The sequence below is a fragment of the Rissa tridactyla genome, chromosome Z (genome assembly GCF_028500815.1).
Source record: "Rissa tridactyla isolate bRisTri1 chromosome Z, bRisTri1.patW.cur.20221130, whole genome shotgun sequence".
NCBI lineage: Eukaryota > Metazoa > Chordata > Aves > Charadriiformes > Laridae > Rissa > Rissa tridactyla.
The window spans coordinates 4,491,585-4,779,942 of record NC_071497.1 but is presented as its reverse complement, the minus strand read 5'-3'; the positions used below and the strand labels follow the sequence as shown (position 1 = coordinate 4,779,942).

Here is a 288,358-nt window from a genome sequence, read left to right as displayed (position 1 = left end):
TACTTCCCCCACAAGATCTTCCCTACATATAGTAATGACTTCTAGGTAATAATAGGAATATGTTAATAATTTCTGGGAAATGTAATTAAGGTGTATATTCCGCTTGCTTCTAACCTTTGTAGTTGAGCAACCCGGCTTGCACATTAGGCGAAGGGGTTCCTGGTCCGCCCAGCGCTGCAATAAAGAATGCCTGCTTTCTAACACTCCAAAATTGAGTCTTAGAGAGTCCTTAATCGTGGGCTTACGGTATCGCCACCGCTGGTGCAGCCACTCTCCACCCCTCCCAGCACCCCGAGCGTGCCTGGGGGAGGTACTGCCGCTCTGCTCAGCACGTGGTAGAGAAGCAACCGGCTCCGACACAGCCAATTTTGTAGATGGACAGCCCCGATGCGGCCCATTCAGCTGTCGGGGGGTGGCGGGGCTCTGCACAGTGTGAGGGCGGCCTGGCAGAGTAGGTCCCCATGTGTGTCTGAGGGGGAGCAGGGCAGTGCAGGACGGGCAAGAAGAGCTCAAACACCACGTGAAGTTCCACTGTCTTTTTATTACTGGCTGAGAGACACAGGCAGGCTGGCTGCGCTCCTCCTCATCCTCCTCCTCCTCCTCCTCCTCCTCCATCGCCCCCAAGGCTGGGACCACAGCGCTTGCAGGCGGAATCTGGAGCGAGGCTTTTCCACCACATCCTTCACCTTCACCAGGGTTTGAGCCGCCAGGGAAGAGACCCAGAGGCTGCTGTCATTTGCCGCGCCTTCAAGAGCTGGGGCAGAAAGGAAGAGAGGCGAGGTGAGAGCCCAGATCTGCAGAAAGCTCCGGAGCCCCTGCGGCCAGGGCCCCCCGTGCCCTGCCCCAGCTCTTCCCAAGGCCAGGAGGGAGCCAGAGGCGTTGGCATGAGCCACAAGATGCTGGCCACCAATGCCCCACAAGCCCTCCCTGGCCAGGGCAGGGACCGGAGCTCCCTACCAGGGGCTCTTCTTCTCCCTGCCAGCCCCGGCACACACCCCGCTGCCCTCGCTCACCGTCGTAGATGACCTGGAGCTCCTCCTGGCGCACATCCCTCAGCTGCCGCCCGGCGAGCCCTAGGCACACACAGCCCATCACAGACCCCGCTGGCCTGCCCGCCCCAGCGATCGGGCAGTCGGGGCTCTGCAGGCTCCCGGTGCATTTGGCAGCAGCCGTGGCTGGGGCTCAGCTGCCGCGGGGCAGGGAGGGACCCCCGGCCGGGTTGTGGCTCACCGATGAACCTGACGGCTGCCTCGCGCAAGGGCTGCTGTGGGCTCCGCAGGTAGAGCAGGCTCTGCCACAGGTACTCCTCCGCTCTGCCTCTGCCCTCCGCCAGCTGGAGAGAGCAGGAGGGGACAGGGTTGGCCCAGAGCCTCCCCCTGTGCCCGGGGCTGGCCTTTCCTGCCTTCCCCTGCCCGCGCCCCCAGGACGCCGCAGTAGGCAGGGGCCCAGCTGCCAGCCCCACGCACTGGGTGCTGGGGGAGAGGGGCTTCTCCAGGCTGGCTGTGGGGCTTCGAGGCTGCCCTTACCAGGCACTTGCCGATCCGCCATGGCTGCTTTGTCTCCAGCAGCTTCCTGATCTGCCTCCGCTTCAGGAACTTGGCAGCTCCCAGGAGGGCTTCCCAGGAGGCCTGCAGAGCAGCAGAGAGTGGGAGATGGCACCGCCGCTCAGGGGACAGGACCTGGGAGTCCCTGTGCAGGGCAGGGGGGCAGCAAGGGTTGTGGGTCCAAGCCCTGGCCTCAGGCATCTGCAGGTGACCCTGGGAAGCCCAGGGGAGCTCCAGGCCTTAGGTGTTAGGGTGGCCGCGCACTGCTGCTCTGCTCTGCTGCATGGAGCAGGGCAGGGGTAGGACATGTCCCTGCCCACTTCCTCATGTCCAGCTGCCAGCTGGGAGGGGCTCGGAGCCCTCCTCAGGGCCCCAGCTGCAGCACCTTCAAAGGGCTTAGAAATCCCCACCTGAGCCACGCTGTGGTCCTTGTCATGCAGGTGGAAGAACAGGGGCATCAGGATCCTCTGCACATCCTTCTGCATATGTTCTTTGTGGATGCTGCCTGCAACCTCCATCGCATCTGTGCAGAGGAGGATGGAGCACTTTCGCACGTAGCTGGACTCCTAGGAGGAGAGAAGGAAGAGGGGAGGACCTCCGTCCTGGCTCCTCCAAGCCGACGGTGAGGGGACAAATGCTTGTGGCTCTCCCTTTGCAGTGAGGAGAAGGACTCACGGGCCAGTGGGCATGCGCGCAGAGGGACGCACCACCCCAGACCGGCACGCATGCCCCCCCCGGCATGCTAACCATGCCTCCGCTCTCCCGACGCCTTACGTTTTCAAAGAGGGGCGGAAGCATCCTGACCAGCTGCAGAGCAATGGGGACAGCCAGGTGGAACACGTTGCTGAGGGCAGTCAGGGCTGCTGTCCTGACGTCGCAGTCGCTGTCCTGCAGTAGCTGCACGACCTCTGGCAGCAGGTCTTGCAGCGTTCCCACCTACGAGAAACATACCCTTTTGTTATGCGATGCAATCGAGGAGCACACCGCTAAAGCCACGCTGCGTGTCGAGGTTGCAGGGCCGGTCAGGCAGAGATCTCTCCATGTGCGGCTCAGCCCAGGGCCGGGCCTGAAGTGGTCACGGGCCACTGAACGGGGCAGCGGGGGGATCAGGCAGTGGTCCTGCCGCTCCCGATTCCTGGCAAAGCCCGAGCAAGCCGCTGCACGCTCCGCACCTGCAGCCCAGCCCCAGGCGGACACCCACACTGTGCCCAGCTGCCCCTGCCCACCTGGTCCTGTCTCCTGGACAGCGTGACCAGGCTTCCGACTACCAGCCTGCGGAGCACCACGTTCTTGCTCTTCATGTGGGACTCCAGGATGTCCAGGAACTGGCCGTGGACGTGCTCACAATCGGTGTAATCCAGGAGCTGAAACGCAATTGGCAGCAGAGTGAGAGCCCAGCACAGGCAGCAGAGCTCCCGGACGGCTCGGGGCAAGGCACCGGGGCCGGTCACAGCCCAGGCGGGAGGCAGCAGGGTCCACAGAGGGCCCTCGCCGCCTCCCCTCAGCCCTCTGTCCACGCAGGCAGCCCGGCTTGCCCCCGCCTGCCCTCAGAGAGGCAGCGCGTGCCAGCAGGCCCACCTCCACGAAGACCGTCATGGCGCCAACGTCCTGCACGGCCTGACACTGCAAGAGGCTGTTGACCGCCTGCTCAGACACAGTGATGCAGCAGGCCGGTTCTTCACGCCGCAGCACCCTGGCCGGGGGAAGAAGGCGTTGGCAGCACCGAGCTGGGCAGGCAACCTCTCTGGGACTGCGCTGCCAGCTGGGGGGCAGCTTGTGTGCCCGGCCTTGGCTGCTCGCGCTCCACCACCCACCAGGACGGGGATCGTACAGGCGGCCCTTCACCGCCAGGGGAGAAACGCCCGGGCAGGCAAGGACGGCTGAGCAGGCTCTCACCTAGCCAGCACGGCGACACCGCTGTGGTAGGTCTCGGCGCTCGTGAGCATGTCCCAGGCACCCTGCCTCCCGATGTCTTCGACCAGGGAGGCACCGCCCAGGCACTGGAAGAGAGCTTGCATGGCGCTCACTGCGCTCCTGCAGGCAGAGAAAAGCGTGGTCACACGTGGAGCCCCAGTCCCGGCTTTGGCTCTGGGCCCGGGGAGAGCCCAGGGACGGGGATGGGGCACCCGAGGAGTGCCGGAGCACCTGAGCAATGAAGGATGGTTGGGTGTCCTGCTCGCACTGCAAGAGAGGCAGCAGCCCATCTGTGGGCTGTGCAGGCTGTGTGAGATCTGGAAGAGCACTTCCATGAAGAGCCGGCTAAGAAGCAAATGCACGGACCGTCGGCTGGAGGGCTCCAGGAAGATCTCGTGCATGGCACGGGCCACCTGCAGAAACAGCCCAGCACGGCTCTCACTGGAGTCGTGTCCCTGCGGCACAGCCTGCTCTGGCCAGCAGCCACCCTGCCCCGGGCTTCCCCACTGCCGAGCCAGCTGGAGGCGGCGGGCGGGGAGCGGGGCCGCCGAGGGCAGCAGGGCCAGGGCAGGCGGCCTGCCTGCACGCCGTGGGGCCGAGCGGCACGCGCTGCCCTGCCCGGCTGTGGCCCGAGGGCCCTGGGCCAGGTGCCCCGGGGAGGGCTGGCTTTGGGGGCGGATGGAGAGGGCCAGAGGGGCTGGAGAGGGGCGTGCAGCCCCGGGCAGGATGGACCAAGCCTTGTCCAGACACTCACGGCCAGGAAACATCGGCAGCTGTAGATTTTCTTGCTGCTGCACTGGATGGTGTATTGTTGATTGACCCGCAGCAGCGCCCACAGCACCGCGTTCCCGAGGCTGCGCTCACAGGCCAGCATGTTCCACATGGCCCGGGCAGTCCTGCAGAGCCAGAGCACACTGTCAGCGGGGCCACCTCGGCCACCACCTCTTCTGCTTGCTCAGGCCCCGGAGGTCCCGAGCTGCCCCCGAGGCTGTCGCGCCACGTACCCGTCACAGTGCGGGGAAACCTTCAGCAGGCCAGTGACCACCTCCTGAGGGCTGAAGGTGGCCACTCGGAGAAGGGTCCTCCTCAGGATGTCCTGGAGTGGCTCCTGGCTGATGCAGGCCAGCTGCCTGTGCATGGCCTCCACGAGCTCCTCCACCTGTCGGAGGCAGTGGGCTGGAGCGGGCTGGAGCACAGCCATGGCCCCACTGCCACCAAGAACTGCTTCCCTCGCGCCGCCCTTCGCTGGCCTCAAAGCCTGCCCGTTGGGCGCTCCGAGCCCTGGCCTCGGGGCGGGGGGAACGGCCCCTGCAGGGCACGCGCACAGGGCAAGCCGGCTGCACGCTGCCTACCTTGGTCAGCCGCAGGTCGAAGCCTTTCAAGACGTGCTCCACAATCTTGGCAACCAGCTGGGTGTCAGAGACCCTTGGGTCTGCCATGTTTGTCAAGACGGCGAGGAGGAAGTCGCTCCTCTCGGGTGGGAGGAAGGCTCTGCCAAATGTCTGAGGGAGAGAGGGAGGGAAAAGGTGTCACACTGAGTGCCCTGGTGGCGGGCACTGCTGGCTCTGCCGGCAAGCAGAGCTCGCCGGTGGCCAGGACGGCCGGAGCTGCGGCGGTGATGCTGGGCTAAAGCTTTGGACTACTCCAAAGCGGTGGCTCCCCACAGCCCGAGGGGTGGGAGGCTGTGCCATCGCCCGCCGTGGCTGATGCACTGGTTCGTCTCAGCCTCCTGCCAGCGCCATGGCCAAGACCCCCAGGAAGGGAGGAGTTTGTTACCATCCCGCTGTCAATGGCTTCCTTGGGCCAGAAGGTGCTGATGCCTTCCCGATCCCGTTCTACGGCCGGGTCCACGAGTGCTGCGTGGTAGGCTGGGCAGGAGGGAAAAGACAGCGTGAGCGGCAGGAAGAAGGCAGAGCTGGGGCAGCAGGTGAGGGCATGAAGGAGAGCTCTGTGCCTGGCTCTCTGTTCTGTGGGGAGCTGGAGAAGTGGCAGGGTGGCAGGCAAGGAGGGGAAACCGCCTCTTAGGCTGCGTAAGGGCAGGAGCGTGGGGACTGGCTTTCTGCTCGGGGGCAGGAGGAGAGAAGGCCGGGCACGCTGCTGCCACAGGCTCTCCAGCCCAAGGGTTCTCGGGACAGGCCGCAGGCTGCCGCTCCGAGGCGGGCTGCCTGGGCCCGGGGCTTGGTGCGGCACGGCTGCTGCCCTGCTCCAGCCTGGGAGGAGTTTGCTGCCCCTTCCTCTAGCAGAGGAGGGGGGGCCGAGGTGGCGCGGCGCCATGCCCGGGCCCCTGTGGCTGGAAGGCCCCAGCCCGCCCCAGCTTCTCTTACCATGTCGCAGCAGAATGAACCTGTGGAAGAGGCACAGGGCCTGCCCAGCCCCCCAGCTGATCTCCTGGTCCTCCTCGGCATAGCACAGGGTGAGCAGCCCTAGCGCCTGCCCCAGGAATGGCAGAGGCTTCTTCAGGTAGAAGAAGGGGCTGATGCCTTTGCAGGCCAAGTTGTGTGGCTCGTCCTGTGGCAGAGAGAACGGAGCAGTAGCCGGAGCTCTGGAGGGCTCTGCCCCGCGCTGCACCCCATGGAGACCCAGCCTGCGGCAGCCGCCTCGGGGCGAGCAGCGTGCTGGGCAGAAGCCCGGGGGAGGCAGGGAGGCAGGGAGAGAGGGAGGGCTGCCAGGGCTGGGCCTGCAAAATGCTCCCGTGCCCTGGGACGGAGCTGGCTGCCGAGAACAAAGGCACGGGAGGGAGCGGCTCCAGGAGAGAGGGTCCAAGATGCTGGCGCAGGGCCGAGCCTTCCCAATCCCGATCCCCTGCCCCACACCCAGGCTTCCCTCGCAGGGAGCCCAGCGCTACCGGCTACGCTGGGGCAGCAGGACGGGGCGAGGGGTGCCAAGAGGTCGCAGGCCCCCTACCTCCAGCATGGTTTCAGGTCTCAAGTGCTGGCTCAGGCTTACAATCCTCCCCACAGCCCTCCGGCGTCTGGTCACCTCCGGGGATGTCGTGAGGGACAGCAGGACCTGGGAAGGCAAAAGCCGATGGTCGACCTTGGGAAATGACGGCAGCTCCCAGAGCGGTGGCTCTGCCAAGCACCTGCTGGGTTTACGCAGCGTGCTGCCGAGGCTTGCCCTGCACGGGAGGAAGCCTGGACTGGGGTCCAGCCACCTCGCAACCTCGGGGACCGTTGCCAACAGCTGGTGACCTGCGGCAGTCAGGGAGGTAGGCGGATGCCATCCCCCCAGCCACCTCTGCCCCTTCCCTCACGCTCCTCCAGAAACGGCCGCACGTCCCCTCTGTGGGAGGACAGGAACCTCCACGGGGACCTGCCCCAGGGAGGTGCCAGCACCTCTGCCTCCGCAGCTTCGGGGCTGGACTGCCCTTGCACCATGGCCACGTCCCAGCAGCTCTCTGCCCTGCTGCCTTCTGGGGAGGAGAGCGGGCACGGGGTGGGTGGCGAGGGCGGTGGCTCAGCAGTGCCAGCTGCCAGAGCAGGGGAGCGGGGAAAGGCACTCAGACTCCTTCCGCTGCTCCAGTTCCGGGCTGGGCTGTGCACGCTCCAGAAGTGTTCTGGAGGGCGTAGCTCCCTACGCCCCTCTTTGGGGTAGGGCAAGGAAGAGACCCCGAGAGCCCTGCTCCTGGCAGATGCCTGACTCCTGGCAGATGCCTGACCTGCAAGATCATCTCCACTCTCTGGACGCTGGAACTCAGCGAAGCTTCATGCATCACCACCTCCAGCATCCTGTCCAGTGTTTTCAAGATCTGTAAGGGGATAGAGCGGGTGGCCCACTTGCCCCGGCCCTTCTTCCTTGCAGGGAGCTGGCTTGCATTCCTTCCACCTGAGGCGGCCTGCAGCTGCCCTCTGCACCTGGGAGCGGCCTCAGGCTCTCCCTGCTCTTCCTTCTTCACCTGTCATCTTCCCGCAGCCAAAGCCAGCTAGGAAAACGCGCGCAGGGACTGAGCGGCAGGCTTTCCGTAGCTCAGCCCGCGCTTACCTGAGCATCAAAAGAAGCACGTTGGCTGTCCCTCTGTGCTGGGTCAAGACAGCAGATGTCGTGGATGCAGGGGCGGAGCTGCTCGTACAGCAGGCCTTCAGGCACGTTGCTGCAAGGAGAGGGGTGTTGCTTGGATGCCAGGGCTTCCAGGTCAGGAGGGTGGCTGCAGGCGTCGGGGCTGGCAGTCGCCAGGGTGCTACCCGTAAGAGGTGGGGAAGGGATGCCTGGAGGCATCTGCTCCCTCCCCGGTGCTGCTGAGGCAGGGACAGAGGGCAGTCCTGGCCGGTGGAGCCCGAACCCCTTTCCACCTCCTGCCTCTCCCACCTGGGGAAAAGCCAAGAGGCGGCGGGGAGCCCCTGAGCAGCCCCCGCCCTCCCCCCTGGCCCAGCCATGGGCCAAGCATGAGGGAGAGCAGAGGCCCAACGGCAGAGGTGCCAGGGTCCTGCCAGGATGGGAGACGCCTGCTGCCATCAGGCCCACGCCGTGGGGGGCTCCGGCCTGGCCAGGGTCTGGGGCAGGTACCTCATTGCTGCGATGGCAAGCATGGCTTGCTGCCACATCACGGCATCCATGCTGCGAGGGGACTCCTTTTTCCATAGGACCTGGAGAGGGAGAGCACGGGCAGGATGGGGCAGGGAAGCTGCCAGTTGCCGGCACCAGTCTGCAGGGGGGGGGGCGGGCAGGTCCCCGCCGCCCCCAGGCCGGCACTGGCCCCAGAGCAGCCCCATGCCCGGCACTGGCCCCGTGGCAGGCAGGTCTGTGCCCAGGGAGGCCCGTCTCGCCCTCCCCTGTGCCCAGGGGCCCGAGTGCTCTCCTTCCCGCTGGGCCGGCGCTCGGCCAGCGTTGCCCCCCTCCCTCGGCCCCACTGGGTGCCCTCACCTCCATTTTCTCCACCAGCTCACACGCCGATGTGAAGTCGGGCTGGTACCTGCCTCGCAGCCAGGCTGTGCAGAGCGTGCGGATGGAGGCCAGGAACCTCAGCTTGGAGGCCTCATCCTGACAGCCAGGGAGCAGAGAGACAGAGAGGGAGGGTGAGGGGCAGAGCAGGGCCAGCAGGAGCGGGGCCTCGAGGGGTGCAGCCATGGTGCAGGGGGCCGGGGGGGCAGCAGCCCTGCACAGGCAGCAGTCCCCCTAGGGCCCGCGCGCAGGCAGCAGGCACGGCAGCACGCGGCCGGCAGCCGCGGGCAGAGCCTGCCTGGCAAAGGCTGCAGTTACCCTTTGGGTGCCGTCGAGGAAGGCCAAGATGTAGTCGTGGGCTTCCTCGTCCTTGCCCTCCAGCCAGTAGCTGGAGGCAGAAGCAGCTCCACCTGTTGAAGACCAAGGGTGGGGAGAGATGTAGGCAGCAGGGCAGGGAGAGGGAAGAGAGGGGCCCTCTCTCCAGCCCTGTGCTCGCTGCCCTGCCCCCAGCAAGCCCTGGCCCAGGGTGCTGATGCCCCGTCTCCCCCGGGGTGGTGCTGGCAGCAGGGCGGGAGAGGTCCCAGCCCGGCGGTACGGCTGCCTCCTGCCAGCCCAGCGGCCTCTCCCTGCCCTGCTCTCTGCCCCGAGGCTGGAGGTGGTCCCCTGGCATCCTCTCGCTACCCACTCATGGCGGGGGTGCTGGGGCTCTTCTCCTCCTCCGCTTGGACGACGGCGACGGGGCTGGCGCGGTCCCAGTCCTCACTCTGCAGCTGGCGTTGCCTGGGGCTTTCTGACCGCTGATGGTCCTCGGTGGCCACCCCGGCCCTTTCATCCTCTGCCGCCTCTGGTGCAGGGCTGCTCTGAGGGCAACCGCTCGCCGTCCTGCGGGACAGAGGACAGAGGTGAGGGTGGGGAGGGGGCTGCCCACGGCAAGCGGTCCCAGCCTGGTGCGGCCTGGCCAGAGGAGGGAGGAGGTGGCTGGCAGGGACAGGGGGAACTCCTGCAGGATGCCGTTTTCCAGCGGGCAGTCCCCCCTCGCCCACCCGGCCCTGGCGGCGGCTCTCCTGCCCCCAGCCCCTCTGCAAGGGCCGCCGGGCCCAGACGCCCTGGGGTCCCTGTGGCCCTGGCCCGGCCCAGCCCCGCGCTCTTACCCGCTGTGGACGGTGGAGCTTTGGGGAGACACCCTGGCCCCGTGGAGCAGCTCTGTCAGGTATAGTCGCAGGAAAATACGCGTTCTGCGCACACGCTTTCCTGCAGGTGCCGGATCGCTCATGTCTGCTTCTCACGAGAGTCCGGGACACTGTGGGGCTGCCGTGCACGTGCTGCTGGACATCACCAGCTGTCACATGGGTAGGTGACTAAGGGCCCATTGTGACCCGCCACCCCAGCCGGGAGGGGCAGCCCGTCCTGTCCCCCACTGTGACCCGGGCTCTCCCGGGGGAGTCAGCCTGCCGCCGGCTCTGGCTGCAGCCTGTGGTCCCTCTGCGCGCGTCCCCTGCCACAGGCGGGACTCCCCAGCCCCTTTGGCTGGAAGCCTGAACCCTGGCTGTGCCGTCATAGAATCACAGAATCGTTTGGCTTGGAAAAGACCCTAGAGATCATCGAGTCCAAGCATTATCCCAGCACTGCCAAGTTACCACTAAACCATGTCCCTCATCACTGCATCTACTCGTCTTTTAAATACCTCCAGGGATGGCAACGCCACCACTTCCCTGGGCAGCTGGTTCCAACGCTTGACAACCTTTTCTGTGAAGAACTTGTTCCTAACAGCCTATCTAAACCTCCCCTGCACAGCTTGAGGCCATTTCCTCTTGTCTTATCACTTCCTAAGCGGGAGAAGAGACCGACCCCCCCTGGCTACCCCCTCCTTTCAGGGAGCTGTAGAGAGCGAGAAGGTCTCCCCTCAGCCTCCTTTCCTCCAGGCTGAACAACCCCTGCTCCCTCAGCCGCTCCTTGCAAGACTTATGCTCCAGAGCCCGCACCAGCTTCCTTGCCCTTCTCTGGACATGCTCCAGCACCTCAGTGTCTCTCTCGTAGTGGGTGTTGACAACGGAGCAATGCACTTCACTCCCAAGGGAAAAGCAGCAAAATGCTTATTGTTCTAAAAAAGCCATTTAATGAAGTTTGGTAGTCAACGCCACAGTAGAATAACAAGACTCGATGGCAAGGCACACTGGGTTCTTTACTGTCTCGAGGGGGGATCAGAGAGAACTGTCAAGGAGACCCTCCCATTGAGTCAAGGTGCAGAGAGGACCCCCTGGCTTTCTAAACTCCTTCTCAGAGGGGAGTCTAGGTGCGGCTGGATCCGATCCCAGTCCCGGGCTTGGTCAACAGTTTATGCCTAAGGGATTGTATACACAGTCTTTCCCTCTTTGCCACCTGAAAAGTGGGTCACCTTCTCGTAGAAGGAGATCTGGTTTGTCAAGCAGGACCTGCCTTTTGTGAACCCACGCTGACTGGGCCTGACCGCCTGGTTGTCCTGCATGTGCCGTATGATGGCACGCAAGGTGGTCTGCTCCATAACCATATGATGGACTCTTCAACTCTAACCCTAACCCTAACCCTAACCCATATGATGGACTGTTCAAAGCTACACTAAGAGCAAAGGGTGGTGGGACATCACCTTAAAACGTTGGGCTACTGTTGGGGGATACGGTGGGTCCGTAGGCCCTTTGACAGAAGAGACAGAGATTGCAGTGTACGCATAAGAAGGCCACGAGTTGCGTCATATAAGGACAATGTAACAAAAAGGAGAAAGAAGAAGATGGCTTCAGAGAACAAGGAGAGTTAGGCTGTGAGAAAGCCAGATTTTGAGCAATGTGAAGAGGAGTTCAACAACCAATCGTATTGTAGCTACGAGCGCGAGTGCTCTGTAACCTAAGCAATTGAATGCGTAGAAAGAACGCATGAATGGAGCGTGAACCAAAGATTAGATATATAAGAAAGCCAAGTTTGTAATAAAGAGAGAGCTTAACTTAACTCTTCAAGGAGAGTCTTGTCGTCTGTCCATCCCGACTGAAACGACAATTGGTGATACTGAGGAAGAAGATGACTGGAAATAGTTGTGGGGACGGAGCCCAGTGAAACTGAAGACAGCGGGCAGAGCTGTTGACGGATCCGGATCATATTTAAGAAGACACCTGTAGCTGGTGAGCCACTGGGGACATGGGAGAGAAGTTAACTAAGGAAGAGCAGACTCTACTCTCCACATGGACGCTGCTGTTGAAGCGGCAGGGTGTCATCCTCCCTGAAGAGACTTTGCGAAAAATGCTATTGTGGGGAAAGGAACAGGGAGTAGAAGTAACGTTGGTTACGGCATTTAGTGTAACGCAATGGACGAACCTAGGGCAGACATTATTTGAGGAAACTACGCGTGGCTCAAAAACGGTTATTGAACTGTTAACAACGTGGCGACTTTTGTTAGAGACATTAAAGAACTTTAAGGAGCAGAAAGATTTAGCGGAAGGAAGTGAACAGCCGTCCGCAGCCCCTGAGCCCTTGGCCTTCAAACCTCCCGTTGATGATATGAAGGGGCGGGAGATCGCCGTTAAAGAAAATAAGGGACTGCTCCCGATGAACACAAAAGATAAACAATATAAGTACGTGTTGCCTCGTGACCAAATAGCAGCTGTAAAAGAGACTCAAAGAGGGATGGGTGTTATCCACCCTGAAGGAGTGGTGCGTCCCTCCGCGCCCCCCGCTCCGGCCTTGGGGGAAACAGAGGCATGGCCTTCTCCTCCTATTCCTACTAACCCCATCTGGAGTCTGGGTTTTCCATCCTTGCCACCTGAGTCAGACGATGAGGAGGGCAGTCATATAACGGGTGAGGAAGGGATTGAAGTGGTGGACTCTGGGGAGCCACCCCCATCGTACACAAGGTGCCCCTGGACGCTTGGGGGCCGATTGGCAAAGGTTTAAGTGCCTTCCTAATAGGAAGATCTAGTACCACCTTACAAGGCCTCATGGTACATGTTGGCGTGATGGGTGCTGATTACACAGGACAAATATGTGCCATGATATCGACAGCTACACCACCTGTGACTATTGGGAAAGGAACTCGACTTGCTCAGTTAGTCCCATTTTGAAGTTGTGTTCCACAAACGGACAACGTTACACGTGGTAATGGTGGTTTTGGTCCTACGGGAAAGCCACAAGTCTATTGGGTGCAGACGGTATCTGATCAACGCCCACAAATGCATTGTGTTCTTGAACTTAGTGACGCCACTCCCAAGAAGGTCTGACTGGCTGGATTATTAGACACTGGAGCAGATGTGACGATCGTTTCTTTAAGGGAGTGGCCTGCTGCTTGGCCATTAACCTCCAACGCCTTGGGAGAGGCAGGTCTCGGAGGGGTTGCCAATAGTTCTATGTCCACTAACCCTATTGTGATTGTAAACTCAGAAGGGCAAAGGGCTACAGTGCGGCCATATGTGACCTCAACTCCTTTAAACCTATGGGGAAGGGACCGCTTAGGCCAATGGGGAGTTCGCATCACTACGGATTTTTAGTCAGGGCCACGGTATTGCAGGGCGTTTCTCGGCCCACTTTAGCTCTAAAATGGCTAACAGAAAAACCAGTGTGGGTTGATCAGCGGCCCCTTAGCCAAGAGAAATTAACGGCCCTGCAGTCTCTAGTAACAGAACAACTTGTTGCAGGACGCATGGAAGCCTCACATGCTCCTTGGAATACCCCGGTATTTGTTATCAAAAAGAAATCGGGGAAATAGAGGTTGTTGCATGATTTGAGAAAGATTAATGATGTCATGGCAACGATGAGAGCACTACAACCGAGATTACCTTCGCCTACTAGGATACCTATGGGGTGGGAAATTGTTGTAATGGATTGAAAAGATTGGGTTTCTACCATCCCTCTGGCAGAACAAGACAAAGAAAAATTTGCATTTACTGTTCCGCCTGTGAAGAACATGGAGCCTACCAAAAGGCATCAGTGGAAAGTGTTGCCACAAAGTATAAAAAACTTGCCTACAATTTGTCAATGGTTTGTAGCAAAAGCGTTGAGTCCAATAGGTGCTCTGTTCCCATCTGATTACTGTTACCATTACACGGATGATATTCTGCTAGCGGCTGCAACACCGCAACAGTTAGAAAAAATGGAAGAGAAAACACGGGAATCCTTGTGTGAATATGGCTTAACGATCGCCCCAGAAAAGGTACAAAGGCAACAACCGTGGTTATAGCTGGGAATGAAAGTATTAGCTCAGACAGTCATGCCACAACCTATCCAACTACAAATAGAAGTAAAAACATTGAATGATGTACAAAAATTAGCAGGAGTGATTAATTGGGTTTGGCCCTACGTTGGTATTCCACCTTCCAAATTACAACCTCTCTTTGAGCTATTAAAAGGTGACACTAATATTTTAGCCCCACAAATGTTAACTGAGGAAGCGAAAAAAAGTGGTGGCTGAAATAGAACAAGCTATTAGTAGTAAACACGTATGGAGACTTGACTTAACGGTCTCAGTGCAGGCCTTTGTGTTAGTAGATCAATTAGTGCCATTTGCTATGATTGCTCAATGGCGTGAACAACGGGATGATCCCTTACATGTTTCAGAATGGATTTTTTTGCCTAACAAGACGAAGAAAACAGCCCCTGGTCTCTTTGAGCTAATAGCACAAGTTATTACAAAAATTAGAACTCGCTGTTCAGCACTGATGGGAAGAGACCCTGAACAGATTGCAGTCCCTGTACAGAGTGATTATTTTGAACGGTGCTTAGCTAACAGCACTGCCCTACGAGCAGCCATGGCCAATTGTACAAGGCAGGTGAGCTACCATTTACCTTCACAGCCACTGATCAAATTGGGCACCCAAATGGCCTTTGCACAGAAAAATCTCAGTCGCAGAAACCCAGGGGAGGGCCCCACGGTGTTCACAGATGGATCAGGAAAAACTGGAAAAGCTGCCATTGTCTGGAGACAAGGAACACAATGGCAACATAAGATCGAACATCAAGAAGGTTCGCCCCAAGTCGTAGAATTACGGGCCATGACCATGGTGTTTCAGAACTTCCTCAGCCCTGTCAACATTGTGACAGATTTGGCTTACGTGCCTGGACTGGCACAACGTTTAGATAAGGCTGGTTTAGGTGATGTAACCAATGAAGTGCTGTTTGGCGTATTGAAACTGTTATGGATAACAATACAAAAGCGACAGCAAGAATATTACGTGACGCATATTAAAAGTCATACCCAGTTGCCAGGATTTATTGTAGAAGGCAATGCACAAGCTGATGCTTTAGTGCCTGCAGCGGCCCTGGGACCTGTGCCCAACGTTAAACAGCAAGCAATACCATCGCCTAGTTTTTATCATCAGGGATATCGTGCTTTAAAACATCAGTTTAATCTTAGTAAGGCTGAGGCTCGCAATATTATTGCAGCCTGCCCCAATTGTCAAGATCAACACGTACCTATATATTACGGCACCAGTCCACGAGGATTACGTGCTTTACAGCTTTGGCAAACTGGTGTCACACATATTACCGAATTCGGCCGTTTGAGGTATATACATGTATCAATGGATACCTTTTCTTCCGCCCTCGTTGCCACTGCTCACACTGCAGAATCAGCTCGGGACGCCCTACGCCATTGGCAGCGTGCATTTTCTGTTTTAGGTGTCCCACAACAGATCAAAACTGATAATGGTCCTGCTTAGGTATCGCAAAAAGTAGCTTTTTTTTACAACTCCGGGACGTGACACATGTCACAGGCATCCCCCACTCACCCACGGGTCAGAGTATTGTTGAGCGTGCACACGGTACCCTGAAACGCCTTTTACAAAAACAAAAAGGGGGAATGCTAGGGGAAACCCCTGAAGCACGATTAGCTAAAGCTGTATATGTCTTGAATTTTTTGCAGCTTGCTGATGATAGTCCTGCTGCGATGCCACCCCTCCTTCGGCACTTTGGTTCTCTTGTGACCCAGGAACGGGTGGGTCCTGGAGCAAAAGTGCTGATGCGAGACCTCAAGACAGGACAGTGGTTGGGCCCGCATGACTTAATCACATGGGGAAGGGGTTATGCTTGTGTTTCCACAGATCATGGACCACGGTGGGTGCCCGCAAGATACGTCCGCCCCTATTTGAAGATAACCGGGGCGGGGGAACAAAGCCAACGGGCATGATGAGTCCGGCTATCTTGCTCACCATCTGCCTTAACATATTTACTGCGCTCTCCTCAAGGGTTTGGATTCCACCCCAACCCAAGAATAATGTATGGGTGTCGTGGTTTAGCCTCAGACGGCAACAAAGAACCACGTGCCGCTCGCTCGTGCCTTCCTAATACAGGAAGAATCGTAAGAAAAGGCAAGACTCTTGGGTTGAGACAAAGGCAGTTTAACAGAACAGCAAAGGGAACAGGCAAACAACAACAACAACACCACGGATAGGGGAATATACAAACGCCATTACGGAACCGCCGCTCCCCCGCCGCTCGCCGCTCGCCGGCTGGACCCGGGCCGCCCCAGCCCGCTTTTAAGCAGCAACTTCCTGCCCCCTCCCCCGGCAGCTCAGGGTGGGCGTGGCTCACATGGCATGGAATACCAGGAAAAGTTAACCCTATCCCCACCGGAACCAGGACATTATCCACCCCTTATTCCATACCATCTATGCCATGCCCAGCAGGTTCCAATGAATTGCCACCACTTTCCCCTGTTATATATATATATACACACACATATAATGCCCTTAGTTTATGGGTCATCCTCCAAAGTGTCCGTTGAGTTCTTTTAATCCACAGCTTTGGGCTCCATCTGTTAGAACAGTCTCTCAGGGCAGGTGAGATGCTGGGTGGTGCTGGTCTGTTGCATGCTGTATTTTTTTTCGGAGCTTGTGACTGGTGCACCTGGTGTGGCTCATGCACGCAGTCCGTGGGCTGAAGATGTAGATCTTGAGGAAACTGCTGGGCGCCGGCTGCTGAGATCAGTTCTTATCCCATCACCCCTGTGCCTTACTTGTAGTACAACTGATAGCAATTATAGCAATGAGGACATACAGTGACAGTGTTACTTAGCAATTAACAGCACACAATCTGATTCATTGGCTATTCTCGCCCAAAATCAGATCCCCATGAGGTACACATCGGACTTCCCCATCCTTCCGCATCACCCACCAAGTGCACCCAGGTCCTTGGGCAAAAGCAATCCCACGGATGGGTTTGCCTTTGCCTGAGGCAGGACTAACCCCGACTGTCTTCCCTGACATATTCTTCATGTGCACTACGGGGACTTTATCCCCTTCTACAGTACGTGGAAATTTTGTTTGGGCAGGGCCAGCCCGTTGTTAGATCCCCTGGTGTTAACTAGCCAGGTAGCTTTTGCTAAATGCGTATCCCAGTGTTTGAAAGTCCCACCACCCATTGCTCTCAGTGTAGTTTTTAACAGTCCATTGTATCGTTCTATCTTCCCAGAGGCTGGGGCGTGATAGGGGATGTGATACACCCACTCGATACCATGCTCTTTGGCCCAGGTGTCTATGAGGCTGTTTCGGAAATGAGTCCCATTGTCCGACTCAATTCTCTGTGGGGTACCATGTCGCCACAGGACTTGCTTTTCAAGGCCCAGGATAGTGTTCCGGGCAGTGGCATGGGGCACAGGGTATGTTTCCAGCCATCCAGTGGTTGCTTCCACCATTGTGAGCACATAGCGCTTGCCTTGACGGGTTTGTGGCAGTGTGATATAATCAATCTGCCAGGCCTCCCCATGTTTGTATTTCAGCCATCGCCCTCCATACCAAAGAGGCTTCAAACGCTTGGCTTGTTTGATCGCAGCGCATGTCTCACATTCATGGATGACCCGTGCAATAGTGTCCATGGTCAAGTCCACCCCTCGGTCACGAGCCCATCTATATGTCGCATCTCTCCCTTGATGGCCTGAGGAGTCATGGGCCCACCGAGCTATGAATAGTTCACCCTTATGTTGCCAGTCCAGATCCACCTGAGCCAATTCAATCCTAGCGGCCCGATCCACCTGCTGGTTGTTCTGATGTTCCTCCGTGGCCCGATTCTTCGGTACGTGGGCATCTACATGGCGTACTTTCACAACCAGATTCTCTATCCGGGCAGCAATATCTTGCCATAGGTCAGCAGCCCAGATGGGTTTGCCTCTGCGCTGCCAGTTGCCCTGCTTCCACTGCTGTAACCACCCCCACAGAGCATTTGCCACCATCCATGAGTCAGTGTAGAGATAAAGTACTGGCCATTTTTCTCGCTCAGCAATGTCCAAAGCCAGCTGAATAGCCTTCACCTCTGCAAACTGGCTCGATTCACCCTGTCCCTCACTGGCTTCTGCAACCCGTCGTGTAGGACTCCACACAGCAGCCTTCCACTTTCGATGCTTTCCCACAATATGGCAGGACCCATCAGTGAACAAGGCATATTTCTTCTCATTTTCTGGCAGTTTATTATATGGTGGGGCCTCTTCTGCACGCGTCACCTCCTCCTCTGGTGACATTCCGAAATCCTTGCCTTCTGGCCAGTCCATGATCACTTCCAGAATTCCTGGGCGACTGGGGTTTCCCATTCGAGTTCGCTGCGTGATCAGTGCAATCCACTTACTCCATGTAGCATCGGTTGCATGATGTGTGGTGGGGACCCTTTCTTTGAACATCCAACCCAGCACCGGCAGTCGAGGTGCTAAGAGGAGCTGTGCTTCTGTACCAACTACTTCCGAAGCAGCTCGAACCCCTTCATATGCTGCCAATATCTCTTTTTCTGTTGGAGTGTAGCGGGCTTCGGATCCTCTGTATCCACGACTCCAAAACCCTAGGGGTCGACCTCGAGTCTCCCCTGGTGCTTTCTGCCAGAGGCTCCAGGTAGGGCCGTTCTCCCCGGCTGCAGTGTAGAGCACATTTTTAACATCTTGTCCTGCCCGGACTGGCCCCAGGGCCACTGCATGGGCTATTTCCTGTTTGATTTGTTCAAAAGCTTGTCGTTGCTCAGGACCCCATTTAAAATCATTCTTCTTCCGGGTTACTTGATACAGAGGGCTTACAATTTGACTGTAATCTGGGATATGCATTCTCCAAAAACCCACAATACCTAAGAAAGCCTGTGTTTCCTTTTTACTAGTTGGTGGAGACATAGCTGCTATTTTGTTGATCACATCCATTGGAATCTGACGGCGTCCATCTTGCCATTTTATTCCTAAAAACTGGATCTCCTGCGCAGGTCCCTTGACCTTACTTCGCTTTATAGCAAAACCAGCGTTCAGAAGGATTTGGACTATTTTACTCCCTTTCTCAAAAACTTCTTCTGCTGTGTTTCCCCATACAATGATGTCATCAATGCACTGCAGATGTTCTGGAGCTTCACCCTGTTCCAGTGCAGTCTGGATCAGTCCATGGCAAATGGTGGGGCTGTGTTTCCACCCCTGGGGCAGTCGATTCCAGGTGTATTGGATGCCCCTCCAAGTGAAAGCAAACTGTGGCCTGCACTCTGCTGCCAAAGGGATTGAGAAGAATGCATTCGCTATATCAATCGTGGCATACCACTTGGCTGCCTTGGACTCCAGTTCGTACTGGAGTTCTAGCATGTCCGGCACAGCAGCACTCAGCGGTGGCGTGACTTCATTCAGACCACGATAGTCTACAGTTAGCCTCCACTCTCCATTAGATTTTCGCACCGGCCATATGGGACTGTTAAAGGGTGAGCGAGTCTTGCTGATCACTCCTTGAACCTCTAGTTGACGAATCAGCTCATGGATGGGAATCAGAGAGTCTCGGTTAGTGCGATACTGCCGCCGATGCACCGTTGTGGTAGCAATCGGCACCTGTTGTTCTTTGACCCTCAACAACCCCACAACAGAAGAATCCTCCGAGAGACCAGGCAAGGCAGACAACTGTTTAACTTCCTCTGTCTCCAAAGCAGCTATGCCAAAGGCCCAGCGGTACCCTTTTGGGTCCTTAAAATACCCTCTCCTGAGGTAATCTATACCAAGGATGCATGGAGCCTCTGGGCCAGTCACAATGGGATGCTTTTGCCACTCATTCCCAGTTAGGCTCACTTCTGCCTCCAGTACAGTCAACTCTTGGGATCCCTCTGTCACCCCAGAAATACAAATGGGTTCTGCCCCTCTATAGCTTGATGGTATTAAAGTACACTGCGCACCCGTGTCCACTAGAGCCTTATACTCCTGTGGGTCTGATGTGCCAGGCCATCGAATCCACACCGTCCAATAAACCCGGTTGTCCCTTTCCTCCACCTGGCCGGAGGCAGGGCCCCCCTAATACTGGTCATAGTATCCATTACTCACTTCTTGCATAAATGACTTGGAAGTTCCTTCAAGAGGATCAGAAGCAAGATCAGGCCTTCTGCTTTGTCTGGGGAACGGTCCACTGGAAACTGGGGCGGCACTTTTCCTGGAGGGATCCCCTTTTGTGGTTGTCCTTCCTTGCAACTCCTGTACCCGTGTCCGCAGGATCGAAGTAGGTTGTCCGTCCCACTTCCTCATGTCCTCTCCGTGGTCCCGCAGGTAGAACCACAGGGTGCCTCGTGGTGTGTACCCTCTGTACTCTCTCTCTTGAGTGGGGAAATGCCTGCTTCTAATAGCTGAGATGCTGGCCCGTGCAGGTGGGGAGTAGGACATATTCTCTTCAAGTTGCTGGACCTTCCGCGACAGTTTCTCCACAGCTGAGACAAGGGGGGAAGAGAGACTTTCTTCATATCGCCGGAGCCGGCCAGCTACCTCATCCACCGTTGGTCCCTCTTCACCTTTCCATTCCATTACTGCCAGGGAGTTGGCATATGACGATGGTGCGCTCCGTACAAACTTCCGCCACATGGGCCTTGTGCATCGCACCTCATCAGGGTCTGTGGGTAAGTCTGCATTGTCCAAGTCATAATAAATCATCTCCCGCACGGCTAATTCTCTCAGGTACTGGATACCTCTTTCCATGGTAGTCCACTTGCTTGGCTGACATACAACATCCTCGCTGAAGGGGTACCTCTCCCTCACGCCTAATAGGAGTCGTTTCCAGAGGCTGAGGGCTTGGGTCTTTTTCCCGATCGCCTTGTCAATGCCGCCTTCCCTAGACAGGGATCCCAGCTGCCTGGCCTCCCTACCCTCTAATTCCAGGCTACTGGCCCCATTATCCCAGCACCGGAGCAGCCAGGTGACAATGTGCTCACCTGAAAGTCGGCTAAAATCTTTTCGCATATCCCGCAGCTCACTCAAGGATAGGGATCGAGTAATTATCTCTGGTTCTGCCTCTTCCTCCTGCTCTCGTGATGGCCCTGGTTCATCATCATCTCTTACTAAGTGAACTGATTTCTTTGTGTACTTCTTCTTCTGTATGGGGGCAACTGATACTGGCATGGGTTGGTTCCCTGGTTCAGTGGCAGTGGCTACCACGGGGGTTGCAGTAGCCGCAGTGTCTGTCGCAAGGATTGCAGTAGCCGCAGTGTCCGTCGCAAGGATTGCAGCAGCCGCAGTGTCCGTCGCAAGGATTGCAGCAGCCGCAGGGGCCGCCGCAGGGGCCGCCGCAGGGGCTGCAGCAGCCGCAGGGGCTGCAGGTCTGGTTTCCATCTCTTCCCCTTGAGGGTGCTGCATAATTCTGAGCAGTGCCTGGTAGATACTGGCCAGGGCCCAGCACAGCGCGGTGAGTTGTGCCTCTCTAGAATAGCCACAGCATTTTCCCTTCAAATATTCTACCACTTTATCAGGGTCCTGTAATTGTTCAGGGGTGAAGTCCCAGACCATTGGAGGTGAGTAGTTCTCTAGGTACCTGCCCATGCTCTCCCACATGCCATGCCACCCCTGACTATCCAGCCTCGGAGCAGATCTCCGGGTGGTAGTCTTAAATAGTCGCTTAACCCTAAACAAGACCTGGAACGTATTCAGGAGACATAGCACTACGAACACGCTAGTTTGAGTATCCCAAGGATATTCAAAATTCTCAAAAGCTGTCATACCTGACCCGAAGGAGAAAAGGGAGGCAAAAGGGCTGGGGAAATTATTAACAAATTCTGAGAGACGGTGTCCAATGTACGGACAGGACAGCAAAACCACATAAACACCCCAAAATAGCCGTCTGAACAGTGATGTTATCATATCATAAACAGATATCGCACAGGACAGCAGAATGATAATCCTCATCCCTGTTCCAGACATGGTAAACAGCATCGCAGGGAGTACATAAGCCATATAGGAATTTATGTAACACAGCCATGAGAACAAACCAAGCAACATGATGACCAGTGACTACTTACCTAATAAAATAAATGCATACAAAAAAAAAAACCAAAACCGTTTTTTCCACGTTCTAGTTGGATTCTGTCATTATCTCAACCCTTCGAGCCCCACGTTGGGCGCCAAAAAGGACTGTCGTGGTTTAGCCTCAGACGGCAACAAAGAACCACGTGCCGCTCGCTCGTGCCTTCCAAACACAGGAAGAATCGTAAGAAAAGGCAAGACTCTTGGGTTGAGACAAAGGCAGTTTAATAGAACAGCAAAGGGAACAGGCAAACAACAACAACAACAACAACAACACGGACAGGGGAATATACAAACGCGATTACGGAACCGCCGCTCCCCCGCCGCTCGCCGATCGCCGGAAGGACCCTGGCCGCCCCAGCCCGCTTTTAAGCAGCAACTTCCTGCCCCCTCCCCCGGCAGCTCAGGGTGGGCGTGGCTCACATGGCATGGAATACCAGGAAAACTTAACCCTATCCCCACTGGAACCAGGACACCGCCCTAGTGCCAATGCCACGGCCCGGTGGCAGTGCTGTACACGGCTACACCAGAGCTGGTCAGTGAGTAAGTGATCTGGTAACACCTGCTTCCATCCTGCTCTACCCAAGACCCACAGCAGCTCAGGTCCAGGTTCAACAGTGGTCCACAAGGTAGTAATGAAAATGAAAAAAGAAGCTGGAGCCTCTCTGCTGTGAGGGCAGGCTGAGAGAGCTGGGGGGGTTTAGCCTGGAGAAGAGAAGGCTCCGGGGAGACCTTCCAGCCCCTTCCAGTCCCTAAAGGGGCTCCAGGAAAGCTGGGGAGCGGCACTTCATCAGGGAATGGAGTGATAGGACTAGGGGCAATGGTTTTAAACTGGAAGAGGGGAGATTTAGATGAGATTTGAGGAGAAAATTCTTTGCTGCGAGGGTGGTGAGGCACTGGCCCAGGTTGCCCAGAGAAGCTGTGGCTGCCCCATCCCTGGGGGGGTTCAAGGCCAGGTTGGACGGGGCTTGGAGCAACCTGGTCAGCGGGAGGTGCCCCTGCCCAGGGCAAGGGGGTGCGACTGGAGGATCTTTAAGGTCCATTCCAACCCAAACCATTCTATGATTCTATGATAACAGGATTTATATCCTTGTGTCCTCCTTCCCTGAGTAGAAAGGAAAAATAATACTTAGCATAGAGATATCTTTAGGAGTGTTATTTTACAAAAGCATTGATTAAGGCAATAAAAAATCCCATTCAAAAGCAGAAACACTTCCTGCAGACAGGATCTTTCAAACGATGGGGTGTCTCCAGATACGGAATACTGTGTCTGATTCAACTGACTCCTCGCCATGCTTCGCTTCAGGCTGACTAAGGAGCAACCAGCCTCAGGTCCTGGGAGTGAACTGGTGAGCTGGAAAGCCCCTGGCTCACATACAAGGGAGTGAGGGTGTCTTGAAAAAGATTTCAAAAGGTGGTTTTGAAGTACAAGATGCAATACAACCAAGGTACAGAACAAGATATTAGCACTAAAAAACCCCCATCTATCTTGTCTATACAATTTCTACAGCAACTCTTTCACCCTAAATAGTGCCATCAGGATGGGCCCGGTTGGAGCTCTCCCTGAACTGCAGCTGGACCGCAGGCCAGGTGACTCTCCTCTTGAGCTGGGATCCCTCTCAAGGTTTGATATTCCTTACATGAGACTAAGAGATCCTTCCCTACCCAAGGCAGAGAGATTCCCTACCTGCAATAGATTCTCCATAAGAGACTGATAGCATGCTGTATCAATGCTATGAAACATCACTAACCCATAGAGTTAATATTATTCTAAACATTCTATGGATAATTCCATGAGACATAAACCATTGTTCAAGCCTGAGACTGAGATCGGAGCCAGCTGCACCAAGGCTCCAAAAAGAAAGCAGGGGGGTCCACTCTGAACTTTGGAACTCAATGGCAGGGCCCTCTTTACTGTGCGTCTCTGGTCTCTGGGTGAACCCTTCTAGCTTGAGTCTAACTCCATTTTCCTTTGTATGTTTCTGCCATGCAGTAATTCATAAGGTGAACCATGCCATCAAACTTATTGAAAGTTGTCAAACCACTGTTAAACTGAGTTACATTCCATCAAACTTAATGAACTGTCAAATTATTATTTTACCTTAATAAACCATATTGCGGCTTCTCTCTTTCGAGTGAGATGCATTACACTCACCCGTGACAAATATGTACCGAAGAGTGATTACCAACTACAACCACCAGTTCATATGTGACCACCATCAGAAACTGTATTTTCAACACTCTCTTTCAATATTCTACAAGACCTGAGCACACGCGATGTGATCACTGCTTCTCTTCAGGGAGTATCGACTGCACTCCTATGCGAGTCATCTTTATAACGCTTCTTACACTAAGAGGGGGGAGTGAAACTGGATGATCTTTAAGGTCCCTGCCAAGCCAAACCATTCTACGATTCTATGATAATATCTTTATCAATGACCTGCATGAGGGGGTCGAGTGCACCTTCAGTAAGTTTGCAGAGGACACCGAGTTGGGCGGGAGTGTTGATCTGCTGGAGGGTAGGAAGGCTCTACAGAGGGATCTGGACAGGTTGGAATGTTGGGCCGAGGCCAGCAGCGTGAGGTTCAATAAGGCCAAGCGCTGGGTACTGCACCTGGGTCACAACAACTGTCAGAAAAGGACCTGGGGGTGTCGGTCAACAGCCAGCTGAATATGAGGCAGCAGTGTGCCCAGGTGGCCAAGAAGGCCAGCAGCATCCTGGCCTGTATCAGGAACAGTGTGGTGAGTAGGACCAGGGCAGTGATCATCCCCCTGTACTCGTCACCAGTGAGGCCCCACCTCGAGTGCTGTGTCCAGTTTAGGGCCCCTCACCACAAGAAAGACATTGAGGAGCTGGAGAGGGTCCAGACAAGGGCAACGGAGTCTGGAGAAGAAGTCTTATGAGGAGCGGCCGAGGGAGCTGGGGTTCTTCAGCCTGCAGAAAAGGAGGCTGAGGGGAGACCTTCTTGCTCTCCACAACTACCTGAAAGGAGGTTTTAGGGATCACAGAATCATAGAATCGCCTAGGTTGGAAGGGACCTTTCAGATCATCTAGCCCAACCGTCAACCTAACTCTGACAAAAAACCATCTCTAAACCGTATCTCTAAGCACTATGTCTATCCACCTTTTAAATACCTCCAGGGATGGTGCCTCAACCACTTTCCCGGGCTGCCTGCTCCAATGCTGCGTAAAAATTTTTCCTAATATCCAATCTAAACCTCCCCTGGTGCAACATGAGGCCTTTTGCTCTTGTTCTGTTGCCTGTTACCTGGGAGAAGAGACTTGTGGTTTTGGCCACATTGTCCAATGGCCGGCAACAGATGTTCCCCCGCAGCCTCTCGTGCATGGGGAGGAGGGGGAGAGAAAAAGAGAGATTTACGAGTTTAGAAGAAACTAAACTACTTTAATAAAATATTAAGAATAAAATAAAAAGGAAAATACTGAAATAGATACGCTATAGACAAAACTGCATTAAGCTCCCAGGATGACGTCACCGGCAGGCACTGGGGAAGACCCAGACTGGACTTAGTGACGAGCAGGACCCCAGAAGACCACCAATGGACATGGATGCGCATGCGTCAAGGACATTTACATATAGTAATGAGTTCTAGGTAATAATAGGAATGTGTTAATAATTTCTGGGAAATGTAATTAAGATGTATATTCCGCTTGCTTCTAACCTTTGTAGTTGAGCAACCCGGCTTGCACATTAGGCAAAGGGGTTCCTGGTCCGCCCAGCGCTGCAATAAAGAATGCCTGCTTTCTAACACTCCAAAATTGAGTCTTAGAGAGTCCTTAATCGTGGGCTTACGGTATCGCCACCGCTGGTGCAGCCACTCTCCACCCCTCCCGGCACCCCGAGCGTGCCTGGGGGAGGTACTGAACGGAGCGTGAACAAAGGATTAGATATATAAGAAAGCCAAGTTTGCAATAAAGAGAGAGCTTAACTTAACTCTTCAAGGAGAGTCTTGTCGTTTGTCCGTCCCGACTGAAACGGCAGGCTACACATTTAGCAAAAGCTACCTGGCTAGACAACACCAGGGGAACTACCAGTCGAGCTGGCCCTGCCCAAACAAAACTTCCACGGCCCGTAGAAGGGGATAAAGTCCCCGAAGTGCACATGAAGAATACGTTAGGGAAGACAGTCGGGGTTAGTCCTGCCTCAGGCAAAGGCAAACCCACCCATGGGAGTGCTTTTGCCCAAGGACCTGGGTGTGCTTGGTGGGTGAAGCGGAACGATGGGGAAGTCCGATGTGCACCTCATGGGGATCTGATTTTGGGCGAGAATAGCCAAGGAATCAAATTGCATGATGTTAATTGCTAAGTAACCCTGCCACTGTGTCCTTATTACTCTAATTGCTATCGGTGGTACTACAGTAAGAATCACCCAAGTTAAGGACAGATGGACTTGCGTGAAAAAACGAGTAAAGCGCAGCGATGATGGGATCAGAACTGACCTCAGCAGCTGGTGCCCAGCGGCTTCGTCAAGATCTACACCTTCAGCCCATGGACTGTGGGCATGAGCCGCACCGTGTACACCAGCCACAGGTTCCAACAATACAGCGTGCAACAGTCCAGCCCCACACAGCACCTCACCTGCCCTGAGAGACCGTTCTGACAGATGGAGCCCAAAGCCATGCATTAAATCACAGAACCATAGAATCATTTAGGTAGGAAAAGACCCTTGGGATCACCGAGTCCAACCATCAACTCCACTCTACAAAGTTCTCCCTTACACCATATCCCTCAACACCACATCTAAACGACTCTTAAACACATTCCGGGATGGTGACTCCACCACCTCCCTGGGCAGCCTATTCCAGTGTCTGACCACTCTTTCTGTGAAGAATTTTTCCCTTATGTCCAGCCGAAGCCTACCCTGTTGCAGCTTGTAGCCATTCCCTCTTGTTCTATCGCCAATTACCTGTGAGAAGAGACCAGCACCAACCTCTCTACGATGGCCTTTCAAGTAGTTGTAGAGAGCGATGAGGTCTCCCCTCAGCCTCCTCTTCCTCAAACTAAACCCTCCCAGCTCCTTCAATCGCTCCTCATCAGATTTATTCTCCAGGCCCTTCACCAGCTTCGTTGCCCTCCTCTGCACTCGCTCCAGCACCTCGAGATCTCTCTCGTGTTGAGGTGCCCCGAAGTGGACACAATACTCAAGGGGTGGCCTCACCAGTGCTGAGTACAGGGGGACAATCACCTCCCTCCTCCTGCTGGTCACACTATTTCTAATACAAGCCAGGAGGCCATTGGCCCTCTTGGCCACCTGGGCACACTGCTGGCTCACGTTCAGCCGCTTGTCAATTAGAACCCCCAGGTCCTTTTCTGCCAGGCAGCTCTCCAGCCACACTGCCCCAAGCCTGCAGCGATGCATGGCGTTCTTGTGGCCCAAGTGCAGGACCCGGCACTTGGCCTTGGTGAAGCTCATACCGTTAGCATTGGCCCATCGGTCCAATCTATCCAAGTCTCTCTGTAGAGCCTCCCTATCCTCACGGAGATCAACACTCCCGCTTAGCTTCGCGTCATCTGCAAACTTGCTGATGATACACTCCATGTCCTTATCAAGGTCATCGACACAGATGTTGAACAGAAATGGTCCCAACACCGAGCCCTGAGGGACACCACTTGTGACCGGCCGCCGGCTGGATTTAACTCCATTGACCACCACTCTTGGGGACCGCCCAGCCAGCCAGTGCTTGATCCAGCCGATCGTATGCTCATCCAGGCCACGAGCCGCCAGTTTTTCCATGAGAATTCTATGGGGGACAGTGTCAAATGCTTTTCGAAAGTCTAGGTAGACAATGCCCACAGCCTTTCCCTCATCCAACAATCGGGTCATCTTGTCATAGAAGGAGATCAGGTTCGTCAGGCAGGACCTGCCTTTCCTAAACCCATGCTGACTGGGCCTGATCCCCTGCTTGTCCATTATATGACTTGTAATGGCACTCAAGATGGTCTGCTCCATGAGCTTCCCTGCTAGCGAGGTCAGACTGACAGGCCTACAGTTTCCCGGATCCTCCTTTCTGCCTTTTTTGTAGACGGGCGCTACGTTTGCTACCCTCCAGTCCATTGGGACCTCCCCAGTTAGCCATGACTTCAGGTAGATCATGGAAAGTGGCTTGGCGAGCACGTCTGCCAACTCTTTCAGCACTCTTGGATGTAACCCACCCGGTCCCATAGACTTGTGCGCATCCAAGCGGCGTAGCAGGTGGTAGATCACTTCCTCTTTCATTGTGATGACCTCCTTCAGCTTCCCCTCCCTGTCTCCTAGCTCACGAGGCTGCGTGCCCAGGGAACAGCTAGTTCCACTGCTAAAGACTGAGGCAAAGTAGGCATTGAGCACCTCAGCCTTTTCCTCATCCTTTGTGACTCTGTTTCCCTCTGCATCCAATAAGGGAGGGAGATTTTCCCTAATCCTCCTTTTGTTGTTAATGAATTTATAGAAACATTTTTTGTTATCCTTAACAGCTGTAGCTAGGTTGAGCTCTAGCTGCGCTTTGGCTCTCCTAATTTTCTCCCTGCATAGCTTCGCTATGTCCTTATAGTCTTCATGAGAGACCGACCTGCCCCCTCTTCCAGAGGTCATAGACTCTCCTTTTGTTCTTGAGGTCCAGCCAAAGGTCCCTACTTAGCCAGGCCGGTCTCCTTCCCCGCCTACTTGTTTTTCGGCACACAGGGACAGCCTCCTGCTGTGCCTTTAAGACTTCTCTCTTGCAGTATGTCCAGCCTTCCTGGGCTTCTATATCCTTCAGGGCAGCCTCCCAAGGGATTTTGTCCAGCAGTCTTCTCAACGGGTCAAAATTTGCCCCCCGGAAGTCTAGGGCGGCACTTGTGCTAACCCCTCTCCTTGTTTCCCCAAGAATCAGAAATTCGATCATCTCACGATCACTGTGCCCTAGACGGCCACCAGCCTTTACTTCCCCCACAAGATCTTCCCTGTTCACGAGAAGCAGGTCCAGGAGGGCACCTTCCCTCGTCGGCTCGCTTACCAGCTGTGTGAGGAAGTTCTCTTCCACACATTCCAGGATCCTCCTGGATTGCTCCCTCTCTGCTGTGTTGTATTCCCAGCAGAGACCCGGCAGGTTCAAGTCCCCCACAAGAACAACGGCAAGTGACTGCGAGATTTCCCCCAGCTGCTTACAGAAAGCTTCGTCCGCCTCACTGCTTCGGTCGGGAGGTCTGTAGCAGACTCCCACAGCGATATCGGCTTTATCGGCCCTTAACCTCATCCAAACGCTCTCCACCCCATCATCAGTATACTTGATTTCCGAGCTCTCATAGCATTCTCTAATATACAGGGCCACTCCTCCGCCTCTCCTTTCCTGTCTGTCCCTCCTGAAGAGCTTGTCGCCATCGCTTGTGGCACTCCAGTTGTGTGAGGCATCCCACCACGTTTCTGTGATAGCCACTAGGTCATAGTTTCCCTGGTGCATCATGGCTTCAAGCTCCCCCTGTTTGTTGCGCATACTGCGTGCATTGGTATAGAAGCACTTCAGATGTGCCAATGACTCCAGCACCCTTTTGTGAGTGTGGGCCCCATTTCCCACCAGACCCCTCTCAGGTGCTTCCATGATTTCTAAAGGTCTCTCCCTTCTCTCAAATGAAATGGCAGAGGGAGAGTCCTCGCTAGCCCACCATCCTTCAAGCCCTGGCATGCCTCCCTTGGGTTTATTCCTGACAGGCCCAGTTACCTCCCCTTCCCCCCTCATATCTAGTTTAAAGCCCTGTCAACGAGCCTTGCTAACTCCTGCCCCAAAATTCTTTTCCCTTCCTGAGACAGGTGCCTTCCACCTGCCACCAGCAGGTCAGGTGACTCCTATAGCAGCCTGTGATCAAAGAACCCAAAGCCCTGCCGATAACACCAGTCCCGGAGCCACGAGTTGACCTTTTGCCTCTTCCTGTTAATTTCCTCATTCATGATTGCCACTGAAGGGATGGAGGAGAATACAACTTGTGTTCCTGATCCCTCAAGCCGCCGCCCCAAGGCTCAAAAATCTCTTTTAATTGATTTTGGGCTCCTTCTACCCACTTCATCACTACCCACCTGAAATACTAAGAGGGGGTAATAGTCAGAGGAGTTTACTAGGGCCGGAAGTTTGTCCAACTCATCCCTGACCCGTGCCCCAAAGAGGCAGCAGACTTCCCTGTGAAGTGGGTCTGGACGGCACATTGGCCCCTCCGCCCCCCTCAATAGAGAGTCACCCACAACAATGGCCCGTCTGCTTTTCCTTTTGGAGCCAGTTGTGATGCTGGGTCCATGGCGACTTGGTCTTTCTGACATTTCTGGCCTGGGTGTATCATCCTCCTCTCCAACAGCCAGCTCCTCCTGCAGGGCTTCCTATCTGTTCTGCAAGGGTAACTGGGAAGGTGGGAGGGGCCGGGAGGGGATTCGCCCGCTTCCCCGAGCAGGGACCTGTTTCCATTCCCCCTCTTCTCTGCCATGCCCTCCTATTGCCTGGTGACGAGAGGGGAGGGGATCCTCTGACTTGTGTGGGGCCTCACCCTCTTCCCTTTCTCTCAGGGAGCGGGTCCACCGGTCCCTCTCCCTCTCGCGTTCTCTGATACTCCTCAACCTTTCCACTTCCTCCTTCAGCTCAGCCACCAGAATGAGCAGATCATTCACCTGTTCACATCTGACACAGGTGTTGTCTCTGCTGCCCTCCATCGCGAGTGCCAGGCTCCGGCACTCTTTGCAGCCAGAGGCCTGGAGGCCCATATGTTTGTGCGGGGCCCCTCCCTGGGTGCCCACAGTTTTTTTAACAGCAGCCTTCGACCGGGTAGCAACCACGGCTGGATCTCTACACACAAGCGAGACCTTGTGAGTCAAGGGTCAGTTGGGGTGAGCACTGGTTGCTCTGTAGCCAGGGACTAGTCCCTGCCCTCCCGGAGGCTTCCTATAACCTGGTGGCTTGATCAACCGGGGGAGGTGCTGTCTCCGCCCCCAGGCTCACTCAGCAGCCCGCCCACCAGCTGACAGCCCTCAGCACAGGCCGAGGCCTTTTGCCGGCTTCCAAAAGCCCCCAAAAGAGCTTTTTGGCGGCCCTTTGCGCTGCAGATCCCTTCCCCAGCGCAGTCTTACCTGCCCTGAAGCTGGTCTCCGCGGCAATGGGACTCAAGGAACTCAAGGGACATTTTAGAGGGATGGATGATAGACTAAGGGCATTATATCTGTATGAATATATATGTAGACATATATAAGCTTTAATTAACACACTCCTATCTAACGCTTGGCCAATCCAGCGGGTGGTAGAGAAGCAACCGGCTCCGACACGGCGGATTTCGTAGCTGGACAGCCCCGATGCGGCCCCTCCAGCTGTCGGGGGGTGGCGGGGCTCTGCACAGTGTGAGGGCGGCCTGGCAGAGTAGGTCCCCATGGGTGTTTGAGGGGGAGCAGGGCAGTGCAGGACGGGCAAGAAGAGCTCAAACACCACGTGAAGTTCCACTGTCTTTTTATTAAAGGCTGAGAGACACAGGCAGGCTAATTGTGCTCCTCCTCCTCCTCCTCCATCGCCCCCAAGGCTGGGACCACAGCGCTTGCAGGCGGAATCTGGAGGGAGGCTTTTCCACCATAGCCTTCACGTTCAGCAGGGTTTGAGCCGCCAGGGAAGAGACCCACAGGCTGCTGTCGCTTGCCGCGCCTTCAAGAGCTGGGGCAGAAAGGAAGAGAGGCGAGGTGAGAGCCCAGATCTGCAGAGAGCTCCGGAGCCCCTGCGGCCAGGGCCCCTCGTGCCCTGCCCCAGCTCTTCCCAAGGCCAGGAGGGAGCCAGAGGCGCTGGCATGAGCCACAAGATGCTGGCCACCAATGCCCCACAAGCTCCTGAAATGTCTCTCTGCTCTGCCTGCGCAGGGAGCAGAGCCCTCCCTGGCCAGGGCAGGGACCGGAGCTCCCTACCAGGGGCTCTTCTGCTCCCTGCCAGCCCCGGCACACACCCCGCTGCCCTCGCTCACCGTCGTAGATGACCTGGAGCTCCTCCTGGCGCACATCCCTCAGCTGCCGCCCGGCAAGCCCTAGGCACACACAGCCCGTCACAGACCCCGCTGGCCTGCCTGCCCCAGCAGCCCGACTCCCCCCCACCGGCCCCACGGGCCTGGCCATGCGCCCTCCTGCCCTCGGGCCCAGCTGAGCCCAGGCCGGTGCCCTGAGGGTGAAGCCCAAGGCGGCAGCCAGGGACCCCGCAAGGCTGCCAGCAGCTGCCCCTGCGTGGGCAGGGGTGGGAGAGGGCGGCAGGAAGCCCCGTGGGCGCCCGGCCCCGCATCGGGCAGTCGGGGCTCTGCAGGCTCCCGGTGCATTCGGCAGCAGCCGTGGCTGGGGCTCAGCTGCCGCGGAGCAGGGAGGGACCCCCGGCCGGGTTGTGGCTCACCGATGAGCCTGACGGCTGCCTCGCGCAAGGGCTGCTGTGGGCTCCGCAGGTAGAGCAGGCTCTGCCACAGGTACTCCTCCGTTCTGCCTCTGCCCTCCGCCAGCTGGAGAGAGCAGGAGGGGACAGGGTTGGCCCAGAGCCTCCCCCTGTGCCCGGGGCTGGCCTTTCCTGCCTTCCCCTGCCCGCGCCCCCAGGACGCCGCAGTAGGCAGGGGCCCAGCTGCCAGCCCCACGCACTGGGTGCTGGGGGAGAGGGGCTTCTCCAGGCTGGCTGTGGGGCTTCGAGGCTGCCCTTACCAGGCACTTGCCGATCCGCCATGGCTGCTTTGTCTCCAGCAGCTTCCTGATCTGCCTCCGCTTCAGGAACTTGGCAGCTCCCAGGAGGGCTTCCCAGGAGGCCTGCAGAGCAGCAGAGAGTGGGAGATGGCACCGCCGCTCAGGGGACAGGATCTGGGGGTCCCTGTGCAGGGCAGGGGGGCAGCAAGGGTTGTGGGTCCAAGCCCTGGCCTCAGGCATCTGCGGGCACCCCTGGGAAGCCCAGGGGAGCTCCAGGCCTTAGGTGTTAGGGTGGCCACGCACTGCTGCTCTGCTCTGCTGCATCGAGCAGGGCAGGGGTAGGACATGTCCCTGCCCACCTCCTCAGCTGCTGCCAGCTGGGAGGGGCTCGGAGCCCTCCTCAGGGCCCCAGCTGCAGCACCTTCAAAGGGCTTAGAAATCCCCACCTGAGCCACGCTGTGGTCCTTGTCATGCAGGTGGAAGAACAGGGGCATCAGGATCCTCTGCACATCCTTCTGCATATGTTCTTTGTGGGTGCTGCCTGCAACCTCCATCGCATCTGTGCAGAGGAGGATGGAGCACTTTCGCACGTAGCTGGACTCCTAGGAGGAGAGAAGGAAGAGGGGAGGACCTCCGTCCTGGCTCCTCCAAGCCGACGGTGAGGGGACAAATGCTTGTGGCTCTCCCTTTGCAGTGAGGAGAAGGACTCACGGGCCAGTGGGCACGCGCGCAGAGGGACGCACCACCCCAGACCGGCACGCATGCACCCCCCGGCATGCTAACCATGCCTCCGCTCTCCCGACGCCTTACGTTTTCAAAGAGGGGCGGAAGCATCCTGACCAGCTGCAGAGCAACGGGGACAGCCAGGTGGAGCACGTTGCTGAGGGCAGTCAGGGCTGCTGTCCTAACGTCGCAGTCGCTGTCCTGCAGTAGCTGCACGACCTCTGGCAGCAGGTCTTGCAGCGTTCCCACCTACGAGAAACATACCCTTTTGTCATGCGATGCAATCGAGGAGCACACCGCTAAAGCCACGCTGCGTGTCGAGGTTGCAGGGCCGGTCAGGCGGAGATCTCTCCATGTGCGGCTCAGCCCAGGGCCGGGCCTGAAGTGGTCACGGGCCACTGAACGGGGCAGCGGGGGGAGCAGGCAGTGGTCCCGCCGCTCCCGATTCCTGGCAAAGCCCGAGCAAGCCGCTGCACGCTCCGCACCTGCAGCCCAGCCCCAGGCGGACACCCACACTGTGCCCAGCTGCCCCTGCCCACCTGGTCCTGTCTCCTGGACAGCGTGACCAGGATTCTGACTACCAGCCTGCGCAGCACCACGTTCTTGCTCTTCATGTGGGACTCCAGGATGTCCAGGAACTGGCCGTGGACGTGCTCACAATCGGTGTAATCCAGGAGCTGAAACGCAATTGGCAGCAGAGTGAGAGCCCAGCACAGGCAGCAGAGCTCCCGGACGGCTCGGGGCAAGGCACCGGGGCCGGTCACAGCCCAGGCGGGAGGCAGCAGGGTCCACAGAGGGCCCTCGCCGCCTCCCCTCAGCCCTCTGTCCACGCAGGCAGCCCGGCTTGCCCCCGCCTGCCCTCAGAGAGGCAGCGCGTGCCAGCAGGCCCACCTCCACGAAGACCGTCATGGCGCCAACGTCCTGCACGGCCTGACACTGCAAGAGGCTGTTGACCGCCTGCTCAGACACAGTGATGCAGCAGGCCGGTTCTTCACGCTGCAGCACCCTGGCCGGGGGAAGAAGGCGTTGGCAGCACCGAGCTGGGCAGGCAACCTCTCTGGGACTGCGCTGCCAGCTGGGGGGCAGCTTGTGTGCCCGGCCTTGGCTGCTCGCGCTCCACCACCCACCAGGACGGGGATCGTACAGGCGGCCCTTCACCGCCAGGGGAGAAACGCCCGGGCAGGCAAGGACGGCTGAGCAGGCTCTCACCTAGCCAGCACGGCGACACCGCTGTGGTAGGTCTCGGCGCTCGTGAGCATGTCCCAGGCACCCTGCCTCCCAATGTCTTCGACCAGGGAGGCACCGCCCAGGCACTGGAAGAGAGCTTGCATGGCGCTCACTGCGTTCCTGCAGGCAGAGCAAAGCGTGGTCACACGTGGAGCCCCAGTCCCGGCTTCGGCTCCGGGCCCGGGGAGAGCCCAGGGACGGGGATGGGGCACCCGAGGAGTGCCGGAGCACCTGAGCAATGAAGGATGGTTGGGTGTCCTGCTCTCACGGCAAGAGCGGCAGCAGCCCATCTGTGGGCTGTGCAGGCTGTGTGAGATCTGGAAGAGCACTTCCATGAAGAGCCGGCTAAGAAGCAAATGCACGGACCGTCGGCTGGAGGGCTCCAGGAAGATCTCGTGCATGGCACGGGCCACCTGCAGAAACAGCCCAGCACGGCTCTCACTGGAGTCGTGTCCCTGCGGCACAGCCTGCTCTGGCCAGCAGCCACCCTGCCCCGGGCTTCCCCGCTGCCGAGCCGGCTGGAGGCGGCGGGCGGGGAGGGGGGCCGCCGAGGGCAGCAGGGCCAGGGCAGGCGGCCTGCCTGCACGCCGTGGGGCTGAGCGGCACGCGCTGCCCTGCCCGGCTGTGGCCCGAGGGCCCTGGGCCAGGTGCCCCGGGGAGGGCCGGCTTTGGGGGCGGATGGAGAGGGCCAGAGGGGCTGGAGAGGGGCGTGCAGCCCCGGGCAGGATGGAGCAAGCCTTGTCCAGACACTCACGGCCAGGAAACATCGGCAGCTGTAGATTTTCTTGCTGCTGCACTGGATGGTGTATTGTTGATTGACCTGCAGCAGCGCCCACAGCACCGCGTTCCCGAGGCTGCGCTCACAGGCCAGCATGTTCCACATGGCCCGGGCAGTCCTGCAGAGCCAGAGCACACTGTCAGCGGGGCCACCTCGGCCACCACCTCTTCTGCTTGCTCAGGCCCCGGAGGTCCCGAGCTGCCCCCGAGGCTGTCGCGCCACGTACCCGTCACAGTGCGGGGAAACCTTCAGCAGGCCAGTGACCACCTCCTGAGGGCTGAAGGTGGCCACTCGGAGAAGGGTCCTCCTCAGGATGTCCTGGAGTGGCTCCTGGCTGATGCAGGCCAGCTGCCTGTGCATGGCCTCCACGAGCTCCTCCACCTGTCGGAGGCAGTGGGCTGGAGCGGGCTGGAGCACAGCCATGGCCCCACTGCCACCAAGAACTGCTTCCCTCGCGCCGCCCTTCGCTGGCCTCAAAGCCTGCCCGTTGGGCGCTCCGAGCCCTGGCCTCGGGGCGGGGGGAACGGCCCCTGCAGGGCACGCGCACAGGGCAAGCCGGCTGCACGCTGCCTACCTTGGTCAGCCGCAGGTCGAAGCCTTTCAAGACGTGCTCCACAATCTTGGCAACCAGCTGGGTGTCAGAGACCCTTGGGTCTGCCATGTTTGTCAAGACGGCGAGGAGGAAGTCGCTCCTCTCGGGTGGGAGGAAGGCTCTGCCAAATGTCTGAGGGAGAGAGGGAGGGAAAAGGTGTCACACTGAGTGCCCTGGTGGCGGGCACTGCTGGCTCTGCCGGCAAGCAGAGCTCGCCGGTGGCCAGGCCGGCCGGAGCTGCGGCGGTGATGCTGGGCTAAAGCTTTGGACTACTCCAAAGCGGTGGCTCCCCACAGCCCGAGGGGTGGGAGGCTGTGCCATCGCCCGCCGTGGCTGATGCACTGGTTCGTCTCAGCCTCCTGCCAGCGCCATGGCCAAGACCCCCAGGAAGGGAGGAGTTTGTTACCATCCCGCTGTCAATGGCTTCCTTGGGCCAGAAGGTGCTGATGCCTTCCCGATCCCGTTCTACGGCCGGGTCCACGAGTGCTGCGTGGTAGGCTGGGCAGGAGGGAAAAGACAGCGTGAGCGGCAGGAAGAAGGCAGAGCTGGGGCAGCAGGTGAGGGCATGAAGGAGAGCTCTGTGCCTGGCTCTCTGTTCTGTGGGGAGCTGGAGAAGTGGCAGGGTGGCAGGCAAGGAGGGGAAACCGCCTCTTAGGCTGCGTAAGGGCAGGAGCGTGGGGACTGGCTTTCTGCTCGGGGGCAGGAGGAGAGAAGGCCGGGCACGCTGCTGCCACAGGCTCTCCAGCCCAAGGGTTCTCGGGACAGGCCGCAGGCTGCCGCTCCGAGGCGGGCTGCCTGGGCCCGGGGCTTGGTGCGGCACGGCTGCTGCCCTGCTCCAGCCTGGGAGGAGTTTGCTGCCCCTTCCTCTAGCAGAGGAGGGGGGGCCGAGGTGGCGTGGCGCCATGCCCGGGCCCCTGTGGCTGGAAGGCCCCAGCCCGCCCCAGCTTCTCTTACCATGTCGCAGCAGAATGAACCTGTGGAAGAGGCACAGGGCCTGCCCAGCCCCCCAGCTGATCTCCTGGTCCTCCTCGGCATAGCACAGGGTGAGCAGCCCTAGCGCCTGCCCCAGGAATGGCAGAGGCTTCTTCAGGTAGAAGAAGGGGCTGATGCCTTTGCAGGCCAAATTGTGTGGCTCGTCCTGTGGCAGAGAGAACGGAGCAGTAGCCGGAGCTCTGGAGGGCTCTGCCCCGCGCTGCACCCCATGGAGACCCAGCCTGCGGCAGCCGCCTCGGGGCGAGCAGCGTGCTGGGCAGAAGCCCGGGGGAGGCAGGGAGGCAGGGAGAGAGGGAGGGCTGCCAGGGCTGGGCCTGCAAAATGCTCCCGTGCCCTGGGACGGAGCTGGCTGCCGAGAACAAAGGCACGGGAGGGAGCGGCTCCAGGAGAGAGGGTCCAAGATGCTGGCGCAGGGCCGAGCCTTCCCAATCCCGATCCCCTGCCCCACACCCAGGCTTCCCTCGCAGGGAGCCCAGCGCTACCGGCTACGCTGGGGCAGCAGGACGGGGCGAGGGGTGCCAAGAGGTCGCAGGCCCCCTACCTCCAGCATGGTTTCAGGTCTCAAGTGCTGGCTCAGGCTTACAATCCTCCCCACAGCCCTCCGGCGTCTGGTCACCTCCGGGGATGTCGTGAGGGACAGCAGGACCTGGGAAGGCAAAAGCCGATGGTCGACCTTGGGAAATGACGGCAGCTCCCAGAGCGGTGGCTCTGCCAAGCACCTGCTGGGTTTACGCAGCGTGCTGCCGAGGCTTGCCCTGCACGGGAGGAAGCCTGGACTGGGGTCCAGCCACCTCGCAACCTCGGGGACCGTTGCCAACAGCTGGTGACCTGCGGCAGTCAGGGAGGTAGGCGGATGCCATCCCCCCAGCCACCTCTGCCCCTTCCCTCACGCTCCTCCAGAAACGGCCGCACGTCCCCTCTGTGGGAGGACAGGAACCTCCACGGGGACCTGCCCCAGGGAGGTGCCAGCACCTCTGCCTCCGCAGCTTCGGGGCTGGACTGCCCTTGCACCATGGCCACGTCCCAGCAGCTCTCTGCCCTGCTGCCTTCTGGGGAGGAGAGCGGGCACGGGGTGGGTGGCGAGGGCGGTGGCTCAGCAGTGCCAGCTGCCAGAGCAGGGGAGCGGGGAAAGGCACTCAGACTCCTTCCGCTGCTCCAGTTCCGGGCTGGGCTGTGCACGCTCCAGAAGGTCGCCCCTCTTTGGGGTAGGGCAAGGAAGAGACCCCGAGAGCCCCGCTCCTGGCAGATGCCTGACTCCTGGCAGATGCCTGACCTGCAAGATCATGTCCACTCTCTGGACGCTGGAACTCAGCGAAGCTTCATGCGTCACCACCTCCAGCATCCTATCCAGTGTTTTCAAGATCTGTAAGGGGATAGAGCGGGTGGCCCACTTGCCCCGGCCCTTCTTCCTTGCAGGGAGCTGGCTTGCATTCCTTCCACCTGAGGCGGCCTGCAGCTGCCCTCTGCGCCTGGGAGCGGCCTCAGGCTCTCCCTGCTCTTCCTTCTTCACCTGTCATCTTCCCGCAGCCAAAGCCAGCTAGGAAAACGCGCGCAGGGACTGAGCGGCAGGCTTTCCGTAGCTCAGCCCGCGCTTACCTGAGCATCAAAAGAAGCACGTTGGCTGTCCCTCTGTGCTGGGTCAAGACAGCAGATGTCGTGGATGCAGGGGCGGAGCTGCTCGTACAGCAGGCCTTCAGGCACGTTGCTGCAAGGAGAGGGGTGTTGCTTGGATGCCAGGGCTTCCAGGTCAGGAGGGTGGCTGCAGGCGTCGGGGCTGGCAGTCGCCAGGGTGCTACCCGTAAGAGGTGGGGAAGGGATGCCTGGAGGCATCTGCTCCCTCCCCGGTGCTGCTGAGGCAGGGACAGAGGGCAGTCCTGGCCGGTGGAGCCCGAACCCCTTTCCACCTCCTGCCTCTCCCACCTGGGGAAAAGCCAAGAGGCGGCGGGGAGCCCCTGAGCAGCCCCCGCCCTCCCCCCTGGCCCAGCCATGGGCCAAGCGTGAGGGAGAGCAGAGGCCCAACGGCAGAGGTGCCAGGGTCCTGCCAGGATGGGAGACGCCTGCTGCCATCAGGCCCGCGCCGTGGGGGGCTCCGGCCTGGCCAGGGTCTGGGGCAGGTACCTCATTGCTGCGATGGCAAGCATGGCTTGCTGCCACATCACGGCATCCATGCTGCGAGGGGACTCCTTTTTCCATAGGACCTGGAGAGGGAGAGCATGGGCAGGATGGGGCAGGGAAGCTGCCAGTTGCCGGCACCAGTCTGCAGGGCGGGCAGGGCCCCGCCGCCCCCAGGCCGGCACTGGCCCCAGAGCGGCCCCTTGCCCGGCACTGGCCCCGTGGCAGGCAGGGCTGTGCCCAGGGAGGCCCGTCTCGCCCTCCCCTGTGCCCAGGGGCCCGAGTGCTCTCCTTCCCGCTGGGCCGGCGCTCGGCCAGCGTTGCCCCCCTCCCTCGGCCCCACTGGGTGCCCTCACCTCCATTTTCTCCACCAGCTTACACGCCGATGTGAAGTCGGGCTGGTACCTGCCTCGCAGCCAGGCTGTGCAGAGCGTGCGGATGGAGGCCAGGAACCTCAGCTTGGAGGCCTCATCCTGACAGCCAGGGAGCAGAGAGACAGAGAGACAGAGAGGGAGGGTGAGGGGCAGAGCAGGGCCAGCAGGAGCGGGGCCTCGAGGGGTGCAGCCATGGTGCAGGGGGCCGGGGGGGCAGCAGCCCTGCACAGGCAGCAGTCCCCCTAGGGCCCGCGCGCAGGCAGCAGGCACGGCAGCACGCGGCCGGCAGCCGCGGGCAGAGCCTGCCTGGCAAAGGCTGCAGTTACCCTTTGGGTGCCGTCGAGGAAGGCCAAGATGTAGTCGTGGGCTTCCTCGTCCTTGCCCTCCAGCCAGTAGCTGGAGGCAGAAGCAGCTCCACCTGTTGAAGAACAAGGGTGGGGAGAGATGTAGGCAGCAGGGCAGGGAGAGGGAAGAGAGGGGCCCTCTCTCCAGCCCTGTGCTCGCTGCCCTGCCCCCAGCAAGCCCTGGCCCAGGGTGCTGATGCCCCGTCTCCCCCGGGGTGGTGCTGGCAGCAGGGCGGGAGAGGTCCCAGCCCGGCGGTACGGCTGCCTCCTGCCAGCCCAGCGGCCTCTCCCTGCCCTGCTCTCTGCCCCGAGGCTGGAGGTGGTCCCCTGGCATCCTCTCGCTACCCACTCATGGCGGGGGTGCTGGGGCTCTTCTCCTCCTCCGCTTGGACGACGACGACGGGGCTGGCGCGGTCCCAGTCCTCACTCTGCAGCTGGCGTTGCCTGGGGCTTTCTGACCGCTGATGGTCCTCGGTGGCCACCCCGGCCCTTTCATCCTCTGCCGCCTCTGGTGCAGGGCTGCTCTGAGGGCAACCGCTCGCCGTCCTGCGGGACAGAGGACAGAGGTGAGGGTGGGGAGGGGGCTGCCCACGGCAAGCGGCCCCAGCCTGGTGCGGCCTGGCCAGAGGAGGGAGGAGGTGGCTGGCAGGGACAGGGGGAACTCCTGCAGGATGCCGTTTTCCAGCGGGCAGTCCCCCCTCGCCCACCCGGCCCTGGCGGCGGCTCTCCTGCCCCCAGCCCCTCTGCAAGGGCCGCCGGGCCCAGACGCCCTGGGGTCCCTGTGGCCCTGGCCCGGCCCAGCCCCGCGCTCTTACCCGCTGTGGACGGTGGAGCTTTGGGGAGACACCCTGGCCCCGTGGAGCAGCTCTGTCAGGTATAGTCGCAGGAAAATACGCGTTCTGCGCACACGCTTTCCTGCAGGTGCCGGATCGCTCATGTCTGCTTCTCACGAGAGTCCGGGACACTGTGGGGCTGCCGTGCACGTGCTGCTGGACATCACCAGCTGTCACATGGGTAGGTGACTAAGGGCCCATTGTGACCCGCCACCCCAGCCGGGAGGGGCAGCCCGTCCTGTCCCCCACTGTGACCCGGGCTCTCCCGGGGGAGTCAGCCTGCCGCCGGCTCTGGCTGCAGCCTGTGGTCCCTCTGCGCGCGTCCCCTGCCACAGGCGGGACTCCCCAGCCCCTTTGGCTGGAAGCCTGAACCCTGGCTGTGCCGTCATAGAATCACAGAATCGTTTGGCTTGGAAAAGACCCTAGAGATCATCGAGTCCAAGCATTATCCCAGCACTGCCAAGTTACCACTAAACCATGTCCCTCATCACTGCATCTACTCGTCTTTTAAATACCTCCAGGGATGGCAACGCCACCACTTCCCTGGGCAGCCGGTTCCAATGCTTGACAACCTTTTCTGTGAAGAAATTGTTCCTAACAGCCTATCTAAACCTCCCCTGCACAACTTGAGGCCATTTCCTCTTGTCTTATCACTTCCTAAGCGGGAGAAGAGACCGACCCCCCCTGGCTACCCCCTCCTTTCAGGGAGCTGTAGAGAGCGAGAAGGTCTCCCCTCAGCCTCCTTTCCTCCAGGCTGAACAACCCCTGCTCCCTCAGCCGCTCCTTGCAAGACTTATGCTCCAGAGCCCGCACCAGCTTCCTTGCCCTTCTCTGGACATGCTCCAGCACCTCAGTGTCTCTCTCGTAGTGGGTGTTGACAACGGAGCAATGCACTTCACTCCCAAGGGAAAAGCAGCAAAATGCTTATTGTTCTAAAAAAGCCATTTAATGAAGTTTGGTAGTCAACGCCACAGTAGAATAACAAGACTCGATGGCAAGGCACACTGGGTTCTTTACTGTCTCGAGGACGGGATCAGAGAGAACTGTCAAGGAGACCCTCCCATTGAGTCAAGGTGCAGAGAGGACCCCCTGGCTTTCTAAACTCCTTCTCAGAGGGGAGTCTAGGTGCGGCTGGATCCAATCCCAGTCCCGGGCTTGGTCAACAGTTTATGCCTAAGGGATTGTATACACAGTCTTTCCCTCTTTGCCACCTGAAAAGTGGGTCACCTTTTCGTAGAAGGAGATCTGGTTTGTCAAGCAGGACCTGCCTTTCGTGAACCCACGCTGACTGGGCCTGACCGCCTGGTTGTCCTGCATGTGCCGTATGATGGCACGCAAGGTGGTCTGCTCCATAACCATATGATGGACTCTTCAACTCTAACCCTAACCCTAACCCTAACCCATATGATGGACTGTTCAAAGCTACACTAAGAGCAAAGGGTGGTGGGACATCACCTTAAAACGTTGGGCTACTGTTGGGGGATACGGTGGGTCCGTAGGCCCTTTGACAGAAGAGATAGACATTGCAGTGTACGCATAAGAAGGCCACGAGTTGCATCATATAAGAACAATGTAACAAAAAGGAGAAAGAAGAAGATGGCTTCAGAGAACAAGGAGAGTTAGGCTGTGAGAAAGCCAGATTTTGAGCAATGTGAAGAGGAGTTCAACAACCAATCGTATTGTAGCTACGAGCGCGTGTGCTCTGTAACCTAAGCAATTGAATGCGTAGAAAGAACGCATGAACGGAGCGTGAACCAAAGATTAGATATATAAGAAAGCCAAGTTTGTAATAAAGAGAGAGCTTAACTTAACTCTTCAAGGAGAGTCTTGTCGTCTGTCCATCCCGACTGAAACGACAATTGGTGACCCCGACGTGATACTGAGGAAGAAGACGACTGGAAATAGTCGTGGGGACGGAGCCCAGTGAAGCTGAAGACAGCGGGCAGAGCTGTTGACGGATCCGGATCATATTTAAGAAGACACCTGTAGCAGGTGAGCCACTGGGGACATGGGAGAGAAGTTAACTAAGGAAGAGCAGACTCTACTCTCCACATGGACGCTGCTGTTGAAGTGGCAGGGTGTCATCCTCCCTGAAGAGACTTTGCAAAAAATGCTATTTTGGGGAAAGGAACAGGGAGTAGAAATAACGTTGGTTACGGCATTTAGTGTAACGCAATGGACGAACCTAGGGCAGACATTATTTGAGGAAACTACGCGTGGCTCAAAAACGGTTATTGAACTGTTAACAACGTGGCGACTTTTGTTAGAGACATTAAAGAACTTTAAGGAGCAGAAAGATTTAGCGGAAGGAAGTGAACAGCCGTCCGCAGCCCCTGAGCCCTTGGCCTTCAAACCTCCCGTTGATGATATGAAGGGGCGGGAGATTGCCGTTAAAGAAAATAAGGGACTGCTCCCGATGAACACAAAAGATAAACAATATAAGTACGTGTTGCCTCGTGACCAAATAGCAGCTGTAAAAGAGACTCAAAGAGGGATGGGTGTTATCCACCCTGAAGGAGTGGTGCGTCCCTCCGCGCCCCCCGCTCCAGCCTTGGGGGAAACAGAGGCATGGCCTTCTCCTCCTATTTCTACTAACCCCATCTGGAGTCTGGGTTTTCCATCCTTGCCACCTGAGTCAGACGATGAGGAGGGCAGTCATATAACGGGTGAGGAAGGGATTGAAGTGGTGGACTCTGGGGAGCCACCCCCATCGTACACAAGGTGCCCCTGGACGCTTGCGGGCCGATTGGCAAAGGTTTAAGTGCCTTCCTAATAGGAAGATCTAGTACCACCTTACAAGGCCTCATGGTACATGTTGGCGTGATGGGTGCTGATTACACAGGACAAATATGTGCCATGATATCGACAGCTACACCACCTGTGACTATTGGGAAAGGAACTCGACTTGCTCAGTTAGTCCCATTTTGAAGTTGTGTTCCACAAACGGACAACGTTACACGTGGTAATGGTGGTTTTGGTCCTACGGGAAAGCCACAAGTCTATTGGGTGCAGACGGTATCTGATCAACGCCCACAAATGCATTGTGTTCTTGAACTTAGTGACGCCACTCCCAAGAAGGTCTGACTGGCTGGATTATTAGACACTGGAGCAGATGTGACGATCGTTTCTTTAAGGGAGTAGCCTGCTGCTTGGCCATTAACCTCCAACGCCTTGGGAGAGGCAGGTCTCGGAGGGGTTGCCAATAGTTCTATGTCCACTAACCCTATTGTGATTGTAAACTCAGAAGGGCAAAGGGCTACAGTGCGGCCATATGTGACCTCAACTCCTTTAAACCTATGGGGAAGGGACCGCTTAGGCCAATGGGGAGTTCGCATAACTATGGATTTTTAGTCGGGGCCACGGTATTGCAGGGCGTTTCTCGGCCCACTTTAGCTCTAAAATGGCTAACAGAAAAACCAGTGTGGGTTGATCAGCGGCCCCTTAGCCAAGAGAAATTAATGGCCCTGCAGTCTCTAGTAACAGAACAACTTGTTGCAGGACGCATGGAAGCCTCACATACTCCTTGGAATACCCCGGTATTTGTTATCAAAAAGAAATCGGGGAAAAAGAGGTTGTTGCATGATTTGAGAAAGATTAATGATGTCATGGCAACGATGAGAGCACTACAACCGAGATTACCTTCGCCTACTAGGATACTTATGGGGTGGGAAATTGTTGTAATGAATTGAAAAGATTGGGTTTCTACCATCCCTCTGGCAGAACGAGACAAAGAAAAATTTGCATTTACTGTTCCGTCTGTGAAGAACATGGAGCCTACCAAAAGACATCAGTGGAAAGTGTTGCCACAAAGTATAAAAAACTTGCCTACAATTTGTCAATGGTTTGTAGCAAAAGCGTTGAGTCCAATAGGTGCTCTGTTCCCATCTGATTACTGTTACCATTACACGGATGATATTCTGCTAGCGGCTGCAACACCGCAACAGTTAGAAAAAATGGAAGCGAAAACACGGGAATCCTTGTGTGAATATGGCTTAACGATCGCCCCAGAAAAGGTACAAAGGCAACAACCGTGGTTATAGCTGGGAATGAAAGTATTAGCTCAGACAGTCATGCCACAACCTATCCAACTACAAATAGAAGTAAAAACATTGAATGATGTACAAAAATTAGCAGGAGTGATTAATTGGGTTTGGCCCTACGTTGGTATTCCACCTTCCAAATTACAACCTCTCTTTGAGCTATTAAAAGGTGACACTAATATTTTAGCCCCACAAATGTTAACTGAGGAAGCGAAAAAAAGTGGTGGCTGAAATAGAACAAGCTATTAGTAGTAAACACGTATGGAGACTTGACTTAACGGTCTCGGTGCAGGCCTTTGTGTTAGTAGATCAATTAGTGCCATTTGCTATGATTGCTCAATGGCGTGAACAATGGGATGATCCCTTACATGTTTCAGAATGGATTTTTTTGCCTAACAAGACGAAGAAAACAGCCCCTGGTCTATTTGAGCTAATAGCACAAGTTATTACAAAAATTAGAACTCGCTGTTCAGCACTGATGGGAAGAGGCCCTGAACAGATTGTAGTCCCTGTACAGAGTGATTATTTTGAACGGTGCTTAGCTAACAGCACTGCCCTACGAGCAGCCATGGCCAATTGTACAAGGCAGGTGAGCTACCATTTACCTTCACAGCTACTGATCAAATTGGGCACCCAAATGGCCTTTGCACAGAAAAATCTCAGTCGCAGAAACCCAGTGGAGGGCCCCACGGTGTTCACAGATGGATCAGGAAAAACTGGAAAAGCTGCCATTGTCTGGAGACAAGGAACACAATGGCAACATAAGATCGAACATCAAGAAGGTTCGCCCCAAGTCGTAGAATTACGGGCCATGACCATGGTGTTTCAGAACTTCCTCAGCCCTGTCAACATTGTGACAGATTTGGCTTACGTGCCTGGACTGGCACAACGTTTAGATAAGGCTGGTTTAGGTGATGTAACCAATGAAGTGCTATTTGGCGTATTGAAACTGTTATGGATAACAATACAAAAGCGACAGCAAGAATATTACGTGACGCATATTAAAAGTCATACCCAGTTGCCAGGATTTATTGTAGAAGGCAATGCACAAGCTGATGCTTTAGTGCCTGCAGCGGCCCTGGGACCTGTGCCCAACGTTAAACAGCAAGCGATAGCATCGCCTAGTTTTTATCATCAGGGATATCGTGCTTTAAAACATCAGTTTAATCTTAGTAAGGCTGAGGCTCGCAATATTATTGCAGCCTGCCCCAATTGTCAAGATCAACACGTACCTATATATTACGGCACCAGTCCACGAGGATTACGTGCTTTACAGCTTTGGCAAACTGGTGTCACACATATTACCGAATTCGGCCGTTTGAGGTATATACATGTATCAATGGATACCTTTTCTTCCGCCCTCGTTGCCACTGCTCACACTGCAGAATCAGCTCGGGACGCCCTACGCCATTGGCAGCGTGCATTTTCTGTTTTAGGTGTCCCACAACAGATCAAAACTGATAATGGTCCTGCTTAGGTATCGCAAAAAGTAGCTTTTTTTTACAACTCCGGGACGTGACACATGTCACAGGCATCCCCCACTCACCCACGGGTCAGAGTATTGTTGAGCGTGCACACGGTACCCTGAAACGCCTTTTACAAAAACAAAAAGGGGGAATGCTAGGGGAAACCCCTGAAGCACGATTAGCTAAAGCTGTATATGTCTTGAATTTTTTGCAGCTTGCTGATGATAGTCCTGCTGCGATGCCACCCCTCCTTCGGCACTTTGGTTCTCTTGTGACCCAGGAACGGGTGGGTCCTGGAGCAAAAGTGCTGATGCGAGACCTCAAGACAGGACAGTGGTTGGGCCTGCATGACTTAATCACGTGGGGAAGGGGTTATGCTTGTGTTTCCACAGATCATGGACCACGGTGGGTGCCCGCAAGATACGTCCGCCCCTATTTGAAGATAACCGGGGCGGGGGAACAAAGCCAACGGGCATGATGAGTCCGGCTATCTTGCTCACCATCTGCCTTAACATATTTACTGCGCTCTCCTCAAGGGTTTGGATTCCACCCCAACCCAAGAATAATGTATGGGTGTCGTGGTTTAGCCTCAGACGGCAACAAAGAACCACGTGCCGCTCGCTCGTGCCTTCCTAATACAGGAAGAATCGTAAGAAAAGGCAAGACTCTTGGGTTGAGACAAAGGCAGTTTAACAGAACAGCAAAGGGAACAGGCAAACAACAACAACAACAACACGGATAGGGGAATATACAAACGCGATTACGGAACCGCCGCTCCCCCGCCGCTCGCCGCTCGCCGGCCGGACCCGGGCTGTCCCAGCCCGCTTTTAAGCAGCAACTTCCTGCCCCCTCCCCCGGCAGCTCAGCGTGGGCGTGGCTCACATGGCATGGAATACCAGGAAAAGTTAACCCTATCCCCACCGGAACCAGGATATTATCCACCCCTTATTCCATACCATCTATGCCATGCCCAGCAGGTTCCAATGAATTGCCACCACTTTCCCCTGTTATATATATATATACACACACATATAATGCCCTTAGTTTATGGGTCATCCTCCAAAGTGTCCGTTGAGTTCTTTTAATCCACGGCTTTGGGCTCCATCTGTTAGAACAGTCTCTCAGGGCAGGTGAGATGCTGGGTGGTGCTGGTCTGTTGCATGCTGTATTTTTTTTCGGAGCTTGTGACTGGTGCACCTGGTGTGGCTCATGCACGCAGTCCGTGGGCTGAAGATGTAGATCTTGAGGAAACTGCTGGGCGCCGGCTGCTGAGATCAGTTCTTATCCCATCATCCCTGTGCCTTACTTGTAGTACAACTGATAGCAATTATAGCAATGAGGACATACAGTGACAGTGTTACTTAGCAATTAACAGCACACAATCTGATTCATTGGCTATTCTCGCCCAAAATCAGATCTCCATGAGGTACACATCGGACTTCCCCATCCTTCCGCATCACCCACCAAGTGCACCCAGGTCCTTGGGCAAAAGCAATCCCACGGATGGGTTTGCCTTTGCCTGAGGCAGGACTAACCCAGACTGTCTTCCCTAGCATATTCTTCATGTGCACTACGGGGACTTTATCCCCTTCTACAGTACGTGGAAATTTTGATTGGGCAGGGCCAGCCCGATTGTTAGATCCCCTGGTGTTAACTAGCCAGGTAGCTTTTGCTAAATGCGTATCCCAGTGTTTGAAAGTCCCACCACCCATTGCTCTCAGTGTAGTTTTTAACAGTCCATTGTATCGTTCTATCTTCCCAGAGGCTGGGGCGTGATAGGGGATGTGATACACCCACTCGATACCATGCTCTTTGGCCCAGGTGTCTATGAGGCTGTTTCGGAAATGAGTCCCATTGTCCGACTCAATTCTCTCTGGGGTACCATGTTGCCACAGGACTTGCTTTTCAAGGCCCAGGATAGTGTTCCGGGCAGTGGCATGGGGCACAGGGTATGTTTCCAGCCATCCAGTGGTTGCTTCCACCATTGTGAGCACATAGCGCTTGCCTTGACGGGTTTGTGGCAGTGTGATATAATCAATCTGCCAGGCCTCCCCATATTTGTATTTCAACCATCGCCCTCCATACCAAAGAGGCTTCAAACGCTTGGCTTGTTTGATCGCAGCGCATGTCTCACATTCATGGATGACCTGTGCAATAGTGTCCATGGTCAAGTCCACCCCTCGGTCACGAGCCCATCTATATGTCGCATCTCTCCCTTGATGGCCTGAGGAGTCATGGGCCCACCGAGCTATGAATAGTTCACCCTTATGTTGCCAGTCCAGATCCACCTGAGCCACTTCAATCCTAGCGGCCCGATCCACCTGCTGGTTGTTCTGATGTTCCTCCGTGGCCCGATTCTTCGGTACGTGGGCATCTACATGGCGTACTTTCACAACCAGATTCTCTATCCGGGCAGCAATATCTTGCCATAGGTCAGCAGCCCAGATGGGTTTGCCTCTGCGCTGCCAGTTGCCCTGCTTCCACTGCTGTAACCACCCCCACAGAGCATTTGCCACCATCCATGAGTCAGTGTAGAGATAAAGTACTGGCCATTTTTCTCGCTCAGCAATGTCCAAAGCCAGCTGAATAGCCTTCACCTCTGCAAACTGGCTCGATTCACCCTGTCCCTCACTGGCTTCTGCAACCCGTCATGTAGGACTCCACACAGCAGCCTTCCACTTTCGATGCTTTCCCACAATACGGCAGGACCCATCAGTGAACAAGGCATATTTCTTCTCATTTTCTGGCAGTTTATTATATGGTGGGGCCTCTTCTGCACGCGTCACCTCCTCCTCTGGTGACATTCCGAAATCCTTGCCTTCTGGCCAGTCCATGATCACTTCCAGAATTCCTGGGCGACTGGGGTTTCCCATTCGAGTTCGCTGCGTGATCAGTGCAATCCACTTACTCCATGTAGCATCGGTTGCATGATGTGTGGTGGGGACCCTTTCTTTGAACATCCAACCCAGCACCGGCAGTCGAGGTGCTAAGAGGAGCTGTGCTTCTGTACCAACTACTTCCGAAGCAGCTCGAACCCCTTCATATGCTGCCAATATCTCTTTTTCTGTTGGAGTGTAGCGGGCTTCGGATCCTCTGTATCCACGACTCCAAAACCCTAGGGGTCGACCTCGAGTCTCCCCTGGTGCTTTCTGCCAGAGGCTCCAGGTAGGGCCGTTCTCCCCGGCTGCAGTGTAGAGCACATTTTTAACATCTTGTCCTGCCCGGACTGGCCCCAGGGCCACTGCATGGACTATTTCCTGTTTGATTTGTTCAAAAGCTTGTCGTTGCTCAGGACCCCATTTAAAATCATTCTTCTTCCGGGTTACTTGATACAGAGGGCTTACAATTTGACTGTAATCTGGGATATGCATTCTCCAAAAACCCACAATACCTAAGAAAGCCTGTGTTTCCTTTTTACTAGTTGGTGGAGACATAGCTGCTATTTTGTTGATCACATCCATTGGAATCTGACGGCGTCCATCTTGCCATTTTATTCCTAAAAACTGGATCTCCTGCGCAGGTCCCTTGACCTTACTTCGCTTTATAGCAAAACCAGCGTTCAGAAGGATTTGGACTATTTTACTCCCTTTCTCAAAAACTTCTTCTGCTGTGTTTCCCCATACAATGATGTCATCAATGTACTGCAGATGTTCTGGAGCTTCACCCTGTTCCAGTGCAGTCTGGATCAGTCCATGGCAAATGGTGGGGCTGTGTTTCCACCCCTGGGGCAGTCGATTCCAGGTGTATTGGATGCCCCTCCAAGTGAAAGCAAACTGTGGCCTGCACTCTGCTGCCAAAGGGATTGAGAAGAATGCATTCGCTATATCAATCGTGGCATACCACTTGGCTGCCTTGGACTCCAGTTCGTACTGGAGTTCTAGCATGTCCGGCACAGCAGCACTCAGCGGTGGCGTGACTTCATTCAGACCACGATAGTCTACAGTTAGCCTCCACTCTCCATTAGATTTTCGCACCGGCCATATGGGACTGTTAAAGGGTGAGCGAGTCTTGCTGATCACTCCTTGAACCTCTAGTTGACGAATCAGCTCATGGATGGGAATCAGAGAGTCTCGGTTAGTGCGATACTGCCGCCGATGCACCGTTGTGGTAGCAATCGGCACCTGTTGTTCTTTGACCCTCAACAACCCCACAACAGAAGAATCCTCCGAGAGACCAGGCAAGGCAGACAACTGTTTAATTTCCTCTGTCTCCAAAGCAGCTATGCCAAAGGCCCAGCGGTACCCTTTTGGGTCCTTAAAATACCCTCTCCTGAGGTAATCTATACCAAGGATGCATGGAGCCTCTGGGCCAGTCACAATGGGATGCTTTTGCCACTCATTCCCAGTTAGGCTCACTTCTGCCTCCAGTACAGTCCACTCTTGGGATCCCCCTGTCACCCCAGAAATACAAATGGGTTCTGCCCCTCTATAGCTTGATGGTATTAAAGTACACTGCGCACCCGTGTCCACTAGAGCCTTATACTCCTGTGGGTCTGATGTGCCAGGCCATCGAATCCACACCGTCCAATAAACCCGGTTGTCCCTTTCCTCCACCTGGCCGGAGGCAGGGCCCCCCTAATACTGGTCATAGTATCCATTACTCACTTCTTGCATAAATGACTTGGAAGTTCCTTCAAGAGGATCAGAAGCAAGATCAGGCCTTCTGCTTTGTCTGGGGAACGGCCCACTGGAAACTGGGGCGGCACTTTTCCTGGAGGGATCCCCTTTTGTGGTTGTCCTTCCTTGCAACTCCTGTACCCGTGTCCGCAGGATCGAAGTAGGTTGTCCATCCCACTTCCTCATGTCCTCTCCGTGGTCCCGCAGGTAGAACCACAGGGTGCCTCGTGGTGTGTACCCTCTGTACTCTCTCTCTTGAGTGGGGAAATGCCTGCTTCTAATAGCTGAGATGCTGGCCCGTGCAGGTGGGGAGTAGGACATATTCTCTTCAAGTTGCTGGACCTTCCGCGACAGTTTCTCCACAGCTGAGACAAGGGGGGAAGAGAGACTTTCTTCATATCGCCGGAGCCGGCCAGCTACCTCATCCACCGTTGGTCCCTCTTCACCTTTCCATTCCATTACTGCCAGGGAGTTGGCATATGACGATGGTGCGCTCCGTACAAACTTCCGCCACATGGGCCTTGTGCATCACACCTCATCAGGGTCTGTGGGTAAGTCTGCATTGTCCAAGTCATAATAAATCATCTCCCGCACGGCTAATTCTCTCAGGTACTGGATACCTCTTTCCATGGTAGTCCACTTGCTTGGCTGACATACAACATCCTCGCTGAAGGGGTACCTCTCCCTCACGCCTAACAGGAGTTGTTTCCAGAGGCTGAGGGCTTGGGTCTTTTTCCCGATTGCCTTGTCAATGCCGCCTTCCCTAGACAGGGATCCCAGCTGCCTGGCCTCCCTACCCTCTAATTCCAGGCTACTGGCCCCATTATCCCAGCACCGGAGCAGCCAGGTGACAATGTGCTCGCCTGAAAGTTGGCTGCAATCTTTTCGCATATCCCGCAGCTCACTCAAGGATAGGGATCGAGTAATTATCTCTGGTTCTGCCTCTTCCTCCTGCTCTCGTGATGGCCCTGGTTCATCATCATCTCTTACTAAGCGAACTGATTTCTTTGTGTACTTCTTCTTTTGTATGGGGGCAACTGATACCGGCACGGGTTGATTCCCTGGTTCAGTGGCAGTGGCTGCTATGGGGGTTGGAGTAACTGCAGTGGCTACCACGGGGGTTGCAGTAGCCGCAGTGTCTGTCGCAAGGATTGCAGTAGCCGCAGGGGCCGCCGCAGGGGCTGCAGCAGCCGCAGGGGCCGCCGCAGGGGCTGCAGCAGGGGCTGCAGGTCTGGTTTCCATCTCTTCCCCTTGAGGGTGCTGCATAATTCTGAGCAGTGCCTGGTAGATACTGGCCAGGGCCCAGCACAGCGCGGTGAGTTGTGCCTCTCTAGAATAGCCACAGCATTTTCCCTTCAAATATTCTACCACTTTATCAGGGTCCTGTAATTGTTCAGGGGTGAAGTCCCAGACCATTGGAGGTGAGTAGTTCTCTAGGTACCTGCCCATGCTCTCCCACATGCCATGCCACCCCTGACTATCCAGCCTCGGAGCAGATCTCTGGGTGGTAGTCTTAAATAGTCGCTTAACCCTAAACAAGACCTGGAACGTATTCAGGAGACATAGCACTAGGAACACGCTAGTTTGAGTATCCCAAGGATATTCAAAATTCTCAAAAGCTGTCATACCTGACCCGAAGGAGAAAAGGGAGGCAAAAGGGCTGGGGAAATTATTAACAAATTCTGAGAGACGGTGTCCAATGTACGGACAGGACAGCAAAACCACATAAACACCCCAAAATAGCCGTCTGAACAGTGATGTTATCATATCATAAACAGATATCGCACAGGACAGCAGAATGATAATCCTCATCCCTTTTCCAGACATGGTAAACAGCATCGCAGGGAGTACATAAGCCATATAGGAATTTATGTAACACAGCCATGAGAACAAACCAAGCAACATGATGACCAGTGACTACTTACCTAATAAGATAAATGCATACAAAAAAAACCAAAACCGTTTTTTCCACGTTCTAGTTGGATTCTGTCGTTATCTCAACCCTTCGAGCCCCATGTTGGGCGCCAAAAAGGACTGTCGTGGTTTAGCCTCAGATGGCAACAAAGAACCACGTGCCGCTCGCTCGTGCCTTCCTAATACAGGAAGAATCGTAAGAAAAGGCAAGACTCTTGGGTTGAGACAAAGGCAGTTTAATAGAACAGCAAAGGGAACAGGCAAACAACAACAACAACACCACGGATAGGGGAATATACAAACGCGATTACGGAACCGCCGCTCCCCCGCCGCTCGCCGCTCGCCGGCCGGACCCGGGCCGCCCCAGCCCGCTTTTAAGCAGCAACTTCCTGCCCCCTACCCCGGCAGCTCAGGGTGGGCGTGGCTCACATGGCATGGAATACCAGGAAAAGTTAACCCTATCCCCACCGGAACCAGGACAATGGGTCACCCTGGCTAACTTAACGGGCCAGGACACGCTTTGTTTGTCAACCTCATCACCGGAGAATCCCTTCTCAACCTGTCTGGTGGGACAGCCCTTAGACGCCTGGCCTGTGCCGGAGTCTCTGCAGCACTTGATAAAAGGGGGTGAGGTAGTTGATAATTGGGATGCTTGGGTACCCTATCTGCATCACAGTCACCTCGAACCACAAGAACTAGAATTACTGGGTTCCGTTGAAGTGGATTACTGCTTATATTTTAATTACAGTGGCAAAAATCAGTCAAACATGCAATGTGTTAATTCTAGCCTGATTGTTTGCAGAAATGAATCTGTTTGGTGCAACTACACATCAACCCACGTCTCTAAATCTACTAATCACCCTCTTAGCTTGCCAGCAGGAATCTTTCTCATCTGCGGAGATAGAGCATGGCCTGGTATCCCCTCTCGTATTAAAGGGGGCCCCTGTAGTTTAGGAAGATCAACCCTACTAACACCAAATACATCTACGATGGTGCAGCACTAGAGGCGCCCAAAACGAAGTGCTCACGCATTCAGAAATCGCCGCAGTGACACTGTGCAATTTTGGAACCCTGGAGAAATAATCGCGGCATCCTTTTTAGCCCCCGGGGTGGCGTCAGCTAAAGCGCTCGCTACGCTTAACAAGCTTGGATGTTGGCTGGCTAAGCAATCTAATGCTACTTCTCTAGTTTTGAGTACTTTACGGTTAGATGTAGACTCAGTTAGACATGGCACACTGCAGAATCAAGCTGCAATAGATTTTTTGTTGCTGGCTCAAGGTCATGGCTGCCAAGATTTTGCCAAAATTCCTGCGCTTCCAGTGTACAGGCAGCCCATATTTTTGTGCAACTGTGAAATCAAGATCTCCAGGAGCTGCCCCCTTCCTCTTCGCTGAATCATTCGCGTTCAAAACATGATGTCCAAGCTGTGGTGCACAGTTTGGGACTGAGCCTGCCTGATGACCGCCCTAGTGCCAATGCCACGGCCCCGTGGCAGTGCTGTACACGGCTACACCAGAGCTGGTCAGTGAGTAAGTGATCTGGTAACACCTGCTTCCATCCTGCTCTACCCAAGACCCACAGCAGCTCAGGTCCAGGTTCAACAGTGGTCCACAAGGTAGTAATGAAAATGAAAAAAGAAGCTGGAGCCTCTCTGCTGTGAGGGCAGGCTGAGAGAGCTGGGGGGGTTTAGCCTGGAGAAGAGAAGGCTCCGGGGAGAACTTCCAGCCCCTTCCAGTCCCTAAAGGGGCTCCAGGAATGCTGGGGAGCGGCACTTCATCAGGGAATGGAGTGATAGGACTAGGGGCAATGGTTTTAAACTGGAAGAGGGGAGATTTAGATGAGATTTGAGGAGAAAATTCTTTGCTGCGAGGGTGGTGAGGCACTGGCCCAGGTTGCCCAGAGAAGCTGTGGCTGCCCCATCCCTGGAGGGGTTCAAGGCCAGGTTGGACGGGGCTTGGAGCAACCTGGTCAGCGGGAGGTGCCCCTGCCCAGGGCAAGGGGGTGCGACTGGAGGATCTTTAAGGTCCATTCCAACCCAAACCATTCTATGATTCTATGATAACAGGATTTATATCCTTGTGTCCTCCTTCCCTGAGTAGAAAGGAAAAATAATACTTAGCATAGAGATATCTTTAGGAGTGTTATTTTACAAAAGCATTGATTAAGGCAATAAAAAATCCCATTCAAAAGCAGAAACACTTCCTGCAGACAGGATCTTTCAAACGATGGGGTGTCTCCAGATACGGAATACTGTGTCTGATTCAACTGACTCCTCGCCATGCTTCGCTTCAGGCTGACTAAGGAGCAACCAGCCTCAGGTCCTGGGAGTGAACTGGTGAGCTGGAAAGCCTCTGGCTCACATACAAGGGAGTGAGGGTGTCTTGAAAAAGATTTCAAAAGGTGGTTTTGAAGTACAAGATGCAATACAACCAAGGTACAGAACAAGATATTAGCACTAAAAAACCCCCATCTATCTTGTCTATACAATTTCTACAGCAACTCTTTCACTCTAAATAGTGCCATCAGGATGGGCCCGGTTGGAGCTCTCCCTGAACTGCAGCTGGACCGCAGGCCAGGTGACTCTCCTCTTGAGCTGGGATCCCTCTCAAGGTTTGATATTCCTTACATGAGACTAAGAGATCCTTCCCTACCCAAGGCAGATTGCCTACCTGCAATAGATTCTCCATAAGAGACTGATAGCATGCTGTATCAATGCTATGAAACATCACTAACCCATAGAGTTAATATTATTCTAAACATTCTATGGATAATTCCATGAGACATAAACCATTGTTCAAGCCTGAGACTGAGATCGGAGCCAGCTGCACCAAGGCTCCAAAAAGAAAGCAGGGGGGTCCACTCTGAACTTTGGAACTCAATGGCAGGGCCCTCTTTACTGTGCGTCTCTGGTCTCTGGGTGAACCCTTCTAGCTTGAGTCTAACTCCATTTTCCTTTGTATGTTTCTGCCATGCAGTAATTCATAAGGTGAACCATGCCATCAAACTTATTGAAAGTTGTCAAACCACTGTTAAACTGAGTTACATTCCATCAAACTTAATGAACTGTCAAATTATTATTTTACCTTAATAAACCATATTGCGGCTTCTCTCTTTCGAGTGAGATGCATTACACTCACCCGTGACAAATATGTACCGAAGAGTGATTACCAACTACAACCACCAGTTCATGTGTGACCACCATCAGAAACTGTATTTTCAACACTCTCTTTCAATATTCTACAAGACCTGAGCACACGCGATGTGATCACTGCTTCTCTTCAGGGAGTATCGACTGCACTCCTATGCGAGTCATCTTTATAACGCTTCTTACACTAAGAGGGGGGAGTGAAACTGGATGATCTTTAAGGTCCCTGCCAAGCCAAACCATTCTACGATTCTATGATAATATCTTTATCAATGACCTGCATGAGGGGGTCGAGTGCACCTTCAGTAAGTTTGCAGAGGACACCGAGTTGGGCGGGAGTGTTGATCTGCTGGAGGGTAGGAAGGCTCTACAGAGGGATCTGGACAGGTTGGAATGTTGGGCCGAGGCCAGCAGCGTGAGGTTCAATAAGGCCAAGCGCTGGGTACTGCACCTGGGTCACAACAACTGTCAGAAAAGGACCTGGGGGTGTCGGTCAACAGCCAGCTGAATTTGAGGCAGCAGTGTGCCCAGGTGGCCAAGAAGGCCAGCAGCATCCTGGCCTGTATCAGGAACAGTGTGGTGAGTAGGACCAGGGCAGTGATCATCCCCCTGTACTCGTCACCAGTGAGGCCCCACCTCGAGTGCTGTGTCCAGTTTAGGGCCCCTCACCACAAGAAAGACATTGAGGAGCTGGAGAGGGTCCAGACAAGGGCAACGGAGTCTGGAGAAGAAGTCTTATGAGGAGCGGCCGAGGGAGCTGGGGTTCTTCAGCCTGCAGAAAAGGAGGCTGAGGGGAGACCTTCTTGCTCTCCACAACTACCTGAAAGGAGGTTTTAGGGGTCACAGAATCACAGAATCGCCTAGGTTGGAAGGGACGTTTCAGATCATCTAGGCCAACCGTCAACCTAACTCTGACAAAAAACCATCTCTAAACCGTATCTCTAAGCACTATGTCTATCCACCTTTTAAATACCTCCAGGGATGGTGCCTCAACTACTTTCCCGGGCTGCCTGCTCCAATGCTGCGTAAAAATTTTTCCTAATATCCAATCTAAACCTCCCTTGGTGCAACATGAGGCCTTTTGCTCTTGTTCTGTTGCCTGTTACCTGGGAGAAGAGACTTGTGGTTTTGGCCACATTGTCCAATGGCCGGCAACAGATGTTCCCCCGCAGCCTCTCGTGCATGGGGAGGAGGGGGAGAGAAAAAGAGAGATTTACGAGTTTAGAAGAAACTAAACTACTTTAATAAAATATTAAGAATAAAATAAAAAGGAAAATACTGAAATAGATACGCTATATACAAAACTGCATTAAGCTCCCAGGATGACGTCACCGGCAGGCACTGGGGAAGACCCAGACTGGACTTAGTGACGAGCAGGACCCCAGAAGACCACCAATGGACATGGATGCGCATGCGTCAAGGACATTTACATATAGTAATGAGTTCTAGGTAATAATAGGAATGTGTTAATAATTTCTGGGAAATGTAATTAAGATGTATATTCCGCTTGCTTCTAACCTTTGTAGTTGAGCAACCCGGCTTGCACATTAAGCGAAGGGGTTCCTGGTCCGCCCAGCGCTGCAATAAAGAATGCCTGCTTTCTAACACTCCAAAATTGAGTCTTAGAGAGTCCTTAATCGTGGGCTTACGGTATCGCCACCGCTGGTGCAGCCACTCTCCACCCCTCCCGGCACCCCGAGCGTGCCTGGGGGAGGTACTGAATGGAGCGTGAACAAAGAATTAGATATATAAGAAAGCCAAGTTTGCAATAAAGAGAGAGCTTAACTTAACTCTTCAAGGAGAGTCTTGTCGTTTGTCCGTCCCGACTGAAACGGCAGGCTACACATTTAGCAAAAGCTACCTGGCTAGACAACACCAGGGGAACTACCAGTCGAGCTGGCCCTGCCCAAACAAAACTTCCACGGCCCGTAGAAGGGGATAAAGTCCCCGTAGTGCACATGAAGAATACGTTAGGGAAGACAGTCGGGGTTAGTCCTGCCTCAGGCAAAGGCAAACCCACCCATGGGAGTGCTTTTGCCCAAGGACCCGGGTGTGCTTGGTGGGTGATGCGGAACGATGGGGAAGTCCGATGTGCACCTCATGGGGATCTGATTTTGGGTGAGAATAGCCAAGGAATCAAATTGCATGATGTTAATTGCTAAGTAACCCTGCCACTGTGTCCTTATTACTCTAATTGCTATCGGTGGTACTACAGTAAGAATCACCCAAGTTAAGGACAGATGGACTTGCGTGAAAAAACGAGTAAAGCGCAGCGATGATGGGATCAGAACTGACCTCAGCAGCTGGTGCCCAGCGGCTTCGTCAAGATCTACACCTTCAGCCCATGGACTGTGGGCATGAGCCGCACCGTGTACACCAGCCACAGGTTCCAACAATACAGCGTGCAACAGTCCAGCCCCACACAGCACCTCACCTGCCCTGAGAGACCGTTCTGACAGATGGAGCCCAAAGCCATGCATTAAATCACAGAACCATAGAATCATTTAGGTAGGAAAAGACCCTTGGGATCACCGAGTCCAACCATCAACTCCACTCTACAAAGTTCTCCCTTACACCATATCCCTCAACGCCACATCTAAACGACTCTTAAACACATTCCGGGATGGTGACTCCACCACCTCCCTGGGCAGCCTATTCCAGTGTCTGACCACTCTTTCTGTGAAGAATTTTTCCCTTATGTCCAGCCGAAGCCTACCCTGTTGCAGCTTGTAGCCATTCCCTCTTGTTCTATCGCCAATTACCTGTGAGAAGAGACCAGCACCAACCTCTCTACAATGGCCTTTCAAGTAGTTGTAGAGAGCGATGAGGTCTCCCCTCAGCCTCCTCTTCCTCAAACTAAACCCTCCCAGCTCCTTCAATCGCTCCTCATCAGATTTATTCTCCAGGCCCTTCACCAGCTTCGTTGCCCTCCTCTGCACTCGCTCCAGCACCTCGAGATCTCTCTCGTGTTGAGGTGCCCCGAACTGGACACAATACTCAAGGGGTGGCCTCACCAGTGCTGAGTACAGGGGGACAATCACCTCCCTCCTCCTGCTGGTCACACTATTTCTAATACAAGCCAGGAGGCCATTGGCCCTCTTGGCCACCTGGGCACACTGCTGGCTCACGTTCAGCCGCTTGTCAATTAGAACCCCCAGGTCCTTTTCTGCCAGGCAGCTCTCCAGCCACACTGCCCCAAGCCTGCAGCGATGCATGGCGTTCTTGTGGCCCAAGTGCAGGACCCGGCACTTGGCCTTGGTGAAGCTCATACCGTTAGCATTGGCCCATCGGTCCAATCTATCCAAGTCTCTCTGTAGAGCCTCCCTATCCTCACGGAGATCAACACTCCCGCTTAGCTTCGCGTCATCTGCAAACTTGCTGATGATACACTCCATGTTGTTATCAAGGTCATCGACACAGATGTTGAACAGAAATGGTCCCAACACCGAGCCCTGAGGGACACCACTTGTGACCGGCCGCCGGCTGGATTTAACTCCATTGACCACCACTCTTGGGGACCGCCCAGCCAGCCAGTGCTTGATCCAGCCGATCGTATGCTCATCCAGGCCACGAGCCGCCAGTTTTTCCATGAGAATTCTATGGGGGACAGAGTCAAATGCTTTTCGAAAGTCTAGGTAGACAATGCCCACAGCCTTTCCCTCATCCAACAATCGGGTCATCTTGTCATAGAAGGAGATCAGGTTCGTCAGGCAGGACCTGCCTTTCCTAAACCCATGCTGACTGGGCCTGATCCCCTGCTTGTCCATTATATGACTTGTAATGGCACTCAAGATGGTCTGCTCCATGAGCTTCCCTGCTAGCGAGGTCAGACTGAGAGGCCTACAGTTTCCCGGATCCTCCTTTCTGCCTTTTTTGTAGACGGGCCCTACGTTTGCTACCCTCCAGTCCATTGGGACCTCCCCAGTTAGCCATGACTTCAGGTAGATCATGGAAAGTGGCTTGGCGAGCACGTCTGCCAACTCTTTCAGCACTCTTGGATGTAACCCACCCGGTCCCATAGACTTGTGCGCATCCAAGCGGCGTAGCAGGTCACTATTCACTTCCTCTTTCATTGTGATGACCTCCTTCAGCTTCCCCTCCCTGTCTCCTAGCTCACGAGGCTGCGTGCCCAGGGAACAGCTAGTTCCACTGCTAAAGACTGAGGCAAAGTAGGCATTGAGCACCTCAGCCTTTTCCTCATCCTTTGTGACTCTGTTTCCCTCTGCATCCAATAAGGGAGGGAGATTTTCCCTAATCCTCCTTTTGTTGTTAATGAATTTATAGAAACATTTTTTGTTATCCTTAACAGCTGTAGCTAGGTTGAGCTCTAGCTGCGCTTTGGCTCTCCTAATTTTCTCCCTGCATAGCTTCGCTATATCCTTATAGTCTTCATGAGAGACCGACCTGCCCCCTCTTCCAGAGGTCATAGACTCTCCTTTTGTTCTTGAGGTCCAGCCAAAGGTCCCTACTTAGCCAGGCCGGTCTCCTTCCCCGCCTACTTGTTTTTCGGCACACAGGGACAGCCTCCTGCTGTGCCTTTAAGACTTCTCTCTTGCAGTATGTCCAGCCTTCCTGGGCTTCTATATCCTTCAGGGCAGCCTCCCAAGGGATTTTGTCCAGCAGTCTTCTCAACGGGTCAAAATTTGCCCCCCGGAAGTCTAGGGCGGCACTTGTGCTAACCCCTCTCCTTGTTTCCCCAAGAATCAGAAGTTCGATCATCTCACGATCACTGTGCCCTAGATGGCCACCAGCCTTTACTTCCCCCACAAGATCTTCCCTGTTCACGAGAAGCAGGTCCAGGAGGGCACCTTCCCTCGTCGGCTCGCTTACCAGCTGTGTGAGGAAGTTCTCTTCCACACATTCCAGGATCCTCCTGGATTGCTCCCTCTCTGCTGTGTTGTATTCCCAGCAGAGACCCGGCAGGTTCAAGTCCCCCACAAGAACAACGGCAAGTGACTGCGAGATTTCCCCCAGCTGCTTACAGAAAGCTTCGTCCGCCTCACTGCTTCGGTCGGGAGGTCTGTAGCAGACTCCCACAGCGATATCGGCTTTATCGGCCCTTAACCTCATCCAAACGCTCTCCACCCCATCATCAGTATACTTGATTTCCGAGCTCTCATAGCATTCTCTAATATACAGGGCCACTCCTCCGCCTCTCCTTTCCTGTCTGTCCCTCCTGAAGAGCTTGTCGCCATCGCTTGTGGCACTCCAGTTGTGTGAGGCATCCCACCACGTTTCTGTGATAGCCACTAGGTCATAGTTTCCCTGGTGCATCATGGCTTCAAGCTCCCCCTGTTTGTTGCGCATACTGCGTGCATTGGTATAGAAGCACTTCAGATGTGCCAATGACTCCAGCACCCTTTTGTGAGTGTGGGCCCCATTTCCCACCAGACCCCTCTCAGGTGCTTCCATGATTTCTAAAGGTCTCTCCCTTCTCTCAAATGAAATGGCAGAGGGAGAGTCCTCGCTAGCCCACCATCCTTCAAGCCCTGGCATGCCTCCCTTGGGTTTATTCCTGACAGGCCCAGTTACCTCCCCTTCCCCCCTCATATCTAGTTTAAAGCCCTGTCAACGAGCCTTGCTAACTCCTGCCCCAAAATTCTTTTCCCTTCCTGAGACAGGTGCCTTCCACCTGCCACCAGCAGGTCAGGTGACTCCTATAGCAGCCTGTGATCAAAGAACCCAAAGCCCTGCCGATAACACCAGTCCCGGAGCCACGAGTTGACCTTTTGCCTCTTCCTGTTAATTTCCTCATTCACGATTGCCACTGAAGGGATGGAGGAGAATACAACTTGTGTTCCTGATCCCTCAAGCCGCCGCCCCAAGGCTCAAAAATCTCTTTTAATTGATTTTGGGCTCCTTCTACCCACTTCATCACTACCCACCTGAAATACTAAGAGGGGGTAATAGCCAGAGGAGTTTACTAGGGCCGGAAGTTTGTCCAACTCATCCCTGACCCGTGCCCCAGGGAGGCAGCAGACTTCCCTGTGAAGTGGGTCTGGACGGCACATTGGCCCCTCCGCCCCCCTCAATAGAGAGTCACCCACAACAATGGCCCGTCTGCTTTTCCTTTTGGAGCCAGTTGTGATGCTGGGTCCATGGCGACTTGGTCTTTCTGACATTTCTGGCCTGGGTGTATCATCCTCCTCTCCAACAGCCAGCTCCTCCTGCAGGGCTTCCTATCTGTTCTGCAAGGGTAACTGGGAAGGTGGGAGGGGCCGGGAGGGGATTCGCCCGCTTCCCCGAGCAGGGACCTGCTTCCATTCCCCCTCTTCTCTGCCATGCCCTCCTATTGCCTGGTGACGAGAGGGGAGGGGATCCTCTGACTTGTGTGGGGCCTCACCCTCTTCCCTTTCTCTCAGGGAGCGGGTCCACCGGTCCCTCTCCCTCTCGCGTTCTCTGATACTCCTCAACCTTTCCACTTCCTCCTTCAGCTCAGCCACCAGAACGAGCAGATCATTCACCTGTTCACATCTGACACAGGTGTTGTCTCTGCTGCCCTCCATCGCGAGTGCCAGGCTCCGGCACTCTTTGCAGCCAGAGGCCTGGAGGCCCATATGTTTGTGCGGGGCCCCTCCCTGGGTGCCCACAGTTTTTTTAACAGCAGCCTTCGACCGGGTAGCAACCACGGCTGGATCTCTACACACAAGCGAGACCTTGTGAGTCAAGGGTCAGTTGGGGCGAGCACTGGTTGCTCTGTAGCCAGGGACTAGTCCCTGCCCTCCCGGAGGCTTCCTATAACCTGGTGGCTTGATCAACCGGGGGAGGTGCTGTCTCCGCCCCCAGGCTCACTCAGCAGCCCGCCCACCAGCTGACAGCCCTCAGCACAGGCCGAGGCCTTTTGCCGGCTTCCAAAAGCCCCCAAAAGAGCTTTTTGGCGGCCCTTTGCGCTGCAGATCCCTTCCCCAGCGCAGTCTTACCTGCCCTGAAGCTGGTCTCCGCGGCAATGGGACTCAAGGAACTCAAGGGACATTTTAGAGGGATGGATGATAGACTAAGGGCATTATATCTGTATGAATATATATGTAGACATATATAAGCTTTAATTAACACACTCCTATCTAACGCTTGGCCATTCCATAGAGCATTATATGGATGTGGCCACGTGTAGTGCCTCTGGCCTTCTTGTGGGGCTGCCACCATTGCTGCGGCCACTCTCCACCCCTCCCGGCGCCGCTCTGCCCAGCGGGTGGTAGAGAAGCAACCGGCTCCGACACGGCGGATTTCGTAGCTGGACAGCCCCGATGCGGCCCCTCCAGCTGTCGGGGGGTGGCGGGGCTCTGCACAGTGTGAGGGCGGCCTGGCAGAGTAGGTCCCCATGGGTGTTTGAGGGGGAGCAGGGCAGTGCAGGACGGGCAAGAAGAGCTCAAACACCACGTGAAGTTCCACCGTCTTTTTATTAAAGGCTGAGAGACACAGGCAGGCTAATTGTGCTCCTCCTCCTCCTCCTCCATCGCCCCCAAGGCTGGGACCACAGCGCTTGCAGGCGGAATCTGGAGGGAGGCTTTTCCACCATAGCCTTCACGTTCAGCAGGGTTTGAGCCGCCAGGGAAGAGACCCAGAGGCTGCTGTCATTTGCCGCGCCTTCAAGAGCTGGGGCAGAAAGGAAGAGAGGCGAGGTGAGAGCCCAGATCTGCAGAGAGCTACGGAGCCCCTGCGGCCAGGGCCCCTCGTGCCCTGCCCCAGCTCTTCCCAAGGCCAGGAGGGAGCCAGAGGCGCTGGCATGAGCCACAAGATGCTGGCCACCAATGCCCCACAAGCCCTCCCTGGCCAGGGCAGGGACCGGAGCTCCCTACCAGGGGCTCTTCTGCTCCCTGCCAGCCCCAGCACACACCCCGCTGCCCTCGCTCACCGTCGTAGATGACCTGGAGCTCCTCCTGGCGCACATCCCTCAGCTGCCGCCCGGCGAGCCCTAGGCACACACAGCCCGTCACAGACCCCGCTGGCCTGCCCGCCCCAGCAGCCCGACTCCCCCCCACCGGCCCCATGGGCCTGGCCACGCGCCCTCCTGCCCTCGGGCCCGGCTGAGCCCAGGCTGGTGTCCTGAGGGTGAAGCCCAAGGCGGCGGCCAGGGACCCCGCAAGGCTGCCAGCAGCTGCCCCTGCGTGGGCAGGGGTGGGAGAGGGCGGCAGGAAGCCCTGTGGGCGCCCGGCCCCGCATCGGGCAGTCGGGGCTCTGCAGGCTCCCGGTGCATTCGGCAGCAGCCGTGGCTGGGGCTCAGCTGCCGCGGAGCAGGGAGGGACCCCCGGCCGGGTTGTGGCTCACCGATGAGCCTGACGGCTGCCTCGCGCAAGGGCTGCTGTGGGCTCCGCAGGTAGAGCAGGCTCTGCCACAGGTACTCCTCCGCTCTGCCTCTGCCCTCCGCCAGCTGGAGAGAGCAGGAGGGGACAGGGTTGGCCCAGAGCCTCCCCCTGTGCCCGGGGCTGGCCTTTCCTGCCTTCCCCTGCCCGCGCCCCCAGGACGCCGCAGTAGGCAGGGGCCCAGCTGCCAGCCCCACGCGCTGGGTGCTGGGGGAGAGGGGCTTCTCCAGGCTGGCTGTGGGGCTTCGAGGCTGCCCTTACCAGGCACTTGCCGATCCGCCATGGCTGCTTTGTCTCCAGCAGCTTCCTGATCTGCCTCCGCTTCAGGAACTTGGCCGCTCCCAGGAGGGCTTCCCAGAAGACCTGCAGAACTCGTCCCGGGCTTGTTCAACAGTTTATGCGTAAGGGATTATATACCAGTCTTTCCCTCTTCGCCACTTGAAAAGTGGGTCACCTATTCGTAGAAGAAGGAGATCTGGTTTGTCAAGCAGGACTTGCCTTTCGTAAACCCACGCTGACTGGACCTGACTGCCTGGTTGTCCTGCATGTGCCATATGATGGCACACAAGGTGATCTGCTCCATAACCATCTGCTGATGTTTTGACCTCTGCCGAGCAGCACCAGCACAGCCTCAAGGCCTTCTCTGTGCCTCACCCTGGCACCCCAGTGAATACTTGAGGGGTGCACAAGAGGTTGGTGGGGGGCACAGCTAGGGAGATGACCCCAGCTACCCAAAGAGATATTCCATGATGCATCATGCTGTGCTGAGCAATAAAAAGGGAGGGGAGGGGGTTTTGGGAGGCTTTTGCTTGGCAACTGGTTGGGTGGGCATAGGTCCACCCATGGGTGGTGGCCGGTGCAGTGTCGGCCTCTTGCCTTTACATTATTTGCTTTCTTTTGCTTTCTTTCTCTCTCCTTCCACTTCTCCTTTGCTTACGAAACCGTTTTCACCTTGACTCACCTGGTGGCTCGCTTTTACTCTCCTTTTCCTCTTCCCCCAACCCAAGTGAGTTCGCAGCCCACCAGGGGTGACCCCAGCACCCAGGTATCCTCCTTTTTTTCAGTCAGTACCAGCAATGAGCTGCACTCATGCCCCAGTTTCAGATGGGAAAGAGTTAATTTTCTTTCTAGTGACTTTCTGAAAGGGATGTCAACAATAGATATTCTTTTAGTTGTTGCTAGGCGGTGTTTATGCTTTTCAAGGACTGTCTTCATCTTCCCATGGAAGCTGAGAGGGGAATATAGACAGAACAACGGAATGGCCAGTGGAATATTCCATACCATAGACAGCATGCTGGTGTATAAATGGGGGTTGGTGGGGAGGGGGGATCCGCGATCACTGCTCGGGACAGTGCCAGTTCACCAGGATGTGAGAGTGACTTCTGTCATTCTTTTTATTGTTATTTTTGGTATTTTTATTGTTGTTTGGGTTTGTTTTTTTTCTTTTCTGATATTGTTCTCTGTAACTGTCTTTACCTCAACCCACAACATTTGGTTTTTTTTTTCCTTTCCCGTCCTTTTCTTTCTTCTCCCTGCCCTTCTTGAGGGGAGGTGACTGATCGGCTGTGTGGTGCTTGTTGCCAGCTGGGGTAAACCACAACAAGCCGCGGGGAATTACTGAAAGGATAGGAGTGCAATTAATCAGTGGTTTCCATAAAGTATGACTGCATTCATCAGGATGCAAGGAGCTGTTAATTGGCTGATGCACAATAGAGGATGACTCCCCACCTAGAAGAGACACCATTTGTCTTGCCCAGAAGGAATGGCCCCATTCTCTCTGCCCAAAACATGCCCCTATGTTTTTGTTATTTAGGAGAGAACTGGACCTTTCTCTCAGAAATTTACATCTTTCTCTTTCTTCAGGAAGGTCTTTTTTCCTCTCACACATCACCTTTGATCATAATCTTAATCTAAGGCAGAGATCATCTTGTGTGTATAGCATCTGCTGTCACCTGTAAAGGCCTGGAATAGAAAGCTTATGTTGGTGTGCGTTTTTCTGTAAGAAGTTTAAATGGTGTTTGTATTTTTCAAAAGATTTGGACGTATGTGGAGATTGTGGATCGAACCAAATAGTTTATTCCAGTTACTTTTACAAATCCTCTGGTTCCATGTTGTTTCCTGATTTTAAAATTGGTTTCTAGGAGCTCTTTCTATGTGTCAGTTTAACATGCCAGTGGGGTGCTGTTGAGCAGTGATGGTAAGAAGGTCTCACAGATCCAGAGGTAGTTACTTGTCCTTGGATTGTTTTACTTAAGTTAGTCCTGATTGCCTAGAAGATGCTCTGTTAGACCATCAGCTGGGTGGTACGATGCCATCTTATTCTGATTTGCTTAGAACAAAGCCCAGGCAAAGTAATAACGTGGTTTTGCTAAGGACGTCTTTTTAGCTGTTCTTCCTGAAGATATTGCATATTATTAGTTAATTATTGGTATAAATAACCAGCTAGCCTCATGCCCAGTAGCTCTTGGACCACTTCCCAACTTCCATCTCTCTTCTCTTCACAGTTACAAAGGAAAGTACTCTTATCAGAGGAGGAGCTGTGGAAAAGGATATATAGGTGAAAGAGCAGCTTGGGATCTGAACGTTTCTAGGACAATCATGGTCTTAGACAATTTTGCCTATCGAAGCCATATACTGCACAAAGCAAAAAGAAAGTAGATGTAGATGCAAGGCAGAGGAAGATGAAGCCTCTGAGGCCTCTAATATGGCATTGCTAGAAGACTTCAGCTGTGTTAAAGCCAATGCTCCTGTGTGATTGCTTTTCTGTGTTATTCTAGGGTGACCTTGACAACTGTCTGAACATGTTCTGCGGAACCCCAGCTTATGCAGCACCAGAGCTGATCCAGGAAAAGGCATACATTGGCTCAGAGATACGGAGCATGGCTTTGGGTTAGGGTTTTTTTTCCTCCCCCAGTGTATTTAAAGGTGGTGAGGTTCAGTTACACTCACTTGGTTTCTCTCAAATACTACTGGATAACATTGCCTGGGTAGTTCTCAGAAGCTGTGTGACTGGTCTCGACACTTACAGCCTGGAATAGCACATGGTGCTCTTGGCCAAAGGTCATGTCGCTGGCCAGTTTGTCTCTGACTACTCCTTTGCTGTCTCTGTTTGTTGCTCTGTATTTTAGTGCCCTAGAAAACAACAGTTTAAATGCTTTCGTTCTACTGCACATTCTTACAAGCAGCGATTTGTTCTGTTAATTATCCAGCTCTCATGGCAAAATTATGTGCAGTCTCAGTAACTTGTATGATTTACCAGGCCTGTCTGTAGCTTGAAATTCGTGCATGAAAACTTGCTCCCTTTGTACTGCGCAGCATAGTAAAATTTGAGAGAACCAAACCATGGAGAATGTGCTACTTGCCTTTGTCAGTCCATCCAAACTGCTGTCATTGCAATCCCTTCAAACTTCCTAAATTGCTGTGCTGTGGGATGAAGTCGGTCTTTTTTCCTTCTACACACCTTTGCACCACTCTCCTTGGCCTCTAACTCCTGCTTTCCTTTTTGTTTTGCTTTGCTTTCCATGAAGTCCAGTGCTTTGCAAGCCTCCTTCTTCTTTATGGTCTAAGTTGGAATTACGGCTTGAGGCGGTATGAGGCATGTGGACCTTGTCGTGCCTCTACAAGCAGAGAAGAAGCAGTAGAGCTTTCAGGTTGGTTGCAACTGTGCTGGCAGTGGCTGTAATCAGTAACACATTACCGTAGGAAACCCCTTGTGATTCCTAGTTTGATTTCATTTTTGCCAGTGAAATCCTTGTAGACTTGAAGGTAATGCAGTGATTTGGTGACCTAAGGGGAGGATATTGGTTTTACTAGTGCTATAGCTTGAGTGAATTGAAAATTGAATTTGGGTTGCGTGCTTGCACTTGGAGTGTAAAAGCTCTGTCCAGAATTAAGGAGCCTACTTTTCACAAGTTGTATGTGGGCTTTGCCAAAGGGGGACAATATTACCTGTCTCTAAGCCATTTTAGATAGCTCAGGTTTGCAAACTTCCCCTCATGTTTATTTTTTAGGCGGATATTTGGAGCATGGGAGTACTGCTGTATGCTCTACTGTGTGGCTTTCTCCCCTTTGATGATAACAGCCTCATGGCTGTCAATAGGAGGATCATGGTAGGTATTGATAGTGCTGGAATACGCTGGGAACAGACATTGCTAAGCATTACAAGAGGCCTTTGCTTTTCCGATGACAGAAGCTGTTGAGCTGTGCCTCATGCGAAAAGGCGTACCTGCTGAATTTTGTCACACTTTGCTACTTTTCCTATCAATATTTTGTGTGTTTATTTCCATCTTTGATCGACCCCTGCAGTACTCTATCTTGGTCCTATTAATAGGATAGGAAATTGAGTTTGAGGAGAGCATTTTCTTGCTGGTGGGCTGGATTTTTGTATCTGAGCCTTGATCTGGCTTCTCCCTGTATTGTAGGGAATAGAATTGCAAACATGTCATTTGATTTACCCAAAATAATGTTCTTAAATGTCAGCCATTCTCATGTCTACCAAAAGCAGGGTTCTGCATCTGCTGTTGTGCTTTCCTCCTACAAAATGAGGAGGAAATGTAAGACACGATAATCAACAGAAACTTGAATAAATAGTAATAGAATTCAGTAATTGGTTCTGTTTCCCTGTAAACTACTGCTCATGAAGCTAAACAGCTGCTGTTCCACACCATACACACACCTCTGCCAACCACTTCTAAGCCACCGTAACGTTTATGTTGATAAAGCTTCCAGTGAGTGAGCAGGATGAACAGTAGCTGTGTTGGGTTAGGGCTTTGGCTTCCTCTACCTCTGTCTCCCTCTCTCACCCAGAGTCTGATATGTCTAAAAAATGCCAAACCCCCAAATTCCTGGAGAGTGTTCAAGGACTGCCCTGGTAGGACGCAACTGACAGCTGATCTACACATGGAGTGTTTTCAGGGTGCATTACAATCAGGGCTCTACAAGGTGCAGGATCAGTTCATCAAACAGCATGGCTTTTTAATCTGGAATTGGAATGAACTTGAGTACATTGACAGAAGATCTGTAGAAAGCTCAGTATAAGTCTTTGTAAAGAACTTAAAAAAAAAAACCCAGCTCCCCAAAAAAGCGCAGTAGCTAACTGATCCAAAGAGATCTTGTAAAGGTGCCGATACTCAGATGAGTCACCGTTAAAATCATAGGACTTTCCTACTTGAATAATCTAGAATATCTTGAGTAGGAAGGGACCCATAAGGATCATGGAGTCCAAATCCCCGCTCCTCGCAGGATTACCTCCAACTAAACGGTGTCACTAACAGCCTTGTCCAGGTAATGTTAGCAAGCATTTGCAATTTCTCAGTAAAATCGCTATAAATGGGAATCAACTAGGTTGTTAGACAGACTTGAGCTGCCTTTCCCACTCTGCTTGGGGTGTGAACTGTGTTGTTGACCTATAAAGTTCCTATACATTGAAAACTTGTCCATTTCTAAGCGTACTTTTGTAGGATGACCGAAAATCCTTTATGCTGGTGATTATGCCAAGATGCAGAACCTGGTAAATGATGGAAGTGATTAAGTTATTCATTCTCTTAAACTTGTCAGTAGTTGAAAAGTGAACAGAGAGCTTAGATGTGGAACAGAGATCTTAAGATCATCCAAGATGGTGTCAAAGATAGTTATCATTGTCTAACGTGCACAACAACTAGGAGCTGAGTTGTTTGGACTGACAGAATGCTGGCCAGTGAAACGTTTTTAAGGGAACTGAGACAAAAGTTTTCAAACTCAGTCTGGCTGCAGTTGGAAACCGATAATCTCACAGGTGTTAAGATGCAGGCTTGCTGTTTCCACTCTGAAGCCCTTAATGTGTTTTAGGTCTCGGTGTTCTTTTCAAGGCTAGAGCTGCATGTCGTGGTTTCACCCCAGCCAGAGACCAGGACCACGCAGCCGCTCACTCAGAGCCCCCAACTGGGATGGAGGAGGGAAGCGGAAGAGGAAAAGTGAGAAAGAACTTATGGGTTGAGATAAAGACAATTTAATAAGCAAAGCAAAAGCCAGGCATGCAATCACCCCTTTGGAATGCCACTAAAATTCCATCTTGGAATTCAAGATGTCTCTTCAATATATGCCACCACTTTCTAAAATTGGAGATATTTGAAGAGGAGTCTTGTCATCTTCTTTTAAACTGTCTTCACACTCTTTTCTTCATCTTCATTGACTCCTTCCAGGTGACTCAGTTTCCCAACTTTTATTTATTTTTTACTGTGACTTCTGTCCTCTTTTCCTCATGTATAGGAACTTGTCAAATCTCTTCATTCTCCCTGCACATCAGAGCACAGCGGAAAAATGCCATTAGGGTGCCCGTGATTCAAATGAGTGCTGTGCTGTGACCCAGCTTTGCCCTGAGGAAATGTACACAGCCATATGCTCTCATGTTTTGCTTACAGAGATGGTAATTCAGATCGTTAGTTGATTGTTTTATTTCACGACATAAAATAATACAAACAGGTGAACACGTGCATATATTTTCCCTGCGGCCAGTTTATTTTTTTGATAGGGATTGTTTGGTATGTTTTCTTAAAAAAAATGTCCTCCCAAACACTATAGCTGTACAGGAACAGACAGACACTGATTATAAAGTTTTACCTGCCACTTATTTTAGACAAATGTAGGGACTTTGCACTAAGCTCATATAGTCTTCTGAACATGTATATTTAAGTTCCACTATTGTGTATCACAAATGACAAATTTAACTATAACAGAGCTATATACTTCAGCATAACTATATACTTAAATTGTCCTACCCAAGCCTTGTAAGTCATGGAAAATATTTGCCATATATTGCTTACCTGTGAGCAGATATATAATTACCAGTGATCTTCAAAGCCTTTTCAAATATGCCATTGGCTTCTCTGAAGAGAGAATATAATGTCAACTTACAAAAAAAAAAAAAAATAAGTGTTTCCATCTCTACATTCAGAGATTTAAGGTCAGAAAGGACCGTTTGTATCACATAGTCTGTTGTCTCTATTTCCAAGCTGTAGAATTTTGCACAGGAAGATAACGCGAGTGTTATTTTTACCAAAAACTTGCCAGCTCTGCGAGCAGCAAAGCAGCGGCACTACCAGTTTTTACAAGTGTTCTGCCCGATGGGAGCTGCTGCCATGCGTCTGAGGGCAGAGCTGGGCCAGTAGGGACTGTTAACAAGCTGGGGTTTTACCTGCAGATCTATCAAAACAGAGAGTCATTAACACAACAGAGACAGAAGAGCACAAGATTGCTTCCAGCAAATGCTAGACTTTGGGATGTAGATCACACGAGCAGCGGGCAGTGTCACAACACCTATCCTCATCTCCCCCACTTTGACGAGTGCCCGCTCACGAAGAAGCAAAGGATCTCCTGCTGTTCCCCCAGGAGCTGTTGGCGGGAGTGCTAAGGAGGGACACAGAGTTAACCACTCATCAGGGGCAATAAGTTTGAAAATCACTTTTAAACTGTTTTGACATTTTTCCTTTGTGAAATTCTTGCCCCAGGAGCAGGGATTAGCAGACGAAGGGGCAGATCATCCTTTTATGTGATGGCTTAGACTAACTGGGTCTGCGCAGCGAAACCAGCAGATGCCCAAGGGAGATGCCTGGGTGCTGCTATGCAGAGCACATTTTGTCCACCTGCAGAAATGGTCAGGCAGCTCCTGAGGTCCCTGCTGAGCCTTTGCCTTTGTCCAAGTGCCTTTGGACAGACAGGTACTCCTCCAAAGCCCACTGAAGGCAATCGGAGCCCTTCCAACACTCTCAGTGAGCTTCAGCTTGAAATGCGCTGTGGACCTGTCTGGCCCCTTCAAGCAAACTGGTGATACAGCCGTACAGGGATGTCTTGAAAAAACCCTTTGATCAAACTTGTATTTCGTATTTCTTTGTTTACAAAGCTGGATTGATAGTCACACAAGTGGTGCCGAGCCACCAAGTCTCTCTGCCCCTTTGTGGAGATCAAAGAAACCAGTTCCACCAACAGAGAGGTTTCTCCATCCCAGCACGCGGGCCAAGGGAAGCCTGACATCCTCCCTCGCTATGGATGCAGCGTGTGTGTTTACATTCGTCTTCTGCTCACTTGGGGATCTGCAGTTGAAAAGGTCCTGAATGGAGCAGGAGTCTTTCTGAGACAGGAGAAAACTGATATACAGATAGAATGGCTTGCCTGGCAGGAATTGTGGAATATTTATTCAATTAAATTTAAATGGTAATTAAGGTGAAAAAAATTGCCTAGACAATTCTCTAGGCATCTAACACACAGTTAATAATAATATAAAGTCCTAGCAGCAAAAAATAATTATTGGAAACAGTATCTTATCCATCCAGTTACAAAAGCTTTGTTGCAGTCCTACATTGCTCCAGGAAGAATATTCCCATTGCTCTCAAAAAAAACCCCTTACTGAACAGATGTGTTTTGCAGCATGCCCAGAAGAGAGAGCCCTAAATCTTACACATTACACAGCAGAGACGAGGTTAAGATTATCCGTGCAACTTTAACTTCAACATAACACCCATATGCCCTGGCTTGGCATGCCTTTGCAAACTCCCAGTGTTTTAGAACACAGACTTCAAAAAGTATTTCAGTCTTGTTGTCTGTTTATTCACTGACTCTGTTATTAAAAATAAATTATAATCTCCTAACATTCATAAAAAACTTCTTTGGAATTAAAGGAAGACAGGGTATCAGAAATAAGTGGCAAAAAAAAAGAATTTATTTCTTTAAAAGCAATGCAAAGCTCTTTTAAGCCTAAGCTTGGGGACAGAAAGTGTTTGCTTTTTTTTTTTTTAATAAAAAAGCAAAAGTCAAGAGGTTAGTAGACCATTTTTTCTCTTCTGTACCACACAGGCAGGTAGATGGTGCAAAACCGAGATCCAAAGCATTTTGTTAACTGTTGCATAGACACTAACACTTCAGACATGGCCCATCCACAGACAAACTGGTCCAGCACTGCAAGGAGACCTGGACAGCATGGCCCTGTGTAAAGTCTAAGTATCACAGCCCTTACACAGGGGATCCACACAGGACCTGGTTAATCTTTGAAAAATCTCTGCTTGACCTGTTCTTGGTCTCTTCTATACCCCCTGCTCTTCAGCAGAGGTATCTGCAGGTGCTTACCCCATCACTGGGATGATGATGCCCAATAGCTCCTATTCCTACCTATAAAGACATGCTTTAATACTAGGAGCGTAGCCATAGGATGAGAGGGAACAGTTTTAAACTGAAAGAAGGGAGATTTAGATTAGATATGAGGAATAAATTCTTTACTGTGAGGGCAGTGAGCCCCGGCCTGGGTTGCCCAGAGAAGCTGTGGCTGCCCCATCCCTGGAGGGGCTCAAGGCCAGGTTGGACAGGGCTTGGAGCAACCTGGGCTGATGGGAGGTGTCCCTGCCCAGGGCAGGGGGGTTGGAACTGGATGGTCTTTAAGGTCCCTTTCAACTCAAACCATTCTATGATTCTATGATTCTGTATACAAGCTGCCCTCCAGGAATTCTATGTGATGAACACTATGCGTGCCTCCATCACCTGAGTACCCTACAGAGCAGGGCAAGTTGCTTTCTTCTGCTTTGGGCAATGTGAGGACAGGACGAGATTTTTCCACATATTGTAGCCAGACAGAACAGTTTTACACTGTAAATTAAATCTAGTCCTCCTTAGCCTGCACTCTGGGATAAAAGGGCATTAACATCAGGGAAATAAAGTCTCCCAGAAGTGAGGCTGAGCAAAGGCTGTGTGGCCTCTGTACCCCTGTCTGGATGACTATTTGTACCTACCAGCTAAAGGGTTGCTCAACCTGGTGAGCAAACCATAGGAGTGGGACCACCTGCTAAAGGAGACCATAGTCACACTCGTTCTCCAAAAATCAGAGGAAATTCAGGGAGGCAGCAGCGAGGTTACGAGGTTTCTTTAAAGTAACTGGATCTAGTGCAATGAGCAGAATTGGCTTTTTTGATAAGGAACCGGGGTAACTGCCTGGGATCACTGTCTGCCACAGAGCAAGATCAGAGGAAATCATCCAACACCTGTGAGATGGAAAGGAAGGGTCTTCCTGAAGCCTCTCTAAGTCATACTCTGCATCTCCCCAAAATAGGACAGAAAATCTATATAGGAGAGACTGGTACATTTCTCTACTGGCAAAATTAACTTCCTCATAATTTGTAGGCTGGAGAAATCTGCTGCCATTCAGAAGATGGGAAGAGAAAAGGTCTGGCTAATGCCGTTTCTTCAGCAGCTATTCATAGATTTGTTTGAAGGAGGCTGATGTTCACATTAGCAGAAAAGCTATCCAAGCTCAGCTACGTGGCCTGACCCCAGCTGGCAGCATAACTACAGCAGCTTCTCCGAAACAGCAGTTGGTCTGTTTGGCTTTGTCAGAGAAAATCAGTGCGATTGGGCAGCTCACACTCTCACAGCTATAGAAACTTTTATGATAAGACACTATAATGAATAAAAAAGATTGAGAGGGTTATGCTGTCTACTGGAAAATTAGCCCTAGTTTAAGGAAGTTTTCCTGCCTTTTACATAGTGTTATCTTTCCATGCTTGGCAAACAGGCCAAGTAATTGTGAGGCAAACTAGTTCTCCATAGGATAAATAAATTATGGTGTTCTTTCTTCCACCTTCTGACTAGGAAAAAGAAATTTTTTGGTTCATAAGGAGCCAGAATGGAATTTTACAGCTTAACACAGAACACACTTTTTGGTACAGCACAATTGATGCTTGTTTGTGCAGCCACAGTGGCCTAGAAGCTGAATCGTGATATCCTCAAGTGTGTGATGAGAGTCTTGGCTGAGCTGAGCCTTGAGGTGACGCTGCCTGACATTTTCTTTCTGTGAGCATCCTCACTAGTGCTCTCTCTCAAGCAAGATTTATTGATTTTTACAATTAAAATGGTAATTGCTAAACACAAGAAAACTTTAAGCATGGAAATATCGGTTCTGCAGGAGGAGATAGTAAATAAGACTAGAGAAATTAACTCTCTTTTCTCCCTGTTCCTTGTAGTCTTCGTTATTGGTCTTGCGCTCCCCTTTGGCAGCCTTTGATGGCCTCTTGCATTGTACAGCCTTCAGACAATTCTCCTCAGCGTCCTAGGAAATGTTTCTTCCCTCTCTCTTTTTGGTCTTTTCGGGGGGAGGAGATTCCTCACTGTGATCTGTACCTGACTCCTGCTGGGAGCTCAGCCTGTGATTATACATCATTCCAGAAACTCCCTGCTCAGTTTCTCCCAGGGAAGGCTGCGTCTCCATGTTTTTCCAGAGGACTTTGCCTGCTTAAAATAGCGAGAGCCATCGCAAAGGAAAGCGGCTGGCTTCCCAGACACAGCCTTTCAAACAAAACTTACTGTGTGCACAAAGTAAACTTTAAAGAGATAAAACACCCTCTTCACCAGGTGTATCGCCTGTGGGATATATGATGCAGCAGCAGAAGAGAGAGCCCAGTCAAAGAAATCACCTTATTCAAGAAAATTACTTAATTATATAAAAAAAACTTGCAAAACCTCAGAATTATAAGCAGTTGATTATAGTTTCCATGTTTTTTCCTTCAAGACCCTCATTCAGCTGTTACTCAGCCTGTGATTTTCAATTAGGGTCTTCTTACACAGAGTGTAAATAAAATTGGACACATCATTAGCCCTGAGGAGGTGAACACTTCCCTCGTTATCCTGGCTTGAAGTGGGAACCTTGATCTGATCCAAGGTGGGAAGAATATACCAGCCTGATTGGGGCTCCCTGGCACGAACGAGTGGGTGGGAGAGGGACAGAGGGGATTAGTGATTCTAATTATCACTAATCACTCAGGAATGGACAAGCCAGAAGTGCTGGTCCCAAAGTAAAAACTGTGATCCAAGTGCTGCTGAGCAGATACACAGAGGAGGAACAAAACTCTCCCTTATGCAAAGATGTCCTCAAACTAGTATTTCCACAAACCATTTCTTCACAGTGAATTCTTCTTGCGTGTGTAGACACACATTTAAACAGCACTGTATAAACTGATGTCCTGGTTTGAGGTAAAGCAGAACCAATTTTCTGTTTTAGTAATTTTACTTTTCAGCTAAGCCTCTTCTAACTAACTACGCTCTGAAATTAACGGTATATTGTGCCGAAAATGTTCGCTCCCAGAGTGATAAAACCTATGTTTATTGTGAATACCAGGGAATAGTGTGCAGAGAGACTCTTGCTTGTGCTTATTCCTATAACAACCGAGGTCAGTTAACTTCATTATTTGCCCCGTTGGAGGGCCGGAAGCGGAAAAGTGTAGAGGGGTCACACCCGTGGGGAGGAGCAGACAGAACAGGTGACCCAAAACTGACCGACAGGGTATTCCATCCCATCTGCATCGTGCTCAGTATAAAAGCTGAGGGATCAAAGGGTCTGCTCTCTTTCTTCAGTAGCTGGTGTCCGAGGAGGGCTGTGTCCATTCTGCCTTTGGCTTTGTGTCTGTACGCAGTGGTTCAAACGTCCTGTTCTGCTGTTGTATTTAATTCTGATCCACACTGTGATTGAATGCATAGCTTCTTTACCCACAGACCTCGGGTGTTAGGTAATGTATTCTGTTATTAATTGCACTTCAGTTTTACCTTGGGAATGTTTACTTCACCCTTTACTGCTCACACCAAATTGTCACCAGAGGATGGATCCCAAACCATGACAACCGACCATTAATTCTCAGCTTAAATTTCCTGATTAAAATGATTTCTTTCACTAGAAACATAACATTCACTCTCTTTCTAATAGGACATTCTGTCCTAAAGTCTGCCAAGTTATATAAAAATATCAACAGAAGAATTAAAAAGGAACAAAATGGCACCTTGTGTACATCAGATATTAAAAGAAAAAAAAAGAAAAAGAAGAAATCATGACAAGTCAGGAGAATTTTGGGATATCACTTTGCATAAGGAAATCTTCTGAAAAATAAGTCCATACAGATATGCTATTACATTAAATCATCTCTCTTTTCTGTCCACCATCTCAAAACATGTCAGAAGGAGATAAGCAACCCCTGAGGTCCAGCGTAAAAATCATGTGCTTCAGAGTCTTCCTTCTAGCCAGAGCGCACCTAAGGCAGTGCAGCAGAAGGGGGCTGAGGCAAGAATACATATTTTTCTCCTTTTCCCGTTATCCATCAGCAAGGGGAGAGAGGGACGTGTGAGTGTTTGCTATGGCATTAACTGACTATGGAAGTTGTTGGAGCACCTATTTTTTCTGTGGCTTTCCTGTGACTGCCTTTCCCTAAAACAATAGCTCAGCCAGCACTGTGTTTCAAAGCTGCTGCTCATCTGACAGTTTTCTGAAGAAGAAAGAATTTTGCTTTCTCTGAACCATATTGATGCGATGATGGGGCTTTGTGTGTGTCCTCATAGTATCCTGAAAGCGTCTTAGAATAATAACTAAAGAGAGGAAATGCTAGATATTTAATACATTGAGTCAGGAATTTAATTGCAGTAAGTACCTAGTATTTAAGAGGTGAGAGGCTCAGAAAGGCCAGCACTGTGAAGAAACTTCAACAAAAAGCTCAAGAGATGATTGCCAGGGATATGTTGCGTGTTGGAAGAAGAAAATGCCCCTAAATTGCAACAAACCATAATATACCTCATGCATATCCATGTTGCATCCTGCAGAAATAGAGTGAATCAGCCCCAAACACTGTGTCAGGAAAAACTGTGTTTTTAGGAGGGAGAACGTGCGCTTCCTCTGCTAAATTCAAAAGTTAAGAAAACAGTACCCTAATGCCTCAGAAATTCTTGCCCGCATCACACTCCCGTGTGTGATGATCAGCCACCTTTGTTCTTCTGATAACCTGGACTACAAGCCATACTGTTCTTACTCTTTGCAAGGTCTTTTACCTTTAAAAGGGGATTAGAAGTCATTGCACTTGTAACTTCCATTGCTTGGTCTGCAGGTTGATTCTAGTTCTGCAAACTCCCAAACAATTGCTATTTGCACTTGTGGGCGACGCTGACCCAGCCATATGAAAAGCTAGAACAGGGGTCGCTTTTCAGCTATTCAAATGTAACTTCTATTTTTTAATCATTCAAATATAGGACAGCTGAGATTTCAAACAGATTTCAAAAAAGATGGCACTGAAATTATGTTTGCAGACTGCTTACTCTTCTTCCATGCTTTTCCATTTGTCCAACTGTCTTCTATCTTCTATCTTGGGACAAAGCTTGTTTTTCTGCAGGAATCAAACAACTTGATACACTGCACTGTTCAGCTGATATTCAAAGGGTATAAACAGAGAAGGAGTCGTTGCAGGAGGCTGTGTTTGACAAGGGCTCAGCTGCTGCCTCTACATGTTAAGGTAATACAAGATAGATTTTTTAAAAATTATTATTGTATTTACACTGCATCTGTTGTGAGCATTTCTCATGAGCTGCTAAATTACACTCGCTAAATGGTTTCATGGTTAGACTATTAATAAACTTGACTAGTTCACAGTCTCACAGATACAAAAACATTTTTGGAAAGTCCTAAAATACCTCAGCCTACACTCAAAGATATTAGAGGCAGTAGAAACAATAGTCTGGAAGCCCTTGAGTTTGAGCTGTGTAATGTATCCATGGAATTTTGCTCAGGAGTTTCCGCACTTAGCCTTGTAATTTTGATTAAATTACAGCATGTCCTTCGTTAAGTTAGTCTAGGTAGAGAAAGAAAAGGCATGGGTAATCCAGCATAGGCATTTCCACACTGGTCCAACGGGCTGCTCGCAAAAGCAATCTTAAACCCATGAGCACATGGAATACATTTCCTGATAATGCTTTTCCATGGAATTTCCTGTGTAGCTGGGTACTCCGACAGCGAACAGAATTCATTATTTATGCTGTGCATGTACATGTTTTATTAATTTCAGTTTGATGCCTAATACTGGCATATTAACATATGCAGGCAATTTTTTTTTCATGGTGGGAGCAGCCCCAATGCGTTAGCTGGCACTTTGCAGATAACTACACATCTGTCTTTTGAGCAAACTTCTGGTGCTCAGTTGAACAGCAGGTATGTGAAATTACGGGCCCAGGTCTGTTCTCATTTCCTACGCCCATACTTACACACTGATATTGTCTCATTCCTGTACATGCACATTAGTTCTATCAACCATGCATCCTTAGCTGTACTTGTGCGTCTGTAATTTATGCAGTTATTAGTTTTTCCTGGCTGTCATACAACAAATAAGCAGGTGCATGTTTACCCTTAAGTCAACTGGGTGCGCCTCACAATATTGAAAAAGCAAAGCCATACTAAATGGAAAGGTCTGACAGCTCTAGCTCTTGGCTTATTATGTATGCTGACTGCTTCATTTGTACTGTATTAATTTCTAACACCATAAAATCAATACACATAGACTGAAGAAAAAGGGTTTGCAGGGAAAAGAAGGAAGGCTATATTATCTAGACACAAGAACTGCCATATGGGATCAGATCAAAAGTCCATTTATCTCATTATCTTCTCCCTGACAGTGGTCTGTAGGGGATTTTCAGTGGAAAGAACACAAAAAAACATGGCATATTTGAATTCTCCCCTAGAATACCTCTCATTTTCAAGAAATAAGTTGTGGAAAATCTTCCTTTACTCCTTCACCTGGGAACTGTAAGTGTATCATCATGCATAACAGGACAAATGGAGCTACGTCCTGCTAATTTATCTAACCCCTTAAGAACTCACCCAGGCTTTTGGCTTCCATGATGTTTTAGGGCCACAAGTCCCACAGCTTAATTACATGTAATGTGGTCATCACAAGTCTTTTTGAACCTGCTGTCTGATAGTTTCTTTGGACATCCCTCACTTCCGCTATTTTTGAGAGAGACGTAGGTGTTTGAGATCATGTAGGTGTTTCCTGCAGATCTGCTGTCTCCATGCCATTCTCATAAGCACAAACTCTCTCATTCATTTATTTTCCAAGTTGAAGACTCACATTTTATGAAATTTCTCCTTTCAAGCAGATTTGTTCCCAGCTTATCTTATTCTATATTCTTTTTAAGGTGGAGTAACATGTATTAGATCAGTTCCCACCATACGAACACATCTGTAAAGAATGTCATAATGATATTTTCTAGTCTAGCTCCCAGTTCCTTTAAAAATAAAAATCTTTATGCAGTGTAAAAAGTTGCAAAAAAAGTGACTTGGGCCTCTGCCAAGCAGAGATAAATCTAGTTCAGACGACTAAGTGCCACATGTATTGTATTTTCACAAGCTTGTCTTTGAAGGTGCAGAGTGTTGCTGTCAGGGAACAGCCACGGTGCAATCTCCTCCAAGTTTGTGTCTTAAACTTTGCCGAGTGAAAGTTCGGTATCTGTAGTCTGAGTGCACTGCTGTAAACCAGGCTACTTTTCCTCGGCTCCTGGCTATGAACTTAGCACACTTAGGCCAGGAACCCCTTTTCAGCTTTTCCAAGCTAACTAGTATGTAATACAGAAAATTATAATTAGAGAAAGTGATGCTTTTCCTGGTAAATAAATGTCAGAGGGAAACAAAAAGGTTTCATTTCAAGCACCATTCTTTTGAGATATATTCAGATATGTAGGCACAGAAAGGCAGAAAATAATGTGTTTCAGTTTTTTCTTTACTATGAAATTCCTTCCTTTGTGATGAGTTTCTCAGTGGTTCAACACGCAACCTGGTAAATGCAACTGATTGCATTCCTGCTCGCCATTTTGGTGGTCTGCATGCTGTACCTCGGCTTATCAACTCATTGTAGTCAGATTCCAGACGCTTGTTCCTTGTTTCCTCCTTTTGAGTCCTGGTGATACAACACACTTTTGCACATACTTGTCACAGGATGCTGCATTTTCACTGTGAGACTGCGCAGCCTATCCTGAGCAACTCTCCTAAATACAGAAAGGAATTAGCAAAATTGTAGTTTGCACCAATTATACCCCCCAGAATGATGCAATATGTTTTCTAGCCTAAAATAAGTTATGGGTCGTTGTCCAAACAAGTACAGATACCTGAAACTGAAAACCCTGGGCAGCCTATGGAGGCATCACAGACAGAAGCACAAGGACAGAACACGGTATAAAGAACAATTAGAACAGCAAAATTTGCAGCTTTCAGAAGCAACGTACTCATTTCAAATCCATCATTTGCACAAGCATCCTCATGTTAGCTTTGAACTACCTCTAGCAATTACAGTGACACAGAACGGGACCAAAGCATGCTGTGAAATCTGCTGGAAGAGGAGGAAGAAATAACTTCATCAGTAGAAATACTACTGTTAGCCATAATGCCTGCTAACAACAACTAACATTGTCTGGGATGTGTCTACCTGACCTGCAGAGAATGCAGTATAGATTTGCCTAGTGCAGGTGCTCCGACATGAATGCAAAATAAACGTAGTCTGAGTTTGCAAGGGCTAAGCAGTCTGAGCGTCCCAAAATCAGGAACTCCAGAAAACCGGATTTCTATTTATATGTAGGTGGGAACATTCACAGAGCAGGTAAAGCCTTGCTGCACTGGTCTGCATTGGTAAATTTCCACTGAATTAATGAGTAGTCAGCTATGTTTGTCACTAGAGGCAGGAACAATGTCTTTCTGCTGTTGGCAGACTAAATGGCCTGATTGTTTTAAAATCATTCCTCTTTGCTGGACCCCCTCACCCCCTAGTATTTTACCTGTGGAAATGCAGGCATTACATTTGAGGAAGGGCTGGGTACGAATGGGTCACGCTGAAGAGAAGCAAAGGTATCAACAGAACCGACAGTCTGAGCTCTCTTTTGCGAGACATGCAACAACTGTCTTGGCATAGCTTTCCAGGTCTAAAAAGAAGCTATAACTATTTTTGCTAAAGAAAAAAAGGAAAAACTTTGGAAGGAAAGCAAACACTTTGGATGCAGAAGTTACGTAGCTTAGTCATCTCAGATGACACATTTCACAATTGCTCTTCAGAGTGACATACGTGAGCCCAAAGTGAGAAAGCTTATTTAAAGAACTGGTGACCTCCTCATTTCTACTGCAACACACAAGTTTAAAAATTGTTTAAAAATATAGTTCATAGAATATAAAGCAAAGTAATCAGTACGTATATGGTTATTTGTATGGTTCTTTTTCTGGAGCAATAAATATGAAAACAGAGTATATAACAGACTCTGTTTGCTAAGGAATTCCTTTTCCAGTGCAGGTATGCCATTATCAATATTAATCACACAGATGACTGATTGTGGGAGCAAGTAATCCCAGACATGAATTCTCTAAGATTCGAGAGCGTATTATTACACTTTGACTGCATTTCCAGGAATATTTTGCTTACCCTTGCCAAGGATGACAAAAAGTGATTTACTTGAGAAAAATGCATTATGACATAAAATCAATGACATTTAATCTCAGTCTTAGCATCTAATTATTATGCTGTGTCCAACACTGCGATACTAGAAATACTTCTGTTTAAAAAAAGTTGTCATTAAAAGCAACAGGTAAATAACAGTACAGCTGTTTTCTTTCAAAACATATTTAGGAACTAAGCCTTGTAATATTATTTTTGAAATTGCCACATTCACCAAGCACCTTAAGTTATTAATAGCTTGTCTGCCTCTGGCATGAAAAAACATCTTGTTGAATTGAAGTAATTCTTGTATTCTTGGACTCCAAAACTATAAATGTTAGCAGGGAAAAAAAAATAAAAAACAACAAAAGTACACAAAAGGGAGCAGATTAATTCTGACACGGTCCCTATGAAGTTAAAGAATATATATAAAGCATAGACCCAACGATGTATGATTTTGACACAGAGCATGCTTTTTTTTTTTTTCTGTGGGGTTTTTTGCACAGTTCTCCCCATGGGTAGAATTTACAGGACATGTAATTAGAGGAATCTGGATTCCCCGTCAGGGACTAAGTACCTAAAAGCCAGGCGTTACGTCACCAAGCTCTTCTGCTGGCTCAGACATGGGGGCCAGGTTCAGATGGCCTCATTCAAAACGACACTGACTTCCAGAGCAGTAACGGCGTTTCTCTGCCTTGGTGGGGCGATGTGTGGTGGGGCATTTAGGTTTGCGAGGCACCGATATGCTCAGGGCACCGTAAAAAGGCGCTTCGCTTCCTAATCAAGCACAAGCGACAGGCAGAGGGACCTCGAGGTATCTGCCGGTTGTTAAAGTGCTCATTCTTCCATGTGTTACAGTGCAAAACAGTGAAAACGGAACATGATTTAAAATTAAAAAAATGCACCACAGACACCGTATCACTAAGAAAGCCAGTAACTTTACTGATTTGTCTGCAAAATACAAATTATACCTTATTTCCAGCAGGAGAATCTTTTGAAATTTTCCCATTTTTGTTCACTACAGACAGCTGAATTAAGTCCCTTGAGATACACAGATGTGGTTTAACTTAGTTATAACATCTTGTCATCTAGTGGCGACAAAGTCCAGCTTATGCCGCTGTGAGCCTCTACTTTAATATTTGTTGCAAATGCTTGTATGCTCCCATTTACAAGCTATTTTGTTATCACCATTGTTTTATGGAAGCAAATCCCCATGAAAGAGAAGAAAAAAAAAAAGAAAAAAAAAAAGGATACAACAAACCATCTGAAGCAATCCAAGTGTAATGCCTGCGGTAACCCAGGTCTGATATTAGTTACTCCACAAAAGACTCTGGTACTGCATTTTTTTGTTTTTATTTTTTAATGAGTTACTTAACTGACCTTTTTTTGAATCAAACTGAGGTACGGATCAGTCTGAGGTATGAGCAGGGAAGGTAGAAACGCAACACCTGATTATGAAAATAATCAAACAGCTATTTTTCATGCAGAAGGTCTGTGGCTCAAAGCTTGGATTGCTCCACATCTTTGGTTAAAATATATTAACAAAAGCCTTTTATTACATCTACAGTCTGAAGCATTCTAACAGACACCAATGTTCCATCAGTCCTTCAAGAGACCTGTAGTGGCAGGAAATTAATGCCATATAACTGACGACATCACAGCAGATGGCACAAACAGGAACAGATGAAGTATGCCATGTTTAGGCAACAGCCTTTATTGAGGTTTCAAGTGGCTTTTAAAAAATTACAAAGCATTTACCTTCAAGGCGAAGGAAGAAGGAAAACAAAACAGCTCTGTTAGGACTATAGATAAAAGAGGGTATATAGGATAACACATACAATACAAAAGGGTTGACATCCTTGAAAACAGTCTATGAGTTCTTTTATTCTTATGCTAGCTTTACCTGAAAAAGATCTGAGGACAACAGATATTTTTTTTTTATATTATTCATTAAAAACTGCTAAATTCCTCTTCTGGGAAAAATATAAGCCATTTTGTTATAAAACACAACTTTCGAAAAACACTGAAATGACAAAAGCTTTACTGCGAATGGCTCAATGCATACAATATACAGGTTGTGCAGATAGGGTATATCATATAATTGTCACCAGCAATTAAACACTAACTGACAACACCTTTTAATAGAGGTTAGCTTAGCTATAACAATGCTTGCAGTTGTCTAGAATGCCACTTCAGGTGTTTGAACTTACAATTAAGAATGTTGCCTAAAACATTATATAGCATGGGTTAAGGTAAAGTAAATGTTAATACTCTTTCAGGGCTCTGCCCCAAACTCCTTAAATACAAAGGAATCACACAATAAACCCAAATTAGCTTTGCAAATACAATAAATGGTAAGGTACAGATAAAGGAACAAGAAAGGTAGACAGTTATAGTTTACAGAAAGTGACTTCACAATCAAAGTTGTGCTTCTTATCATTAGATCAGTTTGCAAATATGCATTATCCCCCACAATTTTGCCAGTATAAGTTAGTTGCCCTCTGCAGCAGGAACAAGAGGGATGACTGGCATTTATTTTCACGTGATTCTGTTCTACTTGTGTTTATACAAAAATCACTGTCAGAGTTAATATAAATTGCCCAGGCAATACGTTTCACGCTACTTTCTGCTTAGTTACTTGCAGTAATATATTACACTGCATCTTCGTTAAATACGCTATCTTTCTTTTTTCATGCGTTGCTGAGGCAAATCGCAAGGTAAACTATTAATATGGCTATTCTTCATATATCAATAGACCAAATCCCCTTCCCCACTGACAAGTTTCTACTACAATACTGATAAAGTTGTATTTTTTCTTGAAATGACAAGGTACATTTGTGATATATTTGCATATTTTTGACACACCAAAGTTTAAAATTCTCAGAAGAGAATACGCGTATAGGTTTGTCTGAAGGTGAAGAAAGTGGTTTCAAAAACAGTTTTTTTGTGTTTTAAAATTAATTATGGGCCCCATTTTGCCTTTTTTTTTGTGTTTTGTTTTGTGTTTTTTTTATTTTTTTTGGGTTTTTTGTGTTTTTTTTTCTAAACATGCGTATCTTTTTCTTTACCCTGCAGATTGCTACACAAGATAAGATGGATGCATTCGTAGCACAGTATTCTGCTTAAAGAGTTTCCAGATATGCACTAGCCCCTGCACAGCTGAGAGTGCCTGTAAGGCAGGCTTCTATAAAGTCACGATAAGTGAAAAACGTATGTCCTAATGCATGCTGTAGTCTGTTCATCATTCTCTACCACAGAGAGATACACTCTGTCACTGAGCAGTGCACAGCAACTGCATGTGTCAGTGGGAAACTGAGTGTGGATTTCCCTTAACAAAATATTCTGTGTCGATATTTAGCTGTCGCAGCTATCCTTCATCATAGTGTCAATGCACGTAGGTGAGAGTTGGAAGGACTGTTGGAAAAAGGAGGAATATTACAGATTTACTATGGCACTAACATTTTGCTTAAACACTTTTTCCCTTCAACAGAAAAGTTAAACTGAAACATTTGAAAACATCGTTTTCTTCTAATAAACAAGAGGGACAAGGAGGGACTTAAAGAAACGATACCCAGAAATTCCCTCTGGTCAAGCTATTTTATTCAAAGGAACAATATGAGGCGGGAGAAAACGTGGATGCCGTACGCTGAAGCAAATCTTGCAAATACACCGTGAGCGCTGTTCAACAACGTGCCCACTGTGAGATGACGTGACGGTGGAGGTCCATGGGAACCAGCGACCTGGTGGACAATATTGGCTGTGTAAGATCAATCGACCTCTTGAATGGTCCTTTAATTGATGAGTTTTAAATCTGCGAGAGAGGGGAGTAATCTTTATAATAGGCATGCTCGTGCCAATCCCTCCCTTTAACTCTCCCTACTGCTTCGGCAAATATTCACCTGCGCTCACGTAACTGACAGCCGTTAGAGCTGTACACCCCATTCTGACAGGCAGAATACCAGCTTCATTAATGAGAAAGGGCCAAGTTATGCCACTTCGTCATTGAACCCATGGAAAACTACAAGATACGCAGGACATTAAGTAATAGAAGGGCCCTTAACTTGTTACAATGCACAAAACAGCATGAAAGAACTAATCAGTATATACAATGGATCGCAGTTCACCCAACTGATTGTAAAATGCTGTATTAAAATGATTTAAGTTGTTACACCATGGGTAAATCCTAACTTTTTTACAGATCAGTCTTTCAACGGTTGACTTGGATCTGTAAAATGTATACCCAGTAAAAGAAAACCGAAAGAAAATAGTTAAATGTGCAACTGCACAAATATAATTCCCCACTATTAAGATAACAAAAACTTTTGCTATTACCATAATTATTATATATATTAGAAAGCTATACACAAGCATGTTAATTTCACAGATTTTTTTAAAAGATTCTTAATATTTTATATAATTAGAAATACACATTTCAAAAACAAAACTTCTGCAAAGAGAAAACAGTTATCTTGGTTAGCAAAGCATGGAGTTCTTCATGGCTTAGGGTAGTGCTTTTTATACAAAAAGTCCTTTTTGTTTGTTTCTTAAGGACTGTTTAAAAGATTAGCGAAGCTATCAAGGAAAAAAGAACACATTTTGGCTTAAGGAAACTACAAAAGCCACAAATGCTTTGCAAACTCTGTCTTACTTTTTAATATGAAAATAAGCAAAATGTAATGTACATATTTTTATATTTTTTTTTATTTAATAAGTGATGCAGACCCAGAATTTTTAAAATTAAATATGTTAGCCCTCGAACTCAACATTTTCACAAGTATGGTCCTCTTTAAATGTTTTGATCCTTTTAAACTGAGTGCCATACTCTAATGATACGCCTGCATGTTTGTGAGCATTTTCGGTATGTCAGGTGACCCGTTCTCTTTCTAGCATCAATTTATGGCCACCCAACCGCTGGGTCTGTCAAAACATCTGTACATTTTCTATATGTTGCATAACAGCTGCTTTCTCTCTCAGTAAAGATCTGCCATTTCTGGCAAATGTTTTCCTTTTGTCTATTTACATGTAAATAACGTTGAACCTGCAACATGACACTATCTATTGTAACATACATTTTGCAAGGGAGCACAACAGTGAAAAGAAGTTAGCCTTAAAATCTATTTTGTACAAGTGTTCTGTTGTACAACTCAAGTGCTAAGCTTATCTCAGCATTTCTGTTTATCCTTATACTGTATCACTGAGGCAATTTAAAAGTACTTTTACAAAACAGAGTACCTGACTTTTTTTTTATTTTTTTTCCACACACGGCACATATAATGCATATCGACCCCCCCTCCCCCATTAAGGTATAGCACACACACACTGCAAGAAAAAAAAAAAAAACAAACAACTAATAGGTAATAATGTTATCATGTCGCCCATCCTTCAGAGAGCCGCATGCGCTTGACAGAGGGGCTTTCCCTTTCGTCCGGCGAAGGTCTGGTGAGTCCAATGGGGGAGTGGAATTCGTTCCGGTGATCTTCTCGGTCACTTCCATCGTAGGAACTGCTACAGCTGCTCAAACTGTCAACGGGAGATCTCCCCGCCTCATGGCGCGTGTGCTGTGGGTATCTCGAGGGTGTGGTGGTACGGTCTCTAGGAGGAGAAACAGGTTCTGACTTGATGTTGAGGCTTTGAGTAGAAGGCAGGGAGAGATTTGTACTCTGAGATAAATGAGTGCTAGTGCAAGCTCTGTAGGAGGAAAGGAAACCCAGTTACAGACGGAGGAGGCATGGAGCCCCCAGATATGCACAAACACTCACACAAAACACCAGTGTAAAGGCTCGCGCAGGACCAGCCCATGCGGAAAGCGCGAGGACTGTTTTCTGGGCGGAATCCACAAATTCAGAGAGATGAAAGCATCACAACAACCGTGGTTGAGCGGGACGTGCCCTCGGTTTGAAAGGAGGTCTGGCTTTCAATCTCTCTCTCTCTCTTTTTTTTTGACTCAAGTGTCACAACAAATTTGGGAAGGCGAGCCTTTGCACTGTTGGAACCACCTGCAGGTTTCTTTACAACTAATGCTTGTGTGTGTGTATGCACCGGCTGAGACGGGGAGGCACGGACTTTCTGCTGGCACTAATCCAATTAGTTTGAATGCACTCAACTGTTTTTATTGCTGTTCATTTTGGCACGCGACTTCAGATGTGAAACAGGAGCAAAAATTTGGGCCAGGTACATTTTATACCTTTAAGAACAGAGTTGAAATTACTGGTCCTAGGATTGACATTAATAACATACCACAGGCAGGCAAGGATTTAGATACGATTTTATGGTTTAAATATCTGAATTCATAACTCAATCTAGAATGCTTTTGAATAAACTACTCAAGAGAAGCTGAAGAGCAGTGGAAGATGCCAGAGGATTGTACTGTTGGCCTGTAGGAGAGCCCAGCTCAGAGGATGCTCCAAGCATTGAGAGAAACTGCTACGCTACAACTTTTTCAAAGGCAAGATACGTAACTCCCATTTTCTTTCTGTGCGTTTTTGTGGGCAGGCAGTGGCAGAGGGAAGCTGAAACAGGCAGGGAGGAGAGTGAATATCCAGAATGCGCTTTATCTCTACGGGGGAAATGAGATCACACTTGCATCTGCAGGATGTTTTGTACAAAAGCACCACCTCCTGGTAAAACCTGACTTTTCTCTTGGTTATTAAAATAGAGTTCTCAACATGCACTTCACATTACGTTCCACTTCAGGGACCATTTGCTAGGCCAGTTACTGTCTAACCCCAGAGACACAGTTTCAAGGTTTCTACTCGTGAGTATTTATACCGGGGGCAGCTGAAGGCAGTAGGGGCAACAGGCTACTTGGGCTCGGAAGATATTAAACCCAAAGGGATGTGCTGGCATTTTTACTGCTAGCAGAAGAAATATTGGGATTTGGAAGTAATTTTTAAACATATAGAAGAAACAATTAAGTTTAGCTGTGTTATTTTTATTCATCGGAGTATTCCACTTTTCCTGATATCTTGTTAACCGGGAGTTGAGCTTTACTTAAACAACATTCACTATAACTTTGATGAAAGACAAAATGTTTTTTTTTCCTTCTGACAGGTTTGAAATGGAACTATGTGGCTTCAATATTGAATGATACCAGCTGCCTTTATCAGGAATTATTTCAGTCTTTAATTATGGATGCATAGAAAACAGAGAAAACAGGATGTTCTACCTCCAAGTGCTTTTATCTACCCTTCATTCCTATACAGGTGAGTGTATCAACATTTGCAGTGATCCTTCACATAAGTTAGTGAGTAACAGCCCTCACATTAGCAAATGTAGGCTTTTTTTTTTTGGCAAACAGGACATTTTCTTTGCTTTTGTAACTATTAAATTAACACATATCAGAAACTGTAAATATCAGACTTCGTCATTCCAATTTAGTGAAATATTCCACTCTTTTCCTAAAAACTTGTTGAAAAGAATCCAACAAGAATTAGAAATACATTCCTGGGTTTTTTTCTGCTTTTCATTTCCAGTGACTTTATTTTTCAGTTGCTTAGGAGATGCTAGGACTTCACCTGGGAAAACAGGCTGCCAGTTTAGCACGTATGATAAAATTACATATGATTTTAGATGCCAAGATTGTAGCTAAACCTGAAAGTCCCATAATACAGGATGGCGGAGCCTGGGGATTTGATTTAGAACTGTTTGATATGAGCAGATGACATGTCACTTTGCTAAGCTGGGGACAGCTAAAAAACCATGCTAGTTAAAAACAACCATATTCAGGCAAATTTGTTTGCATGGAACATACTTGCATTCTACTGTGTGACAGCCTGCAAAGGAACAAATCTAGAGGGGTAAGATGCATTTTCGATGAAATACAGCTAGTATTGCTACACTGCAACGCTCGCATTTTGATAGCGTTTCAGCAGTGAGTATGAGAACGCATCTCTATAGACTTTTCTTTAGATTCCTTGTGATTCGTCAGCGGGGTTATGTAAACACTTGGCATAGAAATTTGTGGCTGTTTTAAAAATGCTACAGGTTGATCTGCATTTTGAATACTTTTTTTGTAAATTGAAAAAAGGTGAAATCGTCACTTTGGCAGGTTAAATTTGTGAGGTTTAAAACAACACAAATTAAAACAATTATTTTGTGTCATCAATCACTTTTTTCTTTTTAAATATAGTCTTTTTCTGCTAAAATCTGTTTTGTTGGTGACTAGAATTTACATTATTTTATTAAAATTTTCTGAAACATTTTTACAAGAATCTCATGTGAGCTAAAATGGTCGATTACAAGGGAAACCTACTGTTACACATAGATGTCAATAGTGAAATAGCAAATGCTTCGGTTTAGTTTTTAGACCTGTATTCTGAAGAGAGGACTGGCCTGCAGAATAGAAGCTGTATTATAAAAGATGAGAATTCTGTCTGGTACAAAATGATTTCTTCTCCTGTATGTCTATGTGTGAGTGTAGAAACAGCTGTTTCTATCTATATGTATCAATGTATATTTTGCACTGTTGCTCCATATAACTATGTTATTTTGGTCCAGGCATGCCCTATTTTCATCATTTGAAACCTACACCAAGTTCACTGAAAAACCAACAGGTTTTGAATATAGAAAATCCACAGAGAAAATAAAGCAAATGATTTCAAAGGTTTGGGTATAATTATAAGCACTCAGTAAGTGCCATGCAGTCCACTCGTGTTGACATAATCACCTTTTTCCATACATTGTATGAAAACTTTTAATTTTATAGGGACAATGACGGAAAGTAATGTTTTAAGTTTACACAGCAGTTCCCACTGAGACCAGTATAGTGAAAATGTGATGTTTATTTAGAGTACAACAGCCACATGGGAGAAATGCTGGTTGCTGTCTGGGTTCAACAACTACACAGCTCTGCTGCGTGAGAGGTGGGCAGCAAGTCGGGACGCAAGAAGCTTGCCAGGGGCTTTAGTCCTTGCTGATGGCAGTGAGATCGGCTCTGTGTGCATCTCCACCTATTCGAATCTCCAACTGGTGTGGAAGCTCAGCATGCACTGACAGACGTGCAGGTCTGAGGAGGCGACGAGTGAGGACGTGGACATGCACGAGAGAGGTTTTTACAGAGGGAGAAAGTGGTCTATTGGAGGAAGAAAGAGCCTCACATACCTTTTATGCCCACACTTGCTTCTCTAAATTTGTTTACTTCCTCACTTCATATAATTTTTCCCCATAAACATACACTTAAGGAACCATTGAAAATTCACTGTGAAATCTAGTTATCTAACTTTAGTGATGTGCTAGTCTGTAATTAGGGGAATAGAGGATATTTTTGACTTGCTAGCAATGCAACCTTCCTCCCTCCCCTCTTTTTTTCATTCAGGTAAAAGCAAATTTTTTTTTTTCACATTTTTTGATCAATGTAAAAGCAGAATAAGAGTTTCTGTGTCAAGATATTTTGATTAGCTCTCACACACAAAGGTCCACACTTCAAAAAGAAATTTCTAAATGAAGAATAACATGAAACTGAATCACTGGAACATCTTATTTACAATGGTGGCATAAGAAAAAAAGGCTCAATGCTAAATATATAAGGCTTTTATTCAAGCAAGGAAGTTGGCAGAACTGATACAAATTCACAAAAGATGATGTCACTGCATCTAAATTTTTCAGTAAAGACAGTGCAATGGAGAATATTTACCCCTATGCCTATTACCTAATCAAAATTAATTGTTGCTAAGTAATAAGCTTGCTACGTAAGTGTCACAGAACAAGTCAACAGCATGCATGAATTTGGACAATTTTTTTGTTCAGGTGGGTAGAAGTTTGTAGAAACTTCTTTTACGTAAACCATTATCTATGCTGAAGATTCTTCAGATGACATACTGTTTCTATGCTTGCTCTTATATTTTAGGAAAGCCGAAATTTCACCCATGGATGACACTTAAGGAAGAAAAGATTCTCTCTAAGACTGGGAAATATGGATGAAAGAGAACATTTTTCATATAACGGACTCATGCCCAAAAAATTTAGATCATTTATTTCAAATTTGTGGATGGACTTCCCTTCTGGTTAGCAGCAATTAACTTCTGGTAGACTCTCTGGTCCATGTTAAATAAGCAATAATCCTCTCTGTAAGAGACACTGCAGCAATGTTCAGACAAAATCCCAAAGTTTTAGGAGAGACTGATTTGCAAAATAATTTGTGTGCATTTTTTTCCAGATGTAGACCTAGTTAAAAAGACCATGAAAAGTACTACTTTGCTTTTTAACCTAAAAAGTTGAAAAATCTGACTTATTTTAATGTCCCAGTCATATCAAAACACGCTCCACATTGTTATTCTATTCACCAGGCTCAGCGAAAGGCCAAAAGCTGTGCAGACAGGGAAAGTGAACTACGCCCAGTCCTCAGGTATTTGCCCTCAAGCCCACTGGCACCAGGGTGGTTGCTAATTGCAGAGTCAACATGAAGTGTTAAGAGTTAGGCTGTAGAGATCTTCTCCAATTATCTTAAAGATGGTTCTGACAGTGCCGCTGAAATTGTTGGTGATTTATCTGGAGCAAGTTAATACGTCTAACCATATCCTATCCTATTACTAACCATACACTTCTGCCGTGCACTGAGGAAGCAGAGTTGGTTTTCACCTTTAGGCTTCAGTGAAAAACAAAACCTGCTGGAGAACTAGGATGTCTCCTCCAGTAACTCTGTTTTCTCAACAAGCCTCTCACAGTATATGACCTCACTCAGCACAGGAATTTGGGCTGTCAAACCCTTTCTAGATGTAATTTCTCAAATACCTGGGGATGACTATAATTTTGTGTGATTGTTTTAATCTTCCTGCAAATTCTACCTCAGGTTGACATGGACTGAATATGTTCTATATAATTTCACGTTCTTTAAATAATTCAAAGGTTAGCACAAGTGCTTTTGCATGTACAACTCAGTGACTAAAATAAAATAAAGAAACGCTTATGATTTTCTGCAGAGACAGAAGACTTCTCCAGAACTGTCAGTGAAGCAGCTTTCATAGCTGAATTCATTTATAAATCACTGAAAGAATAATAATAAAAGTAGCAACTCAGAATGTATTCCACCAGCCACAGCCATTACAATTCGACATTCTGTGATATGAATTAGAAACAGATGATGATGTGTGACATATATGAAAAGGCATGTAGTTAGTTTAGGATTTAATTTATACTTTTTTTGGTTAACCAAATAGCCTTATTACATTCTTTGGTACACCACTGAAAACAATCAGCTTATTGTAAGGTTATACATTGATATCTAATATGTGAGTTTTCAATTTATTTGAGACTTTATGTCTTTAGTTGTACAGTTAGCCTCAACGTTGCCCCAGAAACAGTGCAAACTCAAAAAGAGAATAGAAGCAGCATAAAAGAAAGGTATCAAGACTATTTTTTCTAGCACAGCAACTATTTCAGTTGCATGTTTTTATGTAGTTAATATCTGTATATGCTTATTTATATAGAAATGAGCTTTAAAAAAATTTGTTTCCTCTGAAACACTTCCATAGCTGTCCTTTAAAAACCTGAACCATCTGTACATGCTAAAGAAATCAAGATAAGTCACAAGAAGTGCTTAGATAAAATCGAAGGAGAATTTTGAAGTTTAAGCCACATTTATAGCATTAAATAATTTGACATTACGGAAGCCATCATTCAAAAAAAATAGTGCTTATGTGCAACACCTCTTTTTGGAAAAAAAAAAAAGGAGCTTATTTTTCAAATGTATGTGAATTAAATCTCCCCTCATAAATACACTACAGCTGTTTTTGTTTTCAGCTTGTTTTTTTTAATAATGAAAACTTTTAAAATTCAAATATGTTTAGCTGTACCTGAGGCTACGTGTGGTGTGCTGGTGAATGACCATGGTCTTACTCAATAGAAACTGCAGATACCAGGATTTTTGAAAATCATACTCTTAAATTTCACTTCAATGAGCCAATAGGTTGTTTTTCCAAGAATGCATTAGGTGACTTCCCTGTGTGAATTTTCACACTTTTAAAAAATCCTGAAATGATTTAGCCGTGTGCTTCACCCATCTGGAACAAATGTCTTGAAATTAGCCACTAGAGGGTGCAAATACCTATCCTCCTCAACACAGGCGAATCACTATTTTTGTGGTCTTACGGTTCTTATGCCTAATTATGTTATTTGCTTGTAGAAAGCATTTACAAAGAAATGAAACTTGAATGTCAGAGCTGAGCAGAAGGGAGTACATGATTATTATATAAGGTTAAGGCTTAATCTCAGGTCAAATCATTATGTCACTCTTGGGTAATTACAAATATTTAAAAAATTTTCAAGTTTACTGTAAATGTTTGTGCTATAGTAACTGGAAATAAAAAGCATAAATGGCAAAATACAGCAACATCACAATATAAGTGTTTAGGTTGGTCTTTAGTCGTGAAATAAAATGCTATTTAAGGAAATAAACAATAAAACATGAACAGTAGTCTTTACTACACTACTGAGAAAATGTCATGGACGCAGAATATTTCATTTTAGCTACATAGCAAAGGCATGAAATATGTAGTTCCTATTTAGGAAAATGGAGCTCTTACACATAGTAAATCTGTGCTGATATGTTGTATTGATATATTTCAGATTTGCTATTACTGGGGAGAGTGAAGTCACTGTAGAACAATAAAATAAAGAAAACACTGCTTACCCCAATTGACTGAGGGCAGATGGTGGCATGTTATGTAGGTGTTGCTGTTGCCAGCCAGTCACAGAACCAAGATGAAGAGCACTGGCTGTATTAAACCCAGAGAGAGATGATATATCTGCACTACTCAGAGAATATTCTAGATTTGAAAAGAGAAAAGACAATAATTAAAAGGGAATTAAAGAGGAAGAAATTAAACAGTAACTAGCATCGTAATTTTCACATGTCATTTTATAAGCCTTTTAATTTTAATTACACCAATCACATTAAGTTGCAGCAGAAAAAGTAGATCTTCCTCTTCCCTCAACTCATTAACTTGGGAGCAAATAATGCACTAATAATTATTCTCTAATTTAGGAGGGCTTCTCTGGATCTGGAAGATCCAAAGCATTCTTAGCCTGTATATCCACCATAACTACAGATACATTCGCACACAGGCAAAGACTTGAAAAACCTAATAATATTTTGGTTACAGTCTTCCTTGCAGAACGCAGCAGGCAGCCTGTGTCTGAACAACGCACGTCTCCTGTAAGAGCACTGGATCTGTACGCCAGCATACTGTACATGTACACACAGCAGCAGTGTGCAATGGGACTGGAAAGAATCTCTTGAGGCTTCATTTCTAGTCTCTCCTCTCTCCCAGGGAACCATGTCGTAGCCCACGAAGTTATTGAACTGTGCTTTGAAGCTGATGAAACTGTTTGCTCCCGCTACCCTTACGACATCAGGAAGGGGCCCTCAACTACATGAAATTACCTGTTGCATTAAGAGGATTAAGAAATGCCTTTTAAGTTACATTTTTTATTAAAGCAAATAAAAGAAAGCTATCAAAGCAGTCTTCCATTCGAACAAAACAGCTAACTTTTAAATAGATACATCTGAAGTTAGTGACAGATACAAAATCAGTAAATGAAGTGCAAAAGTGCATCAGCTATGAATTTTTCAGTTTCTCCCAATGAACATTAGCTAATTGAGTAGTACCAAGATAGAATTTGCCAGCACCTTGCTCCCTCCCCCCCCCGCATTACGCTTGCACCCATACTCACCAGTACCATATGTTGTTGAGATGGCTGATGGGTATCCTCCCATCCCTTGCCCTGGTAGAGTAGGAGTTGCTACGGAAACCACTGGAGTAGCCAATGACTGAGCAGACTGGGAGTTATTTATCCTCTGATTCTTTTAAAGTAAGTAAAATAAACAGATTATTGACTAGTTTTAAGTCAGTTGAGTGTATTAGCTTTCTGGGTATGTTTTGTGCATGAGAAATACAGGCTGACACAAATTTCTAGAAATTAATCATTTAACATGTGGCTTTTATGAACTCTGCCAACCCTATCATTTACAAGCCTTCAAGAGACCAGTTGTCACCATAGTAACCCATTACATCAGTATCTCCTAGGTAACTGAACTAGTAACAAGTAAGATTGCTTTTATTGTGGGTAGAAGAACAGATCGTGTGAAAAACAAATGAAGTATGTAAACTCCATTCCCATTGATTGTTTTCCTTTTCACTCAAATGAAAAAAAAAAAAGGGGGAAAAAAAAAAAGTTGAAAGAAAAAAACCCCAAACCCAGTCCTACTGGCTTTTATGCTTTGAAAAGTGAGGGTCACCCCGAGATTGCTGAGCACTGAGCTCTTACCAGCAGATGGTGCTCTGACTACTTCATTTTTGCGCAATAAAACAAACCTCCAGAGCGTTAGGTAGCTCAGCAGTTACACGTTTTATCTTTAACTCCGGGGCGGTAAGATGTTGAACTGTAAAAATTGCACCAGAGGACTCTAATCCTGTGAGTGGCAGGGTAAAACGACCAGAGAGCCAACAAAAAAATGCCACGAGGCCGTGCCGTGTTCAACGGCACAAGTTTACATGCTCTCAAAACACCAGCAAGCTTTATTGTAGCATGCATAATTTGAATGTGCGCAACAACTGCACCTGGCCTTCCATATTGCTAAATTTCAAAACTTATGATGACCTTTTTGTTCACAAAATAGTTATGGTAAAGTTTTCCATTTTATTTCAACAGTTCACCTACACAAGTATCAATCGTACCAAAGAACTGATTTTCTTGTATCAATCATACTAAATAACTGATTTTCTCTTCCTCGTTATTAAGATGAACATCACTACCACTTACCAGAAGCAGATCAACATCCTCAGACTGAGTGCATAGGAAAGGAGCATTAAAAATTAGTGAATATAGATATTTACCATGATGCAGATTTCTAGCCTAGGGAATAGCTTCACCTTATAGGGGCAGCAAATTTAACACTTTCTGAGCAAAGTTTGGAAAAATAACACTTCATAGAGCTCCTCTTTGTCCTTCTAATGGGATGTTTGTTTCAACTGCGAGGACAATCTACCCAGTTTTCAGAACAAGACTTTCTCTAAGAATTCATTATTTCTTCCACAGCCCCAGTGGCTGCAGACTGTGTTGCTATACCTGGCTTCAGGAGACCTGAACATTCACAGAATCCCCTGGAAAGTATCAGTTTTAAGGACCTTGGAATAAATCGCTTGATGCAGACAGTTTGTCACTGCCTTGGTCGACTTTGAGCATTGCCCTGTAGGAGACTATTTGTTACTTATCCTCTCAGGAGGCAGCATCACATTTATGGTGTGGGGGGGTTAGTTTGATGTGCAAAGTTAATTTATTATGCGTCAAGCTAAAGTAGCCATCTTGGAAGTTGTTTTAATAGTGTCTGTTACATAATGGGAAAATGTGTTTGTAGTGTCATTTAAATTTACCATTGAGAGTCTTTTTAAATTAAGCTCACTTTTAATGTTAAATCACTCATGAAAGATTTACTTACAACCACTAACCAACTTTCGGAAGGGAAATACAAGATACGCACATGACACTTTCATGATTCAACCTTTTAGCATAATAGCCTGCCTAAATTTTGTTAATCCTGGCAGGAGATACATCAGTTTCTTGCTCCTTTTTATGCTGCTCTATTTAGTACCTCTTATCATTACAAAATTTGGAGCTCACAGTGATAGAGTTCAAATTAATTTATTTGTAGTTAATCTGCCATCTGCTGAGAGTCTGTGTGGCTAAATATTTAAGAAAAAACATAGTAGGTTAGGAATACTCAGGGTTAAATTCAGCCTTTATAACAAATCCAGGAAAGGTTCTTCCAGCTACTGGGAAAGAGAGTGCAGAAGTTTAGACTGTGCAGGACACAGTTCCTACTTTGCAACTCAAGAGAAAAAAGGGAGGAAGTAAATATGACTTCATAAAAGCAATCAAACAGGCTCTGCCTACATCCTCAGCTCAAAGTCAAGCCTTAAGGTTAGACAGAAAGACCAAACAAGCAAGAATATGGATTGTTATTCTGCTGATTTTAGCTGCTTGAGCAGGCCTTGAAATTCCTAAATATCTCTTATCTGAAGGACATAAAAAAAAAGCTTTGAAAATGCATTACCACTGATGGCATTGTGTTCTTGCTGCCAGGTGGAATAAGCACACGGAGATCTGGTTTACGGTTGTTCATTCCCAAATTCATTGGAGGCGGAGATTTTGCTTGCATATTCTTGTTCAAGTTGCCAGGTGAGACCAGCAGACCTGGCGAGTTGCGGGGGTTGCCATATCCATTTCCTGTTTAGGTAAAAAAAAAAAAAAGAAGAAAAGAAAAAAGAGAGAGAATGATTATAAAGTCCACTGCATTTCTTAGGACTAAAAACTAAAAATGTCTAGTAAAAAAAATTCAGTGTAAATACCGGTGCCATGTAATGTATTTTTATAGGAAAATACAACATATGACATATTTGGAACAACTGGTCTTAAAATGCTTTCTCTCATGGCAGCCGATATCCCCACGATGTGCTGAAATTAATTATATGACTCTGTTTACAGTGCTATGGTATCTAGTACAATATACTGTGCACTCAAAGCAGCCAAGATCTAACGTTTGCCTTACAAGAGAATCAGGAAAGTCAGACAATCTTATGGCTTAAAAAAAATGTCCAAGCTCTGCTGTGTTTTCTCGACAACTACAGAGGATTCTGCCTTGCCTGACTCAGCCCTTTCCAGGTCATGATTTTGTTTTGTTTTTAAACAAAGGATGAGTATAGCAAGGCTATAATTTCCAGAAAAGGCAGGGGGAGGGCTAGGAAGATTCTTCAAAGATTTTGGCTCTCTTTCACCACACTTTTTGGACCTGATTCTGTCAACACTAAAGTCAATGGGAGCAAGAGCATAACCTTATTTGGAAAATACCACCATATCTTTCATCTTCATCTCTCTGCTGCTTTATGCAGGCCCCAGGAACAATTCTGACAGGCAAACGCTTCATTTGCCTTTTTTAGAAAAGGGTTTCCTTCTCTCACTACGTAGCAATGACAACTGTATATCCGTAAGGTTACTAGCCTACCATTCCACTGAAAATGAGACCTTCCTACTTCATCCACCTAATTTTACCTCTTACCCACACAAAGTCTGGGGACAGAGATGGCTTTTTAGTGTAGCCTTGAAATTCTGTCTGCACAGGCTCCAGAGAGATACGGAAACTGCCCAGTCATAGAGAGGGAATAGTACGAAAATGAAAGAGAAAACTTTCATGGCTAAATGAGAAAACTTCCATGGATAAATACCAAGAACGCAAGGACACAACCTAGAAATAGTGTGGGAAGATGAGCTAGTGAGCGTGGCACAGTCCTATGAGTTAGATGCCCTGGGCCTTCAAATTTCCTTTGTAGTCGTTAAGTCAGTGGAAGAACTCAGTATCTCACTTTTTTTCACATGGGAAATGGGGTTTACAGCCCTAAAGGACATAAATGGGTAGAACTAAATTTGAGAAATTCCATGAGGTGGGTATCCATGGGTATCTACGAAGTGGGTATAAAAATGACAGTACTTGAGAGTGAATCTGTCTTCTAGTTAGGATAATGAAGTGCGTCCAAGCATGATTAACGTTGTATCACGTTTTTATCTGCAAGCACATCAGCTAATTGTATTTATAAGATCATCAAATTCATGGGAAAAAAAACACTATGTCAAAGGCTATTAAATGCAAAAACAGCACTTCAAGCTCTGGGAGACCCTGAACTGTGACCACTAGGGTTAGGACACAGGAAAAGAAGCACAAAGTGCTTGACCTGTATTTGTGAGATACCTGTAGTCGTAGGTCTGGCATGGCTTGTTTATTCACATGCTTTTTATTATAATGATCTCACAAGCCTTTGCAAAAAGGAATTAGGATGAAAACTTAGAAACACTCAGATTACTTCAGCAATTTTGTATTAAAATATTTCACATAGTTAATCTGCTTGTTTATTTCCTTAATAATATCTTACAGTTAGTGAGATAAAATGAGTTAATGAAAAGAAAAGTGTATTTTACACTTATCAAGCTAAAATAGCAGGACACTTTTAAGAATTTTCCATTTTGTGTCAGTAGGCTTTTTCTTTTAAATGAACGATTGCTCTCAACATGGATTTGCTACATATTATGCTCTCCTTAATGCTATGTGTTATGAGAGGCAGAGAAATAAGAAGGGGAATTTGAATGCACAACAGTATTTTCTTTTAGAAACTGTAGTGTCTTTTAAAAGTTGATCTTTGACAAACTGAGCACTGAAAAGCAGTAATGATGTGGAGGAGTGATCAACAGAAGAAACTGAAGCAAAAGTAGTGTTTTTCTGGTGCTGGTTTCATACAGGAGCTATTTTACCAACAGGAAGTAAGACTGCCTTGTGAAATCTGTTGTATGACAAGCATTTGTTCAGAGAGTGAAAATGAAGCTGTTTGAAGAAGCAGTGTATTTTTTTTTTTAGTTCTACAACACAAAACCTGAGATATTTAACAAAACACCATGCACTGTAATCTATATGTTTGTTTCTATGGTTGTGATTCAGAGAACAAAAACGCTTAAAAGAACGAACTCCCATTTTCTACAAAAGATCCACTAAATATAATTTTCTATTAAGAATTAAGAGAAAGAATGCACCCGTATCTAACTTCAGAAACTTTCGTCCGAACTTTACATTATTTACCTACTGATGTAAAATATTCTGAGCAGTGGTAACATTTCTTACATTTGTATTTTTAGAACATCAAATTATTTTTAAGAACTACTGCAATCTTCTCTTTACCAGTAGATTTCTGCTGTTCGTGGCATATTATGCCAGCTAGCATTTTGGAGCCATATAATAACCGTTCCTCTTTCCAGCCACCAAATTGTTATTCTTTGGTATAATGTGGATTCAGGAATGTAAGACTGTGGACCTTAAACCAATGATACAGAAACCCATCATTTGAAAATCAATGATGAATGCATGCATGCGGTTTACAGTTAAGAAGAGTCTGCATTTAAACCAGCTCTTTAAACCGTATCCTCTTTACTCAAAAAACTGTGGCCTCCTCTGAGGCAGCTGTGCCACCTTCAAATAAATCCACCGAAGAGAATGGCCTCATTTACATTCAGAGGCAAAAAGATGTATAAGACTTCTAATATACAAATTAAACCTTCCTTCATCCTATACTTTAAAATTACACTCTGCCTGGACAATTATCAATTTAGATGTGACTGTATGCAGAACATCGCATTCCACTATCCACTTGAAAGCGCAAAAATTATATGTCATGTATGAATGGATTTCCTGATTATAGATTATAAGAAAATGAAAAACAGATGGATTTTAGAGCAAGTTGGCTTTACATTTTTATTTGGTTAAAAGCCATATTTTTGCTGGAATAGAACATTCTTAAACATTACGGATATAACTTGTAATGTATAATGAAAATAAAAACAGTAGATGCACAAGTTTTAAAGGGCATATGTCAGAATTTGTAATTTTGCAGTATTTTCAATTCAAGAAGTTTTCAGAGAAAATAATTTTTCCTCGTGTTGTTTGTTATACTGACTTGAAGGAATAAAAATATTTTACAGAGAAAAGAGCTTGTTTCTAGACAGACCTAGTGGAGCAGCACGTGTCATGAAATGCAGTGCCAGACTTTGTATTTGGACTAATGGCAGAATACGAAGACAAATGCTTTCTGAGCATAGAATGCTCTTCTTTGGCATGTTCCCACATTCTGCAATTAGGCACAAGTGCCATTGACTTTAGAAGGCATTCTGTCCAAGTACTGACTGCATGATTAATGCCCGCAATATCACGCTTTAAAAACACCCAGAAAAGTTATTTTTGTGCACCAGTAGTTAGTCAGTTAAGAAGAATTAGTAAAAAAAAATATTCATTTACTCATGGAAACTTACGATTTGAACTATGTTACAAATTCATGTACTGCTGTCTTAATTGGTGACTTCCGTTTTAAGATGTTAAGGGTACAAGTAGGGTACAAGTGTATTCAAGACAGGACAGAGAGTAAAGTTTACTTCTCTTCTTTCATCCCTCATTAGTAAGACCTGTACTTTACATGTAGTTTTGGTCATTGGTATTACAGTGATTGCAAAGTGGCTGCAATTCTTGATATTCTTAGAGCCAAGGCAATAATTCTGTACTGAGCATTAAAGCCCGGAAACTTTCCCCGTGTTAAGACAACACAAATGAGGGAAGAATAATTTAATTTCCATATCTCTCAGCATTCTTGAACTGCGTTGTCATGATTCAAAGTCTTAAGTCTTGAAAAATTTGAAAATTTTTGTACTTTGATTGCCTGAAGTTTTGAACCTGTCATGTCCCTACTTGTTTCTTTTTAATTTGTGATTTCAAAAATATAAAAATATACTGAATGAAAAAAACTCTATGGGAGCTCTAGAAGAATGAAGAACAAGACACTCAATTTATATGTCCTTTCTTTGATCTCTCTTTCATTTACTCTAATGCTTTTCAGTGACCATATGGGTTGAGAATTTACAAGATTTTTAGGACCCTGGGATGCCTACTTCCCATTAATTTTTACAGGAAAAGAGCTTTCAAATTCTTGAAGGAGTTTCAATAAATATTAATGGCCATTTCAAGTTTCCAACAAGTATATTGAAATTGTGGAAATCATCATAGTTCTTCCACGTAGAATATGTACATTCTATTTCATGGAGGTTTCCTGTGTCTTACTGCATTATGTTAAATGCACATCCTGTATATATGACATTATGACTGGCCACCAAGCCTCTCAAAAAGAATTATTAAATTTAGAATGAATCTATATAAACGTGAGAGCCAACTATGCTACAATTTACCTCCACTTCAAAATATATGTGTATATAAAGAATCAATGCAGTAATAGAAATTTTGCTAATTTACACTCAGTTTTGCACTCTTCAGTTCATTCTCCCACATTCTGGAGGACTGGTTATTGTTCCTAATAGTAATTAAAAGGCAATGAAAGGGTTTCTTTTTATCCCTTATGTCTTATGTGTAAATTACAGTAATATGTAAAGTAATACGTGTAAATTCCAACACTAAAACCAGTGTTGGAACAGGCAATGGTTTACCACCCACAAAAAATAGATACCAACAATAAAGCACTAATGCCAGGAAGCTGTATACTGGTGTTCACCTAAACATAATTTTAAAAAGAGATAATTGAAGATTCTTACTCACATATTGCACGCCAGTCATTTCACTGTATGTGACCTCTACTAAATGCAAGCGGTAGAAGAAAACCAATCTGCAGATACGCTTACCCAGAAAAAAGAAAATCTTTACGTTAAAGTAGCTGCCCATTCCCACAACATTACACTAATGGACCTTCTTTACTGAATTACTGGGAGCCAGCTCAGACACATGGAGTATATAAAACCTACTGACTTTGTGTGAAAGAATTCTCAAGCATCTTGTGAAGTATCAGCTCCTCAGAAAGAGGATGAAAGTGCTGTGAACTCATAGACATTTGGAAGAATGGGAAGAGAATGAGGAGAAAACTACCTCATTAAGTCTTCATTACAATTTTAGAAACTAATGATTTAGAAATAGTATAAATAAAAAGTTAGAGATTCATACAAGATTCCTCCAACACTAGAAGACTACGCTGATATCCAGGTCTCTCTCTAACTCACCCATTCTTGCCATGCAGGTTGTATAACGGTTAATGGGAAATTCTTGCTCTTTAAGTCTAAAGCTATGGAAAGGGCTCTAACGGCATTACAGCTGTCCTGTGCTGAAACAAAAAGACAGTATTTGTGAGTCACTAAAATATTGCTAATACCGTACACCATTTAGGTGTACATAGGGGTCACGTGCACTAGGACTGCACAAAGCTAAACGTTATGCTGTGCATTCCATTTCAAAGTTCTGTGTTAGTGAGATCTCATTTTGGAAACCAAGAAAATCTCCACTGCTTCCACTGCAGCGGGGGTAAATGGTCTCATAAAATTTCCCAAGGGAAACTGTCTCTATGATTTGCTTCTATATGTAGTATATTGTGAAGAAAGTAACTTATCTATTCTGTAGCTCACATTTTTCAGTTTTGCCATATCTCTGGGCATAGAGGGTTGATACCCTGGCCCATCCCCATCCCCATCCTCATCCCGATGGAGGTGCGTGATGCCCAGGGCTGGGTCAGCCCCTGGCTGCCCCCTTGCCTGCCCTGATCCCTGGCTGGGATGGTGAGATGGGTCCTGGTTGAGAAGCCCTGCCCTGCCGCCCCCAGGAACATTTGCTGTTCCCAGCCTCCAGCTGCCCCAGGGTGTCCTCGTCATGCTCCTTTCTTGTTCCTCATCATGGAAGAATTATAAACCAACTCTTTCTCTTCCAGTCTTCATGCCAAGTAATGCCAGTTACCTTCATGAACTGTTTACACGGATGAAGCAGTCAAAATTGTGTCTAACCCTTGGGCTAGTGCCATATAACATTTGGAACATCCTTACAATCTACTCTATGTGGAGTATTTGCAGGTGCACACAACTATTGCTGAAAATGCGCACGTGTGTAACATACTGCAGCAACTGGGCTCAGATTTCTTTTGGGACAGAGATGATGCTTCCCAGGCAGAAGCTGAAAATAAAGAAGTGTCTCTTTGGCCACTTGACAACGCAGAAAACACTGCAAAACACATTTCTGGAAATCTAAGGACATGCTATGAATCAGGGAGGCTGGAAATCTGAGATGCTTTTTCAGCCAAATGGAGAAATAGATGAGTTCACCTAGATGTAGAATGAACATCCATGAGAACAGAAACCTGACCTGTGTATCACAGACCATTACATTTCATGCAAATACTTTACTGCTGAGTCAAGTGCATAACTAAGTACATGGCAAACTAACCTGATCACCAACACTGCGGTTATGTTTTGTTGCTATAATAAGATCCATATTTAAATGTTTCTAAAGCAGTTCTTGAACTAACTATTCTCTCACTTTAGCCTAGGCGTTCACACCGTAATAAAATAAGTGTAAAGGTGGCACCTGACTGTCTACAGAATTAGCCTGTGGCTACCCACATAAGGAACTGTGAGCAACCCTTCAAAGTATTTCTTATTGCAATTAGGTTTCACAGGCTGCCGGCAGATCTTTCAGCACATCTCTGGGCTCTCTCCTTGCAGCCTTTGGAACAGGGGTATATTCACTCACTCACAGGCAGTGAGGGTCTGTCGCAAATTCTTTACACACTGAAGGAAGGGGGAGTGCTCTTTCTTCTTCAAGGATGATCACCCTTATTCCTCCCTTTCTTGCTCAGCAAAGAAACAGAGCAATTAACAATCCAAGTCCAGGTCCTGTTTGTGGGTTTTTAATTTTTCAATACAGTTACTTTTGTCATTATATATTCTTATATTGCCTGATCATAGCATCTTACTATTTACTTTCATAATTCTTTAATAGCACCTCATTTCAGGAATGTCAGAGCATATAGCTTTAATGCAGAAATACTGTCTTTCTGTTTACTTCTGATTGTATTGGTTCATTTCCACTCCCACAACACTATTTTCTTTTAACACGGTTATTTATCAATAGCTATGCTCATCTCAAAACCCATATATTTCAAGTTATCTTGTTTGGCTTGAAGCAACTAAGTTGTAATTATTGAGAACAATCACTTAAGAAAATCACACAGTGTTCTTCAGTTTTGTGATCTGTAAGTATTACATGTCTGTAGTTCAAACACACGGGCACCGCTCAGTGAGCCTGAGAACGATACTCCTGTGCGTGATAAGTTTTTAAGGCACAAAGCGTCAGGGATCGGACAGTCACTTAAAAGTGGCTTATCGTGGTAAAACAGCCACCCTGCCCCTGCCCCTGTCGCTGTGGCTGCCACCACGAGGAGCAGGCACAGTGCCACGTCCTCACTCCCTGCTCGCGTTCGCAAAGGGTAGTCCAGGCTCTGCGCTAGGAACACAGTCATCTTCCACGCTGGAAGGGTTTAGTCTACTAGGAGAGCTCAACACCAACATTGAGGCTGGGTTTCAGTGCTGTTTATCTGAAGTTTAGCTTGCATAATGGCTTTTCCGAAAATCTCGCCGTAAGTAGCACAAGCCTAATCTCCTAACATGTGCGGGATGCGCAAATCTTATCTGGACCGCACCTGTGTGAGATAACCCCCGCTCCAAGATATGTTCTCAGGACTTAGCAGATCTCTTGTGACTATAAGTTAATTCAAATTTCAGTAAAGCAATTAAACAATGCATTTTAGAAGCATGTATCTTCCTTCATCTTGTGCGCTAGCTGACAAGATGCTGCATTCTAGTCCTGTTTATGCAGAAAACAAACAGTATTTTTTCTTTTTTATATGAGCTGTTCTAGCATGAGGAGAAAGGAAAAAAATCTGACTTAGGTCAGAAGGAAAACTACATTACTGAGAAATATAATCTTTTCTGAAGATATGTAGGAAAAAGATATGAGCCTGGCAAAAGGAGAAGACTCATTTCTCCTCCTGACTGCCTGAGTGAGAGCCTTTGAAAAATTATCTGCTTTTAACAAATTGTTTGCTGCTCACAAATAATTTCATTTTTTGGGTGTTTGAAATCAAGTATCATTTTTGAGAAAAATGCTTTTTTAACAAAAAAAATTTCAAGACAAGGAGTAATTACAATTATAAACCAAACACATTATTTGAAAATGTACTTTCTTCCTTCCCCAAAGAAATTTTAGAAATAACTGTTAACATTATTTTTTTTTCATAAACATGTAGCTAAAGTTAAATCATTGATTTTTGTAAAATGCACAATTGTTGAAAACTGAAGAATGCATAATTTAGAATCCAATCTCAGGAAAGTTCCAGGACTACATATATGAAACACAAATTATATACACTTAGATTTTTAACTTACCAATGTTATTAGAACAGATATACACAGAAAAGGCAAGTGTTTCGCACATAGATACTACTACTTAGATTTGTTTTGAAATTTAAGCAGTTGCAAAGAAAAGGTCAGTAACTAAGCCATCCCTGTCTCCTCTGGCTTTTATTTCTGGCAGACTGTTGCAACTGTTATCAAAGGAAAAACCAGCTTGAAAGAGATTTGGAAAACAAATGGCATCTATGGATTGAATATCTTAATTGGGGAATCATGTTAAAAGTTACAGGGCAGGGGTCACATTAACTTAATATTGCCAGGAGGTTCCATGTGCCGCTGCAGTCCCAGCTTCAAGAGGTTAAATGCATTTCTTGCTTTGTTTCTCAGAGCAAAGTCATTGCTGCATTCCAGATCCAGGAGCCATCAACTATCTCTTTCAGGACTCAGGACAAGCATGAAATCCAGATGCTTGCTAATTTGCAATGCCTTCTTATATTTTCTGAGTTTGAACAAGAATATGGATTGCAGTGTGCAACAGAAGACAGTGTGGTGTCTTAATGAGCAAGAATGTACAGACAAAAAACCCAATGAAATCCCTGTCTCACTGAAGTAAAGCATAAAATTCCCACATGCTTCACTAGGATAAGGATTTTATCTAAAGAATCCAAATTATTCTTGAGGAACTTTTGAAACTGCTTGTCATAAAGGAAAAGAAGTCAATCACGCCTGTCTTTAAAATCCCACTTACAAAGAACCACAGTTTGTATGACTCACTCAATTGTTCATTACATGTGAACTTAGGGCTTTCTCCCTTTCAATCCTTTCAAGCTGTCTTTTTATAAATACAAATATTGAGACACTGCTGATTAGAGAGACGATGAGACAGAGAATAACTAAATAAATTACTAAGTCAACACTAACACAACTGATGGAAACCTAATAAAGGCCAAATTTTCACAGATTTTCATTGAGGTCTACTCAGCATGTACTTACGTGTATCTCTTCAGTGGTAAGAGGCCACAGGAGTTAGCTGAAACTACACGCATCCAAGCTTCGCGTGATAGCCGTTACAAGATTTTTTTCATTTTTACATGGACAGCAGCATCTGTCCTTTCAAATTTATTCTTAAAGTTTCACTGATGTGATTTTTACCTGTATGAACAGTGTCTGCATAAGATGTATAAAACAGAGCAGTTGCTTAGGGCAGAAATAGGACCTAATTTTGAGAAGGCCTGCGTTGACTGCCTACACAGATACGAAATTCAGGTACTGTTTGATAGACTATTTCCTTCATACTATGTATTAGAGCTGTCAAGTAAGTTCTAGTGCTCTTCCTGCTTTACCACTTAAAACACTGAAAAGTATATATGCTCCTTATATAAAGGAAAGTTTGGAAAAGGAGCACTTAATGGCATAACATGAGTGGAAAAAAGAGAAAAAAAAAGGAGAGCTGTTGTGTTTTTCATTTCTTATCCCCCTCCATGGTTTTAAGCCAACCTGCCAATTTATGATTCCTTATTGTTTGGATTTGGCACTATTGCATCACAAACTCTGTTATGAATGACTGCGTGTTCTTTCTTTTGGACTGTAAACTTCCTTGGACAGGAACTATTGTTTACTATACTTTTGTACCGCATCTTGCCCAATCTTTGGATCAGAGGTCTGTGGGTGACTGCACTCATCGAGTAATAAGGGAAGGGCAATGACTTATCATCTTCTCCCTGGCAAACCCAGTCCTAACAGGTTGCCCATAAACTGTGGTTTGGGAATCGTTGTTCTAAGCTCACTTGTTTATTTAGCATATTCCACACTCGTAGCCTAAGAATTATCTTCTCTTGACTATGCCAAGCATGATTTCAGGGAACAGTGGATAATATTTATGTAACCTTCTGATATTTTATTTTTAATTTTTAGTATTAGTTTGCTTATTTATATGTATGGTTTCAAAAGACACTACTGTAACTAGGTGCATTTGAAATCCTTACTTATTTTTGGTACTGCTTGTAGGCTTATTTGGGCAGATTGCTTCTTTTTAGTAAATCAGTCTTTTTTGAGAAGATACAATCCAGATTGCCTCAACCCTCAGGGTTTATAAATTACCCCCCCACACACACACTATTTCATATATTCCCATGTGGCTTGAAATACTAGCATAATATATAATACATTCACCCACAGTCACTACATGACCAAGAAAAGAAAAAGGATCAGGAAAGCACTAGCAAATTATGATATTGGCTGGCAGATCCAGGACCTCATCCCTCAGAAGATGAGAAGGCAACTGTTAGCTTGTGGTTAATTTCCAGAAGAAAATGACTAGCTGCTGATTTATAGGTAAATATGGGATTCGCTTATTAAAATGACATGGATGAAATTTTCAAAATGCACTACTGATCTTTTCAGTTTCCACTGATTTTAAAAAACAGATTTAAAGGCAGTTTGACGAGGCTTGATTGAAAGAGATCAAGCACTCAGCCCCTCTGACAGCATTTATAGAGTCCCACGTACTTTTGAATACCCTGCTCCTTTAGTTCAATATTAATGTTAAGATGGATACAGTACAAAAATCAAATAGTGAAATAAAAAAATTACAGAAATGAATAAACAATTAAAGCAAGTATATTTTTTATTATATCCATCCTGGATTTAAAACTTGAGATTGAATTTTTCCTTCAATTTTTTTATTTATAGTGGTTTAAAATGTAAAGAAATTCTGTTGATTTAGATGGGCCCATTCCATTCAAAAGAAAACTTAATTATAAAATACAAAATGTCATAATCTGAAAATCATATAAAAAATGAAAAATCTAACTCAATCTAAAAATATAACTCAGTTTGAAAATGAAAAGTTTAAAGTACGGTTGCAAAGGAAGATGTCCCCCAATACTGTTGCATTTTGATTCTAAAACTATTGAAATATTTTTGAAATTTTAATCTTTCATCAGGCTTTCAACATAAATATTGAGCCACTGAATAAAACTTGAGTTCAGATAATTTACAGTACTAAAACTTGGTAGATATTATTTATTTGTGGTCAAGTTACTGTTAAGTCATTTTGTTAATGACTATGGTCCCTAAAAATTAAAAGAACTTCACATAGTCTATTATGTAAATAGGTAACATGTCACTTAGTCTTCATATTAGCTAGAATGGTTTTAGAGCATACCAATTTGGGTCTAAAAACTTCTTGTTCTTTCTTTCAATTAGAACCCTCTGGTTTGAGAGAATAGTGCCAAAGACATTGCAGTATTTATAAGTTAGCAACGATACTAAATGTGAAGTTTACTCCGATTTTGTTGGCAGTTGTTCGTATCACATGATAGAAACTATTCAATCAGTGTTTGTCTACGAACAAATTTACTTTGACAAACCTGAGATAACCTTGGTTTAACATAAAAATATCACCAACGGTATTTAGTTGTGTAGGGTAATAAAGAAATAGTCAGCTTTTTTAAGTTCTATTTATGTCTTGGGTTGACTCCCAAGGTAAATTGTGGATGATTTCAGGGTTATTACTTGAAATAATCCGAACCAACAAAATAACATACTTCTCAAAACACAGGCTTAACTAATCTTTTTCCATTTCTGATATTGCAGTTATAATGTAATTTTTTATAATGTAATTTTTTATAATGTAATTTGTTAAATTAGTGCAGAAACTGAGGCCTGGTGTTAGCAAGCCAAAGTAGTTTCATTTTACAATAGCAGAAATTAAGCTTTTTAGACTCTTCTTCTTCTTGGAGTATGTTATTTTGAATATATGCTATTTTTGGACACTGCAGAAAAATGCAAATTCATAATGTTCTAATTTGGCCAGAAATATGAACCCCAACAGATTAAACCACATGATCATGCTACCAGCTTCTAAGATGCCAAATAGAAAAAAAACACAGAGGTCTCTGTTTCTTGTGAGGAATGATGAACAAAGAGAACTTTTGATGTTTATTCTTCTGCACCCTAAAGAAAAAGGACCGTCCAAAATAGTGCCATTGTGGAATGATGCAACTAAGACAGAGGATTCAACCTTAGAGTGACCTTTTCATCTTCCTTGAGCCCTGTATCAAATTCTTCCTACTGCTCTGCATTTAAGAGATTTAGAAAACACTTCTTTAATGGTGTTTAAAGCTCTTATTGCCAGATAAAGAACAAAGACTATTCATACGATTAAATATTTATGATGCATTCCTAGCAATGCCCCTCATATATATGCCCCTCAAATCAATTGCCTACTCCAAAGTTACATCGCTTGAGAGCTTAATGCATAACACTGCGCCCAGGAAATACAAATTCTTAATATGTGAGTAAATAATCAAGCTATTCCTCTTCCTATGCTTATATATGCTTTTAATATATTTCCAAGGGAGAAAAAAAAAGTATTTAGAAAGAATACAAATTTTCAACTAGCATATTGATATACAGATTTTATTAAGCTCAAGTATTGCTAAGCCAAATGCACGGATAGAGGAACTTTTATTTTAGTACGCATGCCTTTTAAAAGAAAACATTGCTTTCTTTACTAACTGCTTTCCACCGTCTTTTTAAAGGACCAGGGAAAACAGTTACGAGGCAATGATATTTCTTAATAAGCCAGAAGAGGGAGCCCCTTAATAGGGCAATCAATTTCCTACTCGAGTCCCTCTGCTGCCGTTCCTGAAGTTTCTGCTGTGTATGAGGTTAAAGTAAGAAGAAACGCGAACATCGCCAGAATGAATCTTTCTTTAGCAGTGTTTCGCAGGCTAACAAAAGATAATTAACAAAACTGTAATTTTCTATCATGCTTTCTTTTTTTGAGAACAAAGGAGACTAATAGCTAAGTTCCCATGGTCTGCCTTCCCTACGCCTAAATTAATACAAAATGACCCCTCAAAGCTTCAGCGTGCGTTTAAAGTGCCTTTCTGATACAATGCTGTGCAGTTTCAATTTTACTACAAATGCATCACACAAACATCTGTGACTCATCTATGTGTGAAGATAAAAGGGGGTGGTCTATCGCAGCCTGAGAAGAGCCAAGAAAGAAAAGAACACCATATCCAGAATTTCTTTGTAAGTTATTTTATGAGACAACATCAGAATCAGCATATATATCAGACTTGGTTTGTATGCACAAAATGGATCTTCCAACTATTTTTCCATATAGTTCTTTCTGAGAGCAGTTCACCCAGTGAAATTGGACGTGCTCCATGTTTTACCACTCAGTTATTTTCTTCGAACATATGTGTTTACTTCTCAAACTGAAACAGTAATCTTGCCATTGTCTTTTGTAATCCGTATTTGTAATAATGCAACATTGCTGACATTGCTAACAAACCACTGAGTTTACTGAGCAAAGGGGACTACTCTGACAACATTGCTTTGATAACACAGACCTTAGCAAGTACAGTTCTCATTAGTTCTATGGGAGCAGGACTGAAGGGGCTAATCTTTTTCTCTGCGTGGGTATTTTGAAAATCCTTTCCCTGTTGTGTACCAAAGCACTTAAGTAAATACATAAAACTAAGCTTAAGTTAATTACTGATTATTTAAGTAAATGCTAACAGATTTTGCTGACTAGCAATGGTCCTAAAGCAGGGGCTTGAAATCAAATCTGTGGTCAGTAGATTGAAGTCTAAAGAAAGATTCAATATCGAAATCTTTACCCAAGCTTATATTCATAAAATGAAACCCCAATTCCACTTTGTTCCACTGTGTCAATGGAAAAATTCCCTGTGACTTGAAAAGCATCAGGGTTTCTGATGCTGGCCTCTGTAGGAGTTTTGACTGAACAGGGCTATGCAATGGACCCAGAAGTTTTTACGGAAAGGCTACTGTGAAGGAAAACGGACATTTGTATCTGTGGAATTTGTTGAGGTGCAAGATTTTTGACGTGTCTGCAAACAAGCCTCTTCCTACTAATAAGAGAAGCACAAATATCAACTCCCCACCCCGCAGCTGGCTGAAATAAACCAATGCTGATCACTTTTTAACATCCCACCTCCAGGATGGAGCTATTTTAGGACTTAGCCTTTGAAGGAAGTCCTTTGTTCACGTAGAAAAATAAATATAAACTCTTTTCTCTTTACCTGCACTGGTGCCTGCACCGGTTGTGAGGTCCCCACCCATCAGGCCACCTAGGGGGTTGAAATGAAATACTACAAATGAGCACGATAAATTACAACAGGCAAACATTCAAAACATTTTCTCTAACTTCAAACGGCCAGCTCCAGTACCCACCACTGTTTTCCTCTGACTTCAACAGGCATCAGATCAGACCCATAGTCATAAAATGGTAATGCTTAATGTTACCCGTACAAGAAACTTGCCTTTCAAGGACAAACAAAATATGTAGTATGCAACATTTCATTATTTTGTTTTCATATTTCCACAGCATATGAAAAATAAATTATATTTGAAAGTTATGTATAGTAGTCCTTCATTTGAAAACTATATTTAGTTCAGCGTTAGTCAGAAAAGCAAAAGCTTCCACATAGAATTGGGAGGAAAAGACTGAAAGTTCCCGCACCAGAATGTAACTCAGAGGCTATAACATATATTTACAGAGCTTTTACTTTTAATTTCCTCAGCCTCTCATTGACATTCACTCTAAGGATTTTTAAAACTTCTCTTTGCACTTGGGGACCTCAAATGGCTCTTTGAACCCGGTATACTTAAGGATCTTGATGTTGCTCCAGCCAGCCAGACTGAATGAAGTTAATCCCCATTTATCCTATTCAGAGGTGAGCCCTCATCATCACCAGAGCAAAGCACAGCCTCTTGCTATACAAGGCACTTAAATATGGAGCTCAACTAACAATTACCCATCAAGGAACGTGTGAATGCATAAATAATAGTAAATTCCGCATTCAGCCTCTAGACTGATGATTTGAGTGTCCTATTTTACTTGCTTCAACTTGTTTGTGTTGGCTACATTTTCTTTCTTGCCCCCTTAAGCTTTATGGTGTAGTGAGCTCTTGCATGAATTAAGTAGCAGGCTGCCTTTTTATGAAACAGCAAATTGTCCGCCCTTTTATCCTTTATTGATTTCCTTTAAACTTAGTCAATATTCAGCTTTTTCTAGAACTTTTTTTTTTTATTTTCTAAATTGGGAATAGAAACCCCTTTGTCTCTTCTTCCGATTTTTCAACACAGCAATTTTGGACAAACTGTTATGACTGGTAAAAACAGAGTTCTTGTTTCTCAGAGTACAGTTTAAAGTGACCTAAGGCACACAAGCAGCTGATAAAAGACAATTTAAAGGGATGGGATTGAACAGAGCCTACCTGTGTTACCTGCACTCGGAGGCCGATGTGTCACGCCAGGAGACATGCTATTTCTTTGCAAAGACGGATGAGCCAGCGGCAAAAGGTTGGGGTTTCCCAGTGAGCTGACTGGGTTACTGTATACCAAACTGTTGTGGTTGGACACTGGGATAGAAACTGGCATCTCAAAGTTTGGTGGTGGAACAGCCTGTACAAGCGAAAAAGGGAAACAAAGACAAGAATAGTACAGACGCACAACAGCCTTCAAGTACAGTTACTCTATATTTAGTTCAAATATTTTGTAGTTGGTGGTTAAAATATTTATTCTTGCCCCCTCCCCCAAGAGTCAAGAGAAAAGTTTCAAAAGAGTTACCAAGGCTTTTAAATATGATTTTTCAAATAATGATTCCATCTTCATTTAATGCAGCTGCAGAGATTTTTTGACTTTTTTTTCTGTTTAAAACAAAACCCTGCTTTATGAGGCTTAATTTTCTTTTTCTTTCATTCTGTGAAGTCGTAATTGTTCACTTTTGATATCTTAATCTAGTGTCACAGATGACTACAAGATCAAAGGTACATGATTATGATGACTTCATTGCATGGAGAAAAATTAGAAGGTGTGGAATGCAAAAGGGAAAGCTTTAATTTCAGCTTAGGTTGCTTTAGCAACCAGAATGATCCCAAATCATGTTAAAGGCAGCAACACAGTAAATTACTCTTTTAAAAGTTTCCGTCTTAGCTTGGAGGGACTTAAAAGTAACAAAGTTCTACTCAGGGACAGGTAGCAAATACAAGAACTTTAGATGCACTCTAGTCTTTGACGCCTTTTCAATATACTGTCTTCATACCTTAAAGCAGGATCCTCTCCTGACCCACTTTTCTTTGCAAGAATCCATCTCAAAAAAGACCCAAATAATGGACCACTCTGACACAGGTTATGTGAGAAGATGCAGTACCTGGTTCTCATTATGCTTTCAGAAAGACCAGCTCAGGTTTTCTTTGTTGGTTGGTGGGTTTATCAGTTGGGGTTTTCTTTGGTGGCAGTTGCCTGAATTTCTCTAAAATTTATTACTTTGGTGGCATTCAAATACATTAGAACTCCATATTTAATTTACTTGGTTTTAAAATAATTAATTTCTTGCCTTTGTGAATGGAAAGAAAAGTTTTTTCAGAATTACCTGACAGCATTTTAAATATTCAAATACCTGAATGCAAACGAAGAACCCCTTAATTTGCCATTTAAAAATCTTATAAGCTTCTAAACCCATCAAACATACTTTAAACCAGCCTTGTAACATCTTCAGAGGGAGGAAATCACAGATTTTAATTTTGTTCTTGGCAGCTGATAGTACTGGTAAGTCTTCAAGGACCTAGAGGGAGTATGTTGAAAGCCGGACACATAATCTGCTGTGTCAGGCAACAGAGGCACCCTGACCTTGTGCCACCCACACGTCTCTTCTCTGGCTGGCCAGAGCTGTTGGCTGTGCCCTGCATATTACAGCGCTGGCCATCAAATTATGGCTATCCCTTAAGATTTTTTACTTTTTTGTGTCTTCTCCCCTTTCCAGGGGCAGACATAATTTTGCTCTAAATATAGAGGAATCATTTTGCTTAACCACTGAAACATACAGTGAGATTTTAGTTCAGGGTATGATGTGAAGGATACATTACCCAAATGCCTCGGGACTTATTTCAAGTTGTTAATTTAGCTCTGAAACCTCCTACGTAGCCCGTGGCTTGGGTTTGTGAGAGATGGCTGCAGTTTAATGGCCGAAATCAGGTAGGACACTTGAGCGGACAGACCTGCTGGCATTGCTCCCCAACTGGGGCTGCAGGATGGGACTTGCTTCCCTTTGCTGAGAAGCTGAAGTGCACCCCAAGGACCGTATTTTCCATAGGGCTGATTGATTGGTTTAAGCACAGGTGGGAAGGGGCGGAGACGTGTTCAGTGGTTCAGTGTTCAATGGGTAAGGAGCAAAACTACATGTGCTGCTAGCTCTGTGCAGGGATCCTGACACATACTAATGTTTGTGTCTCACAAATAGAAAAAAGAGAATAAATGATTATGTGATGAAAAATGTATTTGGTGAAGTATGTTCTTTATTTCTTTCAGGAGCAACCTTTCTTTGCCTGCAGATGTTTTTACAGTTGAAGTCCAGCTCACTAGCTGCATGTGTGGCTTGTCATTCAAAGGAAAATTTACAAAGTACGTAGCACAAGGAGTACCAGTATATGTTATGACTGAGGTCTAGGCTCCTTGGAAATAGGTTCACATAGCATAACCTGAAATGTTTTATCAGCCTGAAGGTATGTTTTGAAATAAGACATTCTCTTCACTGGCCACAGTGGGACCCAAGAGGTTCCCAAATCCTGTGTAAGTCATGTAAGAACCTAGGTAAGTTCACGGCTGCTCCTGGAGCTCAAAGCCAGCTGCTCCTGCTGGTTTCCAACTTACCAAAAGGATTTAGCCAGTGAATTCACATGAGGATAGATGTCTTATCTCCACCTCCAGCCTGATGTGAGACATGAACAAGCCTCCATGAATGGAGTCCCTTGTTATTGCAAGGTTCAGGGCTGTGATGGAGATCTGTCTGCCTGGTGGCTTCAAGCACATGATCCTGCCTGCTTGGGTGCCAGCCCATGTCAGATTGAGTGTCACCCACTGGGGAGCACTTTGCACAGTGGCTTCTTCACCTCTGTCATGAGATCTGTGAAATCTGCCCTCTGAGCCTGAGTAGACAGCCAGTGGCACCAATATTGATTCTATTTTCTAAACTTATTCTAATCCCAACATCTGATGAGCTATCTAAACTAAAACACAGGTACAAACATAAATTGGAAGGTCTTGCCAATCCTCAACAGGCTCTTCTCTTTCATCATTATGCTCTGTATTTCTTCCTTGTACAAACCAAACCCTTCAAGGGCTGCAGTATTCTTATTCTACATTAGTACAGTACAAAAGAGCTGCAATCTTCATTGCTCTTGCGGCTGGCAGTCTCACTAGTCATCACCAAAAGGTACAAACATTGATGAAACAGTCACTTGGCCTTAATTTTTTCATTTTAAAAACATGTTTTTAAACTAGTTAAGCAAATAATTTTCTTCATTTGTGTAGTAATGGTTTCATTTTCAACATTTTACCTACTGTCTGGATATATTTACATCTGTTTACAGAGTACTTTGTAGACAATTTTATCAGGGCAAAGTCAGTTTACTCTACTTTGCAGCACAATACACATTGTATCTGGAATATAGTAGTTTTTATTTCTTCTTCTCGGTAGTCAAAGGTTAGAAAGAGAAGTTTGTCTGGGTAACCAGCAGTATTAAACAGTAAGTCTCTAGCTACAGTTTCGCTCTGGTTGCCCAAACTTCGTTACAGTCGTATCTGTCCTTCACCAAGAACTGCAACCTACTGCAAATTCCCTACTCATTCTTGGTGGTAAGTCACGGGGCATATCTATTCCAGCTACGCCTGAGGGACACTAAAGCTTATGATGCACTTGTGTAATATCTATATAAGTAAATTAAACTTGCCTAGGAGATGAGGCCATCTGAGGTCACAGGGTAGTCCCTGTCCATACTATTAAACTTTCTCAACCTCAAAACCATCACGACTATGTATTAACTGACAATTGGAAATTGTTCCTGGCCTGGGCTAACTACCAAACAGAGCTAAGAAATTTTCTGGGAGAGCATTATTTGGCCAGTGCCAAAAGCGTGCCAGGGACTGTTCAAACAATTCAGGGCAGAGATAAGCACCTCCCGCTGCCTCAGTACATTCTTTGCCATTTGCTAATTTACTAACATAGACTAGCCTTACTCTAATGTCTATGCAGCTTGCCACATTTTGTCCTTTTTTTTTTTTTTTCCCTCTGTCTTTTCTCCTTTGGACAGAACTGTCAAAGAGGGCGGATGGTTCACCTGAGAGGAAACCACCAGTGTACAGCACGCTCTGTGTTAGATGTGCGCTCTGCAAGCTGTGGTATGTTGTGCAAAGCGAAGTGTTGGGGACTCAAAACCCTTGGAAATTAATAGACCAAACATTCTGTGTTAAATATTGTTTTTATCCTTCCCATGTTCAACCAGGCCTTCATTTATTTAGAGACAGAGATACTTATAGCTCCCTTCTAGTGGACTATTTCTGTCTCCTCTGCTTTCATCACTCCTATGAAAACTACAAATAAATGCCTAATTATTATCAGATGTTTTAGAACAATATAAATACTTATCCCCAGAAAATTATCTGAGGAAACATTATTGGCCTTAGCTGTTAGGAGCAAAAGCCAGTTTTGTTTTCTTTTGGCAGCAGCTTTATTCTGTTACAAGACGAGGCACTGGCTTTGCATTGTTTTATATATTTTGTAAGTAGCAATTTAGTGACTTGGTGACTTTTTGTTCAGTTTTGCTTTCTTCCCCCCAACATTCTCGGCTAACTTTGATGATCACAAGTAAGTGAATATAATCTACCTGACTTCCTTGAAGTTACACTGTTTTGTACAGTTAAAGATATTATCGTATATAATATAGTATTTTGTGTCTATATATATTATATTTACAAATTTCCATTATGTACTAGCTTTGAGCTCCGTCTTGCCCATTACATCTCAGCTTATGCCAAGAGAAGGAGCTCCAATTGCATTAGGGGAGAACACCTACTGATTCCTCCTTTTGTGGTAAGCAGCTTGATGGAGCACACAGACCTTGAGCTCTGCATCTGCAGTATTCAAAGGAGGGATATCCTCTCTTCAATTAAAAGAAACACTAACATTTGCAGTTCTGTATCTCTGAAGCATGTCTGAAGTAATTTCATGAAAAGATAATATGTTGTACATTGTAACATCCCCACAAGGTAGGAAGTTACGTTATACCCAAAATACAGCTCAGGAAACCAAGTTAATCACCAAGTTAATAGCTGAAGTAGGACTATATTTAACGTCAAAAGGTTAGATTTAATGAAAGCAACCAGACGAAAAGTCCATTAATGTTTGGGAGGACAAAAGTGATGTACCATATTTAGATCTACTGTGTTGTTTCTAATTCCTAGAACTTTCCTAGTTTTATAGAAAAGACAATTTTCCCAAACGCTTGTGGAGGTAAAGAAAGCGGTAGAACTCACTACCACAGAAATGAGTTTTTTTCCAGGGTGTTTTTTCATGTCTTGAGATTTCAAATGGTTATAACATGTGCTGCTTTGTTGGAACAAAAACAGGTAGTGTGACAGAAACAGAGTACCTGAAGGACCACCCCAAACACAATTTTTAAGGTAGAAATGTAGGTGGGTTAAATGCTATCTGATTGAAAATTCCAGCACTTTGATTTGAACAAGCCAAAGTTCATCCTTGAAAGACGAAAGGAATGCAACTGCTAAGAGTTTCATGTGAAAAAGGGTTAAGGATTCCAGCTTACAACAGTCACCCTAAATGTTGCAGTCATCGTTTGTCAAACTGAGTTCCATCCAGAGAAACCAAATTCATGGTGACAGCTTTAGAGATTGTTTTTTTCTGAGAAAAATAGCTATGCAAAAGAAGCAAATAAAAAGGGAGGTAAAAAAAGATGACATATAAATGTATGTCTCCCTGATATTTTATATAGGTGTTGGGCATCCTTAATCAGCCATTGCAAATACTAATTGATCATATTTGGTGTAATTCTGGTCTCTGGGAAAATCTTTATTATTTAAATATTTTTTTTGCAAAAATACGTTTGCCGTGATGTGAGAACAACTTCAAATTTTAATGAGTTCGAGTGAAAACATTTCTTCTGAGGATTAATGGAAAGAACACTTACACTGCACCAGACAGAACGTGAGCATCCTTAAGAGGGATCTTCCACTTAGGTATCAGATTTTGTATGCACAATTGACTAGCACTACAGAAAAGACTTTGCTCATTCTGGGTATGCAGACATCTTTTTTGACAGCTAACCATACAACCGACACGTGGGAATGAGGAATGAACACATCCAAATGATCTCTTCCAGAAGCAAGCAGTTACTATGCAAATTCAGACTCTTCCTTGGACCTCTGCAAACCTTTGATTTGCTACCTTCTTTTCCACACACTTCGGAAGAAGGGCCAAATATAACCTCCAAACCTCCACGTTCTTTTTGTCAGCTTTATAAATGTAATATTAAACACAATAACAAAGTATTCTCCCCTTGTATGTCTTGTGCAAACAAAATAGCACATGCAGAGTTATTTCTCTTAGATATCTGGCAAGGCATATGACTGGTGGTTAGAAATTTTGACTTGGTTAAAACAAAATTTAGCTCATGTTAAAGCATTAAAGAAATGCTGACGAGGTCAAAGCAAATTCTCTGATAAAGCTGTAAAATCACCCCAACACACAAACATGTCTGAATCCTACCATTAGGCTCTCATGCAGTCTGTTTCTCTGCAGTGAGCAAGTAGCTGTAACCCTTCAGTGCTGCAACTGAGTTTAGCAGAGAGACTCGAGAACTGAAGTCACACGCACAGAACGCACTGATTACTATATATAAAGGAATTTCAGTTCTACATCGTTTTTTCTATATCACCACAGAAAGTATTCTGTGGGTTTGTTAGCCTGTCCACAAAGAAAGATTTCCATCGTTATTTTTTAGATATAATTTGGGCGAGTGGTGTGGTAAAACAGTTCTGTAAATCAAGTGAATATAATGTATATATGTATATTTCACTTCCTTCTGTAGGTTTCACCTATCGAAATCTTTGTCTGTGTGTCAGAGGTAGAGACTTGGAAGAAAAATATGTCATGTGAAATCTTCTGACCACAGTGTTTAATTATATATTGGGCTATTAAAGCCTGTTTCCAGCTGAAATGTTTTCGTTAAGAAGCCAGAACTGAAAGGGTTATGGTTTGTTACTGCAGCAGTTATCAGCAGACAGCCATCTAACCTTTGGTACTTACAGGTATTTTATGGCTCTTGATCATATTATCAAATTCTTCATTAATTTTTTTGTATTTTTCTTCAGTGCGTGGGGTGAGAGCGTAAGAGGAGTCAGGATCGGGGCTTTCACAACCTTTGTTTTCTTTCTTGTTCAATGCCTGCCAGGTTCAGAGAAATATCAGAAAGTAAAAAAAATGAAAGGGAGCTCAGAGTACTTACACATAATCTTTGCCTGCTGATCATTAGATCAATATCTTCATTAATTTTTCTGTACTTGTCCTCAGACTCAGGGCTGTGACCTACTGAATCGTCTGCATCGGGGTCTGGACTGTCACAGCCATTAAGTCCTTTCTTTCTCAACGTCTGAAATACATAATTTGGAAAGTTCAATACTTGACACACGCTGCAAGAAAGACTCAGCAGTGTTACAGTAACAGAAACTGCCCAGCAGTGGAAGGTTTTACATTATACTTTAGGGAAAGAAAGAGATCCACCACATCGATGCTGTAGGTCTCCAATTATGAGTAGCAAGAGAGGACCATACAGACCTTTTTCTTCTGAAACTGGAACGAGTCAACAAAGAATGAAGCTGGCGGTGTGGCAAAGTGCCTGTACTGGTACACCCCCTCCCACCATATCCAACAGCATCAACAGGTTAAGATACCAACCCAGAAAGCAATTTATTTTAACATACTTATACATTTGAAATGAATGAACGTTAAAAGCAACGGATGCATACTGTTTACAGTGCAATACCCCAGTGTTTTCCTTTTCTCTAAAGAAAGATACAGGAGGAAGACATGAAAAAAACAAAACAACTAAACTCTGCAACAAATTTAGGAATTAATGTTCTTCACAGAAGAAGGAGTAGTACCTAAATTGAATTCTTCCTTGGAAGTGGATGTAAGGGATGATATTAGCAATGCCCTGAAATTCTTAAGTATGTGCTTTTGATAGGGCAAGGGGGAGGACAGAGTTGCTAATGTGGCCGTGAAATACCGATTGAGAGCTTCTAGTCATGGTGTTTACTTTTTATTGACTCCAGTTACAGTGCTACAAATGCATAGTGCTGAAGCTTAATGTACAAGAAAAAGCACTGCTAAAACAAATGCTTAGTGAAAAGTCAAAACAGATGAATTTCAGGTTCATCAGCTCAAGTCAACCCTCACAACCATGATCGTCATCACCAAGATAAATAATGGAGATGAAAAAACATAAAACCAGAATGAAATCAGTAGCTAACTATTCAGAATGGTTGTCTGGCCTCAAATAGGTTTTAACTTATCTCCCTTAACAGATCACCAAAGAACAGTCATTGGATTAATTAAGGTAAAAGAATATGGAAGCAAGTCTTTGTGGACACCCCAACTACAAGCAATAGTACACAAAGTAAATATTTGTAAGATTTCTCAAATTTAGCTCTAAGAATTTCTCAGTCAAAAACTCTTCAAAGAGTCCATTTGGTGTTACTACTTTATTAGACAGCTTGCAGTTAATTCTGAGTTGAAACCTGGCTAAGCAACCTCAGTTACAACATATAGATCACATAGCACTCTTGTGTTAATAAGTGGCTATGCTTGTGCTGTGTATTAGTGTGGGATGCTTCAACTGGTTTCTTTTTGTCTTCTCAGAATGGCTGCCTCTCATATGAACTTTTTGTTCCTATTGGAAAAGTACATTTCCTAATTATTTTATTTATGGCAACACCATTAAATCCCTCAAGTATTATAAAGTCATACCTTGCTTCTGTACTATTGTATTTATTTATTAAAAATCAGACTTCATTTTCTGCATTTAACCTGAGAGTTAGGAACAGAGCTCTCGTACTTCTGCAAAAGCTATAAAGCTCTTCTCTTTGTGAAGACACAACCCTTGAACATCACATTTTCAGCAAGTCAGCAAAGTGATGGTGATCTGCTCTAAGAGATCTGAGCCTTCCAAACTCATGATGTGGATCTCTGAAACAGATACTGGCAACTGTGGAAGGCTGGCTCAATGTAGATCTCTCTTTTCAGACTTTGTATCTGTATAGATTTCACATCTAATCCCGTGAGCTACAACTGACACACAATTATAAATCCATTTGAATAAAACCTTAAGAAGCTAAAACAACCTCAGTGATTCTGGACACTTCTTCTCCGCTCCGTCTTATGTCTCCTTTATCTTTTAAATGTTAACTAGCAGAACTGACATAGTCATGTACAATTTCTGCTGCTACTGGCTTGAAACAAGCCAATTATAAAGAGGGCTTTTGCAATCAGCTGTTGTTTGATAGATTTAATAGATAAAATATGATATATGAGAAGTGAAATTTCTCTTTTACATTTGAATAACTAATGTCAACTAACATTCTTCTCTTCATATAAGTACAAAACAGGTGTTTTCTGAATACACAAAATATTCTGTTTTCACAACCTATTGGGTCAAGCTGTCCAGACATGAAATCCAGAACAGCACTCTTGGGACCTTTTCTTGAGGTGACTGGAGTCACGGATGGACTCTCTGAGGAATGATGCTGACATGAGCTGGACTGGATGGCACCCTCAACTCCAAGCTTTGAGACGACAGTCCAGCTCCTCTCTTTACAAACGGCAATGACCTCTTTTTTTCCCAGAGGTCAACACAGCTGCAATTGAATGGACAAAGGTGAGGGAAGGGAGCTGCACAACTTATCCTACCAGACGAAGATCAATATGAAAAGACAAGATGGGGAATGTTTTGCAGCCTCTTTGAATCTTTTCCTTTTCCATCATTCCCAAATCCCTGTCTGCTGCATTCACAAGGTTGTATCTGGGTAAAAGAAGATTCCCCTTGTCCTCAGCACACTCAGTGCCCTAAAGTTCTGCGACTGTCTGCTTAGCGCTGATGTGAAACAGTCACTTCTGTGGTTTATAGAGGTTCAGGAATGCACTGCCTTCTTTCAGATGAGCAGGGGAAAACAAACAACGTAACCCAATGAATGTCTTGCAGCAGTGTCCAAAAAGAGACCAGATTTCCTCCCAAAATAGCGGTTTTTATTTTCATAAATATTTATTTTTATTTTCATATCCTTATAAAGCAGGTTGCTGCCACAGCAGTCGGTGTTTTCACCGGAAATTTAGTAAAAAAATGCTGGTATTCGACCCAAAATTAACTTTAGCCCTAAAGAGTAGAGACAAACCTTTCCTTTGAAAAACCCATCAGTCCGGTGTGTTTGCCTGGTATCTTGTCTGGCAAGGCTAAACAAGATCACTAATGCAGTGCACTTCTTTCCTCCCACTCTCCCTCCCCCCTACCCTTCAAAAAAAAGAAAAAAAGAACATGCTTCAGTGAGTTGGGGAAAGGTTAGGCAATACAAATTTCCACACGTGTGCTGCAGTGAGAGGCAGAGCTCCGAGCTTTCTGAGTGCTGGAACTAATGCCTGGTTCCCTGTGAATTGCATTTTGGGGTAAAGTGCAATATCCAGAGAAGCCTTCCGGTGACTGGGTCTCCTGGGGCTTCTCTTGCCCCCTTATCCGTATTCTTTGTTCCTTCTGTGTGTAAGGACTGATGCTGCAATGCTGCCTTCAGCTGGGGGTCTTTCTGAGAGTAATTTCTGGTTCTCTTTCTCTGCACAAGAACATATAATTTTCATGAAACTTGTTGGAATTTCATTGTCTGTGAGACCCCTCCCTTTGCACCAGATTTGCTTGGCATTGGATAAAAAATGAAGAAGTTAAAGGGAAAAGACAGAAGAATAGACTGATAGACTGCACAGCAACACTCACACACAACACACACACAGAGTTCTCCTCTGGAGAGGAAAGCAGGCTGAAAGGGACATCCTTATCCTCTGTACTAAGGTACTGAGTGGTATTCAGGACAAATCACAGAATCACAGAATGGTTCGCGTTGGAAAGGACCTTAAAGATCATCTAGTTCCAACCTTCCCGCCCTGGGGATCCTGAGCATCTTAGCATTATCTCTGGCTCCTTCAACATGCAGACTACATTTTTTCCTATTTATTGCCATTTTTTACTTTCCTCTGCATCATACCTTTTAGGTATTTGATACCTAATTTTAGGTATTTAATACCTTTATTGTGCTTCAACGCATCCAACACCTGTTGGTACAGCAGAACTAAAAGTAGCACTGACCAATATCTAACTGATCCACCCTTATTCACAAGCTCTCTGGACTTCGTGTTAACTTTTCCTCTTCTCCTCTGCCCTGTGTCACCTCTCGAAGCAGAAGCTGATTCTGGACACTGGAGAAGACTGGAGTTATTAAGAAGACCAATGGGGTTTCAGCAGGCTAGAGTCTTTCACCCAGTCTTGCAGTGATTTAGAAACCATTTTTCTTACCATGTTAAGCTGTCGTAGCCTCTTGCAAACCCTGGAAAATAGCCAGACCTATCGCATCCTCCTAGAGATTAGCTAGTTTCCAAAGATTTAATGACTATTCAGGGAATATTTAAGAGGACAAAATTACACAATTGTGTAGTGCATTGCATTCTAGAGAACCCCAAGCCAGATTTCAGTTATTTTTAAAGAAAATAAGCCATTTTTGAACTACGGAAGCTCTACTTCTTCCAAGCAATTAAACAAGTAATTATATTGGACTCCAATAACCTAAAATCAGCCAAGGCATTTGAAAAACAAAATGGTTAAAGGAAAACAACCTTTGGCTGAAATCTCGTATGCCAGCAATTTAGGCTAAATCCTGCTCTATAAATCTCAGAGGAGAAGTGCTGACTTAGTGACATACTGGCTGCTGTCAAATGAAGTATAAACAACTATTTACTTTCATTTCATGCAAAATTTATCATCACTACAAAAGCACAAAAGAAAATATGGCACTACCAGCCAGGTCTGATTTTATCAAGCAATGGAAGTCATTGCAATTTGAAAGCTTTTGAGGAGGAAAAGCTTTTCATTTTCATAATCCAGTCTCTGTTTCTGCAGTATTATTCTCTTCTTCTAGTATTTCTTTAATAGGAACAGCAGAGAAGGTTAGAAATTCCATTGTTTTTTTAATCCTACCCTATCCTATCCTATCCTATCCTATCCTTTAGTTTGCCCATCTTTGTAGAGAGGTATTTCCTTTTTTCTTAGTAAGTTTATCTGCTGTGGAGCTGCTCCACGTTAGGGCTTGAGAAAACACAGATCTTGGGGCTTGGAAATCCTCACAGTATAGCTTCCAAATTAAACAGACCAGGTTGGCTGATAAGTTCCCCAAAAGGTTCAGACCAGCTCTCTTTGTCCCATTTTGTTATCCTCTGCAAAACAGACCTGACTATTGCAAGGTTAATCGCTACCTTCATTTGTGTAATGAAAAGTGCAATCTTGCTGGCTCTTCATCTGTAATCAAAATTTACAGTATGGAAAAATTTAGAATTACAGGTCTACTACAAATTCCCGTATCTGTTATGTTGTCTAGAAGCCACCACAATGATCTCTAACTGATAACCCCACTAGCGACCATGACAATCCACAGAGTTGTAATTTGGTAAATTATATTCCACTGTCAGAAGGCAAAAACCGCAAGTGCCTTCTATATTCCACTATCACTTTCTTTCCTGTATCTGTATGGGATAAATCTTTTAGCCACAAATGAAAAATGGTTTGGTCTCTTTTGCTCGCTGGAGCCACATATCTACGTGGCAAGGCAGACAATAGCCAATTACAAAGGAATGATATGCTATTGTGTTCAAGTGCTTTATTATTTATAGCCATCCCAAAGAACCCGGACAAATTTATGAAGGCCCCCCCAAAAAAGCAGAAAATATTTAAATCATGGACCCAATTCATTTAAGCGCCAGCTTGCTTTCTGTGCAACAGACATATTAAAGTTAGAAAGTGTTGAGGGAAGACAACCTTCACTCTCTTCTCTCGTACAGTTATGTAATGATGAAATTTTATGATGAAATTGCATGATACAATGTATGGTGCAATCAAGTAATGAAAGGTTCTAGTGAAATGAAAAACACAAAGAGGAAGAGATAGGTTGCTATGGGAACCGTCCATCTGAATTCCCTGACTTCTGTGTAACTAAAATCTCAAATTTGATGTTCCATTAATGTAGAGTTCTTAGATTTTTACATTTAATAATGAACATAAACTAGTATGCTGGTACTAATGTACTTTAATTGCATGTTTAGGAGAATCAGATAAAACATTATTATACTTACTGTTATCTAACAAGCTCCAGACAAAAAAAATATGTATACCAGTAACACAGAAAAATGGAACATTTCTTACCTCTTTTGTATAAATCATAAAATGCTTTTGTGGTTTCTACGCTTTTAGAAATAAGCTACAGGGCTTATATAATAGCTGAACTTCTATAACCACATGTTAACCTTTGTGTTACTATTTTATTTTCACCGAAGTTTTAAAGAAAAAAAAATTTCCATTGTGTGGTCCTGTACGTCTGTCTTCTTCAAATGATTGTACGTAAGTGTGCTTTTCACAACAATACACCAAACCCTCTGCTTGGATTTGCCTCTCATTTTTGCATGCCAAGTGATTATTCTCTCCTCCTTCAAGTACCTTCTCTAATCACACCTCTTGTGAAACCAAACAATGCCGGCACCCTTTGCCAGTAACATCTGCTTCTCTTTGCTTACGAAGGATCGATCAGCGTGTTATGAATGCTTATACGTGGGTGCTGTGAGCTCATCAGGACACGAGGTTTCTACCTCTTAGAGAGTTCAGTCTATTCTCTTCCACTCACGCTCTTGACACGTGCCAAGGCATATCTACAATATTTTGCAATACTTGTATAAAAGCAAATTAATTTTTTGAAAGGGCAACAGGACAGTGGGATTTTTGCTTCTTTGTTCCCTGTAGCCGTGCTATATGACGTGGGGACAGGGCAGCTCTGCAAGGCAGTGCAGCCTCCGGAGGTGCGGTCCGTTGGTAGCAGGCTGGTCTCAGCCTCACCACCATCTCCTGTGGCATCCCTGAGAGAGAGCACACCTTGCTGCCCGGCTGCTGCGCCTGCGTTACCCCTCTGGAGAGACGGTGGGACAGGAGACGGGGGAGAGGGCAGAGGTTTGCTCTCTAAAAAAAGAGACCACGCACAACCCCTTTCTTTGATATTCAACCTTACCCACTCGTCACTGCTTTTCTATTTAGCATTGACTTAAATTACACAGGGCAACTTTGGCTTTATAAGTATAAATAGAAGAAGGATATGTCAGATTCAGAGATCTCATAGCAGTTAATCTAAACCAAGTATCTTTCTGGGTTTTCTCAGAAAGAAACAAAAGCAAGTCACGTGAGGACTCCAGCATTAAAACTTTGTGTTAAAATTTCTGTTAATGCACGCAACTAAGCTTACAGCCTCCTGTGTTCACAGTTATCTCATGGGACATGCCAAAGATGTCTGTCCATCGCTGCACTTGTAAACTGTTGGGGTTTTTTTGGTTTTTTTTAAAGAATTTAGATCTGAATAATTCCCGAGGTTCTAAGTAAGGATATTTCCTCATCCATCAGGCTTATTCCCATCCGTCGTCGTAGCGCAAAAGGCCTGAAAACCCCACAAATCCCCCCCTGGGCAGCTGACGTAGGATTCCTACGCCAGCCCTCTATGGAGGGGATCGCGTGTCCCTGGCCTTGACAGAGGAGACGGGGCGGCAGCGCCCGCCAAGCCCTGCCGCCCCGGGGAATCCACGGGGGGAGCAGAGCATCAAGTGACCAGCGTCGCTGGCCGAGGCCATGCGGGTCCCCGTCCCGGCTGCAGCAATGCCACGCATCCCCGTCATCCGCACCTGTCAGCCCCAGCACTTGCTGCCCCATGGCCATAGATGGCTGTCTCCAGGGCCGCGGCGCTGATTGGGGACGCTCGGCTGACGGCCCCACCGGCTGACCCATTTGGGGGTTTTTTTTTTTGGTTTTGTTTTTTTTTTCTTTTTTCTTCACAGGTGCTGCTGTCACACTTCTCGGCTCTCATGTGGTCACAGCCTACAGGAACGCAGCATTTGCGCCTTACAGATATATATACACATATATGGGTGTATATATATATATGTATACATGTATTTATATATACACATACACACCCTCTACTAGTTCACTTGCCAACACCTTTTTGTTCAAATCTAGAAGGATTTTTCGGAAGTCTTCACACATAAGCATGACCAGCATCCCTTTGCGATGACACAGTATAATACTGGCTTAATATTGCTGATGTGTTGGATTAGCAGAGATAAAAAAAAGGATGTGCTTTTCCAGACAACATTGTCATTTCCTAAATAATGAATTCACGTGTGACATTAATTGGAGGTGAGAAATTAGTGACATAAGTGCAATGCTGACCTAGTTGTGATGGCAGCTTCTGATAAAATCACCTCTACAGATATGAGAGATTTAAAAAGAAAGAAAAAAATTGCCTTGGACAAACAAAATACCTTTTAAACATTTGACAAAATTTACTCTACTGTCAAACGCACTTGTTACACCCAAAGAGTGTGTTAAAATGAAACTTCTGTGCAGCTGTTTTTAAAACCCATACTTTGAAAAGACAGTCAAATTCTGCTCTGTTGTGTTGAAAAAAACTGACAACTTTCCACAGACTGGCTGTCACTGCTTCACGCACAAAATTAGCAGATTATTTACTTAAATCAGAGGTATTGTCAGGCTATTTGTGTTTTAGGGATGGAATAGTTATCACTACTACTTCTTGACCACTCCAGTGCTTATATTATTATAACCCCTTACTGAGGGTCCAAAGGCCTGTCACAGACACTGTTTTCGAGTAATGGAAACACAGAATATGTAGATAAGGGCAGAAAACTTCCAGCTCACTCTCCTGTTTTTCCCACCACTCTTTCTGCGTGCTGCCCTGCCCATAAACACATGCCTTGTCCTGCAGAGTGAAGGTTAGCACCACAGTCCAGTGGCAAATACCTCGTTTTCCACCCCCTGTCTTGGAAGACGGATTTACAGAAAGTAGAACTCCACTATTTCTCAAGGCCCACTACTTGTGGAACGATTCCATGAAGACAAAACTTCTATATTCTGGCTACTTACACTAGCTCAATGTCAGGAGCAGACCTGGTCTGCCAAGGGGTGCAAAGGTGGACTAAAGCCAGAATAGATGCATCTCTGACTTGTTTTTTGCCCCTTGGCCACAGCCTAATAGCAGTCCATTATATCCTTTACTGATTTTTCAAAACCTTTTAAGTGTATGAAGTATTTAAATGGACAGGTTTTCTCTAAGCTTTATCGAGCATATTTAAAACAGAAGAAGAAATTGGTGAGACATAGTGTATTTGATCTGTACTAGGTTTTACTGCCAGATACAAAAAGTATGTGAATGGAAAAATAAACTTTACAGTAGTTCAGCAGAATCATCTCAGCTTCTTTAGGGAATATGAGGCCACTTAAAAATAAACACTGTAATCATCAACAGGTTGTTATTTCCCTCCTTCTTTTTATGTTCGTCTATCTATAATCCTTCTCCACTGACTCCAGCCCTTCCAGATGGAGCGCTGCCCTCAACATTTTCATTTGTGTCTAATTTAGTCAGACATATACACAAATACAAGGCTGAAGTCAGATCTCATTTACACTAGTGTAAATCTGTAGCTGGATTTGGAACAGCTGTAAAGACACCAGTTGAGTTATTCTAGATGTACAGTGGTGTTACCAAGTCTGTTACATCAGTGTTACTATCTCTTCAAACATACACTATTTGAAATATGCAAGGCTTAATATAAATGACTGCAGAAACAATTAACTATTTCAAAGGCAGCTGGTGTTTTTCCATGATATAAATGGGAACCTTTAATACTAAATGCCATATTCAAAATACTTGAGAAATGTGACATAAAGAGCAACACATATATTCTACAGGATCTTTTGTCACAAAAACATATTACAGAAAGAATGGCAGCTGATAGGAATTACACTTTGCATGTATTTTGAGCATTATTTATGTTCTAAAAGATCCCAAAGAGATTCTGAAATTATACGTTTAAGGACTGCTTCACACATCATTAAAATGCAGCCACCCTGGGGTGAATATACTGTCAACGTGTGTAGCTACGCTAGCCAGGGGCAGAAACGATATATACTTCAGACAAACAAAATTGTAACACACGATCTAAGTCACTTTGGATGGAATTTTTCCTAGACCATGGGGCAAACACCTTCACCCTTAACCATGGGGCCAGGGAATCTCTGATGACCACAACATTTTGCTTTCCCATTTCATCTGAAACAGAGCACCTCCAGCACCACTGAACTGGTGCAGAACTGACTCAGCAGTGAAAATGCCACCCACCGAGACAAGAACACCACTTCCTTCAGCACCTGGGTTTTCTTTGGAGGTCTCCCATAAAAATCTTGAATGTATCAATGTTCTGAACAGATTATTATTTTTTTCCCCCCAGATTTTGAACATTTATTTTACAGCAGATCAAATTACAGGGGGTTATTACAAAAAAAATGGTACTGATATGACAATAAGCAAATGTTGCTGAATAGCAGTCCTTTTTAAAGGAAAAAGAACATTCCCTTTTATTTTTATATTACCATAATTGTTTTATCCATTGGTAGAAATGCCCAAATCAATATATTTTTAAGAAATGGTGAATTATAATAGAGGTTAGATCTCTGAAACACTAGCCTCCTGTTTCTTTGCTGGACGGAGGCCTTAAATAGCAACAAAGCAATAACCATCAACTCACTGTTCTGCTGATAGAGTCAGGTTTTCACCAAGGAGAAAGAGAAGGAAGTCTCTCCACTAAGTTTAGAGTGAGCAAGCACTATTTGAGAATAAAAATTGGCCCGTGATTTTTAACTATGAAAACAGATGACTCAAATGATGCAGACTTTCACACTTGATTTAAGATGGCTTTGTTTTTTCCTGTTAGACCAACAATTTATATAAGTTCTGTTATTTACCAGAAACATTTGTGCAAATTGTATCTATCTTCAAACAGCTGCTAAAATCTCTAGACTATGATATGCATTTGTCTGCTTACCAAAGTGTCATCTGCTAGAAACAAAGAACTGGGTCTTTTTTTCCCATGGAAAATCCTACAGGAGTGGCAATATTCAGACAGAAACTTTGCAAGCTGAAACTTGCAGATAACTCAACTAAACACTAGCCAAAAAAAGAGTGAGAGGGTACAGTCAGGAGCTGTATGGAGGAGCTGGATGAAACTCCAGAACTGCATTATTATCCTAGAAAGTTGGTCCTTCAAGCAACTCTGTTTTCCTGAAGCGTAACTTCTTTAAAAGCCATACTGGTCCTATCACTCTGCTCTCCCCTTGAAAGGAGTAAGCACTTCTCTCAAAAGCAAAGAGTCAGAAATGACAGAATTAGCAAAAAGAGGTCAGATTTTAAAAAGATTTTTGAGAATTTATGACGCTTTCCAGGAAAGGGAATTCTAAATTTCCATTGCTGCAAATTGTGCCATAATGGAGGCAAAAGATTAGCCCCTTTACATAAAGATTATCTGAGGGTTAAGCTGCTACTTATACCCCAAAAAGCTGCAGTTTAATTCCCACTTCCATTACTAACTTCCTGCATAGGCTTTGTTAATTCGTTTTTCTATAGTTGTCCCTCTATAAAAAGTTGAATGATATTAATTACCAGTGTAATCGGGGTGCTATAAGAAAGAAAAACCCCAGCAAACTCAATGTACTCAGTAAGGAGTCTAAATTTAATACAGACAGACCGACCCACACATACACCTGCAAAAACTGGCTTACATGCTGCCCTCTGTAGCTTTGTTGAATAAAGGCTAAGTTAAATTAACAACATAATGGTCAGTTTCAGTGCTCTGTTTGGGAAGGAAGAAAACTTGAGAAACCAGCGACTTCTAGTTCTTATCACTGCTTCAGAAAGCAGAAGTGGCAGAGCCAGACTCAAGATCTAGTCAGAAATTTTGACAAGAACCGAGGACAGAGTTTACAGAGACAGTAGTAGAAAAATAATGGCTGAAAAGGTAAAATAGAAAAGAAAAAAAAAATCATTCAGAAACTAAGCGTCTTTTTTAAAAATTTCAGCTTCTTCCAGAAGCAGCTAAAACACATTTTAAATGTTAGGGGTTTTCATTGTAAAACTGGATTTCTTTTTTTGGACAAAATTATAGTTTTGTAAAGAAGAATTGGTATATTGGCCTGCCAAAGCCCTGCTGTCTGAGATCTTCAAACATTTAATCACATGGTATTCCCACACAGTGAATTCTGTGGGCTCCAAAAGATGTTTCTGCTTGGGTCCTCTAATTCTGCAGGAGAGCTGGACAAATGGAGCAAGATTTCAGCCTATTTCACTTCTTCCAAGACTTGGTAGAGGTGAGCACGAAGGATGCTGTGACCATGTGCTGTGATCAGTACTGTCTCGCTTGGTGAAGACTTAGCTGTGGGCTCTGACCAGGTTTGGTGGCTCTTGCAGAATAAATCACGGCGCAGGGCTGCCTGCTCTGCCCTGCCATCCAAGATTACTCACCCCATACCAGAGCTGCGGAGGTGGAGCAGCCGAGGCGTGGGCATGCATTCCCTTCCTCTGACTCTGCTGCGAAGGTGGTAACCTCCAACGGAGGAAAGGCAAGAAATAGCTTGGGGGTACTCACATCTCCACATCCCGCAGCTGTTTCCTCAGACAGCTTCAGTCAGAGCCTCCCACAGCCACGTTACATATAAGAAAGGGAGGTTTTCTAATTGGGAATCGCAAACCCAGAACAGCCTGAAGGACTGTATTTGTTTTAAAGAGCTGACCTCCTTCGTGATTTATCACTTCACAGTGTTTTGCAAAGTCGATAGTGTTTTGGGGACTGTGTTCCTGAGAAAAAGGTAAATATTCTGGCTATCTGAGAAAAACGTTCAGAAGTCAGTAACATTCTGACTTTTTTTCTAACACATCAGCTTGTGTACAAGGATGAACCACACCAGCTCCCTACCTAATGAGGAGCTGAATTCCACAGGTGTACAAACACTACTCCCAGTCCCAAAATCTAATCATGCTGGAGATATTTGGACCAACTACAGACTGAAACTGAAATCATTATGCTGAGAGATGGAACAACTGTACTTCCTGTCAACGTGACTGCGTCAAGAAAACCGAGCTTATTTACTTATTCCATTATCTTGGCTATCTTCTAAGCCGTTTGCAGCCATCAGCCTGCTGCTACAGTATCCTAAGCTCTGCAAAGCATTTACAATGCAGCAAGACACTCTAGAGGAAAGGTAAAGGGTATTACATGGAATGATAAAGGAATACTTCAGGTTCTCTAGCATTTATTTTATGTTTGAATATGAAAATTCAATTTTAAAACCAATCAGAAGCTGACTGTGCCAAAGAAATCAGAGACTGTGGTAAGACTGAAGATGAGATTACCTCAAAATGCATGTGGCTTTGCCTCTTACTATTGATACATTAAAATCAAAGATCTGGCAAAGAGATCCTGGATGGACCGATTTCAACGGCCCCAGGCTTTTACATAGCATTTATGGTAGCAAAAGGGACCAGCAATGTCCTAAATAACCAAAATTTCAGTGAAAATCAGTGATGATACAAGATCCTTCCCATGAAGTGGCCAATGGGCATATAAGCAACGAGTATATAAGAATTTCTCCAGAAGTACACAATTTTGTTCCTAGTACCTGCAGAGAGGCTCACAGTCCTGAGGTTTGCCTGGAGTTTCTCAACAACACGAAACTTTCAAATAAACTGCAGCAAAACCTACTTACATTGATTCCAAAGTTTGGCAGGATTCCTGTTCTGCCTGGGGTATGCTAGATCACAAGACCCCAGAATAAAATAGCGGTATCAGGAATGGATGAGTACTTCTTTTATTCCTGCCGCGGAATTGGTCATGGAGATCAGTAGGAAGCAGACTTAACTGCAGAATGTTTAGTCAGCTCTTTTGCTCCATCACTCTTCTTGAAGGAGGAGGTGGAATTAAGAACACTTCTCCCACGAAAAAGACTGTACAGAAGGAGTAGGAGGACTTCTCAGACTCCTTAATGGGAAGGGAATGAAAAATTTAGTCTGTGGGAGAGACAAGAGAGGTTTCTATAACCCTTGGGGATCCAGTGTTTCACCTGAAGTCCAAGCCCAGATGCATCTTACTTCTGTTCAGTCCACACTTGTGAATCCTTCATGGGCATTACTATCAGGTGAGTTTAGTCCTACTGAACAAACTTCTTGCTACTGATGCAGGTCAAGTCAGAATTGTCAAATATAGTTATCTACTGGGGTCCTAACAGTTCAAGGGTTCTGCTAATGGAGTCAATTAGGTAGAACCCCCACACCTGCCAGCATTTGAAAGCTATAAATGAAGACATCTCTGGGATAGGGAAATGAGAGCACGCCTTTCTAAGCATCCTTTGGAATAGAAGCATTTTGTAAAGTGACAGGGTAGGAAAATGGTCAATGAGGAGTGTTCTCCCTTAGCCACATTGTTTTGAGATTACACTGAAACCACAACGAGCAGTCCACACCCTGCTGCAATTCTCATGCTGCAAGGAAGGGCCTTGTGAAAGGAAAGGGCTACGGAATAGGATCAACTGAGCAGTACACACTATTTAGGCACCTGACGTCCAGAGTGGAATTCACACTGTGTTAGAATCTAAGGCTTCCTATGCAGGGCACTGGAAGAGTTTGGTGCTGCAGAACAGGATCCAAACCTATCAGCAGGTGATGAAGTTGTGAGTGACCCAGACCAAGTGAACGGGGTTTGGGAAATGCTATCCCTCATCAGAAGCCAGACTGCTTACCCAGGGCTGCAGAGACACCTTCATCCTCAAAGCTCTGCTGGGCATTTGGGCATCGACTCAGGCATACCATCTCCTCCTACAGCTAATCTTTCAAAGAGTTGAGGAAGAGTCACTCTTCCCTTTTAAAAGGCTGCTGTTGCAGATTTTCCGTTTAACAACTAGTGGTTAGAAACCTGCTACGAAACTGGAAACTCAGGTTCTGTTTCTTCTTTGATCTAAATGGCTCAAATCTGTTGTCTCCCACATCCTTATAAGGGATAAGATACACCCAGCTTCCCATGCTCTATGCAGTTCTAGATAGGTTAAACCTCTGCACTAATGCACGTTTTACTTTTGTGCATTAACACAAGCAACGTTTCTTGGGTCAGAGAAACAGAACTCGATAGGGGACAGAGCTTTGTGGCTTATTACAGCATTTTTGTTTGAGGGAAAAGTCTGCTGAAATCTGATTTTTGCTCCAGAGCTGCTGTTTGCGTTTTACATTGAATACACTCTCAATAAAATGCAGAAAGATTCCTTTAAAAAAGGCATTAAACTGAAGTCTGTGTCCCTTTGATAGTACACAAACACCAGCAATATTTTCTGATTTCTGCTTCACAATATTTTCTGATTTCTGCTTTGTGAAAATCTTGATCCTATACTTGTTCATTGCTTTAGGAATTGCTTGCCAGGGATATTTTGTTCATGGAGGACTGAGAGTTCCTAGATCTTTTGAGGCTTTAACTGGGCAAAAACTCTTCATTTTGGCCCAGTCTGGGTTAATACTTAGTAAGCACAGTACAGGCCCCTAGGAATCATCAAATAATAAGTTCTCTCACAAAGTTCATGTGCCTCCATATTAGGCTTTTGGATAAATTACCTTTATTTTTAAAATAAAACTTTATTTTAAAGTTTATGTTTAGTCACTTCTGTGAAGCACTTTCAGGTATAGGATGGAAAGTACTGAGCATAATTATGAATTTTTATTCATGAGTTAAACAATATATGTGGGCTGTGCGAAAATTTACATGTGAGAAGGCAAGCTTCTTCTCACATAGGTTACAAAAATACAGATTAAAAGCTAAGGCACATACTGGTAACTGCTAGAGACAAAAGTGTAAAGCTTCCATTTTACTGATATATGTTTGAACATGCTAGATGTATGTAATAACCAAGCCTTGGATTATAATAACGAACGGAAAAATTATGTGTTTTTATGTTTTTCATGTTATAGCCATGATTCTATTGTAGTAACCTAAATATAATTTAAACACCATACACTCCATTAGGAACTGCTTCTTTGTCAAGATTTTGATCTCTTTTGAATCAATCTATAGCAGCTGTGTGTTGTTTAAAGTACTCTTATTGACTCTTCTATAATTTGCTCTCTTTGAACAGCCTGCATGCTGTAACATCTGATCAAAGAAATAAACGTATACTTTAACAACCCAAAGTAAAGTGCATGCACATTTTTATAACTCTGCACTATAAAATGTAATTATAGTTGTCTATAAATCACGCGGGCTGATATAAATAAATGGGTTTGAGATTTTTTTAATGCAAGCCTATCCGATATATCACAGATTTTTCCCTTGAATACCACTGTCTATCATGCAAAAGCATTAATGAACTGTTTAGAACACAGACGATGCAACTTCTTTTAGTAGAAGTTTTTATTCCTCAATTAAGTGGTAACCAAATATAAAAACACTCATAGCAAAATGAAGTACGGAAGACACAACAACCGAAAGTTGTGGATTTATAAATTACCGCATAGAGAAAATGTTGACTGAAACTTTGTTTTAAAGGTCTTTCTTAATTCAAAGAACAATGGCTATTTAACTACATTCAACAGTTCTGTAATATGGACACTAATTCACAGCTGGCTTGTGATTATTAAAAATGTATAACAATAAAGCATATGTGTTTGAGGTTTTATAGCCCTGCAAATTTTGTAACTTACATTAATTTCAATCGTCTTTCATATAAACAAACACACAGAGGCCTCCTAGAATTCAGGGCAAATGGAGTCTAATCAATATGAACTACATAATACATAAAGGATGGATGCAAATTTTATAGTACACAAATAAATAATTAATTTATACCTTCTTACTGTAACAAGGAAGGAAAGTCAGCATATTTTGAAGTTTAACAGAACTTTTGCCAGAGCTATGAAAACTGTAGAAAGGCATCTCAAGAACAGATAGTGTTATCTGTGCACAATCCAGGGAAGGAGAGGCACAGAGATATTTTGCTTCATGCAAAACAGAAGAGTAAGGTGCTCTGGCCTGAGCAGAGCATTTAAAACGCCAGCTCCCTAGCACGTGGAGTGAAGTAGGCAAAAAGCCAGGATTAGACTGACTTTTTGCATCCCCATCCTCTCTGGTGAGGAAGCTCCTCTTGCACAGTTGCCTCTGTTACTCAGGGAAGGGGGTTCACTAATTGCCAGCTCTCTGTGGCATGGAAGGGACATGGACTTTTTTACTTCTCAGTGTAGACACATAAATGCTACTCAGGGTATGAGCTATTTAGGTCCCAATTCTGCCACAATTACTGACACTGGAACTTCTTCAGAAATACAGCCATGATTCTGTAGATATTTGCAGGAGCATTCAACTTTCTTCTTGTGAATAGTTTTACTATCTGAAACAGGACGCCTATGAATTTCTGTAGAAATAAGACCTATTATGGTATTGCTAAGTACAAAAGGTGACAGGATCTGTAGAAATTGGTGTCTGTGCTAGGAACTGTAACCAGAGAGTTCTGAAGTTAGTCAGAAGGCTCCCATTGACCACATTAGGCTTTAAATCAGGGGTCTAATTAAATCTGAATGGTGGACTTTACATATCAGAGTTTTTTGGCTTTTGATAGCTTAGGGCTCTTTTTACCCAATACAACTATGAGCAGTGGCTAAGGGCCCACATCTGGAAACACTTAGATGCTAAAAAAGACTTTGCTCATGTGTAAGCATGTGAAGAACTGTGCATCATTTGCTGATTTTGCTAGAAACTCAGTGCTGCATAATCTTCAACATTCGTTTGACAAAGAACAGTTGACAGCTTATGGGACCCCAATAAAACAAAAAACCTTGGGGAAAAGAGGGCAAAGTCACTAGTTTGCATTAAAGATAGTTGTGAGGTAAAAGAAGACATGGTATTTCTACACTTGTGATTACTCCTACTGTGTAAGAATCCAGGTAAATAACCACATTTTGTATTTACCTTACAAAGCAGGGATGTCTCGATGAAAATGAAAAATGGGTTTGCTCACAAAATCTTTGTGTCTGGAACATAGCTATAAGTAGCTCACTATCTAGGTTGAAAATGGTAATGCAGGGTAGTGTGTCCTATTTTTCCATGCTTGCAGTGAAGATACAATACAGGAATTCAGCCTTGGTAATTACTAATACACCACGCAGACACAATTACACCCTGTGTACTGCATAAAGGAATCACTTGTGGTCTGCCTCCATTACAAAGAGCAGTAGGGGGCCAACATGCAAGAAGACAAAATGCTTTACAAGGAGGAAGGAGACCAGAAGAGTCGATGTACCCAAATACAAGGACCTTGATTCTTTTTGGAGTGATTTAAGTCCCTTTCCATCAATTATCGTCCTTTGTCTCCAGAGTCTTATCACAAGCAGCATTACAGGAACTGGACAAAACAATACTCAGGCTCAAATAACCCTGTGAACTGTGCTGACATTTCCACACCCTGTTGCTGTGTTTGACCAGGTTACTCAGATTTAAAAAAAAAAAAAAAAAAAGGCAACCAACAAAATCTCCTTACAGAACAACAAAAACGTTCCTGTTTTAAATAACATGTTCAACCCTTCCTGGTGTCTTTTCTGCTGTCTAGTATTACTGATACCTCACACTGCAATACCACAATGGTGATGCGATATAAAAACCTCTTATAGCACAAAAAAAGACTGACTTTCTCTAATATGACAGCTTTTCAAATGAAAAGTTCCTGCTTTGCAGGGTTGTCAACAGGTTTATTTTTAAATTAATTAGATCCTGCCCCTTGCCATTCCCATCTCCTCTACCCTCTTTGTAAAATTTGAGTTTCAGATAAATGAAGAATTACAAATAAAAATCTTCACTTATATATATGCAGAAGTGTTCTTCTGCAACTAAGTTTGATTTTTCAGTGAAACAGATCAGCTGTCTACTCATTCTACTTTTACTGCTCAGAATTAGAGTAATAAATTTTTCTTTCTTACTGATATGTGAAGTTTCGAGGGCACAATTTTAAGTGTGAAATCAATTAAAAGCATCTATTTTTTTCATTCATTCACACTAGATATGTGACATTTCATGGTAATTCTTGACAGAACATTGCAGTCATTGCTCATCTGAAAATAAATTAAAAAACATGTGGAAAGTCAAGAAAAAGGACCTTAGGAAAGTCAGCTATTTTTGACAGTAAGTTAGCTTCTGTGAAACAAAGCCTTGTCTTTCAGAAAGTGTTTACGATCTATGAGAAAAAAAAAATATATCCTTGGGCTAAAATGTTTATTGGCACCTTGGAGTCTGAAGAGAGCAAGTCAGGCCTGTGGTTTTTTGAGGGCACTTTATCATCGCCTGCATTCTCAAAGGGATCTGTGAATGAATAGAGCTGGATTACTCAGCCTTCTATTCCACGCCTATTCCTCTCCATTTTCCTTGGCAAGACTGAGAGCCAAGCTATTTTTAGTTAGGCAGTTTTCTATTTTTAGACAAATATCAGTTAAGAGACATTTGTTAGGAAAAATTTAAAAAAAGAAAAACACAAAAGGGGGAGGGGATGAGGCTTCCCATCTCATATTGTGAAGCAAGCCCTTCAACCTGTAACTCCAGGCATTTCAGCTGCTTCCAATCTTGGAAAAATAAAGAAAATTCAGAGTTCAGGGATTTAAAAATAAACCTGCCCTCTGGCAAACAGACCAAAATACAACAAGCTGTTACTATGTGAAACAGTGACTACAAAAACAAAGAACATTCTCCAATGACTAGATTGGGATAAAACTTTGGAGCTATTAAGTTATAAGAATGTTACACAGACATGTAAGATTTTTCCAGCTTCTCAGCCAGATATATCATGTTTTGGAGAAAGAAACAGTGATCTGCGAAATAGACCTTGCTCTAAGAAATACAGATTTAAGTTCCCAGTTTGACAAAGAAAGGAACCATGAAACACATTTATATTCTGCATGTATCTTTCATCTTTGTCATCGTAGCATTTTTACAACAATCTTCCAAAACATTCCTAAGTTATTAAAATATTTTTAAAATTACTAAGAACAAAATACTAAAAGAAAAATAACATGGGGAAATGGCCAATAATAAGAACTGATCCTCAAGAAGTAAAAATCAGGAGGTTCAGAGCTCCCTCAAAACACAATGAAAAGAAGCTTTTGCTCTTCCATGTGCTTCAGAGTAACTAACTTTGCATCCATCCTACTGTTCTCTGTCCCTATTCTCTTCTTCCAGGTACGGAAAAACAAGCTATAGGGTGAGCTACTTCACTTTCATCTGTGATACATTAGGCTTACAAACTATGTTTCATGTTAACCAAATCCTTGTCGCAAATAAATCATAGTGGAAATTTTTTTTTTTTTTTTGAGAGAGAGAGAAAGCAAAACAAAACATCTCATTATGCAACTTTCCCTTAGCTGCATTTTTCACATACTGGACTAATTTGAAATATCTTATGAAAAAAAAAAGTAGTGTCAAACTTGACCCTCTATCTTTCTTCTTCTAGGCTGCAAAGCATCAGAAGTCTATCACTTATTAGAGGCACAGCAACAGATGCTGCAAAATTATCAAGGAGAGCTTAAACAATAGCCTGTGGATGGAAAGATCGAGAGTCAAAAATCTCATGTGGATAACGGCGAGGAAGGGAATAAATTGCTAACTACTGGATGCAGTCGCGGGACTAATTTCGAGAGAGTCCCATTAACGGGAACAGCAGTCCTATTGAGGGACTACTTTGGACAAAATAGAATTGCCTTCCACAATTTTCCAGCTTTGAAATTTTTCTTGTGGTCTTGTAATAGCTAATATTTACGTAAACCCCAAATTGATGAAATAATAAGATTAGGTAAGAATATCAGCTTTTGTTTAAAAAAAAGATTATTTCTAAATTAATTGCTTGAAAAAATGAAATTAAGATTGATAAAGTAGGAAGTTTTTTAGTGTTTTTGAAAATGGGATATTTTCCCCTCCAAGATCTTCTTGTACCAACCGTGGCTAGGAAAAACAGAGAAAAAGCTCACATGAGGATATTAGGTTACAAATACATTTTCCAAAGGCTCAAAACTCAGAAGGGAAACAAAGAAAGACTGAAGGAATATTACAAAAACGCTGAAGAACTTGAAGCCAATCCCATGATTTTGTCATACATGAGGTTAGCAATAATGGTTTGGCTCATATTTACTAAAAATGAAAGAAGAAGTAAGCATTTAAAAAGCCTAAATCATCATCCAAAGGAAATTCTTTGGACAGTTGACCCTGTCCAGTCGCCTCCTGGCCTGTGGAAACTGGTAACAGTAGCTGTTTTTTTAACAAGCTGGTCTTCAACCAATTTACAAAGGAAATCAATAACGTATCCCCATTTTACAGATAGGGAAACTGAAGCATTAGGAGGAAATCTGAATTGTCCAAGGTCACACAACAGTATTTGGCAAAGCTATTAATAAAATCCAAGTCTCATGAGTCCTAGTCCAGGGCAGTATCCAATAGACTGTACTGTCTTTAGATCACCCTGAATAACCTTTCTTACATACAGGCTTACTTTCTATACTGTCCCAGATCTTCAGCCCATGGTAGCTGAAATAATTCCCCTGATTTCAACAGCTGAAGAGATGACTTGATGTGCATTTCACAGCTTGTTTATATGCAGTATTATGTTATGATGACAAGAGAAGAAAGTACTCTTATTACATTAAACAAGCTATAACAGTTGCCTTACTTTTCCTAAAACAAGCACATTTAGAGAGTTTTATAGGCTTATTTACTACAAATATATAGATAAGAGTCTTAATTGATATGAAGAGGCTTTCAGAATCTAATTAACCTCCCACCCAGCTAGTCATTAGCTCTGTAACCTTTAGAAATAATTGACAGAAGGAATTTTTTTTTCCTTTTCATCTCATTCAGAACTTCCACACCAAGTGACTAATCCTACCTGTGCTATAGGACCCACAGCACACCTGTAAGAACCGACGGGATGATGTGCAGAAAGTCCATCAGCTAAACAGGACTGCAGCATTCCTCTCAGGCACAACACACTGCCCAAGCAGCACGTCACATGCATGCACCTTTTGCGGCCTGAGTGCCACCCTCATCATCTCCAACCTTCTGGTGTGCTAAAGCTGTACAAACTTGAGTTTTAAGTCTCATGTCCCTCAAGCCTGTAGGAGACGTAGTGGTATTTCATGCCTCTGAACACTTTGTTGCTGGTCATACTAAAAGTAATCAGATTTTTAATTCAAGGTAGTCCTTCCACAAACCTGTGGAAGTATTCATTGTTATCTATCATTAGTTGCACGTTTTCATTACACACATTCTTTTAGAGTAAAATGCTTTTTTAACAAACAATAACACACACAAACCCCCAAAATTCTGGATTCCACCAGTATTGTCTCTGCGTGTTGTAAAACACAAAGGATGTGCAACCTGCAGGGAGAATTTCACATGTCCACAAGCTCACTTCTTCCCCTTGGGGGAAAATGCTGCTGCAAATGGCACTCATCTCTCTTGCTATGTTCAGTTCATCCTCCCTCACCAAATACAGGAGTACACTTGGGAAGGGAAAATACTCTGGAAAAGGTCAATTCATCAGCAGTTAACTAGAGCAGTTATAAAATCATAGAATACCAAGTTGGAAGGGACATCAAGGATCATCTGGTCCAACCTTTCTTGGCAAAAGCACAGACTAGACATGATGGCCCAGCACCCTGTCCACTGATTCTTAAAAGTGTCCAAAATGAATGATGTATGACGCTATGCAAAACAAGTTAAAAAGACAATGCTAGGTGTTCATCTATGAAAAAGAATCTATAAATTGTAAATTACTTAAAACTGTGACATATTATTGCAAATTAGAACTACTTTTTTTCCCCAAGAGCAATCATCATCCCCATCACAATGGCCCTAGGATAATTAGTCTCCTAGAGTAGCTCAGGGCAATTCTTGATGAAGTATTCTTCAGTATCACTGAAGAAAGCAAGAGTTCACCCAATGCAAGTTTCTTTAAACTTAGCCAATTTCAACGAGAAAGGAGACAGAAAAGAGGACGGAGGGACATCAAGTGTAACGGAAAAGCGATCCCTAACAGGCAGACTGGAGGAGCAGGTGGTGAGACAAAAGACAAAGGAGAGTACAACTTAATGAGATAGGAAGACACAAAAAGAAGTATGTACTGGAGTGCAATTGGCAAGAGGTTAATAAGAATGAAACTGACGATGAGTTGAAGATGAGGAGAACCTCAGACATGGTCAAAAGATGGTCCTTGGTACAAGAGGTATAAACTTTGTTTGATGGAAACAGGATTGATGAATCCTACATGGACCATGTTACTGTACCATCATCACCTTATTTTGCTTCCTGTTCTTACTGTACTATGTCTGAAGTAGGGCTGTAAATACTTTGTGGTAAGACCTGTTAGTATGCATTAGAATAAAGGAAAATTGCAATAGTGAGTGGAAAGGTGGGTGAAAGGGCATAGTAGGCTTGATGAAATGCTTACCCCACAGAGTAAGATAATGTATAGCTGAGAAGCCAAACAACAATAAAGTTTTATTGAAGTGGGAGGATATGACAATGTATTGCAGGAGCTGACATCTTCCTACATGTAAAAGTCTATGTTGAGGACTCTGAACTCCTTCTATGTGTTAAAAAAAAAAAAAAAAAAAGAGAGAGAAGTAGATGAAGCCAGATGCCAGTAAAAAAGCCAAAGGCAGATAGCAAGAGAGATATTTCAGAAAAGAAAAAGACACTGAGGTCATGGAAGAGTTTCTTGTAAGATAAAAGACAGCTGCAAAGATCAGACAGATGTGTGTGCATGCATGCAAAGTTGCAGTTTGAAGTAGTGAACTTTACAAAATTCAGAGATCTGGTGGGTGATTAGCATTGATAACATAGAAACTCAGTTAACAAAGAGGAAAATGGAGGAAGTTTGTGCTGTTCCTCTTTTTTCTCTACCGGTGATTAGTGGTATGGCAGAGGGGAACTGAGGAGGTGGATGTATGTTGGCCAGAAAACGGAAGATATGGTTAATGGGATGAATTTGAAAGGGCTGACCTAGTAGGAGAACTTGAGTTAAAGTCAGTGACCACTGAATCATCAGAGGAATAGAAGCCAGTTGGAGAAAGAGGGACAATAAGAGCAGCAGGGTCAAAGAAATTGATGGATTGAGGGCTTAAAAAGAGCTGAAAGATGAAGTGGTTAGTGATTTGTGGAGGAATGATTTATGTGCACACAGAGCAAGGATCAGCGTATTAGACTCAGTGCCTAAGAAACAGAATGAAAACCAGGACTTTGAAAAAGCTCACTAGGGGTCTGCTAAAGCTGAGACAGTAGCTGATGCTTTGACATGAAAGAAGTGACAAGGAAGAGGGGACACTGAGAAAGAAAACAGGCAGGAAGTGTTCACCTTAAGTCAGCAAAGCCTTGATGGCTTAGCTGAAGAACCACAGCAGACTTCTGTAATATTCTTAGGGTTGTAATTACATTTGCAGCCAAGATGCAAAACATTTCCCTGCATTCCTACTCTGAAACATGCCCCCTACAATCAAAGGGCAATGTCCTCTCTGAGCTCCGAAGTGGTGGGCTTACAATGCTTATGCACTGGATTCCCATCACTCACAGTAGCGTGGCAGTGAATATCACCAGAATAAGTTATGTTACATCCACTTCTGTTTTAAAGAAACAAGGGGAGGATCTGGCCTCATTTTAAATAAGTGAAAAAAATGCATAATGCACGTACTTGTCTGTTGTAAAACTCTGACATTTACTCTTCCCTATTTCCTCATTGCCATAAGAAAATTACTGCCTAGTCCTATACAACTGTGCTGATAATGTTAAACAACAAACCCATAAGGTAAGCTTTTTTTGATAGAGCAGATAGTCACTGAATATATTGACAAACTTCTAAGGACAGATTGGAACTCTAGTTGTAAAAACACCACTTCTGTACCAAAAACTGTGTACCAAATGCCACAGGATTTTGTAATGAGAGAAAATGTAATTGCATTTTAAAGTAAAGAATTACAAATCTTCTAGTAATTATAACACAGGATTTTGAATGACAGCTGCCGAATATATTGTTGTTGGTATTTACATACAGTACTTGGAAGTTTGCATAAAGATAAAATTAATCTTTTTTTCCTCAGTGTCAAAGGAACCAATTCCTGTGGTTCCTTCCATGAGGAACTCCACTCTGGTGAGACCCCACCTGTCGAGTACTGCGTCCAATTCTGGAGCCCCTACTACAAGAAAGATATGGCTGTGCTGGAACGTGTCCAGAGAAGGGCCACGAGGATGATCAGAGGGCTGGAGCACCTCTCCTATGAGGACAGACCGAGAGAGCTGGGGTTGTTCAGTCTGGAGAAAAGAAGGCTCCGGGGAGACCTTATAGCGGCCTACCAGTATCTTAAGGGGGCCTACAAGAAAGCTGGGGAGGGACTTTTTAGGATGTCGGGTAATGGCAGGACTAGAGGGAATGGATTAAAACTAGAGATGGGTCGATTCAGACTGGACATTGGGAAGAAGTTCTTCACCATGAGGGTGGTGAGACACTGGCACAGGTTGCCCAGAGAGGTGGTGGAAGCCCCATCCCTGGAAGTTTTTAAGGCCAGGCTGGACGAGGCTCTAAGCAACCTGATCTAGTGGGAGGTGTCCCTGCCCAGGGCAGGGGGGTTGGAACTAGATGATCTTGAAGGTCCCTTCCAACCCTAACGATTCTATGATTCTAACCCTGCACAGGTTCTGCTATTCCTTAAAATAAATTACTGTACCCAGCAATCAACATGCACTTTTTAACTGAAGCAAACTTGAATGAAAGACTGTGGTGTGAGTGGTTTGGTGGGTGAGGACATAAAGGTTTCAGTAAAGGTTTCAGTTTTAAGAATCCGGTTAACTCTAAACAGAAGTCTCAGAATGAACTTTTTTTTTTTTGAGAACTAATACATATCATAAAACCTCCATGCAGATTTTGGTTAAGATTCACAAAAATTGTCAGTGTTGTTTAAAATGGATACACTTGACCGCTGAATGCAAATATTCATGAATACACACTGATTTTTAGTTACCTGTGGATGTTGAAAAGTATATTTACCGGGTAATAACAGAAACACATTCAGCTGGTAGATAATTTTTGTGATCTAAAGAACTCAGATATACCATAACATGCAATGATAAACTGCATGTTAATCAGCTCCATTTTGAATGAGGCAACTGTAAAAGACCATCTCAGTTACACTTCTTACATATAAATAAAATAACTACATGTGTAAAGGAAGTATAAGCTATTTGTTTAAATCATCAAATCAAAAGAGTTCAGAGAATAACAGTAACTGAACTTTACAATTCTCTTAATATTAGCCACACCATTTTACATCATGACAGATGTAATCTGATCACATACCTGTAAGCTGGGTATAACCAAATTGCTTCATTTGCGGTGAAGTAAGTACTTTTAAGTATTTTTAAGTATTAAAATGAATGTAAAATAATTTTTTCTCTTGAAAAACAATGTAATGTTTGTTGATCAGAAGACACTTGGTGTCTTCTGATACTTCAAATAACAATTATGGCCTGAAGACTCATTCCTTCAGAAATGCTAAACATAATTAATCCTAGTAATTAAACTGAAAATGTCTGCTTAATAAAATTAACAGCTTTAGCCAGACCTACATGAAAATTCATGTAATTTTTCCATTTGAAAAGCAGTGGTTTAACTTAAAAGTAATTAACTAGATACTAAAGACCTACTCTTTTGATTTTCTTTGAATATGGATTGTTCAAAGATGTTATACCACATTCTAATGACTGATAACACAGTTCAACCACAACCAAAAGTAACTAAATAGTTAATATTATGCTGAATGTGAACAGAAATTGGATTCTAAATTAAAGACCTTTACACAGTTGACAGTTATATTTCAAATTTTCATGTCTACCTAAAAAAGTTTTCTTCCTCTAATACTGTGCAGAAATCTGTGAGCATAGTGATATCCTTTTCTTCCACTGAAATATAGTTATTGAACAGTCATTTAGTTGAAAATGATCAGATTTAATAATACTGTCTGAATCTCAGCTGCTGTTGATTGCTCTGGGAGAACAAGATTAAAAACTTTTAAGTGTGAAATCTAGCTGTCTGAAAGTGAAAAAAATGGACTCCGTACAAGGAAAATATGTGTAATGGAGTCAGTTTAACTGATCAATTTAAATATTTAAATATGTAGCAGATTTATATCCTGTACCTAAAAATATATCCAAACTACACTAAGAGTCAAGACATTTCTGAGACTGCATACTTTCATGGACTCCATTTCTCTATTGCACTCGTAACTGCGATGTTAATTATCAAGTAAAGCCACGATAATATGAAACCTTTGTTCTGCACAAGTACTCCTTTGATCCTGAAACAGTACTGGCATTGGTGTGGCTTAAGTATTTTGCATCACAGGCAGAACACTGAAAAACGTAATAGCAAAACGATCAAATGACTGAATTCAGAGCTACGTAAAAACTACAAACATGCACTTAATTTGGCCTTTTCTGCCTATTGTTAGATTACTCAATTTAAATAATGTTTATTTCAATTACCTACTTTTATTTGGCTCCTTTTAGACAAGTGAAAAGGGATGCCCACCAAATTTTGGGTATAGCCTGAAAATAACACACCTGCATGCAAAATTGCCTACCAGCCTATCCAAACTGGCCCACTATTTTTGCAAGAAAGGGACTTTGTTTGTGCTGAGTGCTCTTTCTCAAAATCTCAGAGTTATAACAAAATAGACATTATTTTAAATTTTACATTTTCAGTCATGTTTCTTGAAAAACCATCATCCTCATGATCAAAAGTATTCATTCATCGTGAAGCAAGTAATAAATCCCTAACTCCTGGCTTACTCACCTATTCCCACAAGAAAGCCTGCAGGAAGAAGTAAAGATATCACAGGAAACTTTTCCTGCTAAGAATATTCTGGCTTTTTGCCATTAAAAGAGGACAGGTCATTATTTTGGGGACAGAATTTAAATTCTGTTGGACAGGACATGGGCTTACCAGAGCTAGGTGACAGGAAAGGCTTCATGTCTATACAGGAGATTGGAAGTAAGAGAGGAAAAGAGATGATGGAGAGGAGGAAGAAATTATGTACTTTCCTCTTAGTCTTAACTCACATAAATTTTTGTTCTGCTGTCAGAACCTTATCCTCTCCTGATGGGGAAGAAAATCTGCTGGGAGATCATGAAGGAAGCAAAACAGTATCATCCTATATGATGACATGAGGACAGACAGAAAAGCAATGTATATTTCTGGGTTGCAGTTTTTGCCAATTTATGGTGGTCTGTCTGTGACATCTTGTAACAAGTCTAATAATGTCTATTATACAGTATTTTTTCTCCATCAAAAACATTTTATATGTGATTCACACACTTACTTTCTTCCATTGCTAGTCTCAAATACATGACTAACCCAGGTGAAGATTCCAAAAGCACCAAAGTCCCATTTTAGACAACATCCAGATTAGTTAAAAATATGAAACTAACACCTTTAAAAAGATCTGAAGTAATCTAAGTGTATAGGCCAAGGCATTCAGTAGCATTTATGAATAAATTTTCACTGATCTTTAAGACAGGACCTCATCCTTCCAGTACTTTTTTAAATGATCCTGTTAGATGCCTAATCACTGACAGGAGTTGAGTAAGTCACATAAGCGATTTTTTAGATTTCACTCTGAGTGTTTTGCTATTACAACAAAATCATTGAAAGCTTCATTTATTTTGCATGGCTTGAATCTTAATGTGATTATAAATTAAACTGACTTTTCTGCAAATACTAGAAGCTTAATATTGAAAATCTTAAATTTTAATTAATAATTTTCAGTAATTGTAAATACAAGTTGCCCTACATAATTATTTTTTTTTAAATAATTAAAAGGTGTCTCTAGCATTCTGATAGTATTGCTTTGATCCTGTTATTATTTAATTATGGTAACAGCATTTTGTGTTGGGTAGCTGAAATGTTTGTTACTGTGCAGCTCATACGTAAACTTTTCTTGCATTTTATTAAACCTCCTTCCTCTGTAAGTAATCAAAAAGCTAAACAAGTCAGGCAGTCAAATGCCTTAAAGCAGTGATTCTAAACCTTTTTCTTCCACATCCTTTACAATGCATTTTATTTCCTACTGGACGGAGGACATGATAACTTTTGGAGTGATGAGACAAGGCACACAATGTTTTCTGGACAGCATGTCAGCGAGAGTGATTAGGGGACAAGGGGGAGATTCGGCTGGGAGGTACTGGTCGAGGCACGGAGAGGTCTAACGGGACAAAGGGACAAAGCAGCACAGAAAGCTGGATGGCAGAGATCCCATCGCAGGAGTTTCCACTGAGCACATGAGACTCAGCAGGGTAAAACCTACAGGTCACAGAAGACTGGATTCCCTACAGACTCTGCCGCACCATCTCCCACCCCAAAACCAACACTTGGTGGTCCCTGTTGTGCTCTCCTGCCACTCTGACCCCTCCAGGTACATTCTACGACCCTTGAGAAAGATGATCAGGCCTCTCGCTTTGAGTACTTATGCCTCAGAGCAAAGTGAAAAAAGAATCCTCACAGAACAGAAAATCTTACCTCAACAATATCCGAATTCGTTCGACTCTCATGCGGCTCGTTGTACTCAGTATACTTCAGCAACACTTTGTCCATATCAGTGCTGGCATACTGGAACAGTTTGTTGGTGCTGTTGAAGATGATCAGAGCAATCTCACAGTCGCACAGAACACTCAGCTCATAAGCCTTCTTCATTAACCCAAATTTCCTCTTTGTAAATGTCACCTGGAAAAAGGGAAAAAAAAGGTCCATCAAAAATCCCCAAGCTGGTCTTTTTAGTCCTCCTTCTTTCTTTGGAAATATGACGTGTGACTGCTTTAGTCTTTGAATTGAACATGCTCAGGAGGCAAATGCATAAATATAAATATAGTTCAAAAATAGAATGTAAGTACGCCTGTGTATTATGTAAGTGAGGAAATATACCTAATTCTCACTGCACAAAACTCGAGTTACAGGTAAAAAGCATGGGATGTTTTCATTAAGTAGCACCATGAAGTGTTAATACTGCATCCTTCTCTGTAACTTTTTAATTCACATACTCTTTATACTGCATACGTCTTTACCATCAATATTTTAAAACTGCACCTCAGATTTGAAGCTGTAAATAGGCTGAACATGTGGATTCGAATCTTATTTCTGATAGTCATTGACTTTGATTCCATGCTCCCCAACTCCTCACAGATTTTTAGTGGAACAAATTATTTCACACCAAATTAAGTTGTGGGAAACAGATACTTTGTTCATATAAACACACTCACAATAGTTTTGAAGAAATATCTAGTGTTAAAAGTTGAAATGCTCATGTGAGAAATGAGAAATAGAAAGCAAGAATGAAGAATAGCTGTCCAGCAACAAATACCACCTTTGAAACAAGGTCTTTTCTAAACAAAGATACTTCAGCATACTTTATTTCGTTTCAAATTAGATGCTTAGAAATACGAACTGGCCTTTTGTTACTACAAAGGACTTTGGGTCATATTACATAGGAAAAAATAGGGATGAGCTTCTAAGTTCTCAGTGGGCTAGTTAATGCCCTGACATGATGCGAAAACTAGGCAGTATGAAAAATATTGTTACTCTGTACAAAACCATAATTTTCCACAGGGACTGTTTTGACAACGAAAGACCTGCACATCAAATAATTTTTTTTCCTCTTCTCTGCACTAGCTTACAAGTTCCAGTAAGACATGTGACTCAGAATAAGAAACTACCATGAGCTGTTTAAGCTAATTGTACGGTTGAATTTTATTCCTCCTTCTGTTTCTTCATATATGCAATTTCCATTAAGTGTATACGATGACTGTGATTTTTTTTTTTACGTCTATTTTTTTCTCTACTGATTTTCAGTGACAAGAGTTTTTAAGATGAAAATATGGTTTTGCTAAGCCTATTATTAATCAAATTTAACATGTAGTCAAGGTATTTGATATGTCAAGGACAGGCATGCAACCAAGTTTATAGGTCTGCCTAATCCTGCACTTGTTGCTACCATTCCTTAATACCCATAAAGCAGTAGCACCTCTGCACTTTAATGCTGAGGCAAGAAGATTTGTCTGTACAGGGTTCATATGGCTGCTGTTTTATCTTGTCACACTCCTAATGCAAGTTAATGCTAACTGCGACCCCAGACTACCTCAAAATCCCAGCACGTCAGGCCACGGAAAACGTGACCTTTAAGTATTGCTAATCCCTGTTTGCTTGTCCCCCTCAGAAAGATGAGGCTCTGTGCCAATACTATGAACATTTATTCTCCCAAATGTATACTGAATGTTATTCCTCTCATTGTCATTTCAATCTCTTTAGCCTCTGTCAACAAACTGCTAAGAAAAGACGGATTGCCATTAAATACAATTATTCAAGCATTTTAAAAACACACTTTCCACAGCACTGGTCTCAAGTACGCTTAATTGGTAGTAAGTTATTTCTAAATTTGTCTGTCTCAATGGCTTTTGATATTTGGAATGAATAATGAGATAGGTAACAAAACTTCATTCCAATTCTCAAAAAGACCCTAGTCTTTCAAACACTCCTTTCATGTTTTCTCTGATTACAGAAAATTGCAATGCATTTGTTGAAACATATATCTATATATAAAAGCATGTTTTAGAAAAAGCTAAACATACAGAAAATAAAATGTACTAACTCAACATACTTTTCTGCATCTAAAATGCCTTTCAATCAACTTTTTGACCACAGTGCTGTAGGTGGAGTGTCTCTGTACAGTATGGTTTCTGTTGCACATAAACCTCAGAATTTAGCATGTTACAGCTTCTTACCATCAAAGTACACTCCAGTACAGAAATATCTTTAAAGCCACTGTTTGTGTTTACTGTTAGGTGCTCCTGAACATTTAGAATAACCACACAGCTGTGCTGAACGGCACATACTTATTTCATAATACTTATCACCAGAATGATATTGGTTAGAGTTCCTTTTTGCGGAAAGTGAAAAGATCTTTTTTTTTTTCTTTCTTTAAAATATAATCTTAATTGCTCTGAATTTGATTTGTTTTTAAATCCTTGATCTTTCTAACATTTTCTAAATCTATCAGATAATGCTTTCTGTCACTGCTGATAAATGCAATTAAAAACCTGTATCTACTACTGTTTCTCTGGTGATCTGGAATATTACTTTTCTTTTTAAACTTGCCATTCATTATGGCTTATCTTTACGTATATACATTACATAGATATACGTATGTAAATTTATCATGCTTTTACAACAATGTATAGTACAGGTGAACTTGTATTTTCAAATGTATAGTGAAAGGTCAGTAACTTCAGGAAAGATTAAGAATACTCTTCAAGCCATTCAAAAACAATGATAGTTTTTCATACTTTCTTCTATGTGGCTACATAAGGAAGATGAATATACTTCTCTTCCATATGCTAAAATATTTTTGTGAGCAATATAAGTAGACAGCATCTTTATTACTTATCTTTTTTTGTGTCTCAATTTGTTAACTATTTGTTATGTTAACCATACTCACCCAATCTAAAAGTATCTAATAAATATTGGCTAAGGTAACAGATAATCTAGTATTGCAGAAATTTTTGCTGAGTGGTAAAAATGAGCACAAATTATTTAGAACATTTGGTCTCTTTTGTCTGGGTGGAAGGCAGTGTGCAACCTGTGCGTAATAAGCTTTGACTATACTTGAACTGACTCAGTGCCGACAATGAACAAGACACACACAACCCGCATGAACAGAAGTTTTTGAGTAGCTGTAGCTGCAGTACCAAAAAATCCAGGTGGTCCCATAGTCTTATTGTCATATACTGCATTAAAGTTCTCAGTCATGATAGCATCATATAACAACAGAAAATGTCATTTTGTCATTTGACATAAAGAACACGAGCAAAACTGAAAGAAAACACACATACAGTGAGACGATTCATCAACATATTTAAAAAAGGACATCCAAAAAAGTGCATCCATTTCAATATGTGTTTAACTTCTTTTCAGGAGCAAGAATCAAATCACTACATTTTCTTTCCTGATGACAGTAGTCAAGATATGATTAATTAACCCTGCTGTCTATACCACTGCTAATTTGTAGGTGGTTTTCTGTTCAGAAATTTTCTCCTTTTCAGGAGAATCATAGGCAATTTAGGAAGTCCTTCTCTTTTGGGGGCATAATATTTTATAACGACGGTGCGAGAACTGGGGAGAATGAAAATGGAGTGGAGGGAGCAAGTGGAACACATAAGAGGCCAGCATTCAAGTGTCTTTAAAACCTTTTAAAACGTGTATATAAATCATAAGGTTTGAAACACTGACAATATTTTCTACATACTGTTATGAGGCACTTTTATGCATAGTTTTACATGTATTGCAAAAGGAGCAGTGTGCGGAGAGGACCACATTTACCTCTGAAACATACTAAAAAATAACCTAATTCCATCCCTTCATATTAACTGAAAACCCACTAGTCTATCACTATTTGTCTCAGTGCTATGGTTATTTTACTTATTTAAAGGTTATTTTTAAAAATTTGAGGGCCAAACTGCCCTCAGAACCGCAATGGCAGTACTGAGAGGGTAGGAGACTAAAGCCTGCAGTATTTTTGTATATGAAGACGCATAAATGCTGATGACTTTATAGAGGCCATAAGCAAATCAGATGCTGCTCTCAAGAATTGGGAAAACCGAAAAAAAACCAAAACCCAACAGTGAAGTAGCCAGCTTCCAACTTCCTTGATATAAATCAAGGCGAGCTTTTTATATATTTTGGATTAAATTCTGACTAAAGGTGAAACCCGCAGTATGTGCTAAAGGAAAGGCATTGACAAAAGAGGATTTTTAAAAGGACATTTTTCCACTTCAGCTCTGGCTGTTCTTCAACACCATGGAAACACCTCTCCACTAGCTCTTCATGCATAAAGCTGGAAGAGTATTCTGAGAGGTGGTTCATGGACTAGTCATTGCAATGTCTGTAAGTGGGGCTGCAGACAGCCCGAATTCAAGTGTGCATATCACACACTCTGATATGCTCCATTTAGAGGGGAACCTGGCCCAGAGAGCAGACTTTTTTGTTTACTCGCTAGTAGGTAAAACTTACCTAAATAAACTAGAAGGTAATGTTGCTTGGTTGCGAGTATAAATTCTTTCATGTGCTGAAATTTAAATTTAAATGTGTATGTGTGTAAATGGTGATAGTGGCCACTGGTAATAGTCTTTATTTAGCTGCATTTGTAACAACAATTACGTGTTTCTTATAAATGTTAAGAGATCAGTGAAGGAACAGAAGCAGCGATAAATACTCCCATTTAATGAATGCAGCCTTCAGGACACATTATTTATCTTTGTTGCAATGGAGTTTTGTTTCTTTCTGTATTTTGTGGTGAGAGTTGGTTTTGGATTATTGTATGTTATTTTATTTTTGTTTTTAATTCAGGTCCTTCTAGTGCTTTTTCTGAAATCTCACACACTCCAAGAGGCTGAGCCATAACAGCACTCCGTATTTGTCACTAGCGTATGTGCTACCATTTTGTGTTTTCAAAGTAGCAGTCCTGTGATCTTTCAAGCAATTCAGTCCAGCCACTGGCAAAATATCAGTGTTCTGCTTACGTCTTCCTATCCTGATTATAAAGATACAGAGCTGCTGACATAGGAAAATGAGAGAAACAGGGCATTTGCACATAATCCTTCCAATATACGTTTCCTGCCATTAAACATGTATGAGTGACTAGAGAAAATCAGGGACCATTGATGCACAGAAGTATCTGTGCACAGACACAATGTCTACGGACACTGCCTGGTCAAGAAGAAATATTGTTCTGTTTGTCCTTACTTCATCTGGAATGTCTAAATCTGACTCAGAGACTAGAGCAAGCACGGTAGGTAGGATGTATGTGACAAACAGAAGGTACTACATGAGCGATCTACCTAACTTCAAACATAATAAAGTCAAGTTGGCCATGTGCAAACCAAGGAGCTCTTGACTAAAATGTCACTGCCAGGCACCTAATCCTATCATACATAGAAACCCCAAATAACTACTGGAGAGACAAGGGCTCTTGTCATATCCTCTCTTCCCTTCCTCCTATTTGATTTTTGTTTAGATCTGTTTGTCATATGAAGAGGCCAAGCTGCAACAATCTTTACAGTAACCCCCAGTGGGTCTGTGAAGCAGCACCAGTGGAGGATTTGCCCGAGACAAACCTTCCTTTATACAATAACCGAGCATGCCATATTAAATGAAAGGCCCCTTAAAGAGCAGTGAAGGGCCTTCAGCAGCCTGCTTCCATGTTCTTATAACCCTCCAGCAAAACTTACAGGGATGAGACAGCAGTGATTTATGCTGGTAAAAGAGCTATTGTCCCGGATGAATAGTCTGGATAAAGAGGAGTTCTAAGCAGGATGCCCTAAAATTGCTATAACAACTAAAATGTTCACGATCAATCCGTATTAAAAAAAGGGTTTTGTACTTGTGTGTTACTCCCCATTTTTAGCATATTAGTACATAAATAACAGATCAAATACTTAAAATAGTGATATTATTCAGTCTGCCCAAATTCAATACATGATGGTGGATCTCTTATACAAATTTTTTCTTTGTAAGTAAAGAGAGGAGAGATAATTGGAAGATGTGTTAATTAACAGATGATATAGCAACTCATAAATTAGTAGGTTAGGCAATATCAATATGCTTCCCACTTTAACTTACAAATTAAGATCTAAAACCAGACTGGAATGCAAGAGTAATAATGGTTAAACTCTGATACTTCATTTCCTTTTATTGAATCAGAGAGATAAGATTAAGTCCATAACATATAGATATACAGATAGGTACGTATTTTAAGCAAAAAAAATCACCTCTATCAAAAACACAATAGCTAACACAATATACAAGAAAACTGAGGGGTTTTTTTCGGTATGCTATCACCAGTTCTGGCAGGTACAAATAGATGTTTAGGGTAAAAAACATGTTTACTAGTTCTGTGCTGCTAAAATGTTCATAAGGTAAAGGTCAAAGAATATTTCATTCCCTGCTGAGCAAATGGTCAGGAAGCACATTTGTCTGCATTTCCTGTCATAACAGGAAGAGTGTAACTTCTTCCTCTCCACAATGGCTTCAGTTCTGCTTCCCACCTCCAGCTCTTTCTCCCCCAGGGCTTTCCGAACCATTCCTTGCAAGACAGCAAGGCTGTGCCTGTGTCTGCACCGGTTTTCAGCTCTGCTGTGCTGGCAGATGCCTCATTCACCACTGTGCTCTCTTTACTTAGGCTTCTTGCTCACACTTCAAATTAAAAGTAATTTGACCTAAATATTTACCTTATGCTAATTCACTCTAAATTATGCTCAGAACATACATGCTTGTAATACAAGCACACTTAACCTTAAATATAATACATTCTAGAAATTCACGGTTCAGTTCAGCAGCTCTCTTAAAACTTTACTTCTCAAGTAGTCTGGCATAATGTGAAAAGTGCTGCCAGAGTTGCACAGATCACTACAACTTAGAAGTCATGAAATCGTGGGCTGTATTCTTCGCTTACCGAAACCTAACATTACCTCTGAAAAAAACAGGACCAGGGCCTAACTGTAATGCTATATTCCAAATACATGTTTTATTGCGTGCAATTTAATGTGAACAAGAGAAGGAATTCAAATATGTAAAAGATAAAAAGCATGTGGTGTTTAAGACAAAGGTTCATTGAACAGAATGATGCTTAGTTGCATAGTTAAGCAGTTATGTTTTCGTATGAAAACACTTCCCTGGGGAAAAAAAATAATAAAATCATAAGTTGGATAAAATGGAGACACCCCGTGAGGGAAGGCTGAAAATATCAAGAAATTGGTGAAAAAATTTTTCTATCATCTGTCTAACTTGTGCTCATTTTAGCACTAATATGCAAGGCTCTTCTGCCTTTCTACAAGGGAGTTTCTGATTCAGCCGATAGTCTCTTACTCTTTCCTTTTAAATAGAGCTGAAACACAGATAAAAATAGACACACGAGGCTGAAATTAGTTTTGAAACTAGCAGCATTAGGTATCGAAGTCAGTAGAACAAATCTAGGTCTTCCTGCAAACGGTCATTTCCCTCCAGGATATTCTTCCCCTGCCCCATAACCTCACTTTACTTATCTGCTTTAATTTGTTCTCTATTGAGCTGATAACTGCAGTAAGTCTTGGTTTATAGCTGTACAGATTTGCTGGAATCAAGTAATGGTAAAAAAGCTACGCATGAAAAAGTTAAACAGCAAGTGTTTGTTACTGTCGTACCCTATAGAATTGCACAGACCTGATACTTTAAAAAGACTGTCTTACTATTTAAGACCCGTAATACTGAAGTGTGCACTTCCTATGGTATTTAATAACACTGAAGCTCCCAGCAGTCCGTTACAAATTGAAAGAGATGTTTTAAACAGTATGCACAATCATTAGCTAAGCTCAACTCGGTTTTAACTGTGATTCTGACAACAGCATGCTTCGCAAGCAGGGAAAAAAATGCAGAACTAATGAGCAAGACGACCAGAGGGATAAAAAATGGTGGATCACCATGTAAGACCTGCTATTTCTTAATACTAAATAGAAAAAACAGTGGATTAAAAGCAAGAGGGTGTTCCAGACCCGATACCAGAATGTCATTGGGTCAATACGCCCTTTTTCCTGGGTAAATGTACCTCTGGATTTAGCTCACAGACCATGAATTTAATGAGATATTTTGTAAGTGACCTTGTAGAACAGTAATACAATATCATTTACGTCATTACACCTATTTATTTTAGGCCTGGGTAGCGCTGCCTGGACTGTTGCAAAGAGAGTTCCAGATGATCCCAGCCTACAGCAGGCCACAAAAGGCCTTCATTAAAACTAATAAAATATTTCAAACTGATGAAAAACAAACCGAAAAAATACAAGGACTTTTCTGAGGGGGACGAACGCTGTTTTTCCTTCATGTGTTGACCATAACAGAGCTAGTTGAATTATTTCTTTCAATTAAGAAAACACACAAAAATAAAGTTCACTCATGTTTTTGAAAATGCCCTTCCTCTTTTGTTTTTTTTTTTAAACAAACCAGAATTCTTCACAGCAGTCTTCTCCAATCTGCCCAATCGAAATATCTGCACTAAGAACTTGTAGTGGTCAGAAGCTTCCAACATCAGATGCCAGTGCTAATATTTTTAGCTGTTGGTTCTATTGGTGATGGAACTAATATCATGTATGCAGTCTACAAATATGGGCTGTTCACAAGGCTACCACGATCTTATGAGCCTCACCAACACCACCAGAGATTCGTTCCATGTTTTTGAAGACCATATTATCCAGTGTTGCAATAATAAAAATAAAGTCCCTGGTCACATTTGCTGCTTATAACAGAATTCTCTTGAGAGTTTTCATTTCCATTTAATATCATGATGGTAACTAAACTACACAAATAAATACACATTTACTCTAGCTGTGGCAGTTACTTATACTCCTTCTCCCTGTGGCTTAGAGCACAGTGAATGGGAATTTTTCAGATGGGCTTTTCTGAAACTTTCACAACTTTCAAAGAGAATCTGTGATCACTCACAGAAGATTCAAACATCCTTGCTACCTTTGTCACCACACGGTAACTATGAGGGCTAGGAAAATACAGCCAACTGTCAGCCCACATAAAACAACATTAAATTAATGGCTCCTCCTAGTTAAAAGCCTGAATTCTGTGCTCACTGAAGTCAATGACAGAGCTCTTATGCAGTCCAGGGTAAGAGAACTGGACCTCTAATGTCTAGGTTGCAGTAGTTTTCCTTTAACTTATCCCAAAATGTCTAAGTTTCAAATAGTTTTTGGAAAAGTGCAGATCATATCCCCCTGTTGCACATTTCTATGAGATTTGCAGACAGATATCTGACTCTGGACAGTTTCAGCTTACATTTGTTACCAGTATGATCACTAAAGTACACAAATGCAACCAACTAGACTTACTCAGAAGAAATCCTCTTGAAGGGAGGTTAGCACTATTTTTGTCCTTCCCAATCCACTCTCACAAGCACTTTGAACAGTAAGGGAGTCTCCTACCATAGCAGACAGTAGTTGTGGAAGAAAACAGCTGTTACACTGATAGAACAAGTACTCCATTCAATGGTTAATGTAAATAGCTAGTCAGGACACTGAGCAAAAGTGGAAACGCAAGAACAAAAACCACCTTCCACAGGCCTTGTAACAACTTAAACCCTTTTGCAAAACCCCTTTTATCCAAACAGATTCACCTTTGCACTGGGAGAGGGCAGACAAATTAAACTATTGCTATATCCCCTTATTTGATATGTGTTCCACCTATTTTTCCCTGCATGTGCTGTCCTGCAGAGAATTTATGTGCTTGAAAACAGCTGAGGATGCACTATTCATGTGTATCATATTCCTGTCTAACATGCCTTGTATTGTGAAACCACACTGAGTTTGAATATAAGGAACAGTAAAGCAGTTTCCAGTCAACAGATTTGGTGCTGTTCTTGCAAACAGCAAATCTTTCGGTGAGGCAGTAAGAAGGAAAAGAAAGCAGTCTTGTAAACTGCATCCATATAAATGGAGCTACAAATAAACTTTGTGGAACCATACTTCAGCTTGGATCTTAATTTTATTAATCAAAAACTTTTAACCTTCCCCCCCCACCCCGAGCAACCTTTTAATCTTTTCTATTCATTCAAATACTCAATGTCATTAAATAAAAAAAATAATATAGCATATAGACCAATTACCATTTTAAGACTACTGGAAGTGTCTAAGTTAGAAAACAAATAAACTGACACCGCCTCACTCAAGCAGTGATAGCTCATGGAATATATTACATTTTAAGAAACAGTAAGGCTTGTGAAACAGTATTTCTCATACAAATGGTTAAAAGAACCGTCACCTATTAGTGAAAATCCAGTTGTATTTAATCATATGTATATCACTTCAATTAAAAAGCTTGATCCCACAGTCCAAGTGACTCAATGGAAACCTTTTCATTGGCTTCACCGAGCTTTAAATGAGGGCACTAAATGCAAAGAGAATAAAACCAGTAGAAACACTTTCTAAACTATGTTTCAGTATTTTAGTAGAAATGCGAAGTAGAATCAAGCAAATTATTCTATATGTGGAGGGTAAAGTAATGTAAATCTGTACCTTCAGACTCACAGAGACTAATCAACACGATTGATATTATCAAAGATAATCAAAGATAAACACTTTCTTCACTAACACTAAGGTTGTTAGTATTCCAGTGTTACAGTTTTATTTATAATTATTAGTTCTGAAAGCTGATGCTAGAGGTCTTGATACTCTGCAGTGAATGAACTGAAAGACTAGCTTTCTTCATTTTTTAAAATAAATTTAGCCCCTTGAGAGATATCTCTGACAAAATTGGGGATTAAGTTCTCCATAAATCCTCTATTTGAGTAAGCAACTTGACACTGAAGCTCTTGTATAAACTAATGTTACTAATGGCAAAATTTTGTAGTATCATTTGCAAAATAATTCACGTTCACTTCCAAAAAAATCCATGATAGTATGGGAAAGTTCCAAACAACTACTGTCTTAATGTTTAATGATAAATTCAGTTCAATATTTCAAATATAATTTCAACTCCAAACTATGGAACAATTAAACTAAATGTGGTTGTGGTTTTATATTCATAGAATTACTGTTTTTTGGCTTGGCCCACAGCAATAGGCAACCTTTAGGGAAAACACAAAATTTATCCATCATAAATATAATTTTCCTTTTAAACATGATTTTCTGCCATGGAGAACACAAGTAATTACTAACACTACAGAATTTAAAGATTCTGGGAAAGCGTATTTAAAGATTATAATTTGTTGTTACGTCTAGGTTGAATTTGTTATGGTTTTATAAAATCCTTGAAGACTAAAAACATAATAACTTCTTAAACCACAACCTGAATATATGAAAACATTTACAGATCAAATGAATACACTAATATATTAATAGTAATGTAGTATCAAGTTCTTAAAAAACAGCTACCGAAGATTACTCCAAAATTGCAGCTACGTGCATGAAGAACACTAACCATAGCGTTAAATAATTTTATGAAGAGTTTCCCACACTTGTGAATCTTCAGTTTCAACAAAACATCCATCCATTTACTTCAAATTTAAACAGCAGCAGCTTTTCACTGATTTTATTTTAAGATGCCAATTGTTGAATTTTATTTTTCTGAAAACAGGAAAGCAGTTTCTCTAATTTATGACCATATTTTAACTGGCAGAGATAGTGTTGATAATATGTGACAGCTACTCAGCCATTTTATCTAAAGCAGTGGTAATAATTAATTAACCATTCCTGCTGGACATATTTAGCCATAGCATCAGTAACAGAGACTTTGTTTCATAACTACAACGTGCCAATATTATTGTATGTGGGTTTTAGAATATGTTAGGCTACTCAAATTATTTTTAAAATTCAGACGGGAAAATTTGAGATTTTTTATGAAGTAGTGTCATTTTTATATGAAGGACATAAAAATAAAAACTGTAAAAATGTAGAAACAGGAATAATTTGGATCTATGAATTCAAATGCAAGTCCTCCTGCAAATAAACTCATAATAGTTCACAAAATACAGTACTAAAAGCCTGTATCCTGTAACAACTTGCAGACGGGCTTAACCACATATACTACACACTGAAGTCAAAGTGAGTGCAGAGGGGGCCCAATGTAGAGCACAGACATTAGTCTTTGTAGAATCAAGGCCTCAAGTAATAAATTCCTAACTACGCATGTTACTAAACTTGAAAAAACTGTGTGTGAGGTTTCTGGTTGTTTCCAAAAGTACTTTTGCTTTGATAGTCTTCCATACATTGTGTATATGTATACATATATGTAGGTATGTGTATATGTACACAAAGTTACCAACTTTTCAATCGCTTATGAGAATAATTCACCTTAGAAATATAATATGATGTTCAAATACAGTATTTTTGCTACTTACCTGTCTGTTACGTTCATCCATAATCCTTGTAATCTGAATCTTTTTTCTCCCCATAGTCCCCGTTTTTTTTCCTCTCCTTCTTCCTTAAAATTATGTATTTTTCCCTTCTCTTTTCTTCCTCTTTCCCGTTTCCTCAAAACAAACCTCCTTCTTCTGCACTTGCACAACTCAGTTCACAGTCCCCTGCATCCGTTCCTGCTAAACACGGAAAAGAAATCAAATGTTATTACAAAATTGATAACTAGATTAAAGTTATTATATGGACCTGACCAAGCATTCTAATTATAATTTAGTATACAAGTAAATTATAGTAAAAATTTACTGCATCTATAAAATAAGTAATGCATAGAGAAATAATAATTTAATTCAAAGGCTTCTTTTTATGAACAAACCCATCAATATATCAAGAAATGAAGAAAAGGACTGAAATATACATTGCCAAAACTTTAACGGTATTAGGTGTCTCTAGTTTTAAATATCACTCACTGCTCTAATATGAAAAATTACCTAAATCAGAGAGTAAATGAACCTTTCTGTACCTGTGTATGCTAAGTAGGCCAGCTAATTCATTTCTGAAAGGGAAAACAATCTTGTGTTTTGACAGCAGAGGTGATAATGTCCCTCATTATGCAAATAGGATGGACCTTTATTAAAGTGTTACTTGATATATGAGAGATGTCAGCTATTTTAAATCCAAAATTTTTAACCTTATACTTTAAGAATATAGATTAGTGAAAGTATTGCTCAACATACTTGAAAAAAACCCGCCCGTAGTGCATTTTCCCTTATTTCATTTCAATATAAATTCTAAAAGGTTCTGACAAACTATTTATAACTAGAAAACACAAACATCTTTCCTTATAAAAATTCTTGCACCAAAAGTCAAGCTATATAGTACAGAATAATAGGGACAGATGATAATTTAAGAATGTTTTGAAAAATATTTTCACAGTTTTAGTAATGCACCAATACTAGCTCCCTGAACCTTACAACACTGGTTCTATAGCAAACTACAGACACTTATATGCAATATATAAAAATACGTAATGCAGTACACATTCAGTATTGCACAAAATGTAATAAACCACAAAACTAATTTCTATCATATGCAAAGTACTTTTAAAAATAAAAGACTTGACAGAAATATAAGAAAATGCAGAAATGATGTTCAGTCTAGTACAAAAGGATGCATTTTCCCCCCTTTTTAACCTTCCTTTACTGTATTTTTATATTTATGTATTTTGAACAGAATTCATTTAAATGAAACAGTTCATTTGAATATCGAAGAGAAAAAAAATCTTAACAAGATTAATTTAAACTGGGTTTTTTTTAAGTTTTTATGTTAGATCCACAATGTATTAAAAATATTGCCTTGGAAATAAAAAATTAGTAATTTTAAAACAGTGGCTGGTGTTTCCTTATTTATTTTAAGCTCGTAGTCTCACAGCCAACCTGATCAATTCTCACAATATGTTACATAACACTAAGCCGATGTCCTGGCCATTTAATCCATTATTTGGCTCTGATTCAAAGCTACTGAGGTAGAAAAGCTAGATCTCGCTCATTCTGATCTTCGATTCTCTCTTGATTTTCTTTGCATACATAAAACTTTAAGCTGCTGAAGTGTTTTATCACTCTGAGAAAAAAATAAGTTAACAAATAAGCAGTCAGTCTGAGTTTTCTAACTAGGCACTATGATATAATTAATCTGCCGGGCAAAACAAATTTTCAAGTTTAATACTTATACCTTTCTGTACATGAATGCCTTTTTATATTACTTGCTAGGCCTAAATCATTACCATAATGCAGAACATGGAACAATTCATATTGCCAATATAATAAAAAGTATAAAGACTGCAAAATTTTTTTTGCTGCTTTTCACTTCTTTGAAGACAGTTCAACTTCTCACTGCTTAAGACGACACAAAGGTGCTTGATCCTATTTACAACAAAAAATAGAAGTCCAAAACTTTGCTACTTAATCAACATAAGTTGATTAGATGTATTCATAAAACTTTTTTCCCAAACAAAGCTAGGAGACAGTCTTATCTGATATTCAGTGTTGACAAACAAACCCAGTCTATTTTTAGAAACAGTTTTAAATTTCCTCGGACTGGGTTTCTTTCCTGTTTTTCCTATAGTCTTACCTCTGATACAAAGAGCAAGTTAGAATGGTGTTTCCCATGCACATGCAGGACCCAAAGGAGTCTAGCAGGCTTTCTCTGTAACGGTAAGCCAATGCGCTAATCCACAGCAAATGCATATGGAACAATTTCCTTTCCTTTCATTCAGCTGAAGCCAGTAGCACTATCGGCTTACAGCACTACGCCTGCCTAAACTCTTATTCACTGCAAGGTGGAAGGTCAGGGTGGACAGATTAGAGCAGCGGTGACAGGTTAGCAAGGATGAGAGCTGCTCTGCAGATCAGGATGCTGATGCTGAGCGAGTTCAGAAAAATCACTGAATACTGAGAAAAATCTACCAGGAAGGACAAAAATCTTAGTGGAGGAGCAATATGTTGAGTCCCTCCCACACACTTCTCAGTTCCACATTTAAGACCAGTCTTCAAACAACAGAAGCTTTTACAGGCAGTTTGAAGTCAGAACACCTAAAATTCCTATGATCTACACAAAATTATCTTAAAAGTAGTTCATGCAACACTTGATGAGCAGAATTTTGTTCTTCATTACCTGTACTAATCCAGTAACTACACTAGTTTTAAGTAGAAAAATAGATGTGCAGGAAAATAAAGTTGCAGGGGTGCAAGGATGATTTGGTTATTAAATAATATCAGACAACCTGAGACAACCTGAAGGAGAAGACAGAATGTGTTAGGTCATATGTATCCAACATACAGTTTGCAAAGAAACATAATTTTGCTTCAGCAGGCAGCAGGTTAAGTTTTCTTGCCTTGACAAAAAAAAAAATATCTCCCCTGTTTGCTTTTTGCTTACTAGTCTAATTTCAAATAAAAGCTTTTCGTTTTTTCTAGAAAATTTATTTCCTTTTTAAGAAATAGTTTCTATTACTTTTACTGCTACTAGAAACAAATTGGGAATGCTGTGGTATTCTCTATATCTGTCTTACTCTTTTACACATATATACATATCAACACATACTGCTTCACGTGCTACTCTTACTATGTGTTTGCCTATAGTTCTATTCATTTCATTAGTATATACGTTTGCACATGTACATATTTAAAGCAGATAGCTGGACTGATTCCAGATCAATTAGATTCAGATGAGTAAATCAAGGCATCTGATTCAAGGGCTATAACCTTCAAAGGCTGGTGACTTCCAAGTCAAACAGAACGTAAAGAACTCTGGAGAACAACAAATCCCCATGGCTGCTTTAGGAGTTCACCAGTGTTCTCAAACTTTTCAAAAGTTCTGGCAGGATTAAGGATTACATGGTAAGTATTTAAAGTTCCTGTTAACTGATAAATTGTATTTCCCTAACACTAATAAAACACACTAGCTAGAAAAGTTGAAGGTACGACAAAACTCAAATAGTACTGCAGGCTTTCATTATCCAAGAGAATCTAAAAAGGAACTTAAAATAATTCCAGAAGCTTTGTTGAGGTAACTCTCCACATAAAAGAAACCTTCCAACTTAATGACATGGTTACATGCAAACAAATTGCACTTAAAGAAACACATAGTTACATGCTATGGTGTTACAGTCTTCAGCATTTTTCCTTTTTGCAAACCCAAACATAAAAAAAAAATAAATAATCAGACTGCTTACAAAAAGAGGAACTTCATTTTTGGCGGGCTTCTGTTCACTATATGATTTGGCAGAGGCAGTGGTAGCTGACAGAAGATTGATCAGAGGCTTGAGAAGGGAAAAGAGCTAATGGCCAAACACAGCCGATCACTTGACCGCTGCTGTCTCTCTTTGGTCCGTTCACGCACAGATGTACCCACGCGGGCGCACATACACACACACACATGCACGCCCGCTGTCCCTTCTCTGCAACACAGAAGAATCTCGACAGAATGGCAGGAAACACGCACAGAGTGGTCAGGGAAGGATATGATGTCAGCAACCACGAACAATAAAAGGTGTAAAGGTGCTTCCTTCCCTAAACTGTTCCAGAAGTGCAAAATGGGAACCAAAACTCTCCACTTCCTTCTCCGAGCAGAACTGTCTGAATCTGCTCTGCTGCAACACCCCAGACAGAGAGCTCTTTGAACAGTCAGAGCAAGGGCAATAAGGAGTATCAGAACAGGAGAGTCAAAATATTTAATTTATAAACAAGAAGGTGGCCAGAGAAAAACTAAGTTAAAATGTGCTAGGGTTTAGCATTTTCACGGTTGCTTTACAAAAGAAACAAACTTGCCATAAAGATGTCCCTGTTCCATTTAAGGAGCTTGCATTCTGAGTGGATTAATTAGGTTAAAACTAAAGAACCAAATCTTTTTTTTTTTATTATCCTGATGTAAGGAAGGAAACAAAAAAAACCCCGCTGTCCTCATTCTCTTACCATTCTTACCTCGATAAATAAAAGCAACTCCAAAGATCTATGAAATCTTTTTGTGCAAGCCTCTCTGTTTACTCAAGAGAGTTTGAATCAGAATCTAAAAATCTAAATGTACTGAGTTAGAATACGTCAGTTACTTTTCTGATGAAAAAATAGCTGCACGAACTGCAACATGACCATGAAAATATGCAGCGGGGAACACATATTCAAATAACATGGTCACTGAAATGTTTTCTGTAAAAGCCCTATCTGACCATGTTCCATATACAGACAGCGACAGCCACACAGTGAAGAAACAGCTGGGCATACTGCATCAAATAAAGACACCCGTCATTTTGGGTCTGTCACCTTGAGCTGGATAAAGCTGAAAGAAATACAGAAACGGGTGAAAGTAAAGATCACCTCTCATGTTATCCGACTGAGATCAGCTGACATTGAAGATAGAAGTGGTCCTTCACATTCAATGTGGTTTGGTTGCACGGTCATTAGAGAAGACACAGTTTAGGCCATTAACAGAAAGGTTATGATAAAATTATATATTTCATCACCATGGCAATGCATCAGTAAAGCAGAAATGGCAGGATCCACAGTATGTTTATCCAGGCAGAAAGCCATGCAACAAATGAATCTGAGTCATCTTAAGGTTTCAAACATCTGTCCACAACACTCTGATTTCGAAATTAAACATAACCTACATTTATGTGTTTTGATCTTATGGCCAGGCTGCCACATGAAAAGACTGGAAGGGAGTTCATTTTAATCTACTAAATTTAACTCTCAAGAGATCATGCATTTTGCTACAGGAAGTATAAAACAAACATTTAAGCCATAATGGATATAATGTAACAGATGAAATACTACAGACTACTACAAAAAGAGTACATTAAACTGAAAAAGACTGTACATAAAGAAAATATTTGTAATCTTTAACTACCAAAGCTTATTCATCTTTTCATTTATCTAACCTGATTCCTGATTTATGGCACAAGTTTAATTTATAATGGAGAACAACTCAAGGGCAATGAAGTTCTGCATCAAGGCATGAATAAAATGTTCATAAACTTGAAACTGCAAAATCAGTGCCTATATTTAAGTTTTTAATTCAAAGTTTTAGAGAAAACTTGAATCATTTGATCTGAATTCATATTTCACTAATTTTACTACTGATTTTGAAAGCATATGCTGAATTTGTAAGATTCTGTATTCTAACTGATACTCCACTTATGTATTTATTCATTTGTAAAGGATAGCAGAATGAGTTTATTTTTAAGTCTGAGCTTTAGGAGGTATACCTTATTTGCTTTTCACATTTATATTTGAACATGTTCCTATCACTCTGACAATGTAGCGATGAACTGCAGAAAACTCCTCTCTTACAGCCAAGTTACTGTCTTGTAATCAATACCATTATTTGTATGCCTAGGAGAAAGAGGCATGAGAATATCCAACATTGGGAATTTTTTTGAATTTGGAGTTAAACAGTTCTGAAAACTAGTACGAATACTTAATCTCCCTTGAATCAGACAACGGTGGTCACTGTAGCTTACAACTCAAATGCAGTACCCAGTTATCTCACAGAGCAAGAACTTACGCAATGTGGGTGGAAGAGCTTCACTTGCTATTGTTTTGCAAAGTTACCCTGAAGAGTTTTTTTTGGACAAACAGTGCCAAAACAGTGGAGAAGATGGTACTTCCTAGTAGTAGTGCTACTTTATTTTGCCACACACCCTGCTTTTCAAAAGACTGAATTATCCAGACGCCGAGTATCTAGCCTGTAGCCACCTATCAATTTAAGCTGATCCATGCCTATATGAAAATGAGTGGCTTCAGCTTACCTTCCAAAGGATGTGCTGAGAGTCGTCCATCAGCCACAGTGAAGGAGGATTTTCTGAACACTACATACATGTTATACCAAACCTGGACATGCTGATAAAGATCCATGATAGGAGGCCAAAGGCCTTCCAAGTGATTGTGGAATTTGCCACAGATTGTGAGTCATTCCTTGCAGCGGTGCACCAAAAGAGGAAGCAACAACCAGCAATCTAGATGAAAACTGATTGCCTGCAGCCCAGTAAGAAGAGATATGTGCCTGCTACGCTTGATGAAGAAAGGAAGACTTGACTAATTTACAACATTTTTGAAGAATAGATGAAGAATATTTGGTTTGTAAAGCAAAGAATGCAGACAGAAATGCATATTTTAAGGAAAGCAATTAAGTGAAATGCTAGTATACTAAAAAACATACCTGCAGAAAGTTGCTTTTAAATCTACAATGACCAGCAGGTGAAATTTCAGTGTCTCCTCATCACCCAGTTGAAAAAAATGGAAAGCTAACAGTTTGAAGAAAAAGTTTACAGGTTGATGATTAGGTTCATGACGTACCTTTGGCAGCTAGACAGGCATAATGGGAGTCTGACCAATAAATATGGAATAAGATCCTTGAAGTGCTTGGGAGACTCGCTCAAGCATAACAGTTTATTGAATCAGACAAGCTAATAATACAAGGGAAAAAATAAATGACTGAAAACTGAATCACCTAATTGGTCTGAAATGGAGACAGTGACTAGGAATGGGAACCTGTCTGAAAATGGAATAGGAAAATTGGACTGCTGCAATTTCAGCTAGGAGTCTCCATAGTTTTAAGCTAATAATTTGATTAGATTGCATTATAGTTAATAGGCATGCAAGAAATATCAGGAAAATTGTTTTACAAATTCAGTCTATCATTTAACGAGCTGGAGGAGAAGGGGAAGCATTCCAGTGGTCAAGAGCGTATGATTTATCACTTTGTGTTGAAAAGGTGTCTTGGAACTACTCTGATCTCGGTCTAGCTATATTTAAAGATATCTTCCATACTGCGTACGGTACTAGCACTTACAGTTTGGGAACAGCCTCACACACAAAGATGAAAGAATTTGGAGAGTGTTGGCTTATTACAGGAAAAGCCTAAGATCTCTAGAGGTAAGTCACTGCATCACCTGAAAGCAGTCACTGGCTGTGGTTAGATCTAGATTTACAGATTAGTTACTAGTTCTTGTATGTGAGGAAGTCTGTGGTGAGGAACATAAATCCCCACAATGGCTTTGAAGAATCAGGGGACAATTCCAGGTATTACTGGAAAGAGCTATGTACTGCAATATCAAATCACAGTCTGACCCTGGACACAGTGCGTGGTAATGCCAATACCAGTGGCAGACAGTTTTAGATTGTCCTCTAGTGAAAAAAAATGAGGATTGATTCTCAGAAGGAGACCCTGTTACTAGAAAAGATTTTTTGATTCCTTTCTGCTTATAATTTGCTGAATTGCAGAAATGCAAGCAAGCTTGGTACATGCACTTAGACTAGAGCTGGAGACAGCAGCGTCTGAGCTATGGTCAGTGATCAGTCTTGAAGCAATAGACAGAGAAGATGGAGAAGAGAATTCAATTTTAGGTAAAACACGTGGACTTGTTTAGATCTACACAGACCTGGTCTCCTTCATCTTCATCCAACAAGTTCCAGAGGAATTTTATTTCTCACTCAAAGGGCACTGTAATCATGCCTATCTATATTTAACAATACAAGCCGAGTTCTGCTAGTCTGGGTTTGTGCTGCACCACCGCTTCATCTCTGTGAGGAGGAAAAAAGGTTTGGATTGTAGAAACCTAATAATCATGTTTTGAAAAGGGGTATCTTACACATTTTCCAATTAAACTTTTCAGGAAGTTTTTAGAGAAGAGAGAAAGCTTTTAGAAACAGGAATTTTGTGGCATGAATTAACAGGACAAAACATAATAAGAATCCAAAGTCTCTTCAAAAAACTGAGCAAATAAATGAGTAAGCACTGTATTTGATTCAAAGCTGGAAATTAGGAATGATCATCTAAGTATGTACAATAGGGACAAAACTAAGGATGAAAGTACCTTAAAACTGGGAACATAAGTGTAGAAATCAAGAGAAGAAAAACTGAGATGTGAATACATTTCTCATAATGGAAATGTGTGCCTCTGCCAGACAACAGATTCTATAGAAATATTGTGAAGGGGTTAATAAAAGGAATCTTTTCCAAGATAACCAATGTGAGTGACAAAAATTCTCGAAGTACAGCTTGAATGAAAGTGAAACTGTTTGGGGTTAGTGATGGGAAATATCTTGACAGGAAAACTATACAAATATGTTAAGGTGGTATAAGATTTTTTCCAGTTGGGAGGCATTGCTCATGGTGTTGCCATTTAAGACTAATTTGAGTAATGGCTGGACGATGAAAGAAGGTGAAAGGGTTGGAATACTACTCATGAGCATAACTTCCGTGATCATATAGACCTGGATACTTGAATAAGAGACAGCAAAGATCTTTGATAGGTTTTATTTTATGGAGGTTTGTGGTTTGTGACCATGAAGAGAAACTGAAAATTCAGGGACATTGGGAGAGAGCTCAGTTACAGAAAACACAGTTGTAGAGCCCTGAAGTAAAACTGACACAGAGAAATGGCGTTGGTGTTACTACTTTCCCAGAACTCAAACATTAACACTTGGTAATGGATATTAATTCTCAAGTCTTGCTACATTTAGAAATGTATGAAATCTTTGTAAACAAACATAATCAAGGAAATAAATATGAATTACCTGTCAGTTTCCCTGCCCTAATGATGACAACCTGTTATACCCTGAATTTGGCTAGCTGCTCAAGCCAAAAGGGGGCTATATCTCTGTAGCATATCCCCTAACATGGTTATGCTTCCTACCAGAGAACTGGAGCAATCAAATGTGAAAAACTTCAGGTAGGTGTCCCTGAGACACAGAAGTTCCTCCAAATCTGACCAAATCTTGTGAGATCCATGGAAGCTATATGTGCCAGTCTCTCACGCTAAATCGCTAGTAGTTTGCTGTTATCCTGTTCAGGCTTGAAAAAATTGATTCTGTATGGATTGACTATTACTAATGTCTTAGACATTTATTTATTTATTTACTTATTTATCACTAATCTTATATCATGCAACCAGGCACCCAAAGCAAGAACTGACTCATCAAAGATGGACCGAATCTCAGGCTGATACAATTTTAAATCCAAAGAATAACACTGATTTTTGCGGAGCTACTCCTTTGTACTAATGCAAACATGAGAACAGACCCATCACTAATAAGAAAAATGAGTTAAATCAGCTTTGTAAGCAGAGGTAATATCTAATATAGATCAACAAAGTTGGCAAAAATAAATTGCATTTATGGTGTACAAGCCCTTCTTTGGATCCTCAGTGTACCCAAAAGTTCATCCTGTTTTTCCAGCTATAGAAGCTGGTCTAATGAAATATATTGCTTCTGCCCAGAAACCTTGTCATTCATGGTGTTAATCTCAGCTACAACTATACTACCACAAAACCAGACAGCTGTTTCTCCTACAACATAGACCTAAACATGTAACTTTCATGTTCAAGCACCTTTATTAGTTTTCTAAAGCAACCTGAGATCAGTAAATCCTTCATCCTGCAATTAAATTCTTAGAGAGGAATGATTAGATATAGAGATATTCTGCTGCTCTCTTTTGTATATCCAGTTCTAGAAACACACCCTTTTCCCTTTAATTCCAGACCTTCCCAGAAATGTCAAGAATTAAATATAGTTCTTCTGAAATGTAAAGTAGACTGCACAACATGGTGGAGAGCTGCTGAGCCGCTAACTGTTCATTCATTCTGTGTAAATGTTAATATGATAAATATGGGTATAAAAACCGTGACACTCCCTGAACTCAACTGCTTGCCCAGAGACAGCTGCAGGCTTAAAATGAGGAGGAAGAAGGGAGGGGGAAAAATAAAAAGGCAAGGGAAATATATCAATCTTCCCAATGACCATGACAGCTGAGAAGTCTACATTAATGCTTCCAATCCCATTCAGACATTTTTCTTCCCAAGGACAAAAGGAGATGAAATGTATGTCAGGTACATAATAAGGCTAATAAAAAAAATGAAAACACCTGCATTTCACTGAATAGGGGTGAAGAACTGCCTCTGTCTCTGAAATATATATCTTTTTCTAATGGCAAAGCTCATAAATTAGGACAAGTTGCTGCTATTAAATATACAAAATACACACCATTTAAGTAGAAACATATGAACTCAGAATACATCTGTTCTAAAAAAAGGAAAAAGTACAGTGGCATTATAGCAAAGAAGCATTTATATTGTGATTACAAAGATCTGATACGTCTTACAAATAAGCCATATGATAGGAAATAAACCCTGCACATACATTGTCTGGTGCCTCATGTCTGGAATTTTGCATGTTCGCTATGAGGCATCTCTTAGAAAATGAAAAGTTCTGACTACCAAGAAATAAAGTACCTGGCCATATCTGCTAGTGCTAGCACACCATCGCTCATTTGCTGAAGCTACTTGCTTCCTACCTCCTGGCTGTATCTTGACAAGAGGCAACTCTCTGTGCTGGAAGATCCAAACTGGATTCCCACTGGTTTGGAACTAGAAAAAATGCATAAACAGACACAGCTATAAGAAAGGAAAGATAACGTGGAATTTGCTATGAGGGAGAAAATAGAAAAAGATGCCTCATGGGAGAAGAAACGGGCAAGGCGCCTGAAACAACTGACTTATGTTGTCTGTTGAGGAAGGAATTTTCTGTTACTCTGGCTTAGTGGGATTTTTTTGTCCTTGGTGGAAGAGGAAGGGGCAAAAAATACATATATTTCTGTTAACAATATTCACATGAAAAGAGAGAAAGAGAGAGAACGGAGAAAGCTAAGATATACAGCGCACTGAGGAGTTGTGCTTTGGTATGACAAAGAGCTAAAAGAGCTGCACTTTACATACTAAAGGTTCATCTTGAATCAGTTAGAAAGACATAAATAGCCCCATCTAATTCAGCATGTTGTTCAAACACATCATAGTTCCCATTCAGTTTTTGAAAATTGTATTAGGTAACTAATTGATACTTTCCACATGAGGATTTGTTCTTCTAACTTTTCACAGAATCAGAATCAGAAGTAACAGCTCTCACTTCAAGACCTGTAAAAGCCAATTTTCTATTGAAACAGAAGGTGTTTACCATAGAGGTACATCTACCACTGCCTTCAACTACAAAAGCCACAAGTGAGCATCACACCCTGCCTACTGAACCTCAGCTGTAACCACTCCATTAGCACATGCAGCTGGATTTATTTATTTTATTTCTTACACATACAAAACACATTGCATTTGGCAGCAGCCAATGTAAAAGTCAACATCCTTGACAAAGATCAGAAAAAAACAGACATATAAAATGTGCTTAATTTGCAGAGGGAAATACAGAGCAGTTTGCTTTATAGTCTCCGTTCTATCTTGAATGAGCATATTTTTTTTTCTAAACGGATCACTGCCAGCATTGCTTATTTTAGTGTTGTCCTAGAAGCATGCTAAAAAACCAAAACATAATCAATACAAAGATACATTAGCTGAATCTTTTTGTGGCCTTGAATATACATTATGTTTTCTCAGAAATGGCACTTTTCGAGTGCTATTGATACTCAAGGTGATTTCTGACAAAAAATATTCTTAGAAACGGACAGCTACATCAAAAGTAGCAGGCAGCATACTGTAAAGAACTGAATCTAAGGTTGGGACGCAAACATGAGATCTGCTCCTTTTTCTGCCAAAAATATTTCATGCCACCTTAATTTCTTACTCAGTTTCTCAGTTGAAAACCTGGGGATAAGAAATCTGAGAAGTACGTACAATGAATATTTATTACACAATAGAGAAATCCTGAGAGCTTTCAGTAAATATACTATAATTCTCTTCTGGCATAGTCAGTGAGTATGTAAACAAATAGAGAACATAATTTAGCAGATTTAAAAATATATAAAAGTAACGTTAAGGGCAAGATTACGATCATAAAAATATTAATGTCTGAGCTTAAAATCACTGATTTCAGGAAGTTATAATTATCTTGTATATCTAAGGCATTTACATACATGTTGTTCTCACACTATAGGCCGTTATGCTAATGTATATCCTCTTGAAATAAAGATATTTGACAGTACTGTCATATAAGGTCCAACATGGTACACAGCAGATTCATCAATTTCCTGTTTCTTACCCTCTCTCTCTTACAGCATCCTAATCAACCTAATTAAAGCTTCGTTCATTTGAAACCTCAGATGACAATTTGTTTAACTCTATCCCACTGTGGTCTTTTTATAAAGAGAATTAAATTTGATCTTCTGACAGCAATTATTAAATGATCCCAACTGGCCCCAATTAAGACACATGGCTCACAGGCCTCAAAATCCAATAAAGTGCCAAGCCCTCTCTTTTACTTGTACATCTTCCTTTACCTTGCTTTATTTTCTTAAAGCCAATTAAGCTCATCTTATCAAGTGGAACTGAATGCCATTGTGTAGGCTAATTCAAGATACAATGCATCAATTTACTTTTACAGACATGCTAAAGTAGGGACAACACGCTCAAAATCATCCCTTTGAAACCCCTCCCTGATTCAATTCACCTAGCTTTAATGCCTTTCGCTGTGCTGCACATGACCTAGATAGCTTACTTTTAAAACACTGCCTACAATGAGCAGTGATTAGAGAAAAATATTAAATATCCGTGGTACGAGTTTTGCGCTTCTTATGATTCTCCTTATAGTAATGCATCTCTTCTTTAAGCATTTCTACTTGATTATCATTTCTTCATTCCAGAAATTGAAAGAAATGTGACACTCATGTAACTTCTGAGGGTAACCCTTTTTTACCTTTAATTTCTGCTCTAATTTTTCCACACATGTTCAGTAGTATGCTGTGAAGAAATGTTCCCATGATTTTGCGAAAAGGCAGGTAGCCCCAGGATTTGGAACTCATTGATTGTGTGGTACTCCAGGGAAATAGCTGAATTAAAACCAGCCCCATGAGGCCGAAGTAGCTTCCATCCACATCTGGCTCTTCTTATTCTAAACTCTAACACCTGCCTGGAAATTTAACCCCCATCTTTTCTCTGAAGAACAAATGGGACAGATTTATCTACTGCCATTTGGTTTAGGTCAAAGCTGAGCTGTGTGGTGTTCTGCTAAATTAATTGCAATGTAATTGATATTGTTTGACACAGTTTTTGAAAAGATGATGCTCCATCCATTTTATGACCAGACTGCTCTCTGTATTAAAATACGTAAGATTTCATATTTCTGCACATTCACCCGAAGTATAGCTTTGAGTAATAACATATTAAAATACAGCACACATTTTCTATCTCAATATTTCTAATGAATTGCTGTATAAAATAAGACTATGTGCACAATTATCATCAAGAGAGTAAGTAACTAGTAAAAAAAGCTCAAAGCAATACTAGTTCCATTGTGGTGCTTGTTTTCTGTATTTCTTTAATTTACATACTGAACAAATGCAAGCATGATATTCCTTAAACACAAAAAAGATAGATACTAAATTTCAGTGCAACATTTTCTTTACTAGGAGGAAGATGTGCAAGTTTATGTAAAACATAATTAGACACATTTCCTGTACAGCTGGGAAACATACTTTTCATTGTAAAAAATTAAAAAATTAAAGGGATGCCAGCCACTTCTCAAAAAGTAAAATAAATTTATTTTTAAAGAACTTGCAAATGTTACACTTAGGAATTTGAAAAATATTGACTTCAAACAGTTTTACTCACAGAAATGCTATATCACTGGTAAATTTGAACTGTAATATGCAATAACAGTGAATTTCTAGCAGCGCACTGAAATTTCTGGAGATTAAAAAAGATTTCAGTATACTGTGCTGCAAATTATTTCTTATTGTAGTCTAATAATCCCATACAAGATGTTAATTTTAGATCATTCTTTTGCTAAAAACAGCAAACCCTGTTAACAGATTTAGTGCAAGGAGCTGAAAATATCCTGTGGAAAAAAATCTGTACAGAAATCAGATCAACCCAAATCCTGCCATTACTCAGCACTGCAGTGACGTGCAGATGTTTGTAGTGGTTTAAGGAGCCAGCGGGGGCTGGAAACTCTACATACTCAACTCCAACATGATTGCAATTGAACCTCATCAAAGTAAGAGCTCATAATTTGTCACAGAAAACAGCCAATTAACATATGTTAGAAAAAGGCTCCCATAAAGATAATATATGATTAAAGATCCAATGCAGCTGTCACAAATCAAAATTCTGCATTTTAAAAAGAAATATCACTCTGGGTTTCTGAATGTTTACATCGATCATGGATACTATATTTTAAAAAACTACAGAAAAAAAGCACCTCTAATTACAGTATTTCCTCCAGGTTTGGAGTTACAGCTTAGGGAGATCCGTGTACTAAAGCACTATTTACTGTTCTGGCTGTTGTGCTGTAAATAGTTAAGACCCTTGCCAAAACACAACTGTTATTTTGTTTTAGTGCTATTTTAAAAGACAGACCTTCATTGTGAGTGAGGTGGCCTTCATTGATGAACTTTGTTGTCAAGACATTCCTCTGAAAACACAGCATGTCCTTATTGCTACAAAAAATACAGCACTGTAGAACTGTGTACTATAGCCCCAGGGCCAGCCCTGTGATCCTAGCTATTCAAATGCACTGCCGTGAGTAAAGCTGCACTGCAGCCAGTACCATTACTTTACATTTACAGTGGTGAAAATGAGATCTGAATGCAGCCTGCAACCATCCTTTAAAAAAATACATTGATTAAAATTAGTTTTCACATATATACACATGGACAATGAAGTCTGTTGCTTTATTATCTCAGAACCCTGACTGTGATGCCTATTCAGAACAATAATCTTTATTCCTTGTATTTTGGCACAGCCGTATTTTAATTACTGAAATATCGCATAATTAAGCTGCTATTTTTCACACACATGATGCATCTTTTTTCCTGCTATCACTTAGGATCCTGTGTGTCAGTCAGTGAACTCTGAGGCGATTTGAATAGTACCTTGTTTGTGTGTGTGTGCATATGTGAGCGTGTGTGTCCTTGTCTTGACATCGTGTTGTAAAAGGAAGTGCTTCCTCTTTTTTGTTTGAAAGAGACCCAAGAAAAACAAAGTTTTGAAACTCAGTAGTCTTGACTGGACATGAGTCAATGTATTTTTAAAAATGCTTTAACTCCTATTCAGTCAAATACAACTTCACGTGGATGGATAAACGCAGGGACAAATTTTAATTAATGCTAACAGAGAATAATATAATGGACATAGTATTCTCCTGAAGTGGAATGTGATGGTTGTTAAAGGTCTTTTCTTCCCTTTAAATTCTTTCAATGATTTAGAAATGCTGTTTCCATTAATGCTAGATGCTGTAGTTTCTGTCATCAGCACAAATTCTTTTAAAACAGCACTTACTATATTGGTACCGAAGTATCTGCCGACTTTAAATCTATGGTTTCAAAAGCCCTGAATAGGCACAGACTTTTGAATATGCTAAAACTTAATATGATGAGAGGTCAAAAGGAAACCTCTTAAGTGTTTAAAGCTACTCATGTGTAAGACTCTCAAAAAGATCAAAAGCACTGAACATTTCTGACCCATTTACATAGAGCAAAAATTCCTAATGCTCTTTAATATTCTTCACTATGTTATATTAAGACAGAAAAATCATCGTTATGAATCACTGTCCCTTTTAACAAAACACTGTGAATAATGTTAAGGTTATGCTGCCTTTTTTTTCCTCAGGAGTGTGTTCATTGATTCCCAAGCAATCTGTAACATTTTTGATTAAGATCTCAGAAATAGCTGAAAATCCCAAGGCTTCTCTACTATTGAAACTTCACTTGCCTTTGACTGTCCCCAACTAATGACAGTAAACTATGCAGCCTCAAGCTAAAGAGATTAATTTCCACTTTGCAATGAATAGACAAAAAGACTGGACAAAGTCCATTCCATACCAAATGTATTGTTTTGTCTATTACAGAAAATACACTTTTAGCCCTAGAGACAATCTGAGATAGGAATAATAAAATTTAGGGTGCAAAACAAGTAGAATTTAACAAATGATCCAACAAACAAGAGTCATATGAGAATTATATTTTTTTTTTCTCATACTTTTTTTTGAATAAAACTACATGTTTTGGACAACCCATCTTCAAATTTAGTATTTACTCCTGATAATAAATCTGCTTTAAAAAACTGCTGCTAACAGTCACAGCAGAATAATTAGAAGTAAGTTCATCATTGTAAGAAAATATTGTGTCAGAGTGATTTCCTATTCTGTAAACCTGTATTTCCTCTTTTCTTAGGTAAAATCAGATAATTTTACAATTAGATCATGTATAAATGACAAGTATCAGTCCACTGCTATTAAGCATAATTATCAAATTGATCTGCTGTTTACTTATCACAATATCTTTAAGAATTCTCCACCATTCTTTTTTTTAAATTCTGATTTAAAAAATTATGCATGATGAAATACTTTAAAAATGTTCATCCTCCTATCTATCCATGTTGTGCTGCAGAAGTGAAAATCATCTGAGTCAGTAATGGCTTCTACTAAATGGAAATGTTGATGGTATGTCATAACCTAACTGAAGATGTTAGTTTTTTTACAATTATTTTAAAAACCTGATTGTAAAGCTTGGAAACAGAGTTCCTGAACATATCCCACTTTCTGATTCTTCTGTGCATATGGAAGTTAGTGGCAATTTTTCTATTTACTTTAACAATAGTAGCACTGAGACTTTGGAAAAAAAGTTGAGGATATTGTAGTAAATGTCCAAGAGCACTCTAGTATCAAGGCTGCAGACTCTATATGGTCTTACCCACACATCTCTATGGCATTATCCTGTTTAAATAAAGGAAAAATATCTGATGCTTCTCAGTCTCTCTGACGAGTCCACTGTGTGGTTCTGGAGAGGAGAGATGAGTTACTATGATGTGGAAGGCTCTAAATCCTCATATGGCAATGCTATACAGTAACAAAGCATCATAAAATGAAACATAAAAATTTCAAAATTAATAATTAATAATAATAACAACAACAACTCTGTACTAGCCATCAAAGACTCCATTTTGCACTTTTGCATGAAACAACTATAGAGTATGTTGAATATGTTCAAGTACAAATTAAGAATTTTAACTACAACTACAGCTTTTACTGTTAAAATTTCTAAGTCATTTTAATCATCCATCATTTTCCCATACCAGCTCATGGATTTACTTTTCAACACCAGCAGCCTGAGACAAGAACGATCTGATTTATAGCCCATGCTAGAAGAGCTTGCTGCTCAGTTGTCATTTTTTTCTTGGCTCCAGTAGATGGAAGCAACTCTCTTGCTGCATTTTAAGTTTAGTGTGGTTTTGGGGCTGTTTTTTAGGCCAAAACCTTTATTTTTATATTTATTTTGTTGTCGGATGATCCTTTGATGTTAGATTCCCAGATAATTTGTTCCAGTTCCCAGAGCAGTTCCTTCAGATGAGAGCCATGCATTAGTAAGTCTGTAGCTCCTGCTGAAACCTCTTGCAAGGATAAACAGAGCCTGTAGCGAACCTACATGAGCTTGTTTCTAGAAACTCCACTGCTGCATGGTTCTGTAGAAATAACCACTGACGAGACACAAGCAAAAAAATGGTCAGTGGTCTGGATACAGCTGTGTACACTACTGGTAGTTGTCAGTCTTACAGTACAATACCTTGTCTGATAAAAATCCATGGAGACACGACACCCTGTATTCTTTTGCTATTTCGGTTAAGCCAGTGCATCATTTTTTTCCCTTCACCAGTCAAAAAGTATGCTGTGACATTCAGCATCGTGCCCGTGATAGGCAGGTGTCAGAAGGATTTCAAGTATAGGGTTTTAGGTCCACAGGCCACTCTGCTCAACATGGCTTGTCTGACGAAAAGCAGAAGAGCAGCAAGAGTAGAGAGTCTGACACTACCTGGAACAGAAACCTAAGGGTTTCTTCACAATTAAGCAGGCTTTGCAGCTGCCACAGGCAAAGCACATTCCATATCAAGACAGACATTCATACAGGAGACTAGCAATATTTGTCCCCGTCTCCTCAACCCATAAATCAGTGCCGTGCACTTCTGCCATATAAGAGGGTGAGATTAGGTGTTCATCTTTTCAAAGACTTGTCACCCTCAATTAAAGAGGTGTCAACTGCTCTTAACCTGTATGGCATATGGTCGCCCTGGTTAACGAAAGAGACACTTCCCTGAGTCGCTGGAGTCAAACCAGCATGTGCTGTGATCCTGTTGATTCCCACAAGCTAATCAGGGTCAAGCTGGGTCAGATTTATGTACTGCAAATTCTTCAAGACAGGGACAGTCTCTTCCTATAAGCTTCCGTGGTGCAAAAATTAACAGGTAAAATAATGGGCCTTGAGTCATAACTAGAAAATCAGGATATTATTGAACTCATTTACAGATTTAACCGTAGGTAACAAAAGACCTCCAAACATGTGCAGGTCATACATGAAGTTAGATTTCAACCAATGGTGTTTTGAAAGCATTATGCTAACACAAAACAGTGTGTTGCAAATAATTGCAAAACCAAAATCCTGATCACTGAGAACATTAAAGATTTCATGACAATCTTTACAGAATGAATTATGTCTAATGTCCTGGCCAACTTCCATCTTGGATCATTATTCTGCTCATATAAATTCTAATGCAGTTGAAGAAGTCATTCTTTGCTTTTAGGTTTAGACAGATTTGGTGATGTTTTGTCTTCTTAGAAGTGTTAGCATTTCACCATGGCTCTGCTTTCAGAGTCAGGTGAACTAATCACATCCCTTGCTTAAATTTTGCCTTCAATGGGTTGTATAGAAGCTTATTTCATACTATACAATTAGAAAGCATTTTTATTAATCTGAATTTCATCATGTCTGAACTAAGTCTTTCTGTCTTACCAGCTTTTACAGAGAAGTAATACAGAAAGAAGAAAAATACTTATAAGAACTTCCTTACAAATTAATGAAGATAATAAAGACATGAACTTTTTGCATCCAAATGCCCCAATGAAATTAATATCTACACTTTCTCTTCTCAAATAAAATTGTTTACAACATGGAGTTTTTGGAAATACCATCTCATGAATGACTATAGCAATGCCATGAAAGAAAACCATGGACTAAACCTAAAGGAATGACTTGAGTGCTGTCTGAATAAATCTAACCTGTGTCTTGATTGTGTGACTAGTAAATTGGATCACCAAAATCTACCAAGGAATATGATTTTTAACTAAAAGGCCAGATCTACTGCTCAGAAACAGGGAGTGACAGTCTCTATGAAAACAGGTTCTTAGTAATGTAAGAACGCATTAACGTGAAGCACACACAGAGGATGTGAAAGTCCACTCTACACTGCTGACTTGGCATCATGCAAAAGACAGAACAGAAAGTTCTCCACACAAAAACTACTATGTTGGAAGAGAGCAAAAAGACTCTTTCTCCTCAAATATGTTTACAGTTTAACCTAGTCAAAGATGGAGTTTTCTGTATTGTATATAAATTTTTTATACTACCCAGCTATTAAGTTTTCTAGCTGAAATCCAAATTCTCTGTACTTTTTTGAGATGGAGAGACCAAAAATATCTGCTAAGTAAGAAACTATCTCTATTATCAATTCTTCCTACAAGAACTTCTCAGAACAGAAGTTTTCATATTGTGATGAATCAGAAATCAGTGATACACAGAAATGTTACTAATTACCTGGGGACAGATATACTACAATGTGCTATAATATGACAGAGTTGGAGGCACTTTTATTATTTATACTAATAGATCGTGTTTCCTACCACTATTCTGTCACATATAATATAGCTATTCTTGGTGTAGAGATTTTATTCTCTTGCCAGTGATGGAGGATCCAGTGATGTAGGTATTGTCCAAGTGATTAAATAGGTAGAGAAATTCCTGAAAACTTAATTGCCTACAAATTTTATCATTTGAAAATGGTAGAAGGAGTTTTCTTCTACACATGCATAGCTTCATACTGAAATGGGGCAAAATTCTATGGGTATTAAATTTGTTTCCCTGTTCTCCTGGAATAATGCATGGAATAACAGCTTTTAGCCTCATTGATTTGAATGTGACCATAAAAAGAAAAAAAACCTAAACCACAGAAGAATTATTTGTTCCTTCTTATTATGTGTCACATTAAGGAACCCTACACGAGGGAACATATTGACACAGGAATGGACAGAAAACATCAGAAACTAAGCCTAGATAAGGGAAAATGATGGCTGTTGGCAACTCTGAACACTTCCCTAAATTCTGGACAGGCAATGCTTTAGCCTAAAGTCAAGCTTTAGAAAGCAGTATCTGCAATGTATCAAACAATTCTGAACAAATCTGACAAGATGTCAGACGCTTACTTTGTGTTTAAACGTCTGTTACAGAAACAGATGACACCACCAGCTTTGCACGTGGTCAAATTCTGCCTGGAACTGGACTAAAAGGGTAGAAGGACCTCAAAAATGCCATAGGTTAGAATTGTAACTCATCAGTTCTGGGACAGACACATCAGTCACAAATAGTAGCTTTCCATGGGTAGAGACGCTGACATCAGTTGAGACTAATCTGAGGAAAAATTAGAGAATATGCACCAATTTAGTTTCTACTGAATCATATTAAAAAAAGAAAAACCTTCAAATTCTAAAGCAGACTGTATTTTAGTGTGTTACTCTTCCTTGGCCGACTGAATTCAACTGCGTTTCAAACACATTTAAAAAAACAAAAGTAGTTAAACAAGATAAAGGTAGTGCTGCAGCACAAGCCTGAATTTCTTAGCGTTCCGTGTACAACAGTTCCAAGGGCAAATCTTCTTTCCAAGGCTGAGTCTCACTCCACTTTGCCAAAGGCCAGCACTGACTTGCAGTAGATTGTTTAATGTTTGCTATCAGCAATAAGATACTTCCTAAGCCTGAAATTATAGCCTAAAATTAAACAAATTAATCTTACATTTTCTCAGGTACAGACTGAAAGATTCAGTCAAATAAAATCATTTATCATTAAATTTAGGAAGGACATTTCAGATTCCAGTTTGCTGTTACATCTGCATGGAAGAATATGTGATATATTTGCTTATATTTCTATGGGGTTCCCTGCTTCTCTCCCTCCCCAACCACCCCACCACACACACACAATTTTAACCATATTTCAACTGAAATGCATGGAGTTTTCTACTCAACAGGGTATTAAAACCTAAAATTAGGTGTAAACAGGGTATAATATGGGCCTAGTCTCACTGAAAGAAAAGCACCTTGTGAAAAATATGATACAATATACTCAGTACATTAAGATCACTAGCAAGTAATTACATATATTTTAATCAATATCTATTGTGAGATTGATTTTTTAATAAGCATTATAAACTTGAATCCTTTGTGAACTACAGAATGAACATTAACATAAACTGTCACATTGTACTTGACTAACTGCGTGACTTTTTATGTTTCACTGCAGAAAATTGGCCCACTGTTGTGTCTGTGGGGTTTGTATCTGCGTAGAAGGATTACATGTCATGCACATTATGAAACCAAAAAAGTGTGAAGGGTAAATATGTGCATTGCGTGGAAATGGTGGCTCATCTCAGCAATGCTGTGCACCTGTTGTGGTGTGCTGTGACTCCTCTTAATTCTTCCCTGTTCAGGGAATAATGATAACGATAAGTAATTTAATTCTACATTCTTCTTCTCTTCTGCCAGCTAGATAATAATGAAAAAATTCCAAGTTTGCATTTTAAGAATGACTGTATTCCCTATAACTGAAAATCTGTTAATTCTGTAGTAAAACATTTTGCCCTTGCTGTCTTCAGTAAATCTAAAATGTTTTTTAAAGATTTGCTGCCCTTCAGAAAATAGATTCTATGACTTCAGTCCATTTTTAATCTCTTGCTGCTTACCGATGATTCAATCTGAGATTATGAAGCAGGTTCCCTTGATTGCATTATAGCCTGAAGTGTCTGTTCTGACTTTTTGCATCCATACACATGTATTTTATTTCCCTTTTGCCGTCCATAAAAGATAAATGCATTAGTTACGTAAAATGGAAAAGAAAAGAAAACCACTTTGAAAATGTGTAATAATGTTCCAACTTTCACACATACATACATAAGGAAAACTGCAGTGTAAATGAACATTTTATGCAATATCCTGAAGAGATGAAGCTTCTATTAGAACCAAACACACAGAAATTTAAGTAACAGAAGAGCTCCAATTTGTTCAGTCATCTGACTTATCTAGTGTCCTCCATCTTAGTACCTCAACTCATGATAATGCCCATGGCATCACTCTCTTGAGTTCGTCTCCTTTGATGATGGGGAAGAGTTTGTCTCCTTTGATGATGGGGAAGAGTTCATCATTTTAGTTCTTCTTATGCCAATAGACCAAAAATATGTCCCTGCTGCCACATTGTTCATTCTCATGTAATATTCTAGCTTTCGGTCACTAAACAACACCATCTGAACTTGTCAAAATTAATGACAGAAGACGACTCCAGACTTATGCGCTCCATCAAGTCCCAGGGTACTACAAAAGCACTGAGATGAAATGAGAAACAGGGAATTGAAATTTCTGGGCAGCAGCTTGTTTAAATATTTTTGTTCAAGATAAGAAGGAAAAATAAAATATGCATTCCTTTGTTAATGGGAAAGCTTTTTTGTGTCTAATATATTAGAGAAATTTTTTCAAGAACAGTTCATCCTCACAGAAAAATTACCTGTGCAACGCTGCCAAGGTCACGGTCCACCTGGGTTACCAGCCGTGGACTGTTAAGTGCCAGAAACGCAAACTAAGCTGCCTTGATTCTCCTTTCTGCACTTCATAACAGTTAGTTTTTAATTGCATGCTGAGAAACAGGTAAGTGAGTAACAGCTTCCCTCAATTTAGAGATGAATGTTGCATTCTGACACACTTCTTTTTCAGTTGTATAAATTCAGACATATGTAGGGCATAAATCCCTAAAGAACAGTGTCCTAAGTATCCAATAAAAAAAAAGGAAAAATCGTATAAAATATTTTCATTCTTTAGGGATAATTTTGAGTCAGCTCACTGTATTTTTCTAGTACGTAGTTGCAACCAGCATTGAAGCACTACTATTTAATGTAGCAATTTTATGCTTTTGATTTACAACAGTGTTTTGGAAAAACAGTCTGAAACAGAAGAACGTATTATTTAGCAATGATCTGTAAAATGTTGCATATCTGTACCTGGAACTGATCAATATTCTTACTGTGAGCATCAGGTATAGCATGACTAAGAGCGAGTAGTATGTTCGTATCGGTTATTCAATCCCTGAACTGTAACAGAGCTATTTTTGTACTTTGAATAAAAATAGATTAACACATCTCCTTTACCGTTTTGTATCTAGGGAGAATAAATCATAAAGCAAAAGAATGCATGGTATTCCACGATGCCACAATAAAATTTGCTCATAGGAACCAGTGCTATTAAAAACACCACATTCTGCTGGGATTGTGGTTCAAGGCCTAATGATTAAGAGTAAGTTACCCTGAAGACTATCCAGTAATGACGATTTGTAAATTCCCAGCTTAATAATATGCAATACTTTTGGACTGATTCAAGAATTATTTGGGCTAAAAAGTTCCTTGGTATTCTCACTGACTGTAATCCATCAGAAGACTACTGAAAATAACAAGATAAAAAACCATGGTAAAAAATCATCTATTTAGCTGACCTAGCAGAAAACGGAGTTTGCACTGAAGTTAAATTTAGAAAGATCTAAATATAACGAAGTTGGCTTCAGGTATGCATGTCAACTTCCTCCATTTCCTTCTTTTTTCTGGAAATAACTAATTTGTAAAATTGATTTAAGAAAAAACTCCCACCACCAACTTTCCCCCCCGTGCCCTTAAGACTAGCTTTCACTTTGTAATAATATATGCAGTCTAGAAAATCTTCTGAATTCTGATAATTTTAATCAGACTATTTAAGTAATTTGTATCCATGGACTACTTTAAAATTCAAAGGATTTAAAATAATTTAAAAGCACACCACCACACCAACCAGTCAAGTGAAGGCTTAATGGGGCAGCATTTTACTTGACGAAAATAATTGTGACATGGGTACAACATCCAAAAATAGTAAACTCAAAGAAATGTGTAAGTCTTTGCAGTACTATGGCTTGTAGCCCCAAACCCACAAGCATGAATGTATATGCCTAATTTGAAACACTTGACTAGTTCACTGAAGGCTGCAGAAATGTTCATGTACCTAAAATTAAGTACATATGTAACAGTTAATATGAATGAAATCACAGACGTTGTTACTGCATCCCAATCAGTGAAGCAAGCCAATGAGAATATGAAATCAACGAGTACATTAGACATGAAAAAGCAAATCCTTGATGATGTTCGTAAACCTTTGTTGGATACAAGTTGCGTGGATCTACATACGGGCACTGTACTCAGGTGAAAGGTGGCACTATCAATGCATGGAACAGCAACTACAGCAATTTGGCAAAAAGTGTCCCAACTGATTCCACAATTGAATTCGGGTGTGAAAAATGCAATTAATTATTAGATTGAAAATGCAGACATGGCACTGTCAGAAAAAGCCTTATTTATAGCACAAAGTACTTTATGAATGCCCACAAGTGTAGGATCCATCTGAACTCGTTGAAGCCATCAACATTTGGCATCTAGTCTAAGCTTCTTCAAACACAGGCTTACTTTATCATCGATGGAGACAATTAAGCACAATATAAACATAGCTGTAGACATTTCACCGTAATTACAGGGACTATAATAGAAATAGCAAGACGAGCAGAGAGCAAGACAAGCAAACTAAGATGAGGATTGCTTTCCATCTGAGGCTTTGTACAGCTGAAGCCTAGTGACTTAGATTGCACAGTGGGAACAAGGAAGGAATAATCCCTTGTGAGGAAGAGGAATAAAGATTCAAACACTTCTCTTTTTTTAATATATTGAATGTAATAATGGCCCATGTGTCCTATTTAGTAAGCTATTATATTGACATACTGTATATGTTAACACGGAAGAGCTTGTGCTCTTATCATGCAACATGAAACTCATCTTTAAGAAGTGACTATCAATAACTACACCACTAACATGCTTAGGTTACTCTACAAATAAGGAAACAAGAAAATTTGAAAGAACAACTCCGAAAAGAATTATTGAAAGCAACATAATAAATACGGTATTAATAGGAATTGTGCTGAAAAAAAACTAGTGGAGAAAAAATAAGCAGCCAAAAATTTTAATTTAATTTTAACGTTTTCTGATAAGGATATACGGTTCAAGACAGATTTCCTGGGGGAGTTCCTTAACTGAAGGCCTATCACAGCAAAGGACATAACTTGCCAACCTAAGATGTGATGCTCAAATTCCTAAAATGTGCTATGGGGGTGGTGATATCTGTCAAGATGATATTTGTGGAGGAGTTCTTGAAAATAGCCAGGATCTAAACCATTAAGGATTTCAAAACTAAGAGAGCAAACTTTAAAATCAAACAGCTACTTCATAGCAAAGTAAATGAGTTAAGGTACAAGGGGGATGAGCATATTTGCTCAAGACAGGACGGGAGTGTGTCGCTGCATTCTGAACAGGCTGCAAGTGACAGAGCTGAGCTGCTGGAAGCCTTTCTAGGAGAGAATTACAATAATCCGCTCCATCAAGAGGGCATGTGCTGCTGCTATGAGGTCATCACAGGATAAATAAGGGCACTGTCTGCATCAAGCACACCACTAAAAAGACATTTTTCAATCTCATTCACTGCAGAAATCTCCACAGAGGAGAGGGGAATGAACTGGACATCAGAATTTTCACTACAATTTCCCCCTGCACTCAAATCCCCCAAATCAGTCTGTAGTGACATATAAAAAGAGAGAGCAATCTCCTAAAGATAACAAATACTCACTGGTAAGATTTGTGCTTTCCCTGTGGCTGAGGCAGAGGTAGAGGTAGCTGGCAATCCTGCCTGTGTGAAAACCGAGCTACACTTGTGGAATCCCTGGAGTGAGAGGCACACAGCTCCTTATCGCTCAAACTGGGACGAAGTCTTTGATATTTATCATTCCTACAATACCCACCGCAAGCACACACTTCATGACACGATTCTGGTGTCTGCCAAGCTAACCTTGAACTTCAGCACTGCTTTGAAGAACCACAAAATATTTTTATCGTTGATGTGATAGTCTGCACGACAAAATGAGGCTTAGCATTTGGAATATAAAGTACTTGATTTCCCCACGTTTGTGCAAACTATAATTTCCTTGCATTTGTGCATGTTGAATTGGCCAATAAACTGAAAAATGTATTGTAAGTAATTGCACACAAAACCTCCTTGTGTTCTTAAATAATGAAAATATTAAATATGTATACAATTAAAATGTCAGGGGGGTTGGGTTCATCAAATTGAATTAAGGTAATAAAGCATCATTACATAAATTTTCTAATACATTTATATAACAGTTACATCTTGAAAGCATATCAAATTATTCACATTATCTGTGAATTAAAGTATTCAAAATTAAGCACTTATCGTCCCCCAATGAACAATAAATAACTTTCTTAAAAGAGAAAGCTTATGTGATATATACAGATATATACAGTGATATAGGAAACTTCTAGTAGCATCACTATTAAAAGTAACAGCTTGTACCCCTACAGCCTGACCGAGTTTGAAAGAAAGTTCAGAATGGAGTGGGGGAATTAGCTGATGAACTTCTGTCAACTATAGCAGTAGCCTTCATGAATAATTCAATATATGCCCCATCCCCTCTATGTCTCAACAGACTAACAGCTGCAGCTCTCAAATGACAAGTGTTATTTTTTCAGAAGCTTCTGAAAATAGTATACTGATTATAAAATAACATATATAATAAAATAAAGTTTTCCCTCCCCACTTTTCAGTTCTGACTTACAGTAACTAGTAAAGTTTTACAGCAAAAGGAGGAATTTTCAAATGGACTTTTATGAGTTATGCAGCTGGTCTAGAGAAGAAGCTGGGAAAAGAATTCAGGTCCTCTACTAAAGATTTGTTCCTTTACCTTAAAACAACCACACAATTAACTTAGATTACTGTGTCCCCAAAACCTCATTAAGAGTAGCTTCACACATAAAAGCTACAAAATTACACTTTCATAACATGGACCTTTATCTTGGCTTCATGCAAACAGGAAGAAACTTTCTGGTCTGAGGTTTTTGTATCAAACATTTTCTGTAATGTTCTCCACCTGACAGTGAAAATTTGGCACTTCAGGATGTCAGGAAATTGACCGAACATGTTTGGTGAATATTCTGATGTAGAACAGTTTCTCTTGGACTAACAAGACTTCAACAAAAGGTAAGAGAAGCTTAATGAGATAGTAGTACAAGTTTCCGTGATGACAGTGCAACTGCCTGTACCATCAGTCCAGTTTAGGAGGAGAAATGGCTTTCACGGCATATCTTCTCACGCTCCAACAATTCAGAACAGAAACTGTACAAATCTGCTTACACTTTTTTTTTTTTACAAACCGAGGCAGGCAAAGAGACCAAAGCTAGGCAAACTCTAATCACTCAGAAAAAGGCCTTCTAAAGGAAGGGACATCTCAGGTAAGTTTGTTTAAACAATTTGAGTATTTTTCAGTTTTGTGAAGATTTTTCAGTGGCATTATGTAACAGTGGTACTTAGGGAAGGAAAACATTAGCTTAATGTAATGCTGAAATAGCTGCACACATAGATGTTTCCTGATTTACTGAGAAGCTACTGTGTGCAGTCCTTCTGACTGAAAGCTGTAGTGGACAAAATCTTTTTGATGATACAGACTGAAAGATCAGCTTGCTGCTTTGCATTTTTTTAAAAAAAATATAAATATATCATCTTTCTGTCCATGAGACAGCTTCTGTTCATAGGAAGTGTGCTCTATGCACAAGAGAAGAAAAATACTTTGCCTTGCATGCCCTATATGGGTATACACCATAAAAATTAAGCAAATATCGAAGATGTGAAGGTGATGTTGTTGCCAAGAGATAAGCCGAAAGGTTTCTTAAACATCTGCTTTACCTTCTTGTAATGAACTGTTTCTCTTCTCAGCTCCAGAAACGCCCTGGCTCTTCTTGTTCAACAAAAACGGCAAGATCCTTCAGTGCTTGAGTTGCCCAATGGGTCTGGTCCAGAAATGACTTTAATTGGGATGCAAATTATTTAACTGACCATTTGAGTAAGAGTCTTCTTGCACTTAAATTTTTTTCAGAATTGGAGTTCTATCTCTTACCAATACATTGTCATAGAAACATAAAAAAATAGATTTATATGATGAATTGCAATTTATATTGCTAATTCTGAAGAATTATTGAAGAATTACAAAATACTGAAGAGCGAAGTTTCATTTTATCCCACCAAAGGGACGTTTTCTATACACAACCAGAGAGCTATAATGCACATTATATTTTCAGCTGCTTACATTTCATATTTTAACAGTTAAGTTTTCAAACAAACTAAAACAGAATTATAAGTCTTTGGAAACAACAAAGCTATCTGTCTGTTCTTATTTTCACATTTTTTAGCTAACAGAAATAAAAAATTGGAACAGTTATTGAGACAGTGTATTTGAAAGCTTAATGACATTGCCAATTTTAAAAAAATGGTAATATGGTATTAGATAGCTTTGTCAGTTGAGCCGTTTTCAAGATAACTCAGAAATGCTACTACCAAAGGACTGCTTCATCCTCAGCCATCTTAAGACAGTTAACATGGTTAATTTTTCTGAATCCTATGAAAAGCACACTCAAAAATATGATATTTTTCTTCAAAATAATAAATTCATAATTAAAGCACTGTCTGTATTTTTGCCAAGAAAAAATTGTAACAGAAATGGAAAGCCATAATAGAATTGACCAGAGAATCAATTACTGGCATTTTTGTTTGTTGAATATAGTAATTGGATTCAAAATGAATCATTTGTAAGGTATCTCCTGCGCTGTATAAACACCTGCAACCTCTACTTATGAGAGTTATGTAGGTGGAGCATGGCTGTATATCACAGCCAAATCTGTGTGCCGTTTAAGAGTCAGTGGTCAACTCTGACGCCAACCAGACAGTCCCCTTCTCTCTTAGATTGTGGATAATTTCTTGAGTAATGTGTTGGTCCTGCATCCTGGTGCAAACAGATGAAAAAGGATAATTGTATTTTTAAAAAGAAAAAATTCCCCAAACAAACAGCGCTTTCACTAGGGGCAGTACAAGCCCAAGAAATCCAGGCTATCATTACCGGTGAAGAGCCTTGCTCCATGAATAATACATTTTTGGGGCCAGCTCACATCACAAAAATAGGTCGTCTCTGCTCATGAAAGGTCCACATCCAGGCTGATAGAAGGAAAAAATCTGCTTCATACCACTACGGAGGGTGGTTCCGATGTCAGAAGCAGGGCACTGGAAAGTATTTTCAAGTGAAAAAGCCCATGGTGTTCCACCTTGTGAACAGCAAGAAAATGTAATTTTTTAGTATTGATTTTACCTTAATTTTACAGTGTATAATCATACATCAAGCTAATCGCTTTCATGGTATCTTCCAATTCTGTAAGTTACTCTTAGTGTTAGAAAGCATAAAATGCAAGCATATACAGGACTTACTGACCTATTTATATATTTGTGTATCTGAAGATACACAAGTATCTTCATACTATCACTTAACTACCAATATTTATTCCCAAAACATTTATTGGGAGACTGAAAAAAACTAGTCCAGATTCAATAGAGATAAAAGTAAGTGTAATACAAAGCTAAATGCCCTACACTACGTAAACTAAAACCAACAGCGTCTGTGGAGAAGCAGCTCCCAACCTATTGTTTTTCTGCTAATCACTTGATCAGCTTTCCTTATGGATTTTTTTTTTTTTTAGATGGAAATTATCAGCTATATATAAAATGAGAAAAAAAACCTCAGTCTTGACTTTACATCTTCTCACCTGTGATACATCTACAGCTAAGATCAGCACTGGTGTCTGAAACAGACCCTGAAACTGGTAAACTTACAGAATAGAGATGTATGTAAGTCTTCGGCTTTAAAATTTATCATCTGATTTGTCCAATCTGTATGTGTATAAATTTCATATTTTTTACCATATCAGGTTCCAAGTAGGATCATGAAGTACGAGGCAAACAGATTTGAGATTCTTGTGCTTAGCATTTGGATCTAAAAGGAATATATTGCTACGCTGAACTCAGTTCAGTTTATAGGTTGTGGGTTGTTTGTTTTTTTTTTTTTCACAAAGAAAGTGTAATTAATTACCTAAGTTTAAAACAAAGTGCATTTAAAAAAAAAAATCAAGATAAATACAGGTTGACATAACAAGAAGGTGTTACATTCCATAGTCTTTTGTTTAGTCTTTGGCCTCTTTCCTGACAGTTTGTGGAAGTATCAATTCTTGTGACGTATATCAGGATATAAAATCTACCTTTTTATAAATCTATTAATTTACCCCATTCACTTGTCACTGCCTGACTTACTAATAGGTGTGCTGGTGCTATTGTAATCTTGGCCTTAGAAGTGCAATAGCTACATGGCAATAATATTTCTGGAGTTGAACTGAGCTTAGCAATCAAGGCAGAGAGGTAGCAAAAGAAATCATTTGAGGACTCTATTCCCTCTTAGCCTTCTTTTTACATTACATGTGATAAATGATATAACAAAAATATTTGTCTCTTAGAGATACACGTATTACTGATTCCCATCCAAAAATAATCTTAGGACTAATTAAAAAAGTCAGTATTATTTGCAGAAACCCTAGAAAGGTCTAGTAACAAAAATAATATTAAAAATATAGTAACAGAAACTAGGGGTTACAGTCATCTTCTAATCCAACCTCTCTATAAAACCAAGAAAAAGTTATGTTAGGGATGCTGTTGTGGTTTGAGAAAACTCATAACAATTTATTGTCATTTAAACAATTATTCTATCACGCGATGACCCCTCCCCACCCAAAAGGAGAATCAGGGAATGCAAGGAAACACAAGGAGAACCAGTATTAATCCTGATGCTAATATAAGATATACAAGAATTATACTCAGCCAGTTACATCAGTAGGAAGCCGTGCACTCCCAGCAGGGGACAGTAAATGTCAGACACTGCAAGGGCTGCAGCTTCAGGAGGACAGGAAGGGCTCAGGGGTCCGGGACCAGGGCACGGAGTTTCTCTGGACTGCCGCCATCAAGGGAGAGAGAAACTACACAGCAAACTTTCTAATTTATATAGAATATGACGTTCATGGTATGAGATAATCCTGTTGGCCAGCCTCGGTCAAGTGCCCAGGCCTCGCTCCTTCTTATCCGTGCACCTGGCAAGGCTTGAAAACACTGAGACCTTGAATCCCACATAGCCTAGCTGGCTATAAAGTAAATATTTTCACAAATTCAGACACTAGAATCTTCCAAAAGTGGAGTTTTTCCCAGCATTAGAAGACAAATTAGTCCTGTGTCGCTCAACCCAGGACAGATGCTTATATATATCTTTCCCATACCCAAACAAATATAGAAGTACAAACAAAAAAATACTAAAAAATACTATATTTCTAACCCATAATACAGGACTGGAAGTCTAGAACAACAGGAGAAAGACTCATTTTATATAGTAACTGTATATATGTGAATAAAGAGCACCACGTGTTTATGGACTGATTATTTTTATGAGGTCTAACTGTGAAGAGACATTTTGACAGTTTTATTTACAGTATAAGGCATACCCAGAGGCATGCAAGCATAGCTTGAAAACCATATATATTTGTATATAAAGCACACAGCTATATAGATATATGTACATATGTATAAATATATGTACACGATCATAGGAAGTGATTTTGCAGAAAAACCACAAGCCTAGCTAATATGGCAGTCTACCACTGTAGCGTATTTCTAGATAGCCTTTTTAACATATATACCCTATCAATAACATAAAATCTGCAGTTATGTGAGGTGCAAAAATACGAATTCGGAGTTTTAAATATATAAAGGCACCCCCAAATGAAACAGTGTTTAAAAATACATCCTAAAAATACTGATCAAATGTCTTTAGATATATTTAGTTTATGGTTAATGTATATATGGAGCTATTTTAAATGCAGCCAAGTCACTAAGCTCATTAAATTTTTTGATTTGGGGAATTAATGGAGATTTTTTTTTTAGCTATAGATAAAAAAGAATGCAGAGACATCAAGCCCTCTGAACAAAGTATAATTCAAAGATAGACGCTAGATCATTAAAGATGAAAATAACAGGATTACAGGCAACATCATCTTGTAAAACAAATTCTATTCTTTAATAAACATCTAGTGTGCCCATACATATTTAATGTTAACAGTTTTTTAACAGCTTAGGCTGTAACCTTAGTAGCCCAGTCTGGAATTTGCTATTGTCATCCCTGCCCTCATCGGGATAGAGGCAGGAAGCAACAAAGTGGTAACTCAAATTATATTTACCAAATTAGAGCTGTTGATTAATTTTCCTCTGGTAAAGACAAAATGGGAACACCCCATCACCTCATAAACAGTAATATGCTGGTTAGACACCTTCCATAAAGTTAATTAACACACCAACTCTTCCCACTGAACACTGAGAAGAACTGCAAGACATTCTTACTAGTAAAACTACCCACCTTTTCTTCCCTGTTACCTTCTTTGTTTGCCCTGTTTGTTCATACCGTTAATGCCTTGAGGCTGTCCATTAATGTGTATTTGCACAGCATCATGCCCTATAGACCCTAATCTCTATTAGGACCTGTAGCTGTTACCACAACACAAGTGGCAACGTTAACCGTGTTTAAAGGTTTCTTTCTGTAGACAACAAGTCCAAAATAGTCAAATTTAATTTTGCTACTTGTTTCTACTCAGCCTCTTACTGGACAAGTAATTTGCACTAGAAGGAACAGATACCCCCCTTATACAATATCCTTCATATGCATGCAGGATGCTTAAGACTTCTGGATGATCAGCAATATTTATAATTTGAAATATAAATTTTTAATGAAATACCATAATATTTTCTAAATAAGAGTTAAGAATATTACATTTATTCCAGAATGGCCAGGATAATGGTCACCACTTGAACCTGAGGTCTCTTGATGTATTGTGATGATTTCCTGCATACATTATTGGCAAATCTATATTTTACAAACTAGGAATTAAAAAGAAAGCTAAGATGTTAAATAAATACCCTGTTTAACCTGGTGCAGAGTAGCCTAGATAAAACCCTAAGACTGAACAATACATAAAAAAAAATAAAGCGAACTAATTTATTCTCAGTTACTTTTTAGAAAAGAGAATCCTGTATAAGTGACTACAGCAGCATGTTCTGTCACATTCTTTCCATAAACTGAGCCCTGTCAGTGACAGCAAAACAGATTGTGTGCATCTGCTGGGAATGAGCCAGATGACAGTGGAAGAAACACACATGGATACCTTGGCACAACAACTAAAGAAGTAGAAGAAAAATGGACAGAAAGAAGCAGAAAGTTCTAAACTTTAATTAAAATGGCTCTCTAACAAAAGCGAAGTTATCTAAGAGCCTGTTGCAGACTGTATGCTTTGCTTTAGGCTGTAACTTTCCAAAAGCAACTACATATTTATACTCTACATTGTCTTGTTTACTCCCTATGGTACTCATATGGCCACCATTCCCACAGTGTCTGGGTCCCACAGAATTTGCCTCAGGGAAATACCATCCTCGTTCTACAGACAGGGAATTGATGCTCCGACAAAGTGAAATCCTCACAGTTATCTAAAATAGGTTCTGGAAGAAAGAGTTAAAACCACACTGTCCAAATCCAGGCTGCATCCTAAATGCTAGAATATCCTTCCTGTGCTTAGCTCTACTTTCAGACAAAAATACTGTTATACCTAAAATGGACATTAAACAAATAATCTGCTAGTAGTCTAGCATTACAGGACTAGTGAGCCCGACAAGTTAAATTAGCACAAACGGTGACTGTGTCAGCTTTGCTATTGCTGCTTGTACCCTCTCAAGTTTTACTGTTGAATACACGGATTGAGAGCCCAAGAGGTTCAATGAGTTACAGTCTTCAGTACAGAACTGCTACCACAAATAGTAGTAGCTGTGTATTCTCATATAAAAGGAGAACCTGATCCTCAGTAATAGTTAAAAAGCACTCACAGCTATTGACTCATCATAGCAGCATAACTACACGCTTATGGTCAGGAATGAATTCAGGAACTCTGCTGCTCTAAAATAAATCTTTTATTTCAGGTGTAAAGTAACTTACATTGTTTCCCTTTTGGTTAATCACTTGAAGATAGATCAAGTAGACATTGAAGCGCATTTTTTTTTGTTTAAAGAACACGGTATTCTGATTACAAGGACATAAAAGCTCTTCTGAATTTTGCACTGATGTTTTACACACTGTTTTGTCTTACATACTAGGAAGAAGATGTGACTGCCAGCTGAGTAAAGATTAGTACAGCACCTAATGGTCCGAGCAGCTCAAGTCACATATTTAGAGCATCTGGAAGCCTCACGAGGCCTCAGCGGTCTCAGCCTGTTATGTATTCCATATGCAGGGACTATCTAGTATTCTGATGGTACTTCAGAATCACATTAGTAAAAATGGAATGATTCAGTATTTATAAACCTCATATACATCATTACATAGTACAATTAACATCCAGAAGACAGAAGCTGACATACACTCGCCTAGTCAGAGAAAGCTCTAAAACAGTGTAAAATGCACCTTCATGTCCCATCTCATTTTAGGATGTGTGAATGGCAGCCACACATGTACAGACTTTTAAACCCCAAGACAGAATCTGAAAACTGCTTAAGTCTGCTTATAATGTTCTTGATCAAAGAAGTGGTAGATCTCTACATATTCTTCGCAGTGTGGTCCAGAAGAGAAGATAAGGAGGTCTTCTTTTGAAATGTTCTATTCAAATGGTACCTTTGTTATAATGAGTCTGGAAAAAGAGTCAGAGTGGAACTGAGAAAAAGAGGTGGATATTAATTAACAGCATGAATGATAGTTCTGTATATAAAGCAGTTTTTAGTAGGTCATCAAGTCAGTGGAGTTATGCTGGAATACATGAGCGAAGGACGTAGTTTCATATATTCAATTACATCTGAAATACTGTTAAACAAACATATTATTATTTGTGGATGTAAGTTCTCTTTGTATTTGTGAAATAGGAATTTCCCAATTACAGTCGAAAGAAAAGAAAAAAGCAGCATATTTTCACAACTCATAAGCTGTTTCAAGCTCTTGGGTAAATACTAGTCAAGCTGAATATCAGCACAACTTTTTAACCAGAGTTGTTATTCTTCTTCATTAATTCAAGCATAATAATGTGGTCAGGAAGTCAGGTTTGGATTCACACCCACATATTCAACACGCACATTAACTGTACAAGAAACTGGCTGAAGAGGCCTGCGTGCTAGGCCACAAGGTCTTTCCTAAAGGACCACCCAAGCTCTGCTGAAGATGACTGAGAACATATACATAATGGCTGGTTTTGAACTATTTGTTCTCATAAAGGCTTATTAAACAGTCTTAGGTAGCCTGAGCAATTTATCGCACCCTGAAGCTGTACTTCCTGTCTCAACCAACCTATAATCAATCCATTACTCATTTACAGCGTGCCTCGTTGTCCTCATATTCAAACACCTCTTCATGTTTCTAACTCCTATCCTAGATTTCAGAGCTTTGCTAGGCATGGTATGTCTCAGTTCAAGAAACAAACTAAAATGAAAGAATGAGGCCACTAAAAATTACAAGAAACCGACACAGAGGTATTTATAAAAGATCTAGTTTCACATATTTAGATGAATATACTTGTAAACTTAAAGATAAAACAAAAGGCACTTTCTTCTTATACACTGTATTTTATAAAGTAAAAGCAAACTTTTCAGACAATGAATAGGAAAGATGGCATAGAACTCGTTGTTTAAAGTAGTTTTAAGCTATACTAGAGACGAGAAACACAGAAAGGCTTGTATTTTTGAGTAAGAGAGATAAAAGAGCACAAGAAACCAACTCAATAGCTAAGGAACTATGGCATTCCAGTGAAACATGACTCAATTACAGCCCTTCATTTGATGAATATTTAATTATCTATACAAAAATGGGATGGCCTCACATTTGGAAACTGAGAGTAGCTTTCTCCCAGAATATTCTATAGCCAACTGATTAAGAACCTTTCCAGAAAGAGCGAATTGTCTTTTCTGTGAACTGCTCTAAATTAAGGGTAGGAATTATTTCAAATCAGTGTTCTCAAATCCTGAATTTCTGCTATAAAACTTAAACCAGTGCTTATAAAGAATTTATAGACTTAATTTGGGGATGTGCATTCCAGTAGACAACAGGACACAGCAAAGTAAAACCTAAATTCCCCTTTTTCGTGTTGCCCCAAGTCCTTTCTAATTATGTGGATACATTCTGGCATGCTGAATAGATTTTAGCTTTTACAGCATCTCAGTGAAGTTACCAATTTATATCTGTGTTTTGCCCTTGGAGAACTTAAACATAACAGACGTGCACAGAGAGAGTTTGCAGCGGCATTTAAAATTACATTCAGGGGTTCTGAATCCCTTTCTTCTATTGTATGCATCGGACTGTTCTGCACTTTATTTGCAGACTTTTTTATCAGGCATCTTTTGCCTCAAATAAAGGTGTGTATTTTTTTAGGGATGATGATCAGTGAATTGTATGTTAAAGATACACAATGTATTTTTAAAATTCCCCCTTTAAGTTTTGGAATTCATGTTGAAGGATTCCACTCCCTGGTCTTCAAAGTCATCACCAATGGATTGCATGCGGTGCTGGGGACTATTATATTCAAGAAACTTTTTTAAAATTTGGAGGACACTTCGGAACTGAATGTGTTGTATGTTCACTTTTTCAGTAGAAAATCTATATTTTAATCTTCAAAGCATGCTCTGTGAACATACACGATAGTGGGTATTTATTTAACTGTTCTGAATTTAAGATTAGCATTTACATCAACATATGAAAATAGAACACTGATGGTTCTTTTTTACGCAAGTATCAGCAGGAGAATCTCACAAAACTATATGTCTGTAGATTCCTTGTGATTTTAAAGAGGCCTTTTTGACATAAATATGTTGTATTTTGAACTTATATCTATCGAACATGGAAGCTGCATTTTCAGGATGATGTTTAAATCACAGAACAATCTTCTGATCCATTAGTGGAACAGCTTCCTCTTTCCAATCACATCTGGAAAACAGTAGACCGAAAGGAGAGAACAAATACATTCTTCCTGACCATCCTTAAAATTACTTTTTACCAGAAATCTGTAGAAGTGCTATTCCATGTCCTGTTTGGGGTAGTCAAAGTAGTGATGGTCTCACGACAGGTTTGCCTTTAATCTTATACAGAAAAATGTGGTAGAACATAGTGCTACTGCTTTACAGACGACATTTAGCGACTTGTAACAGAAGGCAGCACCAGAAAATCACCACTTGTCCAGATAAATGACAAGTACGGCTCTTCAAAACAGACCAGAATATCTTTCTTTGGTTTCACGCCTCTCTCCTGCATCAGATATTGTTTCATATTGTTATTAAGTGACAAAAAAAAAGAAAAAAAATAAGTTCAATAAAGAACACACTCTGCCTTCATTGAGAAATCATGGTGCTCTCAATTACATATTTTTCTACAGGATTAGAAGTAGGGGAAAAAAAAACATTCCTTATAGCATCAAAATGCCATGCAAAAATACCACTTCTTCTATTGCTTTCTTTGCATTATGCCTATCACCGCCGCATCTTATCCCTAATACAATTTTTTAAAAACATGGAATTCCAGAAAAGATAGCACTCAGTTAGGTTGCCTTAAAGATGACAATTCTGCTGATCACCACAGAACGTAATACTGAGCTCGTAAGAACAACTACTGGAAGCATAACTGAACTAAATGTAATGTTCTGGATGGGGATTTCAGTACTGGAACTTGTACTTAAGATAGATTCTCATTTTGCTTTGTCAATATAAAGTTTTGGAAAAAACACATAAATATTAGTCTAATTTTCAACTTGTATGACAAGAATATTATAGGAAATGTAGAAGAATATTGTTCTGTTTCTGTCCTATGCATAAGCTTTTCTATTGCTGCACCACCAATAAAACAAAAATGCCAAATCCTATTGTTATCCCAGTGAAGATATGCAGATTTCTACCTATCAAGGATATAGGTACGCATTATCCTTTTTTGTACGAGTAATTAAGGGCAGTTCTGCTTTAATTAGGTAGCTTGTCAATCATTCCATCATACTTCTTTTTAAGAAAAAACCTGGAATATTATTTTCCAATTAATATACATTTTAGTATGTAATTTTAAATTACTTCCAATTGCTAACAGCACATCACATAAATAAGAGTCCTAGTAATCCAACAAGCCTAGGTTACATTTTTTTCAATGTGTGCTCCCAAGAACGTTCATGAAATTCTGCTTCATCCTATTTATTTTAAAATGAGCCTACCAGTCCATAGGCTTTTACTAACATTTCTGGTCATATTTCTGATCTCTAAAATTTATGTATGTGTGTTTTGGATAAAGCTGTACATTTTGTATGCCACTATAAGGATGCATTCCCTGGCTCAATATTCTGACATTAAAAATGTGTCAAGTAGAAGTTTGGTAAGTGTGCAGTTTCACACTTATTTCATATATTGCAGTGGGGTAATAAGCTCGTTTTTTCCTCATTTGGCTGCTTTATCAATTCCTTGTCTGCATCTTGTACACATAAGCAAGATAAAGGAAAAACTGGCCACTTGTCCAGGATTCTGTGGGCAAACAGCTTCTCATAAAATACTGCTTCAAAGATCAGTTCCTTATAGGTATAGAACACATTCAGACTATCTTTGTTACTATTTTGTTAAGACTGCTGCCCTACAACTGCAAGAATTAAGAATTAATCATAGCAAGCCAAATTCTACACACTTCGGTAGGAAATTTGAAAAACCTCTGCAAGATTACGGTTTTATGTTCGACTACCATGTATTGTCCACTCTCCTCCATTCCTCCTAAACATTCCTCCTAACCCTCCTAAAAGCCTTCCTCCCTTTTTGCTGTTTCTCCCACTTCTCATACTCCGTACAGGCAGAAGCAACACCCAGGACACAGATGGACAGAAATAAAGCAGGCCTGAGCAGAAGAGCAGAGGACATACTGTCTCCTGCTGGTTTCACAGAATATCCTCAAAATTTCTCTACAAACTGCCCAGGCGCTCCCAAGGGTTACAGCAACCAGAGCCGAGTTCCTGGCAGCACAAGTCTGAAGCTAAAATGCCAGGCTGAAGGGGACGCATGGGCCAGCACTACAGGACGGTCACAGAACCTTGGTGTCCTGTCATTTCTCCACAGCACTCCCCCATCTTTAGAGACAGCTTTTCCACCCAACTCCAATGAAATGATTTAAAACAAATCTCCACTGAGAAGTCCGTATGGAATTTTTAAATTAAAAGTGCCATAGTCTAGCTTTTTACACTGGTGGATACGTTCTGGAACATTTTAATTTCTGTAATGATCTGACAATAGCTAAGATTTTTGATTAAAATAATGCACCATTATTTCAAATATAATATCATATCACAATGTATTTGTCAGTAGGAGGAAGAATTTACTAGAAATCAAATAAATAGCTACTGTGTTACTTCTTTATATTACTAAATGTAGTGTTTCACGTGAACAATGTTCTGCATTATGTTTACTTTTGCAGTTGTGTTTTATTTTCACAATCCTCCCTCCTTGTCCTTTGTACATACTTTGCTAGCGGCTATTGATTGACTACTTAAAAGTAAATAGTGAAATTTAACTGAGCATGGTTTCCACAAATGGCACGCATCCTGTATCTATAAAAGCAAACAGAAATAATGTTATTTCTAATTCAGTTTACTTAACTGTACATTTTGTGATAACAGGACGAGAGATAAAAGCTAGTAATGTCTAAGGTGGATCCCTGCATTGACATTTGGTTAATAATAATTTTCATTATAAACTTCATTAAATCAGTTATACAGTTGAAGAAATAAGAGGCAGAGAAGACCTGTTAGGTTGGATTCCAAGTTTCACATCAGCAGTGCTTTATAACCTGGGAAATGGAGGCAGAGGAGCTTTATGCCATCTGTTCCATTCCATCCCTAATCTGTGGGCTGCCTTATGGTTAAATTAAATGGAGGCAGCAGATACTGACTTTCCAGGACCTGCTAGATTGGCCAGGATCTCTGAAGCTCTCTCCGCTCAAACTCTTGCAGCCCTGCAATGTCAGAGAAGGTGGCAGAAGGCAGAGATAAGTACCTCTGCCCTGCTGAAGCAGGTGACTGACAAGTCACCTGTTCAGGGAATTACAAAAGGGGCCCAGGCTACAGACCTCACCGGTGTCATCACTGAATCCACCTTGCACGAGAGCATATTCCATACAATATTAAAATAAACAATTATCAGATAATTTATCCAGGCCTATTTCTAAATAAGTCAGATAATGTTCTAGAATTTCCTAGGACATATTTCTGCAATCTAAAAGTATTTAGTTGTTAAAAAAAAAGCCGGGGGCGGGGGGAAGAATGCTCAGTGCAGTTCTGTTTAGCTGTGCTTCAGAGTAATAGTCCTACACTTGAACTGCCTTAAACATTTTTTTTTTCTCTATGCTTCCCTCTATTTCTCTTCCAAATTTACTTTCTCTTTGCAAGGGAAGGAGCAATGTAACTATATCACTTTTGCATGTTAGCTTTCCTGGCAGAATAACAGATGCCATTTACATACTTTGAAATACTTTCAAGATGCAAGGAAGTTTAAAGGCTAGGATATTATCCGATGTTTAGTGGCTTAAAGAAATGGCAGATCTCGGAAAGGTCTCTTTGCAGTTCAAAATGAAGGCGAGAAAAATGTGATACTAACAGGGCTGATGGCGGAACACAAACCTAAAACCTGCGTTTTTTATATATACTAAAACCAAACACTAAATCCCATGACTGAGATCTGGATATATAGCTTTAACTCTGTATTCAGTAGGAAACAATTATTTCATCTGTAAGCAGGTACCTAAATTTACCATATGTACCAAATCTTTATCACCCATATTAACTGGTAAACTTATAATTTTTTAATTGCAAAATAATTTCATTTATCTTTAAAATTTCCTTAGTAGAACAAGTATCTAGGAATTCCACTGCTTTTCTTGAAAGTCTTGGAATAATAGGCTATATTTCCAATGTCATCATTAAACTGATCTCAATACTTTACATAAAACTGTGTGACATTAAAATGTGCAAAAGTGCACTCAACCTTGGCTGCTTCTTTATCGTTGTAAGACCGTACCTGTCAGTTCAACTATCCAGCTGGGGCCCATAAGTTTTCTTTTGTCACACTGATGCTAGGTAATTTTTTGAAAATTACACCCTCCCATCAAAAAAATAAAATATTCTACTGTTGTATGATATATATCTAATATAACTGAATGCTTTTTCAGGTATTCAGGAGTTACATGGCCAGACTGAACTTCTAAGAAAAGGACACTATATTTCAGTCTTTACCACTCCAAGCTCCGTTTCAGGATTTTAACGCACATGAATTCCTTTTCAAAAGTACTGATCATCCACATTTAAAATCAAAAGTGTAAGGTGCACATTTTGCGCATTTGAAAACTGTTCTAATACAGTTTTCTTGCTTATACAGCAGTAAAATAACCTGGAACAATTATAAAATGGGATAACTATTCTTTAAAGACTGTAATCAGCAAGCACATCTCAGGCTAATCTTTTTCATCTTATTTGGCCATGAGGTATTTCAGGATATTTCAAACATTTCTAGAACTGCCTTTATTGCCTATTTCCAAGGGCTTACTTTTTGAAACATTATCCTACTAAAATTTTAAAAATTCCCAATTTAGCCTTTTAATACCCTGTTGAGAAGTCAGTGTAATGCACATAGGAAACAAAAGCAGGAAAAGAAAATGTACTTTTATATATATATAACATAAACTCTTCAAAATACAGCTAGGCAAAGCTAGTATAAAAGAAAATCAAAATGTGCTTTCAGTGTCCATTAAGATGAAACATCTGAATTAACAGGCGTTTCCTGTCTGATTATAATAACACACACAAAATTAAATACATAAATATTAATTTTATGTATCACATAAGATGAAGACAATGAAAAAAACTATGTTTACATTTATGGTTGACTCATTAGTGTTTTATTATGTGAAACACTAGGAGGCATCAGTTGGGTAAAAAAAAAAAGACGACTTCTTTTGAAAAATGGTAAGAAATTAGCATAGAAGTTATCAGCTTCAAAGTTTCATACTTCCAAATCTTAAGGGCTGTACATTATAACTAAATTATGCTAATAGCCGAAACTCTATTTTCACTGCTTAATGACATATTTAATAATATAGGGACAAAATTTAATTTCCTATTTTCAAACCAGACTTCTATGTTCACATATGCAACACAAAGTATAGTTTTACATCAAATTACATTTTTAAAAATAAAAGAATAGAGGTAAACTAAGATGACTTACTTGTTCCTCAAGATTATACTTTTTGATAAATCTGCAAAGCCCTGACACATTTTATGCACTCTCCTCTGCACATAAGCTCTTAACAGGGTAAATGCAGTGAATTTAGTATAGTCCTAGGCACTTTTAAGAACTTTTAATTGCTATTAGAGGATATCATCTAGACAAAAATGTTTTTAAAAAAACCAAGGACAATAATCTGCTACATTTTAAATATATTTCCCAAAAGCAGTGAATTAAACAGGTATTTTAAAAATTTGTATAAGAATGCTACAAGTGGCTCTACCTTTTATCACAAAGTCACACGAAACCAGTAATGTAAAACTGAGTTTCCTTCCTTCAAATTGCATTTAACAATGACTAAACAACAGAGTTATAGTTGTCTTAAAAAATAATCAATTGAAATTGAAGTGTGCCTTGCCATGCTGCAGCAATCAGCTTTTATCTCTGCCCAATCAAAATGACATGTGAACTGCCTAATCCTTCTTTTGTAAGGCACATAAGACTTTGTTGTCACTGTTGGTTTTGTGAATCGCTTCTATAAGCTGGTCTGATTTCCTAAAGATGACAGATCCTAGTGAATAGACAAGCTCTACTGCACTGCAGTCAATGAGACAGTGAGATTAAAGTGGAGGACTGAAGACACTAGCTTTTAATAACCTGTTCCACACGCAACATTGACGGTTAGTTCTGAGAAAACTACCTTAAAGCTGGTCAGAGGACCCAAATAATTCCTTTTAAAAACAGAAAATCAAAAACTTAATTTTTTCAATTTTTCACTTGCACCACCAGTTGTGTCTGCTGACCAGAGTTCTTTTAAGCCCATTTTGTTTCTGAAATAACATACAAAACTGTATCTTCATCTTTTTCAAATACCAGGATACTAACCCTACTCTTAAGTTTGAAGTTTTCTAGCTGCTCGGAATTACATATATAATTTTTTTGGTATTTTATACCTAAGTCGCTATAGACCCTAAATGAGGACGTAGCAAAATCTCTCTGCTGATTATCATATAGAAAAATTTAAAAATCTTAAAGTACATCACAAATATAACTGCTTTGGTTATTTTTCAAAATGCTGAAGCAGAGACCATAAACTTGAAATTATATAGCACCTTATTTATGTTCATCTTCAAAATCAGTGTTTTCAAAAGAATACTGCTACACCTTACTTGATTTTTGGATGAATTATCACATAATTTAGAATAATGATGTCCAACAGGTAAAAATGGAGTCTACATATCAAAAACCAAATACTTATTCTTTCAAGCACCTAACAGCAGTTAATGACTTCTTGCTCAATGAGACGTATAAATATACTTAGCTGTCTTTGAAGACTGACCTGAACTATTCTGGTGAACAATAAATTAACCTGTTACAGAAAAAAGTGAAATTAAAAGAAATGAAGTTGGCAGAAGTATTTTATTCACAACTCCTGCTTAGTTCCTAAGTTTCTATGTAGTTGTATTTATCTACTAAATAGTGAGCTATCAAAATCTTTCAGAGGTAAACTTTTGGAAGAAGGTTCAGAAAGCTTCATTTCTCTTTGTCTATAATATTTTAGATGTTTCAAAAAATAAAACCATTTAAGAGAGGCATCTCTCTAGTTTTGAATATATATGTTGCAGGTACACAAATTAAGAGTGTTTATAAAAAAAAAAAAGAAAAATCGTCTGATCCTACATTGAAAGAAAATTCACAGTAAGAAAGTATTTGTATTAATTTTCTTAGGACGCTCCAAAACTAGCAGCTCAGGAACATAACTCTAAAAGACTTAATCTCACACTCTATTCATCATTTAGTACCAACTTCTATAAGGCTCTTAAGCCTAAATTTCATTTTTTCTTGGTCAAGTAATCTTAAGAGGATACAGACGTATCTGATTCCTGCATTCATTTATAGGACATCGAAATTTACATTCTTTATATCTCTGTCCTAAGAGAGCTAGGGGACAGGCAAGAGGTTTAGGTCTCCTAGGGGCCTGATCCTGTAAATCTTTTTTCCTGTGACTTGTTCATTTTCACCCAAGTAGTTTCAGCATTGTCAGTGGGACTAGTCGTGTAAGTAGTGTTTGCATGAAAGAAGGCTTTCATGTACAGGTCGCAGAATTTTCTTCTCATCCTAGCTATGTAGGACATATTAGTAAAAATATATATAAACAGCAAGTTTATAAAATAAAAGGATGTGTACTACAAGGAACATAAACACCCTGAATTCAGGACCATTCTCCTAAGTTCTTCCTCAAAGAATTTCTCCATTACTTCCAAAGGGACTTAAGTGTGAGCAGAGACTTCAGTATTAGACTCCACATGAATTATGTATTCATTAATACAGAAAGAATAATATAACAGGTTTTTTAACAAAACTGATAACACAAGAAAGTCTTGTGGGATTTTTGATTTTAGGTACCTAAATCATGTAACAAAAATAGTTCACAAAATAACAAATCCACTAAGTGGCCATTTGCCTGAGCGTTTGAACTGGAAATCAGCATGTATGTAATACAGAGGTTAGAACTGGTTCACAGGTGGTTATATTTCCATGCCCTGCCAAGCCTCTAGGGATTAGAGTTATTATACCCCATATAAACATCTTTACTCTTCAACCACAATACCCGGGCAAGTGCCAATAAAAGAAATCTAGTCACATTTGCATCTACTATAATTGGTTTATCATCCATCTTATAGTTCTTTTAAAGTAAAGATATGAAACTAGGACATTTGCCATTAAGCAGATTGTCAGATAAGTGTTAGGAAAATGCATTTTGTGTCAAGACAATTATTTTCTGATCACCAGTAAAATACTGGCAAAGTGCCTTTCTCTGCTTAATTCTCTTAAATCTTTAGTCTTAAATTGTGTATTACAGTATTTAATTTCAGGATACAGGTATTTGCTAGTAATAATTATTATATACAATAAAGAAAATAGAACTCTTCTGTGAAAGACAATGCTTAGGTTCCCACAATGATTCACTTAAGTTTTGTTTTGCATTGTGCTGCCTTTTTTTTTTTTTTTTTAGAAAAGAAATTATTAATTCGTCTTTATACTTGTTTTGCTTTTCAGGCTGACAGAAGGTCACACTAAGTTTTATGGGAAACCCTAAGTATTACAGTTACATAATGCACCAATAGTCTTACAAGTCTCTCATTTACATTAAACTTTATCTTAGCCTGTAAGTAACTGTACTGCTGCTAAACCAGCCAGTTTTGTAAGACTGATCAGCTCTACTCCCTTGTACTAAAAGAATGTAAAGATTACTCAAAGTACTATGTAAAGATCAAGGTATACTATTCCAAAAGAGGTTTGCAGCCCATGACTTAAATTCCCACATCAATGCAGGGGAGTCTTTCCATCTCAAACCTAAGTATTCAAATGAAAGATGCACAAAGTTAAACACTTGCAAGCATGCATTACCTAAACTCCAGAACTGAAGAGCCGTCATACAATGTTCTTCATACAATGAAGTTTAAGGGCATTTCACTCAAACTGGATTGTTTCCTTAGTCTGATAAATCAGGGTGCAAGCACTACAAGGTCATAGCATTTGGTGAACTATTCAAATCAAACAAGCTTCGAACACTCCACAATATCAAGCACACAAATGATATAAACTAACTTCATCAAAGTTTAAACGCTTATGACACTGACAGAGACAAGTCTGCAGTAATTTACTAGACAGTGATTTAACTATGTTACTTGTCTAAAAAGTTACTTTTAAGCAATTGACAGTGCAATTGTACACTTAAAAAGTCTGCAAGCAACCTCAATCCCAGTCCACATACAATGACCGATGCATTCTTTAAACGCAATAGGAAATGTACACTGGGCTTTCATACCATGCCCACTATATTTTATTCCGATGCTGAATTTCACATGTACTTACATTATAAACATTTAGCTGTTTGGATGATCAGACTAGTCCTTGAGATATTTTCCTTTCATAGGAAAAAGAAAAAATCCCTTTACTTCTTCCAGCCTTAAATATTCACCACCTGGTTCAACATGCAGCCTCCTTGAATCACACACACAACCTTCAAAGTCAATCCAATAAGCAGCCAGAAGATGTCTGGTGTGTGTGTGTGTGTGTGTGCGTGTGTGCAGCGTGGAGGAGGAGAAAGTGGCTGAGCTGCTGGTCGGATTAAAAGTAACCGGACTCGTCCTGAAAGCGTCCAGGAAGGAAGTGACAGCAGGCGAATGGGAAAAGGCGAGCAGCTCACAGCCTTTGTAACATCGGGAGGGGAAGGGGGAGGCGAGGAAGGGATTCAAACTACACGCCTGATGAGGTGTCCTTCTCTGCTTCGCTCCCACTGCCTCTCTTTTCTTCTCCTTCCCCGTCTCTCTCTCTCTCTCCTCTCTCTCTCTCTCCCACAATCCGAAACGAATGACTCTCTCCTCCCGAGCTGGAGAAATAATCAGTTTCACTCTTGCAAAAAGGGGGCGGGATCAGATCCCGAAAGCGTTTTAATAAAACAAACATAGAGCAGCAGCAGCGGCAGCAGCTCCCTTCCTTGCCCCTCTAGTCTAAACTAGATTGATAAATTACTCCACTACACTACTTTAATTATGTATATGGTATGCAGAATAAATCACTGAACATCAGCACCTCAATCAAGCACTTTTTAAATGATAATTGCATCTTGGGTGAATCAATCTTTCCATTCCTGACATTTTGCTAATTTTAGTTTTACGGTGGGGGTAATGGCATATGCCACACGCAAACCTAATGACAATCCTTTATTATACCGAGCCAAGACAACACGGCGACCCGGTGCGTATTTCACCCCCACACCAAACCCTGCCCTACCGGCGAGGTGCAGCAGGATCGCTGCGAGGGCTGGCAGGATCCGGCAGCCCGGGGCAAGCTGCGGGGGCTCCGAAATGTCCCCGCCTGTCGCCACCCTGACACGCCGGCGCCCACCCGCCTCGCGCTGCGCTCCGACACCTCCCGGAGCGGTTTGGGGCCAGGGGAGGGCGCGGAGCTCGGGAGGGGCAGCAGCCCCGCGGCCACCGTCCTTGTCACCGCAACCCCCTCCGCGCCCATCGTCCCTGTCACCACAAACTCCCCCCCGCAGACCTGCGGCACCCCTCGCCGGGCTCCTTCTGTGCAGCCCAACTTCCCAAACTCATCCCGGCTCGGCGGGGCGGGAGCCATCCCGAGGGCAAAGTTTGGGGAGGAACGATGGAGGGATGACATCCCGCTCGGGTCCCTGTCACCGCCGGCGGCGGTCTCTTGTCAGGCTTGCCCACAGAAATGCAGCATTCTGTGTAAATGGACAGGACTTTTCCTTTTTCCTTTTTTTTTTTTTTTTAAATAGGTTCATTTGCTTTTAAATTCGGAGTGAAAGGACTGTACTGTATGAAAGCTTGAATCCAAATTAAGCGCGTGCAATAATTTGTGAGTAAAACAGAGTTTGCAGAGACTTGCTTTAATTTCTATGTAGATAGACAACTTTTACGATCCTTTGAGAGCAGCAGGGGAGTTTATAAATGCACAGACCATTATTTTTATAATAGATTAAGGTACTGGAAATAGGAACAGCACGCATGATAAAACCAGACGACTGAATTCAAACAACAGTGACAAATTTGGTTTATTTTAATACAAGTCCTTGGTCTCGCAGTCTTTTCCCTTATAAACATCTCATTGGGCCACTGACCTACTTCCGAAGTTCTGTATTCGACAGTGAATAAATGCCTTTTCAATTCAACAGTACTTCTTAAAACATGGATGCTCAAAGTATGGTCAGAGCAAAAATGAAGCTAAGGCAGCTCTAGCAAGCACCCTGCAATTGCAGATCCCCAGGGAATATCCTTCAGTGCCTGTGGGTCTCATTGTGCCCTACGCTGTCTTGGTGCAATTTAGATACGGAGTGGACAACTCTCCATGGACAGACAGTTAACGTGCTATAAATGCACCCAGAAAAACAACAATAGCAGTGATACTGATGTGCCCAGAGCCACCAGGCAGCCAGACACGAGCCAAGCACACCGCATACGGTGGCGAGAGGCACATATGCTCGGCAGTGTCAGCAGCGGAGCCTGAGTAACGCTGGGGAAGAAACACTTTCTTAGCCTCAGGTTTGGCATGAAGCACAGCAGGAAAAAAATACAGAACAGTTACATGGGTTGTACCCTTGCTATGCCCCTTCTGCAGACAATTTTGGCCTCCCGGCATGGCACACTCCTATCCAGCAATATTCATGTTTTCTTAGTGTCAAAAATAAAAAAAACTGCATTAAGACTTCACACTTTTGTGCTCTAATTGAAAATGACTGTTATCATCTGCTTTATTTTGTACAGGATATATAAGTTATCAGGTTTCTGGCTAGTTGGTAATGCAGCCCTTCAACTGGCAAGACAGAACACGAGCACCGTCATACCTTGAAAGCAATTATTACAGTAGGCAAGTATTTCAGAAAATAAAAGTATACAGCAGCTTAGCACATCTACTACACCTCTGTGTGGGCACTTGTGGCCTAATCTTTAAATAGTTGTGACCTTCACATACTGGAGCACCTTAAAGCCATGCCAAGTTTTTGTCATGAGTACAATTCATCAAATCCATGTAAAGGACACCTCAATTTTTAAAGTAGGGTTCAGATGCTAGATGGACAAACACATATAAGGGGAGGGGTTACGCTTTATCACTCATCTCAGGGTTAGATAAGGCACGAATTTATGCAGTATCTTTTGAAGTGTTCAGGGTTTTTTTCTCTCTTTTGCTGCATTTAATTTTAAAATCTGGAATAATTTCAAACAGTGAAAAACCTTTGTTCTGGTGTCTGTACTTGTACTGATGCTCCACAAATGCACCCTTTTCAAATTTCTGGCATGAAACTCAAATAGACTCTTTTTTGCTGGTCACAGGTCATGTGTAGGTCTGCTGACAAATTTTTTTTTTTTCCTTAATCCACCACCTGAGGCACGCACTGTTTTAAACAATGAGACATCAGTCAAAATGTAATAATTATAAAATCAGATCTCCAAAGTTTTATGAAAGAGTGAAGTGTGTATCCAAGTATCTGTTTCCCTTACAAGTGTGATTATCTCAAGGTAACATTCCTTTGAAGATGATTATCAAAGTCCGTTTTTGTTCTTTTGTGGATGCAGAGCATATCTTTCCCTTAGGAGAAACAAGATTGCCAGCTTACATCTTTTAATGGCGTTTAAACTGAAAAGCAGTAAGGTTACTATGAAATGATCCACCTCCTTTGCATCTTAACCCTGGGGCGGCTTGGTTTCTATTTTCTGTTTAAAGTTCTGCTCAACCCCACTCCACTCCACGCCTCGCTCTCTTCCACCACCTCCCTATCTTGTAAGAGCAACACAGTATAACACTTCTTCCCATGTCTGGCTGCTTTTAAACTTGGCCCACGCTGGGTGCAGCGCTTGAAGTAAGCTTTACAAAATTATTTTAAAGTGAGCTGGGGCGGTTGCCACAGCAACCCACCCTGAGAGAAATCGAGGCTATAGATTAATCTACCCCACAAGATTATTCAACAGTACTGTATTTGTTCTTCATTCATTCAGAATATTCCCTCAATCCATATGCCTTTATAATGAACAAAAGATGTAAACTCAGATAATTTCAAAGATAATAGGATATATATTCCAGGAGCACAATTTAAATGCTTTGTAAACCACTGCAAAGAGCTGAAATGTACATGGCTCTTCGCAAAATCATTTAATTACAAAAAAATATTTGCAAGGTAGGCACAGCTGACACACGAACTTTAAATAAAATGGCATGCCATTACTAAAATGGTGTTATATGCATCAAGCAATTATTACAGAAAGCCTTTGTCACAGGTGTACCTGTAAGTACATAATACAGCAGAGCTTGCTCTCCAGGCTTTGCTTTTAACATTAAATCTGAAAACAATAAATAGTACTTTGTAATATTAAATGCAATAAATATTAAACACTCACCACATACACCCTCTTTATTGTCAAAATCATCCGCCTCCAATGCTTTACTTAATCTTTCCCATAGTAGTTACTTCACAGTTTACAATTCTTGTTCGGCACCTTAGATGTTTAAAAGCACAAAAGTAGTGTATTATTAAAATGCAAACCTATAGTATTTAAATATATTCAAAGAGATTTATGAAACAATTTCTATAAAAAGAATACTAGTCTTTACTGATGTGCACTTAGGCCTAAAAGGAATATCACTTTTAAGTAACTTGACATTTTCAGAAGCTGTAATGAACTCCATCTGAATCCTACCTTAGGGATGCTACGCTATCAATAAAATTACAAAACTATTGATCTTGGGCTGTACTCGCCCTCCAATTGGTACTTAGAAAATTATTTATGCTTTTACGTGCATTTCAGAAAACGTGGCTGTCTCATTGTTTAATAAATGTCAATTTTAAAAGCCAGGACAAATGGTAAAATGTTAAAAGCTTGGCATATTAATTTCTTCCGTCTTTTAAGGACAGCTGTATGCTGTGCCACCACCCAGGGACGCGTCTCCTCGGGCCTGCCTCGACGCAGGCAACACAAGGAGAATCTTTTTTTAACCCAAAACGCCGTTTTCCCTGTCCACCTGTGGCTGTGGCGGCAGGGGCGAGGGCTGTCCCCACTGAGAACAGACCAAGCGCTCTGTCGGGGCGCTCCGCTGGGGTCTCTACCCCCCTCGCACGCTTGACACACGCTACCTCGGGCTTCTACTCATGTATTTACTGATTTATTTCCCGGGGACGCGGGACTTCCGTCGATGCGGGGCCAGGTAGGCCGCCCACCGCCCGCCATCTCCTCAGGCAGCGCCGGCCGAACGGCTGCCGCGCGCCTGCCCCGCCCCCGCGCGGGCACCGCCTCAGGGGCCTGTGGCGGCGGCGGCGGCGGGGATCGGGATCGGCCCCGGCCCCGGCCCCCGTTATCCCCGTCCCCGGCGGGGAGGTAAGCTGCCACGCGTGTGCGGGGGCGGTGCGCGGCACCCCCCCCTGCCGCCCCGGGGGTGCTGAAGCCGCAGCCGCCTCCGCCCCGTTTCGGCGGGAAGGCGCTGGGGCGGGTGGGAGGGGGGGAAGCGGGGCCGATGGTGTAAATTGGAATAAATGAGGGTTTGGGAGGCTGAAGTACGGTCCTCAAAACCCAGCGGTGCCAGCAGGCCTCGGGTCATAGAGGTAGACTAATCTGGGGCAGTATCTGTTACTTTCCAGGCTTTCGGAAAGTTGATTTTTTTTTCTCCCCTCCGCCCCTCAGCGCCCCCTTTTTAAAGAAAAAAAAGTGAGGCTTTTTCGTGCTCCCTTGCCGATATTTTCAACTGCCTTTGCAGGGAAGAGACTGATTGTAGCTGGGGGAAAAGGCTGCCAAATGCACTAAGTCAACAATGAAAAAGGGGTTTGTTTGTTTTGCTAAACTGATCCAATTCTAGTAATCTGAAGTGTTTCATTGTTACAAAAGGCAGTCTCTGAAACTGTAGTTTGCAAGTTGATATTGTCCTTTAAATATCTCACAAACAGTTGTCCAAAGATTATTTTTATCAAAGAATTTTTTAACTGTAATGTTTGTTTTGTTTCTTTTTTTTAACAGTGTTTTAAAACTAGTAATAGGAGGTAACTTCTTCATAGGCAAATATTTTCTTTTTTCAAAAAGTGTAAAAATAGTATTTATTACTTTATGAATGACAACCCAGGCTAATATTAGAATCAGATCTGGAGCTAGGGATAACCACTCTTTTTGTTTGCCACACATGCTTTTCAGAAATAAACTAATACTTAAGGCCTGTCATTTGCCTGAAAAATGAGGCTGAATTAGCATCCGAAGGAGTTAACAGCTATAGAAATGTTGAATCTGGTCCTTGGCATGGAACAGGGATGCTCTGGAGCTCACGCACCACATCCAAAGTCCCCTGAAATCCAATGCACTCTGATAGGTTTCAAATGAGACCCTAAAATGGAAGCTCGGCCCTACGTCAGTGGCCACCCTGATCCTATTCCTGCCTCAGAATTAATCTCTGAATATGCTGTAACTCCAGTTCCTGTACCAGACGCTGTCTCCCTGCAAGATACTCAAATGTGCTCATCATCCTATGACAATGTTCCACGAAGTGTATATACTTTATATATACACAGAGGTATTTTAGGGGGACAACACTTGTAGTCAATGATCTTAACTTAAGTGTAACTAAAGGAAGAATTTAACCTACTAACCTTTCCCCCGTTGAGATTTAGGGACTCCAAAAATGTGAGTCTAGACTTGCACGGAAGAAATGTATCGAGGGTTTTGAAGTTCTTCAGTGCTAGTCAGAAATCAGCAAGCAAAACTTTCGTCTCATCAGGCAAACTATTTTCAATTCTGCCCCCTCCCCCAATCTCTTCTGACATAAAGTTAATTAGGTGAAATTTTAAGCTAAATGGGCTTTTTTCCTATGCAAAAATATAAAAATAGATCAAATATGAGCTTAGAGTGGAAATTTGGAATCAATTCCCCATCTTAATAGGGTTTAAGTACAGGAATGTATTTGAAGAATAATTTGGAAATGTTGTCATTTTCACAAACTGCTGTTCATCAGTCTGATTATTCTGCATCTTCATATGCCTCAGAAACATTAGATATATATTTTTTTTAAAGCAAGGCATTTGGTGGAAGTGTAATTTACCGTATGGTTTAATACAACTGTGATTAAAGTCTGCTTTGATTATTAAGCAGCCCTTCACCCAAGAAGTACAATATCTCCGTTGCCAATACACAAGAGCGTTCTGGAGGGAGTTTTGCTGTACTTTGGTGACTCTGTTCTGAAGGGCCTATGTCCAAACAGGGACTAAATCAGAGCAGCTGTGGGGCCACTTGAATTTACAGAAGGGATCAGGTAGGTTCCTGCCAACTGCAAAGTACATCACTGTGAGTCCCTGTCTTTAAAATCTTTATCTGCCTTCCAGTATCTCACACAACCTCTATACTCGATAACTGTATGTCATTGTTAATTTATGCAGGTTTAGAAGGTTTAAACCTCTTCACCATTAGCTGGTCTTTTCAAAAGAAGTTTCTCCTAGGACGGTTCCCCCTACTTCCCTCCAAGAAGGAAGGGTCCCAGAAATTAAGTTTCAAAATCAGCATTTTAAGTAAGGACCACCTTTCTCATTCCTGCTACCACATTTCTTTGTCCATGTGATTGTCCCCAGTTGAATAAAGACAATCTTCCTTCCCTTTATTTTGTGAAAGGTTGGGGGAAGGGAAAGGAAAGATTTTTTTAAGGCTTCTCTTTTCCTGAAATGGAATCGGCTGACTAAGGTATTGTCATATTTTCAGATATTTTGCCAAAAAACGCACAACCTAAAAGAAAAAATATGATTGCACCCCCTTGCTAATTGTGTGACACTCAAGCATTTGTCTGTCTTGCACTGCATGATGATGCGATACAGAAGCAGACAGCCATAGATGGCCAGAAAAGGCTTAATTAAGTATTCTGCAGCTGCTACAAATTAGATCAGCATCTGCATCTGTGTAGACAATGAAATTCATGGTAATTTTGAGGGCCAAGCAAAGTAGAGATTTGTTTTGGATAGACCCCTAGCCACAATTCAAACAAAATTCAAATCAAACCTGTTCTAAGTGTAGAAAAACGTTGGTCAACTTCATCTCCTCTTGCTGAACGCCACTATGGTTCCCTGTCCTGGCTAGAGATACAGGTTCCAACATACCACATAAAAGGCTGCTCTTACAGTATTCCCAACTGGAAGAGGAAATGCTTTTTTTTTTTTGCCTTTTTTTTTTTTTTTTTTGAGAGAAACCCAATTCTCAGGAGTTTTCCAGACTAGAGTTTGGTACATAATTTTAGACAAGCACCCAACTTTTTGGCTATTTCTCTGACAATTTGCCTCTATTTCAAATTGCATACCACTTTCTGTAACCAAAGTTGGAGTAAATGATACGCAAATTTTAAAGGTCAGTCATCCTGCCTGTTGTAACGGAGCATGCTGTATGATATTTGCAGCATAAATTGAGTACAAAATACGATAGCAATAGATTAGTACATGGAATGAGGGGATAAAGGTATTGTTGGCAAACTGTTTTATACATAGATATGCTTGCATGCAGATATCAAGAATTAATAGGTTAGTCTCTGGACGTTTTGAGAAAATGCACTGGTTTTAAGTGTTTGTGAACTTTAGTACTAAATTCCTGTTTTTGTTTTGCATTTGAACAGCTCCAAATGTGAGCATCGATCCATAAATGTGTCTTCTAAGTGCTGCTGTAGTACTAATATTTCTATTATCAAAACAATAATTAATATAAAACTTTTATTAGACATTTTAGAGAGGCCTTTTGAAGGTTGACAGCTCTTGTTGATAAGTGAAGAAGAACTTGTAACCTCTGTGGCCATAAAATGTAATTGCACAATAGTTGGGTCAGCATTTAGATGTGCTTGTGCCACTTACGTTGTCTATATTAAAACTTCCATGATCCTCCAGCTGTGATGTCATTGGTTATAACTCTTCCCATGGAAGCACTTCAAAAAGTTGATATTACTGAGGTTAAAAGGAAACTAAGCCTCAGAGGTCGTGTTTGGTTATGTGCTTTGGTTTAGATGTATTTCATCTGAAGTTACTGTTGCTATCCTGTGATCTAGTTTGAGCATCTTTGCACAGCTCCTGCATGGTATGGGCAGATTTAAATCCCCATTTCTGGTCTGTTACTTTGTGCAAGTCTGCACCAATCAGACCAGCAGGATCTGATTTCAGCCATGACTTTACAGATAGCTACACGGTCATGCTTAAAGGAGAAGAAACCTGGTTACTAAATAGAAGAAGTTTCTGAAATCGAGGATTGTTGTTTTTGTCAGGCAAATAAGGACCATACATGGACAACTTCAGTTCTTTTTTTATTAATCAGTTAATCTCCTGTCAAATATGCATTGAAACCTCTTGAACTGACCCATCAACTATGTCGTTACCCTTTCCGCTTTTAAACTCTCAGTAAGAATTATGTACATATGTTACGGTAGCACTATCATTTGTCTTTACCTTTCAGATCTACTGCAGTCTGAGGGTCTGTGCTGTAAAGCCCCTTTCCACTAGTGTCTCTGGACATGACGTAGTTGTCCTCTTGGCTGTGACTCAGATAAAGGAGAAAGGGCTGGAGAACAGGTACATATTTGAAAGAGGGTTACAAGATTTTCTAGCTGTAGAGACCAAGTGGTCTTTTGGGGTCTAGACATTCAGGTATTCAGATGATGGGGCAAAAGGCATATGGGCAGAAAAAATTTAAGAAGGACTGTCACTAATGGGGATAGACAGGTTAAGAATTTCTGCATTAAAGTGAGATTCAATGAGGAGTTTCTGCATCCTTTCTGCAGATTAAACCCAGCAGTTTTGAAACTATTTAAAGAATAGTTTCCCCCAGGAACCAAGGAACATGTGCTTCTTTGCCCTAAGTGAGCCTAAGTGTGAGCCTGTTCCCTCATATTTCTAAGGAAGAATACAACCCAAAATCTCATTTCAGTGAGGTTGTATGTGCCTAGGATCTAAAATGCTATCAAAAGCATAGTGGTTGAGGATAGAATCGTTAATGAAGTCAGTCAGTGCAAGGACATGTAATTAAATGGATAGCCATATCTTTCCAAGGGTAGGAACTATCTCCTGATATACAAATAGATTATTTCACAATCTCTTCTATTTTTCTCAACATTAGTAGACTCTTCATTAATTTTTATAATTATTGCACACGATCCTAATTTGTTATCACCAGGCATTCTTCTAGAATAATTTCAAACTCAGGAGATGGATTGATACTGGGGAAAGGGCTATTAGTTAGACTCGGTAGAGAGTATCCCGCAACCACTTCAGAAAGCAAAGAAAAAAACAATGAATGCTGCAGATATCTATAACAAAAACTGTAGGAACCATTGATTTTGTATACTTCCTTATCATTATTGGTATAGCAATAAAAGAAAGTAGAAAGAGATGAAAATTACTAGGGGAGAGCTTTTTTTTTTAATTAAAAAAAAACCAACAAAAAAAAACAAAAATCAAACAGCCCGGGTACAGAAAGGTTTGTTTTGCTGAATTAATCCTTAGCAGCTGTGTAAAATACTATTCAGCTTTTAATTTTCTGCCCTGACAGATGCTGTCATGTTTCAGGGAACAGTGCATCGGCTGCATTAACATTAGATTGAATGTCATATGCTGTGAGCACAACTTTTAAGTATATATGTAGAACTACCATTACTCTCTATATATATTTATGAATGAAGCAGTGATTCCTGTTTCTGTGCAGTTATTTTATGTTTACCGCAGACCAGTATACCCTAGCTTAAATCTATATGTCTATCCTTTGTAAGCTGTATTTATTGAACTTGATTTAGAATCCAGTGCCTTTAGAGTCAGGCATAGAATGCACTGTTGCTTTTGTCTTTATTGAAAATTTCTTAAGTGGTGATTTTAGGACTTGCCTCATAATGCTAATTGCTTTCGAAGGAACAAAACCCAATTTAACTATGCGACAAATTGTTAGCACTTCCATTGGAGAAGACAACTCGGTTAACAGTTTGTGTGTCTGTACATTGTGACAAGGGATATATGCTCAAGGCCAGTCTTTATTACCTTGTTTATGGTGAATCATAGAGTGCAGCAGCATTTTTGAAATGGGATAGCAGGGAGGAGCTGCATGCAGTCGTGGGGAGTGGTATGGGAATGCCGGGGGTGTCTTCACATGGGAGTGGGCCACAGTGGGGTGCAGGGGTGGGGAGCAGTGGCAGGGCAGTTCGCAGTCCGTCTGCGGCCACTGGGACAGCTCAGGGCTGGTGGAGCCCCCAGCTGAGGCAGCAGCTCCATGCTTTGCCAGCAGAGTGGCTAGGAGGAGAATTCCCCACTACTTCCTAACGTTCCTTTGATTGTCAGGGACATGCTCTTAGACCAATAACCAATGGATTTTGAACAAAAAAAAATTGAATTTTTAAAAGTCCATGAAGAAAGTGATATATATCTTGTAGAATATGATTTTGTTTACTGTACCAAGGGAAAAATAACTATAAAGTGTATATTGCATACTCATATATGTACATACACACACTTTATATACACAGGTGTGTATATATTTCCACACACAAACTTTAAATTTATAATAGAAAATGGAAAATTTGCATATTTTAAATGTTCATATATGAAGCAGTAATTAAGGCATTTTGTCCCTACTTTTTTTCCCCTAATTTTTATCATGCAGTTCATCTTCTTATCTCAGTTTTAAATGCAACTTCATTGCCTTCAGTGGAAAGTGTCCAGTTTTCAACAGCGTGAGTGAAAGGAGAAGGCACAATATGCTTTGAAAATACCATGTAACACTGTATGAAAAGCCTTGAATTAACTTTTGAAGAACACAACATAGAGTCAATAAATTGTGATTTTTGCCAAAGCTTTGTGGTTAAATCCCATTTTATATTTACACGCACTATGGAATAACTAATATAGATGTCTTCCTGACACTAAAGCTTGGATTTATTGGAAAAGACAAACATGTGGTTGAAAGCTGAGCTAGACTGTAGCTTCTCAAAATAAAAGAGATAAAAAGAGAGTTGTAGAATAAACTGCCCTAGTTTACAAAACAGACAACAGAGCTCTTAGTTAACGGGGAATAGTTGGTACAGAAATAAATTAGTGTACCAGGCATTTTAGGTCTTATTCTGTTTCTGACTGACATACTAGTAAAGTTTCAGTGAATTAAATAAGGTTTTTCTATTTCTTAATCTCTCAGTATTTTATACATAATAGAAATATTTTAGAATTTAACTTAATGTGCTGAAGTCTGATGATGAGAAAAATAAGAAATAGACCAATAAAGGGCACTCATTTAGGTTTAATGCTATGAATAACCTAGCATGTATTCCCTACCTTTTGAAACATTAAACAATTTTTTTCTAGAAAAGTAAAGCATTCTGTACTGAAGTTTTATTTTACAAAATACTCTTTTTCACAAATGCAGTGAAATGTAGACTAACTTAATAGGAATTTCATAAAAGTATCCAGGAGTTTGTCACATAAATTGCTGTTTCTGAGTCTTTAAAATCAATACAGTAAAATGCTGATGAACTCACAGTTTAACTCACAGAATTAAAGGCTGTAAACCAAGGGCTATATGTTTTTCTTGGTTAGTGTAGCACGTACAATGTCTAGTTAACTCTAGGAACTGCCGTTACTATTTACTGTCTTCGGATTTAACAGTGCTTGGTTTTAATGGCTGTTTAGGGGATTTGGTTTCCATACATTACAAATGTTATGCATGAAACAGCGATGTTTTACAGGCATTGCTTAGTTTAAAGGCAGCTCTAGTTTGAGGGTTTTTGTTTTGTTTTACATTTCATACTTCATCTGAGAAAATATCTTTTGTATTTAGAGGCTTACTTTTTCTTTGACTAGTAATGTTTTATCGTACCGGTCTTTTATTCTCACGTAGAGTAGAATATTCTTGCAGCAAATAAAATTTTGTTTATTTTCATATAGCACATTCCAGAAACAAAAATAATCTCCGCTGTGCTTTTGTCTCTATAATGAAGAAAATGGACGAAAATTAAGGCCTGATCTACCTCTGCTGAGGTCGGAGTTCCCCGTCAACTGTACCAGTCCCCCACCAAGGAACCTAGCTGAAACAAGTCACAGGTCAGGGATGTTTAAAACGGTCTCAGGTATTATTATTCAGCCTAATCTTAGGCTGTCCGTTGCTGATAAATCATTTATTTTGACATATGGGGAATATCCACTACAGAAATAGTCTAACTGTATATTGATGTATGGTTCCTTTCTTTCTGCCATTAGTGTCTTCTATGGTGTGCATATGAATTGTGAATATGGAATCTGTTTACTGAAAAAGATTCATATGGTCAAGTTTTCTGTCTGTTTACTTGCTTAAATAAATGTTTTCAATTTAACACAACAATTTGTAATGAATACTGTGAAACAAAGTTAAAAGAATGAGTTCTTGAAATAGAAATCATAATAAAAATGCTTTTCTCCCCTCCAAAATATTTATTTTAACATGTGGTCACATTTTCCTACATTTTCATATTAATTGAAATCTTATTCTAGAAAAATAAATCTTCTTTTCCCTTCATCTAGTTTCCCAGCTCTTACGCAAATTAAAAAATACACACACGGGCATAATTTGTGGTTTTAAAATAAGAAAAATTGTGTAAATTCATTATATATTTTAAAAGCAGCATGCAAAGCAGTGCTCTCATGTAGCCTCTGTTTTGTAATTTACTTAAGCAAAATGCAACAGTTTTGTGTGATAATCCTTTGATTACTGACTTTTGTGAGACATTCTAAAGATCATTAAATTCACTGCCTTAGTTATTACAAAGTAATCTTATGTTGATGTTCAGAAGGAGTTTCTAAGAATGTCCGGTGAAGCTCCAAATACCAGGAGCAGTCTACAGACAACACATCCTTTCTATTTATTTGGAAATTACCAGGATAACTCATTTATTTTAACGGAGGCAGATGGGGGGCACAGACTACACCCCCAGTGCTGTCTGGCTTCTGGTGTTGCTGTATGTAATCCTCTATGTTCTTTCCATTCAGATTCATAGAAACAGTTTGAAAGAAACCAACTATAAATACCCAGTCACTTTCAAGAAACTTTTCTTGGCAACAGAAGCTAAAATCAAGCACCGTATCAAATAAAATGCGAAGCATGCTACAAAGCTTATCTGCTTTCTCTTGAAGAAAGCTTTGTGAGCATAGCCACAAGCCACGAGCCAGTGCCGCGGCAAGCAGAACAACTCCAAAGACTTAAGAATAATTTTTTAATAGTTTTCTCTATTAAAACTCACCAGCGCCCTTCTTCTGCTTCTCCAGGAAGTTGTACCCGTCAGCACCTGCTGAGGGCTTTGTTGATCAAACTGGCAGGTAAAAAAATTCCTGTAGAATAAAGCCAGACCAGCTGGCTTTGAAGAGAAACCCCCCAGTTTGGGTTGTGTTTGCCTCACTCACCCTCTCCTCGGCAGCCCCAGGCTTTTTCTCCTTTGGATGTTGACCTGTAGGCTGCGTGATGCAGGCGCACAAGTGTCTGGCAGGCCAAGGGGCACCTGCTTCTGTCAGTCCCGAGTAAATTTAGCTGTAAAAGGTATCACTGACAAGCAGACCTTTGTCAGCGCTGGCGAACGAACACAGCATTGCCGTCCCCCTTCCAAGTACGCTGCGAGTTCAAATGGAAAATATCAAATCGGTCGTCTTATCCAGGAATCGCTTCTTCGAGAAGAAGGAAGGCCAAGTTGCTTGCATGTGGCAAAAAACTTTCCTCCTTTACATAGATGTTAAAATTACAGTATTCCAAGAATAATCTCTGAACAAGACGGGGTTTTGTTCTATTAATTGTGGCTGGAAGGAAACTTTTTTTAATGGAAATACAGCACACACATATTTCAATTCAGGTTATTAAACTGTGTTAAGTATTAAAGTTGATTGCCTTTCTTTTCACTAACTCATTGTGCTTTTTTACCCAAAGAAATATTAGAAGACTAAAACCTCTCAAATAGGAGGTATTAATCTCATTCCCAAAATTAGAAAGCATGCAGTGTTGAGAGACTGGATGTCAAAATTACATGTTCGTAGCACTTAGGCATTGGGAATCTAGGAACCAACCACTTCTAAAATGAGAGCTAAAGTAAATGGAGACTCTTCTGAGAGAAGCGATTAGAATTTGATTTTCTTGTGCTTATTGGATTAAGGTAAGGATATTTATCATTTATATCTGCCCCTTGCTTTTTTTTTTTCACTTCACCTGGCTTCTGGTTGAAATAGAAGGATGTAGTTTGCATTAGTATGTCTTCTCGCAGAGTTAAACAAAAGAGTCACCAACATAAGTTTGCCAGGATCGGTAGTAGCATACCTAGATACTCCATTTTCTGCTTGGAAACTATGTCATCAACTCAAAGCAACTTTAAGGAAGAAATTCAAAAGTGTGTGTTTTCACTGCAGTATGCTGTTTAAAAGGAGCATAATGTTCCTTCTAAAAAAGTGATGAGAAAAAGTGTGGGTCAGGGGCTCTTTGTAAAATAAACAAGGTTCCTATTTACTTACTTGTATAAACAACCACTCACCAAGCTGTATGTCTCTGCAGGGGCACCCTTTCAGATAAAAACATGGACCTGATTGGCATCATCCGGTATCCATGGAAACATTTTAAGTACCTCTCTCTCAATATGTACTTCTCTTATTCAGGGTTTAAAAGCTGAGTACCGAATAAGTAAGTGTTTTTATTTAATAATTATACAGGAGGTACTTTGTGGAAGCTTGGTTCTTGGGGTTTGTATCTGTCATAATAAAGATCTTACATTTTCATCATATTTGATAAAATCACGTGTTTCATTTCAAGCCTCCTATCAGATTTCATTCTCAGATTAAAAACAAGATTCAAAAAGTCCTAATGAATGAAATTAAGAAATTTTTGTTGGTCCGTTAGTGTTCATATTACCATCAGACTTAGGCACTGCTCTAATTGCTTTAAACTACTCTGGTTTTCTGTCTTTCTGAAAAAGACATAGGAAAAAAAGATCAAGAAATCAGATAGTTTTTTCTTTTGGCAACAGCCATACCCACCTATATTGCTGTTTAGTGGGTCACAGAAGTTAAGAGCCTAACCATCGTCTTGAAACCAAACCAAAAGACTGAAAATAAAGGAGGTGCTTTAGCACAGAAAGAAGTCAAATGCAAATAATGATTTATCTATTGAAATGCGCCTGGCCTCCTACTTAGGTAAAATATTGAAGTGAAGAACTAACAGAAATAAGGGATTTTCTGTCTCCATATTTCCATGCAGAGAAAAAAGCATAGGGATGAACTGCATTTATTTTCAAAACTATCAGTCTGAAGAAGATCTTTCAAAGTTTGAAAGATCTTTCAAAGTCTGAAGAAGATATTTCAAAGTTGCCTTGGCTTGAACTCAAAACTCTTTTGGAATTCCACCTATTAACTGGTACTACGGATGCAGGCTTTTAATGTAGTTTGATTTACAAAGTATGAAAAGGAACGATTGCTATCCATTAGTTAACACTGTGTATGCATTTTTAAAAAAATCCTGTCTTAATTTTGTTGATGGAAAACAATTTTCTTCACCTGGGCCAAGTTGCAACACTAAAATGCCTTGCTAATTACAGCTGCTCTCAGAAAAACACATTTCTGTCTAGAAAGATCCAGTGGTTCTCACTGAAATCCAACTGGTTTAGAGTCTTGGTTTGCTAAGTTTGTACCTCTGCATATTATTTGCATTTACTGCTGTTACTGTTTTTGTTTGCCACCTTGTCTCGACAGCCCAGCCCCTGCTGAGTGCAGATGGCACAAACGATCTCTCCACTGATTAGGCTGGAACAGACTTTGTCGAAAGTGTGCAAAACTTTGCTGCCTAATGGAAGTTGTTACCTTTTCGCATGCTAGGTTCTCCGTATCAGGCTTTTTATTTATGTATGTGTATTTACAAGCGTGTAAATATTTTGTTTAAGAAGTATGACTGTGGTGTGGGCGGATTGAGCCTGCTTGACTCTCTGTGAGAGCTTCCGCGGGTAATCTGCCTGTGGGCTGGCCCGTTCGTCCTGCAGATTGCCACATGAGACCTAGGATTGTGATTGCTCTCAAGAACTTTTACTCTGAGCCAACTAAGCATATCAGAGAGGTGAAACTTTCAGCCTCCGGGGAAGGATGCAGTGCACATGACAATTTTATACATTTCCCTTTATCATGTGCCTGTCCTTGCTACAAGGTGAAGGTTGCTGGGGTACTAGCTGGGGAAGTAGAAAGAGAGACTAGTCCCAGCTCAGCCCTCTCTGCGTTCAGCCTGACGTGGACAAGAAAGCTCTGACCTTGCTCACCGTCCTGAACAAATAAAATTTCAGTTTATGTGCTTGAGTGGCAGGATTGCTCAGGTGCCCTGCGAAATGCAGTGAAGGCTGGGCTTGACCCTGATGTGCTGAAATGGGGAAAACAAGATTTGCACTGCTGCCCCTGTGCAATGGGCAAAAATCTGATTCTTCCTAGCCACGGATCTCAGGGAAAGAAGGGTATGAGGAAAATTGATAGCGGTATCACTTGCACACATAAATCTTCATCTAAGTAATATGTTCTCAGCTTCATGATTTTTAGCTTTTTAATCCAAGATGTCTTTTTTTCCTAGCATTTGTTAAAGAATCACTTCCAAAATGCTAGAAAGTCAGCCTGAGCATATTGCAGATAAAATCTGTCTCCCTTCTCCATCACGTAAAATAGAGATACAACATTTGGCCTATATTCAGTTTTTCAGGTGCTAAAAAGCTATGACAAAACTGCACAGATCGTATGATAATGGGCATATTATACAACTCTAGATCATCATATGCCCAACTTATTATTACTATTTTAGTTTCCTACAGACCACTTTCATAGCACCATCAACTTACATGGTACTTCACAAACGTAAAGGCTCATTGCATGCTTTTTGAATTTATAGATCAAATACAAATAAGGAGGGAGGAAAACAGGAAAGCATTTAAGAATATGTCAAAGGTGTGGGCAGTGTTACTGTTAAAAAGAAAAGTGAGATGTGTTGTTCGAAGGCTTTTAAAGATCATCAGCAGGCTTAGACGAGGAATTCTCTGAGGAGCACCTCCTGCTATTTTTGAGCCATCAGAGTGAAAACAGCCCCTAAGTTCTGACCCTTCCATGCTTGAAACATACCCAGCTGAAAAGGACTGAAAAAAGAAACCTAACTGACTAAAAAGCAGCTGCATTTGAGGAACTTGTGCACAGCAAAGATGTCTCAAATTTGGGCTTGAAAAGGGGTGGGAAGGCTGAAAACACAGAATCTGCCTCCACTGGTGGGAGCAGGCAGTTGCCAGGAGGGAAATACACAGTTACAACAGTAATGCGATAGAGTGTGAAAACCCCATTCATAGATGTACACAAATGTGCGCATAACTTCTAAGTCGCACGTGGGCTTTCCTGTATCATTGCGCAGAGCCCAAGAGCAGAAAGAATGTGAACTTAGATTTGGCAAGGGAGAGGGATAGCAATGTTATGGAAGTTTTCCTAATACAGAGGCGGAGCTGTGATTTTGTTCCTGAAGAGAAAGTAAATTGCAAGATATCCTGACAGTAGGGGTGCAGTAGAAAAAGGGTGAGTTTATCAGAAGCATCTGAATAGCTGAGGGAAGGGTATAGGGCAGGGTTAAGGGAGATAAGGTGAGATGTCTGTCCATTTACGTGGCTGTTAGCACTGGTGGGGAGCCACATTTCAAAGAACTCTATTTAGGAAACAAGTCCAACAATAAAAGTTCAGAACTATGTTGGTCCATAAGTTAAGGAAGAGAATGGAGTAAACACAGATTGAGATAGGAAGTAGAGAGGGAGTTAGAAGGAAGAGGTGGTGTTTCAGTAGGAAGAATTCCGTTTGTGGTAGTGGATGTTTGTAGCCAGAGGGAGATATATGCTGCGTTGCAGAAACAGTCAGATTTGGCATAAAGGCAGCTGAAGACAGGGAAAAAGATAATGTCTCTGAGAGCGGAGAAAAGAGAAAACCTTGGAGTACGCTTCTCTACTTTTCCATTTTTTATGTCCTGAGATGAAAGCAACTTTTCAAAAAGGAAAAATAAAACCACTGAAGGGGAAGGCCGAACAGATGAACGAGAGAACCTGACATTGCAGGGAGTTACTGGTTGTGCGGAAACACTGTGCCTGGGAGAGCTGTACACACCTGTACAAGCACATCAAATGCCCCTGGCTCTATATTGTCTTTGCAAGATTTAAAAGAAACTGTGGGGAGAAGTTACTAATGTAGGCAGAGGAAGTAATTTCTCACACATGCGAGAGTACCGAGTAGCCAGTCTGCTTGTGTAATATAATCTGCAAAGCTATATACAGGCAGGAATGGATGGGGTGACATGGTAGGGCCCAGAGCTGGCGTTGGCAGCTCAGCGCAGGCTGTAGTGCTGCCTCTGCCGCACCAGCTTCACACCCAAGTGTTAGATGGCGGGCTGGTTCAATAAAAAGGCCTGTTCCAGGAACTACAAATAATTAACCCACAACAAACCTCTTACTAGGTTTTGTCGGAGTGGAAAAAAGTGAGAAGTGGTGCTGGGATGCGTGTGAATAGACCTGTACCATTGCGCTGAAGGAGTGAATGCAGCCGCGTCTGTGGGAACTCAGGTACGTATATGCCATTAATTGAAATGTGCTCCAGGATTCTGTCAACAGAGGAAAGAGAGGAGAGCTTCCCCAGGAATGTTCGCTGCAGAACAGTTACAGTGATTATAAGTTACTTTAAAGTAATAAATTAATAGTGACCTTCTCTGCCAAAGTATGATTTATTACAGACTGATCTGCTGTTTTGTGTAACTGTTTTACATACTAATTGCCAGTATAGTTGCCCAAGAATTGAAATATAAATATGATGGGGAGTGATTCATAGACAGTATCTAAAAGCAAAACCAAAAACCTCAAAATGTTACAAGCTTTTAGAACTAAAACATTTTAGTGCAATTCAGCAATATGGTATATTGTCAAATTAATTATTTGAAAAGAAGTATTTATAATAAACATTGGAAAAGATCAGTGGAATAAAGGGTTTTGCTAAACATTCCCAGTTTCATGTAAAAATGATTCAACTCCCATTCCTGCAAACCATTTTTCATGTTTTGCTATTGTCTCCCAAACTCCTGCAAGCTCCAGTTTTATAAGTGTGTTCTGTTAAATAGATAAGAGTCTTATTTTGCATTTGTCCTGGTGCCTGCAAAAGATGCTTACTAATAAAGAAGTAAATGGACCTCCTCCTTGTTTTAAGCCTTTTGTACTCTATGAATAGTTGATTTGAAAATTATTATTTTAGGTGGATCTGGTACCACAGCCACACACAAGGTTGCCTAACATTTCTCATTGAGATTTTTTGTTGTTTGTGAGTTGCCAAATTTCAGACACTAAGATTTAAAGTTACCCTTTTGGGGTATGCGCTTTATCCTGGGTTTTCTAGACTGATTCAGCAGTTAGTTGAACAGGAGGAGTGGTGTTCCAGATTACATATGTTAAAAAAACATGTAAAGTTGTTTCACTGGGAATCTCTTAAGACCTACAGATTTTGGAATAATGGAAGAAGCTCAGGGACAGTCTTAGGAATGTACCTGATGCCTGCCCAAATGGCATCTCTGCCAAAGAGAAATTTGCAGGGAAATACCGGGTTGTATATGCTTGTCTGAGGCTTTATTTGGGAATCTGGCACCAAAGGGTGGGGGGAAGTGATTAAAAGCTGTTGGCATGGCTATATGCATAGAGCCAACTTGGAGCTATATGGCAACTAATTCTGAAATTTGCAGTGTTTTAAGCACGGGACGTTATTTTATCACAGAATCTGGGGGCTCGCTAAGTGGCATGCTCAACTATATATGTTTTGCAGTGTGTACAGACAGATGTGTCCGCTGTTGTCCACTCTTTATCAGCTCTGTCTCAATTTCTATCCCAAAAGGATGAATATATAGGTTGTTCTTTCTCTCTTTACTCCCTTTGCCTGCTCCTTGGAATGATACAGGGAACTAACCTCACATTGACTTCCTCTCTTTGTCCCACCTTCCCGGCTCTTAGCGTGGCTGCAAGCATTGTCCAGCCTTCCAACTAGTAGACAGAAAAAAATATAGTAGTAGTCACATATTCCGAAGAATAGAATTTTGCAGTAGCCACTTGTATGTACAAAAACATAATTCTAATCTTCTGTTGGTTTTTTGGCATTAATGTACCATATTCATTGAGACTGAGACAAAACTGCTGCCTCTAAGAGCCACTGATTTGGACAATTATCCAAAATCAGATTATAATAAATGGCAGTCTTAGGAATTTTGATTAACCTCTAAATAAATGTTACTTTGGAAAAACCCTGTCAAATGCATTAATGATAAGTTGTGAAGTAGTAGTAATTGCAGGCATGGCATTATAGATAACATAGTTAATTCATACCACCCTCTCAAGCATGTATAGCCCATCAGCTGCCATAAAGCTGGAGTGATTATAATAGTATTTACAACAGTTTAAATACATCAGATAAGACATGTAAAATGGAAACATAGGGTGCTTACTACGATCATTTCACTTGGTCATTTGATGACTTGACTTTGAGCAAATATTGCTGGGCCATTAACACTTCCAGCTTTCTGAGGAGGTAAGTATATATGAGCTGCTCTAATTGGATTTTAAGGGAATGTCGTATGGTCCAGGATGAAAACTGTAATTTGTCCAGACAGTCTGCATGGAGTGAAATAGTCAGTCGGGTCCAGGGATGACCTGGAGAGATGAGTAAGGAGCAGCCGGAGGTGGACCAGGGACAGGGCTGGAGATGAGGCTGCAGCATGGCTCCTTAGTCCATCCAGGGGACAGGGCAAAGATGGGTCTGGTGACAAAGCTACGACAAAGCAGGGGCCTATCCAGGAGACAGCTGCCCACAGCAAACGTCTAGTGTCCATCCAGGGACTACTACACTTGAAACATAGCTCCGGCTAATTAAGGCCCTGGGCTGAGCTTAAATGGAGCTCCAGGGTCTGGGGGCATGGGTGTGGGGGAGGCCCCAGGGAGGCTTATCAGGACCATTGCAGCCTGTTAGGGCAATCAGAGCCTTGACAGCTTCTTCCTTTCTCTCTCCCTTATCACTGCTTGCAGTCACAGGGTTCACAAAATGCATCTGCCTCAGTCACCTTTCCTCCTGATGATCCTGAGAAACAATGTGTTTTGGATGAGTTCAGGTTGAGAATACAAATGGAAGTGGAAAACATGTCCTTGTCTTGTGGGCTTGTTCGTAGAAATACAGTACAGATTATACATGCAGCCTCTAGGGAAGAATGTCCTGGCTTTGTTTTTTTGGGGGTCCTCAGTTCATCTTTTTTCAAACATGGCTGCAACCCTCACCAAGAAGTTAGGAGAAAATAAGATATATGTGTGGAAATAAGATATAGCTGCAACAGCTTCATTGAGCCAGAGGGAGTCTTTTTCAACTAGATGAAGATGATGGCAGAATGAAAAACTGGGAAGCATACAGAGGACAGCCAGCACCAGCCACTTCATATCTCCCAGCACAGGAGTCTAGGTGAAAGGATTATTTTTTGAGGGGAAATTTTCGGTCATAGCAGTCATAGCATGGATAAAACAACAGCTGCATGACAAAAAGGAAGAAGAAAAACAGTGGATATGTGTGTTTCTAACTTCAGCAATGGTGGAAAGAGAGTGCTACCCCCCAGGACAGAGCATCAAAAAGTGACTTTTCACCTGGGAAACTTCTGTACCTGCAGCTGATCATCCCATATGTGGAAAGCCATCTAATTCCATTTTCATGGAAATCCAGGTGTTTCATGACCTGGATAAAACGTGTAGTCTGCTCCTTGTCTAGAGTCTTCTAGGTTACAGTGACGAGAGTCAGCCATGCCTGCAGTGCACCTTCTGCTCCTGGTTACAGGTTTTGCCCATCTTAGCCCTCGGCGTGCTAGGTGGCACAAATCACAATTTCTGTATCTCGGCCAGGCTGATCACTTGATACGACTCCTAGTATAGAGCAATGACGGGCAGTGGTGTGAGAGGAAAGCTATCAAGTACAAACTAGATCTGCTGAAGTATGGCTTGGACATACTCGCTTCTGTCACAAATGAGTTGGGGAGGATAGAGTGACAGGTTTAACCCACTTGGTCCGGCAAATGCAAACCTAGAGCTACCAAAGACATGTAAGCATAGCTGCAAGATCTTCAGGGCTCCATTCTCTACCCCTGAGATCACAGGTTATGAAATAGGACATCCTTTTCAGGAAAGAGGTAACTTCAGCTTAGCTTCCTCCTGTAAATGTTCTGGGCAAAGGCTGTGGGCGTAGAGCTGCTTGAGAAAGGGAGTTGGAATGCGGTTGGGAAAACAAAGCTGAGACTAGAACCTCAGGCTACAGAATATGCTTTGTAAATTCTGGTTCTTGAGGAAGAATTTGCAGGTTAATGTAATTATTTTGCTGGGTTATTCTGCCAATTTAAGCCATTTTACTTACAGTATAAATCCATGAGATCAATTTATGAAATGGGCAAGAGCTATTCAAATGAAGTCTTGAAAATTCCACCATTCTGGTAAGGGTAAAATACCACTATTTAGCCTATAAGTATAGTCAAAACAATGTGAAATGAGCCCAAGTCCTGTATTTTCTCTAGGTTGCCTTGAATGAGGTTTTGCTCACTATGTATAAAAGCAGTTCGTAATTTCAAACAGGCTTTTTTTTTTTTTAATTTAAAGTAACATGATGGATTTATTCAAGTAAAAGATACCTTCCTTCTGAACTCTCCCCCAATCCCCACTCTGCCCCTCTTCTCCTCCCCCCTCTCCCCCCCCCCCTCCCCCCAAATAACAGAAAAGCCAAAATCTCCATAAGGAAGCAGAGCTGTTCCGTGAACATTAACGTGTACTTACCACTTTTGTCAATTATGTGATTTTGTTTTCCGGTACTAAAGCCAGCACGAAGGACTACTTTACAGTGAATAAAGTATTCAGTCTTAAATGCTAAGAAAAATTTTTTAAGCTGAAGTTTTTTCTTTTGAGAGTTGTCCAAGGTTTCATTCTATGACTTCTTCCTAAAGCTACGGCTACATAAATCAGGCCAGAAGCATACCTGTTTACACAGCTGTGCCAGGGGAATGGTGCAGGAACTTCACCTTGCCAAGGGAAGGATTGCACCCTGGCAAGGATCAGCTCCCTCTCTCATTCCGAACTTATTTCTCAAGGCTGATGAGTAACAATTTGTGTCCTAAGAGCAGAAAATGGTGCAATGCCCCTGACTGATCAACTGAGATTTTCATAGCTGACGGAGACGTAAACGCCAAGGAAAGGTGGGCTTTTTTCTTGTGTTTTGTTTATGTAAGGACAAGGAGACAGCCTCTCATCTCCTTGGGAATGCTTGAACGTAAGATTACTAATAGGAAACATTATACATAGTTCCATCTATATTTTCCCAGTCATTTTCCATGCACCAATCCTCAGCCAACACAACTGGCATCACTCCCACTGAACAGACACTAATTTACACCAGCTGAGGTCCTGGATCTCATGTTACTGTTATATTCATGTACTATAATCTGGGAAATGTCAATAAAGCACGCAAGTTTAGAAATGGATAAGATACATGAGCGCGACATCGCTATTTTACATAAGGACTTGAATCAGAACTGTTACTTCTGGCTGGCATACTATGATATGCTTACTTTATGACCCTATCTTATACCAGAGCTCACTTGACCTAAATTCTGCTGCAGTTTTCTGTTGCAAAAGATTGAGAATTCAGGCACTGCTGCAAGTAAATTAAAAAAAAAAATGGCAGTCTTTACCAAAATGATACAATGAATTCAGCATCGTATGGCATTTAATCTTATATTGCATCCTATTGATTTTATGCCAGGGTTAATTTTTCATTTTTAAGTGAGCTGCAGACTGCAATATTGGTACCGAGAGTTGTCAGCGCAATAAACAGAAGGTTTGGGGAGTAGGTATGGGGAAGATGAAATTTATCAAATTTGGCAAGAGCATGAAGATGGTCTGGGAAGTAGAGTTTAGGGTAACAAGCAGCTGTGAAATACTTAGCATCACTGACCATGTAAATAAGGGCTATCAAGTTCTCTGGTTTAATTAGCAATTAAAACCAAGGGGCAGTTCATGCCTTGTAGAGCCATTGTGTTGGGATGCCTGCAAACTTGGGCATGTATCTCTGCATGACTTTATTTTCAGTTAACATCTGGAATATTTTCTTTGCCGCTAAAGGCAAAAAAAACCCCTATTTTAGTTTAAAAAATGACAGCCTGCATCCTGCAGTGTGTGTCTGCAGCAGTGGGTGGATTCCCTGGCAAATTTAATTGCCACAGAATCACACAGGGCCCTGACTATTACCAAATGGTGTGTGACAAACAAACACAGAAACTTGTTTTACTAAGTATTCTCTTCATTTAGTGCTTAAATGCACTAGAAGTGGGCTTTTGAAAAGCATAGGTCATGAAACAACAATTGCTTTTCGAGTCTCTGGATTGCTTCATTGTATATTTAACTTGACAGCAGGCTAGCTACAGTTTCACGATTTAGAGCATTTATTTTTATGGTCAAAATGTTTGTACAGTAGCAAAACAGTTTAGCGTATCTCTGCAATGGAATAGTGCCTGATTCTGCAGCTGCTCTGTCTTTAGTTCAGGCTTCAATCAGACTGGGTGCTTCAGGAGCCTGGCAAACTGTAAAATCAGCAATGCTTTCCCCGTGGTGCCAGTATTCTGCACCCACAATGAGGAAACCTTGGGAAGTTCATTTCCGTATGATTTTCTGGTATTTCAGGTAGCCCTGAGGGGAGAAAGAGATGTACTCCATGTTTTCTCTTGAATAAAAGAGCATGCAGATGTGAAGGTAGGATTCAAAAGCCTCCTGAAGCAATGAAAAGACAAAGCTATTAATGTGCTGGTGGTACTCTTTGTGTTACACCGAAGTGCATCAGTGAACTTAGGACGTTAGCTTGTAATACGAACATTTCACGTTCATGAATGGTAGACTTGGGGCAGTCAGTAATAGACCTTATCTCAATCTTTGGTAGCCTTCTTTACCCTAATGGTTATGAGGGGCTCAGATATTTTTCATATGCACTCAGAACATCTTTCTGAGACTAGTAAGTAGCACATAATAAATCAAAAGGAAAAATAAGGTCTCCTGTTGCTTCCTTTAGTGCACTTTTACTGACGTGCTAGGAGAGTATGGGAAGAACAGGAAGAACAGGGTGAAGGACGAAAGGAAGGTTATTTGTAGATGCCTTATTGGAAAGCATCTCATCTTCTCCCTATAGCACAAGATTCCATGTCCTAGAGAGAGAGACTCAAACTCCTCTCAAGACCTTTTGATAAGGAACCAAGAGCCTGAGCAACAGCGGACATGTTAAACAGAGAAGGACATGTCTGTGGTGGCCTTTGCCTCTGCTAGCTTCTCTGAAGTGAGCACAGGTCTTTTGGTATCCCTGGGTATTATTTCTCTTTTCAGTGTCAATAGGACAAACCAGCTAAAATAGCAGCCAACAGTCAGTTAGCTCACCAGGGCTGTCTATGGACACTGCACTGCAGGTCCCAGTGGTGGAGAATGAGTCCTTGTGCAGTCCACGAGAAGGCGGTGAAGTCTTGGTTCCGTTGGTCTGGATACCAGGTACCAGCTTGGCCCTAGGTAAATTTTCCCTTGTTGTAAAGTCACTATTTGTTCAGGCTGTGCATGCATACAAAAAACAAGCGTCTTGATTTTTTCTTCAACTAACACTGGGTGTTTTTCCATCCTCTAAGAGCTCCATAAGATTGGCATTATCCTGTAGTAGTGTCACAGCCTGCAGTCATTTAATGCTGCTTCTTGTGGGGCCAGGATTCCACGCCCAAGTGCATTTAGTAGGTCAGTACAGTAATTTTAAATGTCTTTCTTTCAGTCTTTTGCCATCTTCAATTATACCTTTCCACCCTACTATTTGTGTAATTTTCTTCTGTCTGAAGTCTCTTTACTGTTGTTCTCTATTGCACAGCATGACAAATTACCCATCAAGCCATATCTTTTCAGCCCAGAAATGCGCAGTAACACAGAGTCATGGCATTATCACATGTTGTGCACTTTATTTCCTCACAGTTCATTCAAGTGTGTCACTTTATTTTCCTGCTTCCTTTTGTCATCATGAAGATTAACTGTTGTATTCTTCCTAAACTTGAAGAACAATTAGAAATGCATTACATTGTAAGCTCAGCGCAACACCTATACAATTCTGTATAACTTAATGCTTCCCCTGCATGGCAAAACCATGTCCATGATTCTGAGTCTTTGCAGAAAGCCAGGGCTTTCATCCTTATTATACAGCTGAGTAACCTTGGCTGTGGGCAAGAGAATTATTTGTAGCCTCTGGCCACCAACCAAATTAACTGTGAGACACCATTCACTTTGACAGTGTGCACTAGATTCTCTTGGGAGTTATGAAACTCTCTGGGCCTAATGTGTACTGTGCCCACAATCCCTCCTCTCCCCCCCACCCCGCTCTTTAATTCAAGATAAATACCAGTAATTGTACAGCTTGTGCCGAGATATCTCCCAGGCATTGCAAGTATGTGTTAGAAAAATCAATTGGAACAGCTCAGAGCATCGAGAGGGCTACAGCTGATACATACATAAAATGCATCCTTAGAAGTTGTGATTAAGATGATACAGAGAAAGTTTGTTGTTAAGGGCATCGTTTAGAGCACCAGTCTCTCATTAGCATTCCACAGGGACGGTGCAGGAGTTCAGGGGCCAGTAGCTCCTGCAGCATTAATGCACAGTCCGAAGAGAACGCAGGAGTAAATGCAAAGCTGTCCTCATAACCTCTCTGAGATGTGAGATAGGATCTGTTCGGGCAAACATGCACGGTTCTTCTTTACAAGCTATTTTATAGATCAATAGGAAGAATGGTTGATTGAGAGGGATAAAAAACACTTCTGTAAGGCAAGCTAGAGGAACTAGGACTTCAGCGCTGAGCCTGTGGGATGAAGTTTGGTTGGAGATAACTTCATATACTTTCAGATTGTTATTAACAAAATGCTGGCTGCTTAATACTGTTAGATTTTAAGATGTTTTAAAAAACCTGGGAAAGTATGAGAGCAGAATATAATAAACTGAAAGTGTTGTGGTGACAAGGATGCCAAGAGCCACTTGCCGATTTGTGTTGGTGGTCCAGTAACCTGAAGAGTGGCCAAGAGATGCCACCGAGCATTGCCTATAGCTGGTATAGGCACAGGTTAGGCAGCAGTCCTGAGTCTAAATTAATCTAATGCTAAATAAGGTTTCTGTCCCACCCGCTGCAGCATTTTATCATATACTTTATAGTATTTACCTATTCCATGCCTATTCTGAGCTTTCAAATAATCTCAGGTATCAATTAGCACCACACATAATTTAATTATGATTCTTTTTTCAAGCATATCTTTAAAGGTTTAATGGCAAGATTAGTATAGAAAGAAAAATGCATGAAGAATTTAGAAAGAGCCATACTTTTGCTTGAAAGACAAAATCTTTTTACTTCAGCTTTTGCAACTTTTTGTGAAAATTCTCAAAATTGGTTTAAATAGGCCTGGAAGCTTTGGCTGTTGCAGTTCATTTATCTCATAATGTCTTCTAATCCATTTACTTTAGAGTGTCAGGTAGGAGCTGGTAGTAGAAAATCCAGCTCCAGTACATTTCTCCATATATCCCCCTTACAGAAATTTGTTACTGCAGCTGATAAACAGAATTATACAAGCTTTGTCACACAAATCACATTATAAAAGGTTCCAAAAAACTTGACAATGTTGACAGTTGTTTTCAGCAAATGGCTGCTTTACTGTAGCACTGTCAATGTTGATGTCCTTGTGCACATGTAAAAGAGCAATGTGATTAAGGCAAGCTTGTCCATGCTAGATATGAGCCAAGTTTTCAATCTCCTCATGGCACTGAAAGATTGCTCAGCTGTTGCAGATAAGGCAAGAATAGCTAGCAGATTTCTGCCATTAAAAAAAAATTAAAATCCCTCTCTTTGGGCATGCGTCTATAGGAATTTGTAACATCTGCTACTGACCTTAAGTTCTAGATAAGAACAGCTCATATTTGTAACTCAAATTGATATTACTTGGTTTAGATGATGTACTTCCAAGGAGATTACTGAAGTATCTTTGTAGGAAGAGATTTGTCTAGACAGCAGTCTAAGGCATGATATACTTTTGTAAAGTGGTGCAGTAGTGAATTATCACCATTCCTCTAGTGCCACTTACCGCTGCAATTTATGTCCACCTTATGCTGAATTTAATTTGGACAAATAATCTATATTGTCTTTTGTTCTGAAAATATTTCATATTTATATATGAAAATCAATGCATGTGTTCTACCTAGAACATTGGTCATCTTTTCCGTGTTTTTTTTCCTCACTATCAAGTAGATGAAAGAAGTGGAAAACTCAGTCCTTTAGCCAAAACTTTGTCAAGGGAAATGGGCCTGAGTTAACACAGTCATATCTTCCATCCTATTGACCCTGAATTCTTTATGTAAGATGTCAAAGCCATGGGACTCAGCAGATTTGTTGTCATGTCTGGGTGTGGAAATAGTGGGAAGAAGCCAATTTCAACAACATAATCTTATAACAAACCCACGGGGATTTTCTCATATGAATTAACGTAGACTTTGTTAGTCTAAACATACTCAGATTTCCACTTTGTATCTACTCAAAACTCTTTTGAAAAGCCTGGGTTTCTGACAAGAGCCTGAGGGAGAGGAGGGTGCGGATTTTAGGTTTGCTCCCGAACTGTGTGTTTCCCCAAACATGCAGAGCGATGCTCTGCACGTCTTGGGATATCATAGATGGGTCTTTGCCTCCATGGGATGATGCGGGAAAATCTGTGAACTGAAGCTGTCTATTAATAGCTTTTCTGACAAACTGGTACAGTGACAGAGTGTGGTACAAAAGGGCAGCATTCAGTAATCTTTAATTATGAAACCATCCTTTCTCTTCTTGCAATCCAGTGACGTGTTCCCAACCAAATTCTGGTTCTCCAACCAAATTCTGAAACTAATGTCTCAGACGAAAGTCTTCTTCATTAAACAAGCCCAATTCATGCCCAGAAAATGGTCCACTCTCTGCACTGAGTGAGGCAGGAGTCAGATAAAAAAGGAGGTTTATGATAAGGTATTGAAAGAGCAATGGTGTAATAACCAAGGGGAGAAAGAGATAATTTAAAGATGAGGTCCTCATCTTAATTCTGGTATTTCCCAGTATTTTAAGACTTGATGCCATAATGTAAACATCTTCATAAAAAAGGATCTTATTATGGGAAATCATGGGCAGCCATAGCTATGGGCAGCACCACCTGTGCCTCCTATAATTACCAGGTTTAAAATAAAAGTTATACCAAGTGCAACACACAGGGCTTTGCTCTTAACATAAACCAATATTAGTTTTGCATTTTGCGTCATTAGGGTAAAATTAGGTGCTGCAATAAAAGCTACATTGGAGGGAGACATGTTCATTTTTATGTCACCTTGTGAAATTCAAGATGACAACGCACTTCTTCCCTCCCGCAGTCTCAGATAAAGATTCGTACCCCAATACTCTGGACTCGGAGAGCAGCAGTTTGACTCATATTTCATTCTCAGGCTCTCCGGTTGAAAACCTAAATCTCATAAATGAAGGGCTGTAATTACCAGCTAGTAAATCTTTCTATCAGTGGTTATTCTTTAAGGTCTATTAGAGTGAAGAACATTTCAATCTGGACGTATCACGAAGGAAAATCTTTCATGCAGAATTGATGAAACGGGAGTGCTTCTCCCTGTTCCCGCCTGCTCTCTGCTTTTGTGTGTTCCTCCGCTACAGCTGCACGCATTAGCAGGCTGACTCCACTTTGAAAACCTTAAGCCACATTCTTCGGAACAGTTGCTTGGTGTTGGTCGGATTTCTCTGCAGCCCTTTTTTCCATTTGGAGCCACCGAGGCTGACACATAGTTTCCAAGAACTTCAGCATGTCTTCTGTCTCCTGAGTCGTCTCCTGAATCCCAAATATTTCTCAAGTGGCTAGCAAAAGAATATCCGGATAATCTTCAGCCTGGTGATACGAGCTTCGAGAAGAAAGCCAGATGGCTTTGAAAATGAATTGTAAAGTAATTATTTCGTTTTATGTTAGCTTGCTGCGTTTAATACATGTGTACTTTCATTGTTACAGTTAGAGCATTCATGAGATCTGAAGAGACTATGAAATCCCACTAATTCTAGCACTAATAACAGCTTTTATTGGTCAGACTGTAAATGATATTGCACGATGATTCATTTGAAAAAGCAATAATGCAGCTTGAAAAAATAAAAGATGAGCAATAAACCAAAACAAAAGAGCTTTTTGCCTTTCCCAAAACAACACTTTTCATTCCTGACCTAGGTTTACTTTCCCCCTTCTTTAAGCATCCGTTACATTATATACTAAAAATAAATGTGTTTAAGGTTCAAACTTTAAGTCCAAAATTACTGCCTTTCAGATCATTTATTATCCTTTCAGGCATCTAAAAAAATAGGTCAAAGCAACACTGCATAATTTGTAAAGGTAACAAAATGTTTTTTGTGGAACAAAAATGTAAGTAGATGTAATTACAATAACCTTTAAATGCATTGTTTCCCTGCGATTGTCAATTAAACATTTTAAAGAAATGAAGTTTTACACAAGCATTTTTTTTTTCTTGCCTTCTTCTCTCAGCGGGGAGAAGGGAAAAAAATAGCTTCAAGTGACATGACATGAAGTCCACCGGGGTCACTGTCCCCCTCCCAGCAATACAAGTGAGCTTTGGCTCACAACCTCATTTTGTTCTTACTCAAAACATCGAGCCTAGATACCACCAGGAGGATGAGGACTGAAGATTGACACACAGCAACTGTAGATACAAGCGTACATTATGATAAATAAGGCCCTGATCCTGTAAGCAACTTTGTCCAGACACAGCTCCCCTCCAGATCTCTGCTCTACCACAGTCAGCCTGCATTTCTTTTCTCTTAGATTTCAGTATTATCATGGGCTTTAACTTTCTCAATACTCAAGGCCAAGCAGCTAGCAGACATAACATTGATAGCACTGGGTAATGGAGAAACAGTGTACAAAGAAAAAAAGGAAATATTTATTTTCTGGCCATATCTGAAAATAGTGAAAGACAAAACATCCAAGCATTTCTATCCACAACTGATCACTGAAAAAGACAAATTTCCCTTTATTTTTCTGCTTTCTGTACACCGGATAAGCCAGGTTTCCCAAGCGTCAGGACAAATCTCTTCACAGGTTTTGGATGAACCCATGCCCTGCAATACAGAGTGAAGGAAAGAAGTCCCTAGAGATGTCTGCACAAGGATTGCTTAGATATTCCATGTCTACAGTTCATTTCCACTGTCAGAAGCCACAGCGACAGTGGGAAAAGAGCTGGGCCATTGCTGGAATTTTGAGCCCAGTGGGTGGGATTCTTCTGACCAGATAAAGTTTTGATTCTAAACTTGTCATTTAAGTTCCTTTTGTAGTTGTTGGAGATGGCCATCTTGTTGCAATTCCTGTTTAGAACTGATGAACGCTATCCTACTGCTGCCCATCAGTCCTATGACTGTCCAGCAAGTCTAGCTAGCTTGCTTCATGCCTTGAAGCAACATGCTACCAGGCAGGAATCAAGACAAGAAGGATCCAGGCACCAGCCGGGATTATTTCTTGCTGTTCTCAATTCATAGAATCATAGAATGGTTTGGGTTGGAAGGGACCTTTGAAGGTCATCTAGTCCAACCCCCCTGCCACAGGCAGGGACATCTTTCATGTCATGAGACTGGGTTGCTCGAAGCCCCATCCAACATGGCCTTGAACACCTCCAGGGATGGGGCATCCAGTAAGGGAGCACCTTGGGTCATTCTCCCTTCTCAGCCTTCAGGAGCTGCTGAAGTTTAGGAGTGATGTGCCACTGCTGAGTGTGTCTACCTGGGCGTGCCATGTAGATGTTCTCTATGACCCCCCTTTCCTATGCTCGAGTGCTTGAGGACTTCTGTAATTAAGCCTTTTGTGCATTTCCACACTTTTCACTTTTCCGTCAGTACCCCTCTTACTTTAAGGCTCAATCGTAAGTATTGAAAATGCATGACACATTTTGAACTACATTTTAGGATTTTCTTCACACAGACTATGCGATGCATGCACAGCAAATAATTGAAATTAGTCAACTGATTTTGTGGCCCTTCTTCCCACCCTGCACAAAAACACATACAGACACACAACTAATGCAGGGTTAAATTTAGGTTACAACCTCCATTTCTACAGCATGACTGTCTTACCAATTACAAATGTGTAGGACAACCAACCTCTGATCTTTTTTCAGATACAGACTGTTCATCAGATACACTACGTGATTTAATCAAGATGTGTTTGTAAACCTATTTCCAGAAAATATGGTTTCTACTCAGTGGTATCCACCCGAGAAAAATGAGGCCAGAATAAGCACTTCCTGTGGATCAGAACACCCTATGCATATATATTTGGACAATATAGACTTAATAATGATTTTTTTAAAAAAATGTTGGGGAAAGGTGGTATTTTTTGGACTTAGCATCTGTTACTTGGATAGTCCAATGTGGAAAAAAGAAGGATCTGAGGATGTTCTTTTGCATACTGAAGAAAACTTTTTGCACATATTCATGGAATATTTAAAACACTGATAAAGTAGATTCAGGTTGAGTGTCAAAAATCAATGAATTATGTGACCACTAAATCAATGTCTTGCAGACACGTCATATATTGGTTTACTGATGTATGGATTTCAAGAGCCCTGGACTCCTCATCTTTCCCAAAGTGATCAGGGAAAATGCAGCGGGCTCTGAAGATGAAGGGGCAGATTATTTGGTAGAGTGTAAGGAAATGCTTTTTGCAGAACAATAGCGTGAGTTTGTGTTTATGTGCTGGTAATGAAAATATCAAGGTAATTGCTAAACAATTCCTTTGTATTTTTAAGAGAAAGCTGGATGTCAGGCTCATTTTCCAAAATTCTGTAGGAGCTTGAAAGTATGAACTTTTAGGCAAAGTTCCAAGATTGTCTTTTTCTTGCTTGATTCATTTAAATCTCGAAATAACACAGTTGTTATCCATATCTGAAAATTATTTACTATGGAAGGCAGTGTCTCAGTCCTTGAAGAATATATCTGACCTCCACTTGAAGAACTGTGGCTGTGATCAAGCAAAAATACATGAATTAGAAACCAAATATTAAAAAATTGCAGAGAAAACATGCATTTTGTGTGCGCATGCATTTGTGTGTGGTATATTTGTTTTATCTGTCTTTATTTAGATAGTTGCATAATTAATTGGCTCTCTGGTGCTTCAGAAATCTGATTGTACTTGAAATGGGAGTTTATTCACAAGAACGTCTTTGGAACATTTCTTCCTCAAGTGTCTTTACTTTCATGTGCTGCTCTCCAGATTTATAAAGCGGTTCCAGACCTATTACACAGCCTAGTACAATAGGTAGGCTTTGCTGGTGCCAGGTCCTCTAAATATCTTGACGGTACTCAGAAAAAGACGATAGCCCTTGGCTGCGACGGGAGAGAATGCCGGAGCTGAGACTGGTTGTGCTTTGGTCTACAGCACATCTCCTGGGAGGTGATAAAAACCACATCTGTGCTTCAAGGTGCGAGGAAAGGTCTGTGTCTGTGGGGCACGGGGTGCTTCCAGCCCCACGGCGATGCTCAGAGGAGGGTTTTGGGGGCAGTGCAGGTGCTGCCGAATTATGCCCCATGATGCTGGTGTCCATCAGAGCTGTGGCAACCCCAGGCTCTGTACCAGGACATCCAAGTTTAAGGACGTGGGGGGTTGGCATATGACTTTTGGGGCAAGAAGTGCGGATGTACCCCAGTTTTGCTGGCTGATGTGGAGGGAGGAGAGGTGGCTGCTCTACTCCCTCCTGGCTGACCCTCTTTGGTACAGCTGGTCCCCGAGCAGTGACAACAGGGACGCTGCCACTGCCCCTCTGACCGGGGGCTGGCAGTGGCAAAAAGGGCTGCTGTGTGCCTCACACGCCCCGCCACCACCCCATCGCCTCGGGCTGTTTTTCAGCCAATCTATCCACTTATGCCCTGCTGTATCAGCTTTGTTAGGAAAAAACGCTCCAGCCCCAGGAATGGTACTAATAATGATGGTGTGGAGGATAATTTCAATGACACCGTCTTGGCTGACGTGCATGGTTTCAGGGAAATACACCCAAGCCAGAATTCAGGCCGTTTTAGGACCAGAGACAAGTCATTTAGCTGACTTCCAGCTGATGGAAGATTAAAGAAAATGCAGATACTGCGTCTCCTGACCTTCGTTGAGTCTCTTGGCTCGTCGCTACATCAGACACTGGCCCCTCTGAGGGCAGCAGAGCTGGCGGGGGTCAGCGTCATGGGGCACGTGCTTTGCCTTTCGTGCAAAGTTATTTAGTACTTCCCTGATCTATGTAAATCGCTCTTTAGCAGCAAACAGCAAAGTGCCCCACAGATGCCTGAAATCACAGCAACAACGCAGAGTGTTTTTATGAGTTAACAGATGAGTGGGTAAGGAGTACTGGAAGGGTTATAGTGGAAAAGTAAACTTTAATCGTCTGCCTGAGACTGCAGAAAGGGGTATTATATATATTTTTAACTCCTTTTTTCACACACATCCCCAAGTGTGGCAAACTGCAACAGACATTTTCTGAGGCTTCAAGCCCTATCTGCCCTTTCACACTGTTGCATTCGTTTTGCAGCTGGGTTTGAGAGCGTGCACTGGTGATGTGCTTTGCCCTGAACGCTGCTGTTACTTACGTTCCATCATCGTTAGCCCGGCGCGGAGCTTGACGTGGAGTGATGGGTCCCAGTGCACCCCGTTTTGGTAAGGAAACTTAGCATTATCTGCCTTCAAAGACTTGCCTTACAAAGAACAGAAATACTACTAATTGAAATGGAAATGATTTTTTATTTCAATTGTCTGAAAGGTTTGATAATGACTTTTTTCTCTGTTAAAAATGGCATGCTACAAATTTGTCTTTGTTGGCAATTCAAGACCTTGTGCCCTCACTTAAGATTTCAAATCTTCAGGCGACTTTGACAAAACTATGGAGAATCAGACTTAACACTGCTGATTTGGGTAAGATAAAGAATTACACGTCACACTGAACCTACTTTCCACTCACTAATTTTTTAGCACAGGTAAAAAACCTTTCATAACATCTCCATTTATAATAAATCTGTTTTTTTCTTCCCTTGTGAATCTCCATTAGGAAGATGTAATGCACGCACTGTCTTGGTGCCTGATGTAAAAGTCACTAAAGCCAATGGAAGTGTATCTGTGCATTTCACAGACTGTGGTTTGAGAGAATCCTGTGCAAAAACCGTATTTTATGGCTCTGCAACACAAATATCCTTTAGTTCTAATGGAAGCTTTGCTGGCCCAAAGTAAGGTGTTTTTATTAATCTGTAGTCTGCATTTTGTTAATGAGAATGCAATTTAGCCTGTCTGTTAAATCTAAAAGGTATATCTTTACTGTGGTATGTAGCACTCAAGAGGGAAAAAAGGATTCTGTAGCAGCAGCGAAACCTGCATTTTTTGCATGGCAATGCTATTTATTTTCATTTAAGATAATCATCTGCTTGATAGAAAACTGGGGTGGCATCAGCCATTTGAAAGTACTTTGTTAAAGCCTTTTTTCTGAAAGGATCAGGCAGAGTTTGGAAAGCCAAGAAGTAAACCCTGATGGCCCCGTTCTTCAAACACACGTGTCAGCAGAAGTAGTTCCAGCGGATCAGGAGCACTGCTTCCTTCAGTTACGCTGCTGAAGACGACAGGCATTTTCAGGACTGGCCCTTGGCATTTGGTTTGTTCTTGCAATCCTGAGTACGAAAAAAATTTTAATGCCTTTTTTATTTTATTATGGAAATGAGATTGGACAGTCTTCATCTGGCACTAAAAGAGTGGCAAGATTCCTTGTTTCTCCTGATCTCTGCTCGTGTAAGTATAGAAATTTGAAATCAAGCCATACACACTATTGCCAGTTGTTTTAAGGCCACCACATTTACACCTTCAAATGAAAACCTTTAAAAGAGTCATTATAATTATAGACAGCAGCCTTGTTATTTAATTACATCCCAGCGTAGCCCCTGCAACTCAAAAAGTTTACAGGCAGTCTAAGAACTGAGAACTCAAATGTATTTTAAAATGTGTACACTGTGGTGCTTCTGAATAATTCTTTGCTACTAGTCAGTGCCAGCTCAGAATTTCACACCCTTGAACAGATTGACTGGTTTGGCTTGTGTAATAGGTACCCTGCTATCCTGGACTACGTGGTGGGTGGGTGGAGATGGGTGCTTTTGGAAATGCCAATTGATAGCTAACCATAACAAGTCGGAGTTATGTGTGAGTTGGGAAGGTAGGAACATCTATCTGAAGCAAAAGGGATCTACTGAGACGCCTGGGAGGAACCACGAAACTAGAAAGGACGCTTTGCAAATCAGCCAAGGCCTGGTTTTGAGGCCATTGACAAGGTTTCTGGTGGGTTTTTTGGGGACCAGCCGCAGGGAAACCGGCCCTGCAGTGTCGGGGGCCACTTATCGTAAGGCAGTCACTCTCCATGACAGTATTGAATTGCCTGACATCCTTTTGCTTTCCAAACAGGAAAGGTAGGTACATGGAATGTCTAGAAAAGGGGTATTTTAATTCAAAGACTCCATATAACACCCCCCTCAAAATATTCATTCATAGAATCATAGAATCGTTAGGGTTGGAAGAGACCTTAAAGATCATCTAGTTCCAACCCCCTGCCATGGGCAGGGAGATTCCCATAGTGTAAGCTATCGAGAGAAAGACTACCGTCTTTGACTTGGTTATGCCTACCATAACTCATTGAATAAAACTCCGTGGATTTTTGTCTTTCCATCTGGAGAGGAAACACAGGCTGGTGTCTTGCGTTATTTAAGGGCCAACTTATTTGAGGTTCAGGTTTGTTGTTTGTTTTTTTGTTTTTTTTTTCTTTCCAAAAAAGATGTCAAAACTGAATTGCATTAATTTTTAATTAATTCTTACATTGGAAACGCTGTTAGTGGTGCTCTGTGTTGTGAGCAACATCTTTGCCTGGGAGTCACTGTGATATTTAAGGACTTAAAGGCAAGCTTGCCTGTTCGCTTAACGAGCTGACTGCTGTCAAAGTCACCTTAGCCCAACAGGTCTGGCCAGAAACGTCTGCAATCCTCCCAGGTCTTGGGAAGACGGGCTGCCTGAGACCCTATCGGGTGCTGCTGGCAGCACGGGGCACATTCCGGGGTTTACAGGCCCTCCACGATATTTCAGGCAGCTCTTGTTTCTGCGGCTATGACCTGTTGCTGAGAGTCAAGCCGCTATGTAAACACAAAGGACTTCAAACTCGCAGTGTGCTGCTTTCCAGAGCAAGTGGTCATTTGTTCCAGTTTCCCATGACCACATTACTGCTTGGGTTTGCTGTTCAGAAAAGAAAAAAATACATCAATTTGCAGCATTAATGCTAGGCAGGGAAGAGGGGTTGGAAATACGGGCTGCATTAGTACGTATTATTAAATGTGCCAAGAGGATAATGTTACCTTATCCCCGGTTTCAGCACTTTAAAATGCTCTCCTTATTAAAATAAAAAATGTTCAAACATTCAGGCTTGTGTAGCCAAAGTCCAACTTAGGAAATACATTATTTAGCTATTAGCAAGACGATCTGACTTTTAAACTCCATCCATGATACCAATTTCTCCGCTGATGCCATTCAAAATCATTTATTTTTCATTGCATTTATAACTCTGGCCAGAAAGAGAAAGGAAAAGCAGTATCAGAGAATAATTTACATTACACCGGATTTTACTGCAGCTTGGCATCGTGAATGAATCTTTGGAATACTTGAAAAGTATATAAGGAAAAAGTCAGTTTCTAATTTGCTGAAGAAAATATTCTGACACGGTGATAAGTGAGGTAACCAAAAAATCGTGGCTTAAGAAACATTCTGAGCGATTGCTGTTTCAGCTGTCCCAATCCACAAGCTGGTATTAAAACGGACTGGTAGTAAAAAACACTCACAGCCTTTTTCTACCTGAGAATATTAACTCTCACTCGGTGGCTGTTAGACAGAATTAACGTGGACGTTTCCAGTCATATGCATTAGCACAGCTTTTGTTTGCAGAATCAGAGATTTGCATTTAGTAGTGTGCAGCAATAAAATAGGGACTGATTTGATATCTTTAATACGCATGTAAATACAAGGCAACTACTCTAAAGTTACTGGGGTTTCTTCAGATTTATATCACCGTTGCTAAAAATAGAATCCGATGGTCTATTTTTAGATAACCCAGACCTGTTATACGTTGAAACCTTGTAGCTGTGTTACCTGCTCTGGTGTCTTCATGGCAAAGCTCCAGCACCTTTGAAAATACACGATTTATTTTAATACAGTTTGGAAAACCTTCTTTACATGCAAATATGCCACAGCCTTCAGGAGTCTTGTGTCTACTGCTGTATCTAATTGCTGATGGATGAAGGTCCTTTCTCTCTGCGGAACCTTTGTTTGTGCCACAGGAATTACTTTTTTCAAACACTTGAAGAGTACCTAAATATTTAATATGGCTCATTTTTTCAGCCGATGGTAGATGTGTTGATTTTGCTGATTCTCTTTTGTCCCAGCTGCCTCAAAAGACAGCAAAAGCATTCCTCGCCCAGAACGAGGAAAAACAGAAGTGCTAGCAACAAAGCCCATGGAAATATTTTTCCCTTTCAATAGTCTGCCTCGCACAGCAAGAAGAAAGCAGCGAGTGATGCTAGGGGAAGGGAACACCCCTATTCATGGGGGATCCCACCAGCGTGAATCTGTCCGAGCGTACCCAGACAGAGCCAGTGGTCAGGGCAGCCAAACTTCCCAGGCCTAGCAATTAAGTATAAAAAGCCTGTCTTCATCCAAAGAGACTGTCTATATTTTGGAAATTTCCACCACACTTCCTTCTGAAGTCCTACTTTTCTTAAAGCGCACAGCAGCACCATCAGCAATAGTTATGCTGGGATAGCAGCCGCTGTAAAGTCATCCATGCTGAAGAACTAGGGCAATCTATTAAGTCAACATGAGTGATCCATGTCACTATCAATTTGTTTGCTCTTTTTAACGGTGGGTTGGGTGGGGTTTTTTTGTGTTGTTTTTTTTTTCTTTTTTTTTTTTTTTTTTAAAATCCTCCAAATTTTCCATTGTCTGCCAGAGATCAGCTGTTGTCAGTGAAAGTTTGACATGGGTGACAGTGGCTGTGGGTGGCACAGCCAGCATTTGGTGTTACCCTGGTGTTACTTGTAATCTGAGAAGACTTTGAGCTTTTAAGACGTTGGTGCCTTTCGTTGGGGCTTTGGTCAGACATTCCAGGAATAGCGGGGAAGCTCCAGTGCTGCTCCTGGAAATGGGGCGGGTGGGGTGGGGGGGCGGAGAAGGAAAAAAAGGGGGAAAATAAATAAATAAAAAAAAAGAAAAGGGGACTGGAACCCAGTGAAACGTTACTGAATCAGCAGCATCGCAATCACCAGTTTTTCAGAATTCATGAAACAAATCCTCAAAAGTGAGGTTGGCTTCAGAATAAAAAAAACGAAGAGCGACCAAACAAAAAAGAGGGAGAAACCCTGTCATGTACAAGTCTAAGCCAGGAATGTCAGTGTTTCATTCCATCCGTTCAACATTTTTTCATTTGTCTTTTGGTTTTTCACTTGTTAGGACTCATGCTTTTTTCAATAGTTACAAGGGACCGAGACCTAAAAATACTGGATCTAATTGCCTGAGAAAAAGAGTGAGGATTTTACAGAAACCACCAAATATCCTGTGACTGGTGATAAAATTGCAAGTGCTGGCAATACTGATTAGGATAGGCTTATTATTGTATTAACTCAGTTAAAAGGATTCAATAAATTGAGTATTTTGTTTTCTTTGATTAGTGTTGTGTATGATTGGAAGGAAAATTTTTATCCTCACTGTGGATCTCAGCCAAAGTTGTGATTAACAACTTCTTGTATCATTCAAGTGTTGAAGAGAGGGAAATATTGAGTGTTAAAATGTATCCTACCTTCTATAGATGAAATTCAGCAGGCAGAAAAAAAATAATTCTATTACCTACAGCAGAATAAAATTAAACTACTCAGTGTGTGTGGTATCTTTTATGTGGTATCTATTAAAAAATTGTAATTTTGAAATATTTTATGCAGATGCTTTTCTTTATATCTTAAAGTAATTCCATTAAAAACACCTAAACTTTAATATTTTGGGGGACATCTTGCAAAACCTGAGAGTTTCAAGACCTCAAAGCAGGCCACGAAGAACGTGAAGCAAGGAGGGGCTTCACAACACACATGCCAAGTCTGGGGGTAAAAGGTGCTTTAGAAGACATAACCTTAAAATGTGGGGTTTTAAACCAATATTTTCAGAAATATATTTTTGTACTTCCTACATCTTGAAAAAGGGAATAAAATGGGAGGAGAGGAAAAAAAGTCAAATGTACACTTTTTGGCAATTCATGTTCAGGTGCATTCAGACAGCTGATATCCCAACTTTATGCTCTTCAGGCAGCAGATTTCCCTGCGCAAGTAGGTTTCCCTCCTTACACTGCACATTTAGCTAAGACACCGCCTAGCAAATACACAGGAAAAATAAAAATTAAAATAATTCCTCCTGCTATTAGCATGATAATGAGCACTGTGAGAGTCCATCATACTTGTGCATCTTAATCAGTAACACAGACAAATTAATTGATAGGCATAAGAAGACACGTTATCCCTTCTCGCAGCGGGCAAGGGGAGGTGAGACGGGATGCAAGGGGATTTGCTCGCACTCCACCCTTTTGATGTACAGTGTGTTTGTGGCCACAGCATTGTGCAGAAAAGGCCAGAAAAAGCTGGAAAAAGACAATTGTGCTCTGATTGTGCCTGCCTGTTAATTCTTAGAAAACAAGTCTGCCTGTTGCCATGGCCCAGATAAACCTCTGGGGCAATCCCTGTCTGCCCTACTGAGCTGGAACCTACCAGCAGGCTAGGTCATGTACATCCACCTTCTCTCTTCCCTTTCCACTCCATAGCTCCACCCTCAGAGGTAGCCATTACGCAAAAACCAAACTTTCCTAGTGTGGTTAAGAAAGAGGCAAAGCACAGGCACCGGTCAAATACACACTCTGTACTCCGTTATATTAGCAAGGGCCAGCATGTTGGTCTGAATTTTGTCTTAATACAGCCTCCGAGAAATCTGTAAAGGAGAAAAGTTGGTTACTTTTAGCTAATCTCCTCCATGTGGCGGTCATACTTCTGGCAGTTTAGGGAAGCCGTGCTCAGCACCCCAGGAGTTGGACCCCGATGTGCTCTTGGGTTTGCCTTCACACTTTCACCGGTGACCCTCACTGGGTTGACCCTGAATCTCCCAGCACAGATTGTTTCTGGACGAAACACCAGCAGAAGAAATAGCTAGTAAGGAGACAGTGATGTCAAGTAGCGATTAGAGGAAGAAGATGAACTAGTGAACAGAGAAATTGACTTTTGTTTGCTTGGATAGAAATCTACCAAAAAACTAGATTGCTAGGGAGATTGCTCTCCTGGGGGGTATCCTTGACCCAAGGGTGGGGAAAAGGGGGAAGGGAGGGACAGCAGTTTTGGCAGCTCTAGACCAGGTGCCAAACACTCCCGATGCCTCCCGGAGGCATGAGGCATGGGCTGCATCCCTCCACCTCGGTCCCGGCACTGCTGCCGGGGCAGGAGTGGGGCTGGTTGATTCAGACACTGATCCTGGAACCAGAAAAACCCTGTTGGCCTGCCGGAGTGGCTAAAAGCAGCAAGTAACAAATATATCAAAGGATGTGGAAGGCAATTCAGACTTCCAGCAGTTGCTCCACTCATTTTAATAATTTTACGGTGTGTCGTTCGCACGGCATTGCCCTAAAGAAATGTAGCAGTTCTCGCTGTTTTTTACAGTCAGGTCTCCTAAGCCCTGCTAGTTTTCTAGGCTCGTATCACAACTGCAGCTAGCTACTGTGAAAAACAACACCTTCTTTTCCTCTTTTCCAGTGGTTTGGGTTATGACAAAAAAAAATCCCAAAAAATAAAAACCCAACAAAAAACATACGGCTAGTAACTGTGACCTACAACTGGAGCTGCTGCCAGAAGCTGAAACCATGATTTCTTTAAGTTATGAAATGTTTCACATAGCCTAATACCACAGCAATGACCCTACTGGGTCTTTTCTGAACACGTTAAAAAAAAAAAAAAAAAAAAAAAAAAAAAGAAAAAGAGGAGGAAAAAGAAGGGAAGAAAACCAATGCTTTAAGCATCAAATTACTAAATAATAGAAATGGTATTTTCTGACTTAGATGTTTAAGAAAGGTTTCATGAAAGAGATGAATATTAAGCCAAACATTTGTTTGGCTTTGCTGCAGCCGGCTGCAGGAATGTAAACTTTTTTTTCAATGACTTCAGCTCCTAATTTAAAAGCTAGGATTTTTAGCAGTGAGCAAGAGACTATATTTGGCCAAAAAATTCTGCTGGCTTTACTTAGTTACCCGGCACATTCAAAACAATACTCCTTTATCAAAAAACAATAGTCTGTTTTATTCACAGCACATGTAGAAGTTGGACCATCCACCAAATTCCACTTTCTTCTCTTGCAATATGTCTGTTGCTGCCTAATGAGCTGCGACAGTGCCTGTGCTTCATTTTCAGCAAATTAAATTTATGCCTCGCAGGAATTGTGGTCTGGTCGTGGCACTGCTCCTAGGTATGGGTGGGGTTTGTTTCTTCAACCAGCTCTTGGTTAGCCACATGGGTACGTGCTGTCGCACCACACAACAAAATCTTCTCTATAATAACTGGTTTAAGTAGCCATCCACCCCACAAAAGTGGATCCCATTTAATTTACTTTGTGTTTACAGCGCTCCCTTTCAAACTGCATTGTTGGCACAGATGGGTATTTATACAACTTTTATTTTAAACTATTTATTTAGAGTTGGGACTTCAGTAACACTCGCTGTCAGATTTATAGTGCATGTTTAAAACCGAGGTTCTAAAAATGTAATATTTCAAAGAGGAGGAAGCAGACAATGAACTTATACACTTGGGAGTCTATTCTTTCTCTGGGTGTGATGGGAGGTGTGCACGCTGCTGACGAAGGAGTCGGCCCACGAAGCAGAGTGTTTGCATCCATGTTTATACAATTGCGCTTGATCAAAAACTACCGAGATCACGTGCCGTCTTCGGATGTAATGGGAAACCAACAGACTGCTGGGGGAAAGTAGATTTTGAATGGTGGATTGCCGTGCTCCCCTGGCAGGGGTAGGTCTTGGTGGGATACTCCGTTGCCTATGGGTAGGGTCAGGTCTGGTGTTGACCTCGGAGGGAAATGAAATGAAGACAAGAAGGTGCACAAAAAAAGAAAAAGAGAAAATGGCTCTTGCTCAGCCACAGAAAACAGGGTTAATACGAAAATGGCTTTCAAAAAAACCTCCTCTTTCTTCAAAACCAGCAGGATAAAACCATTTTCCACTTTCCCGTAAGAGCTTTCAGGCAGGGGCCTGAAAGGGGGCCTGAAAGGGGCCTGTAGGGCAGGGGGAAGAATTATTTGGTCAATAAATAACAAAGTTCTTCATAAAAATGGGTATTATGAGCTGAGCATTTGCAGTCAGTGTCCCCGTTCTCCATGGCTAGCAGAAGAAAGAATGGCAATGTGTATGGGGCACAGAGAATACTTTATGTCTACAGGAGAAAAAGTTACTTTTAATGGAGGCAAAACTTGGCCTAAAAGGTTTGGTTCATCTTTTTTATAAATCTATGTAATTTCTCTTGTCTTGCCCCCTGCAAAAGTACTACCTCACAGATTTAGTTTAGAAAGCCACTGGTGTATACAACTCAGCGCTTCCTACAATGATTCAATAATGTGGAAAAAAATGAAGGAAAAATCCTTGTTAAAGATTGGATTTGTCAGGTTTCTTGCAAGTTACAATAACAACCATGAAATCTCTTGGCAAACTCCTGCCCCTCCCTTTCTCCTGAGATTCCAAAATTAAAACTTCAATTTTTACAACATCACTGTGAAATAACATGGAAACAGGTGAAATGACATAACCACTCTTTCCTCAGGGATTCAGTGGAGGAAATAAACAGTAGATTTCAACACTCTTGACTCTCCATCCCATGTTGTAACTTCTAGTCTTTAAAGAGCTTATACTCTTAATGATATTTGCTACAAGCAGTTCTGCATAAATTGGATTATTTGTAGTGTGAGAACAGTTAAAGAACTTGAGCAAAAGTTGGAAGGAGCCATGTCAGCCTCTTCTCTCTCTTCTCTGGTACAAAGTGTGAAGAAACATTTAAATAAAATAATAAAAAGTGATAGAAAATAAATATGTACACGCCAACATATATATGTATGCGTGTGTGTATATACATATATAAGAGGGTTAGCCTTGAAACTTCACAATATGCTACTGTATAACTACATAACTTCACTATACCAATGTATACCTACTACACCTACTGTATAACTTCAATATATTCTCCACATTCAAATAGCTAACATGATGCCTTTTATTTATGTAAAGCAATAGAAACTGGACATGTAAAAATGTAACTGGTCAGAGCTGGCCTTTCAAAGGGCCCAATATTTAGGCTAGCGAGCACAAATGTGAGTGAGCTTGGCAAATGCATTACGATCTTTATAGCGCAGGGTATGGAGTGGGGTGGTCACACAGATGGCGTCGGTGTTTCTGAACCCCCCCGAAATGCTCTGTAGCACAAGAATAGCCTTTTATCCCCACTGAGGGCATGCAGAGGGCTGACACAGGGGTCCCAGCGACCTGCCAGGCTCTGAGGACATGGCATGACTTACTGTCCTCAGACACCCCAACAACCGCATCTCTTTCTGGGGATGAAGTGGGGAGAACAGGTGAATTTCACTTGCGCAGAGCAGAATTACATAATTGCAAATGTCAGTGCAGTACTCTTACTGAAGAGCTAGTGAAGGGAAAACATAATGAAATAATTCATAATTCATAATAAGATTATAATACTAATGGTGGTAATATAATCAATTGAGAGTTGATCTATATAGGACTTTTCATTACTTGCTTTCTGGGTCTCTGCAGAGGAGGAAAGTAATATTACACTAACCACATAATCAGATGCCTTTCAGGAGTTATTTACAGGACGGTCCTGCCTCAGAACTAGTGCTGTTACAAAGCCACGTAGGTAATTTTTGTTCCCATGGGGCTTTGAGAATACAAAGTCTTTGCAGAAGTGCAAAACCTTATTGTTATTGTTTCATCATCGTTTACCATGAGCTCTCCTCTTCCCATGAAACCACCAATGGTAAAATTGGTAAAATTTTACCAATGGTAAAATTGCCAGATGTATTGCGAAGGTGCAAGAAGACAAAGACGATGCAAAGATGATGCAAAGATGACGCAAAGATGCAAAGGGTGTAAGTTGGATGGCAGCATTTTTTTTTTCCAGATTACCTTTGTCTGTCTAATCACCAAGAATATCTAGATTCCTATTTGTTTCCCTGTGCTGCATGGAGGCCGTGCCTGCAATGCTGCGTGAGCCATTTACGAAACGTGGGTAGGGTGGAAACCAGTTGCCAGTGCTGCGAGTGGAGTTTCAGGTAGTTACAGGCAAGTGCAGGTGGTCAACACTGCAAAAGTGTCATTGTTGAGCATTTTATGTCATTTATAAGTGGTATAAGAAAGCCATTATGGCCACAAACCCATTAGCCCTTACGGCCACGAAGTGGGGAGGGCACTGCCGAGCAGGCTTGCAGGAAATTCATTGTGTGCTGGCAGGCAATTCATTATAAGCAGTGTGGAGAGGGGTGTTTTTTTCCTTTTTTTTTTTTATTTTTAAAAAATAGTAATGATTCAAATGAAGGTGTTAGTGTAAACCAATTTGTAATCACCATACAGAGATTTCTGCAAACGTGTATGTGTACTTTGGTGTTATTTTCGGTTATTTTGCACTCACTCCTCTTCAGGTGGTATAAACTGTGTATGTGAAATACAGTTCTGCCTGTAATAATCCCATATTCCTCATAATTATTTCAGTGGTGACTATAGAGTGCTTTAAGCTGGGCTGTCCTACAGAAATGGGCCGGTGTTGGCTCACACTCAAAAATAATAGGAAGCTGAATTTGCCGTTTTTGCTTACATTGCCCTGTGTGATACAGTGCACAATTTAGGATGCTGGCATCTAAAAATAGTCCTGGGCTTTTTCCAAGAGAGTCAGAAAGTAGTACCCCTGTTAAAATGCCTTTCTAGAGTGTAAAGTAAAGGTAAACACTCAAGTAGAGCTCTTTGTACATAAATATTTTCTAGTAGAGTCTAAGGGATTTGGTTCTCAGAATGACAAAAAAAAAAAAATGCCAAAACCAAATCAAACAAAACCCAGAGAAATGAACAGTGTAATTTTTGCTTCCAATTTTATTTTTGGAGAATTTTGTAAGCAAGATTTTTACTAAATTCAGGGTTTATTTGAAAGCCAGCAAAGATACCATGCTGCAATAAAAAATAAACAATTTCTATGTAGACTTTCAATTGTTAAATTATTTTATGTGAAAAGCTAGGAAATGAAATACTTCTAAATATAGTGCATTGGAATTTTCTTATCAGTTAATTTTTTAGAAGCTCTACACTTAAAAGCACCATAGTAACAGCTCTGCAAGCTGATTCTTCATTACAGTTATCCACCGAGAGCTTCACTGAAGACATTTCCTCTGGGATCGGAGAGACTAAAAATCAATTCTGATAATATTAGAACAAATTTAAAGAGCAAAAAGCCCTAGAAAGTATGTGATGAATAAATAGGGAGATCTTTATTCCCTGTGTAATATTTTTTGCCTCTTTTCTTCTTTGTTGTGCTGTAAACAAATACTTTCAAGTTGGAAATGTTAACACCTTTTCATTCCTTCAAATGGTTTTGTGAAACTGGGGCTGAAATCATTCCCTCTGAATTACGAAAGCATTTAAGGTACACAAGTATTTAAGTTACTGAGCTACTAGTCTTTACAGAGCAGACTGTGAGAAGGTCAAAGGGATGAAAATAGTGATGAGATCTTTGCAAATAACTAATGGTTTGAAAATGTCTGCCTGGTGTACATTATCCTTGTAGCCTTGAACCTGCGTTGAGGGGGTGAATCATAACATCATCTACCTTCCCCCCAAAAAGCCCTCAGGTTATGACGATGAAGGCAGAAAGCTGAGGAGAAGTCCAGCCGTGTCTCGAGCCCCACGGTCTACCCAGGAGGGACTCTGTTTTGCACGGCTGATTCGACCTCACTCTGCAGCCTCCTGCTCCAACACCAACAAACTCTGCCCAAGTATTGTGGTTTAACTTATTGCATTCGTGAAATGAGGCTTAGGTTGTCCTAATTAGATGCTATCAACAATTAAGAAACGCATTGTGTGCCGCAGAGCGGCTCGGTGCTCCTGGAGGGGAGCCAGCAGAGGTGTCACCTCCGTCCTACCTTGTCGTCAGCTGCAGCTCTCCTTTGGCTGTGCAAGCAGCAGCTGCGCTAGACAAAATAATCCGAATTCTCACACGCACTTTTCCTTTAGGAAACAACTCACACTGAATAGCATTTCTGGTACAAGGCGCCGCTACATCTGAGTGCTGGTTGTGCTGGAATAAAAATAAAATTAAATGTTTCATGAAAATAAAACATCGACTCGCCATCTTTTGTGACTTTAAGATGTGGTCTTCCATCATGCCATGTACACTTAGTCTGGAATGATGTCCAGCAAACACCTACCAACCTCAAAGCTGTCTGGGGGACGCTTGGTAATGTGTCTCAGCCTGCATGAACACCCCATATCCAGGACACAACATCACTGGTGGTGTCAGAGCTTCTGGTGGCAGATCTGCATAAACAGGGAAAGGGATGGTTGTTGCTTATCTCACTTTCATAGAATCATAGAATCATTTTGGTTGGAAGGGACCTTTCAGATCATCGAGTCCAACCTTCAACCTAACACTGACAAAGCAACCACTAAACCATGTCCCTCAGCACCACGTCTCCTGTGTTTTAAATACTCCAGGGATGGCGATTCCACCACTTCCCTGGGCAGCCTGTTCCAATGCTTGATAAGCCTTTCGGTGAAGAAATTTTTTCTAATACCCAATCTAAACCTCCCCTGGTGCAACTTGAGGCCATTCCCTCTTGTCCTACTGCCTGTTCCTTGGGAGAAGAGACCGACCCCCCCTGACTACCCCCTCCTTTCAGGGAGCTGTAGAGAGCGAGAAGGTCTCCCCTCAGCCTCCTTTCCTCCAGGCTGAACACCCCCAGCTCCCTCAGCCGCTCCTCACAAGACTTGTGCTCCAGACCCCTCACCAGCTCCGTTGTCCTTCTCTGGACACGCTCCAGCACCTCAGCATCTCTCCTGTAGTGAGGGGCCCAAAACTGGACGCAGCACTCGGGATGGGGTCTCACCAGTGCCCTGTACAGGGTGATGATCACTTCCCTTTCTCCACATTTTTCTTTGCTTTGCTTTTTAACACTGTTTTGGCTGAAGGTAGAATGAGATACGGTCTCCTTCAAAAACTTGAGTTAATAAAGAGCTTGAAGCTGCAGTGGCCGGAGCCGGGATCATCCCTGCTGTGACGGGTCACCGCTGGCTTGGGATGCAGGGAGGGTGCGGCGTCCCAGCTGCTGACAGCCAGCTCACTGAAATCCCCATGCAATTGTTTCTGGAAGTACGGTTGGCTTCAAAAGGGAGAACAACGGAGTCCTTTGTATCCTGGTGTGTGAAATCCACGTGCCCAGTCTGGCCCCAGGCCATGGCTTGGCTGGGTAGCTGGAGAGCTGCGAGGGCTGGCCCTGAGGCATCACAAACCCCCTCACGTTTGTCCAAAAATTGTTTACAGGTTAACTTTGCAAGCTTAAGCATCACCTGCCAAAGCACTCCACATTTCTGCCAAAGCAGATATTATCTTTCCTGAAGCTTACCTAAACCTGGCGTAAAGAAATAAGATTTCCAGTCTATAGCATGGCTTAAAAAACAGGTATTAGTGCAACCCCAGGGAGGTGCAGCGCAGGGTACGGGGGCTTGGGACATGAGTGTCTGAGGCTGGCTTTGTTGCTAGAGAAAATGACACCATGCCTAACTCTGCCGTACCTGCTCGAACAAAATAATCCACTAACTCACACAAGCTCGGCGGCAGAGTTATTTGTGCAAGTGAATAGCGATGTTGAAGTCAATCATTTGGTTGGTATCCAGCATTATGGTGAAGCCCTGTGTGCCTGGCGGCTGCAGACTGAGGGAGGTTTGGGTTATCTGTTGCAGACTGGGTTAGACGTTTTTAGTTAACAGTGTGGTGGCTAAACCCGAGGGTGCCAGTCTGAGGGGATGCTCGGCCTCCTGCAACGTCTACAGTCCTTGTTCTACCCAATCCGTGATCAAGCAAAAGACTGATAAAACAAAAACGTAGAAGGCGATTATAAAATCAGTTTGAAGTGCATTTTGTCTAACTCGCTGTTTTAAGAATTAAAGAATAATGTTGAGATGATTGTCCCCTTAAGGGCGGCGGGAAATGTTGGGTTTTGTGGAGGGATTTGAGTACAGGTGAGTGTGTGTGGGGTGCATGGGCAAGCAGAACGGGAGAGGCGGGAAGGAGCGGCAGAAAGGTGCTTTTGGAGGAAAAAAAGAAGAAAAAGCAAAGGGAGTTAGAAAAGGCAGGTCACTCTGTCCCCTTCAAGGGGTGGAGAGATATCCTGAAAGATGACAAAACCTTTGAAATGAGTGCAAGGGGTTTGAAATGGGTTTACAAAATTTAGAATCTAGGAAAAGACCATAAAGGGAAGTAATACAACCCAGAGATGATTTTATTTTAACATTATTTTATGTTGGTTGGAGCAGTGAAGAGTAAGATCTGAATTTCAAACCTGGTTGCAACTTAGTCTCCATATAACCTCCTACAAAGAAAGAGCTACCAGTATTTAACATTTTTGTACTGCACTTGAAGATGTAAGGTGTATCTGGATGAAATACTGCCATAGTTAAGCAAAAATCCCAATGCATAACAACAGTTACACCAGCAGTTCAAGACCAGAATGGCTTCTAAATGACACAACAGTGATACTTTCCAATTATTAAATGCTATTTTTGAGGATATAATTTTGCAGCCAGTCTCATATGGAGATCTCAAAAAACTCAAGTTGTTTTAATAAGGAATGAATGAGGATTCACAACTTTGCCATGATATAGTGCAGGAAATGCTGTCAAAGAAATATATGGAAATGAGGAAAAAGAAATAATAGGAAGATGTGAAATTGCCCAATGTCACAGTTCTTTGCTCTTAATTCCATTTTTAGTCATCAATGCAAATAAAGGTGTTGTACTATCTCGGAGAGATGGTTAGGTAATGTTATTTTGAAACACACCTTCAGTACATACAACTGAGTACCCTGTGCAATTTTCCAGAATCATTCACTGGGAATTAGTAATTTCTGGGCAGCAAAAGCTTACCAGGGGCAGGACGATGTCAGCACTTTCACCACAAAATCGTCATTGTTCAGCAGACAGAGAAAATGTTTGAGTCATTTGAGTCTATGGGAGTGGCAACCATACAAGATGGAAAAAAAAAAAGGAAAATCTCCAGCCATTTTCTTGGTTAGAAATATTGGCGCCAAGGAAAAGGGAAATTTGCCACTTTGAGAACTCATCCCACACTTTTAAAAGCCTTGAAAAGAAAAGCCAGTGTTGGCTATCTTCATGCTGCAAGCCTACAGACTAGAAAACTGGGTGCAGCTCCATCGTTACGTGAACATGAGGCAACAGCGGGTTATGGCCCACCACAAAAAGCTTTTGGAGCAGGCTGTGCAGAGGTACAAGCAGGACAGGATCGAGTGAGGGCAGCGTGCTTCACCTGGGGCTGAAACACCTCTAACCGTGCGCTAGCTCTTTTTATCTACATGTAGGAGAATTCTTCTGAAGCTGGACACTGCTGGCTGGAGTGGTTCAAAACCAAGCAATTGTTTTGGGGCTTTTTGTACCATTCTGGATTGGTTATGTTCTCACCCGCAGGCAGATGTTTGGGTGGGATATCTACTCTGAAGCCAGTAGTGAGCGAGATCTCACCTCCCTGAGCAGTACAAAATGGGTCATTTGCAGCTTCTTGGTGATCATTGTGGGCTTGGCAGGAGACGAATCACTAGTCACACAGAAGGACACACCAACATTAATGTTGTCTAAGGTCAACTATGTCTTGCTGGAAGAAGCAGAAAACTTCAGTGTTACGTGTCTGAGCCAGTATGACTGAGCAGCACACGCCTCCTCACACAACAAGGCTGGTATAAAAGGCTAGAGGATGAAATCTACCAAGTGCCTTCTAAATAAAGGTGTTGAGCTGTAGCAATACTAAACATCACATGCAAAAAGAAATCTCTGTAAACACATATGTCTGGAAGACAAACATGAAGCCTACCGTGGTCTGCAAATGAAGCTTCAGATGCTGTATTTCTATTTTTTCTGTTGGGTTCCCCCACGAACTGAGTTATACGGTGTCGCAAGGATTAGCTTACTGTCCCCATTTAGCTCTCCAACGAGGTGTGAATACTTTAGCACTGATGCACAGTCCGTTTTCACTGGTGTTTCATCTGTGTTTCATCATGCTGGGAGAAATGAGTCTTTGGGCATTTCTGAGGGCTGCTGTGAAGAGGACAGGCATGTTTCCTCATCGTTTTGTCACGAGGTGTGGTGGGGCTCCTCTTTCATGCAGTGCCAACCTGATCTGGGGGAGTCTTGGAGTAAGTATGAAGAAGTGTGCTGGGTTCTTTTTTGTCAGGGCTCGCTTTGTGACTCTGGCACTGGCAGGGGTACGTGAGCCTGAGTGGAGGCTGTGTGGTGGGCGCACAGAAGCAGTCAACTAATTTAGGGTAGAAAAACCCTCTTGTGATTTTCCTTTTTACGCATTTTGAAAGAGAAGGACTCAGCTTTATCTCTCACACTACTTTTACGTTGTTAACAAGGTGACTGGTGTCAGTATGGTGGACCCCAGAGAGGAATACCAGAGGTAACGGTCGTTAGCAGGTATCATCAGCTTGACAGGACAAACACAACCCACAGATCTTCCCTGGTTAAAAGACACTGCTGTCCCTGAATGGGTGGCATTAAGCATCTTGGGGAAGAATTTCACAAATCTACGTTGCGATCAGGCTTGGGGTGTAATACCTGGGTTTTACAGGTATTTACCTTACTTGGGTAAGCATTTCTTCTGTATCACGTAAGCTGCCCTTTTGCCTTTAGTCCTTTGAGAAACAGTGACTGGTTCTATTATATGACAGTAGGTCTCTGTAAAGCAAGCATCTTAAACTTAGTTTTATCTTAATATTGACTCTAGCTTAATTTAGAGAAAAAATAAAAGAGTCAGCTTGCCTTCTTTAAATAAGGCGATGTGCTCCTGGAGTGCTGCCTCCTCTGTTCTCCTTTCAGAGCATCTCCTAGTCTCTGCGTGTCTCTCAGGGAAGCTCCCTGTTCATTAAGCCCTATCCTTTCTGAGATGAATACAGCTCAATGATGTCTGAACACAAAAGCTTGCTTTCACCTCAGACCGTACACATACAACTGGGCTAAATGACTGTAGGTGATGTTGCCCTGGTTCCAAAAAAGATGTGCTGGAATAACATGATCCCTAAAGCAACTTAGGTCTGCCCCAAGCAGTGCTGGGAGGGTCAGGGCCTCGTTTATCACACCTGAAAGTACCTTATCTTCCCACACACTGCTGGTTGCTGCGGTGCTCCTGCAGGTTTAGGATTTGAGCCTCCCTCCTCTGCTCAGAGGTTGATAGCCTGAGCTTGGCTTGTTCCCAGCAGGCTGGGCAGGACAACAGTGAGAACAGTCCTTGGTTTGGCCTTTAGACCTGTTCAGCCTTCATGGCTTTCGGTCACAGGCTGTGTGCCGAAACCGACTGCCTTCTTCCTCCAGAGACCCTGTCCCTCCCCAGCAGCCAACCCAAAGCTGCCTTTGGCAGGTGAGGCACTCGCGCTCTGATGAGGGTATTAAATGAGGGTGTTGCAGCCTCTAGTATATTGCAAGTCCTTGGTATATTTGGGGTTGGACTAGATGATCTCCAGAGGTCCCTGCCAGCCCCTACCATTCTGTGATTCCGTGATATTGCAAGTCCCCATAGCGAGTCTCCTGTAACAGACCGGTGCATATCACTATGTACCTCTTCACTGATTACCATTGCTTTTTATATGAAAAAAGGTGCGTGTTGCATAGGCTGCGAACATGCATTAATCAAAATTCTTCAAGTCCTTAATTAATACCGTTAGAGCGACTGGGGTGCTGCATGTGCCTGCTGGACCCCGGCAGACCTCCTGGCAGGTGATGTGGCTCTGTTTTCCCATAAGAATTCCACAGAAACACGTGCTGTGTAACATAATACCATACTGTTCCTTTTCCAAGTCTATAATTTGCAGTTGTGAGGAAAAAACCTAGTTGCTGTTTTATAGTTTAATGCTACTTCATTTGTGAGTGATTAGTTAATATATTTAATTTATTAACTGGGTTAAAAGGGGAGATGTACTATGCCAATGGAAATCAGTCCTGCTGTCATAAATGAAAGCTCTTATCCATTCCCAACTTCCATAGATAACCTCCCTTAAAATCACAGGGATTTCAAGAGTACTGAGGTCTATCCGAAGCCATCGACACAACGAAGGCTAGCCTTAGGGTGAGACTTGAATCCAGCAGGAATGGAAATCTTTAACCATTGCTTAGGTCATGGAAAAAGACTGAGCTCGCAGCTCTCAGATATCTGTCCCTGTGCACACAACAACTGCATACCTCCTAAGCCTCCGTCCCCTCCCCCTGCCCCAGAGCAGCAGCAGTGACGGCAGTTCCCAGCCCTCGATTCCTGATATGCCAACATATGTTGGCAGAGCTTCACTTTGCACAAATTTAAATTTCTCTTGGGAGCAGGTTTCACTGGTCTGAGAAAGTAACAGACTGTTCTCTACTTCCCTCTCCTACATCTGAGTATATACCCCTCCTGTATCCCGTAGGTTGGCTCTGACATATATATCATACCTACGGCCATGAGATGCAGCCAAATTTCAGAGCTGCCCTTTGTCCAAATGCCCGAACAATTATAGCGTCTCGTTTGACTTCAAGTTTTGGACCAGGAATGATAAAAAACTAAAAGTAGCAACGGTTTTAATGTGGGCATTTGTCTCTGGGGCTTTGGGAAATCCAGCAGCGTGTTAGGGTTTTGCATTTCCAGGTCTATAAAACTGTGCTGCTCTCGACATGCGCTTACAGGAAGCAACAGGCAGCATGTATGTACCATAACTACACACACAGTTTGAGATATGGTATCCTGTACTGCTCCTGGTCAGACTTCACTTCCAGCTGATCCTGTCCTTACCCTCAGACCAGCCCTTCCACTATACAAGGAAGAGTATGCAAAGGTTAAGTGCCATCTTTTATGCAGGAATGCCCTCCTCCTCTCAGCTGTCGCTGTTCTGTCATGGTCAATCTCTGTTGGCCTTACATTTCTTTAAGGTGTATTAACTAAGTATTCCATTAAAAAGCTGCAATTTCTTTGTGGCAATTCACTTGCAAAAGCAATTTGAGAATAGTTGGATTTGCTTTTACTCCTTCTGGAGACTCTGCCTGAAGGCGGTGCCTCCCTTACCTGTATGTCCAGATACTTTGGCATCACTTTGGCATCAAGATCAGTCAGCCACACTATAGTGAAGTAGTTTAATAGGTGGCTGGGAAAGGATGGCTGGATTAGAGCACAGTTTGACACAGAAAATACCTCCATGCACTGTGACGATGTTGTATGGCGTGATGTAAAGCTAAAATTCACATCAGTGTTGTGCAGTCATAGGAAAAGGGAGTAGGTTACAAAAGAGAGGAATACAATGAAGAAAAAGTGAAATTTCACTTGCTCTTGGAAAATTTACAGATACCTCAAATGAAGGTTTTAGTTATGCCAGTGGAGTTAGTATCTGATAAATGTACATTAAGCAGGTTCACAAATTCGGGTAGTCAACATAAGGCATTAAGCAAAAGCCTCGTGCCAGTTTCAGAGGTCTTGTGGCCCGTCAAAGATCAGTCGACTCTTGAAAAGTGAATGAGAAGGGAAGAGAGAGAAGAGAAAGAGGCTGCTTCGAAAACTTCAGCAGAGCTCCAAGCCCTGCAGAGCAGCTCCTGTGGCCCTGCCAGCATTTTGCTTGGGCTGTGTGAGATTTATTTGGTGCAATGCTGCCTGCTTCGTCCTGCGCTTTGAGGATGTGAAGAAAGGTGCGGGCAAGGGAAAACATTGTCAGATAAAGTCTCGCGGAAGGGCTGAAGCCGAGAGAGGAGCTCTACACTGCTGCACAGCCGTCAGCCGAACTTTCCAACCTCTGTGTGTGCGCAAGCTTAACCCACAAACAGACGGTCTTTGTGCTGGAGCAGCATTCAGATCATGGGGGGTGGGTTTCCTTTCATTTTCATTTTCATTTTCATTTTCATTTTCATTTTCATTTTCATTTTCATTTTCATTTTCTTTTTTTTTTTTTTGAATTATAGAGGTAAATGAATTTCTCCAGCATTTTCTTAAAGCTAGCAGATGCTCACTTAGATCCCAACAAGCAATCACCAAACAAACGTGTTCTTCCCCCAAACCAGGACATCCATTTTCCTTGCTGTACCTTTTTGTGAGGCTCTGTAAAAGTTCTACATTTGCAAAATTACCTTAGGACTGCTATTAAAACCCAAGAGCTATATTATCAATCTCACAGTCCTTCCCCAGATTTCCTGCTTCAAACTGATTATTTGGTAGTAGTTTCATTGATTTCAGTGGGACTGAGTCTGACACAGGCTATTCAAGCTTCACAAGCTCATCTGAATCTGGCCCGTGATGATCCCACCCTTTCTCTGTAGATCAGCCTTGCAGAGAGACCTTGTATTCTTTCAGCTTTACTAAACACTTACAGCATCCCTGGATATACTGTGAAAAACTGTTCAAGCATTTTTGTTACAGCATCCTTTTTTCCCCAAGAGAAATTGGCTGTATTGCAGCCCCTAAGTAAATAGATATAGTTTATATCTTCTGGCAGGAATAAGAAAGCAAAAATAAAACAAGCCCTCACAATTCTTGGCGAGATGAATCTTCCAGGGTTTGATCCCTTGGCAGAGCTCTGTGGTTTGGCTTTCTCTCTTCTCTTAGTATTGTGTGTGTATGCCTCATTTTCTTTGATTTCATAGCACTATTTATGTTTATCTGCTAGCTTTTGTCTCAGTTGCCAGTTCCTTTTCCTTTTCAAGATACTTCATCTACTTGGCTATTAAATGCCTTCTTCTCCCTACAGTTTGGCTACCTCATTTCTTCAGTGTCCATTGCTCAGGACAAGACTCTATATAACCCACATCTGCTGCTTTCTCCCTTTTTTCTGTCTATCTCTTTCCCAATTTCCCTTTTCCCCCTGTAACATTGTCACTGTGTGCTTCTAACCCTGCTTTTTGGAAATCTGTCCTCCAAGTGAAGCTCTCTCTTCTTTTGGTTTTGTTTTTTCTTTTCTTCTAGGCTTTTTACCTTTTGCTGTTATAAATAGTGCCGTTCCTGATACAATTATTGCTATTTGCTTTTGTGTTTCCATAACAAATTCCAACATTTTGCTTCATTAGGCATTTTGGAATCTATGTCGAAATCAAAACTGCCTTCTTATCTTGCTTCTGGTTTGAAGGACACTTCCTGAATTATTAATGAAACTGGAAGTGGCAACAGTATCTCTCAGTCTATTTTCTTCAGCAAAATGAAACATGTATTTTCAGTTAAAGGTTTTTGTCACTGAAAAAGGAATTTTGGACCAAACCAGAGTATTTACTGTTTTGACAGTAGAGAAGTTATGACACAACTTCTTGGTGTTGTGTTGAAGACATCTGTGGAAATAGTCCTTCTGGGCTCACTGATGTTTCCTCTGAATTCAGCTGTCGATCTCTCATTGATTGAATGTGAGTAGCATTGGGTCCATGGTGTAGGACCTGGAAAACAGTTTTCAGTCCCAGGATTTATTAGTATTTGTTATATTGCAAGAGTTCAGAGCTGCAAGAACCTGTGCTGTTGGCCTGCAAATTGAGGCTGCTCTGTGAATTTCAGAGCTACTTGATTCCCAGACCAGCTGATAGTGGAGTGGGCATAGGACAGATAGTCAGGGATGCTAATCTTATCTGCCTTCATAGTTTAAGTTGTTCCTGCTCATCGTTACTTAGCTCCTAAGGGAAAAAAAAAAAATCAATCTCATTTAGTAACAACAGTGTCTATCCACGTGCCCTGGTACAAATAATTTAATGGTGAGCTGCTTTTGCACAATAGAATCTGGATTTTTAGGATTAATTAATTTTATTTGCTCCAAAGTGCATTACAAATGTTATTCAGCTTGGTAGACATTGTTCTAAAAGATATTTTTTCAAATATACTGGATTTAATAGAGTCTAATGGAAATGGTTAAACATATATTTATTTTAATTACTGAAAATTAAAAGGAACATCTTAACTTAAACTCTAATTTGGTGTTCTGCCAATTCAAGCAAAGATGAATGAGGCATATTAAAAATGAACACGGTTCTTATTTTTATTGGTTATATGGCCACCTTTCTCACTACATACATCAGTGAGCAAAGTCTGCTTTCAGCAGTGGAAATTTCATTATCACTTCTAATTCTGGTTTTGTAGCACATTAAAGTTTCCAACAGTTAATGACTCTGGTTTCTTTCTGTGCAGGTTTACCTTTCATGAAAGAACATGGAAGAGGAAAGAAATGACAGTAAGACTGAATTATGAACTCTCAGAAGTTGAGAACAAGAACTGATTGTATTATGGAAGCTGAATTCACTGCTCTTGATTAATGCTGGGCAAGGGTGATCGCACGCATGAGATTGCTGAAGCAGATGTAGCTCATGTATTACTCATGCAGGTTAGAAGAGACAAAAAGAAAACATTTATTCCAGTTTTCAATTCGGTATTTTAAGAGTACCACAAACACCACTTTAAAAGTCTGTCAGTTGCTTGAAAACTGATGCCAGGAGTTCCTCGCCTTAACTGAAGCTCCTTTCCACCCTTGGACAGAGATCATCTTCCTCCAGACTTCTTTACCAACATTGAACTTTCGTCTTCTCAGCTCTGGCTTGTGCACTCATGGCCCAGAGATGTGGTATCAGGCCCTTTCCATCAGCAGTGCCGTCATCATGCCCCTATGCTGTCCATGCCATTTTCACCCTTACATCTGGTAGTTACTGAAACCAGAACACTGCAGTTACTTCTTGGGTATTCACCTGAGCGACCTAGCATCTCTCGGAGGGTCACCCTGCTGTGGGCTGACTGCAGTCGTATCTCACAGAGGTGTCACGGCTCTTAATTCCATCTTCTGCAAAGTGCTTGGAGGTTCCCTGACAAAAGTGGTTTTGGCATGCAAAATACTGCAGCAAAATAAACTAATCTAGATAGCAGAGGTCAGTGGTGTCTGCCTACGTTAACCTAACAGGCTGTGCTTTTCCTCTTCCCTTCACCATTTGCCAAAACAGATACAGTTTGTTTTTCCTTTGATCACATGGAGTTGACAGTGACAGATTACTTTCAGTTTGTCATCTCAAACCTTCCCACTTTCCTGATGATGTGACCCATGACATGAGGAAGATCTGTAATCACAGACAGCTGCCTCTCTGAGCCATGTCCAGATACTGCTGGAGAGGTGGGATGGGACCACACAGAAGTCACCATCTTCCCAGCGCAGCCGCAGGGTCCCAAGGAGAAGTGGTGAGAAATAGCTGTGTGAGGAGCAAGGTTTTTTCAAAAGCTGTGTGAGCATTTAGATTTTCACAAGGCAGCTCACTACTCTAAAGAGTCTCATTTTCTCAATGGAGTAGGGGTTTCAGGACATTTTGAGTGTAGAAACAAAAGACTCTCTCCCTGTGTAGCATGAACTTTGTTTTTGTGATATTTTCACATCAGTCTGTGCTACTGGGAATAGCAGTATTTTTGTGTTCAGTCTTCCAAAAATGGAAAACTGCTGAAAATGGGTTTTGTCAGTGAAGAGATCCAGTGATGTGCCGTATGTACACCAGAGGTACCAAGCACATAACCAGGACTACCGGTAACAAGAGGCTTAACAACTGCCAAGATCAGTCAGCCCTGTTATTCCCCACATCCCAAAGCTCTTAGTGTACTTCACAGTAGAATAGAACCAAATTATATCTCATAAAACCATACGAAATGCGACATCAAAAAAAATTATCAGCAGAAGATTAATCAAAATTATCCGAGAGTTTTAAAATACTGAGCATAGAGTATTTTATTCATGCTGGAAGGGACCTCGGGAGGTCTCCTGTCCCACTTTCTCCTCAAAGCAGGGCCAACTCGGACATCTGACGGAGATGTTCAGGGCTTTTTGCAGCCCCCTCTTGAAAACCTGTGAGGCTGGAAAGCAGGCAGCCTCCCTGGGCTACCTGCCCCACTGCCCGGCATCCTCATAAGGAGAAAATCTCTTGTACCCAGCTCAAATCTCTCCTATTATCACTTGTCCTCCCACCACGTACTACCATGAAGGGCGTGCCTCCATCTCCTTGATGGGCCTCTGGGTCCGGTGGTCACCCCCCATTTGGTGTTATCTGCAAACTTGGCAGGAGAACACTCCAGCAACAACTCCATGCCACTAATAAAGATGCTAAATGGGACAGGTCCCACAAATATTTGGACAAGTAGTCACCATTGATACTAGTCTGTGATGTCAGTACACCACGTAATTTGCTTTAAAGAACAAAAGCAGACTGTAAGACCTAGAAGAGATCGGCAGGGTGGAGAACTCATGGAGGAAAACACAGCGATATGTAAGAGACACAAAGTGATTCTGTACTGGAGACAGCTCATCCACTGAAATTCATTACCTAACTCAATGACTCCTTAACTTTTGCAGCTCTTGAAATCTGTCGCTTTCAGTAAGATCTTGATCACATGATTACTGATCACACCTGATTAAAAGCAAAGGGATTGAATTTTGCCTTTTTCAGGGGTTCCATGTAAGAAATAATAACTAACTAATTAATTATACTATGTTTTTTAAAGAGTTTTCCAAACTCCTTTAGCGATTGTCTGACTGTAAAGATTTGGGTTTTTAGAAGCTAATAATGAAACCTGTTGTAAAGTCTCCTTTGGCAGTGTTATTGACATGTCTACCAGGGCACAGAATAGTCACACAATGACAATTTTCAGCAGAACTGTTTTGTGGGACAGACTTCTCCAGGAGCACTGTCAGCCCTAAATAGTAAAAAGCTCCTACATTGGGGCTCATCGAAGCTCATGCTTGAAGACCTTCAGGAACAGTATTTAACTTTTGTCTGATTGTGTTTTCACTTGTTTTGCTTTGGTAAACTCAACTCCCATAACGAAGTTATTTACATAGCCTTGGCAGCCACAGTGGTCAGTTTATGTAGTACGTTGGTTGTCTGAGCAAGGGTAATTTTTTGTTGTTCTTGGTTGAACTCTATAAATCAGCTAAAGGCTGGAGATACTATATAAATCACAAGATGGTGTCAGCAACTTCTAGGTTAATGCTTTACTTTATGCAAAGTAACACATTCTGTTATCCAGTACTGTTGGTGTACAGTAAGTACAAATATCTTGCAATGTACAGGAATTTTTTTAGAGGTAGAAACCGTCTGACAGTTCTGCAATGGAAAACCTGGTCATATGCAACAAAAAATTTGTCCTTCTCCTGAAGAAATATTCTCTCATTATGCAATACACAAAGTAACCTGTATTTTGGCCAGAGTGTAATAGGCATACAAGTATAAAAATTTCTGTTCAAAGTTTTGTACATTGTTACAGCTATTTTGGAATAACATTTTGAAAACTTTCCTATGAAACTCTCAAAGGTCACTCCTAAAACAAGGTACTCATACATGCCCATAGGAATAGCACTGTCTGTGTCATCCTACAACTGTGTAGCACCAATTTAATTCTACCATATCTCTGTGCAGGTGCAGTAAATCCACTCCTGGGAGAATTGCCTTCACTCCATAGGTACAGCATAAGTTGTATGTCTCTGCATTTGGGCCATTTGCCTACAATTTATGCCTGTCCATGTCCCGTAATCCCACTGGAGCTATTGCTATAGCTCTCCTCCAGCTGGGCGGACAGACATCCAGAAATCCCCGTATCCAGAAATTGTTGAAAACCATACATATTTCTCAGCTTTTGGGGCAGTGAATGAAATCAGAGGCAAGGAAACTTGGATGGCATAATACAGCAACCGTAGACCGACTCTTACTGCTGTTGGCAGACATCAAACCTACATGTCCACCTTTTAAATATGTTGAGACACATCCGATGTAACTCATTAACTTATAACAGCTGGACTTAAGTCCCTTAACTATTTTCAAAAATACAGCCTTCAGATTTGGTCTCTGAGCTTTTTCAGTACTGTTAGAAAATAAAACAGTAGATGGACTTGCAAGAGGAATAATAACAAATGCATAAATATGTGCCTAAATACTTCCAGCAAATAGCAATTGCATCTTACCCTTTATCAATATGATGGAGATGTAATTAATTGCATCATAGTCTGTATTATTAAAATTATATATTAAATAAATGACAGACTCTACTTAAAAAATACAGCTCTGAGATGATCCCACAGAACAAAGCAACTGAAGACTCTATCCTGTGGAGGCTGCAAAAACCCATCCTGCCTACAGCAAAATACACCACCACTCTCCATGTGGAAGAAATACTTGAGTGACTTTTGCAAAAGCAAACACTTAAATGCAGCTTCTTAGAAGGCCAAGTGTCACTGAGTGTGACTCCCTACCTTGGAGGTTTAGTGTTTTCTCTGTCCTAGCGAGGCTTCTCTGTATAATTCCTTTTTTTCCTGGTAGGCCAGTTTACGCTGACACCTCAAAGGCTAAAACCCTTTCCCTTCCCTCCCACTACTCGATTTGCTTTTCTATGGCCGCACGCTGCACAAGCGAGGTGGAGCTGCCTTTGAACTTCAGAGATCAGCACGATAGGAGGGCAGTGGAAATCAAACAAACCTTCAAAAACACAAGGGCAGAGAGGCACCCACAAAACTAGCACTTGGTTCCAAAACTAGATGGGTGGCCAGGTTTATCCCAGACAGTCCATCAACAGCCTAACCACAGGTCAGACCAACTCCAACGTTGCTCATGCTGTCCTCTGGCGTTCACCAAGAAGCCAGATATTTCTGTCCAAGGAATTTCCTCTGCAGGGATTGCCTTTAAAGAGGGAGGGGGAAGTCAGTCTCCTAGAGAAAATGCACATGTATGCCACCTAATGAAAGACTTAAAAAACTAAAAAAAAAAAAGGCAAATAAAACCTACGTTGTTGATTGTATAATCGTGGGGAAATGGGAATTGGGGTTCCACCTCATTTCACATCAGACTGAATTTTCCTAGGCTCAAGGAGAAAAAGAAAAATTAAAAAAAAGTTCATAACAGTTTGTTTTTCTATGTAAATTAGCTCAGGTGGTGTTCTGCTAATTCAGTCCCTGCCCATTCAGTTGCCAATATAAGTATCCCAAACGTCACTTTTTGAGGCTTGCTTCCTGCAGTTGAACAACTGTTGGCTGTTCTTCATTTCATATTTCTGGTGTAAGACAGAGGATCCAGGTACTTTTGGCCTGTGGTAAGCTATGTTATGTGTTACAAATGCACATATTCATAAGCTAGGGACCCGCTTGGGCCAAAATGATGGTTAAATAGAAAAATAACAGCCCCAGCCCCGAAGATCCTGCAGTCTGAGACAATAGACAATGCACCCACGTTCATTTAATATAAACTTTAGCACCAGTTGTTTGATTCAGTCCATTTAGGTGTTGAAGACTGCCTTAAACAGGCCACCAAAGGGCAGCCGGTGAGAATCTCAGAGGGCAGATGAATCCATCCATGTGTAAGCATGTGTGGAGGAGCCCAAAGTTCTCCATGGCAAGGTTTGGGTTCAATCCCTGTTTTAGCTTTTCAGCCGCCGCCCAACTCTGTGCTTTAAAGCAAACTCCTGTAAAAAACCCAAAAGCCCAAGCTAAATGTACCTGGTCTCTTTCCCTTTGCCTTCAGCTTTCCTACCTACTTATGCTTCTGTCTGTTAAACAGAAATGACTGGTTTTGTAATAAGAAAAAGTGTGATTTCCAGCTCTTGATCCAATTTCTTGTTAACAGAATTTTGACTATAAGACACACGTAGGGACGTGGATGAGGTGTGGTTTTAAGGAACCAGTATAGAAAAAGTGCTAATAACCAAGATTTTCAATTGTGTGTGCTTGAGGAGCCGAAGCATTCTTCGGATGATCTGTCTGGAGGGACACCGAGTAGGAAGAAGTTGGTAAAATTCCAAGGCATTGTGCCGGTAGCTCTGCCCTAAATTCTGTAGAGCAGACGAGGGGCAGCAGTACCTCACACTTTTCGGTAATTAGCTTTCACTGAACTGTGCAGGAAAATCTTTGATTTACGTATGGCTGCAGTTTCCAATCAGTTAAGCTGTGTGTTGTGCTGTTGTAAAGGATCTTTGCTATTTACCGACTAGAACAAGGCAGGCATTAACTTTTTGCCACAGAACAAAGTGAAATTCTGTGTAATCCCCATGTTATGGCTCCTGTTCTCTCTAGTTTAATCTACAACACTGGGAATTTGTTATACAACAAGAAACACATTTTAAGAATTGTCACATTTTGTAATTCCTTTTTGTGTTTGGAGCGTCACAAGCATTGTGGCTCCGGTTCAAGCCAACTGCAGCCTGGAAAATGAAATATAATCTAAAAATACCATAAAAATGGAAATTTTTAGCGTTAATCTCGTGAAAGGCTTTTACATGCTGTAGCGAAGCTATCTGAACCTGAAAGAGGCTCTGACTGAAAACCGAGGATCTTGCAGTTGTTTGTAGCTCCTCTCATCCACCCAGGCTGCGCCCGTGGGTCCCGTTCATCAAAGGGTCTTTGTGGGGAGACCTTGCTCCATCCAAGGACCTATCAAAAAGCCTGCAGGAGCTTTCATGACAGGGTGGCTCTGTATCAAAGGAAAGCACAGAGGATTAGCGGCACCAAAGGAGGATGAGGGCAAGAATGGCTCAGCAGATAAAGGCAACGGTTTAAAATTCGGGCAATCTGGGTTGTAGTTCCTCTCCTCTTGCTGGTTTCTGGTGAAGCCCTGGGCATATCTCGTACTCTGTGTCACAGGTGGTTGACCACGTAATGGGGAGATCAGCCCTGAAGAGAATGACAGCAAGGATATTTGCAGAAAAAGGAAGGAAGGAGGTGTGGGATGTCTATCCCATACCAGATAACAGGGTTCCCAGGGCGGGTAGATATGATCAGCCCTCCAGTCCCATGCAGATCCATCAGAAAAGCTAGGCAGCTCCTGGATGTACCTCTTCAGGACCTCCAGCATCTTGTGAGGAGCCAAGAGCTGGCAGGATGTGCTTTGTTATAAGTGATTGCAAGTGCCACGTATATGAAGCTGAACAACCAATGGGACCTTCCCGCCCCACCACTTTCAATTATGCAAAATTCTGTAATTTACACAGGTTGTATGTCAGGGCTGAATAGGGGCATATAAAGTTTGCAAATATGCTTTAACAAATTATCGTGCTGCCAAAATAATTTGTATTTGTAACACATCTAATGCTCTTAAGCAGTGCTGTGGGTGAACCTGAAAGGCAGACGTAGTATTTTTATGCTAATATGCTGTAAAATGTCTTAGCAAAATAAGCAAGTCCCTCCGCAGTGGGTGTTTATTTTCCTTGATATGATTTAGAAGATCCTCATGTGACAATCTTTTGTGTTGTATTTGTAAAATGATCTGTATGAGAATAGCACACTATTATAATACATTACAATCTAAAGTTGCTTGAGCAGCAGAAAGCCCCTAATACAGCGCTCCACAATGGAGCACTTAAACAGTTTAGTGCAGCTTTCATGTACAGTATTTTAAAGAACTGCTACAAGCCATGTTTGCAGTGCTTTCGGGAAAGCAGGGTAATATTGAGGAGAAAGCTCCTTACCAGCGAGCTTCCTGTCATTGAACGATCATGTTGCGGTTCCAGAAAATCCAGGTGGGAACATTTTCAAGGAAATGTCGAATACTTCTCCTTTTGCCCAGAAACAGCATAGCTATTTTTAGGGATATTTTCCATTGGCCTGCAGCACATTTCAGTTGCTGTAGCATAATGGAGAGTGGCATATTGTATGTTACGTTGAATTGAGAAAATGACTATGTTGCATCATGTCTGTATTTGGCACTGAAGGATGCTGAGATATTCATATTTCCTCATATTTGTGCCAATTTGTATGCAACGCAGATATATCATAAATAGAATGTAGGGTATGGGATCCATCCTGCGCTTGTTTAACCCTGCGACACCTCGATAACGTATGACTTTTTTGAGGGAGTCTGGAATCAGTCCCAGTGTGTGCCGGTCACAGGCTGTTTGTGGTACTTAAATATAAGGCACTGTTGGTGCTGTGGAAGGAGGTGTTATTGTCATGTATACTTTGTGGTCTCTGCCTATATAGACACGTGAGGCTCAAAAATATAAATATCCAAAAATTATTCACTCTCTTCAGAGCACTTTCTAATTAAAGAGACACATGTTAATGCCCTTCATGTGAACCCCCTTGAGTGGAAAACCTGAGGTATGCTCCCCAGAGTAATCGGGTTCGGATCCCCAGGGGGAACAGGCTGCCCAGTGGGCAGATGCATCTCCACGGTCAGGAGGTCCCTCTCTCCTGAAAAGCACCACAGTTGTGTGGGGAGATCTGCGCCCATTCTGCTTCGTCCCCATCTACCCCGTGACACCCTCTCTGCTGGGGAATGCAGCGGGGCAGGATCAGACTCTGCTGCCTCTGTTGCACTTGAGAGCAGATGAGCAAATGAGCTCCATGGCCAGGCCAAAATGGGGGCCAGATAATCCGCTGCAAAATTTCTTGATGCTGATTTCCTCCTCAAATCCTGTATCACATTTATAGAGGGGAAAAAAAAAGGTCTTAGGCACAGTTTTTTAATCTATGTAACTCTTATTCATACAACTAGTATAATGTCAAGTCAACTTCATATCACTGACCAAAATGTGGACAATTAAACAACTGCCTTCGGAGATATAGAAATTGCAGTGATTTTCCATATGGAAATTGCAGTGATTTTCCATGTTTGGTTTGTGAGCAAGAGGACTCTGTGCTCAGCAGTAATCTATCTCACCCCACTTGATGGAAGCCACCAGGCTGATGTTTGCACAGCATTGCCTTACCGTTAACCCTCAGGACTGACACTGACCAAGCAACGGGGACATCACGAGCTCGTATTTTAATGCTGACGTTAGAAACAGGAGATTTTAATTTTCAATTCTGCCATTATTTCAACCTGTAGGTACATGCATCTCTGTTGCCTCGGAAAATGGCACATCTTTTATGTGCGGATCTCAGCAATAACCAAGAAAAGACTTTCTGATTTAAATTGGAAAGATCAGCTACACTCTGTTTGGCAAGCTGAAGTGCATATTAAAGTCACTTTTGATTTAGTCATTTTAAGAGATCTGTCCCTATCACTGTTGTTTTCTTTAGCCCTTGACAGTGAGTTGAGGATGCACTTCATTTTTATATCTAATTTAGCTAGAATAGCAAATAAATATATTTCCAAAAGTACTTCTGAACTATTTTTCAAGTGGTTGGGGAATATTAAGTAAATTAATTCATCTAGGCAATCCAACTTGCTGAGTCAAAAGATAATATTTTAAATAGCTCTAAGAAACAGCAGTTTTGGGACAATGTGGGGCAGAGGCCCCTCGTCCACATCAAGCTCCGTGAATGCCAGGGAGGACTTTGCCACCGATGCCAGGTTAGGATTTGAGTCAGGATAAAGTATCAGTGTATTGATATTTAACCCTGTATTCTCAGCTGGCAGTAAATTAAGTAGCAGCTCATTAGGAGGCCTCATTTGTCCTGTGGACTGAAGCGGCGATGAGGATTTCATGCCCTTGCATGGTTCTCATGGCTGCCTGGAATGTAATCTGATGTTGTACATATCTTTAAAAAATGAAGACACGAGCCACATTTTTCTTTTTACTTCCTATCTGTTCAAATGCAGGCTGTAACATGCAGCGCTATCACTGCTCATAACTATCACACTTAATTACGCTTCATGCGCCGAATTTGGGATCTGAATGTCACTCAAGTGGTTCTTGCACACTTTATGATGGATATTTAATCCAAAAAACCTGAAGAAAACAGATCATTTAATTTTCTAATCAGTTTACCAGATACAGGCTGTGAGGCATGGAAATATTTTGAGCATTTTCTATGTTTTTTAATGAAGTGTTACTACAATGAGAGGTGGATGTTACAGCCCAGCTGTTGCTATACGCAGCGGCGGCTGCTGTGCTCTGCGTCGAGCATCACGCGCCGGCTCGCGGCGAAGCTCCAGGCCTCCAGCCAAGGACGGCCGACAGCAAGCTGGAGACGGTGCCGGTTTCCGTTTTTTTTTGGTGTTATTTCTTATTCCCTCCCCTCCCCCAACCCCCTGCAGTGGATAAACACCCTCAAAAATTTCAGAATTTAAGGCTGAATATTGCTAGAGGAGGAAAAAGGGAGGATGGGTACTTTTTCCTTCTGCTTTTGCAGAGGTGTGGGCTGGGGGTTTGTATCTCCCAGGATATCCACGAGTGAAGGAGACCCGCCGGACACTGTCTCCATCAGGGTATGTTTGCTTCTCCATCATACTGCCCCTTCTGCTCTTTCCTCCTCCCTTCAAGTTAATCCTCTCAACTGATGATATTCTGTGGAGACACGAGATTTATGTGTTCCCTGAAAGACGCAGAGCAAGTTTTTCCTCTCAGAGTGTAGAGATAATGGGGAACAACACGCTAGCCAGAAACAAATGTGCATCAGATCCCTGGGGCACTCAGATGCCATGCGTGCAGTGTTTCCTCCAAGCACCTGAGAACCAGCATCATTGTTCTTCTTCCAGCGCGTTTCTGAAGCAAAGGAAACAACAGGATGTGCCCATAAATCCTCACACGTGACCATGCGAAGCTGAAAGACTCAGACTTTATGTTTGAAGAGTACACGACACGGGAAGGTGTAACAGGCTCATCAGAGTCTTCACTTCCCAGGTATTCCTTGTGAATGAATAAATGCACACACACTTTTCCCACTGAAGGAAACATGTATGTTTTGGGGTTATTTTTAGGTTTTTTTTGGTTTTTTGGTTGTTGGTTTGTTTGTTTTTCCCAATAACTAAATTACCTTTGGAAGAATTCTGTGTGGCTACAGAAACCTGAAAGTGAAATAAATGCTCTACCCATACACACCTTATTTTTTTAGGAGTAGGGTATGTACTACAGCTAAAGAGCTGTTACTCTCTGAAGTGAAAACCGAGAAGCATCCATAGGATGTCAGCATCCCAAGGCCTCTTAGACCTGCAGCCAGCTACTAGGCGGCTGCAGAGATTGAAATTGATTTTGTTTGAAAGAGATTATTTCAAAGTGATTGGATAAAACAGAGAGGTGTGTTATAAAACAGCTGAGGTAAATATTTCTTATCCTGGGAGAGAAGATATACCTTTTGTTTGAGTGGCCGTGGCTCAATACTTCATGCGTTGCCCCTATTATCGTTATATGCATTTGAAATCAGATAATAGGTGTACAGCAGTAAAAAACAACATAAGTGGAAAGAAGGAAGCCTGTATTCCCCAGGACATTGATTCATTTACATGATTAGGAGCCAGAGCTCATAGATATTTATGCTTTAAATCAATGCACAGCGAAACAACCTACTACTGACTTGAAAAGATGGAATCTGTGGTGTTAAGCTTTCCTGGGAGGTGCCGAGCACTTTTGTCTTTTAGCAACATTTCTAGGAACTAAGCTTGCCTTGTGGCTCATTGACATGGAACCCTACAGAGGCAGGGAAATTTCCCATCCTTTCCTAATTTTAATCCTGCTTCCCTCGTGGTCTGGTACACGCACCACAGCCCCTCAGCGAGTTGGGGCTCAGTTGTCCCAGGAGGTTGCTGTTGGATGTTGTGAAGAACCTTCTAACGTCCAGGTCCTGAGCAGGTGCTGCCACGCCGTTTCCAGTCCCTCACGATACTAGAGTAAGGGTCTAAAGAAGGAAAATAAACTTCTCCAGCACTTGGAATTTCACTTAGAGCCTTTAACCGACCCATCGTTCCCTCCCCTTTCTTTTCGCCTTGCAGTACCTCTGAAATAGCTGTCTCTCTGACCCTGCTTTATAACATTACTCAGTGTCTGAGAGCAGTGGGTGACTTCTTAAAGGATGAGATATCAACTAGGGCAAAATTATTACAGTAATTGTTGGTAGCTCTTATTGTCTTTTTGTATAATATTTCTTTAATTTATTTTTAACAGAATGGATATTGGGAATCCTTATAATCATTTTGAAGATTAAACTCTGCTCTTGGCTCAGTCAGCGTTTGGCCTTTTGAAACCATGTCAGATAGATAGATTAATTAATAATTACTCAATTTATTTATTAAAATAATCATTTTATCAGACTATACCTTCCCTGTACAGTCTAGATAGCGATACAGAAGTCCTTCTCGATGGCACAAGTATTTGCTGTCCCTGCTGAAAAATGTTGTTACTTTATTAACATGGCAAACCTAAAAATAAGTACTTGAATACTTTTATACAGTGCTGAAATTGAGTCCAGTCACACACAATGTCAAGTGTTTTCTAACTTAATATTTGGGAATTCAGCCAAGAAACTGTGCTTTTCTGCCAGAAGTAGAATAACACAGCAAGAATATTTCAGTACTCAACAGCATTCTTATTAAAAGAACAGAGCCCTTAACAAGTTTTGCATTATTTTGTCTCTCTCTAGGTAATTCAGGTGTTATCCTCAGATCTGCATATATTTTGCATGCATTTCATGCAAACAGAGACTAATTACATAGCCAATTATTTTTAATCATTAACCAGCTTACATGGTAGTAAGCTCATTTGTTTTTAAGACATTACTGATTCTCTGTTCGCCAAATTCAGCTGGGTACAGTCAGGCTGTTGCGAAGCGGTGGCAGTGAGTTGGCCTCCATAGTCATCCATGAATATGGATGTAAAATACCTCAAATGTGGCCAATGCACAGTAGAGCCTGTTGGCAAATGTCTTCTTGCAGTGGGATTCCACACGATACCGCGAACTGTAGTAACCGATCCTTGTGCGAGATGGCTGCACAATTGCAGAGTTATTATTTTCTCCTTATATGGATTTCAATTAGTTTCTATTTTTCAAAGCTGAATACTCAAAAATTCTCGGCAATATGTTCGCATTGGAATCAGGCATCGGCTTTACTGGAAGCAGACTGAGACTCAAAACTTTAAACACTTGTGGTCTAGTGCTTCTAGGAAGCCTCTGTATACATACAGAAAATGTTTTGCTCAGCTGAAATAGTAGGGATTTTTTTTTTCTCCTTTGTCTTTATTCTGTCAGAATTTCCAAGGACGTATACTAATATTTTCCAAGGAAAATCTATTTATCCATATCTGTATAATATCTAAATAGTCCTAAATTAGGCTTTCAAAACTCCGTACATACAATAAAGAATTAACACAAAATCCTTGCAAGTTTGGGAAAAGCAATAACTTCATTTTACACAGCAGGAAACCAAGGCAGGAATTATGAAGTGACTTGAATAAGCATTGCAAAACAGAAAATTTCAGGCTTGCTAATCCTAGGAATTTTACAGAGTAGGTTATATCTCTAAAACTGATTTCCCAGTTTTTGGCTGTCACAGTAAAATATGCAGAAATAAATTTCTGAGTCCTTAGTATATAGTATTTGCTTTATAGGTTATGCACATGGTTAGGTAATGTCCTGGTTAATTTATATGGTGCCCTAAGAGTATTCTTGTAGGTGACAGAAGCTTACAAATGGTATTTGATACATTTCAATTCATGACATCTTGATGTTATAAGAAATCAGTTCGCAGTTATATAAAGATCTGTGCATAAGTCCCCAGTAAAAACTGTAAAACACGTAATCCAAAGCAAGGCAATCAATAGAAGCAAGTTGTCCTCGAGAGGCACCTGGGTTCCCGAGAAACAGATAAAAAAGTAGCCACAGATGTGCGTCTGATGTTACAGAAATTGTCTATGTCCACATCTGCTTACTGGGGGAAGACTGTAAAAGACACATTTTCAGTGTTTATATTGCACAGGAAAATTATAAACAATCCTCCTGAAAAGGAAAAAAAATGAAATAAATACTTCTGGCTCCATAACATTAAGTTCATTAAAAAGGCAATGTGGTTATGGTGACATGAATATACATCAGCGGTAAACTCATAGAACACAAGTCAGCACAGAGATGTTCCTCAAAAGCTCAAATGGAGAAGTGAACATATGGTTCCAGGCCCCTTTTTCTAGATAAATAGTAAAATTAAACCTGAATTATCTTAAGAAGTTGGTGATTTCTTGATATCAAGCAATTATTAAGAGTGTTTCTTTTACATTAATGCATTGTAAGGTGTTTAAGATATGGGCTACTAATTACAAGGACATTATTTCTGAATCAGGTCTCTGAACCACCAGTTGGAGGTTGGAGGAGTACTTAGGGAAGGTGTGACCACGTACCCATCTCTATAATCCATCTGCAGACACCAATTTCCCAGTCACGAGTGGAAGGCAGGTAATGGGCTGGACGTACCTCTGCTTGGAGGCAGGGTGGCCACTCTTGTATTCTGAAGTTCTTATGTTGGTATAGAATATATTAACTCCATGTTATTTGATTTCATCCTTCTCCCTGATTTCAGCTTCTTCCCAAGGCACAGACACACGGGTTTATAATCTCCTTCAGTTACTCCAGTACATCTTAAACATGCATGAGGACTCGTGGACTGTCTGGTGTCCCTGGTCTTCAGTTTTCAATGTTAACGACCCAACGTATGGTGCAATCTCAGCGTGACTGTCACGCTGCCCTGTCTCATTGCTTAAGTACACCCCTGCTAAAATTACCACACCACCACTGGGGGTGAATGAATACAAGATAAGAACTGCAGTTTGACAGTTTCAAAGGAAATGGCATAGGGATTTAATTAGACCCTCTGCGTGCGCCTCATTGATTCCTAGAGAGGTTTTCATTCTAGTGGAAGCAGATGTGGATGGTGGTGTCAGAGTTAGGATTGTTTTGCATGTTTTTTGTAGGTAACTTCAGAAAGAGTAACAGAGCCAGACATTAGAGGCCTAAACAGCAAACCAAGAGATTGGCTATTTCAGGAATTAGCTGTGTAATTTTTTCCATTTTTCTGATGCACAATGTGTATTAAAACCAAGAAGCAGAATGCAGCTGCAAGGCTATCAGGCTGCACAGAGGAGTCATGGCTACGTTTGGTCCCTGTTGGATGGCTTACCAAGTTATACTGAAGAAGCTGCATAATCTCATCCGGTCGTGACCTGAACGTCTTCAGCATCCACAGGACACAAAGCAAGACATGTGTCTTTGTTATTTACAATTTGAATGAACAGAAGGCAAAAGAACCCCAAGATCTACAGAAAACCGGTGAAATTTTTCGGCAGTGTCAATAATCCAAGGCCAGCACTTGGAAAGCTCAACGTTTTTGCAGCCGTTGCAGCAGACTCGGGTGGAGAGCTGAAGGAAGCTGGAGCGCAGTTCAGAGATGCTCCTGAGAAGGCACACACAAAACTAACCGCTAATCACACCTCACGGAAGGACGTTCCCTCTGCATCAGTTTCCTCCAGCTGGAGCAACGGACAGATGAGCAGGCAATAAATGAAGGTGACATAATTAACTACATTGTTTTCCTTGAGCTTTTGAGATACATAGAGAATGGCAGTCTGGAGCTGCACCTCTAGGATAGTCGAGACATTTTTGTTGGTGCCAACCACAGGTTTCTGAGCAGGACCTTTGGCCAGTGTTGCCTATTGACACTCTGGAAGACTGGTGGGGTCAGGAATCACGGCCTCCTAGTTCCATCCATAGAGCAACCACAGGCATCGTTACTGGCAGTGACTTTTAATGCCTGCTTCTGACATTGAAATATCGTGTCAGAATAGAATGGCTTCCATAAAGAAAGTGGCCTGCACAAGAAGTGATCACTTGAAGCTTCCAGGTGCCACTTATTTTGAGCTGTTCTTTGAAAAGAAGACTGAGGAAGTTTTGACAGATGTCTTTCGCAATATTCACGTTGATTTTCTGCACAGGCTGGAGTGCGGGACCGGGCTCGTTCTGCTGACTTATCATCTCTTTTCGGCTTCGGAGTAAGACATAGTAATTCTTTTACATTCAGTCTTTTATGCCACTGACCATGAGTTGCTGCTGAAAAGTCTGAGGATAAAACTGAGTGGCACGATGCATCATCCTCGGTAAATGCTCCAATTACTGCGTGATAACCACAGTTGCTCACTTTTCCCTTTATTATGACCCTACACAGGCACAGATAGCTGTTTCAGCCCTGGCTGTTTACTGTGCAAGACACTGTCCAAAAGGCATTAGCTGAAAGCATTAATTCACAGTTAACAGGGAATGCACAGCTCTCTGCAGATCTACTCACTGAAATTTGGGTGAATTCAGCAACAGGTGCTTGCCAAGCCTGAGCTTTGCATATCGTTGATGCACGTGCATAAAGGAATTATATTCCTCTTTTTTTTTTCTTTTTTTTTTTCTTTTCTTTCAGCAGATGGCCACTGTGTACAAGTCTCAGAGTAACGATTCACATCAAAAGCTTTCCCTGGAACCCGTGCTATGCAGCAGGCCAGCTCATGACAGCGAAGTACAGTGAAAGTTTACATAGCGAGACTTCATCTGTGTGATACGTGTCTTGTATTTCCATCCTGTTCCTAACAGGTCACCCTTTGATCTGCTCATTATTCTCCTTCATGCTGAAAGGTTTCAGCTTTCCTATACAGAAGCTGATAGAATGAGGGGTTTTATTGTCTCAGCATGTTTGATTTCCAGACTCTCACAAAGAGGATGGAGGAAGCAGACCAGATGCTCGTTCGGATATGACGGCTCTGGTATCTCCCTGCTTCCAATATAGCTCTCTTCTGGGGGTGACCATTCAAACTCCATGCGTGGCTATCCACTTCATAGCTTTTCCCATCTTGCAGTCTGATTTTCTCTGCGATCATGGAGTGTTGCAAAATATATTTTCTCCAGGGCCAGCACGTCACACGTGTGTCACACGTCCAATGATAGCACTAGAGAAGAAACCGTGGCTAGCAACTGATAGCACTCAGACCCCAGCTTCATTTGCTCTGCTCTGCTTTTTTCTATTACAGTTTATTTCTTAAAATACACTCAATATACCCTCCTGCCTCCAAATCATTATACTTCTTCCCTATCTTATGAGGAGTCCTTACTGTGAAGATATCACAGTAGTTGGAATTGGTCAGAGGGTTATTTTTTTCTCCTTTGGAAAACAGGAGAAGACAGAAAAATTCCTGTCAAAATCTGGAAAAAATATATTTTCGTTCTCTTTCTATAATTTCCCAGTAATCCTGCTATAAAATCGCTTACTGCTTCGCTCTCTCCTTAACTTCATGTATGTTTAGGTAACTTGAGAATTTTTGACCAAACTTTTGAAAACCAGACAATTTTAGAAGAAGTTGATATATTTAATGGAAAATTTTCCACTAAATCTATTTATATACCTAGGCCTGGTATTTAAAGTTATAGTTAGCTAATACTTAATGATTTTTATAAATAAAAATGTTGTTATTTTCTCCTGTCCCAAGAAGACAGGGCTTCATTTATGGAAGAATTATCTGAAAATAATGACATTTTCTTTGCAATCACATCATCAAACCATTCATCAGAAGCAGATACGTTTGCTTACTTTGGTGGAATAAGACTGGAAGTTTGTATCACATCTTTATTCCATCAACCTCCTAAACTGAGAGCATCAACAAAGCAGTTTTGTGAATGTTTCTTTTTTTGGCATTCACTAACCTAATATATAGAGTTGGAAATCAGTTAGGGCAAGACACTGATCTTATGAAGAATTGATCTGCCAAATCTCTGTAGAGTAGAAGAAATATCAGGAAAATTTAGGCTGTTGAAAGCAATTTACTCGACTAAAAGGATTTGAAAATTGTGAATGAAGAGGATCAATAGTAATATGCAGGAAAACAAAACAAAAAAACTTTTGTTTATATGAGCACCATCTATCCAATGGTAGATTTTCTTAAGTGAAATGGAATGGCTTGAGTCCAAGCAAGCTGTGAAAGGATTAAAGCGTTTCTCAATATGTGAGTGCATTACTTTTCAGGCAGGCTGCTTTTTCCTGATCAGCTCAGGCTATGATTTTCTCTCTCACATGCAGGGCCTGATGCAAAGCACCTCCCTGCCAGTGGAAAACCTTTATTAGCTTCAGACTCACAGGATACTTTAAAGAAGAGGACATTATTGTTTAAAAAGGTTGCTTTATTTTGAGCTTTGGTCCATGCATTCACACTGGATAGAGGGTATCACTTCATTAACTAAAGTCTCCTTACAAGCACTTAAAAGCAATCCAAGGTCAGGCTGTGCACAAATTATAGCCCTCCTAGGCATGACAGACCAGGAAAAGCCCTGGGTTGCCTTATCTACTTGACGTTGGCCAGGTGACCTGCCTGTCTCACGCTTGGTGGGGCCATACCTTGCCCTACACTTCATGTAGGATTTGCTCACATAGGGTTTCACCACAACACCCTTCTTGTGCTGGGGGACTTAGTAGGATTAAAGTGTCTATGCTGCTCCATTAACTATGAAGCTGGGTAAATAATTAATTTCTGGCTGGTAACAGAACTAGGGAAAATCTCAAAAACTGAGTGAAAATGAAATGAGGGGTTCCCTCATTTTGTAAAAATGTGAAAAAATTGTAAAAATTGAAATTTTTATTTATGGACTACCCTTAGGATTTGTTTGTTCTAACATTAAACAGTTTACCGTGCAGTAATTCCCTTCAGCCTTTTTGAATTCACAATGAAAGATATTCCTGTTAAAAAATGTTAGAACAAAACACACTGGGCTTCTCCAAAACAATAGCTTGATGGGGAAAAGGCTGAAATTACATTTTTTTAAACTCTAATCTCTCCCTTGACAAGGAATTTTTTGGCATTTAGAAAAAGAAGTCAAGTACTATTATTATTAATATTATAATTTTTTTCCTTATCCCATTGCCATGGAAGGCAATGTTGAGCTGGATCAAAGGAAAGAATTAACACAGACTTGTAATATGTTTACAAATCATATTTCCTCCCTCCCTTCCTATAAATGGCTGAAACCCACAATTAAATGTAAAGCTTTTGTGAAGTAAAAGCTTATTTTAGTTGCTGATGAGGCAAAAAGTTCATCAGGATGGCAGGACGAACATGATGTCAGCAGCAGTTCTTGACAGAGTTGCAGAACAGCATTGCTATTTCTGGGTTTTCATTCAGAACTATGAATGATTGATTGCATTCTACATTGCTTTCCATTTTCATAAATTATTGTAAAATTATATATTAACAGAGTGAGATCTTTAAATGCAGAGGGAAGAGGAAAATGCAGTCTGTTTGGAAATTTAGATTCAGATAGTCTTTCAAGATATGAATTTTCACATGCCGCTGCTGCCGGTGACTGTTTTTGTGGCTGACCCCTGTTCACCTCATTTGTTGCATCAGTCATCTCTGCGTAGATCGATGCAGCTGTTTGTCTCATTATTACCTTGATGAGATTAATTATCTCTGGTTATGTTAGACCTCTAAAATACGTATTCTGCCAGTATTGTATAACAGAGGAAGTTAGAATTGTTACCCTTTGAAAACAACCTTGCAGTATCTGCAGTATCTGTTGACAGACACTCCTTTTTAAAAGATAAGACTTAAAGGAAGAAAAATGGTATTTTTTTTTGGAGAATGATTTTTTTTCCCCCTCAATTAAGTATTGTGATGGAAAATATGTTTAAATATAACATAATCTTGCAAACCTCCCTATAAAGGCCTGATAAACAGCTGATACAAATGTGATATATTTTGGATGCTTAGGAGTCTGAACACCGGAACTCTCCTCCCAGAAGTCAGTTTTTTCTACTGCAGCTGAGATGGGGGTTATGAGCCAGAAAAGCTCTGAAGGTGGACGTGAAGAGCATGACACTTGGTGAGGTGCCCTGTGTGCTCAGGTGGCCCAAGGAGCTTCTGTTGTTTTTGTCCTTGTCTTCTATTCTGTAAAAAAAAGGCCTGCAGTGCAGGTGCCCTGAACCTGGAGAACTCCACAAAGAAGGACCTTACTGCATCCGTGCCCCTCGATTCATACTGGGGACTAAAAACCAGCACTGGGCTGGTATGTTTCACTGTTTCCATCAGACAGGAGTAAGAAGCTCTCTTTAGCTGGCTGTTTCCCTCTGCACAGAACTTTATTATTTCTGTCAGCTTTCTTGATATTGTTCTGCAACTATTCCCATTGTCCTACAAGGGTACCAGGTTACCCTTGCTGAAATTGCTGGACTACGGTCTTCTCTAGGCAAGCAAGAAGCCAGCTAGCAGCAGGAGACCTTCTAAATGATCTTATTAATACTTTCTCAGGGTTTTGGACTTCCCCTTTTAAAAAAGGCTCAGGCCACTCACTGCTTTGGTCCAGTCCTAGGTTTTACATCCCTACTGATACAGTGCTGACAAGTGACATCGCACATTCACATTTACAGACCTCAAAGATCTGCTTGAAAGAAAACAGGAGGTAGAAGAGAAGCAGAGAAACAGCCAGAGAACAGGCCCTGTGTGTCCTGATCACCAGGGGTACACCAGCTGAGTAGCCATCTCAAATCTCAAAGTATCTCAAATCCCCCTCAAGAATTGGTGCAGCAATATCCAAGAGGAGATAATGTGTGTGTATCAACATAAACATTTTTCTCCAAGGTAGCCCATCTTCTCCCAGGCTCCGTGAGCAGAGGAGAAGGTCTCTACTCATCAAGTTCAGGGGTCACGCTGCTGTCCTCAGCATTGCCTCACAAAGTCCAAATACGACAAAGCTGCCACTTTGGGCGCTGCTTTACAAAGGTTATCTTAGTGCAGGGCGAAATTGCCTTCTTCCATAAATGGAGGAAGACAGTGCCTGGAGAAACCATGCAGGAGCTGCAAGTTTCCGTAAAGACATATATCTTTGTCTCAACAAATCACAAAGGTTTCATCGATTTCCCAACTAGGAAAACTAGGAATTACTCCATTTCTCTCCTGCTGATCTGAGGAAAGGCCAAGAGAGGGACTCTTTTAATCTTTTCTTTCCCAGGAGAAACCACCCTGTTTATGTTTTTATTTTCCATTCATGAGGACAGTAGATGGTACAGTGCTTTCCAGTTTCGACAGTCT

General features: G+C 42.7%; 1 protein-coding gene and 1 long non-coding RNA gene across 27 annotated transcripts; one reads left to right on the top strand and one right to left on the bottom strand.

Moving 5' to 3' along the window:
* Positions 1-82,806: 82,806 nt before the first annotated feature.
* On the bottom strand, positions 82,807-223,475 carry MEF2C (myocyte enhancer factor 2C). 20 transcript variants are annotated; one of them, XM_054186952.1, is made up of 13 exons: positions 223,336-223,475; positions 218,537-218,648; positions 213,495-213,593; positions 162,688-162,885; positions 150,288-150,491; positions 121,068-121,127; positions 120,785-120,922; positions 113,901-114,087; positions 112,704-112,751; positions 97,937-98,109; positions 95,557-95,686; positions 94,514-94,649; positions 82,807-87,576 (listed from the first exon to the last, which is right to left on the bottom strand). In XM_054186952.1, exons 4-13 carry the CDS (start codon positions 162,739-162,741, stop codon positions 87,255-87,257), a joined length of 1,452 nt encoding a protein of 483 aa, XP_054042927.1. In that variant the 5' UTR covers positions 162,742-162,885; positions 213,495-213,593; positions 218,537-218,648; positions 223,336-223,475; the 3' UTR covers positions 82,807-87,254. The 20 variants fall into 20 exon arrangements, with proteins under 20 accessions (XP_054042927.1, XP_054042928.1, XP_054042947.1 ...); XM_054186953.1 differs by lacking the exon at positions 218,537-218,648 and adding an exon at positions 173,552-173,624 and having other exon boundaries at positions 223,336-223,474; XM_054186972.1 differs by lacking the exon at positions 218,537-218,648 and having other exon boundaries at positions 120,984-121,127; positions 223,336-223,474.
* Positions 214,402-240,671, top strand: LOC128903068 (uncharacterized). Of its 7 annotated transcripts, none has more exons than XR_008463988.1 (5): positions 214,402-214,469; positions 216,219-218,659; positions 222,008-224,232; positions 228,570-228,675; positions 235,528-240,671. It is a non-coding gene; the product is annotated as an uncharacterized LOC128903068 (long non-coding RNA). The 7 variants fall into 7 exon arrangements; XR_008463992.1 differs by lacking the exon at positions 214,402-214,469 and having other exon boundaries at positions 214,610-216,381; positions 218,544-218,659; positions 222,061-224,232; XR_008463987.1 differs by lacking the exon at positions 214,402-214,469 and having other exon boundaries at positions 214,610-216,381; positions 218,544-218,659.
* The last annotated feature ends 47,687 nt before the right edge of the window (positions 240,672-288,358 follow it).

Bases quoted from the DNA above. Each gene is read 5' to 3' on its own strand.
- MEF2C (XM_054186972.1), bottom strand. From the start codon at position 162,741: ATGGGGAGAAAAAAGATTCAGATTACAAGGATTATGGATGAACGTAAC. The intron at 112,752-113,900 runs GTAGGCTCTGTT...TCAACCCCCTAG, and splicing joins TCCGAGTGCAGGTAACACAG to GTGGCCTGATGGGTGGGGAC. The intron at 98,110-112,703 runs GTAAAGAGAAAA...TTACCTAAACAG, and splicing joins CGGTGCAGGCACCAGTGCAG to GAAATGGATATGGCAACCCC.